At 43.2% G+C, this 288,358-nt stretch overlaps 1 protein-coding gene across 1 annotated transcript; it reads left to right on the forward strand.

Annotated features, from left to right (window-relative positions):
- The first annotated feature begins 73,524 nt into the window (after window positions 1-73,524).
- glra1 (glycine receptor, alpha 1) lies at window positions 73,525-223,073 on the forward strand. The gene is made up of 10 exons (XM_078549715.1): window positions 73,525-73,904; window positions 75,818-75,945; window positions 121,540-121,607; window positions 140,495-140,718; window positions 145,404-145,486; window positions 157,808-157,942; window positions 170,534-170,748; window positions 176,655-176,801; window positions 177,434-177,446; window positions 220,385-223,073. Exons 1-10 carry the CDS (start codon window positions 73,849-73,851, stop codon window positions 220,675-220,677), a joined length of 1,362 nt encoding a protein of 453 aa, XP_078405841.1. The 5' UTR covers window positions 73,525-73,848; the 3' UTR covers window positions 220,678-223,073.
- The last annotated feature ends 65,285 nt before the right edge of the window (window positions 223,074-288,358 follow it).

Genomic DNA, 288,358 nt, shown 5'->3' on the forward strand with positions numbered 1-288,358 from the left:
GGACAGTGTAGAACTTCAAAAGGACATAGACAAGTTGGTGGAGTGGGCAGATAGGTGGTACATGAAGTTCAATGCGACCAAGTGTGAGGTGATACATTTTGGTAGGAAGAACATGGACATTGTAATAAAAGGGTGAAATTTTGAAGGAGGTGCAGGAGCAGAAAGACTTGGGTGTATATGAGCATAGGTCATTAAAGGTGGCAGGACAGGTGGAGAGAGCAGTTAATAAAACATATAGTATCCTGGACTTTATTAATAGGGGCGTAGAGTACAAGAGCAAGGAGGTTATGCTCAATTTATATATAACACACGTTAGACTTCAGCTGGAGTATTGTGTACAGTTCTGAGCACCACATTATAGGAGGGATGTGGACACGTTAGAGAGAGTGCAGAAGAGGTTTACAAGAATGGTTCCAGGGATGTGAAAATCCAGCTATGAGGATTGATTGGAGAGGGGATTGGGACTGTTCTCCTTGGAGATTTGATAGAGATGTTCAAAATCATGAGGGGCTGGACAGAGTAGATAGGGAGAACTTGTTCTCGCATGTAAAATAACCAAGAACGAGAGGGCACAGATTTAAAGTGATTTGCAAAAGAAGTAAATGTGACATGAGAAAAAACTTTTTCACACAACGAGTGGTTCGGGTCTGGAGTGCACTGCCCCTAAGCATGGTGGAGGCAGGTTCAATCGAGTTATTCAAGGGGGCATTAGATGATTATTTGAATAGAGACAATGTGCAGGGGTACGAGGAAAAAGCAGGGCTATGGCACTGGGTTATAATGCTCATTTGGAGAGCCGGTGCAGACATGATGGGCCGAATGATCTCCTTCTGTGCCGTTAAAATTCTGTGATTCTGTGAAGGTACCCAGCCACTGAATCTGGAGCAAACCACAGCTCAGCTGAACACGTACACTGGAGAAGCAATACAGGTAAAAGGCATCACCACTGTACCTGTGTCCTATAGGCAACAGACAGCCCAGCTTCCAGTGATCATTGTAACAGATGAAGGACCTAGTCTTATGGACCATGATTGGTTACAAAGAATTAAGCTCAACTGGTCAGAAATTTTTCAAGTTAGAACAGGAGGGATTCCTGAGCTGTTAAGGAAGTACAACAGCGTATTTCATGATGAATTAGGTCATTGAGTGGATGCCCAAGTGTTGCATCCAGTAGGGGAGAAAGTAAGGGCAATCAGGGAGTCACCCTCTCCTACCATTGTCACTGAACTCAAGTCTTTTTTGGGTATGATAAATTATTACGGTCGCTTCTTGCCAAACTTGTCCAGCGTTAGCCCCTTACACCTATTATTGAAAAAGAACCATTGATGGGCATGGGAGGCGCAAGACGAAGAAGCCTTCATGAAAGTCAAGAAGCTATTATACTCATCTTGTCTACTGGTACATTATGACCCATCAAAAGAATTGATATTAACCTGTGATGCATCTCCCAATGGTGTGGGAACGGTGTTGTCACACAGGAATGGAAGATGCTTCCCAAAGGCCTTTAGGCTATGTCTCTAGAATTCTCTCTGAAGCTGAGAAGGGTTACTCACAACTTGAAAAAGAAGGTTTGTCCATAATATTTGGTGTCAAGGAATTCCATCAATATCTGTGTGGTTGATATTTCACCATAGTGTCAGATCATAAGCCACTAATGGGTTTATTTAGTGTCATGACCCAGCAGTTAGTGAAGCTGAGTATTTAAAAATCACAAAGGGAAACTTAAAACAAATGTCATAACCTATATTTTAAGTGGTGTATTTGAGATGCAGCTCTAAATTCAGGAATCAGATTACCAGTTCATGAGAGGTTTTTATATCAAACTACATGAGACAGTTATTAATTTACACAAGTTAAATATATACACATGGCTACAAATTACTACTATCATAACTTTTAACAAATTCCCAGACTAATCTTCACTAAGGCAACTGCAACTCACAGACTTTAACCAGACACCAGGCAAAGCATTTTCACCTTACAAATTCAAAATGAGGTTCCTTTCACTTTGGTTCCTTTTCAGACACAGTTATAGGCTCACAGGCTTTGATCTTACATTGCCTCTGCTCTGCACACACAAAACTGCTATCGGTTATACCCAGCACATCTCATGGAATGCAAATTCTCATTATATCACCAGCCCCTTTGAACTCTACCTCTTCTGGCAATAAAACCCCTTTCATAGTACCACTTTTATTCGTAATATAAACATTGCTTGGTCTCTGCTAGCTAGGTGCCAGATTTCACTTCCCTTCTTGAATGCTCTATTCAACAAAATGCAAATGCACTCTACCTCTCTTGTATCTCAAAACTAGTATACAACAAAGCACCCAGGCTAGCTGGTTCAATCCAATTAAGACACACCCACAGACTAAACCTCTATTTTAAAAAAAAATTCCAATAATATTATACACATTAATAGCTTCATGACATTAGTGAAGGTGAAGCAATTGCATCAATAGCCTCTGCCAGAATTCAACAATGGGCCTTGATTTTGTCGGCGTATGAGCAACACCTTTATGCACTGTCCGGGTGTGCATATTGCAAATGCAGATGCCCTCAGTCAACTTCTCTTACCAGATAGCATTGTACATGCTCCAGTGCCATAAGAAGTTGTACTTGTGTTCATTTCCTTGACTCTTCACTGGTCTGTGCGAAGCAAATAAAGAATTGGACAAACTAGGATCCAATTTTATCTGAAGTCTGAGACCAGATATTGCAAGGATGGTCAAATGCATGAGTCTCAGAAGAGATAAGACCATTCTATGCCCGTAAAACTGAGTTAAGTTGTCAAGATGGAATCTCGTGGGGATCAAGAGTCATCATCCTTTTGCAAGGAAGAGAGCCACTCTTGACAGAGCTTCACAATGTGCATCCAGACATATTGAAGATGAAGATGCTTGTACAAAGCTATGTCTCACAGCAGGAATAGACAGTGATATAGAAAAAATGGTTCACTAGTGTCTCCAGTGTCAGCAACAACAGAAATTGCCTGTTTCAGCTCCACTGCATCCAGTTGACCCTGGGCTAGATGACATATAGACTATATAGGTTTATTTTTAGGTAGCATGTTTTTATAGATCATTGATGCACATTCCACGTGGATGGATGTGTATGAAGTTAGATCGCTGGCATCATGCACAACTATTGAAAAGCTGCGCCAATGTTTTAGTATACATGGCTTACCAGAAGTCATTATTTTGAATAACAATACTGCATTCCCTAGTACTGAATTCCAGAGATTTATGAGTTTAAATGGAATTAAAACATTTCATTCCTCATCCAACAGGTTAGCTGAAAGAGCAGTGCAAACCTTCAAAGTAGGAATGAAGAAGTTATCCGAAGGAACGTTAGAAACTCAAATTTCACATTTTCTTCTCAGCTATTGAACGACTCCTCATGCAACTACGGGTTCAACACCATCTGAATTACTAATGAAACTCTGCCTTCGTACAAGGTTAAGTCTGGTGTTTCCAAACTTAGAGGGGAAGGTGGAGAAGAACCAGAGTAGTCAGAAAGTGAATCATGATATTCAAAGCAAAGCTCGAAAATTTACTGCGGGAGAGACAGTTTCTATGTGAAACTTTGGAAATGGACATAATTGGGTTCCTGTTTTAATTGTCTGAAACTGGGCCTTTGTCATACCAAGTGGAAGTGGAAGACTGGATTGTTCAAAAACATGTGGATCATCTAAGCAGTACAGAGACATTCCAACAACCAGTTATTCTACCTGTTGTTGATGTCGAACCTTTAATCCCTGAGGTGCCAGATCAACCTAGAATAGACATTCCTGATGTCCTTGTTGGACTAATAATTCTGAACTGCTATTGTCTAAGGATGTCTCTGATGCTGCAGTTCCCAATCATGTTGATCCAGTGGGAGAATCTCAAGTTGTAGGGCTACATCACTCTAACTAAATTAAAAAACCACCTCAGAGACCTAATCTATAATCGCATGATTTGTGTACATATGTATGTGTTGTGGATTAAGATATTCTTGTAAATAAGAAATGTAAAAACGTTAAAAGAGGAGGAATGTAGTGATGTGGGTAAAATGTTTCCTACTGTTTTAGGGATCACGTGATTCTACTGACAATCAGCCCTCAGCGTGGGTTATCTTAGGGGCGGAGTTTTCTAGTCGTGGACCTGGTTCCAGCATGTAGCTTCTTCAAGAGCTCTGTAAATAAAGTTATCTGTTGCAAGTGAGAAGCCTATCCAGTACACCAAGTTTATTACATATACTGTCCATATTTTATGTTGCTTTCTACTTAAAAGTAAAGTATTCACCTCCCAATTAGTTTTCTTGGCATGACATGACCATCACACCACTCTTCATGAAAGAAAAGGAGAGTTTTGCACTTATATAGTGCCTTACACAAACACTGGGCATCCCACAGTGCTTTACAGTCAACAAAGTACTTTTGAACCGTAGTCACTATTGTAATATATAAGAATCACAAAGCATTCACAGAGAACAGAGTCCCACAATCTGTTTTACTGATGTTGTTTGAGCGATAAATACTGGCCAGGACATTTGGGTTAGCTCTCTTGCTCTTCTTCAAAATAATGCCATCGGATCATTTACGTCCACCTGAAAGCGCATACAGGGCCTCAGTTTAATGTCTCATATGAAAGCCAACACCTGCAGCTGTGCAGCATTCCTTCAGTACTGCACTGGAGTGTCAGCATAAATTTTGCATTCATATGTTTGCAGTCTCACTTGAACCCAAAGCCATATGACTCAGAGGCAAGAGTACTGCCACTGAACCACTGCTGGCACTGGGACTGAGCCTAGGCTGTGAGTGGTCATTCTCTATTTGACCAGGGTGCAGAGGGAGATCACAGCAGAGCTTGATTCTGTCCTCACTCAATTGCCTAACAAGGGCTAATGTGTAACGATCAATTAAATAACCCCTCTTGATTCCAGGGATACTGAGGCTGACCTACCATGATCTGTTCACTCATTGTGGACCTAACATCAATCCTGGGACCTTTCTGGTTGATATGGTCTCACCAACCTGAGCTACGGAGGGAGTTGAGGAAAAAGGACTGCCAGTCCTAAAGTTGAACAAAGTCTGCCTTGATTTAAACCTAACAGCTAATCAAAAGATTACCAAAAAAGCAAACAACTGGATTCTACGGTATGAGTTAGCACATCGGAGCTTCTTACTTACAATATATGTTTCAAGTTGCCCCTTTAAGAAAACAAACAATGCAAGCATTATCTTTTTAATTCATTTCAGTGCAGTATGTCATTTTGTGTGTCATGTATGGTGAATTCCGATTCTTCTATCTTTCCTTGGCTACAATCCCAGAAACAGGCCTAATGCAATTTCACACACTGAGGAGTTTATTGGAAGTTGTTAGTGATGCAGTGTTTGATAAATGATGGGAGAGGAATCGCGTTCTACTTTGCTTCATCTTGCTCAGACCTGAGCAACATTTCTCTTGAAGTGAAGTATGTGCTGACCTCTCCACCTACCCCTGCACTGAAGCAAGCTGATCGCTAATAGAAAAGCAAGTTTGCAATAGCCGCTCAGAGAGATTTGTCACTGCAGAAGAGTATTCTACTAAATTGTCGCATAATTCTAAATATGTCAATAATTCAAATGGAGATATTTACAATATGAGCGCTAACTACCTGTAACATTCCAGATTATATCACAAATCTATATAAAGCACTTGCTCTTTAAGGACAGATATAGGTGCCATGTAGATGACCTGAAGAATCACCTTTGAATGAAAAAAAGCCCCCAGCAATCACTGTGATTAGGACTGAATATTTTGGCTTTCATTGCAAGGTAATGCAACAAAGGCTTGTATCTTTGAAGAAAGCTATTACTTTATGGTTTTCTTCATCTCAATAATTTATATCTGGAGGATTCCCAACAGCAAGTATTGCTCAACTTCTCTGACTGGAGGGAACAAGCTACATACATCAGATTTTTGACACCAGTCCCTTGTGTTGCTGTAGGATTTATGGCTTTAGCTGTTCAGAGTTACTAAAATTCCATTTTTTCAGTCGACAATTGTAAAATATCTGGATTCTGAAATTATCATTATTGAATACTGTTCAGTAGAATTAGAAAAAGTGAAATAGAAACAAAGATGCTGGAAATAAGTAGCAGGCTTTTCAACCTGTAAAAAGACAATAGGCTGTATTTAAATGCAGCCCATCACCATGGTAACCATGGCGGCCAGGCCCACTTAATCATGGGACAGGCATCGATCCAGTCTCCCAACGGCGGAAAAACCTACCCCCGATTAAGTCGGAGGGTGGAAGGGGCTGTTGTAGGATTCCTGGCTGCCAGTGACTGGATGTCAATTAGGGTGATTAATGAGCCAATTGACACCCATTATCCCTGAGCCCACCACAATTCAGTGTTGCTCAAGGATTAAATTGGAGTTGCATGGCTTTACCATACCTTCAGAAGGCTGCCCAGCAATCACTTCCCGCTTGGGCTGACAAGTGGCAAGTAACATTCATGCCACACAAGTGTCAGGCAATGACCATCTCCAACAAGAGAGAATCCAAACATCGCCCCTTGATGTTCAATGGCATCATCGCTCAATCCCCCACTAACAACATCCTGGGGGGTTACCATTGACCAGAAACTGAGCTGGACTAGCCATATAAATACTGTGGCTACAAGAGCAGGTCAGAGGCTAGGAATCGTGTGACGAGTAACTCACCTCCTGACTCCCCAAAGCCTGTCCACCATCTACAAGGCACAAGTCAGGAGTGTGATGGAATATTCTCCACTTGCCTGGATGAGCGCAGCTCCCACAACACTGAAGAAGCTGGACACCTTCAAAGCAGCCCGCTTGATTGGCACCAGAGCCACAAACATTCACTCCCTCCACCACCGACGTGCAGTAGCAGCAGTGTGTACCATCTACAAGATGCACTACAGGAATTCACCAAGGCTCCTTAGGCAGCACCTTCCAAACCCACGACCACTACCATCTAGAAGGACAAGGGCAGCAGATAGATGGGAACACCACCACCTGGAGGTTCCCCTCATTGTCAGGCGCTTAGTGCCTGATTGAGAGACCAACATTGAGAAGGAGGTGGAGGGATGTAGTCACTGAATGACATCCCCCTGCCATTGCCTCCGACCCCCCTGCCACCTTCTTCCATGTTCCCCATCCTGCCCTCACTCGACTGTGGCCTTCTAATTGGCTGGCAGCTCTCAGTGGGCAGGATTTCCATTGCTGCAGTCCTGAATCCTGGGTAAAGCCTGACAGTGCCTGACTTAATGCTTTTAGGCCTCCACCATGGGGGTTCCCCGCTAATTCACCAATCAGTGCGCAAGATGCCCATCGGCCTGATGAAATCCGTCCCAGCGTTTCAGGGTTTGAGAAAGGAGACTCTGCATTAGAACTTGTAAAAGATCTCACTTCAATTGTTGGCCTAACTTTTCTCTTGTGGATGCTGACTAGAATCATTGGATTATAGAATGGTTACAGCACAGAAGAATGTCATTCAGCTCATCGTGTCCATACCAGCTCTCTGTAAGAACTCAGCTGGTCCCACTCCACCACTTTCTTCTTAGTGGTGCAATTTTTTTTATCTTCAAATAATTATCCAATTCCTTTTTGAGAGCTACAATTGAATCTACCTCCACCAGATTCTCAGGCAATGCATTCCAGATACTAATCGCTTGCTGTGCAAAAAAGATTTTCCTCATCTCTGGCTCTTTTAACAAACATTTTACATCAGTGTACCCTGGCTCTTGACCATTCTGGCAACAAGAAAAGTTTCCCTCTATCTACTCTGTCCAGGCCCCTTATGATATTGAACACCTCTACCAAATCATTTTCAACCTTCTCTTCTCTAAAGAAAACAGCCCCAGCTTCTCCAATCTAGCAATGTAACTGAAGACCAGCAATCAAAAAGATGAGTTGGGGTGGGGGGGGAATGGGGTGGGTGGAAGAGGGAGACAACCACCTCAGTTTTATAATGGAAAGCTGGCCGAACTTAAACATAGTTTAGGTATGCCAGTTGCAGCCTGGGGGAGCACAGCTGTGATATGTAAAAATCTATATATTAGTTGATGTTGTTGCACATGGTGTGGGAAAAATAAGAGGCTAAGTTTTAGTGGCAAGCAGCACGTTATAGGACAAGTGCTCGGATATGTCCTCAAGGGACCGCCATCCTCCATCACTGACCCCTCAAACATTAGCGCAGGTCCCTTAAATTACATCTGAACATAAGGCTTTCATGACACACATGACATATTTAGGATGCCCATCTGCTTAAATATTGAGTGGGGACGGGTGAAAATGAACAGTTCCCACTAGGAATGAGCTTGTATGCATCTCCGATGAGCCCCTTTCTACGGGGACTACTCCAATATACCAGTAATTGTTGATGGTAATGTATTTTCTTTTGGGGTTCAAGCCATGAGTCTGGCATAGACCCCAGGTTGGCCTCACTTCCACATTTTAGTATTATGATTCGCCTCATTTCACAAGGTAGCATACTGCTGCTGCTCCTATCCCAGGCCCTCTGAGAACAGTGGACAAGGTAACTCCCAACATTGAGAGCTTCCACTCCTTCTTCACTGCTACCCTCGTAAGGGGTGTCCAAAGGCTATGCCAATTACAAAGGCTGTGCAACTCCTGATCTAAGGCCAAAATCACGTTAGAAGTACAGTTTCTCATCCTCCCACCATGGAGTTTTCTGGGGAGGTGTGGAGTGGTTTGATCAAGAGATGAAGCTTCGTTTACATCCCCAAGTTGAAGTCACACATTTTGTCTTTATTTTTAAGGACATCCAAAAGACAGTACCTCTGACAGTGCAACGATCCCTCGGTGCTCTTTTTAGGCATCAGCCTTAATTTCCTATCATTCCATAAGAAGGTGCTGGATTGTTTGCAAGGACAACTCATCAGGATGATTCACTTTCCTGCCTCTTCCATCTTTCCCTGTGAATGATGCACTTGGCCTCCACATTATGCTTCTTTCCCTTGATGGCTCGGCTGAGGTAAGTAATCCAAGTGGTGAGGATCATGATAATCTGCATTCTGTTAATTTGTGGTATGGCACACTGAAACAGCAGTGCACAATGCAATAATTTATTTTGATTTGTTTTTTTTTAATCATCTTGAGCTTTGGAGTTTCCTACACTTCAGTGAAAAATGAAAGGAATCATCTGAATCTAAATTAGAAAAAGACTGGTGCATTAATCAGAGAGAACTGAATAGAATAACAATGCATATCATAAGCATTTTAGCCGAAGTATGAATGGCTGCAGCAGGAATTTATGCATGAAGAGGTATTTGGTACTTACCTACTAATCAGTTTAATCAGGTTTGGAATACTTCATGCCATTTGTTGCACTTGTGGGATAACATCAACTGTTGTTGCACATGAAACTCCAGCTGTGAAAATTGCCCATATTTACACTTTCACCTCATTTCTTAATCATTTGTATTTGTTAAAGGTTTTTACTAGGAAATACTTCAGACTACTGTGATGCAATCTTTTTGGTCCTGATGGTCCTGAATACACAAGACACTTGCAATAAAGTTTTAAATATTCTTTGTTGGTTGGTTTTAAATATCTATTTAGATAGATAACTATTTACAACATTGTTAAGATATGGAACATTTTAACAGGCTGTTGTATCTCTTAAAAGTAAAGGCAGCAAAATTCGGCTCCTTAACGCCCAGTTTTTTTGGTGCTACATGCGTTGTTTTGACTCTAAAATGACATACGCAGCGTGCACGCATACTTCTGGTGTCGAACAGGATGCCATTTTGGTGAGGGCATTAGTGTGCACAGGGAAAGTCTAATGAAAATATGAAGAGTAAGCATATCTCATAAGACTTGATGCCAATTTGGAACTCAACACATGAGCTAACGCCATCTCTTAAACATGCACAACTGAACACGCTGCATGATAACTCAGAGATGTACTCCCCTATGTGCCTGCAACAAAAAGGATTCAACTCTCTCAAAGTCCAGCCAGCGTAAAATGATGCACAGAGAATCATATAAGTCAACGTCTGGTATCTTGGCAGCAATCATGGTGCCTTCATTCTGCGGCAGCATGCCATGCCATCTGCAGGGTATGTCCTTGTGCAAATCTGCCTCCATGCTATCATTATGCAAAAGCATTAGTTTCTGAGCTGGCACCGATGGATGTGAAATCGAGTGACAGTGTTACATCTTCATCTCTGTCTTCTCACTCTTGCACCACTGCCTGTCTAGGCGGCAGTTCTTGGATATCTGAAAGGAGAGAGGCACAAGAATAGGGTTGTGGCAAGTGGAGGGAGGAAAAGTTAGAGGTGCAAGTTTACACAAGTTTGTAAACCAGAAGAGACGATGGGATAAGGAGGAATTGGGATGTGAGAAGGAGCATTAGGTTTCATCCCCACCACTGGTCATGCTCTCCACAACAGACCCTCCAATGATGGTGAACATCATCTCCTCCATGGAGATAAAGACATGCAGCCAATCCTGCCCTCTCCCCAGTTCGCTCCTGCTGCCTTTGGTCATCTGTCACCTGGTCCTGTAAGAGAGCGGGAAATGAGCCAGTGAGTATGGTGTAATGTGTTTAGATGATGTAGCCGGCATGGTTGAATAGCTGGCAGTGTGTACAAGTCGTGAGAAGTTGGTGTTGTTTATTAAATAAGTGTCTGAATATTGCTGAAAAGAAAGACATGTTGCTAAAGCTTTTCAAATGATCACAACAATTTATACCACAGGAGAAAATGGTGCTGATTGGTTGCCAAGTCGACTCTGATTGGTTGAGGCGTTGTTATAAAGAAAGCAACAAGGAACTATAGGCTCCCCAAACTCCCAGGTAATTGAAAAAAGATGCAAGGCTTGAACATATTCCTTTTGTTTGCAGAGAACGGGTCCCTGGCTATGAATGTATGTCGCTTCTAGTAAGCGTAAATCAGCCACATTACGAGCTCAACTGATTATCTTAAATTGCTTGTTATGTTAGATATTAGCACACTCAGGATTGTTCAACAAGTGCTGCCTAATCACAGAATCACATCTAACAGCAGACATTTTGTTCTGGATTTTGCAATTGCAGGCTGGTTGAGTATGGTTCGTACTCTGCCTATTACAAAGAACCAAAGGAACATGCTGTTTGATTCGATCAGCCAGTCGCTGGAACATATGGCATCGCACCTGACACTGAAACTCATACACAACGTTGCTCAATTGTGTGGTAGGCAGAACGTCTTTTTGGACTGACAGCAGTATTTGGTAAGTGGAAGATACCATTCGTGTAGCCACTGCATAGCAGCAGTATGAGGCGGCTTGCTTAACCTGTTCAAAATTTTGAGATCCTTTGCCCTTCCAGGGTCATTTTGGGTAGACCGGGCACTTTTCAGGCCCGAATGTGTTGGCCTTTGGCCTATTTACAAGTTTGTGCAATAGATGTTTAGTTGTATTTAGGTTTTGGACATTAACTGGGGATTCACCTGTGCTCATACATATATGGGCAGACTGAATCTGTGGTTGTTGGATTGGAGATGCACAATATAACGTGAGTTTCTGTACGTAAAAGCTTGCAAGTTTATAAATGTGAGGCTTGGTTCTATCTGTAACTATCTGACTGTTTGAGTTGTAGCCATGTAAGGCTTGCAGCAGTTTTAACCATGTGAGGATGTGGTAATCACAGAATCACAGAATCACACAGTGCAGAAGAGGCCCTTCAGCCCATTGAGTCTGCACCAACACGTGAGAAACACCTGACCTATCTACCTAATCCCATTTACCAGCACTTGGCCCATAGCCTTGAATGTAATGACGTGCCAAGTGCTCATCCAGGTACTTTTTAAAGGATGTGAGGCAACCCGTCTCCACCACCCTCCCAGGCAGCGCATTCCAGACTGTCACCACCCTCTGGGTAAAAAAGTTTTTCCTCACATCCCTTCTAAACCTCCTGCCCCTCACCTTGAACTTGTGTCCCCTCGTGACTGACCCTTCAGCTGCTCCCTATCCACCCTGTCCAGGCCCCTCATAATCTTGTACACCTCGATCAGGTCGCCCCTCAGATCTGATGTGCAATATACCTTTAAGAAAATGTTATAATCGAAGATCACATGATCTTAATACGCAATAGCAGAGTAATGCGGGCTATCTCTGTAGTCAGTAGTGCAGAGACAGGGTTGGAATTGAAAGCACATAAGTGTACCTGCTGAATGCCTTTGTAAAGAAGCAGAAATTGTTCCACCTAAGACGTGTCTGCTGATCAACTCTGTCTATTGTACCAACTTGGCCATCCCACGACAAGCATGCAGCCCAGATCCATAAGTCCCAACAAACTGGTGACTAGGATCCAACAAACTGGCGAAAAAGAAAAAGCGAGGAAAAAGCGAAGATACAATAAACTGCCATCAAAAATAAAACAAGTTAATGAAAGAAATCAAGAGAAATGAAATCGGGCTGTACCTTGCAAGGTAACTGTAAGTAGAATTTCTGTCCTAATTATGAAAGCAATTCCCTCACAGAAATTGTCTGCAATTCAGAAGAATTGATCCTTTCGATCCAGCCACAGATGATTGGCCTCATTATATTGAACGCCTCATGTTCTTTTCCCAAGTGAACGACTTTGCGGGGAAAGAAAAGAGGCGAGCAATCCTCTTATCCACATGTGGGAGCAAAGCCTACGGCTTGATTTGAAGTCTGACGGCATCTGGTGCCTGTGATTCAAAAAGTTTTGAAGAACTGATGGACCTTCTAAAGGGTCGTTACTAGCCAAAGCCCTCGGTAACAATGCAACGGTTCAAATTTAACTCAAGAAACAGAGCCCCAGGAGAGACAGTTGCTTGTTATGTGGCAAGTTTGAAACAGTTAACAGAACATTGTGAGTTTGGTACATCTTTAAATGACATGCTCAGAGATCGTTTAGTGTGCGGTGTAAATGAGGACATGATTCAGAAGAGATTACTGCCTGAAACAAATGTGGATTTTAAGAAGGTGCTAGAGGTAGCACTGGCCATGGAAAGCGCAGTAAGTGATTCGAAAGACACACAGGCAGCGCAAAATGGCACCATCCTCCACATTGGGTGGGAAGCCCCAGCCAAAAAGGGCGCGAAAATGTAAGACTCTGTCAAGAAGCGGGAAACAGCCACCGCTAATAGAAAAATAAAAAGAAATGGCTTGGCAGCGAAAACATGGAATAATGGCAGCAGAGGTGAGCGCTGCTGATGTAGGTGGGGAGCTGTGAGGGTGCCTCAAGATGGATAAATTGTTAAAAATATGTGTAGCCACAGCTGTCAATGTGGAGGGCATCACCTCCAGGCACATGCTGGGCTCTGGGGTCAGCGAGCGGTGGGAGAGTGATGGCATAAGCTGGCGAGGTCATCAATTTGCTTCTAATTGGGCACTTAATTGAAAATAATTAGCTACCCACTGCTGGGAGCATTGTCGGTGCTCGTATTTTCTGCCTTTGGCAAAGATCACTCAGGAGAAGGGTTCGACCAGCAACAGTTACCTGCCCAACAGCAGCAAGTAGCTAATTATTTCAGGTTGACTCAAAAAACAAACTCCAGGAGCCCATCAGCAGGAAAGCACTGGCTGTCAGTAACACTTTGGCTGTAGCTATGAGAAATGAGAGTCTTTATAACTGCCCATTCAGTGTCAGCATGCATACATGTCAATAAAGTTTACCCTGTAACTTTGTCCACTAATTTTGCTAAGCAAGACAAAAGCCAATCTGGATAGACTTCTTTTGGGCAGCCGGTATTCATAGATCTAAACCCATCGCTGTGCTTAAGAGTCTTCAAAAGAAGTCACTGGGAAATGTATCAAATGCCTGTTTGCCTGATACAAAGCATGTATTCCCTCCTTGAAGAAATGCAACACACCTAACCAAGCTCAGACAGCTTTGCCTTAGGTTCGCAGAGGCCAAAGCTTATGCACTCACAACTGTGGGCAAGGGGACAACTGAGGTTTAAGCAGCTATAATTGCACACATTCTAATACCACATAGTATTAGTAACCTTTTTACTTTTTGTCCACCATTAGCACAAGTGTGTTCTAAGCCTTTAGAGCAGGGCACTATACATATGCTGGAGGAGTGCGTGGAGAATATATGATTAAAACACTTATAATCAGGCAAAAACCCTGGTTCCATGCCATGCTGATCATAATAATTTCCTTCTCTAATAAAACTTATACACATTTGTTGTGGAAACACGTTGAATCAACTGCAGGGTTTATGAGTTTTGGCAGTGTTGCATACTATCATGAATGGAGCTAAACACTGCAGAATCTGACCATATATTGGTGGAAAGGTCATTGATAAAGTAAATGCGCCAGCCATGGCTCAATTGGTAGCACTCTGGCCACTGATTCTCCAGGTTCAAGTCCCATTCCAGCACACGACTCAGAAATCAAGGCTGACACTCCAGAGCAGTACTGAGGGAGTATTGCACTGACAGACGTGCTGCCTTTCGGATGAGCCGTTAAACCAAGGCCCTGCCTGTCTCATCATGCAAATGTGAAAGAACCCATGGCAATATTTCCTAGCCAGTATTTCTCCCTCAATCACCATCACTAAAGCAGATTATCTGGTCATTTTTCACATTGCTGTTTTTGGGAGCTTGCTGTATGCAAATTGGCTGCTGCATTTCCTTCGTTACAACAGTTACTACACTCCCAAAGTATATCATTGACTATAAAACTCTTTGAAACATCCAGCTGTCATGAAAAGCACTATATAAATACAAATCTATATGAAGATTGCTGCACTGACGATCTTATCCTGAATAATTCCTGCAGGAAAATCCCTAGGTGGTGATGATTGCCCTCCAAGAACCACTGCCATTTTGTTTTGTGCTGGGCATGGCTCCAAACACTGAATGTTCTCCCTTTGACCCCCATTGACCTCACTTTTGCCAGGGCTCTTGTGATACCAAATTCAGTCATATGTTGACATCATGTGAGCAGCTCTGCTCTGTATTCACCATTGTGTCCATGTTTCGAAGACGGCTGTGATTGTGATCGAACCCAAACTGAACACTTGTAAGAAGATTACTGGTAAGGAGGCATTGTTTGAAGGTATTATAAATGCTTCCATTACTTTGCTGATATTTGGGAGCAGGCTGAAAGGATACCAACTGGTTCAGTCAAAGTTATCCTGCTCTCTGTGAACAGGATACACCTGGGAATCCTGCACATTGGTCTATTCTTCCACATCCCATTAACGGGCTGGCCGGCTGGTGAATCATTAACGGTGGCCTGGGCCATGCTGAACTGTCTGGCTGAAGTATCAAATTAATAAGACAGTCGCAGAGGATTTCAATATTCCATCCCAGATAGCTCATGTTGCAGCCAACAAGGCTCCTTTAACTTATGCTCCAACTTGATAGTTACCAGTTGGTCATTAGACAATAGATAAGCATGGGTTCAAGCCTATGTTCAATGGACAATAGGAATTTCTTGAGCAAAATTCATAATCAAATGTATAAGCATATTATAAATGACCACATAACTCCTGAGCATTCCATGAAAATGCATTAGACAATCATTCCATCATGAGTTGGGGATATAAAACCTCAAGAGCAGATGTGCACCTCTCTACAACCCAATCATAAATGCAACATATGTATGTTTCCATACCTGGCCTCCAGGTCATACCTTCAAGCAGCTGGTACCTAAAGTCTCAGTTTACTCATCAATTTTATGATAGATATTCCATTTCAACATTGTAAGAGGGCCTACCAGCACAGATTACAATTGCTCAGCAACCAATATATTCTAGATATCCAAGACTAATCACAGAATCACTGAATTTTAATGGAACAAGAAGAGGCCATCCGACCCATCGTGTCTGCACTGGCTCTCCAAATGAGCATTATGACCTCATACCATTGCCCTCCCTTTTCCCCATACCCTTGCACATTGTTTCTCTATTCAATCATCTAATGCCCTCTTGAATGCCTCAATTGAACCTGCCTCCACCACACTCCCAGGCAGTGCATTCCAGACCCGAATCACTCGTTGTGTGAAAAGGCTTTTTCTCGTGTCACATTTGCAATACCTAATACCACTAATAACGCACTTGGCTTAATTGGTCAAAACTGCTCAATCCTGATCCTTTTGTGAAGGGCTATGAGTAAAAGAGTAAGGCTAACTTTCCCTTCAAGGTACTCAACAATAAGTCAGTGTAGAGGGGAGCCATTCATACATGCAATTAGGGCTAATTGGACTCTTATATAAAAACAAAAAACTACTGCGGATGCTGGAAATCCAAAACAAAAACAGAATTACCTGGAAAAACTCAACAGGTCTGGCAGCATCGGTGGAGAAGAAAAGAGTCGACGTTTCGAGTCAACATGACCCTTCAACAGAACTGAGTTCTGTTGAAGGGTCATGTTGACTCGAAACGTCGACTCTTTTCTTCTCCACCGATGCTGCCAGACCTGCTGAGTTTTTCCAGGTAATTCTGTTTTTGTTTTGGACTCTTATATGTCTTTCTTTTAAATATAATGCATAATGTAACATTTTTCCATCTATTATGCACACAAGCATTGAAAGAATTGTGACTTTTTGTATACTATAGAATTAATGCGATCACTTTGTCATCATTTGGTCTGGTCAGATGGCATATCGAGTGTGTGTGAGCTCTATCCATGTTTCTAATGTTGGGCGTTTGAAACTTCTTCAAATGAAAGGTTAGCCCACTTTCAGACTGCACTGATAGTACTCAATTCTGTTTCATCTCAGGAGCTAAGCAGAGTTAGGCTTGGTTAGTACTTGGATACCATAGGAAAGACAAATGAAGGATTAAAGCCAGTTTAGATTACCTTCTTACATGTACAATGCTAGAGTGGCAAGATAAAATCAACTACATTTTGATGAAAACTGTGGCCTAAAGTGAGAGTTTATATTATATAAATGTTGCATTATATGAAGTGACTTACGGTAATGTAGTTGATTGTCCATCGTGTTACTCACAAAGAAAAATTAATTGATCAAGGGTCTTAATCCTTCAAGTGAAGCTGTGAAAAAAACACTTGCATTAGAAACACAAGTCAGATTTCACTGATATTTGATTTTCCATCTGAACATTCCAAAAGGTGAAGTTGACAGCACAGAGTGAGTCTATTCATGTTTGTGCTGACTCTATATTAGGTAAATTCAACAAAAACCATCCCACTTTCCAGCTCCCTGTGTATCATCCTCCGTTTCAAATATTTGTCACATTCCCTCAGCCATTTCTTCTGAAAAAGCATTCCATGCACCAGCAAACTTCTGCGTAAAAATATTTCTTCTAACCTCTTTCCTCATTCTTTCAATGACAATCTTAAGTTGATGATCTCCTCATTAGTAATTCCTCAACCAGGGAAAACAGTCTTTCACTCTCCACTCTGTCAAAATCATCCAAAATTATTTTTTAAAATCTCTACTCAGTCTATTCTTAGCCATCTCTGGCCCAGTAAGAATAGTCCAAGTACCCCAGATTTCTACTGATATCTATTTTTCCCATCACCTCTCCTCTCATTGTGAGATTCAACTTCAGACTAGGAGAAGAACCCTTACACTGCTGTGATTTAGCATGATCTGATTGCTCATGTAAAGGGGAGAATCTGGTTAGATGTCACTTATTCTTGCAATGATTTTCTTTTCAATCCAAAGAATCTACAAGCTGATTGTAAGGAATGTGTTGTAATTGCTTAGCTCATCCTGTATCACCAGAACTGTCACCATTTCTTTCCTAACAACAGATAAGAAACCATTCATTTTTATTAGAAACATTACTGGCCTTCATAAAAAATCTTGTTTGCTAAGTACTATGAACATCCCATTAAGTTTGTACTTGGTCACTATGGGAATTGTGGATTTGTACAGCAGAACCAAGAACTGTACTTTTTTTCAAATTACCTGCAAGAGTTACTTACTCTGATATTTTGTACCTACAGAATTGTATGCACCATATGTCAAATAATACGTACTGTTTTAGTGTCCCAACAGGGGGACTGAAACTTCCTCTTCCTAATGATTATAAAAACGACTTGTAGACATATTCATCCATTGACAGCGTAAAACAGCCCAAAATTCAGCACAAGATAGCTGCAACAAGGGGTGGGAAAATGTGTTCCAACTCAATACAGCATTTATTTATGAGGCTAACGTTAAGCACAGTTTGCTACACCTGACCTGGGATTGGTGATCATAAATATAGCACAGAAGTGAAATCATGCTCTATTCACCAACACTGAGAGCTCTCACCTTGCTGAACACAGGTATCCATTTTTTCCCCCTCTTTTTGATGCCCTTCTGGGAGGGACGGAAATGATTTATTATTTACAGCAAAACTTTTGATGAACAAAGGGCCAAGAACTGAATTCAGTTGATCTTATCCTTCAGTCATTCAGTACACTCTCAGCTTGGTTAACGTTTATACAGATTCATGTTATACAGGTGATCTTGTGAGAGATGTACTGCTAGGGACAGCAGCTGAAGAGTAGATGGTTCTTTAGGTGACAATCTCAGCAGAAATATAAGATAATGCTGGTAGATTTCTTGTGGCTTTATCTATGGAGGTCAGGAGAAAGTGAACTTCCCTCAGTGATGCTGTAGGTATATGTATGAGGATCTGCAGCACCTAGAGTGTATGAAGCTCCAACTAGTGGTAGAAGTGGCTGCATGTCGAGGTATAGTGATACCGAAGTAAGGGTATCATAAATAGCAAATAGGGAACAAGCACAGGCGACAGTAGCATAGTGGTAATGTTACTGGACTAGTAATTAAGAGGCCAGAACAAATGATCCAGAGGCATGGGCTGGATTTTATGGGGTGCCGATGTCCCCTGGGGGTTTGTACCAAAATTGGGAAAGTGTCCCACAGACTGGTCAAGCAACAACCTGCATGGTCATACTCACTGAATCACATCTTTCACACAACATCTCAGAATCTTCTATCACCATCCTTGTATATGTTATGAGGGATCACCACCACCTTCTTAAGGGCAATGAGGATGGGCAATAAATGCTGTTTTTTTCAAGGGCTTACACATCCCATGAATGAAGAAAAAGGAAACATTCCTGTCCCACCCATAGGACAGGCTCACTAGTTGTGACAACACAGTCATATAGAGTCAGAAATGAGTGGCCCCGAGAATCCTCGATATCGACTCCGGACCCCATGAAGTCTCATGGCATCAGGTCAAACATGGGCAAGTAAACCTCCTGCTGATTACCACCTACCACCCTCCCTCAACTGACGAATCAGTACTCCTCCATGTTAAACACTTCCTGGAAGAAACACTGAGCGTTGCAAGGGCACAAAAGGTAGCCTGGGTGGGGGAATTTAATATCCATCACCAAGAGTGGCTCAGTAGCACCACTAATGACCGAGCTGGCAGAGTCCTAAAGTGCCTAACTGCCAGACTGGGTCTGTGTCAAGTGGTGAGAGAATCAACATGAGGGAAAACCCACTTAATCACACCTTCACCAACGTACCTGCTGCAGATGCACCTGTCGATGGCAGTATTCGTAAAAGTGAACATCGCACAGACCTTTGGAGGCAAAGTCCTATTCTCAGACTCAGGGCATCCTCCATCATGTTGTGTGGCATCACAACTGTGCTAAATGGGTTAAATTTAGAACAGATCTTTCCATTCCATACTGGACATCCCTGCTGTGGGCCATCAGCAGCAGCAGGATTGTATTTAACCACGATCTGTAACCTCATGGCCCAGTATATTCCTCACTCTACAATTCAGCCAATTACTGCCCCATAAATCTACTCTCGATCATTAGAAAAGTGATGGAAAATGCGTTAAAAGTGCTATCAAGTGGCACCTACTCAGCAATAATCTGCTCACTGTTACCCAGTTTGGGTTCCACCAGGACTACTCAGCTTCAGACCACATTACAACCTTAGTCCAAACATGAACAAAAGAGTTGACTTCCAAAAGTAATGTGAAAGTGACTGCACTTGACACCAAGACAGCATTTGACTGAATATGGCAGCAAGAAGCCCTAGCAAAATTGAAGCCAATGGAAAACAGGGAGAAAAGTCTGCACTGTCTACAGCCATTTCTAGTGCAAAGGATATCATTGCAGGATCTGCAACATTGGTCGCTATTGACCAGAAACATAACAGGAGAAGCCATATAAATGCTGTGGAGTATTAAGGCAGGTTAAAGACTAGGTATGCTGAAACTGGTAACTCAACACCTGAATCCCCAAAGTCTGTCCACTATCTATAAGATGCAAGTCAAGAGTGCTGATCAAGTCGGCTGCTTTGTGCTAGATGGTGTTGAGTTTCTTGACTGTTGTTGAAGATGCACTCATCCAGGAAAGTGGAGCGTATTCCATCACACTCTGGACTTGTGCCTTGTAGACGGTGGACAGGCTTTGGAGGTTCAGGAGGTGAGTTACTCACTGCAGAATTCCCAGTCTCTGACCTCTTGTCACCACAGTACTTTTTGGCTGGTCCAGTTCAGTTATGGTAAATGGTATCCCCCAGGATGTTGATTGTGGGGGATTCAGCAATGGTAATGCCATTGAACATCAAAGCGAGATGTTAGATTCTCCATTGCTGAAGATGGTTATTGCCTGGTGCTTGTGTGGCGCGATTGTTACTTGCTACCTATCAGCCAAGCCCAAATGTTGTCCAGGTCTTGCTGCATGTGGACATGGACAGCTTCAGTATTTGAGGAGTTGTGACTGGCACTTAACATTGTGCAATCATCAGTGAGCAACCCCACTTCTGTCCTAATGATGGAGGAAAGGTCATTGATAAAGCAGCTGAAAGTGGTTTGGTACAGGACATTGCCCCGAGGAACTTCTGCAGTGATGTCCTGGAACTGAGATGATTGCCTCCATTGTGCTCAGTATGACACCAACCAGTGGAGAGTATTTCCCCCCAATTCCCACTGACTTCAGTTTTACTAGGGCTCCTCGATGCCACGCTCAGTCAAATGCTCCCTTGATTTCAAGGGCAGTCACTCTCACCTCATCTCTTAAATTCAGCTTTTTTGTACCTGTTTGGACCAAGGCTATAATAAGGTCAGGAGCTGAGTAGCACTGGCAGAACCCAAAGTGAACATCAGTGAGCAGGTTATTGCTGTATAACTGGCGCTTGATAGCACTGTCACCGACACATTTCATTGCTTTGCTGTTGATTGAGAGTAGAATGATGGGACGATAATTGGCCAGATTAGATTTGTCCTGTGTTTTGTGGACAGGACATACCTGTGCAATTTTGCACATTGCCGGGTAGGTACCAGTGGTGTAGCTATACTGGAACAGCTTAGCCAAGGGTGCAGCTAGTTCTGAAGCACAAGTCTTCCAGCACTACAGCCAGGGTGTTGTCAGGGCTGTAACCAGTGCCTTCAGCCATTTCTTGATATCTCATGCAGTGAATTGAATTGACAGAAGGCTGGCATCTGTGATGCTTGGACGTCAGAAGCAGTCAAGATGTATTATCCAGTTGAGGCTGAAGATGGCTGCAAAGCCTTGTCTTTTGCACTCATATCCTGAACTCCGCAATTATTGGGGATGGGCATGTTTGTGAGCCTCTTCCTCCAGTTAGTTGTTTAATCATCCACCACTATTCACGACTATATAAATGATATGCATTTATATATAATTATATTATAGGGGGTGTTAGTTGCTTACAAATAGGACAGATGGGTGGCAAGCCAAGTTCAGTTCCACAAGAGATTGTGATATGCAGTCTGCACAAATTTCAATAATAGATTAATATATTGCACCTATGCTTTATGAAAACAGCTGTACTAATAACTTCCTTTTCATTCTGTTGCTTATATTAATCTTTCTATACTCAGGATTATGTTTTTACATTGCTTTGCAATCTTACACAGGTGTACCACTGTTAATCAATAGAAGTTAATTTTAAAAAACGCTAAGCTGAACAATTATGACTGTCCTTACAGTCCCAAGGAAAGAAACATCCTCTTAGTGTATTGTAAATCTGCCTCAGTTGCATTTCTATTTCCTGTCCAATTCCAAGCTATGAACTCAAGTGATGTTTATTTTTGTGGCATCCAAGGTACAAATAGAGAACACATCCAAAGGGAGGGCCCATCATAACAAAATTATGACTGTTCAGGTCCACCCAGCAGGCAAATATGTTGGGTGTACTTTACATGGTCCATTCAAATTCTCCCCCCATATGCAGCTGTTTCACTGAAGAGTAACTTCACCAGTTAGGGTACATGAAAAACATATTTATATAGCACCTTTCATGACCTCGGGATGTCACAGGATGCTTTGCATACAATGAAGTAATTTTGAAGTATAATCACTGTTGCAATGTCAGAAAAACATGGCAGCATGTTCACACACAGGACTATCCACAAAGAGGAATGAGATAATTCTGGCCAAAACTCCCCTCCTCTCCTTTGAAATAGTGCCATAGGATCATTTAAGTCCACTTGATAAGCAACCAGAGAAGGTTCAACTTCTCATCTGAATGAGAGGTGTCAGCTGTGGCTCAGTTCATAGCACCCTCGCCTTTGAATCAGAGGGTTGTGGGTTCATGTCCCACTCCCGGAAACTAAGAACTGTGATTGTACTCGAAAGAGTTGCAATCTGTGACTGTTGATAACTTGAAAGAGTTTCTCATCTGAATGACGGCACCTTTGACTGCAATACTCAGTCAGTACTGCACTGAAGTGTCAACCTAGATTTGTGTGGTCGGTAGTTGGCGACTGAGGTTTCTAATTACAGTAGTAGAAGCTACTAATTACATCAGTTGAGGTTATGGATGGATAAGAACAATTAGAGCTATTTGAAGACGATGAAGGTCGGTGATCTAATTATTATTGGTAAGGTACAAAAACTGGGCCAGGGATTGCTCATTAAAGCAGGCGAAGGATTGGGCTCCCAATGTTTTCCTCTCTAAATCCCTCCCTCCACTTGATAGTTAGAGAAGAAAATGGGCTTGCTAATTGGGCCGGATGGAGCAGGAATTGAGAATTAGTACAAGCAATGTCACTTTACATTGCCAAACCACCTGTTGGAAGCACATCATTATTTGAGCTGCATCACTCATTTCTTTGTTTATACCTAGGCTCAGTCCAGCCGTGATGGGAAATGTATAGGCACAGTTAGCTCAAGGTCACTTATTCAGTCAGTCTGACCAAGAACTTCAGCCTTTCATCATATATTAGTTATCAAGATGATAGACCTAATAGTACATAACACCAGTGGCAGCCATTTAGCTTTGCTGTCAGCAGCATTTTCAGTTGGAAAAAGCCAGTGAAACCTCAGCTTTAGGAGAGCGTTAGTGCCTTTGTCACCAAGACAGCTGGGTCATTTATATGAGGTTGCCATCAATACAGCTTATCATTAGAAACTCTGAAATATAAATGGGGGCATGAAAGATAGGGCTGCTAATCGATGTAAGGTGAAAGTAATAAGTCCGAGGCTGCTCATCTAATTTAATTACGTGTTCAATAGGAGGCCTCTGGAGCAGTGTACACACACTACTGCAATAATACTGGTAATAAAACAATTACTTTTTTACATATTATAAGTTGATGTGATGCAGTTTGCCTCTCCTATTTTGTTAATGTTTTATTAAGTTCACAGAATCACACACTATTACAGCACAAGAGGCCATTCAGTCCATCATGTCTGCACCAGCTCTCCAAATGAGCAATTCCCTTACTGTCATTCTCCAACCTTCTCCCCATAACTCTGCACATTCTTCCTTTTCAGATAACAGTCTAATTCCCTTTTGAATGCTTCAATTGAACATGCCTCCACTACACCCTCAGGCAATGCATTCCAGATCTTAGCCACCCATTGCATGAAAAAGTTTTTCCTCATATTGCTTTTGCTTCTTTTGCAAATTACTTTAAACCTGTGCCCTCTCGTTCTCAATCCTTTCACGAGTGGGGATTGTTTCTCGTTATCATCTCTATCCAGGACCTTCATGATTTTGAAAATCTCAATCAAATCTTGTCTCAGCCTTCATTTCTCCAAGGAAAGCAGATCTAACTTCTCCAATCTATCTCCATAACTGAAGTTCCTCATCCCTGGAATCACTCTTGTAAAACTTTTCTGCACTCTCTCCAATGCCTTCACATTCTTCCAAAAGCACGACACCCAGAACTAGACACAATACTCCAGCTGATGCCAAACTAGTGACTTATACAAGTGCAACATAACCTCCTTGCTCCTGTACTCTGTGCCACTATTAATAAAGCCCAGGATACTGTGTGCTTTATTGTCCTCTCTCTCAAGCTATCCTGCTACGTTCAGTAACTTGTGCACTTATATACCCAGGTCCCTCTGCTCCTGCACCCCCTTTAGAATTTTACCCTTTACTTTATATTGTCTCTTCATGTTCTTCCTACCAAAATATATCACTTCACATTTCTCTGCATTGAACTTCATTTGTCACCTATTAACCAACTTATCTATGACCTTTTTTGAAGTTCTACACTATCCCCTCGCGGTTCACAATGCTTCCAAGATTTGTATTATCCACAGACTTTGAAATTATGCCCTGTACAACAAGGTCTAAGTTATTAACATATATCAGGAAAAGCAAGGGTCCCAGCACTGATCTCTGCTGGGAATCTCCACTATAAACCTTCCTCCAGCCCAAAAAACTCCATTAATCATTGCTCTGTTTCCTGTCACTCAGCCAATATTGTATCCATATTGCTACTGTCCATTTTATTCCTTGAGCTATAACTTTGCTCACAATTCTGTTGTGTGGCACCATATGAAATGCTTTTTGGAACTCAATGTACACCATATCAACAGGATTGCCCTCATCATTCCCCTCTGTTACCTCTTCAAAAAACTCCAGCAAGTCATTTAAACATGATTTTCCCTTAAGAAATCCATGCTGGCTTTCCTTAATTAGCCTTCATTTATCCATGTGGCTATCAATTTTGTCCCAGGTTATTGTTTCTAGAAGCTTCCCCACCACCAAAGTTAAACTGACTGGCCAGTAGTTGCTGGGTTTATTTTTACATCCTTTTTTTAACAAGGGTGTAACATTTGTAATTCTCCAGTCCTCAAGCAGCATCCCTAAGACTAAGACTGAAAGATTATGGCCACTGCCACAACAATTTCCAGTCTCACTTCCCTCTGCATCCTTGGATACATCTCATCCAGTCCCTGAAGCCTTATCAACTTTTGAACCATTGGTTCTTCTTTTGCTTCTTTTGCTTTCCTTCACTAAAAAAAGTTGTAGCCTTTTAGGCTTCTTTTGCTTTCCTTCACTAAAAAAAGTTGTTTGGTAGCACAGAACTTGAGTATTACTGATAAAAAAGAAATATGCTGTTAAAGATTTTCATCTTGCACACATCAGGACAGGTATGTAAGTATACCAATTATAAAGGGAACCACAATTTATGCTGCAAGAGAAGAGAGTGCTGATTGGTTGGCAAGTAGACTCAGACTGTTAGAGGTGTTGCCATGGAGAATGGATCAGGAAACAGTTAACTGCCAAGATTTGTTAAAATTCAAACTAGACAGATCAACTCTGATTGGTCAAGGCATTGCTAAGGGTTGACTCTGATTGGTCAAGGCATTGCCATGGGGAATGAACCAGTGCGTGGCTGTTCCCCAAGCTTTTGTTTAATTGAAGAAGGTGCAATATGTGGACATGCCCCTTCTGTCTGTGAAGGACGGGGCCCTGTGTGTGAATATATATAGCTTCTAGCATGTGTAAGTGAGCCACAATGTGAGACCAACTGATAATCTTAAATTGGCTGTCAATGTAATTCTTAGCACAATCAGGATTGTATACCAAGTGCTGTCCAATCATAGAACATAAATTTAAATAAAAGCTTGGCAGTTAAATGTTCCCTGGTGCGTTTTCCATGGCAATGCCTCTACCAATCAGAGTCCACTTGCCAACCAATCAGTACTCTCTTCTCATGCAATATAGATTTTTGTTCCTTTAATAATTGGTATTCTTACCTCTCTGTCCTGATGAGTGCAAGACGAAAAGCTTTGACAGCATATCTCTTTTTCCAGCAAAAAACTTAGTACCTTCCTCCATTTTTATTCCAGTTTGGTTGATGGGACAGCACAGTCACCATATGCCATGACTGGACCAAATCCATCTGCATTAAATAAGTGTTTAAAGACCAGCCAAAACAGATATACATGGCTTATACCACACCAGAGATTGATTTCACAGCTAAGTATAGATCTGGGCTAGAAATACAGCTGTAACTAAATCACCCTTTTACAACTAAGGAATAAAGAATAGTGGTGTTTGTGCTCACCATGTCCATAAAAATCAATGCTGAACAGAGCTGTGAAATCAAAACATCTACTGAACTATCCCCACTCCTCTTTCAAGAGAGATACACAGCCCAGAGAACATCAAACATTTAAGTACTTATTCCCGGAGCAGGAAGAAATAACCCATTCAAGATCGAGATCGATAGGTTTGTTAATACTAAGGGGCTGAAGGGATATGGGGATAGTGGGAAAAGTGGAATTGAGATAGAAGGTCAGCCTTGATCTAATTGAATGGCAGAGCAGGTTCAAGGGACCATATGGCCTACTCCTGTTCCTAACTATTTTATTTCCCTTATAAACAGGGCAGATGGTCTGATGCTAAGCAACCACTGGGACTCTAAACATAGGGTTGTCAACCCTTCAGGATTGTCCTAGTTTCCAGGAATTAACAGTTAATCTCCAGGGCACTGCTGTGAGCAACCCTGGAGGGAAGAAAAAAGAGAATTTAAAACAAAAACATTTTTGAACAGTTTGCTTACTAGTTACAAAAATATTGCAGCTGGGAAAAACGTGTTGTGTGGTTGACAGTCAAAAATCAGCCAATTGGATGAAAAAGATTCTGTTCATTTTCCAGTTGATTTGAGAATGGGGTGTCTTACATGGCTGAGCGTGTCAGATGACCAATGGTGGCAGTGTGGGGACGAGGCAGTTGAAGGTAAGAGATCAAGTAATTGAACCTCCAAGAGTGCATCCAACCAGAAATGGCAACGCTACATGGGAAAGACAAAAATGACTAATTCTTCCTTCACTGTATGAACCTTTGATCTCAGGCGTCAAGAGTTTGAAGAACAAAAAGCATACGTTAATAACTTCTCAACATATTACACAGTGTTCTTTGCTCCATAACACAACAAATCACCTCCACTTCATTAAGCAAACTGGCATCACTATAGTGAGAGCATAATGGACAGATCACAACAGAATAAAACCAATTAAAATGAAAGACTATAGAGACATTGAAATTAATTCTGGACCATGCCTTCAGAAAAGAAACTCAGTAAAAGTAGAAAGACACTGAAGTGCTAGGGAAAAAAAACAAATAAAACTCTAATTATTTTTTCCCATTGAATGATAACAGTTCCTCTGAAACACCTTTGTAAGTATTGCATGCAGTAGACCATCTTACTTAACTGTCAAAAAATTGATAAAATAGCTATATGAAAATGAATTAGAACCACTGCTCCTTAATTGCTAAACAATTACTGTTGCAATATAGAGTCAATGATCTGCACCAAACCTGACCTAAAAGGGATCATAATTTTACTGAAGCACAATATAAAAAAGTCTATGCTGCTGCCTGGGCTCTGTAATCCAGAAGAAAGTAATTAAATTACTAATCTGTCAGAGGAAGACGCGACTAAATTGAATCGAAAAGCTCTATGTTGAGAGAACAGATATAAGTCTGAAAATTAATGAAACTCCTTCCAATTACAGGGTACAAATTTTGAGCTAAAATTATTCAGTAGGTGCATCCCTCTGTGCACTGCACACATCAGACATATTTGGAAGTACTGGTGGGGGGGGGTGTCAAAAAGAAATTCATCTTAATGTACATCACGTTTCCCTCAGATCGATGTCACACACCTCAGCACTGTGCTGTGTCAAGCAACATATCCTCAAATCTCTTCAATTCTACTTAAATAACCATCTGCCACTGCAGCTGAAAGATGGACAGATGTCAACCTTACTTTTACCCATGTAATTATCACTCTTGTCACTGCACAGAGGAAGTATAATGACTCTAACCAATGACTGCCAAGTCTGCTTTACTTTCTTTTCGTTTGCTATTTAGCAGATAGCATCATTCTACAAGAGACCATGTATCAGAGTCAAGGAATGCAGGCTGGTCTCTGGGAGCTTCAGCTGTGTTTATTGGTCAAAATGCTTGTTATTTTCTTCTCTGTTTAACTGAACAAAACTTTCAAGATCACTTCAGAATGATTTATGAAAATTTGCCTGCGCGATCTTTTCAGTCGGAAATGCAAATGCTTTTCAAAACAAGTGCCAACCGCTTTCCACAGCCCCAGAGGATTTTTAAAAATTTTATAGTTAACCTGCTGTGGCAAAGTCTTGCTGACATAAGGGGAGGTCAAGCTAGAAGTGAATTATCACAGGTCAACGCCATGAGAGTTGAAAGCAGCCAATGAAAGAGCAAACATATCATTTACAGGCAGTCACAGCAACAATATTCGGCTTGAATCGCTCAGCATACTTACATCAATATATAACACCTCCCTGATACGCAATTCCAGGTATTGAAAAGCTGCAAAGTAGCCATTTTCCATAAAACTTTTGTTAAATGTCACAATAATTGACCTGCCATCAACTCTCTAATTATTTTGGCAGTGCACAGATTAATTTATTGCAGCTGTGACTCTGAGACCATTGGGTAGAGTTCAGCTTCCAGCCAGGCAGAACTCTTTTTACACGGTCATAACTCTAACTGACTTTCCCAGGGGAGACTTGTGCCCATGCACTTTGAAACTTCAATGTTTAGAAAGCAAGTGCGGAGAACCTCTACTGACTAAAACATTTAAATTGAGGTTAAGCGGGTTTACAAAATGCACTTCTGTAACCAGGTTGAGGCTGCACTGGATTTAATCAATGAGGTAGTAGGCAGTGCAAAACCTTACCCCTCCAGGGAATCTCATTCCACTTAACTCTGGTGTGAGGTCAGACCTCCAACTCTGGGATTTAAGCTGGCAGTGTGAAGTTAAAAATCCCTGCAGACAGATGCTAAGAGTTTATCCCAACAATGACCAAGCTCAATGAGTTCATGGCCAACAGCTCCAACTGTATACACCCCAACTTGTTCCCTTTACTATCTCCTTTTTCTCAAGAACAATTAAGGAATGGACCAATCTTCCAAAACCTTAATCTCCATGCCCTCTAAAGGTTCATTCAAGGAAAATCTGTTGAACTGCTTTATTTAATGTGGCCGTCAACTGCAGCCATTGCACATCTCTGACTACAGAGAGAAAGTTTCCAAGTGCCTAGCGAAATTGCAGTACAAGTGTACCCAAAATGGGTCCCATTTCAAAAGATGCTTGAGAAGCTCCTTTTTGTTAGCCGGGGAGGCCTTTAGAAACAGGCCACAGTCAGGGTGCGAGAGGTGGGAGGGGGAGATCAGGCGTCATCAATGTGGGGTGGGCGGGGGGGCTGCTGGAGAGAAGGCCGGGTAGGGGGGAGGGGTGGAAGGGTTGGGAGGGAAGAAGACACAGAAATCGGGGGAAGAGGGGGCGAACAATCCAGGGATGGGGGCGGGGGTTGCCTGAGGGCATGTGGGAGGGGCGAAAGCAGAACGAAGGAGGTGGACAGCATTGTATTTCTGTAGAACGAAGGATGTCCATTCGTGGAGATTTGCTTTGGGGGGAGTTGGAGTGGCATAGGGACCAAGGTGAAGAGCTCCTGCTCCTTCTGGTCAACATGCAGTGTTGAAAAAGTTCTTGAATGCAGCTGTCCTTGCCTCTATTTGGTGCTGGGTTTCTGCTGGCCTAGGAAATCTGACCGGTCAGCATTAAAGCAGGAGCAGGAAAAGAAAATCTGAGGCACACAGCCTCAGGTTCACCTCCTGAGGGTATGTTGGTTGCACAACATCAACCCCACCTCCTTAAAAAGCAGAAGTGACAAGTTAGGTTCTGGCTTGAGATTTTTTATATTTTTACTTCCCGCATATCCCAAACCCACCTGGTTTGGGGGAGTTAAAATTTCCCCCTATAAGAGTGTGAGGGACTATGACCTCACACTGTATATTTTTTTAAATATACATAGATATGCTCATTGCTATTTCTAAAATGTTAAAACTGAACAAAGACCTTTAAAATTGGCTGAATCTATATTTGTTTGTGACTCCCGAATCAAACAATCTACTTGGCAGTTTCCAAAACTCACTCCTCGTTATTTCTGAGGAGCTACTGACAACCACCTGCAGATTGCGCAGCCCAGGTTCAAAGAGAGCAGAACAAAGGCTATCTGCATTTCATAGCACAGGTTGGCCAGAAGGAGACGCGTCATCTGCTAAGGCAAAGGCCTTGCAACTTTCCTTTCAATTCCTAATGGCTGAGACATTTAAGTCTTTGGAATTCAGACAATGAATACACATCCTTTGTCAAAGACCTAGTGGAGAAATGGGAGTCATGTCCTCTGGCCTGTGGAACAAGTAATATTGCCTTGCTGAACTGCATGGCTCAGTCTGCTGCTTCCAATCTAACTAGTACCCTCACAGACAAGGATCTCTGCCCAGGTGGGACACCTAGCCCCCATCTACACTGCTTCTGCTGGAAACTCTGTGCCATCACCTACAAGACTGATTGATCTCTGCATGCCTATCTCATCATGTGAAGTCAACACCACCAGAAAAGTGAATTATCCAGCATTGGTTTTCAGCTTCACAGCCCCACCGACTTTCGTGAAGGAATACGTCATTGGACTTTGATTCTGGACTCTGGAACCCACATGAAACAATATTTATTTTCTCTGTGGTCTTTGTACTATAAATCTTTCTTTTCTCTATCCCTCCCTTTACTATCTGAATACGAGGGTGATGTTGCAAACCCTCATTTTGCATTTTGAGTGTGTGCAAACAAGCTAACCCTTTGAGTTCATCCTATCCTGAGTTTGCTGCAGGGCTATTAATAGAAAATTGGATCGCACCAAAACCAAGGGGCTGGGAAATTCGCCACCACTTATAAAGAGGAAAACAATTCAGAACACCTTTCTGTATTTGGACGGGTGGTGTGAGGAGAAATTAGTGCTGTTTAAATTAAGTGTCCTGTCCATAACAAGAGGAATGCCTTCAATGAGTACTAGCAAACCCCTTTGCTACTTCAATGCTACAAGCTGTTCCTGACGACAATGAAGAATTATACTATTGGGATGTGGAACATAGCACAGTACAATTTCCAGTTTAACTTTTTTAAAAACCTACTTACACTGCACATCCCCTATCCCGCAAGATCAAATCATCATTTGTTATTTTAGTTTACAGCAAGCCTCCTGCTTGGCTTCTTTTAAATTCCCATGTTTTCCTTAATTGAATTCTCAATTCTGCCTCTGTCTCAGGCCAGAATAGGTGATCCAGGCCTGCTACAGTATTGTGTGGCTTAGACTGACACGACCACGTAAGGACAACTCTTGGGGGCTGCTGATTTCCGGCAGTGTTTCAGCTCTTTAGCTGGGTGCAAGGGGTACCACTGGGTTGTTAATGGCCAGAAAGTGACTGATGGCGTCGGGGCTGAGGATCAATGTTCTCCGCCAGCTGCACAGCAACCGGAAAGTTCCTGCTCTGCCTGCATAACAGTCAGCCCCTTTACGTTGCTGCCCGTGCGCGGCCAAGCAAAATGATTTAAAGGGCCCGCGCGCATACACAAATTGGCTGCACACTACAAATAAAAGAGGGCGTTTTGCTGAGGATGTAGTGGCACCACCTGAGGGAGACACCAGCAAATATTGGAGCTAGAGCTGGGACCCAAGACCGGAAATAATGGTCCAAATTCCTCAAAGAGTGTGGTATGCAGAACTCCCAACCCCAAGGAGTTTTGTTCAGGGGCAGTGGAAGGAGATGACCATGGCAGTGAATACCAACACCAACATGCACAGCATCTTGATGCCACAATATTCTTTTAATATTCTTAACACAAGAGGCATTTACAAAAACAATCAGCTAAAGTGTCCAGGAATCCATTGTCTTCAGCATGTGTGCCACTTACATAGGAACATAGGAGCAGGAGTAAGCCATTTGGCCCATCGAGCCTGCTACCACCATTCAATTAGATCATGGCTGATCATCTACCACAACGCCACTTTCCAACGCTAACCCCATATCCTTTGATGTCATTAGTATCCCAAAATCTATGATTTCTGCCTTCAATGTACTCAATGATTGAGCCTCCATAGCCTTCTGGGGTAGAGAATTCAAAAGCTTCACCACCCATTGAGTGAAGAAATTCCTCCTCGTCTCAGTCTTGGCCTGTCCCTTATTTTGAGACTGTGTCCCCTGGTTCTAGACTCACCAGCCGGGGGGAACATCCTGTCTACATCTACCCTGTCACACCCTGTAAGAATTTTATAAGTTTCAATGAAATCACCTCTCATTCTTCGAAACTCTGGAGAGGACAGGTCCAGTTTCCTCAATCTCTCTTCATAAGATAATTCAGCCATCCCAGGGATTAGTCTGATGAACCTCTGTTCCACTCCCTCTATGGCAAGTATATCCACCCTTAGATAGGGAGACCAAAACTGTACACAATACTCCAAATGTGGTCTCACCAAGGCGCTATACAATTTCAGCAAGACATCTTTACTCCTGCACTCAAATCCCCTTGCAATGAAGGCCAATATACCACTTGCCTTCTTAATCGTTTGCTGCACCTACATGTTAGCTTTTAGTGATTCATGAGCAAGGACACCCAGGTGCCTTTGGACATTAAACTTCCTTAATTCTCATCATTTCAGAAATACTCTGCCTTTCAATGACTTCTTTCACACACAGTTTTTGAATTGCTTATATTCAACACCTTTCAGCCTGTGTGGGACCCTGTACACCCTCAACCATTGTCTGAAAGAATGCTTTCACTTCACAAAAGATGCAGATCAACTACCTGCATGCATGCCATCATAGCCAGTTACAAAATTCAATTTTTTATAGAAAGTGGTCGCAACCACTTTTCCAAGCAGTCAAATAATTTTACTTTCATGCAAGTTGACTTGCATTGCCCTACCTCCCTTACAGGATAATGTGACACAGAGCTATAACAATAGGGGCAGAATATTGCGCTCATCGGGCAGGTGCGTGCCCAGCCCAAATGAGTGTAAAATGGCGCGTGATGATGTTGGGCGAGCGTCCCGACATTATCACGCACTCGCGCCATATTTCAATTAAGCAGCCCTTACTCAACTAATTGTTCAGAATTTTTCATTGCCCATCCAACTGTTCGGTTGGCAGGTAGGTGAAAAGGCCAAACAGCCTTTGCATTTTTGGTGAAACTTCACCCATGGGTGGGATGAGGTTTCGTCCAATGATTAAAAAAACATAAAAACTTATGGCACTCATATTTTACATGTCCCTGCTCATGTGACAGTCATATGAGGGGGCATGTTTTCATTGTTTCAAAATTCTTTATCTACATTGGTAAAAATCTTCAGCTCCCTGAGGCAGCTCAGGGAGCTTTTATTGCATGCACTCCTGTGCATGCGCGAACATCAGCACCCCAGCAGCGCTGCAGCGTGTGGTTCATGCTGGCTGGACGTTAACTGGCCGGTTAGCGTGAAATCCATGTCGGGGCCCGATCACGGGCGGCGGTCAGCTTCATGACCGCTCCCAGGCCCGTCCACCACGCCCGCCCAATGAGGGCAAAATTCTGCCCTAGCATTCCTTGTCTCCTTCACTTGTCATGGACAGAATTTGTGTGTTTTATTAGTGTCCATGGTCAAAGTGTCTAATATGTGAGGTTAGTGTATATTTCCTTCCGCTCAGAGTGGTTGTCCCAATTTAAATAATTTCCAGCAGCAAGCTTTTGTGAATTTTAAAAATAAATAAGATTATTTATTGTCACACATTTGCCCTAGTGGACTTAACACAATGTCTCTCACACAGACTACCACACACACAAAGATGAGATACAAATGAAGAAATGATACAATTACAAGTTGTACTGATATCAGTCTCTTATGAAGCAGGCCTGCAGTCTCTCAGTTGAATTGATACTTTAGTTAGAGTGGAGGGCTTGAAAAGCAGAGGAGTCTCAGTAAGCTGCGATGCCGCTAGTTCTCAGGTGAGCTTGAAATTGGAACAGGTTGTGTGTGTGTAGTTGGGGGGGGTGCGGGGAAGGGAGAGATTTCTTCTCCCTCTTTCAAGGTACAGCTATTTTACCTTGGCTGCATTGTCTTCCAGTTGATTCAGTGGCTTTTCAGGTGATGTTTCTGTTCTGAACAGCTTCTGCTGTTACTGTGAAATAACAGGTAACAAAAATGGCTGCTTTAAATCTTGCGCGTTTATTATGAGTTCAAAATCCTTCTTTCAATAAAAGAGTAGTGGGTTGTTTTTCTTCACATCCCGTGTGCCTTTCCTGTGCCTTTCACATGTTGAGAGCTTTTGAGACAGCCAAGGTCGTCTTAAATGAATGACCCATTCAAGTCAAATTACCCTTTGAATGCTTTTCATGATTAGGAGAATGAGTTTTGATGGCTCTATAGCCCTGGAGAATGAGTCGGCTGAAATGTGATAGTCTTGTTCTTTACAGTTCATCCTTCACAAAAGGACTTCTGAGTTTTACAAGTGGCTGGGATTGTTCATATTTTAATGAGGTACTTGCTTGAGTTTCAGTTCTGTCTGGAGTCAATAATGCCAAAATCACATGATATGTTGTCAGCCATTTTAAAAATTTCTATGTCCATTGAAAAAAAATCGCTTTAAAATTTGTAATATCTTCATGCCTGTACTGGGCATGACACACCTGTGTGCATCTTTAAACTCTCTAAAGGTAGGCTGAGCAGCAATTAATGAAACAAGGTCTGATACAAATCGATTGCCTGCTTCATTTCACAGCACAGTCAACATACAAATAACAGCAATTGTGACCACAATAATTTCAATCAAACAGTACTATTTACTTTCATGTAATGATACAAAATAAGGAACAGGCCATACCCGCTCACTCCAATGGGTCATCTTGCTTGACTAAACAAGATGATTGCCAACTGTTCCTCCAGCATTTCTGACATTTCTTAGCAAAAGCTCTCACAGCCTTCTCTTTAACAACTAACTGCCTGAACAGCAATCTGTTTCAAAAAGCCTCTCTGTTTACCTATTACTATTTTTCTTTTATTTCTTTCTGTTCTCAACCAGAAAATGGAATCAGGGCTTTACAATAAAATTAAAGGGGCTGCATAATCAGAGGGACCCGGATGTTCATGTGTGTAAGTCATTGAAGGCGATAGGACAGGTTGAGTGTGTGGTTAATAAAGCTTTATTAATAGGGGCATAGAGTACAAGAGCAAGGAGGTTCTGTCGAAACAAAAACAGAAAATGCAGGAAAAACTCAGCAGCTCTAGCAGCACCTGTGGAGAGACTAACAGAGTTAATGTTTCAAGTCCGAATGATGTCGAAACAAAACAGGAAATGCTGGAAAAACTCAGCAAGTCTAGCAGCATCTGCGGAGAGAGAAACAGTTACCGTTTCGAGTCCGTATGACATCATATGGACTCGAAGCGTTAACTCTGTTTCTCTCTCCACAGATGCTGCCAGACCTGCTGAGTTTTTCCAGCATTTTCTGTTTTTGTTTCAGGTTTCCAACATCCGCAGTATTTTGCTTTTACCTGAGAGGTTGTGTCGAACCTGTGTAAATCACTAGTTTGGCCTCAGCTAGAGTATTGCGTCCAGCTCTGGGCACTGCACTCTAGGAAAGGTGCGAAGGCATTCAAGAGGGAGCAGAAAAGGTTCGCGAGATGGTTCCAGGGATGAGGAACTTCAGTTATGAAGATAGATTGGAGAAGTTAGGACTGTTTGTCTTAAAGAAAAGAAGGTTGAGAGGAGATCTGCTAAAGGTATTCAAAATCATGAGGAGTCTGGACAGAATAGATAGGGAGGAAACGTTCCCACTTGTGAAAAGATCAAGAAGGAGAGGACATAGATGTAAAGTAATTGGTAAAAGATATGAGGAAAAGATTTTGCATGCAGTGGGTGGTTAGGGTCTGGAATGCATTTTCTGAGAGTGTGGTGGGGCAGGTTCAATTGAAGTATTCAAATGGAATTCGATTGTTTTCTGAAAAGGAAGAACGTGCAGGGTTATGTGGAGAAGGTTGGGGAAAGGAACTAGGTGGGTTGCTTAATCGGAGAGCCGGTGTAGGCACAATGGGCCAAATGGCCTCCTTCTGCACTATAACAATTCTGTGATTCTGTGAAATGGATGTGAGGTGTTTATCAATTACTGGTGCAAGTTAATAAATGGCTTATTATTCACACTCATAGCTAGATTATTCACATCGTGACCACCTATTATCTTAAATCCCCTTTTTGTTAACTTGTATGGATCCACAATGCTTGACACAACACTTAAAGTAATTCATTCCCCAATTTCTTTTCCATATGAAATTGATCGAAGAATTGATAAATGCAGCGTACTCCTTAGTTTTAAATAATTGAAAAGAGCAGCAGCTGCTTTGTTGTTTCACTCCCAGCAAATCAACTCTTCATTAATATCTTTGTTACTTTACTACCAGCAAGTAAACACTTCACCAATATCTAGCTCAAATATGCTATTAACTATGGTCATACAAACACCAGAAGTAGCCGGTTCCTGTGCTAGATTCTCCTCCAGGTGATCAATCAGATTCTCTCTCCAAGATCTCCTTCTGACAATTAGCAGGCTGAGAATGGTCATGTTGGGACCCTTGCTCTTCTTGATATATATTAATGACCTAGACTGTAGTGTTCAGGACATGATTTCAAAATTTGAAGATGATACAGAGAATGGAAATGTTGTCAACTGCGATGAGGATAGTCTTAAACTTCAGAAGGACATAGGCATGTTGGGAGGTTGGGCAGACAAGTGGCAGATGAAGTTCAATGCAGAGAAGTGTGAGGTGATTCATTTTGGCAGGAAGAATACGGTGAGACAGTATAAAATAAAGGGAGAAACTCTAAAGGAGGTGTAGGAACAGAGGGACCTCTTTGTATATGTACATCAGTCACCGAAGATGGCAGGGCATGTTGAGAGAGCAGTTAATAAAGCATATAGTATCTTAGGCTTTGTTAATAAGGGCATTGAGTACAAGTGTAAGGAGGTCATGTTGAACTTGTATAAGACACTAATTAGGCTTCAGGTGGAGTACTCAAGTTTTGGGTGCCATACTTGATGAAGGATAGAACCATAAAAAAGCTACAACACAGAAAGAAGCCATTCAACCCATTGTGTCTGCGCTAGCTGAAAAACAAAACAAAAAAATATTAGCTGCCTATTTTAATTCCACCTTCCAGCACCTGGTCCGTAGTCTTGAAGGTTACAGCACTTTAGGCGCAGATCCAGGTGCCTCTTCAATGAGATGAATGAGATGCCTCCATCACCAAACCAGGCAGTAAATTCCAAACACTCACCACCTGCTAAGTAAAAAAGTTTTTCCTCATGTCCCCTCTAATCCTTCTATCAATCATCTTATACCTGTGCCCCCTGGTAATTGACCTCTCCACTAGGGTAAACAGGGCATCCCTGTCTACTCTATATAGGCCCCTCATGACCTTGTACACCTCAATCAGGTCACCCCTCAGCCTCCTCAGTTCCAAGGAGAACAACCCCAGCCTATCCAATCTTTCCTCATAGCTGCAATCTTCAAGCTCTGGCAACATTTTTGTAAATCTCCTCTGTACTCTCTCCAGAGCAATTATATCCTTCCTGTAATGCAGCGACCAGAACTGTACACAAAATTCCAGTTGTGGCCTTACCAGCACTTTATATATTCCAGCATTAAATCCCTGATTTTTTTATTCTAAATCTCGTCCAATAAAGGAAAGCATCCTTTACCACCTTATCCACCTGTCCCGCCACCTTCAGGGACCAGCACACCAAGGTCTCGCATTTCCTCTACCCCTCCCAATATCCTCCCCATTTATTGTGTATTCCCTAGCTTTGTTTGATCTCCCAAATGCATTACCTCACTTCTCGGGATTGAATTCCATCTGCCACTTTTCCACCCGTTCAACCAAACCATTGATATAATTCTGGAGACAACAGCTATCCTTTTCACTATCAACTACACGGCCAATTTTTATGTCATCTGCAAATTTCCAAATCATGCCACCCTCATTTAAGTCCAAATCATTAATATACACAACAAACAGCAAGGGACCCAACACTGAGCCCTGTGGAATGCCACTGGAAACCGTTTTCCATTCGCAAAAACATCCATCAACCATTGCCCTTTGTTTCGTATTGCTGAGCCAATTTTGAATCCAACTCGCCACATTCCCCTCTATCCCATGGGCTTTTACTTTTCTGACCAATCGGCCATGTGGGACCTTGTCAAATGCCCTACTAAAATCCATGTAGACAACATCCACTACAATGCTCTCACCTTGTTACTTGTTACTTCCTCAAAAAATTTGAGTAAATTAGTCAGACATGATCTTCCCCTAACAAAACTATGCTGACTATCCCTGATTAATCTGTTCCTTTCAGTGGCTGTTTATCCTGTCTCTCAGAATTGATTCTAACAATTTGCCTGCCACAGAAGTCAGGCTGACCAGCCTATAATTATTTGGTCTATCCCTCGCACTCTTTTTAAATAATGGTACAACTTTCATCAACTTCCAATCCTCTGGGACCTCGCCTGTATCTAGTGAAGATTGGGAAATGGTTCTTCGAGCATTCGCTATTTCCTCCCTGGCTTCCTCTAACAGCCTGGGATACAATCCATTTGGTCCTGGTAATTTATCCAACTTCAAGGATGTCAGTCCCTCCAGTGCACCCTTTCTCACTATGCTTATTGTACCTAATATTTCACACTCCTCCTCTTTAACTAGAACATCTGCTTCATCCCTCTCCTTAACGATGACAAAGAAAAGTACTCATTGAGAACCCTGCCCACATTTTCAGCATCAGGGCCCAAGTTACCATGTACATCTCTGATCGGCCCTACCCTTTCCTTGGTTATTCTCTTGCTCTTAATGTACTGGTAAAACAGCTTAGGATTTTCTTTGATTTTACCTGCCAATATTTTTTCGTATCCTCTCTTTGCTTTTTTAATTTCCAATTTTACTTCACCCCTGTACTTTGTACCCGTAGAATCTTGCTTTTGAATGCCTCCCACTGGTCTGTCACTGATTTCCCTTCAAGTAGCTGTAACTAGTCCACTTTCACCAAATCACCTCCCAGCTTCGTAAAATTTGTCTTTCCTCAATTTAGAACTTATACTCCTGTTCTATCTTTATCCTTTTCCATAATTATATTAAATCTAACTGTATTATGGTCATTATCTCCAAAATGGTCACCCACGGCTACTTCATCCACTTGCCCAGCTTCATTTCCTAAGACTAAATCTAGAATTGCCCTCACTCTCATTGGACTTGTTATGTGCTGTCTAAAAAAATTTCTCTTGAATGCAGTTCAGGAATTTTGTGCCCTCTGTGCCTAGTACACTGTTCGTGTTCCGGTTGATATTAGGGTAGTTGAAGCCCCCTACTATTATTGTTTATGCACTCAGAAATTTGCCTACAAATTTGCTCTTCTATCTCCCTCTCACTGTTTTGGAGCCTATAGTACACTCCTGTAGTGTGGTTTCCCCCTTTTTATTCCTGAGCTCAATCCATATGGCCTCATTTGATGATTCATTTAGTTTTTCATCCCTCCTCGCAGCTGTAATTGATTCTTAACTAAAAATTCTGTACCCACCATCTTTTTTTAGCCCCCACTCAATTCTGCCTGAAAACCCTATATCCAAGGATGTTGAGCTGCCAATTTGCCCCTCTTTAAGCCAAGTTTCTGTTATAGCAATGATATCAGGCTGCCATGCATCTATTTGTGCTCTCAGCTCACTGGCTTTGTTTGCTATATTCCTTGCATTTAAATAAATACCTTTTAACATTTCCAAATTCTTGTGCTGTAAACCTTTTAACATTTGCTTCCTCTGTCAGAGTCACCCACTAATTTTCTGTCTCCCGCCCCTGGCTCTGAATTTGTCCTATCTGAATCTGCTCTCAGGTTCCCAGGATGTGAAGGCGTTCGAGAGAGTACAGAGGAGATTCACAAGAATGATTCCAGGGATAAAGAACTGTAGCTATGAGGATAGGTTGGAGAGGTTGGGACTCTTTTCCTTGGAGAAAAGAAAGGCTGAGAGGAGTCTTGATAGAGGTATTCAAGATCTTAAGGGGTATGGACAGGGTAAATAGTGAGAAACCATTCCCACTCAAGACAGCATCAAAAACTAGAGGGCACAGATTCGGAATAATTGCCAAAAGGAGTAAAAGTGATGTGAGGAAAAAAAATTTCACCCAAAAGGTGGTTGGAGTCTGGAACGAACTTCCTGAAAGGGTGGTGGAAGCAGATTCGATTTAGATATTCCACAAGGAATTGGATTGCTACCTGAAAAGAAAGAATGTGAAAGGTTACGGGGATAAGGCAGTGGAGTGGGACTAGGTAGAATGCTCTTTCAGAGAGCCAGTGAAGACTCGATGGGCTGAATAGCCTCCTGCTGCACTGTAAGGACTTTGTGATTCTGTGATATCCAACTATAAAATAGATATATTTTTCCGCTTTCCTTTTCATGACAGGACAATCTATTACAGCCCTCATTACATTTTCAAAAAGCTCCCCCCCCTCGGAAAACCATCTTATACTCTCTTCATCATCTGGATATGCCAGAAGGAAAAGGAGGAGGATGACGAAGAACAGTTACAGGTAAATAGGATGGTGTTGGTGACTTTGGCCAAGGTGGTCGTTGTGGTTTGGGCAGGATGTCATCCAGACGGAAGAAATTCAAACAGGACATGGAGGACATGGAGTTTGATGCCATTTCAGGTCCTTAAAGCAGGATTGGTGAAGATGGACAAATGCTTCCAAAGGAGAGAAGAGTTGAGGACAGGTTTTTTTAAGAGGGGGTGGTGACAGCTGCTTTGGGTAATGAATGATGCGTGGAGACAAGGAGGTATTGAGCACGTTGACAATCACTGGCCTAAGAAGAGCTGACTGGTGAGTAATTGGGTTGAAAGGAGAACTGATGGAGCAGGTGCTGGGTCTAAAAAAAGGAAATGAGTTTGGTAACAGCTGGGGAGTAGGTGGCCATGAATGGTATGTAGTCAAGAATTGCTCAATAATAGTACAATTATGGTACTGATGATTCAGATGTGTTTTATAAAAATATTATAAATAACTTAAATAATACTTTAATGCCAAATTTTATTAAGCATACAATATGATTTTATTTTGCTCAATGCGTTGCAAAGGTTCTTAGTCCCTTTGTCAATGTACAAATAAACCATTCAATTGCATCAGAGTCATGCTAATGAAAAACTGTAGCTGTATGATTCAGCAATGAATGAATTGCTCTAATTATGATAGAATTTCTAAATATTTTGAAGCACTTCCTTGTTATACAATGTGAAGCAATCATAAAAACAGAGCAATCTCAAGTGGATGGAATATTGTCCATTTTAAGCTTTTGCAAGGGAAATACAGGGCTGAGTTTCACAGGGAGGAGGAGCATATTGCTCACCACCCCCCCACCACCACCTCCACCCCCATTGCAAAAATTGGACGCCAGGCAACCAACTTAAAAGCCTGCCCCACAGAAAAAATGCCAGGGGGGTGGCTAAACGAGCAGAGGGTGGGACTTCTACCCCCTCAGTGGGAGGAAGTTCCGTCCACGATAGCCGCGGGCCAATCTGATTGGCCAGGAGATCTAGCAGTCACAGCAGCACCAGAACTGAGTAGTGGGCACTGCTGGGACTGCAAGCAGGCCCCAGGATGCAGACAGCCATGGCGTCTGGACACATCTAAGTCCGGGGTTTTAAATGGGGAGGGTCTGGGGGGCCTAGGGTGGGGTGGCAAGAGGGGGTGTGTGAGGGTTTTGGAGGCCATGTGGGGCAAAACATAGTTGGGATAACATCTTGGAGAGGTATTCCCCTGATGCTCAAAGGGGATCCCCCAAATTAAGTGCCCTCCTTCCTTCCTGCCTTTTCCACAAAGTTAAAAAAAAAGCTTTCTCACTCCTGCTGTCTGCCCCCCAACTGTATTACGGGCAGCGTAATATTCTGTTCAATTAATTTGGTAATAAGCTCAACTGCTCCAGAATTATTTATTTTAAATTGGCGGACGGGCCAACGATTTCAGCATCTGACCGCCTACCGTTTTATGGAGACCAGGTCAGGTCGGGGGTGGGCAGGAAGGTGGTGGGCTATCCACCCATCATATTTTACATGCCCCCCAACCCCATCCCAGCAAAAACACACCTGGCAGTAGGGGGCCTTAAAATTAAGCCCAGAGACTCAAAATAGTAATTTAGCATTACAAAAAGTAGAGCTGAACCTTTGCAAAACTACTTTTATTGCAAAAATATTCTTTTGAGTATTTATACCTAAAGAAGCATAAAGGTGTTTACTTTTCACTCAGACCATAAAATGAATAGCAATCTTTATACTTTCTGTTTATACTAACACAACATCTTTATCCATAACATTCTTTCCCATTTTATCCTCAGGTGGATTGTTGTGTGATTTTAAGTCTCTTGTGATTTTTGGGAACATATTAAATAATATTTATATCTGCATTCAAGTTTTGAAAATTGTGACAATGAGCCTCACAAAATTACTCAGATGAAAGTCACGTTCAATGATTGGCAGTCATTAATATCCACAATAAGTGTTTCATCCACCAAAGCGAAAAATGTGCCATAAAGTTTTAAATTTGCAATATTCAATTTTTGAGATTTAATGCTGTTATCTGTTTTAGTTATAGTTGTGGAGTTGCACGTTCATCATGGTGGCAGCTAGAATGTATAAATATATAGCAGTTACTTCATTGCATTAACTTTCATGGAAATTTTGAGGGATATTTACTAGGGGTCAGTTGCTGTCCGCTGGTAATTAGCCGAGTCCATTTTCTCCAGAATTATTTGGGAAGCAAATTTTTTTGCGCAGTTTGAATTTTACCTACATGCTATAGTACATGTACAATCACATGTCCACAAAAAGCAGGATAAATCCAACCCAGCCAATTACCATCCCATGAGCCTACTCTCAGCAAAATAATGGAAGGTGTCATCAACAAGTGCTATTAAGCAGCACTTACTCAGCAATAGCCTGCTCACTGATGCTCAGTTTGAGTTCCGCCAGGGCCACTCAGCTAGTAACCTCATTACAACCTTGATCTAAACATGGACAAAAAGCTGACCTCAAGAAGGGAGGAGAGAGTGACCACCCTTGATATCAAGGCAGCATTTGACCGAGTGTGGCATCAAGGAGCCCTAGCAAAACTGAAGTCAATGGGAATCAGGGGGAAAACCCTTGAAGTCACAACAGGAGCAAAGAAAGATGGCTGTGGTTATTGGAGGTCAATCATCTCAGTCCTGGCACATCACTGCAGGAGTTTCTCAGCGTAGTGTCCTAGGCCCATCCATCTTCAGCTGCTTCACATTCCCTCCATCATAAGATCTGAAGTAGGGAAATTCACTGATGATTGCACAATGTTCAGCACCATTCGTGACTCTTCAGGTACTGAAGCAGTCCGTGTCCATATGCAACAAGACCTGGGCAATATCCAGGTTTGGGCCGACAAGTGGCAAGTAACATTCACGCCACACAAGTGCTAGGCAATGACCATCCCCAACAAATGAGAATCTAACCAACTCCCCTCAACATTCAATGGCATTACCATCACTGAATCCCCCACTATCAACATCTTGGGGATTACCATTGACTAGAAACTGAACTGGACAAGCCAAATAAATACTGTGGCTACAAGAGCAGGTCAGAGGCTTGGAATTCCGCAGACACCTCCAAAGCCTGTTCACCATCTACATGGCACTAGACAGGAGTGTGTTGCAATAATCTCCACTTCCTGGATGAGTGCAGCTCTACAACACCCAAGAAGTTCAACACTATCCAGGACAAAGCAACCCACTTTATTGGCACTCCAACCACCACCTTCAACATTTACTCCCTCCACCATCGGTACACAGTGGCAGCAGTGTGTGCCATTTACAGGATGCACTGCAGCGACTCATCAAGGCTCTTTCAACAGCACCTTCCAAACCAACCATTTCTACTACCTCGAAGGAGAAGGGTAGCAGGTGCGCGGGAACACCACGAGCTGCAAGTTCCCCTCCAAGCCACATATCATCATGACTTGGAATTATTTCGCTGTTCCTTCACTGTCGCTGGATCAAAATCCTGGAACTCCCTTCCTAACAGCACTGTGAATGTACCTACACTACATGGACTGCAGCGGTTCAAGGCGGCGGCTCACCACCACCTTCTCAAGGGAAAATAGGGGTGGGCAATAAACAATGCCCACATCCTGTGAACGATAAAATTAAAAAAATAAGTATGGCATAACTGTGCCCTGGTACTGGACAGTGTTAGTGCACCCAAGGTACCCTGTACCTGTTCAGGTCCAGGAGAAACACTATTTCCCACCTAGGGCATTAACATGACCCCATTAGTCAGGTATAGTAGCATCCAGTAGTTCTGGATCAACTAGCAATCCAGAAACCTCACCTAATCATTCAGAGATGTTAGTTCAAACCCCACCAAGGCAGTTGGGAAGCTTAAATTCAGTTAATTAAATACACTTGGAATGAAAATCTAGTATCTGTAACAGTGACCATGAAAACACTTAATTATCAGGAAAGCCCACCTGTTTGGCTAGTGTCCTTTAAGGAAGGGCTCTTGCACTCTGACCTGATCTAGTTCATACTGGACAACAATGTGATTGATTCTTAACTGCCCTCTGAAGTGGCCTAGAATTCCACTTAGTTGTATCAAAACTGCTACGAGAAACAATAATAATGAAACTGGATGGAACACCAATAATAATGAAACTGGATGGAACACCCATAATAAACCTAGGCACTGATTTGGACATAACAAAGGCACACCCAGCCCAATCAAACCTGCAAAGTCCTCCTAACATCTGGGGACTTATGCCAAAATTGGGAAAGCTGTCCCACAGACCAGCCAAGTAGCAGCCTGTCATAATCATATTCACAGAATCAGAACTTTCAAACAATGCCCCAGACTCCTCCATCACATTCCTTAGGTTAATACTGTACCACCTATAGGACAGACCCATCAGAGATATAGCACAGTGGTATACAGTCAGGAGGGATAGACCATGGGAATCTTCAGCATCAACTCGGGACCCATGAAGACTAATGGCATCAGGTCAAACATGGGCAAGGAAGCCTCCTGATTATCACCAACTGTGCTTCTGCAGCTGATGAATCAGTACTCCTCCAAATTGAACAACACTTGGAAGAAATAGTGAGGGTGGCAAGGACACAAAATATAGTCTGGGTGAGGGTCTTCAATTTCCATCACCAAGAGTTGCTCAGTAGCACCACTACTGACCAAGCTGACCCGAAGGACATATCTGCCAGATTGAGCTTGTGGCAGGTGGTGAGGTAACCAACACAAGGGAAAAATTCATTTGATCTTATCCTCATAAATTTGCCTGTTGCATATGTAACTGTCCATCACATTATTGGTAGGAGTGACCATCATACAGTCCTTGTGGAGACAATGTCCCACCTTCACACTGAGGATACCATCCATTGCGTTGTATGGCATTAGCACTGTGCTAAGTAAGATCGATTCAGATCAGATCTAGCAGCTAAAAACTGGGTATCCTTGAGTAGCTGTGGGCCATCAACAGCAGCAGAATTATATTCCAATGGATCAGATCAAATCAATCCTGCGACATCCAGTTATAAATTGTGGTGAACAATTAAACAACTAATGGGAGGAAGGGGCTCCATAAACAATTACATTTTTGAACAATGGGTTACTTCAGCACATGAGTGTGAAAAACAAGGCTGAAGCATTTGCAACCAGTTTCAGCCAGAATTGTCAAGTGGATGATTCACCTGGACCTCCCCCTGAAGCCTCCAGCATCACAGAAGCCAAACTTCAGCCAAATCGATTCATTCCATGTGATATCAAGAAACAGCTGAGTGCACTGAATACAAGGCAAAGGACCCTGACAACATCCTGACTGCTGTGCTGAGGACTTGTATCCTAGAATGTACCATGCGCCTAGCCAAGCGGTTCCAGTACAGCTACAACACTGGCATATAATGGACAAAGTGATAAACTGCCCAGGTATTCCCTGTCCACAAAAAGCAGGACACATCTAATCTGACCAATTATTACCCCATTAGTTGACTCTCAATCATCAGCAAACTGATGGGATGAGTTGTCAACAGTGCTATCAAATGGCATTTACTCACCAATGGGCTATTCACCAATATTCAGTTTGGGCTCTGCCAGGACAATTTGGCTCCAGACCACAAAATAGCCTTGGTCTAAACATGAACAAAAGAGCTGAACTCAGGAGGTGAGCTGAAAGTGACTACCCTTGAATCAAAGCAGCATTTGGCTGAGTGTGGCATCAAGAACTCCAGTAAAATTGAAGTCAATGGGAATTAGGGAAAAATCATTCCACTGGCTACAGTCATACATAACACAAAGCAAGGTGGTTGTGGTTGCTGGAGGTCAAACATCTCAGTTCCAGGACATCAGTGCAGGAGTTCCTCAGGGTGGTATCCTAGATCCAACCATCTTCAGCTGCTTCATCAATGGCGTTCCCTCTATCATAAGGTCCAGAATTAACATAAACAAAATCAACAGTAATGAAGAAAGTAATGGCTCTAAAGAGTGACAAATACCCAGGACCAGAGAGTTTCCATCCCAGCATTTAAAACAAACAAGGTGGAAACATTACTGATGCTCTAGCTACAAGCTTCCAAATTTCTCTCAACTTGGGCACCATTCAATTAGATTGGAAAATTGAAATTAGTGAGATAGGAACACCACAGAAGTATAAACCAGTTAGCCTAACTCTTCTGCAAAATTACTAAAACCTATAATTAAGGATAACGTGACTGAATATATTGAATTTTTTCAGTTGTTCAAAGAAAGCTAGCATGGATTGCTTGATGAACCTGACTGAATATTTTGAAGAAGTTACTGAACTAATGGATAGGGGAATGTCTTATGCATATGATTTATTTGGACTTCCAATTGATAAAGCCCCTTATAAGAGGCTGTTAACTAAAGATGAAGCCCGTGAAATTGAAGGTAAATTATTGACCTGGTTAGGGAATTAGCTGAGCAGTAATAGGCAGAGAGTAATGACTAGCTTTGCCGCACTAGGATCTGTCCTGAAGCCTCAACTATTCATGGTATTTATTATTGACTTAGATGACGGGATAGAAAACCACATATCTAAGTTTGCCGATAACACAAAGATAAGCAGGTAAGCAGTGTCATTGGAAGCATAACACTATGAAAAGTTACTGATAGATTAAGTGAATGGGAAAAACTGTGGCAAATGGATTTCAATGTAGGGGAATGCGAGGTCATTCAGTTCGAACACAAAAGGTTAGAACAGGGTACTTTATAGATGGTGAAAATTTGTCAGCAGTGGAGATCCAAAGAAACTTGGAGGCCAGGTACAAAGATCATTAAAATGTCATGAACAGGTACATACAATAATCAAAAAGGCTAGTGTCATGGTGGCCTTGGTATCTTGAGAACTAGAATACAATGGAGTAGAAGTCATGTTTCAGCTATATCAAATCCCAGTTAGACCATACCTGGAATACCCCGAGCAGTTCTGGGCACCACACATTAAGAAAGGTATATTAGCCTTAGAGGGAGCAGAGCGTAGGTTTACCAGAGTAATACCTGGACCAAGATTTTACGGCCCCGCCGCAGGGTGTCTCCCCACCCCACCCCCACCCCCAAATCCCAGCAGATGCAGCCATTTAAATCTCCATTCAGTTCAGCAGGACCGTAATATCCCACCGAGCAGGAGGGGCTGTAAAATCCTGGACCTGGACTCCAAGGGTTAAATTATGAGGAGAGATTGCACAAACAATTATTGTATTCCGTGGAATTTAGAAGGTTAAAAGGTGATTTGGTCAAAGTTTTCAATATATTAAGGGGAACAGATAGGATAGATAGAGAAAAATTATTCCCACTGATTGGGGCGTTTAGACTAGTGGGGAATAGAATAAAAATTCGAGCCTGACCATTCAGGAGTGAAAGTAGGAAACATAGCTACACACACAGGGTGGTTGATATTTGGAACTCTGCAAATAGCCATTGATGCTAGATCAGTTATAAATTTCAAACAAGCAGATCCTCAGAGATGTGACATTTGATTACTCAAACTGAAGCCACTGTTTCTGTAAATACTCTGTAAATACTCTTGTTGTGATAAGTGGAGGTTGCCATGACCTTGAATGTTTTTTTTTGCCCTGAGTCCTTTCAAACCACTGGGGTGAAATCATGTTAGCACCGTACGTCAAACTGTACTGAGATTATCAAAGCTGAGATGCCACATTTTTGACACATCATACATTTTTGAAAAGCAAAAGGAACATTGAAGAGCAAATGCCAAGGCACATTGCCAGAGGTGGTCAACTCACATATGTTGAAATTGAAATCCACTCTGAATATTCCTATATTCTACACATCGTAAAACGAGCTCTGCACTAACCACGCATGCAGGTTTGTAACTGAAGGAAAATTACAGAGGCAATTTTCATCTCAAGTGCAAATCAGTTCTATCCCACTCTAGAGGCTAGAGTATATAATCAAAGCTGACACTTCAATGCTGCATTGTCGAAGAGATTTAGACAACATTAAACCGAGGTCCCATCTGTCCTCCCAGACGGACTTCAAAGACCCTATTCAAAGAAGTGTAGAGCAATTCTCCCCAGTGTCTTGGACAATATTTATCCTCAACCAACATCACTCTGGGTGCAAATTGGCTGCCACATTTCTTCCTTTACAATAGTACTACACTCCAAAAATAGTTAAGTGGCTGTAAAGTGGCCATCCTGAAATTGTGATAGGCACTACATAGCGCAAATAATTTCTTTTAATTCTAGTTTGCAATGCAGTAAGACTTACCAGCATCTAATGAGTCACAATTCCAAATGCAAACTATCTGATATTGGCATGAACAGGGAACTGTAACTGAAAACTAATGAGGAATATTAAACAGGGAACCGGAGTACCAGGTCTGATGTTACAGTCTAAGTTAGGAACATATAAACCACTGACAGATTAATTAAAGAATGTAAATGATTTTAACCTACAGTCATTGTTTACAGGCTTCCTTTCTCTGCTCCTCTCCAATTCAACGGCATAGGAACAATGGGCTGAATGGCTTCCTTCTGCACTGTGTGATTCGAATCTTTCTTCTTTCTGTACATGTTTGTAAATCAATGAAAGTCAAATGGTTTGAAAGTACTGGAGGTCAAAGTATCAATAGTTGTTTCTGTTCAGTGGTCCTGTCTTTCACTGAACACAACTCCCTTTTCTTTTACTATCTAATATTTAAATGGATTTCTCTCAGTCTGTGCTTGGGAGAGATGGAGTCATTGAGAGCATGTACTGCAGAGGGTTTGCATGGTCAGATGCTTGGTGTTGCATCACATCCGAGCAGGAAGAAGAGAGGTTACAATAATGTCATGAGGAGCAAAGCTTGCAGATTGGTCGAAAAGAAGAAGTGGCATCATGGTTTCATGATATGGTCCACTTAACATCGCAGGGTGCAATAAGAAATAAAACAGTGGGCTGAATGTTACCAGACCTCTGCAGTGGGTTAGGAGGTGGGGGAGGGGCCATAAAATGGCAAGAGAAGGTGATGGACGGAGTTTCAATCGCCTTTCCACCACCATAACATCTTGCCAGTGGTGGTGAAGATGGCAGACAGCCCTCCTGCCCAAGGCCAATTGAGCTACTTAATTAAACAGAAAAGTTGATACGCAAAGTCTGCATGACTGTGGGCATAGCCTTTTTGAAGCACGTCTGTCAGTACCTGGCAAAGTTACTGATGGATCTCCAGTGTTCGCCTTCTCAAAGATGGCCCTTGAGTTCACCAACTGTATCCAGCTGAGCAGAGCTTGAAGAGGGTTGTGCACCTGTCACAAACTCTCCACAGCTGCCCCTGCCACCAGTGGATGCTCACGCTCCCTTGTGTGGTGTGAATCACCAGGTGAAAACCCATCAGTCTAAATAAAACCACCAAAGTATTTGTGGCTGTGTGACCTGTGATGGTGCACCCTTAGAAGGAGTGAGGCCCTCTGAGCAGCTGTCATCATGGATCACCTACAACACTAGTTGTGTGTGTGAAGACCCTGGAAGACAAAAGAAAGGGATATAATTTAGTTGTCATAATTCTGACGATTGCCATACTCAGTTTTCTTGTAGTTCAGTCATTAATGAAATTAAGTCAGCAAATGTGTCAGAGATATTTATAATTCCATCACTAGCCATCTGTGAGCGACCTGTCACTCTGTCTCTGACTGAGAGGAATGCAGAGGTGACACTTGTTTCCTCCTCTGTGAGCTGGACCATTTGTGGTGGATCGTTCCTGTTCCTCTCCCTTATATTTTACATTCTCTCTTACAACGGATGAAAAAAAACGACCTGTGAGTGAGTGTCCACCATCAATTTTAACACTTCCAATTTACATTTATAGATTTTTCTTTTAAATACAGCCTAGATTGCATGATGAGGGTTAGCATCATATGCACTGTGCAGTTTGGAGGTGCAGAACCTGGAAGAGACGATTAATTAGAGATTGAAGATTCCAAGCCGCTCATCTGAGTTCTGTGTTTCCCTCTCTCAATTCGACACTCACAAGGAAGGCAGCTCCAGATTAATATCACGGCCATTATGCCCCTGGATATTTTTCATTCTACTCGACAATACCTGTAACAAATGGTCTCTTGAGTGAAAGTGTACCAGTTCTATTTTACTAATACTTTCCAATACAAGTATTTGACCATCAATTTTTCTTAGCTCTTGATGTAACTTTTTAACCAATATATATTATAAAATAGTTAATGTACAGAAACAGGCCGTTCAACCTAACAGGTTTCTGCCACTGTTTGTGCTCCACATGAGCCTCCTCCTACCCCTCTTCATCTAACCTCATCACCATATCCCTCAACTCCTTTCTCCCTCATGTGTTTATCTAGCTTCCTCTTGAATGTATCTGTTATTCACCTCAACCACCCCTTGTGGTCAAGAATCCCACATTCTAACCACTCTCCGCGTAAACAAGTTTCCCCAGAGTTCCTTATTAGATTTATTAATGACTATCATATATTTAAGGCCATTAGTTCTGGCCTTGTTCACAAATGGAAATATCTTTTCTACATCTACCCTATCAAATCCTTTCATAATCTTCAACGCCTCTATCGAGTCACCGCTCGGTCTTCTCTTTTCGAGAGGAAAGAGCCCCATCCTGTACTATCTTCCTTGATAGGTATAACCTCTTAGTTCTGATATAATTCCAGTAAATTGTTTTTGCACCTTCTCCAGTGCCTCTGCATCCATTTCATAAAGTGGAGACAAGAACTGGTCACAATGCTCCAAGAGCATTGTCTAGCCAAGGTTTCATAAAAGTTTAATACAACTTCCCTGCTTTACAATTTTGTCCCTCGAACCTCGTGCTTTATTTGCATTTTTTTAAAATGGCCTTATCAACTTGTGTTAATATTTTTAGTGATTTGTGCCGTCAGCACCCCCAGATTCCTCTGTTCCTTCACCCCATTTAGACACTTATTTTCCAAGATGTACATGGTCTCTTTATTCTACCTACCAATAGTATTACCTCTCATTTATTATACTGATGTTCATTTGTCTATTTCACAGCCATCCTACCATGTCTTCCTGACTGCTGAGTGGGAAGTGCACAATCCTAAATTTTCCAGTGGCATAATCACACAGTGTAGAGGAATCTGAAAACAGCAAGGAGCACACTAAAATACCTCAGGCAGTGGGCAGGTGGGTGACAACTGTAATACTTAACAGCCTGCCTAATGAGTCCACCAGAGACAAATCTTTTTAAGCATGTGAATGCACAGCTTAATTTATAGGATCGCTACCATTTTTTACTGAAGATACCATTGCTCGTGACTTCATTCTTGCCCCAGGAAACGTAATATTAGCCTAGTTACATTCCCATCAGCTGTTCCACATTGCATCCCATTTCAAGTAGGCTGTGATTACCGCCAAAGCTGTGCAAGGTGCAGCAGGGCACATGCACGGTGATCATTGGCCTTGGAATTGGAAATATTACAGCGCCGTTAGCAGGAGCGGTACGTTACAGCCCCGTCGCAGCAGGGGCGGGGTCATAAAATACGGCGAGCCGTTCAAAAGTCCATTGACTTCAGCGGTAAAATCCGCCAGTGTAAAATTCCGCCCCAGAATCTCTCAGGGGCCCCACAGTTTTCTTTATCCCACTTGCTTTCCTTAACAATTTTCTTGCCTTTTCTCCCCATTCTTTTGGGAAGACACCGTTATTTCAATAAACCATCCTGCCTTGGCAGCATTACCTCAGCATAATGCGAAAGGGATGGTGTGTAATTAAGCCTGTATTCCATCATCTGCCCACCCTGTTGATGCTTAAATGTTCTGTGCTTGGAAAAACAAGCCCCAGAGCTACAAGCGGAATTGCAGCTATCACCGGGTGGATCAGAAGCCTCCCCACTACCTTCCCATCCTGATCCCCGGAAACTACGGGGCGGCCATTCCCTGACTGCCCACCCGTTGCAGAAATTGGGTGAACGGCTTCCAACCGGCACTGTGTCTCCTGAAAATGATGCCGCAGGATTCTGTGCATGCGTGGCCAAGTGCATATGTGCAGAAGGTATTGGTGGCCATCTTGCGTCAGCAGAAGCCACAGTATTTGAAATAATGGATAGGTGCTCGAAGCATGTATATGAATTCAAACTTTGGCTGGTGCCAACTGAATGCGTATTAATAAGCTATTTATTAAATAATGCTTGCTGGACTATGGGTACATAGTGAATCTAGTTCAAGGTTCCTCTGCAATGCGCCCATCAACACAAATTACTAATTTAGTAAATTAATTATTTATTAGGTGGAAGCTAGTAGATAATCTACCCTACATTTTGAGAAGCTTTCACGATATCTAAGAAGAATTTTTTTTAGATATGGGGGAGATGGTGGCTTGGTGGTAATGTCACTGGACCAGTAATTCACCGGGCCTGGCTAATACTCGAGGGACACGAGTTCAAATACCACCATGGCAGCTAGTGAAATTTAAATTCAATTAACAAAATCTGGAATTGAAAGCTAGTGCCAACAATGCTGGTCTTGGAATTATTGTTATACAAACCCATCTGGTTCGCTAATGTCCTATAGGGATATCCTTATCGTGCTCTGGCCTACGTGTGATTCTAGACCCCCAGTAATGCAGTTGACACTCATATGCCCACTGAAATGACCTGGCAAGCCATTCAGAACAAGGGCAATTAGGGATGGGCAACAAAAGTTGGCTTTGCCATCGACATCCACATCATGCACCTTCTTTTTTTGGTTGGCGGGGGGGGGCAACGGGGTGCGAAGAGGGATTTAAATTTTACCCATGGCACTTTCTGTGTTATTCCTTAGTTTGCTACACAAATTGATTAGCATATGTGCTCCCAGATTTCAGTCATTAATACTCTTTCGCCATGGGCAACGCCAGTTGACTTGTCATCTGACTTTCCTTCTTTCTTCAAAACAACGACCTTTACAATACATGGAAGTGCTCACCGGTATCTTAGTCTGAGGTTTGATGCTTTCCTTCACTGAATTAGCTCCACCAGTGCTGGAAAAGGAGAGGATGGGGGCAGGAGAGAAAATAATCCCTCAGAATCCCTGGGATGGAATTATGGTTTTGATTGACATCTGTGTCTAAGACCTGTGAACAAAGGCAGGATCCACAAGAGGATAAAAACAAAAAGCTAAAAGCTACTGCGGATGCTGGAAATCCAAAACAAAAACAGAATTACCTGGAAAAACTCAGCAGGTCTGGCAGCATCGGCGGAGAAGAAATCAGTTAACGTTTCGAGCCTTCATGGCCCTTCGGCAGAACTGAAGCATAGTTAGAAGAAGGGAGAAATATAAATTGGTTTAAGGTGGGGGGGGGTGGTGGTGGTGGGGGGAGAGAGAGACACATTGAGGGTGTGGTGATTGTGGAGATGAGCAGATAATCAAAAGATGTCACAGACAAAAGGGTCAAAGAGGTGTTTTGTCTGAGAATAGTGCTAATTAAGAATGGAGGACAGGATATTCAAAGTACAGCTCTAGTGGGGGTGGGGTGGAAAGGCTAACAAGGTTTTAGTTTTAGATTTAAAAATAATGGAAATAGGTGGGGAAAGAAGAATCTATATAAATTATTGAAAAAAAAGCGGGGGGGTGGGGGGAGGGGGGGGAGAAACGGGGTGGGGATGGGGGGAGGGGGAGTTTAAGATCTGAAGTTGTTGAATTCAATATTCAGCCCGGAAGGCTGTAAAGTGCCTAGTCGGAAGATGAGGTGCTGTTCCTCTAGTTTGCGTTGGGCTTCACTGGAACAATGCAGCAAGCCAAGGACAGACATGTGGGCAAGAGAACAGGGTGGAGTGTTAAAATGGCAAGCGACAGGGAGGTTTGGGTCTTTCTTGCGGACAGACCACAGGTGTTCCGCAAAACGGTCGCCCAGTTTGCGTTTGGTCTCTCCAAGCGGTCTCCTCTACATTGGAGAGACCAAACGCAAACTGGGCGACCGTTTTGCGGAACACCTGCGGTCTGTCCGCAAGAAAGACCCAAACCTCCCTGTCGCTTGCCATTTTAACACTCCACCCTGTTCTCTTGCCCACATGTCTGTCCTTGGCTTGCTGCATTGTTCCAGTGAAGCCCAACGCAAACTGGAGGAACAGCACCTCATCTTCCGACTAGGCACTTTACAGCCTTCCGGGCTGAATATTGAATTCAACAACTTTAGATCTTAAACTCCCCCTCCCCCCATCCCCACCCCGTTTCTCCCCCCCCTCCCCCCCACCCCCCCCCCCCCACCCACCCCACCCACCGCTTTTTTTTCAATAATTTATATAGATTCTTCTTTCCCCACCTATTTCCATTATTTTTAAATCTAAAACTAAAACCTTGTTAGCCTTTCCACCCCACCCCCACTAGAGCTGTACTTTGAATATCCTGTCCTCCATTCTTAATTAGCACTTTTCTCAGACAAAACACCTCTTTGACCCTTTTGTCTGTGACATCTTTTGATTATCTGCTCATCTCCACAATCACCACACCCTCAATGTGTCTCTCTCTCCCCCCACCACCCCCCCCACCCCCACCTTAAACCAATTTATATTTCTCCCTTCTTCTAACTATGCTTCAGTTCTGCCGAAGGGCCATGAAGGCTCGAAACGTTAACTGATTTCTTCTCCGCCGATGCTGCCAGACCTGCTGAGTTTTTCCAGGTAATTCTGTTTTTGTTTTGGATCCACAAGAGGATGTGGTTATTTGATGGAAAAATTTGTGGCAAGAGTTTTCATTACTTGTGCTTAGAAAGCTTAAATCACCAGTCAAAAAAAGAAAGGTGTCCTGGCTAGTTTTACTCCACGGTAATGCATTAACATTGACATGGTTCTAGTGGTGTATGGATTATTTGTTCCTAGGGTGTGGCTAGGCTTCATGTATTGCCCATTCCTTGGTGTTCTGAGAAGTTAGCAGTCAAACTTCTTTTTAATGCTTTGAAGTCCTTATGGTGGTGGTACTACCACAATGGTGTTAGAGAAGGAATTCCAAGATATTGAACCAGTGATGATAAAGGAATGGCAATAACATTCACAAACCTTTACCAGCACTGATTTGTGAAGGATATGTCATGCCAGAAGAACCTGATTGAATTTTTTGAAGAGGGGACAGGGGAATGTTACATTTATATTGACTTCCAGAAGACATTTGATAAAGTTCCCCATAAGGGACTGTTAGCTAAAGTTGAAGCTCATGGAACCGAATGCAAACTATTGGCTTGGCCAGAAAATTGGCTGTGTGGCAGTGGAAAGAGTAGGGGTAGGCATTTTAATGCGAAGGATGTGACAAGTGCTATCCCACAAGGATCTGTGTCGGGGCTTCAAGTGTTCAATGTATTTATTAATGACTTAGCTGATGAGATGGAAAGTCACATATTCCCCTTGTTTACCAAATCACAAAGAAAGAATTGTAAGCAGTGTAGATGGAAGCTTAAAATTACAAAGCAAATGGGCAAAAACTGTGTAAAATGGATTTAAATGCAGGCAAATGTGAAGTCATACACTTTGAAACTAAAAAGGATAGAACAGGGTACTTTCTAAAATGGTGGACCAGTGGAATTCCAAAGAGACTTGAGATCCATGTATATAGATCATTAAACTATCATGGACACGTGACATTAAATAATCAAGAACGTTAATGAATGCTGACCTTTATAGAAATAGAAATTATGCTATGACAGTGCAAAGCCCTGGTTAGACCGCATATAGAGTATTGTGAACAGATTTGGGCACTACATCTTAGGAAGGATACATTGACATTTGGAGGGAGTGCAGAGTACTCAGAATGATATTTAGGCTCCAAGTGTTTAATTATGAGCAAAAATTACACAAATGAGGATTATATTCCTGGAATTTAAAAGCTTAAGGGATAAGTTTGAATGGCGGAGCAGGCTCGAAGGGCCGAATGGCCTACTCCTGCTCCGAGTTTCTATGTTTCTATGTTTTCAAGACTAGGGAGCATTGTCTAAAAATTAAACTAAGCCTTTCAGGAGTGAAGTTTGGAAACACTTCTACATGCAAAGGGTGGTACCAGGTGTTATGACCACAGCTGATGTTGTTCGGTGAGCAAGCCAAATCCCAGAGGGTAACTTTCTTACTGATCATAACTTTTTCGCTGTATTTTGAAAATTAGGGAAAAACTACTAATCCCAGAATCGTAGAATCCCAGTAACACTTTTAGGATTTTAAAATTAGAAGCTTTATTAACAAAAAGAAAAAAAAACTTAAGCACGCAAGATTAAAATTACACTGTTAAACAGTCTTACAACATTGTCCAAAAAAAAGCCCTTGGTCAGAACACACAAGTAAGCTACTTGGCAAAAGGTCCCTTATAAATTATAACCAAAAAATCCAGTAAAAATACCCAAGGCAAAAGCTGCTGCTACTTTAATAAAGTATACCACACAACTGCTCACTTTCTTCCACTCTACTGTGGACCAAAGGAAGTTCAGAAACAGACTGCTTTCTGAAATGAAAGACTTTTTTGGCTTGAAACCTGGATGGCTGCTTCAAATTCACAACTATTTTCAGCACAGAGCTGGTCTCAGGACATTTCCCCTATTCAGCCAACACGACTCAACTAAACATTTTTCCTTAAATATCCTTTTCTCCTTTGGTTTTAAACTCCATTGTTCTAAGCACCTCTTTAAACTCAATTTTCCCAAAATATAAAAATCTTTCATGTCTTCCTGTTGCCTCCACTTTCAGGTCAAATAAAACTTTATAACCTCCCCTTGTTTCCCTATGAAATCTTTATAAGTTGTAAAAGCCCCTTGTCACTTCTAAACTCCCTTTGAAACTTAACAGCTGAAAAGTCAAGTTCCTACATATCTTGTAATGCAAATTTCAAACCCACCTATTTAGTCGTACATTCAACCTCACCATGGCCTCTCATTACAAATGCATGCATTTAGCTCCTTTACCTTTCATTTCTCTGCTCCCACAGACAGGCTGTCTTTACTAACCTTGCCCCAGTTTAATTACGTACACATATACACACACTCACTCACAGCCTTCTTTACAGAATACCACCATATTCCCAAAAATATTTTTAAAGAAATTTATCTTCACACTAGGTCAATTGTTAATTTTAAATAGGTGATTGATAGATTTTTGTTATCCAAAGGTATTAAGGGATACAAGGCAAAGGACTCTAGAGGGTGGAGAGCCCATTGCCTTCCTGACTGCCCCCAATTAAGTCCAGGGTGGGAAAGCTCAAGATTGGCCTTCCCACCTGGAGGATAATTGGGACCCTTCAATCAGTAGTGGGTGGGGGCCACGCCATGTGGACAACCGCCAGTTAAACGCTGGCAGGCATGCCTGTGGCCTGGTGGGGGCTTCTCTCCTTCATGGGCACCCTGAGCCCAACAGAGGGACCCAGTAGCGCCAAGGGAGAGAAGACAACCTTTCATCCTCAACATCAACACCCCTGCCCTCACTCACCAGGGCCTCCCTGACTAGCCCTAGCAATCCCAGCCCCACTTAACTGCATTCCAGTGACAATGCTCCTCCTGAGGTCTACTGCAGCACCAGCAGTGGCCACTGTTCCCAGTGGCGCTGTCGATACGGAAGAGGCTTCACGCCTCTTAATCAGCCAGCCGGTCTTAGATGCAGGATATCTGCAATGATCCTGCAAGGATTCCTACCACATAAACGTTATAAATATTTTATTGTAACTGAACTGTACATTAATTTCAGTCATCTATAATTAAAGATAGCAACTTTTATATTAGTTTTCACTGTGCAAAAATAAATGTATTTATCTCCTTTTAATTGGAGGGGTGGAAAAGGAGTTGTTTTATTTTCAGTACTTGAACTTCCAGAGCTTTTTACCTCATTGTGGAAAGCTAGCTCCCATTTCATAAATTAATAAGTAAAATAACAAGACGCTTCACCCCCTCTCATTTTTGCTATACGTTCAGTTTCTGTCATTCTTCCCTATTTAGCAATAATTTATATGTTAAGCTGTAATTCATAAAATTTATAAACATATAGATGGCCTAACTAGTGTTATTATAAAAAGGTGTTGCAAACAGTGACAAATCAAATTAAGAAGTCACTATGGCAGTTCATATATTACTGTAGAATACAAAGGATAATTGGGGGGAAAATCCTTAAATTATTTAAATGCACTGGCTGAGCATGACAGTAAATTAATGCTGAAGCAAACTCATACATTGCGATAGAATACTCTCCACTTGCCTGGAGAAATACAATTCCAATGACACTCAAGAAGCCCAACACCACCCAGGACAAAGCAGCCCACTTGATTGGCACCCCATCTGCCACTTTAAACATTTACTCCCTCCACCCCCGGTGCACAGTGGCAGCAGGGTGTACCATCTACAAGATGCACTGTAGCAACTCACCAAGGCTCCTTCAACAACACTTTCCAAACCTGCAACCTCTACCACTTAGGAGAACAAGGGTAGCAGATGCACAAGAACATCACCACCTGTTCACCTCCAAATCACACACCATCCTGACTTGGAACTATATCACTGTTACCTCACTGTTGCTGGGTCAAAATCCTGGAACTCCCTCCTAATAGCACTTTGGCTGTACATGGGTCATAGGGTCTGCAGTGGTTCAGGAAGGTTGCTCACCACCACCTTCTCAAAGGCAGTTAAAGATGGACAATAAATGACGGGGTGGGTGGGGTCTGGAGGGTGGGGGTTGGGGGGGTGGTAGTGTAGCGATGTAGCAGGGTGGTGGGGTGGGGGGGGCTGGGGGTGGTTGGAGGGGGGGGGGTGGCGGGGTGGGGGGCTGGGGGGGCTAGCAGCCCCTAAAATTGTCAAGGGGATTATCTATTCTTCTAATAATTGCTGTTTTGGTTTCAGTTAAACTGATGTTTATCAGGAAGTAGATGTTTCAAGGTGATGGCAGTAAACAGAAGCGTGCTTTACCACTGCAGTAAAACACCACAATTGACAGTAAATTAGCAATAATGTTACCACTCACAGGATGTTCCCAACAATAATAAAAAGAACTCGGTGATCTTTATGGAAATGTCAAAGCTGGTTACTTTCTAACATTTTGGTGGAATGAATTCTAGTCGCAACACTCAAAATATAGATGTTGCTTTTATTAATTATAAACAGAGAGATCTGATGCTTGGTGCACATTCAGTGTCACACATTGCAACTATAATTAAGGAAAGACAGATGGAAGCAGAAAGTGTCTCAGGTGCTCACAGAATTCTCTCAATAAAACCAAAATGTTACGTATTCACAATGGACATTCTCTTGCAGTCCCCAAAGGATTTCATTCATTCAGTTAACCCAGTAGTTGAGTAGGCACTTGAGAGAATCTGCAGAGATTTGAGTGTGTAGTGAACGTAACAGCAGTTTAAATTGATGCACCTGATACACAAGACTATTCCAAGAGAGCATATGGATACCAAGGGGAAAATTTCCACTTCTCCATGTATATCAAAATCATAAGCCTTTTTGGAAAGATTTTGTTTCCAATTTTGTCTCAAATAATAGGGAAAATAAAGGTTCACCCTCAAGTCTTCAAATATTATTAAAGAGTGTGTGTGGAGTTGGAGTCGGGGGGTGGTAGAGGTTATTGGAGCATTGGAGGGGGACATGCACACACGCGCGCACACCCACATGCACACGCATGCACACACAAAACTCAGAAACCAAATCCAGCATTACAGCACACATTACCAGACTTGTCCCTACACACTAACAGACAGACAAGGTATACTCATTACAGAAAAAGGGTGAAGCCTTAAGCTTTACGACAAATATAAGTCAGATTTAAGGTTTCAAATCCTTTACTGAAAGTAATGCACCTTGTCTTGAGTGTAGGGCAAAAAACTTGCTTTAACAAAGTTTGTAATAATCAGACTCCATGCACAGTGAATCTTGGTCAACACATGTAGGTAGAACGCAGACAATGCAATTCTTTTATTGCAGATTGGGATGGAATACTAGTTAAGCTTTAGGCTATGCAGTAGGTTAGCATAGATACACAACGAAAGACCTGGACAAAATTTTACTTAAGGCTCAGATCACTCCCAGTTGTAGATCAGGGAGGAACGTCTACTAACCAATCTGACCTGCCGAGATCCCTTTCCTGGATTGGGGTCAATTAAGCATACACTGAGACTCCTAGTGGTATCTACTCTGCATTGAGGCTCTGCCACTGCAGGGGAGAGTAATGTTGTAGCACTGCACTCAGCGCAGCAGCTTAAAAGAGACTGGTCAGCAATTGACTGGCCAACAAGTGCAGAGCAACCAAAGTGATCTCTACCTCTGCAGCAATGATCTCCCAAAGTATTTTCTATACCCAAATTGATTCTGGGAGATTAAGGATAACCTCAGTCAACCTTTTGGGGCAGGGATTTAGTGAAAGGCCTCTTTGCACCTTTTCCCTATATTCCCTACTTTTGAACTACATGAACATAGGAGATTTTTTTGCAGGAGTACAGGATCTTACAGTACATAAAGAGACTATTCAGCCAATGAGCTATCCCATTAGTTACACCACCCTGGATTTTTTCCCCATATCAGCTGGGAAGAGTATATTTGTAACCTTGGTCTAATCAATGAGTCAGAATGAGCACATTACATGTTCAATCATAATCTGAGCAGGTAGAGCAGAAAGACACATCTCAATCTGTTCATTAGACCAGGGCAGATGCACATTTTAATTCTACATTGGAATAAACCCAGACACAGAGCAGAATTCCACTCTCAGATAATAACAGAAGAAATTGGAACAGGAGTAGGCCATTCAGGCTCTCAAGCCTGTTTTGCCATTCAATAAGATCGTGCCTCATCTGATTTGTGGCTGCAAATCTACTTTACTACCTGCTCCCAATAACACCCTTGCAGATCTAAAATCTGTCTAACCCTGCCTTGAATATATTCAATGACCCAGCCTCCATTGCTCTCTGCAGTTAAGAATTTCAAAGATTAACGACCCTCTGAGAAGAAATTCCTCCTCATCTCCATCTTGAATGGGAGATCCCTTATTTTGAAATTATGGCCCCTAGTTCTAGACTTCCCCCGAGGGGAAATATCTTCCCTGTCAAGGCCCTTCAGAATTTTGTATGTTTGAATAAGATCACTTCATTCTTCTAAACTCCAGTGGGTATTGGCCCAATCTGTTCAACCTTTCCTCATAAGACAATCCTTCATTCCAGAAATTAACTTATTGAACCTTCTCTGAACTACTTCCAATACAAGTATATCCCTTCTTAAACAAGGAGACCAACAGTATTCTAGATGTGATCTCATCATTGCCCTGTAGCAAGTCTTCATTACTTTTATACTTAACCCGACCTTGCAATAAAGGCAAACAAAACATCCATCTTCCTAATTATTTGCTGCACCCGCATGCTAACATTTCGCGTTCCATATTCAAGGACATCCAGTTCCCTCTGCACTGCAGATCTCTGCAATCTCTCTCCAGTTAAATGACATTTTGCCTTTCTATTCTTCCTACCAAAGTGGGTAACCTTACATTTTCCCACATTACACTCCATCTGACAAAATTTTGCCCACTCACTTGACCTATCTATATTCCTTTGCAGGCTCTTCGTGCATCCTCACAACTTGCTTTCCCAAGTATCTTTGTACGGTCAGCAAAGTTGGCTATAGTAGACTAAGTCCCGTCATCCAAGTCATTATTATGGATTATAAACAGTTGAAGCCCCAGCACTGATCCCTGTGACATCCCACCAGTTAGTCTGCCACCTGAAGATGACTTATTCATCCCAACCTTTTGTTTTCTGTTGGTTAACCAATCCTCTATCATGTGAATATGTTGACCTGAGCACCTTTGGCCTAAAATGTTAACTCTGTTTCTCTCTCCACAGATATTGCCAGACCTGTTGAGTTTTTCCAACATTTTCTGTTTTTATTTGATTTCAAGCACCTGCAGTATATTTGCTTTTGTGTTAGCATAGATTCTTAATTTATAAAATAACTCTTCATGTGGCACCATACCAAATGACTTTTGGAAATCCAAATATGCTGAATATACTACTTCCCCTCTATCTACCCTACTTATTACGTCCTCAAAGAACTGCAATAAATGCGTTAAATGTGATTTCTCCTTTCATAAAACCATGTTTACTCTACTCGATTGTATTATGATTTTCTAAATACCTCCTGCTCCTATATCCTTAATAATGGGCGCCAACATTTTCCCAATGAAGATTTTAGACTAACTGGTCTAAAATTTTGTAATTCTTGTCTCCCTCCTTTCCTCAATAGGGATGTTACATTTACAGTTTTCCAATGCATTGGGATCTTTCCAAAAGCTAGAGAACTTTGGAATCACAGAATCACAGTGCAGAAGAGGCCCTTCAGCCCATCGAGTCTGCACCAACACGTGAGAAACACCTGACCTACCTACCTAATCCCATTTACCAGCACTTGGCCCATAGCCTTGAATGTTATGACGTGCCAAGTGCTCATCCAGGAAGATTATAACCAATGCATCCACTATCCCTACTGCCACTTCTTTTAAGACTCAAGGATACATGCTGTCAAGTCCAGGACTTGTCAGCCTTTTGTCTCATACATTGTATCGACACCCAATGGAATTAAGTTTTCAAGAATGGGATAAGAAAAGTATACTGAATCTGATGGACTACAGCCATCTTCCTCCTGTTTCCCCCCTGATTCCCATTGACTCCAGTTTTGCTAGGGCTCCTTAATGCCACACTCAAGTCAAAAGCTGCCTTGACAATTACTCTCACTTCACCTATTGAGTTCAGCTTTTTTGTCCATGTTTGGAACACCAAGTTGAATTGGCTGAAAATTGGCATCTGTGATGCTGGAGACCTCATGAGGAGGCCAAAGCAGGCACTTCTGGCTGATGATGGTTGCAAATGCTTCAGCCTCATCTTTTTCACTGATGTGCTGGGCTCCCCCAACATTGAGGATGGGAATATTTGTGGAGCTTCTTCCTCCAGTGAGTTGTTTAACTATCTAGCACTATTCCCGGCTTTATGTGGCAGGACTGCAGAGTTTAGATCTGATCTGTTAACTATGGGATCGCTTATCGCTTATTGCTTTCGCTGTTTGGCATGCAAGCAGTCCTGTGTTGCAGCTTCACCAGGTTGACACCTCATTTTTAGATATGTCTGGTGCTGCTCCTAGCATGCCCTCCTGCACTCTTCATTGAACCAGGGTTGATCCGCTGGCTTGGTGATAGTGGTAGAGTGGGAGATGTGCTGAGCTATGAAGTTATAAATTTTGCTGCTGCTGATGGCCCACAGCATGTCATGGATGTCTAGTTTTGTGTTGCTAGATCTGTTCGAAATCTATCCTATTTAGCATGGTGGTAGTGCCACACAACACGATGGAAGGTATCCTCAACATAAATGTCAGGCTTTGTCTCCACTGGGACTTTGCAGCGGTCACTTCTACTGTTACCATCATGAACAGCTGCATCTGCAGCAGGTAGATTGGTGAGAACGCGATCAAGTAGGTTTTTCCTTCCTGTTGGTTCCCTCACCACCTTCCACAGACCCCGTCTAGCAGCTATGTCCTTTAGCTCTCGGCCATCTTGGTCAGTAGTGGTCATTACTGAGCCACTTTTGGTGATGGATATTGAAGTCCCCAACTCAGAGTACATTCTGTGCCCTTGCCATCCTCAGTGCATCCTCCAAGTGGTGTTCAAAATGGAGGAGTACTGATTCATCAGCAGAGGGAGGGTGATGGGTGCTAATCAGCAGGAGGTTTCCTTGCCCATGTTTGACCTGATGCCATGAGATTTCATGGCAACCGGGGTCAATGTTCAGAACTCCCTGGGCAACTCCCTCCCAACTGCATGGTGGGACAGGACATACCCAGTGACGGTGATGGTGGTGTCTGGGACATTGTAAGGTAAGATTCCATGAGTATGATTATATCAGGCTGTTGCTTGACTAGTCTGTGGGACAGCTCTCCCAATTTTGGCACAAGCCTCCAGGTGTGAGTAAGGAGGACTTTGCAGGGTCAACAAAGTTGGGTGTGCCATTGTCATTTCCAGTGCCTCAATCAATGCTGGGTGGCCCAACCGGTTCCATTCTTTATCGACTTTTCTGTAGTGATTTGATACAACTGAGTGGCTTGCTAGGCCATTTCAGAGGGCAGGTAAAAGTCAACCACATTGCTGTGGGTCTGCAGTCACATGTAGGCCAGACCAGGTAAGGACAACACATTTCCTTCCCTAAAGGACATTAGTGAACTCGAGGGTTTCTGTACAATTCAATTGGAGAGAAATAATCCATTGCTCCATTGATTTCTTTTCAGTGATCCTTCCTGGAACTGCACAGACATTAACAGAAAGTGGGCTTATAAGACTTGGATATGTTTGCTTTCATAGTCTAAATAAGCTGTGGATACTCACTCTCTAAGCTCACATATGAAAAATAGACACTTTGACAAGATAATAAGGCCTCTCTACCAGGCATGAAACAGTAATGTCGCATCAACCATCATCGTCAAGACAGGAGTCAGGGAAGTGGGGAATAAGAGAAGAAAACTCGAGAAAAAGAGAACAATATAAATTAATCACTTAAAATACTTTCCAACTAATGTCTGATCATTTTGTGTCTAAATTTGTGGTCTCATGGGGAAAAATTGTTGTTAAAGACACATGGGAATTCATAACCTAGTTCCGAGTGAGTAGGGCTGACAACACAAAACATTCCCTTAATTCAGCACCGATTGCATTAAATTGGTACGCTCACTCAGCAAGGCTGGAGGAAGGAGGGGTGGTGCTCAGTAAGGGATGCACAAGAGGTTGGGACTGACGTCCATCAGTGAGGCAGAGGGAGTACTGCTTTACAACGTGTTTAACCATGCTGCATATTTCTAACTTGATTCTGATCGTGAGTACCTAAAAACGAGAACGTGTTCGAATTTGCAGCATTAACATTCTTTCTATTGAAAGGTCAGAGACCTCTCTCCGTAGATGCTGCCTAACCTGCTGAGTACTTACATTTTCTGTTTTTATTTATAGCAGTTACTTAGTGTTTATTGAACAATTCCTTGATTCATTGGAAATGTGCATGAACTTGCCCAAAGTCACTCAATTATAAAAAGTGCTAATACTGTGTATATAGTTAAAACATATACATGGCATCCATTGCATTCATCCACGATATCAACTAAAGTTCAGGAACATACAAGAGAAATTGGGATGCAGTAACTTGGGGGCACACCAACACATAAGGACAAAAACATTAACATCAATTCCAGGAATTGCAGAAGGTGGAAGAAGGGAAACTAACACATACCAGCAGAAAGTTTGCCACTTTGAGTATACCTGATGTGTGCTACATTGTGCTTTGAGCTACACTGTATCTTGTAAACACCATAAGAAATTGGCTTGGTACATGAAGAATAGAGAGAATATAGACAGAATGACACAGAAGATGGATCTTGCAGAAAATATTGTTGGTGTAGATTGATGGGTGTCTGGTGATGCAGATTGATGGGTGTCTGATGATGCAGTTGAAGATGGTCATTGGATTCCTTCCACAAAAGTCCGCGACCACACTTTCAGGAAACTCGGATTGGTAGTAATTATGGCCTTGTCAGTGTTGCTTTAAAAAAAAAGCTCAGCAAAGCATCAATTCCCAGATCAGTCCCCTGTACAGAGAGTTGTATCAGCTGCAAACCCTGAATTACATGAGCAGCAAGAACAGAATGCATGTGCAATGCTGAAATTCTACAACATGCTTTGTCCTCCAGATCAGAGTCAAGTACACTAGGATTAAACAGGGTTAATTGCACTGACACATGCCTTGCAAGCTTGAATATACTGAAACCTCCTCTGTTGGTCAACCATATGGGACAAAGCATAAACTGATTACGGAACATATGCCACATCACACTTCTGATCTTACTGCTGCATTTGCCGAAGGCATGAACTTTTATCCACTTCAAAGGCTTACTTTGCCTGGCTGAGACAGAAATGATGAATGTCCTGGTTGTGATCATTTCTCTGCTGTTCGATTTCATTATTTCCTGGCATCTCAAGAGCTTTCATGAACCCATGTTGAGATCATAGATAGAGAGACATTCACATTCAAAATTATTCACTTAGCAACCTGGAACAAGTTATGTTGGTTAATTACAAGCTGAATATTTTTGATTTAAGTGGTTCTTGCACTGTGAGCCATTGGGTACAGTTTATTCAGAGATCAAAAAAATTAAAAATTATATTGATTATACTACCATTCTTGTCACTAATTGGTCAGGGGGGTGTCAGATGTTCTTATGTTTTAATATTTTACTTATTTTGTGATCTTAAAAGTGAAAAATGTCAGTGCTGAATGGAAAATGTTCTTAACTTGTACACTCATTTCAAATATCAATTTCCCCTAGAACAGTCATGCCCAGGTTAAATGCACATTTTGTCATGCCGATTATATGTGCACTGGGTACATTTTCCCCAAATTTATGAAATGTTATTTTCTAGATTCTCACACTGTATATTAGTAATGATGGTAAGGCACCAATTGAATCAAAAATTCAATCAAATGCTCAAAAGTTAACAGCTTAACTAAAAATTAATTTGGGGTGGGGCTGGGAGGCGGGTTGGTGATATTGATTTGTCATCCGTCAATAATTTTGGTACCAACTTACCACCAAGTCAAAAATATAATTCTAGGTTTAAAATTTCATATTTTGAGGGTCAGCCCATCAGTCTGGGAGACAAGGAGACTCAGTGGGAAAAGATCCAGCCCAACAAAGGAAGGCATCAGGAACCAAAGGTTTAAAATGGCACTAAATATTTTTCATCACAGACATTAGAAGTAATGATTAAATCCATTATTGCTTATGAAGGCTCCAGTTTATTATACCCAAACATTTTTCAATGGCTGTATGCTGTGCACATGTAGGTAAAATGAGAAGACATTTTGAAGTGACAGTTTCTATGTTCTTACATCGGATCATGGCCTACTGCTTTACAGCAACCATTGTTGAAGATATTTCATTATGGTGAACTGCAGTTTATCCAAACATTAACCTTTGCAACATGTGTTACGAGTGTGATCCTCATCCCTGAGATGGGCCTTTCCATTTCTTGATACATCATGGTGTCCTGCTTGGTCAAGTTGCATTATGGATATATGTATGATCCTCTGACATTACATCTTTGCAATGCACTATACAAATTGGCATAACAAGTGAAAAACCAGCACTGCTGCAGCATCTCCGTGAACTGTTGTGCCTTTGCTGGAAGAAAAGATTTGTGCCTCAAGACATGCATGATACAAAAATAGCCACTTTGTACAAAAACAAAGGGGATTGCAACGATTGCAACAATTACCAAGGAACCTCTTTGTTAAGTATTGTGGGGAAGGTCTTTGTCCGCGTTGCTCTAACCAGATTGCAGACCCTGGCATCACGCATTTGCCCTGAGTCTCAGTGTGGCTTCAAAGTTGGTGGAAAAGTAAGTGATTTTCTTACTTCAGCAATGACAAGAGAAGTGCCGTGAACAATGCAGACCACTCTACATTGCTTTCACATACTTCACCAAAGCCTACAACCTTATAAGCAGAGACGGAATCTTTAAACTGCTACGGAAAATAGGCTGCTCATCTGGGCATCATGTTTTCTTTCCATGAGAGCATGCATAGTTTCATCAGTTACAATGAAACATCATCAGAGGTTTACAAGATCAGCAGAAGGGTAAAGCAGGGTTTCATCCTGGCTCCAACTGTCTCTGGCATATTTTCCTCCATACAGCTATTGTATGCTTTTGGCGACTCAAATGAGGGTGTCTACCTGCATGCCAGAGTCGAAGGCAAGCTATTCAACTTGGCAAGACTACATGCCAAAACTAAAGTGCATAGTGTCCTAATCCATGACTTGCTGTTTGTGGATGACACCACGCTGGCATCCCATGCTGAAGAAGTTCACTTGCAACAGCTTGTAGATTGGCTCTTCCATGCCTGCAAGGAATTTGGACCGACAAGCAGCGTCAGGAAGACCAAAGTTAAGGGCAAAGACGTAGGGTGGGATTTTCCGGCTCCACCCACTGACAGGATCATCCGGTCCCGCTGAGAGTCAATGGACTTTTAACTGGCCCGCCGCATCCCACAAGGCAGGTCCCACAACAGCGGGGCCGGAAAATCCTGGCCGTAGAGACCGTCCATCAAAATTGACAACCTCACTCTGGAGATCGTTGACAGCTTCACATAGCTCGGATCAACAATTACCAGCAACCTGTCCCTTGATACTGAAATCAGCACCAGGATTGCCAAGGCTGTAGCTTTCGTGTCAAAGTTGAGAAGTCGAGTGTGAACCAACCAAAAATACAAAGCTCTGTGTGTACAGTAGCGAGGCATGGACAACTAATGCAAGCCAAGAGAAACGCTGAACAGCTTCCACCTCTGCTCCACCTAGCCTGGCAAGACAGAGAGCCGAATGTGGAAGTACACCAGGGTGCATGGATCCCCAGCATGATTGCCATCTGGAGTCAGCAGCAATTCCATTGACTGGGTCATGTGAGCCAAATGGATGACGGCCGCATCCCCAAAGATAAGCTCTATGGGGAGAATGCTAACAGGGCGCCCAAGTATGCAATACAAAGATGCCTGCAAGCAAGACTTCAAGTTGACCAGGATCGGAGTCAATGCATGGGAAATCCTCACTGCTGACCAGAGTGCCTGGAGCCAAGCAATCAGAAAAGATGTGGATAAAGCAGAGGACAAAAGAAAAGACCAGATGGCTGAAAAGAGAGCCCACCGGAATGAAAAAACAGTCCATCATCCCCCATGACAAACAGACGCTAAAGTCAAATATAAATTTGGCATAACAATAATGACTTATAGTTATTTAGTAGTACAGAACTTGAGTGTTGCTGAAAAAAGAGATATGCTATTGAAGCTTTTTGTCTTGCACTCATCAGGACAGCTACGGAAGATAAACCAACAGTAAAGGGAACAACAATCTATACCGCATGAGAAGAGAGTGCTGGTTGGTTGGTAAGTGGACTCGGATCGGTAGAGGTATTGCCATGGAGAATGAGCCAGGGAATGGCTGTCCCTCCAAACTTTTATTTTGTTGGAAAAGGCATAATACATGTACATGTTCCTTCTGTCTGCAAAGAACAGTGCCCCTGTGTGTGAATATATGTGGCTTTTAGCATGTGTAGGTGAGCCACACTGTGAGCCTGAATTACTCAATTAGTTTATGGGATGTGGGCATCGCTGGCAAGCTGTCCATTTACTGCCCATTCTTAATTGCCCTTGAAAAGGTGATGATGATCCACCTTCTTGAATTGCTGCAATCTGTATGGTTAAGGTACTCCCACTGCACTGTTAGGTAGGGAGTTCCAGGTTTTTATCACAGTGATGAAGGAACAGCGATATATTTCCATGGTAGGATGGTGTGTGATTTGGAGGGCTAACTAGACAACTCTCATCGTGGTAGTGTTCCATGCACCTGCACTTGTACTTCTAGCCTGTAGACGTCACAGTACACACTGCTGCCACTGCGTACCGGTGGAGGAAAGAGTGAATGTTTGAGGTGGTAAAATAGATTCCAGTCCAGAAGGTAGTTTTGTATTAGTTGATGTTGTGTTCCTTCAGTGTTGTTGGAGTTGCACTCACCCAGGAAGTGGAAAGTATTCCACCACAATGCTGACTTGTCCTTTGTAGATGGTGGGCAGCCTTTGTGAAGCCAGGAGATGAATCACTTGCCACAGAATACTTCCTGCTCGGTGGTCATCCCAAGATATTGATGGTGGGGGAATCAGCAATGCTAATGCTGTTGAATGTCAAGGGGAGGTTTTTGAGGCACTCTCTTAAGAACAAGAACTTAAGAAATAGGAGCACCGGTAGACAATACAGCCCCTCGATCCTGTTCTTCAATTCAATATGATCAAGGCTGATCTTCTGCCTCAACTCCACTTTCTAGCCTGCTCACCATATCCCTTGATTCCCTGAGAGATCTTTCTCAGCCTTTAATATACTCAACAATAAAGATCCACAACCTCTCATGTAGACAATTCCAAAAAAATCACCATCCTCTGAGTGAAGAAATTTCACCTCATTTCAGTCCTAAATGACTGATCCCTCATCCTGAGACTATTACCCCCGAGCTCTAAGTTAGTCAGGCAGGGGAATCAACTTCTCAGGTTCAATCCTGTCAAGTCCCTTCAGAATCTTGCATGTTTCAATGAGATCACCTCTCATTCCTCTTAGCTCCAGAGAGTATAGGCCCAATTTACTCAGCCTCCCATCATAGGACAACCTTCTCATCCCAAGAACCAATCCAATGAACATTTGTGTGCTGCCTCCAAGATAGGGAGACCAAAACTGCACATAGCGTTCAGGTGAAAGTCCTGTACAAATGTAGCAGACTTCCTTATTCTTGTACTCTAATCTCCTTGTGATAAAGGCCAACATGGCATTTGCCTTCCTAATGTCTTGCTGTGCCTGTATGCTAACTTTCCATGTTCCTTGTATGAATACACTTAAGTCCCTCTGGACATCAACATTTAAAACAATAACGTTCATGCCTTTTAAGAATAGTAAATCAAACTATACTTTTATTACCAAATAAATAACTTCACACTTCGCCACATTCTACTCCACCTACCACCTTGTTGCACACTCAATTAACCATCTATAGCTCTTTACAGCCTCTTTGTGTCCTCCTCACAGCTTACATTCCACCTAGCTTTGTATCATCAGCAAACATGGAAACACTACTCTCAGTCTCTTCATCTAAGTCATTAATATAGATTGTAAATAGGTGACATCCCGGCATTGATCCTTGCAGCACTCCACTCTTTACAGTCTTCAACTTGAAAATGCACCATTTATCCCTACTTGTAAAGATCACAAGGATCAAGGAACACGAGGTTCTGGGTTCAAGTCTCAGTCCAGAGGAAGCATTGGACTGTCGGAGGTGCCGTCTTTCAAATGAGACGTTAAGTCGAGGCCCTGTCTGCCCACTCGTGTGGATGTAAAAGATCCCATGCCACTATTTCAAAAAGAGCGGGGGAGTTATCTCCAATGTTCTGGCCAATATTTATCCCTCAATCAACATCACAAACAACAGGTTATCTGGTCACTTTCACATTGATGTTTATGAGTTTGTTCACTACAAATAAGCTGTTATGTTTCCTACATTACAACAGTGACTATATGTCAAAAAAAAAGTACTGCATTGACTATGAAGTGCTTTGAGACATCCGGTGGTTACAAAAAGTGCTATATAAATGCAAGTCTTTTTACTCTATGCTTCCTGTTCATTAACCAACTCCCCATCTATTCTAATATATTACCACCAAGTCTATGAGCCCTTTCAAGCCTATTAGCCTTTTGAATGACACCTTATCGAATGCTTTTTGGAGATCCAAGTATACTACAGCCACTGGTTCTCCTTTATATACCCTACCAGTTATATCCTCAAACACAATTTCCCTTTCATGAAACTGTGTCGACTTTGCATGATTATACTATGATTTTCTAAGTGCATTGCTAAGACTTCCTTAATAATACATTCTAGCATTTCCTTGCTGACTGGTGGCAGGCTCATTGGTCTCTAGTTTTCTCTATCCCTCCTTTCTTGAATAGTGGTGTTACATATCTAACTTCCAATCCACTAGGAATGTTCTAGAATCCAGGGAATTGTCTGGTGCAGTGACACCAGACCAAAAGACCCTCGTCCATGCTGCCAAACTCCATCCACACCAGTGGAGCGCTGTCAAGCCCCAGAAAATACCCCATTTCAGCAAAGCCCACTTGCCCCTCCCTGTGCTCATATAGCTAAGGAGTTGGGTCCTGAGCTCTCACACCCCAAAACGACCCCTCCATGCACCCTGACAACTACCCTGTCCCCATTACTGCTACACCCAGACTTCCCTCTCCAGAGCTATGACAGCTCAGGAACACCACCCCATATCAGATCCCATCAAACTTCTGGGTTCACTTAGATCATAACATGCCACCAACTTCGCCAGTGCTGTGACCTTCCCAACATACTGGTGACAGATCCTGATACTTTTCCCAGTGCTTTCCCTGGGAACTTGTCTATTTTGTTTCCACCCAGTGGAATCACTCAGTAAGTGAACCACCCCATTCTGCAACGCTACCAAATATGGGGTTCCCCCTCTGCATTACTTCCATCCCCCAAAACTGCCTCTAATCCTACCAATATTGAGTATCCCCTCCCCAATACCTGCTAAACCCACAATCCCCAACCCAACGCTGTTAACCTCTTGGGTTCTCCCCCAAAACGAGGAACTGGGGGGTGGGGGAGGGAGTTCAAGCAAGTTCCAACCTACAGACAAACTTAACTCACCGACCACAAATGGTCTAATCCAGGCACCAAATCTAAACATTTTGCCACTTTGTAGGGCAGAAAGTTCAGAGATCGTCACACGAGTAAACTCCATACATGCCAGTTGCAGAGCGGGCTCGAATTCGGACTTGAGCTCCCAATCGCTCGGATTCTCGGGAAATGCAGTTCCGACAAAAGTCACCACTCACATTTTGTGGGAATGAGCAGAGCAGCCGGCTGGGGAAAGCACTCCAACTCCCAGAGTGCAGCTTCCACCGGCAGGCTCGCAAGCCTTGCAAAAATGTCAACAAAGTGCGCGAACCAATGGGAACAGCCGAAGGGGCGGGTTACTGCGAGATGAAGTTTTTCGGGAGAGTGAGAGTTTAGAATTACTGCAGTAAAAAAAATCCCCATAACTCAACTGCCAACACAGTAATGTAGGGCAAATAGGGAAAGGGAAAGAGTCAGACCCCAACCATCACCATATGCCATGAAATCTCCCCTCGGCTTCTTCTCTCCAGTAACCCCAGGCGATGGGACTTTTTGCAGAGCAGAAATAATATCGGGATTGTGTTTTTCCTGGAAAAACAGCATTGAAACTACTAAATGCTACCTGGAACAGCCGTAGCTATGTCTGAATCCAGAGCCATAACAAATACCTTTGGATATCTCTCCCTTCGATAAAGTGTTTTGGAACTGGAGGAGCGATCAAGGAGCTATCCTAAGAGGAGAAAACTTGTGGATTTATTTTTTTTTTAAATACGAATAAATGAAAATTTGAATGTAATGATAATTTAGGAGGGTAAAGCGGAGGAAAAGATCACCCTTTGCTGGGGCTCTCCAACATTAACCGATCCAGCAGTGGACCTGTCCAGGGTCCTGAAAACATCACGTTGTTATTACCTATCCCAGGACGCTGAAAGAATCGAGATCTTGGAGGGAAGAGAGCTAGCAACAACAACAAAAAAACACACACACCAAGACTATTGGAGATTCCAAACGACACCTGCATCAAAAGCACTTTCTAACAGCGCCTAGGCTTCGAAGATGTACAGCCTAGCCGCTCTCCGCCTCTACCTGTGGGAGACAATCGTATTTTTCAGGTAAGATTTTTTTTTTGTCATCTGCTATCGTGATGAGAATAACTGGCGGCATGGAAAGGAGCGCGTTTAATTAAAAAAATATATATAATTGCAGGCAGGGTTGTGCACCGTTCACATTTTAAAAATAAATACAGACTGAGGATTATTGTTCGTTCGCCGTTTGAGGCTGGCACCCGTTTCAAGAGATTTGCTTTGCCAAATCACCATTAAGGGACGCACAGTAATCTCATTTCGGTTTGATGACCGTGCAGCCAAAGCCACAATATTAATTGTGCTGCATTGGATTAGACCGCAGTGATCTGGAGCTCGCCGAAGCTGCCAGTGCAGGCGCAGCTGGCTGGGCAACACTGCCAACTATCGGCGGGTCACGGGCTTCATCACACGTCCAGTGTGTGAACGATTAACAGATAATCTTCAAAAGGAATACTTCGTGCTCCTTGTTGCAACTGGTCTAAACTGTTTAGGTTAGAATAGAAAATGTTCCATTTCTTCTCCTGTCACGACCTGCAACGATACAGAATGCAGACTAAACCAATGTCGAGTGAATGGGTTTGTTTTTTTTCCCCCACATTTTTATGTCCGCTGGTGCAATGGATTTGATATCTGTGTATGTGCAAAATGAAAGTTTTAGTGTTCCTTGCACCAGTTGGAAGCTGCACTGACGTGTTAGGAGCATCACTCATTTTAAAACCTTGACCGTTTCTTTCGCCTCAGTTCCATTAAAAGTTATTTAAGATAGTCCGAATTTATATTCCTGACCCACTCATCTCTGCTGCGTTGTAGACCCAGTTTCGCCCCTTGATCGTTTTGCTCCAATTTTTTTGACGATACGCGATATTGATTTCAAACGGTCAAACCGCGCATCGGCGTTGATGCTGCAATTTTAAGGTGTCAAGCATGAAAAGGGAGCGCATTGTACAGGTAGCGCTCCTTAAATGGAATGGCCCAATCCTCAGGAAATAGAGATAATTGAAATTACCGTGGTTTGCGGGGTTTTTTTTGCACATTTTGGTGCTAATGTTGATGATCAAGAAATCGCACACATTGCTGGCGTCTGCACAAACCCGGGTAATTGAAATCCATCCTCCAATCATCCTTCAATAGCGCTTCTCATTTGGGATGGAGATTTGTGAGCAGACATGGATCACTTTGACAATAAAAGTTGTGCTTCAGGAATACAAATTATTTTTTTTATTTTTAAAAAAAGAAAACGAACGTTCTGCCTCTTGACAGGTCTCGGCTGCGTAAGCGTTGAGTCGGCTAATATTCCAAAATTATTCTCATTTGGCGCAGATGACAATTCGCGCTAAACAAATTTCTTGAACAGTGAAGGTTAGCGAATGTAAGACAGGTTGGACTGGAAACTTGTCCCATTACACACGCACCCGTTACAGACAGGGGTCGAGGTCCCGAATATTTCTGCTCAAGAAATTGGCAACCAGGACTGGTAATGGACCGAGGGTTGCTGAACATTTAAAAGCGCTCTGGTGTTGTGATAATCCGGGTAGAACGGCAATTATTTAAGAGCTGTTGAATGGCCCTGCCCGTTTAGGACAGCGATTTCCACCTCTTAATTTGCAGTCGGAGGGTAGGGGGCCGTGGTGTTAAATCAAGCGATAGCATGTGGGTTGCAGTCAAACAATCATGGTATGCACAGCAAAGCGGACGTGATCACTGTAATTATGTATTGTCATTAAGGTCATAACTTGAAAACAAACCCACGGTGGTTAACTTTACACCCTTCATTTCTTAACAGTAATCATCTGCGTTAATTTAATACTAATTATTTATTTGCGCACAGCAAAGCATGTTTCTGCTCTTGCAGCTTGACCTATAACAGGATTGAGGCGCGCTGGAGAATTTCAGGTTTTTTGTTGACATTTCCCTTTATTCTATGTGTTCCCCTCACGCAGTTTGGCTGCTTCCAAAGAAGTGCAAGCCGCGAGGGCTGCCGTCAAACCCCCGTCACCGTCGGACTTCCTGGACAAATTGATGGGCAGGACGTCAGGATACGATGCAAGGATCAGGCCAAATTTCAAAGGTATTATTTACAAACATTGAAATATTTGCAGCAATGCAGCCGATATAAATCATCAGTTGTACCTCAAGCGCTAAACTCGGGACAGTCGCCCGTGTCAGAGCTCCGCTGCTGAAAATCACCTAGGGTGCAATTAGCTCTATTAAAAATACCCAGTGAACAAGGCTCATGTGCTCTATCGTCAAGGAAAGCTTCCCCTGTCGCTTAAAATTCCTTTTTTTTTTGGAAAGGGTGAGCTTTAAGTTGACAACCATACAAGGTGTAGCGGCTAGCCCAGTGATATGACCACTGGGCTAGCCCTATATGTCAATAAGTAAGTTATGGCCGCTATCACTAGCTAACAGCAAATGCCCAATTATGCTCTCACTTGGGACCAAAATAAAGGAGGTTTTTTTCACCTTCTACAAAAGGAAACAGTCTAACTCAAGAAACTATCCTTGCTACTCATGGTGTACTTCTGGTTAACATACAGTTTGTAGTATGATTTCAACTGACTATTTTTAAAAAAAAACGTATTTTAGCCCAATAAAATCAATTGAAACTATCTTGTGCTGTCACTTTGTCATTGTGATATCTTGGTAAAGTATTTATTTTCATTGGTATTGAACACACTAATTCTTTCTAAAATACCATCTTTGAATTTATACTTTAGTTTGGAATACATATACAACTCAATAAATCTAAAATTTTGAAGTACATGTATGCCTCACAGATCAATATGTAGTTTCTAACTGTTTCTACAATCCTTTTATCATCATCTACATATCAATGGTTCAGCTGACCAGTGGTTTTATCCACGAGCGGTGAAGTGCCTTCACTAGGGAACAAAGTCAAATTTGTATTAGTGAGTGTTCTACTCTGGGGAGGAAGGGATTATTTCCTCCATCCTGAAACTATGTACGCCAATCAAGGAAAGTGGGAAAACTAACCATGTGTCAGTGTAAAATATTCTTAAACCAGTGATGAAACTCCTTTGCTCCGCTGAGTAATATACCTGAATCTGGTCTCAGGACAATTCCCATTCCCCCTCCCCTGCCTACCCCTCCCCCTCCACCGCCTCCCCCTCCCCGCCTCCACTTCTCCCTCCTTGCCTCCCTCTCCTCCCCCCTCCGTGCCTCCCCCTCCTCCCTCTGTGCCTCCCCCTCCCCCCTCTCGCCTCCCTGAATCCCCACTCCTCCCCCTCCCCTTCCTCCCCCTCCCTTCCCCTCCCCCTCCCCATTCCTTCCCCTCCCCCCTAACCCCTCACCCTCCCTGCCTCCCCCACCTCCCCCTCCCCTCCCCCCTCCATGCCTCCCCGTCCTCCCCCCTCCATGCCTCCCCCTCTCACCTCCCTGCATCCCCTTCCCCTCTCCTCCCCTCCCCCTTCCTTCCTTCCCATCCACTTCCTTCCCCTCCCCTCCTTCCCCTTCCCCCTCTCCTTCCCCTTCCCCCTCTCCTTCCCCTTCCCCCTCTCCTTCCCCTTCCCCCTCTCCTTCCCCTTCCCCCTCTCCTTTCCCTTCCCCCCTCTTCCATGCCTCCCCCTCCTCCCCCCTCCGTGCCACCCCCTCCTCCCCCTCCGTGCCACCCCCTCCTCCCCCCTCCGTGCCTCCCCCTCCTCCCCCCTCCGTGCCTCCCCCTCCTCCCCCCTCCGTGCCTCCCCCTCCTCCCCCCTCCGTGCCTCCCCCTCCTCCCCCCTCCGTGCCTCCCCCTCCTCCCCCCTCCGTGCCTCCCCCTCCTCCCCCCTCCGTGCCTCCCCCTCCTCCCCCCTCCGTGCCTCCCCCTCCTCCCCCCTCCGTGCCTCCCCCTCCTCCCCCCTCCGTGCCTCCCCCTCCTCCCCCCTCCGTGCCGCCCCCTCCTCCCCCCTCCGTGCCTCCCCCTTCTGTGCCTCCCCCTCCTCCCCCTCTCACCTCCCTGCCACCCCGTCCCCCTTCCTTCCCATCTCCTTCCTCTCCCCTGCCCCTCCTTCTCCCACCTCCCTCCCCTATGGGATACAAATGTCATTAGTTAGGCTGTATTTAGAGTATTCTGCCTCGTTTTCATTGTGCTATATTAGGAAGGCCATAGAGGGTGCATTTTAATGAGATAGCATTTGGAATGTGATACAAGAAGTTTCAGTAATTTTCAAAAGGGAATTGGATAAACGCATGAAAGGGAAAATAAATTGTCGCGCTTTGCAGAGAGAGCATGTGGGTGAAACTAATTGGACGGCATATCCCATATCCTTTTTAATGGCTTTATTCACCAACTTAGAAGTTGCTAATTTGAACACCAAGGGCTGAAATTTTGTTCTGGGATTGGGACCCCAAAGCTGGATGAATTTCCAGGTACATCCCTGTGTTATGTTGATGCCTGACGTGGCTTTTGAAGAGCAAGTCAATTAGTAGCCAGGATGCAAGCTTGCTGTCTAGTTCAGGCTGGTGGGCAGGTTCCCAAGGTTGGAGGCCCAACAGAAGGCCCTCCAGCACTCTCAGATCAGTGCTTTCAAACAGCCAGCACATGTGCAATGGGCTGAATGGCCTCCTTTTGTGCTGTATCACTCTATGATCGTATGAAACAAACTGGTTTACTAATGAAGGAAACCTGTCACCTTATCTGATTTGGCCTCTGTGTTGTACGGTTGAATCTTGATGCCTTCAGAATTGGCCTAGAAACCAACATGATTAAAAATAAGGAACATCACCACCTCTTTATGGCCTCCAGGGATGGGCACTTAGTGGGAATTTCCCAGTGTAAATTTAAAAATATCAAAAGAATGAAGAGAGGATTGGAAGGCTTTTCTATGCAGAGGGCTGTTGAAATACAGTATGTTGGAGCATGATAGAAGTAGAATCCAGAATAATTTTAAAAGGGAAATGGGTAAATATTTTTTAAAAATTAATATGGGGAAAGGGCAAGAAGATGGCATGAAATGTATTGCTCTTTTAGAGAACCAATGGAGGCAAAATAGCTTCCTTTGTGTTGTAGAATTCAAGATTCAAGTTACTTATTCTGATAAAATCCCAAAGCTCAATGATGTGCTAATAATAGCAAAAACGGACTTGTTTTTTATTCACTCCTGGGTTGTGGGCAGTTCTGGCTAAGCCAGCATTTATTGCCCATCCTTAATTGCCCTTGAGAAGGTGGTGGTGAGCTGCCGCCTTGAACCACTGCAATCCATGTGGTGTAGGTAGCCCCACAGCCAGGTCAGGATGATGTGGGCTTCGAAGGGAACTTCCAGGTGGTGGTGTTCTCATGTATCTACTGTCCTTGTCCTCCTAGGTAGTAAAGGTCATGTGTTTAGAAGGTGCTGTCGAAGGAGCCTTCGTGAGTTGCTGCAGTGCATCTTGTAGATGATGCATAATTCTGGCACTGTGTGTTGGTGGCGAAGGGGGTAAATGTTGAAGGTGGTGGATGGGGTGCCAATTAGGCTGGCTGCTTTATCGTGAATGGCATTGAACTTTTTTGAATGTTGTGGAGCTGCACTCATTCAGGCAAGTGGAGAGTATTCCATCACACTCTTGACCTAATATATAAGTAACTCTTAAATAAAAGCTGAAAGTGTATTTAAACAATTAAAATTAGGGAACATTACACAAATAGTAGCAAAAATATCAAGTGTGAAAGATAGAACTAAAATGTCCAAGTGAACATTGAATAAATAAACCAGAGGTTTCACAATGTTGCACAGATTGATTTGTATGTAGAAGAATGAACAATAATGTTTCAAAGAAGTTCCACATCATACTTGTGCCAAATGTTCAACTTCCACGTGTTCTAGTCTACCAGCATAAGGTAGCCTATTTGTATCCTTTTTTTTTCATGTTAAAAGACATCATTTTGAGTAGATGCTCAGTTCTGACAAATATCAGCACAGTTGATTTATGGACCAGGAAAATTGCCCACATTTAGATGACATTTGGTAATATATTGCACTCTAAATATTAGACATCTAGATTTAAGGTACTGTGTCCTTTATTGTTCAATTTTAAGTCAGACATTTTAGCCATAGCAGTGTGACAAATTTTACACAGCACTTTCTCAGTAACTGTTGTATGGTGGAAAAACAGGAAAGAGAAAAGTAGCAGTAATAGAACAGATGAATGTGAACATTGAGGGAGGCTTAAGATAATGACAGGCATAGTGTTACCCATAATGGCATGGGAGTATGATGCATATATGATAGGGACAAATATGTGCAAATTGTTGAAGGACATATGGTATTAAGAACAATGTAGAAGGGCAAAGTAGGACAGGGTTCAGGGATAGCAAGGATAACCATGAGAGGTAAAGACAGACATTAGGCAGTAGAAATAGGCATTGGTAGGTGCATGGAAAGGACAGGTGTAAGAGAATGGAGAAATTGATTGCACCAGACAACTTGAAGTTCAGCAGTTGCCTCAAAGTCAAATTCTACTCTAATCTAAACTTAAGGTTTTCACAATTTGTACAATTCTTTGAAATTGGAATTCAGATTGCATAAATTAAAAATATTTCAAAAGATCTTTCAAATTGAATCAAATGCCAAAATTCTAAAGGTCAACCCCATTTCTGTAAATATCAGGCAAATTATTCTATACTCATTTGGATTTTCATTTATTTAAATATAAATATTTCTGATCTTTTGTCTTGTTTCAATGAGTGTCACATCCCATCTCACCAGGATTTATAAGCATCTTAAATAGCAACAATTTGCTGATAAATTCTTTGCACCCTGCACAAATGAGGAAAGTCCAATTAGGTTAATACATTTTGTTCATAACAGCAGTTTCTTTAGTGGAATATGGATTTACTGCGATGAATGCTATCACTGTAGTCATTATATGCTGCTTTTTAAAATCTCATTTCTATATAGCTATATTTTGCTAATCAATACATCTGTTTTGATTTTGCTCCGGAATTTCCTTATATTGTAAAATGTGGCTACAGCCCAAGCTAGCCAAGGTGATGTTTCACTTTTCAGAAGGCAATTTATGGAAATGGATTTTTTTTTAAATATGGTCCTGTGCCTAATGATGCCAAATAGATTGGACTATTAATCAAATTTTCAACAATGTTATTTCTGTGAGGTTTGGATACAGCTTAATCTACATTTCACTAACTACATCAGGATATGCATCATTTGTTCTATGTAAACTACACAAAACCTCTTTTTCCCCATATGAATAGTGGCATTTCAGTTCCAATTCACCAGCATGAGTATTATTTAAGACATAGTCAAAACAATAATGATCACAAATTCTTAAAATGGCTTCAGAAAAGAAATTGTGCTCCATGTAACATGGAGAAATTAATTTAAGTTATTAAATATCTTGAGATCATTTTATTCACAACAATTAACAGGTTTGTTGGAAATTTGATGCCTAAAACAAGACTGAAATTTATTAGAACCAATAATCATCAAAATGCTGCATTATTCAATATTTTAATGATTTTTTTTACATTCCACTGGATGAGATGAAATTGAGGGATTTTCTTTTGTCTGTGTTTGGAGATGATTTTTTTTTTGTTTGGTCTCCTGCATACATAGAATTACTCAAGTTTTCATAAATGTTTTCCCTGCTTCCATTATCAATGTTTCATTTGCTTCTCCTTGAGCGTTAACTACAGTACAACTACAATCAAGAACTCCGTGTTGAGAGCCATAGCTGCAGTCTATCCTTCCAATACCCTACAGGTTACACTTTATGTCATGTTTCTGAACAAGACTTACTGGCTTTTTCAAGGATAAAATAAAATAGTTTTTATTTTTTGATGAACTTTTTTTTTGCTTAAAGACCAGGAAGATCTTGTTCTGAGTTAATTGATCTCAATGGGGATAATACAATGGATACTACAATTGGATACAATGCCCCAGCCTTTGGAGAGGGGGAAAAAAATCAGGTTTCCCATTTCTGATCACTCTTCTGTGACTGCTGCTAGATATGTCATGTGTGTAAATGCCAGCAGGTGTGTCTGTGATAGTTCCCTGCATCATGGTCAGATAGATTACTAACACTCATGAACTAGGCTTGCACAGGAAGAATGGTAATTTGGTGAAATCACCCAGCTTGTCACTGAAGGATTCATACATCAGCCTGAGTCAGTGCCTTTATAAGAGCAGGAGGGAGAATTGAGGAATACCAAGGAATGTGCTGTGGTTTCACATTTTTGTGTATTAAGCCAGTAGCATGATTATTTGTGAATCTGTTATGTAGACGCTATGCTTCTAGATACTAGTATTCCTTGTTGAGTTACATGAAATACATAGGATGAAATTTCAAAATAACATTGATTAATATCAAAAATGCTTTGTCATAGATTTCAATAATGGCATTTTATCTTCACTCCACTTGATAAAAAGGGAAGCAAGGCTCTTTAGATACTGCTTACTGATTAGATTTTCATCAGTCTGTTGGAAATATAACATTTTCTGGCAACAAATGCTTCCTTTCCCTGTGCCAGTTTCAAAGGAAAAGCTACAGCAACATTCTAATAGTCTGCAATAGCCTGGATGTGCATTAAAGCCTGGGACAGACTTTCTATAAAATGTGCTGAATTAGAAATCCATTCGGCTTGACATGGCCTTTCTTGAAACTGCAGCGAGGCAGAAACTGTCCTCCTCTCTCGTTCTTGTGGAAGTGCATGAAAGCCTAACTCTCTAACAATAGATGGTTAATCACTTGGAAAAGTCACAGGACATGGAGTAATCATTGGGCAGTTTACAAATTCAGTATTTTTCCCATATCCTGGAAATGAAAATTAGCACATGTGTCATGAGGAAAGAAGATTTATTGTTCCATAATAATACAATGTGAGGCATTAGCTTTATGAAATAATTTTGTAGTGTTAGTCCCTACTTTATAGTCATAAAAAGGAACTAATATTTAGGTATCATAAGATTCTGCCGGAAGTGAGATACTTGGAGGATTTAAGACTTGTAATATTTGCAATTTTCCATTCTTCAAACTCCAATCATTTGAAATATGTTTCGTGTCTACACGTAAAATAAGCGAATGGTTGCCACCAACCATTTTGGCGTTCAGGATTTATTATTGCAAGTCTGTACTTTCCTTTAAACCTGGCCAACCAGAACAAATAATGAAGGAACTCAAATTGCTACTTTCGCTGCACTTGCTAGAGAATATTTAATGTACTTGACTCTGGGAAATTGCTTCAAATAAATTTGCTTTATTGGTTCCATATATTGTTGTATAAGTTATATCAAGCAGTGAATTCCTGGTAACACCATTTCATCTTTATTGTTTTCACATAATGTTACCTCAATTCTATGCTCAATTGTTAAACTCTTCAACTGGAGTTTTTACAGCTAAGAGCATAGCTTATTGTTTCCTGATTAGTGCAGAAACAATGGGTTATGCAGTGAGCTCAAATTGCAATGTTGAGGTAGGACACTGTTGGGATATAGCATTGCTTGCATCAATATTCTAGGTCCTTTGTTTTTGACTCTCATTACCTAAACCAGAGCTCTTAATACACCCTAAAATACAACAGCAATAGAAGGAATTAATCAAAATACTATATTTTGAAAGACTAACAGATTTGAACCCATGGAGCTAAATTAGTAAATCCACATAGCAAAATATGAACACTTCACTGAACTGAAAAGTGTTTATTGTTTAATCAACAGCTGTCTGGGAATAAGTGTAATAGGCTGGAAGAGCCCCAGGGGCTGGATAATGTTTTAATCTATCATGATTTAGGGATATCATCAGGTCCTTTGATAATACCACTTGTAACATCATTCTTGGTTGATTTTTGGTGTGCCACATATCAGACATTCTGTTCCAACAACAACAGCTTGCATTTCCATAGCACCTTTAATGTTGTAAAATGTCCCAGCGCACTTTACAAACAAAATTTGACACTGCGTCACATAATTCAATAATAGAACAGATGGAATCATAGAATAAGGAGGCCATTTGGCCCTTTGTGTCTGTGCTGGGTGTCTGCAAGAGCAACTCCCACTCCCCTGCCATTTCCCCATACCCCTGCAATTTTTTCTCTTCAGATAATTATCCAAATTCCTTTTGAAAACCATGATTGAATCTGCCTCCAGCCTCAGGCAGTGCATTCCAGATCCTAACCAAACACTGTTTAAAAAGGTTTTCCCTCATAGAACCATAGAAAAGTTACGCCACAGAAAGAGGCCATTCAGCCCATCATGTCTGCATGGCTGAAAAAAACTAGTCACCCATTCTAATCCCACCTTCCCTACCAGGTCCGTAGGCTTGCCAGTTGCATCACTTCAGGTGCAGATCCAGGAACCTTTTAAATGAGTTGAGGGTTTCTGCCTGAACCACCAATCCAGGCAGCGAACTTCAGACACCTAGCATCCTCTGGGTGAAAAGGTTTTTCCTAATATCCCCTCTAATCCTTCTACCAATCACCTTAACTCCATGCACCCATGTCACCTTTACTTTTTTTTGCCATGCACCTTAAATCTGTATCCCTCTAGTTCTTGACCCATTTTCCAAAAGCTTGGTCGAAGGTAGGTTTTATGGAACATCCTGAAGGAAGAGAAAGAGGTAAAGAGAGGGAGAAGGTTAGGAAGAGAATTCAGAGCTTGGGACTAAGCAGCTGAAGGCACAGCCACTAGTAGTGACACAATTAAAATGGAGGATGTGCAAATGGAATTGGAGGAGCACAGATATCTCAAAGGCTTCTCGGCGGAGGGGGGGGGCGGGGGGGGGTGGGGGGTGAGGATGTTACAGAGATAGGGTACGGCGGAGTTATGAAGGGATTGGAAAACAATGATAAGGATTTTTAAAGTTGAGGCATTACCAGACCAGGAACCAATGCAAGTCAGCAAGCACAGGGTTGATAGGTGAAAAGGAATTGGTGCAAGGAAGCGCAGGTACAGCAGAGTTTCAGGTGAGCTTAAGTTGATGTAGTTTGCAAGATCAGAGGGTGACCAGGGAGAGCATTGGTGTAGTTGAGTCTAGAGGTAACAATACATGGTTGAAGGTTTCAGCAGCAGATGAGCTGAAGCAGGGGCTGAGTCGGATGATAATGAAGTGCTACTAGGCAGTCTTGATTATGGTATGGTTGTGTGGTTGAAATCTCATCTTGGGGCGAAATATGACACCAAGAGTGTGAACAGTCTGATTCCGCCACAAATAATTGGCAGCGAGAGGGCTGGAGTCGGTGGCTCATGAATAAATTTTGAAGAGGGAACCCAAGGCAATGGCTTTTGTCATCCCAATGTTTCCCAGTAAAGAGTGAGAGTTATTAATATTGATCCATTTTCCAATAGGATATACATCATAAACATTCCAATTCATTAACATTGCTGTGGTAACAATCACATTTTTCAATGATCGCATTTATGTCCACCTTAAACCACCCTTTTGCTGTCTTGATTTCATGTAAACCTTTGGGTATGTCACCAATCCTCAGTAATGAAAGACATTAAGTCCTATTTCTAGTTGGAAGAAAGGGGAGAAATGTGAAAAGAGGAAGATAGCAGCTATCCCAGACACAAAAGAAATTAATGGTTTAAATGCAAATCACTTAATTGAAAGGCACAAATCTATTAGATAATGTAAAAATTCATCTTTAAAGAAACAAGGGAACCATCAAACCCTCTCTTATTTGATCTAAAATGACTCAATTCCAATGATTGGTTCATGATATCCTCTGAAGTGACCTAACCTGCCTTCTGAGGAGTAGCTCGAGGTGGATAATAAATGTTGATACCTACCCCCACCACCACAACTGTATTAAGGCTTCAAAATGCAAGAACTACCAGTTGCAACTCACTAAAGTTACTTCAAAATCTCAAGCAACGTCTGCCATTAAGATGAATGAGTGCAACAATTTCATAGGAACACCATCAGCTCAACAGTCTCTTCCCAAGTCACACAACATCTCAGTTGGATATAAATTACTGATCCTGCTTCATCACTAGGTTAAAAACTTGGAATTCCTGACCTAACATCATTTTGGAAGCATCACCAACACAGGGGCTTCAGTAGTTCAAGAAGAAGAGGGTCTGCCATCATTACCTCAGGATAATGGATGGGGGGGGGGATAAAATGCAGCATTACGCATGTTGACTAAATGAAAAGCCTTGTCAGCATTGCCCATATCCTCAGAACAAGCTAAAAAAACATAGGGCAGAATTTACAGTTTGACATGCGAGGGACCGGCCCCACACTTCCGCCCGGAAATGACGTGCGGTTATGTCAGGCGAGCATTCCTGCACGTCACCACGCGCCATCACAATATTTTGCTGGGCGGTCACGTGATGAAGTCCTTTAGTCTTCGATCAACGCCGATTTTTAGGCGCCCGTGCAACCTTCGGGTCAGCGCACGGGCGCAACGGGCAGGCGGGTAAGAGACTTTCCTATGAACCTCATCCACGGGCAGGGTAAGAGGGCTCAGTGGGGTCGTCAATCTGCTTTGTGGAGTATTTATTGGAGAAAGTATTTTACACTTGCCTGTGTGATCTGCAATAGTTCAGAATGCATCCCAACTGCTTTTTGTGTACTCCTAACCTTCAGGTCAGCACTCTGCAGTCAGGAATTTTTTGCGGGCCTGGAAACCTCCCTTTAACCTGGGTGTGGAATCTGACATGTCCACTGGAGGCAGCTCCTCTGAGGAGGAGTGGAGGGCTAGAAGGATGTGGAGGCCAGGAGTGCACATTCAGCCTCCAGGGGAGCCACCTTCGGGAGTACATGCGCTGGCACAAGTGGCACAGGGCCAAGAGGTAATCCAAGGTGGAAGGGGCTGCAGAAGACGCCACTATCTTGTATATCACGCCAGGGTACACAAGCGGCGATGCAGTTACCTCAGTATAACTGAGGTGCAGTGCCGAAGGAGGCTCTAACTGTAAAGGGAGACAGTGAACTTTATCTTTCATTGATTGGCCCTGGGATCTCCCCTAACTGTGTGGGAGGGCACCCCCATGCCAGTGGCTCTGAAGGTCACAGCTGCCCTTAACTGCTATGCCTCTGGATCCTTCCAGGGCTCGGTGGGTGATCTTTGCGGTGTCTCCCAATCAGCTGTCCACACTTGTGTCAAGCAGGTTACAGATGCTCTGTTCGGGCGTGCATTGACCTTCATCCACTTCCACTGGGACCAGGCAAGTCAGGCACAGCGAGCCAGAGACTTCACGGCCACTGCTGGCTTCCCCCGCGTCAAGGGTGCAATAGACTGCACACATGTGGCCATCAAGGCACCAGCAGGTGAGCCTGGTGCCTTCTTCAACAGGAAGGACTTCCACTCCATGAACGTGCAGATAGTGTGTGACCACAGGATGCTGATTCTACAAGTCTGTGCAAGGTACCCAGGCAGCTCCTACGACGCCTACATCCTCAGACACTCCCAGGCACCGGATAGAATGCTCCGGCCCAGCTTGGTGGATGGCTGCTGGGTGACAAGGGCTATCCCCTCAGAAGGTGGCTCATGATGCCTCTCCACCATCCAAGAACAGAAGCTGAGCAGTGGTACAATAGGAGCCACGCCTCCACAAGGGCTGTGGTGGAGAGAGCCATCGGTCTTCTCAAGATGTGCTTCCGATGCCTGGGCCGCTGAGGGGGCGACGCAGTGGACGATGAACACGTTGACACAGTGGCTGTGGCTGCACACAATGAGTCCAGCACTGATCCTGAGGACGAGCATGCACAGGGGAACGCTGAGGGAGTAGATGATGACCCGGAAGTACGTCAAGGAGGCAGGGACATCCAGGAGGCTTTAATCCAACAAACCTTCAGCTAGCACAACACAAATGGATCAGCAGGACCAGCCTTGCCTGGCGCATCCATACTCAACACCGAAGTGCAAAATCTGCCAGGTCATCAGCAGGAACTAAGGGCCTTGTACCTAAATTTGAATGTCCAAAAAAACACTCATGACACTTTTCTTAAACATACACATGCAGAACAAATGAGCCACTCTCAGCCATGATCACACATCTGAATTTTATTTTTCAAATCATAAGTTCTCCCAATTATTAAACAATACAGTAACCAAGCAAAAAGAAATCCTAAGGGCCTAATATCGAGCCAATACAAAAGCACCAGTGAGAAACCCATGGTGTGCCTAATGTGCCTTACGTTTCTGTTTCCAGGTGCTACATCTTGGTGCTGCCCCATCTCTCGGAATGACATCTGAGACAGCCTGCTGACTCTGCTGTACTGTTGGCCTCGATGACCTTGGTGGTCATCCTCTGGCCTGTGGAGCCTGTGCTGGGCTCGCCTGGGAGGGATCTGCCAGTTCCACAGCTGGCATCTCCCCAGTCGTCGCAGCCTCACCGGATGATACGGTCACTGGAAGAGGGGTGGAGGAGCTGGTGCCCTCATCCGGAGCGCCCTGAGAGGAGCCCGTAGAGATGACAGGCAGCTGCTGCACCGACGTGAGGCTGCCTCGGACCTCCCTGCTCACCGTGTATGGATGTGCAATGAGCTGGGAAGCTTGATGCCCACACCATCTGCCACACTGGCAGTGACCAGCTGAGCTCATTGCCGATGTGAGGACTTGCTGGTTTGAGCACATCCCCAGGAAGCCCTGGCGGGTCTCCTGGAGGATGCTCTCCACGAGAGTCACCACTCTCTCCATGGAGGACGCATGGCGCTCAGACGTGGTTCATAGCTTTAGCGAGCGTCCGTGTAGACTCCTCCACTACGGACACCAAGCGAAGCATAGCCTCTTGTATCACAACCAGATGCTCCTGCACACCCGGCCGCATTTCCTGCAGCTGCTGTGTCGTGGACGACTCCAGAGGCACATCATCAGGCACCGACTGAGCATGTGCCTGGTCCCCTGCAGTCCTCCGACTGCTGGTGCCATCGGCACTCTCTATCTCTGCCAGCTCCTCCAGCGAGTGTGAAGTGCCCTCACCGCTGTGCCCCAGGACACGAGCCAATGTTCCAATGCCCACTGAGGAGCTAATATCTGCGCTGGTGCCTGCCTCGCAGAAATGGTGTGACGCTGGTGAGACCTGAGGGTCCTCAGGTGTGAGAGGGGGCATCCGCAGCTCCTCCTTCCGGCCTTGCTCTGATGATGCTGAAAGGAAGAACAAGGACAGTGGATCAGTTAGCGTGCACACACTGATAAACTTCATCCCTGTCCCCCTGGCTCATTATGCGCTCAACCTCCCAGAACCAATTGACACGAACATTGGTGGGGTGGTAAATAGTGAGGACAATAACCTTACATTACAGGAGGATATAGACAGGTTGGTCAGATGGGCTGATGAGTGCCAAATGGAATTTAATGTGGATAAGTATGAGGTGATGCACTTGGGCAGGACAAACCAAGCACGGCAATACACGATGAATGGTAGGACCCTGGAAAGTAACGAGGATCAGAGGGACCTTGGTGTGCATGTCGACTGGTTCTTTAAGGTAGCGGGACAGGTACATAAGGTGTTTAAGAAGGCATATGGCATACTTGCCTTTATTAGCCGAGGCATAGAATATTGGAGCAGGGAGGCAATGTTCGAACTGTAGAAAACGCTGCTTAGGCCACAGCTACAGCACTGCGTGCAGCTCTGAAATGCGCATTATGGGAGGGATGTGATTGCAGCGGAGAGAGTGCAGAGGATGTTTACCAGGATGTTGGCTGGCCTGGAAAGTTTCAGTTGTGAAGAGAGATTGCATAGGCTGGGGTTATTTCCCCTGGAGCAGAGGAGATTGAGAGGGGACATGATTGAGGTTTATAAACTTATGAGGGGCAAAGATAGGGTAGACAGAAAGGAACTTTTCCCCTTGACAGAGGGATCAATAACCAGGGGGAATAGATTTAAGGTAGGGGGAAGGAGGTTTACAGGGGATGTGATGAGCAACTTTTGCACCCAGAGGGTGGTAGGAATCTGGAACACACTGCCTGAAAGGGTGGTCGACGCAGAAACCCTCATAACATGTAATAAGTATTTGAATGTGCACTTGCGATGCCATGGCATACAAGGCTATGGGCCTATTGCTGGAAAATAGGATTAGAATAGGTATGTGTTTGACCCACGCATCCTCGATGTGCCGAAGGGCCTTTTTCTGTGCTACACACCTCTGACTTTATCACTCTATGACCGAGCAACGTTGCAACAATAACAAATTTTACTATCAGCAATGCTACGGTCGTTGGGAGGACATTGCGGATCTCACTAAGATAAAAGCAAAAAACTGCGGATGCTGGAAATCGTTCTGGTGAAGAGTCATACGGACTCGAAACGTTAACTGTATTCCTCTCCGTAGATGCTGTCAGACCTGCTGAGTTTTTCCAGGTATTTTTGTTTTTGTTGTGGATCTCACTGTTGGCCTCAAATACCTGGCCATGCCACCCCAGCCTCACCGACACCAGTTGACCTGGGCATGCCGCCTCTCCAGCTCAAGGGCCTCCTGCTCGAATCTGCTTAAGATGAGGAGGTGTGCCTGGCCGTCTCCAATCCTCGCTTGCTCGGACGTGTTTGAGCATTCTTCTCCTGAGAAGTAGAGAACACCATTCATTACAGCAAATTGCACATGGACTCTGCACGCGCATGCCACACCCCAACCACAGTGGGCCATATCAGGCCTCCAGTGTCTCCTGTCCCCGCTATTGCTGATCAGTCACACAAAGATAGTACACCTGCTCCCAACCCCCCCCCAACATCACTGCGTACATCACTTTAGGAACCACACGGTATTTGCTCCCATAGCAAAGATGCGCAACTATGTGCAGCGTAGAGGGCAACAGATGGTTCTTTGCCACGACACCTTGAGGCTCCCCTTCCACCGTCTCATCACCTGAATAGGACATGTGCTGGAGTTCTGAGTATGCGCCTAGCTGCATCTCCTGCAGGTTGTCCCCAGACTAGCCATGTGCGATTAAGAGCAACACATGGTGTGGGGGAGAACTCATCTCCTTATGAACCACTCAGGCTGAACTCAGCATGGGCACTATCTGCTTGTCCACCCAGCGAAGGAAAGATGCCCTAAATGATTCAATGTAGTCACGACAGTAAGACTTGCCGGGGGGGGGATGTGGGGAAGGGCCTCAAAGGCTAAGGCTACCTCCTGCGTTAAATGCCCAATGTCAACATGCTACTCACCCTGCCAGAGTGCAACAAATCGTTGAAGCGCTTTTGGCACTGGATCCAGGTGCGCCGCACCACGTCGCGGGAGCTCACCACCTCCGCCACCTCCACCCAGGCAGGTTTGATCATGTGGGCGGGCCTCCTCCTCCCATCCTGGGGGACCAACACCTCCTGCCGTGCTGCCACCTCCTCAAGGAGGGCAGCAAGGCATTCATCTGAAAAACAAGGGGCACATTGGCCCCCCGCTGGCCTACTGTGCAGCCTGGCCTGCTCCTATGGCAGACCCTGCAGCCTGCCCTGCTCCTCTGCCCTTCCCTCCAGCCTGGCCTGCTCACCCGGCCCCCTGCGGTGCGCCCTCGAATTGGCCATTGTCACCAGCCTGCAGGAGGCTGCCAGGCCTTCCTTTAAACAGGCTGCCAGGTCACCATTGGACCAGGGGATCTGTGCACACCCGCTGCCGCCCGCACACTCCCGCTATCCACGGGAGTCGGCAAATACACTGGGTGGGCCTTAATTGGCTCACCTGCATAAAATGGAAGCGCGGGACCCAATCACGGGCAGCGATAGGTCCACGCCGGCCCATGCCTGCACCTGCTCTCCTCCCCGCCACCCACAATGAAAAACTCTGCCCATAAATTTCTCCAGCACTGTTGGATTTAAAAATATATAGTTAAGGACTGAATTTACTAAAGTTGATGTAGAGACTAGAAAATAAAGATGGTATACTGATCCAGATGCACCCCCCCACCCCCCCCACTCACCCCCCGAGTCGCCTGCCTAACTCACAAACACGCACGTAACACCATATATATCTGTACAAAAGAAAAGTGCTGTGGATGCTGGTAATCTGAAATAAAATCAGAATGCTGGAAACACTCACAGTTTAGCAGCATTGTGAAGAGAGAAAGAGTTAATGTCTCATCAGAATATGTGCCTGTGTTTGCTTGGAATTGCAGTGAGCTGGTAGATCTGAAATATTTTTCAATAATTATTGCCTTGCCTCTATATTCCCAGTGTACTTTGAAAATAGTTTAATTACTATTTATAGGTTGAAATGCATGAGTTTTTTGACATGAATTCTTTTCACTCTATCGCTTAGAAATTGTCTGTTTTAGGGTTAGTTAGCCTCTAAAGTTTCTCCCATTTTTTTCCACCTTCCCATCTTCCTGAGCCATCTATTTCCTTCACCTGAGAGGAGATGGTGGCATAGTAGTAATGCTGCTGAACATGTAATCCAGAGACCAAAGCTAAGTGTCTGGAGACACAGGTTCAAATGCCACCATGGCATCTGGTTAATTCAATTAATTAAATCTGGAATTGAAAGCTAGTCTCAGAAACTGTGTCATGACACTGTCATTGTTGTAAAAACCCATCTGGTTCACTAATGCCCTTTAGGGAAAGAAATCGAGTCCGTCCTTACCTCATCTGGCCGACGTGTGACTCCAGATCCACAGCAATGTGGTTGACTCTTAATTGCCTTCTGAAGGGGCCTAGCAAGCCATTCACCCCAAGGACAACAAATGTTGGACTTGACAACACCCGCCTCCCAAGAAAGAACAAGTTTTTAAAAAAAGAGATGGCCAACACACTTCCAGACAATGCACTTTTGCATAATGCTAGCAAATACACAAGATAATTGTAGGAAGAGATGATGGCTTGGTGACAATATTCCTTCCTTTTGGGTATATGCCTACCCTTTGCTTAAAGGATTCCCAATACAGTGCAGTTGATATAATACCAGTGAAATAAGGAATTAAACTTGAATATAACTACTTTGTGGCACTATGCATAGTTTTCCAATATCTAGCACCAATATTTCAATTTACAGCTAGTCTTTGCTCTGTTTGTTGCAGTGAATTGAAAACAATTTCTGACATAGATTTTTAAAAAATCTATTGGTTTTGTCTATTGTGTAGCAATTTCAGATAGCCAATGTGGCAGGTAGGATTAGAGCATTCAAACTTAAGAGGGCACCAGCAGATAAGATCAGAGATTGCAAAACTGGTAAAAAGACAGAGTTAAAGGATGGAATATTATGGCCCCATCGTGGTGGGGACAGGGCTGTAAAATGAGGCGAGCCATTCAAAATTCCATTGACTTCAGTCGGACCGTAAAATCCCACCCGTGTAAAATTCCGCCCAAAGATTCTGTGTCTGAATATACACAGCATTTGTAACAAAATGGATGAATTGTTAGCACAGATAGAAATAAACATGTACAAACTGATAGTCATTACAAAGACAAGCCTCCGCGTTCAAAGGATCATCCTCCGCCATTTCCGTCAACTCCAGCACGATGCCACCACCAAACACATCTTCCCTTCAATCCCCCCGTAGGCATTCTGTAAGGATCACTCCCTCTGGGACACCCTGGTTCACTCCTCCATCACCCCCAACACCTCAACCCCCTCCCACAGCACCTTCCCATGCAATTGGAGAAGGTGCAACACCTGCCCCTTTCCTTTTCCCCTTCTCACCGTCCAAGGGCCCAAACACTCCTTTTAAGTGAAGCAGCGCTTCACTTGCTCTTCCCTCAATTTGGTCTTCTGCATTCGCTGCTCCCAATGCGGTCACTTCTACATTGGAGATTGGGTGACCACTTTGTAGAACACCTTCGATCTGTCCTCAAGCATGACCCAGACCTTCCTGTCACTTGCCAGTTCAACGCACCACCCTGATCTCATGCCCACATGTCCATCCTTGGCCTGCTGCAATGTTCCAGCGAAGCTCAACGCAAACTAGAGGAACAGCACCTCATCTTCCGATTGTGCACTTTACAACCTTCCGGACTTAACATTGAGTTCAACAACTTCAGATCATGAACCTCCATCCTCACCCCTTTTTGATCCCCTTCTTTCAAATATTTATTTTTTACATGTATTTTTTTTCACCCACCTATTTCTGTTATTAATTTTTAAACTTATTTCCATTCATTGTTTTATCCCCACCTTTTAGCCTATTTTGATCATTTCTCCCACACCGTCCCCCACCCCACTCCACCCCCACTAGGGCCATCTGTCACTTGTTCATCCTGCTTTCTACTCTTAATGTCACCATCAGCACCTCCTTTAGCCAGCATCACCACCATCAACACTCCTTCGACCTTTTGTTTATGACATCTTTTGCAATCTCTCCTTTGCCTCCACCTATCGCTGGCCTTCTATCTAGCTTCACCTGTCCCAACCCCCTTACACAGTGTATATTTCACCACATTTCTACTCCTTAGTTCTGAAGAAGAGTCATGCAGACTTGAAACGTTAACTCTGTCTCTCTCTGCACAGATGCTGTCAGACCTGCTGAGTTTTTCCAGCAATTTTTGTTTTTGTTTCTGATTTCCAGCATCCGCAGTATTTAGCTTTTATCTTAGTGCCACATCAAAGGTAACTACGCAAAATAAGAGCACCTGATGTAGGGGGTAACATATTAGCGTGGATAGAGGATTGATTAGCTAACGGGAAGCAGAGAGTAGGGATAAATGTGTTTTTTTTGGGTTGATAAGCTGTAACTAGTGGAGTGCCACTGCAATCATTGCTGGGACCAACTATTTACAATCTATGCCAATGACTTAGATGAAAGGACCAAATGTGTGGTAGCTAAATTTGTCAATTACACTAAGATAGGTAGGAAAGTAAGTTGTCAAGAGATAAATAGTCTACCAAGGAACATAGCTAGGTTAAGTGAGCAAACAAAAAGTTGGCAGATGGAGTATAATGTGGGGAACTTGTCCACTTTGGCAGGAAGAATAAAATAGTGGTATACTATTTAAATGGAGAGAGATTGCAGAACTCGGTGGTACAGAGGGATCTGGGTGTCCTCGTTTATGTATCATAAAAAGTTAGTACACAGGGGGTGCAGAGGAGATTCACCAGGATGATGCCTGGGATGAAACATTTAAGTTATGAAGAGAGGTTGGATAGACTTGGGTTGTTTTCATTGGAACAGAGAAGACTGAGGGGCGACCTGATCGAGGTGTACAAGATTATGAGGGGCATGGACAGGGTGGATAGGGAGCAGCTGTTCCCCTTAGTTACAAGGGGGCATAAATTCAAGATGAGGGGCAGGAGGTTTAGGGGGGATTTGAGGAAAAACTTTTTTACCCAGAGGGTGGTGACGGTCTGGAATGCACTGCCTGGGAAGGTGTTGGAGGCGGGTTGCCTCACATCCTTTAAAAAGAACCTGGATGAGCACTTGGCACGTCATAACATTCAAGGCTATGAGCCAAGTGCTGGTAAATGGGATTAGATAGGTAGGTCAAGTGTTTCTCATGTGTCGGTGCAGACTCGATGGGCCAAAGGGCCTCTTCTGCACTGTGTGCTTCTGTGATACATCAAGTGATTAGGAAAGCAAATGGAATGCTGCTGTTTATTGCAAGGGGAATGGAATATAAAAGTACCAAAGTTTTACTGCAGCTGTACAGGGCCTTGAAAGGACCACATCTGGAGTTCTTTGTACAGTTTTTGTCTCCTTTCTTTAAAAAGGATATAAATGTGTTAGAAGCAGTGCAGGGAAGGTACACTGGACTCATTCCTGGGATGAAGGGCTTATCTTATGAAGAAATGTTGAACAGGTTAGCCTATACCCATAGGCGCTTTGAAGAATGAGAGATGATCTTATTGAAACAGATATGATGCTGAGAGGACTTGATAGGGTAGATACTGGGAGGATGTTTTCTATTGTGGGGGAGACTAGAACTATGGTACATGGTTTAAAAACAAGAAGTCTCCCTTTTAAGACGGAGATAAGGAGAAATTGTTTTTCTTAGTTAATCTGTGGAATTCTCTTCCTGAGAAAGCAGTGGAAGCTGGGTCATTGGATTTATTCAAGGCTAGGTTAGCCAGATTTTTGATAGACAAGGGAGCCAAGGGTTATGGAGGGGCAGACAGGAAAGTGGAGTTGAGACAACAGCCACATCTGCCCTGATCTTATTGAGTGATGGAGCAGACTTAAAGGGCCAAATGCTCCTGCTCCTAAGTGCTATGTTCCCATGTTGAAGTGGTAATAATATGGGCTGATTTTTCAGTGTCAAGAGTTTTACTTCTGGAACTGAGTCTGGAAGCAAACTGATGTTGGTTGGTGTCCATTACCACTTGAAATCTGTTTCCTAGCAGAGTGCTTCCAGGATTGACAATTATCTCAATTGCGGTATTTCTACAGATTAGCCTTCTTCTGTGATTTTACACTCATTTCCAATAGCTGAAAAATATTTAACTAAGGCTAGAAATTTGAACAGGTGAAACAACACTGTAGATCCTGAGATATAAGACAACCCCTTCTTTTTTGGCGTTAAAATACACGCGTAGGCCTACTTAAGCCGATCCCCTATTTTTCAGCTGATAGATGCTTGTTTAGGGATATTATTTGCCTAAGGAGTTGGCCTCCATTTTCAGCTCAGAATTGCATGTTTAGGGTTGTTCTTGCCTTACAAGTTGTGCATGGGATTAAGCAGGTGATATGGGCCATGTTGCTAGGAAGATGCAGGGGAGTTTAAAACACACCACATTGGGCAGATCATGCGTAGCCACTGGTGAACAGAAATGTGTCCTCCTGCATCAACATTGGCGCTGCACATTTTATACTTGTTTTTGGAAGAATTTTTCGAAGGTTCTAAGGTTGACTTATGTGCCATAATTTACAGTAAATCAAAATTATTTGCTAAAAGCAAATTATTCTAACTCTTGAGTACAGGACAAATAGATAGGCTAATGAGAGCGCTGCTGCACTTTCTCCAACAGTTAGAAAATCTCTAAGACTGAAACTTGCATGGTCTTTAGCACTCACATGGTGAGTAATGCAACTTCAGTTGTCTTGCTAATAGAGTGCTAAAAAGATCAAAAGATAAATACGGATGAGGAAAACCATTGGGCCCACTTGCCATCTAGAAAGACTCACCCTTTCACCCCCAGCATGTGGTAAATAACTCACAAATAATTAAAAGGTTATCATCTTCACCATTCTATCTTGTAGTCCGTTCTAAATGGTGATGATTCTTTTTGTGGCATCGCTCTTAAATTTTGTGATGACCTTTGACCCGGAAGCAGTGCAGTAATGGAAATTTGTAATTTCTTTAAAATGTCTAGGGAACCTGTAATTGTTTTTAAGAATGTTCGCAAAGGAGTTTTAAGAGCTTACATCAATTTTCAAGAGATCAATTTGTAATGTACGAGAGATTGAGAATCACAACTGACACAATTTTACTGTAAATCCAACCGCTTTTATTAGCATAAAGCTTAAACAAATAGAAATAATTTGGAAAACATACAGTTACCCTCCAGGTAGTCAGCCCAGGTTGACTGCAGCTTGATTGGATCTGACCTGACTAGGACCAATCTGCTTCCAGCAGGATTCTCTTGTTGATGGTCTCACTCCTGATGGCACCATGCTGATAAGGATTCTTAGCCTCCTTTTATCCTTTGGCTGTACAACAGCTGTGCTTGTATTGATCCTTAACTGGCTTCTGGGGTACGTGAGCAGTCTCTGGTCCACCTTGAACTGAACCTAACGAACTATGCATGATATTTTGGACTGCCTCCAGTTACTCCTCCTGCACGTAGTCGTGTAACCATAGGACATCTGGTGCACTTGCCTTTTGCCTCTTTCAAATTCAACCATCTCAAATTCAACCACCCCGAAGTTATGAGTCATGTCTGTATCAAAAGTCATTGAAAAAAATAACCGTGGTACAAGCAGATTTTTGTGGGCTTAAAGAGGGAGAATTATTCATTCACACATTTACCCCGAAAGACCTATGCTACATCAGTCATACACCCCACACCCCACACTCAAAGATACAATTAAAGAAGATAGTGCACTTCTAAAAGTATACAACCAAAGGAATAGTTAACAGTTCACTAATCTTTATGATTCCAGTGAAGAAGGAAGCTTTTCCCAATCTTGAATTGTAGTTCAGGTAAGATTACATGGCTGTGGGTCAGAAATCAGGATTACCTTGAAGAGAAGAATGTTCAGGCAATTGTGGCAGTTGTATCAGGAGGTCCAATATCTTTTCAGGTGAACTCGATGCTTTGGAATCAGGCTGGGAGGCTTTTTAAAAGACTTCTTAGCCTCTTGGTTCTTAAAAGACCAAGGTGGCATAGCCTTTCTCTGCAGCTGTTGTCTTGTCAGTGTTATTCTGCAGAATGCCCCAGGGTCTCTTCTGAGTTTTGGGATAAAAGGATTTCAGTATCAGAGAATCAGTTTCAGTCACATGATCAACAGTCATTGATATACAATAAAATGTAGATGTTGGTCTTTCATACTTAACTTGTGGATAACTGGCCTTGTCAGCTTTCCTTTGTCACATTGCAAACCTGGAGACAGAGTGTATGAGTCTATTGATTCAGTATTTTGGAGTAAACTTTGAACAGTGGCAGGTGTGTTTTCCACAAAGAAGTGTTGTCTAGGCATGTCCATTCAAGGGGAACCACACCCCCACCCCTCCCCCCACCCAGTATGATTCAATTCAGAAATTTCTGGAAGTTTGATAGTCTTGGTTGATGTTGCAAAGGTCACCTGACCTTGGCAGTTATCAAAACAGTTCATTAGTGTTCCTTTTTAGATAAATAAAGGCAGTTTCAAAAGCTTCCATTCGAGCACAGTCCATGGTTAAAGTTATGAATATGATATGTCTTTTACTGGGCAAGACAGTGTATAATCTTAACTTACTTTCACTCACTTTACTTTCAATTTCAACAGAATTTTCATAATTAACTTTTCTTGGCACAGAAGCTGGGTATCAGCTATAGTCACGGTTTCAATTTAATTTCTATTCCTTTTGTTTCTTTTTAATTGTCAATTCAGCAGCTCATTATTATCATCCCAGCTTCACTGCACCAGGTTTGTCCCCACACAGTTACAGTTGACACCACAGTATCACACCGGCTCAGTTGACTTAACAGTTCATCAATTTATAACTTAAAGATAAAATTCATAAAACTTCAATGAATGATTCTCTCTCTTAGGAGTTTTTCCTAACTTAACGCTGGGACTAAGTCATTTGCAGGCAGTTTTTCAACCTCCTTGTCCCTTGCCAACAGCAATACTATACGCATAATACAAATGACAAGCTTAAACCAACATCCAAGACAGGACCATAAAGAGCTAAACAACTTGTAGTTCTGTGCGGAGAACAGTGAAACTGACACACACTTACACAAATTGAAAGTCTTTCATTTACAAATCAGGAAGTTTCTAACCACGCACCCTGTCCTGGTGGCCCTTGACCTGGAAGCAGTATCAACAGTAAGGAAGTTAACATATGAAGCCTTGTGGCCAGATAAAAAGGAGAGCTGCTGACACAAAGGAGAGCTGTAGGCAAATTTTTCTGTTTGGCAGTAAGAAAAAAATAGAAGTCCAGAAGCTCTTGGGGAAGCGATGTGCAAGCAAGCTGAATCCTAAGGAGCGGTGTGAATAGCTTAGACATGCGGAAGACCTGAGTGTTTGTATCCAAAGTGGCCAGACATGAACCAGGGCATTATTGGTTGGTCAGTTGAAGAGGAACTCTAGAAAGCCACACCATCAGGAGTATGGTGGCCTGAGGGTGAGGGAGTTCATAGAAGTGTGCTTTGCTAATGATAATTATGCCTGTAAAACATGGAGATGAAAGCTGTGCTCTGATAGGACTCAACCTACCCTGTGTGAAGAAAGGACAGCATATTATGGAACTGTGTAACTATGTAGTGCGGGGATTGATGCGAGTACTTGTGGTTGCACAAGATTAATTTTTGTTGTATCGACTATTCAAAGTGAAATTTACTTTTTCATTTGAATTATCGTTTGCTAGTTAATTCGTGTGTAATTAACGTTGGACCTGATTCGCATTGAAGTAAAAGCTACAAAAAGTGGAAACTTGTTAGTAATTTCTTCATTTGGGGGTCATTCAGTAAATTTGGTTATTTTGGTTTATGATTTCTCCATGGGTACATAATAATTACTCTTTATTTGTTTGAACTTGTGTGCCTTTGATCTATTCTTGCAAAGTGTTCTCTCCAAGTAATGAATCACCAGCACCTAGACAAGCAAAGTCACTTGTTTAGTCCTTAACCTGTCATGTCCTATTCACAACGGACTTCACACAGGTTCAAATAAGGTAGGACATCTTTCTGCTCCATTTAACAAGCTGTCTCTGGGACTATGGTGTGGATGGCTTGTCTTCTACCCTGGTAAGGAATATTTGCATCAGTATTCATGGTTTAATTTGCATTATCTCTTTCCTCTCCTAGCATTCAATCTGACTACTGACTCCATGTTGAGGGTATACTTAAGTAGACCCGATACAATGTACAGTTTTGATTGCAAAGACATGGTGCAAAGAACAGCTATGAGGCGTTTTCTTGAATACCTGAGATATGAAGAACTCTGAAGAGATTTATGTTTTTCAGCCTTGAAAGGAAGCACTTGAGAAGTGATCTTACTGAAGTACAGAAGATGGTTACAGAATATTTTAAATCAATATATGACCGTAAGATGAGGGTATAGAGCTTCAATCTATTAAAATACTGGAACAATGACAGAATATTCCTCTTCACATAAAGAATGATCATTATATGCAACAAAGTTCTAGGAAGGGTGTTGAAGATGTAAAGCCTGTGGTTTTTAAATAATTAATTGCATGCTGAATTGGAGAGAATTTAGGCTGTCTCTGGCTGGATAAATTAATGGAGTCCTCATTCTTAATTATCCTATGACCTTGGAACAAATTTGACAATTTGTAGCAGAGAAAATAATGTTGACTGCATGCAACTGGATGCATTATAATATTGCTTATTACTAAACTACATTAGCATGATTACCTAATAAAGTTTGTGTGTATGCTCATTAGTGCCAAACTCAGGAATAATAAGGTTACGTGAAAGACACTGATGTGGGCCTGAATTTCACCAAGGGTGAGGTGGGGGGGGGAACATATTGCCCACCCTCCCCCCACCATTGCAAGAATTGGCCAGCAGCCGGGGTGGGGGAGGTCCCACTCTCAAGAGATGCCAGCCAATCTGACTGGCCGGCAGGTCTAGCAGTCCCAGCAATGCCAGTGCTGTGTAGTGGATGCTGCTGGACTGTAAGCAGTCCCATAAAGAACTTCAATGAATCTGTTACAGACAAGAGGGGGGTTAACTTAAACAGACCTGAATTCTCCTCTCACCACCTGTCTATAAACAGAAAGATGTTTTTTGTGTGATCCAATTTTCTAATAACCCCACAGCAGACTTGGGGTAGGGTGAACTCAGAGGGTTAGTTTATTTGAACACACACAAAACGTGTTGGCGGGAGGTGGGGGTGGGGGGTGGGGGGGCGGTTTCACTACATAGCCCCCTGTGCACTCATACAGTAAAAGAGGGATGGAGAAAGAAAGATTTACAGAGCAAAGACCACAGAGAAAAGAATTATTTGCTTCATGTGACTCCAGAGTCCAGAATCAAAGCCCAATGATGTATTCGTTCACAGAGATCGGCAGGCTGAACTGAGGCTGGATAAATTAACTTTTCCAGTAGAGTTGATTTCCACGACAAGATAGGCACACAGAGATAAAACAGCCTTGTAGGCGATGGCACAAAAGGTCCAGTAGAAACAGTGTAGACGTGGCCAGGCATTCAAACCTGGACAAAGCTTCTTTTCTGTACTGCTGCTTGATAGATTGAAAAATGGCAGACTGAGCTTTTCAGCTCCGCAAAGTAATATTACTGGATCCCCCAGCTAGGGGTTCATGTCACATGAGTCCCACTCTGGCTTTGATAAAGGGGGTGAATTCTTTCATCTGGATCCCTGAGATTATGTTCCAACCATTCAGTATTAAAAGGAGACTGCAGGATTCTTTGTCCTAGCAGACACATCGGCTCCAGTTGGCCAGGCTTGGCTTATGAAATGTAGATGGCCTTTATATAGTTCCCTTTGAATGTGGTCTCTGCACCCACAGGGTCATTAGTGTCTCATCAGAGATAAGAAGATGCGAGTTTCTGTGATACTGCCATATTAGCTCATATTTATCGAGGGTCACAGACAGACATAGCTTCAGCCATAAGTCCTGGACTTTTAGGGTGTGGAGGGATCAGGCAGCCTAGGGAGGGGGCCAAGAGGGATGGGGTGGGTTTTGGAAGCCATGCGAGGAAGAACAATAGGGCTAAGATCTTGGTGGGATGTGCAAGAGGAATTCGTACCCCAGATGTGCAAAGTGCTGTGTCCTCCTTCTTTCCCACCTTTTGGAAGAAATGTTTCAAAAGCAGACTCCCCTCTCACCCACCTGCCCCTGCCACCAGTTTTATGGTTTGGGCAGCATGAAATAGAGGTCAGTTGGCTTGGTAACAAGCTCAATTGTCTGTCAATTATTCTTTTTTAAAATAGCGGACGGGCTGCTGATTTTGGCACCCATCCACTCATCATATTATAGGGATTGGGTTGGGGGGGTTGGCTTGCCCATCTTATTTTATGTGCCCCTGGCCCCCACCAAAAACACAGCCATAAAATCCAGCCTATGATAAAAATAAGATAGTTGAATGATGAGCAGAGAGGGAAAGGGAGACTGCCACATTACTTGAAGCTGCAATGCATGTATTCTATGTACATATTATTGCCTGCTTTTCCTGTTTTGATATGATTATAAACTTGTTAATAGCATTTATTCTAGTCTTCTGGTCAGATAGACTACCCTGCATGATTACACTTCAATAAAAAGATCTGAAAAGATTGGCATGCTTTATTTTTAAATGTGTTTATAAAGTCCAACTCACCTTTCTGATGTTGACAGGATTCATAGAAAGCTGAGGTGTAACTGATACATTTGATGAGAATGGAGACTATAACCTGAACAACAGCATAACATTCCCATTACATCCCTCTTTAAGTCTTCATCATCCTTACAATAATTTTGGAGAAAAGCAATTGTTTCAGGAGTGATTGCTTTGAAACAACTCTCATCTTTGTATTTTATTGAAACAAATTCATTTTCAATGGAAAGATTCTATTTAATGAGACCCCTAACATCATTCAAAATAATGTCACCGGAATCACTGAGTGGAATGTCTAACTTGTCTGTGGCATAAAAATTGGCATTACTACAGCAATTAAATAGTTTGATTTTATGTTTATCAGTCATTGTGAGATGGAATTTCCCAAAAACTAGTGCAAAACAAGTAAAAATATTGAAAATCCTCTGGCCTTGTGAATAGAAATCTCTACAGTCTGTGAAAGTGATGTGTGAATGCTACACCCCAGAGGGCAATAGTCATGTGGCTGACTTGCACTGTACAACTGCCACATCTTGTTTGATTTGGGCTGTTTTAAAAACTCCTAAACCTTTATGACAAGGGTCAATTAAATGAACAAAGTTGTTTTGCAAACTTGCTTCTTACGATCTACAAAATTTTCCCCATAATACATATCATATATTTGGATGTCTTTGTAACCCACTTCCAATTATTGTCCTGTTAACTTGCAATAAATGTCAAAGAGTAAAATGACCTTTTTGTCATTGCCATTCGGCAATGCTAAAGCTTTTTTATGAAATGACGCAAGAGGTTAGCAGTGCACAGGTTGGCCACCCGCTTCTGTCAGCAGTGAGCTTGTTTTAGAGGTGGCAAGGTTGGGCATCCAGCTTCAACTCAATTTCTTACGATCCAGTGCAAGTTGTGTTGTTCAGAAGCTGATCTGTCCAACAGGAAGCTTGGTCCAGTGGCGAGATGAGTGAGAGGGAGGGGAGAGTCTCGGGGAGCAGTGATCCACATTATTCTTGTTGAACATTTCTCCACATTGAACTTCATCTGCCATCTGCCTGCCCATTCCACCAACTTGTCTATGCCCTTTTTGAAGTTCTACACTGTTCTCCTTACAGTTTACAATGCTTCCCAGCTGTATTATCCACAAATTTCAATTTTTTTCCTTGTATACCAATGTGTAGATCATTAATATATATCAGGAAAAGCAAGGGTCCCAACACTGACCCCTTGGGAAACCTTCCTCCAGCCCAAAAAACATCCATTAACCATTACTCTGTTTCCTGTCACACGACCAATTTTGCATCCATGTTGCTACTGCCCCTTTTATTCCATGAGCTATAACTTTTCTCACAAGGCTGTTGTGTGTGTGGCACTGTGAATAAGCTACAATAATTCAAGTGAGGTATTCAGAAGAAATTTCTAAATTATTCAGGCTTTGCTTTCAGGGTTGATGATCAGCTAACCTTGTCTTAAAATTAGAATGTAGCTCAGCTCTTGTAATCTATTATAATGCAATCTACTGAACTTCTGAATGAATCTACAAACTTGAATAATTCACAGGCATTATTTTTTTCCCAAGTGTTTGTGAAAAACTAGGAAGGTCAGAGTTTAGCTTGGCTAGGAACAGAAAAGTCTGTGGCTCTATTGTAATCCATTGTAATCTGTTATCAAATCACTCTCTTCAGGAACTGGATTAGAGATAGAAGAAAGTTAGATTGGGGGCATGGAAAAAGGAAAGATGAGAGAAAAAATTACCGACCTGAAATGATGAGGCTTAGTTGTTCTTCACTAATCTTGGTTATAAATAACCTGCATATGCTACTAGGAAGAAAATAAGGCTTTTGATTCAGCACACAGCACAAGTTGACCAGCTTCATAACCGTAATCTTGGTCCATAACTTGTTGATTCTGAGCAACGTGTTGTAGAAAAACTGTTTTTTTTTCAATTCATTCATGGGATTTGGGTATCGCTGGCCAGGCAAGAATTTATTGCCCTTGTTCAGAAGGTATTTAAGAGTCAACCACATTGCTGTGGGGCTGGAGTCACGTGTGGGCCAGACCAGGTAAGGACAGCAGATTTCCTTCCCTCAAGAACATTAGTGAACCAGAAATCAAAGTGGCTACATACTGTTTAACTTCATGAATGAGAACAGCAAATTCACCAGATCTTCTGATTTTGGTAAATAAATAATTTTAAAAATAAAATAAAAGCACAAATTATATCATGTAAAACACGACGTAAAATCTTATCTATATGTAATATTGGATGATATATATGCACAGGTATTAGCCTTCGTTAAGTGGTAGTGCTATCACGAGCCAAAACATTGTGGGTTCAAGCCCCACTCCCGAGACTTGAGCACATTATCTAGCCTGCCACTTAAGTGCAGTACTGAGGGAGTTTTGCATTGGCAGAGATGCCATTTTTCTAGATAGACGTTAAAACGGGGCATCACTTACTTTCTCAGGTAGAAGTGGAAAAATCCCAGGGCGCTGTTCGAAGAATAACGCTGGAGTTCTGGCTGAGTGCCCCAGCCTCAACCAACCAACATCTAAAGCAGATAATCTGATGATTTATTTTGTTGCTATTTGCTGAGCACAAATTGGCTACTACATTTCCTACATTGTAACAGTGACTGCACTTCGAATGTAATTTATTGGCTGTAAAGTGCTTTGGGGCATCTTTGAAATCATGTAAGGTGCTATGTAAATGAAAGCTCTTTTCCTTGATGTGGTATCGTTGATGAACGGACCACAGGAGACTTAGGTACAGGTTACGATCGTTTATTCGAGCAATTGCAAGGAGGGCACCATCTCAATACAGCTTGAGACAGTACTCTGCTAAACTACAACTTCACTTTATTTATACATTATTGGTCACGTACAAGAACATCCTCCAGATTCCGATCTTGTCAACATATAGGTTAACATTAAACAGACAAGTCTCTGGTACAAAGGTACATGCATCATCTGACCCTACTTTCACCCAGGCCTTCCTATCTAAGCTGGGACCATCTGTCCTTCCCCTATCTGTTGAAGAGCGCACTTAATCTATGTTATTGCCATTCTCTGTCTCCAGTCTAACTCCCAGGACCTTGCTGGTGATTGCAAACCCTGAGGGTGTACAAAGTTTGTATATGGTTCATCTGGTTTAACTGTTTAATTGTTGATTTACTGATTTGCGCTGGCCTGCCTATAGATTCTAATTTAAGTAATTCATTCCCTTATAATGAATTCTCCCTTACCATAAATTCTCATTTACTTTCTTCCCTCTAACATCCTCTATGCATACTAGTGGAATCATGCCTCACCCCACCACCCCGCCCTGCCACCGGGAGCATGTAGTCATTGCAGATGAGGGCAGACAATCCCGCAGGAACTGTAAAAATAGTTTCCCGACAGCTGGAATCGATGGCAGGAACTTGCGGTCCCAATTGCCTTGGTGGGTCGCCATTCCCATCAGAAGCCACCACGCAGCACTGTCAGGTTGCAAATGAGCCCCCGGCTGCAATTCTCCCCCACCGTCCAATCGTACCCCTCCCCCCAGCTGGTGCGATTTCACGTCGGTCCAGAAGATGTCCTGACCAACATGATGTGCATATGTTGGGACTTACCTAGATGAAGGCCTGGAGCTGCTTGCAAAGTGTGGAAGAGATGGAGGCCTCCCACAACCTTGGACCCTGAAAAATCACTTGCAGCAATGGGGGGGTGGAGCATCTTATCATGTGGATCCCTGAGCTGCCGCTGGACGGCTGAATGAGGTACTATTGAGCAGCGATAAATTGCGTTTGGAAAGTGGGGCCATTAGACAGGGAAGAGAATAATGACGAGGTGGAGCAGGTGTGAAGGCCTAGAGGGGGGCAGGGGAGGTTACGGTGGTAGGGAAAAGAGTGGGATTGCTGCAGGGGTCATGGAGTGGGTGAGGTGGTTTAAGGAGTGGGAGGGTGGGAAGAGCTGTGTTGGAGTACAGGCAGTGAGAGGATGTGCATGCGTGAACGGGCAGTGGTGGGGGTGTACAGGTGTGAACGGGCAGTGGTGGGGTGTGTGCAGGTGTGAATGGGCAGTGGGGGGGTGTGCGGGTGTGAACGGGCAGTGAGGGGCTATGATGTACAGGTGTGTATGGGCAGTAGAGGAGGAGGAGGAAAGTGGGGGGGTGGGGCAGTGAGAAAGAGAGAAGGGGTTCAGATGGAGGGGTCTGTGCTGTCACCCAGTGAGTCCTGGGGGACATACTGAGTAATTGTTGATAGGAAGGGATGGTGAGGGTTAAAGGAGACAGTGGGAGCTGATAGGATGGGAGAGCGAGGGTTCAGCGATGACAGGTGAAGGGGCGCTGAGGATTGTTGGGGGGAAACACAGAAGTGAAAGCAGGTTCTAGAGGCCAGCAGATTGACGGTCAAATGTTACAGCTGGTGGGGGTCAAGGGTTATGTGGGGGTTGGTATTGGTCGTGGTGGTAGAGGCAAAGGTATTGGACTGCACTTCAAACGTAACACGAACCACGGCCACTCGAACTATCCAGAGCCTCATGGTGGAGATCTTGTGATGCTGAATGGGAGTTGGGTCATCAGGGGTGGGCAGAGCTGGTCATCCCAACTGGACAACTGAAGGGGAACCCAGCATGTAGTATTTACAATGCTAGGGCGTCAGAACAGACGAGTGTGTGAAGGGCAAAGGCTCAGCGTGTGCAGGAGACTTCTTGCACATGGCTTGCAAGGGCCCTGGCAAATATCTTGGCCTCGTTGTACATGCATTCTCCCGGGCCACAGAGAGCCAGCCTGGGATGTCCCTCTGAAGCTGGGTGCACAGTGAGTAAGAATCACAATGAAATATAAGACTGGATTAAAGTGAAAGTGTAGTCTATTTACAAAAGCGTATGAACAGTGAACAGTTATTGTGCACCCATGCAACCACTTAAGAAATTAGAACTTCTTAATTTTGTGCACCCTGCGCTCCCCCGACCTCCGCAACAGGACTTGAGGCAGCCTGCTGACCACTATGTCCTTGATGACTTTGGCGGGCGTCCTCTGTGTTTGGGGTCTGGAGGGCCCTAGCTCACTTTGGGTCTCCTGCTCTGGTGCAGCTGCACTCTCTGCACTCAGTTGAGGCTCCTGGGATCACAGACTGAGGGGATTCCGAAGGACCTCTAACCCTCAGAATCCTGAGTAGATGTCCCACGGGTCTCTGCCTGCTGTTCCCCTTTCCTTTGGGTGCCCGAGGGCCCCTTCCTGACGCCTTGAGAAGGGGCACCTGGATGGACGTTGAGGTGCCCTGTCACAGTCTCGTGTACCCACAGCGAAACCTTGCCCATGGATTCTGCGATGGAAGGCAGGTCTGCGCGCATCTCCAGCAGAAACTGATCATTCTGCTGGTCAAGGGTCTTCATGCCGTCTGCCACCTTCCCCATGGAGACCTCGATGCACGCATATGTCAGTACCACTTCAGAGAACTGGAAGACAGACTCCTCCGCCTCATGTGCCATTCTGTTCAGGGCCTCCTGCACCTCTGCCTGATGCCCCCAGCGTCTCCTGCTGCATGTCAATCATCCTGTCCAGGGCCGATCCCAGAGGCTTGTCATCTGACTCGGACTTTGCATGGTCCTCTTCCCCAGCAGTCCTCCAAGTACCAAAGAATTTGGATACCCCTGCCTCCTCCTACTGTGGAAACGTGTCTGCACAGTGACTACCAGAATGTGAATCCCTGCCTAAACTAGTTCTCGTACCCATCGAGGTGTGTGCCTCTGGGCTGGGAGATGGTGCAGGTGACTGCTGTGACAGCTTCGCAGGTGAAATGTCTTGTTCGTCCTCATCTTCCTCGCTCATTTACGGGCTGCTGGGTGTGGTGGACTCGGCCTTGGGGTTTGGCCTCACCGTCTTCTTGGTGGCACCTGTAATTGCGAGAGGAGAGAGTGAGAGACTGCATGGGCTACCTCTAGCATGGCACCACGCATGACCCCTGGATTTCTAGGTAAAGACATGAAGCATTATCCCTTACTGGATGGGGCCCGGACGCCGAACCTCCCCTGCCAGCTTGGGAGTCACTTCACTTGTTGTCAGGTACTGGAGTTGAGCCATGCCCCCTCCCGTCCTCTCTCTCTTCTGCTTGTTGTGCATCAATTTGGCCTGCACAAAGAGAAAATGGTTTGAGAGCATTTGGGAGCAGGTGGTGCACACATGCTGCCAGTCGACAGGCTACTATATGCCATGTGAAAGTTCCACTGCACCTCGGCCACTAGGGGTCTCTGGCAGCACCCTCCAAAACAGGAAGCTCATACATGCAGAAGGAATAAACAGGTGGAGGCATGGCATCTGCTGCACTTGCCGGTGTCCACTATGCTAGATACCCCCACCCCTTTCCACAATGACCTCTCTGTGTGGCAGGGCTAATGACCTGCAGTTGCCTCTGTACCTGCAGACTACATGAACTGCAGTATGACCTTGAGGCATCAGCGATTCACGCTGAGATATCCTTCATGCACAGGCAGCACTGATGGTAGCCTGTCCATGGAGGCCCATCACCCAGTTCCCACTCTGAGATAAGTTTGAGCAGTAGAGGTTTCACTTACCCTGGCGATGCAGATGAGGTCATTCGTCCTTTTCCTGCACTACAGGGCTGTCCTCTGATGTGCGCTGTTCGCACCCTGGCGACTGCCTCCTATGCAGGGTAGGTGAGTTAGGTGGGCCTCCTCCTTTACTCCCTGGGGTACAGGACACCTCTCTTCTCCTCCATTGCATTCAGCAGCACCTCCAGGGATGTGTCACTAAACCTGGGTGCTGGTGCAGCTTGCTGTCTGAGCCATTTCCTAGACCGCTGTTCAGATTCGGCGAGAGCAGCAGCTGTCCGGGCGCCTGTTAAATATGGCGCGGTACGCGACATCCTGCCAGCCCTGCTGTGTAAACAAAGCCTCGGCAAACCCCCAGCTCCATATTAATGAGCCCAATGTCACACGATTCTGCGCGATTTCCCACTGGGCTCCACTGAGGGCAATATTCCCGTTTCCATCCCCCATCACGGCACTTAGGCCCAGAGTGGAAAATCCCAGCCATCGTATTGAACAGCTTGTTAATTCTTCAGTCAGCTTTGATCAGCAATCCATAAACTTTGACCACCAAAAATTAATTCAATGTTTTACGCAATCTTTTAAAAAATCCCCAGATGATTAACAATCCAAAGTCACATGTTCGCAAGTCCTGCAATGATTTTTGCACAGATGGCCCAGCCAAAACCCTGTCTGTGAATGAATTTTCAGAAGACGGCTCCTTTGTTATGTCTGAGGAGGAAGATGGGAAGAATCAATGGAAGGGGCACCAGACATCCTACTTTGGATGGCACAATGTCATCGGGAAAGAGAAAGTCAGGAGGACATCTCCAGTGTCACCTTACAAAATTATGATTTTTATTTTCATTTCTCACACAAATATAAGTAGACACACAGCAATTGCAAGGTCAGCAGTGGCCTATACAAGCTGCCTGCTTCCTCAAGATATGGTACAGCAGTAATTGAGCATGTTGTGAGGGCTCAGCACTGGCAAGGCATATTTAACTTGGTTTCAACTATCAGTTAAAGTGGTATATCATGGGCACAGTTAGCTGAGCAAGATGACTTGAACATGAAAATGACAATGGCACTGTCTATAATAAACTATTCCCATTGATATGGCTCAGAGACCCTGTCAGAAAATATTCTAGTCATCTCTGAAGGTCAGTATAGAAAAATTAGTGGAGTATTCCATGTGTCACAGTGTAAAAAGTTGACGTACTGGACAGGTTTCAACAAGAAACAGATAAACTTTATTACAGAGATTTTTTCAGATGTTACATGCTTGTATCAGGTCCTTGCCAAGAAGCCCTGCCCCCCAGATTACCCGCACTTAGGGCTCATTGGTCGGAGCCTCCAAGGACAATCACGTGACCCTAACAGACAGTTGAGGGGGGGGGCTGTACCTTTAGTTACTACATTTCCTCCTGCTTTAGTTTTTTTTACAGTTTCTATTTACAGAGAACAGTTGAATAGGCAACAACATATACATATATACAACTCAGGTGATTAAAGATCAAGTCTCTGAGGTGCTTTCCTTATTTGGTTAGAGCGGCAAAGCTCTACCACAGGATCAACATAATCAGGAACTGCGGCACCAGATACATCATTAGAAAGTGGCAGTTCAGGGTTTAGCAACTCTACAGAGATATGGTGGATCTGTCACTTCACGAATTGATGGCTCAACGTTAATCACAGGCAGAATAGCTGGTTGTTGGAATATCTCTCTATCCCAAAGGTGGTCCACGTGTTTTTGAACAATTCAGTCTTCCACTTCCACTTGGAAGGACTAGGGACCAGTTTCTGAAACAATAGTTGCAGGAACCCAAAAAGGTCCACTTCCAAAATTCTGCATGAAAACTGTGTCTCCTGCAATGAATCTGTGAGCTTTGCTATGAATATCTTGATTCAATTTTTGATTAGTCTGATTCTTCTCTATCTTCCCCTCTAAGTTTGGAAACACCGGACTTAATCTTGTATGTAGGCAGCGTTTCATCAATAATTCAGACGATGTTGAACCCGCAGTTGAATGAGGCATCATAATTGAGAAGAAAGTGGGAAAGTCAAGTTTCTAGAGTACCTTCTGATAACCTCTTCATTCCAGATTTGAAAGTTTGCACAGCTCTCTCAGCTAAACTATTTGATGAAGGATGAGATGAGGCTGTTTTAATATATGTCTGATTCCATTTAAACTCATGAAACTCTGAAACTCTGCACTGGTGAAGACTGTACCATTATCAGAAATGATGACTTCCATTAGGCTGTGTATACCAAAACAATGACCCAGCTTTTCAATAGTTGTGCTATATGTCAGTGATCTGACTTCATACACATCCAACTATTTAGAATGTGCACCTACGATCAATAAAAACATGGGGCAGAATTTTCTGCCTACCGGGCAGGTGGGCCCGACCCAATCTCCGGCGGGCAGGGAGCCGATCCCCGCCGGAGAAGCAGGCCCCGCTGCCATTTTAAGTGGGCGGGCTAATTAAGGCCCGCCCAGCGTGATGTCCGGCGGGAAGTACTATGCGCTTCCTGTGCAGGCGGGGGGGATTCCCCAAATGTGAGTGTGCGCTCTTTTGCGCATGCACACAAAAGAGCGCGCATCTCCCTGAGGCTAAGTGCTGCCTCAGGGAGATCGCCGACAGTTGCAAAAACATTAAAAATAGAAGAACAAAAATCCTTAACATGTCCCCCTCATGTGACATGAGATGGGACATGTTCATAAATTACACTAAAACTTTATTAAACTTTTTAAATCCCTACATGAAACCTCATCCCGCCGATGGATGAGGTTTCATGTTTTTTCTAGTTCCCACCGGGGCTCCTGGCCTGCCTGCCAACCTTAAAGTTGGACGGACAGGTCCTTTAATTGTTTTAATGATCCTGTCAATGGCCTCAATTGGCCATTGACAGGTCGGCGGGCCCACAGCTGATTTTGCTGCGGGCCTGCCTTCCTGAAAATTTAAATGGGGCGGGATGATGTCGGGGGTTCCGCCCCTCCTCGCCGATGGCAAAATTCAGCCCATGGTACCTAAGAATGGCCCTACTTATTCAATATGTGGTCTAACCCTGGGTCAACCAAGCCACTCCCACGGATGCAGTAGAGCTGCTCTTCTGTTGTTGCTGACAATGGAGACAGTGTTTGACCATATTTTCAATGTCACTGTCAGTACATGGCCACCAGACATAGCTTCGCACAGGCATTTTCATCTTTGATATGCTTGGATGCACACTGTGAAGCTCTGTCAACAGTGGTTCTCTTCCTTGCGAAGGGATGACAACTCTTGATCCCTACAATAAAATTCCATCTTGACAACTTAACTCTTTTTTGGGCATGGAACGGTCTCATCCCTTCAGACACAGGTGAATTTGGCTATACCTTCAGTTACAACACACAGCAACCGATGTAACACTAATTCCCACTCAGATGATGCTTAAGAATATCCTGCGGTGGTATTTTACTTCAAGCATTGTTCACACTTTTTCAATGATGATGATTTGTAGTGAAGTTAACTGGATTTTTCAAAAATGTTAACAGACATTATTTTAAATTTTATTGAAAGCCTGTTAAATAAAAAGGAAATCACTTTTACATTCTAGTCCTTTCCTTCAGAATGCTAGAAAATGGATAGAATTTTAGGGGAAAATGTAAAATATCCTTGGGACGTGTTTTACCCTCTGGGTGTTTATTTGTTTAATATGGGAGATAGAGGACAATTTCCGCTCATTTCTTGATGTTGTTCCTTCAGGTAAACAATACAAAATAATGTTGGCAAAATTCAGAGATTGTTTAAAAATTCTAAAAGTCAGCTGTAAGGCATTGTGATTGCATCAAAATAAGTGGTCATGAATCACGATGTGTATCATATGAACATACATACAAGCATATGAATCAGGAGGAGTAGGCCACTCAGCCCTTCAAGCCTGCGCTGCCATTCAATGAGATCATGGCCGATCTGATTGTAACCTCAACTCCAGCCTCCCACCTATTCTTGATAACCTTTCACACGCCTTGCTTATCAAGAATCTATCTAACTCTGCTTCCACTGCTTTTTGAGGAAGAGCATTCCAAAGACACGCCACCCTCAGAAAAAATTTCTCCTCATCTCTGTCCTAAATGGGTAACCCATTATTTTTAAACAGTGACCCCTCGTGCTAGATTTTCCCACAAGAGGAAACATCCTTTCCACATCTACCCTGTCAAGACTCCTCAGGATCTTATGCTTCAATCAAGTTGCCTCTTGCTCTTCTAAAGTCCAATGGATACAAGTCTAGCCTGTCCATTCTTTCTTCATAAGACAACCTACCCAATCCAGGTGTTAGTTTAGTAAAACTTCTGTGAAGTGCTTCCAACACATTTATATCCTTCCTTAAATGAGACCAGTACTGTACAAAGTACTCTAGATGTGGTCTCACCAATGCCCTGTATAACTGAAGCAGGGGATTACTGTTCTTAGAATTTAGCATTTATAGTAGAAATTTAGCCCTAAGGAACGTATAGTTAATAAGGAGTCAATAAGCAGTTATTAGATTTAAATTAATTTGTTAAATAGTTCTAGAAATGGCAGTTGCTGGGATGAAGTGCTTCACCTGTGAGATGTGGGAAATCTGTGATGCTTCAAGTGTCCCGGACAACTACATCTGCAGGAAGTGTACCCAATTGCAGCTCCTCACAGACCGCATGGATCGGTTGGAACAGCAGTTGGATGCACTTAGGAGCATTCAGATGGCGGAAAGCGTCATAGACAGGAGTTTTGCAGATGTGGTCACACCCAAGGTACAGACAAATAGATGGGTGACCGCTAGAAGGGGCAGGCAGTCAGTGCAGAAATCCCCTGTGGCTGTCCCCCTCTCTAACAGGTATACTGTTTTGGATACTGTGGGGGAGATGGCCTATCAGGGGAAAACAACAGCAATTGCCAGAGCAGTGGCACCACGGCTGGCTCTGTTGGGGTAGGGGTCAAAGCACAGAAGAGCAATTGTCTTAGGGGACTCTATAGTCAGGGGCTCAGATAGGCGCTTCTGTGGTCGTGAAAGAAACACCAGGATGGTATGTTGCCTCCCTGGTGCCAGGGTCCAGGATGTCTCTGATCGGGTACGGGACATTCTGAAGGTGGAGGGAGAACAGCCAGAGGTCGTGGTACACATTGGTACTAACGACATAGGCAGGAAGAGTGACGAGGTCCTGCAGCAGGAGTTCAGGGAGTTAGGCAGAAAGTTAAAAAACAGGACCTCTAGGGTTGTAATCTCAGGGTTACTCACTGTGCCACATGCCAGTGAGGCTAGAAATAGGAAGATAGTGCAGCTAAACACATAGCTGAACAGATGGTGTAGGAGGGAGGATATCTGGATCATTGGGATCTCTTCCGGGGCAGGTGGGACCCGTATAAGAAGGACGGGTTGCATCTAAACAGGAGGGGCACCGATATCCTGGCTGCAAGGTTTGCTAGTGTCACTCGGGAGGGTTTAAACTAGTATGGCAGGGGGGTGGGAACCAGAGCAATAGGTCAGCAGGTGAAATAAATGACTGGGAACTAGTGAATATGGCCAGTAGGACTAAGAGGAAGAGCAGGCAAGGAGAAATTCCTGAACACAGTGGGACTGGGGGTCTGAAATGCATTTGTTTCAATGCGAGAAGTATAACAGGCAAGGCAGATGAGCTTAGAACTTGGATTAGTACTTGGGACTATGATGTTATTGCTATTACAGAGATTTAGTTGAAGGATGGACAGGATTGGCAGATAAACGTTCCAGGATTTAGATGTTTCAGGCAGGATAGAGAGGGATGTAGAAGAGGTGGGGGAGTTGCACTGCTGGTTAAGGAGAATATCACAGCTGTACAACAAGAGGACTCCTTGGTGGGCTCATGCAGTGAGGCAATATGGGTAGAGCTCCGGAATAAGAAGGGTGCAGTCGCAATGTTGGGGGTTTACTATAGGCCTCCAAATTGCCAATCCAAGGAGATTGAGGGACAGTTATGTAGGCAGATTTTGGAAAGATGTAAAAGCAAAATGGTTGTTGTGGTGGGTGATTTTAACTTTCCCTATATTGACTGGGAATCACTTAGTGCTTGGGGTTTGGATGGTGCAGAATTTGTAAGGTGCATCCAGGAGGGCTTCCTGAGACAATATGTAGATAGCCCAACTAGGGAAGGGGCAATACTGGACCTGGTATTAGGGAATGAACCCGGCCAGGGGGTCGAAATTTCAGTAGGGGAGCATTTCGGGAAAAGTGACCATAATTCAGTAAGTTTCACGGTACTGGTGGATAAGGATAACAGGAGTCCTCGGGTTTAGGTGCTTAATTGAGGGAAGGCTAATTATAACAGTATTAGGCAGGAACTGAGGAATCTAGACTGGAGGCGGATGTTTGAGGGCAAATCAACAACTGACATGTGGAGGGCTTTCAAACGTCAGTTGATAAGAATTCAGGACCAGCATGTTCCTGCTAGGATGAAGGATAAGTATGGCAAGTTTCAGGAACCTTGGATAATGAAGGATATTGTGAGATTAGTCAAAAAGAAAAGGGAAGCATTCGTAAGGGCTAGAAGGTGGGAACAGATGAAGCCTGTGGAGAATATAAAGAAAGTAGGAAGAAACTTAAGCAATGAGTCAGAAGGGCTAAAAGGGGTCATGAAAAGTCATTGGCAATCAGGATTAAGGAAAATCCCAAGGCCTTTTATACATATGTAAAAAGCAAGAGGGTAGCCAGGGAAAGAGTAGGCCCACTCAGGGACAGAGGTGGGAATCTGTGTGTGGAGCCAGAAGAAATGGGAGAGATACTAAATGAATACTTCTCATCAGTATTCACCAAAGAGAAGGACTTAGCGGTCGATTTGTCTAGGGAAGAGTGTGTAGATAGCCTGGATCATGTTGAGATCAAAAAAGAGGTGTTAGGTGTCTTGAAGAATATTAAGGTGGATAAGTCCCCAGGGCCAGATGGGATCTACCCAGAGTACTGAGGGAGGCAAGGGAGGAGATTGCTGGGGCCTTGACAGAAATCTTTGTATCCTCACTGGCTACGGGTGAGGCCCCAGAGGACTGGAGAATGGCCAATGTTGTTCCATTATTTAAGAAGGGTAGCAGGGATAATCCAGGAAATGACAGGCCTTTCGTCAGTGGTAGGGAAATTATTGGAGAAGATTCTTCGTGACAGGATTTGCTACCATTTGGAAGCAAATGGGTGTATTAGTGAGAGGCAGCATGGTTTTGTGAAGGGGAGGTCATGTCTCACTAACTTGATCAAGTTTTTCGAGGAAGTGAGAAAGATGATCAACATTGGAAGGGCAGTGGATGTTATCTACATGGATTTCAGTAAGGCCTTTGACAGGTCCCTCATGGCAGACTGGTACAGAAGGTAAAGTTGTACGGGATCAGAGATGAGCTGACAAGTTGGATACAGAATTGGCTTGGTCATAAAAGACAGAGGGTAGCAGTGGACGGGTGCTTTTCTGAATGGAGAGCTGTGACTAGTGGTGTTCCGCAGGGATCAGTGCTGGGACCTTTGCTGTTTGTAGTATACGTAAACGATTTGGAGGAAAATGTAACTGGGCTAATTTAGTAAATTTGCAGATGACACTAAGGTTGGAGGAGTTGCAGATAGTGAAGAGGATTGTCAAAGGATACAACGGGATATAGATCGGGCGGAGAAATGGCAGATGGAGTTTAATCCGGACAAATGCGAGGTAATGCATTTTGGAAGGTCTAAGACAGGTAGGAATTATACAGTAAATGGCAGAACCCTTAAGTGATTCGACGGGCAGAGGGATCTGGGTGTACAAGTCCACAGGTCACTGAAAGTGGCAACGCAGGTGGATAAGGTAGTCAGGAAGGCACATGGCATGCTTGCCTTCATCAGCAGGGGTATTGAGTATAAAAGCTGAGAAGTCTGAATAGAACCTTGGTTTGGCCACACTTGGAATATTGCGTGCAATTCTGGTCGCCACATTACCAGAAGGATATGGAAGCATTGGAGAGGGTGCAGAGGAGGTTCACCAGGATGCTGCCTGGTCTGGAGGTTATTAGCTATGAGGAGAGGTTGGAGAAACTCGGATTGTTCTCACTAGAGCGACGGAGATTGAGGGGCGACTTGGTAGAAGTTTAAAAAATTATGAGTGGCATGGACAGAGTAGATAGTCAGAAGCTTTTTCCCAGGATGGAAGAGTCAATTACTAGGGGACATAAATTTAAGGTGAGAGGAGAAAACTTTAAAGGAGATGTGCAGGGCAAGTTTTTTACACAGAGGGTAGTGAGTGTCTGGAATTCGCTACCAGAGGAGGTGGTGGAAGCAGGTACAATAGTGGTGTTTAAGAGGCAGCTTGACAGATACATGAATAGGATGGGAATAGGGGGATACGGACCTCGGAAGTGCAAAATGTTTTAGTTTGACAGGCAATATGATCGGCGCAGGCTTGGAGGGCTGAAGGGCCTGTTCCTGTGCTGTACTTTTCTTTGTTCTTTTTTCATAACCTCCCTACTTTTGTATTCGACAGTGAATCATAATAAAACCATTGGTTCCCTAAAACACGACAATTTTATCTGCAACATTTGAGACTAATCATTTGTCTAAAAGATTCTGAGCTACCACACATTCTATTCAAAAGTGGTTGTTGTGTTCATGCGAAAACAAACCAATTGAGAAATGGCTGGTTGATTAGTTCCTCCCCTCAGTGGAGTGGAAAGAGATATTAAATCACGACAACACTCAACTCCAACAATTCTGCAAGGTTGTACCTGTCTGTTGGTGAATCAGATCCACCACTATTCATCCACTGAACAAAAAAAAAAATGAATAATTGAACCTGTGGCCTTCCCAGTTTCTGGTACCTAGTGTCAGGAAATGAAAGGTAATTCAGCTATACTGAAGACGGGATTGCAAACAAGAGATAATAACATGGAAACACTATCTGCTTTCTTCTTACATCCACATGACTACCACACCGGATCTTTTTCTGTTCTCTTCTAACCTTTCCTCAGCACTCAAGTGCTTAATGAGCAATTCACTATTGGAACATGTGGTGATCCACATCCCTGAGCCAGGAATCCCCTATGGCTATGATCTCTCTGTAACATGCCAATTGCATATTTATTCTAACGATCTTCATGGGTTTTATAGCTTCATCTTCTTCTGTGATGTTTTGTTGTTCTGCACTATTAGACAGTGGCTGTGAGGCTATGGAATGTATTACCAGATATAGTGATTGAAAGAGAAACTGTGTCAACATTTAGGAAGAGGTTAGTTTGGTGGTTGAAGCCATGTGGGATAAAGGGATATATGAAAAGGGTGGGTGCATGGAATTAAGACTACTGTCTCAGTAGAAGATAAAGCCCAAATCACGATGTTTGGGCTCAGCAGTCTGTTTCTGTATTGTAATTTCTGTGTTGTTCTGTAAAACTGTTTGTTAATACAATCTCTTGAGAAGCTTTATAGACTGTGTTACCTATTTGCTACTTTTGCCAACTTAATCCATTCAGTGTCCCTGTTTTCTTGGTTCACTGTTGTTTCCGGTTCATGGAAATCATGTCCCCGGTTCTACTGATCTCCAGCTCTAAACCACTGTCAAAGTCTAACAGTAGCTGGCTATTTCCCAGACTTGTGAGGACTCACTTAGAGTCTAGTACTCCCTGCTTGATAATCCTACAATTTCATCTCTCCTTCTCCCCATTTCCTTAAACTTTTTGGTCAAGAGGTAATTGGTGTATCTCTTCCGCTATACCTAGTTTTCTTACTCATAACTATTTCTCACTAAACATATGTCATAGCTACTATCCTTAATTCCATTTCTCTCAACTGCCCTCCACAATTACTTCACTCAGGTGGCCCTTTTTAAGTTTTATTTCTCTAAGATGCTTACTTTATATGTATATAAATCAATTTTATCTCTCAAGAGTTTTTCATGTCAAATTTCAGACTGTCCTGATCGGATCAAGACTTGTACTCACTTTAAATGTAGATTTTAAGATATGCGAAATACTTTCTTACAGAGTAATTAAGAGTTACTTCCAGGTATTTTGTTCTTTGTACTGTTACTGAATTCTTTAGCCGTAGAACAATGTTATAGGATTTTTGTGGCATATTAAACAATATTAGCCACTTAAAGCAATCAACCTTCAATTCAGTGATCATTAACACCAGCCACACACAAAAACAATGCAGTGTTATAATAGAGTTCAGCTCTGTAAGGATTAGAGGCTCTTTCACAATTTGTATTCCAGGTTACGTTTTAGTCATAAAAAAAGAAAATGCTTGGAACACTCAGGTGCCTGCATCTGTGGAAAGAGAAAGATTAGTTTACCGTTACAGGTTAATGACCTTTTCTTACAATTGCCATGTTGGAGAGAAGAGCAAAAATTCTTAAAATGGTCATCCCTGGAAGAGAAGCGGCAGTGAATTAAACAAGAAAACAAAACCAAAAAAAAAACGGTTCTGCTTGAAGATCTTTGACCTGGAATGTTAACTCTGTCTTTCATTCTAATCTGTTGAGTGTTTCCAACATATTCTGTCATTATTTCAGATTCTGGTATCAACACTGTTTTTGAAACATTTCAGTCATATTGACCATAATCTTTCTATTTTCCCTCTATTTCTGAATCTTTCTATTTTCCCTCTATTTCTGATGCATGTTATCATTGTAACATACATCTCCCTGCATCATTCTCCTAACACGTATGCATAATAGATTAATAGATTCCTATTTATATGCATTCCAATTGCGGTCACCGAAAATTTGAATCAGTGAAAGCTAAGATTTCATCCTGGGGTTAAAATCCAAAATAAAATGAACTATATATATTTCTTCTCCGCCGATGCTGCCAGACCTGCTGAGTTTTTCCAGGTAATTCTGTTTTTGTTTTGCATATATTTCATAATGTATACCCATTTATAGCCAGATACCTGTATCACCAGGGTATAAGGGTCCAATGTCTTTGTTTTTTTTGCCAATTAGGCTTTGCAAGAACAATCATTAAGCTTGTTATTTATTGCAAAATGATCCTTTAGCATGGCAACAGGGCTGTATTTTGTGAACATGTGTTGAATAATTTCAAAACCAGCCAACCACTTTAACCGGAGGCAGATCTGTCAAACTAAATTGAAGTATTTTAATTCCCCATCAATTGTTGAGTGTAAATCTCTTCTCCATTATCTTTACACCAACTGTAATTATGCTACTAAACCCAACTGATGGATGATTATATAAAGTTTTGCATTCAGCTAGAGATTGTCTGTACATCCACTTGTTTGCTCGCTCCAGTTTGATATATCACATCCGAATGTTGAATATAAAATTTTAATCTGAGCTAATCCCCACTGGGTTACTTCAAATTAATTATTAATCATTCAAAGACTAGCCCAATTCAGATCCTTCAGACTTTCCATTTTTATGATAACTTTGTAGCTTCCTTTTTAAGCTATTGAGCCCTCTGTGATTCAGAGCCAATTTGCAGTAGCTACATGGAGGGGAATGCATGGCCTAATAACAGCAATTGCAAAAACAATTTGGTTAACCTAGAATTTATTATACTCTGAACAAATACTTTCAAAAGACAAATTTACTGGCAGCTACCAAATACAGTAAAACAAATGTTGATTTTGCTCTCTCCCTACTGAACCATTAATCTACAGCCACCCTATTCAGCTGTATTTCTCAACTCAAGTAAACTTTCAAATACCTTTTCCTCACTGCAGGGCTGGAAACTGTACTCTCTCCCCCCCACTCTCCCCCCTCCTCTTCTCCTGCAATCGTGTTTAGGAATTTTGCCTCTCCAATTAAACACCAAAATCAATTTACCCATTCTGAGATTGAGAAAATGTTGTTCTTATAGGAACTATTCTAATCAGTTTTTGTTACCTAAAATGACCTGCTCTGAAATTATGAAGCAGAATTCAAGAACTGTGCAGAAACCTGATGACTCAATAGTGAACAGAAAATAGGAAAACACTTGTATTTTCTTTAATTAACATCAATTATGCAAGGGAGTGTGGAATACACATGACTCTTTATTGAATCTGACACAAAGGTTTTCTGAAGGATTTATTTTCCTTAGTGTTATTTTGTCATTTATTTTTCCCTCTTTTACTAAATCCATTCTTTCATGGTGAATGGGCTGTTTTGCATCTTTCTTTGCGGTCCATAGATTGGTGAGGCAGTCAGCATGACCACTTGACAATTAATCAAAGCCCAATCTGTTTGACCACAATCCATTTTCTCTTTCAATAACTTCAGACCAATTGGATAGGTAAAGTTGGAAATGAATTAACCCATGTGTTCCCTCCATGAGTATTTGTTTAGAAATTAATGTTCTGTGTCCTTGGGCTCCAGTTACGCTACAAGATTGAGAGTTGGAGGAAAACACAATATTAATACATTTTACCTTGTGTTTGGTTTCAGGTCCCCCAGTTAATGTCACATGCAATATATTTATCAACAGTTTTGGCTCAATAGCAGAAACCACCATGGTAAGTGCTCCTTAAATCCTTAGAATAACAAATATGTGAGTTTTTATATTTAATTAGTAGAATAGAACTTGATAAACTCAGGTTTCAGTGATGTTCTTTTGCTATGCAGTAAAACCATAGCATAGGTTTTGTACATATTAGAGGTAAGATTTTCTAAGGGCGAGTGAATGCTGACAATTTCAATTTAATTACTTAACACAGAAGATGGTGAATGCGTGGGAACAGCTTGCCTAGAAATTCAATGGAGACTGAATGTCAATAAATTCAAGAGGATTTGTAGTTTCTGTCAATAGAAACAATTGAAAATTGCAAGGAATTAAGTACAAAACAAACATAAAATGCTGAAAATCTGGAATATTAACAGAAACTGCTGGAAACATCCAGAAGATCAAGTAGCATCTATGGAGAGAGAAACAAATCAATGGTTAAGTCCTTTGTCAGAAATGGTCAGAAATTAAGTATATTTGCTATGTCTTGAATGCTAGAACTGGCAAGAGGGTACTTTCTAGTCCTTTGCATTCCTATGCAAATGAACTGCTAATTAAATTGTGAAAACTCACAGCTTCGCAGAATGTGCTTTCTGATCATTTAATTGTATTGCTGCTTTGTTAATTACATTCCCATTCCATCAGCCCCCTGCCCCCACTGCACTGCCAAGGAATTACCTGAGATTTGCCCAACATTGTGTAACCAGGCCTGTGCCTGTAGTAGCCAGAGACTTGTCACAGCAACAAGACAGAGGTGGGGGTGTTTACAGCACTTCAGCTATCACCCATCCCACTCATCATTCCCCACCCCACTGTGCAGAGGATTCTGAAGATTGCTGTGACAAGGGTTCACCTTATACTGGAGCTCAGTAGGGCAGGCTAAAGATCATGCAGGAAAATTTAACATTTGGAGGAAAGGTCCAGCAAGAACAATTCAAAGTACTCATTGCTTTCTGGCTGCCGTACTCCAGCAACAACCAAGTGGCCCAATCTTGGCAGCTCAGAGGACCCACAGGCCTAAGAGCTGTCAAAATAGAAAATTCACACTTTATTCAGACAGAATACGAATGCTTTGAGGAGAAAAAAAAGTAACTGTTTGAATGTGCCTTGCATTTGTGTGTGTGGCAGCAGTTTGCAGGTCAGCTGGTCCAACAGAGTATTTCTTCTTTTCATCCAATTAATCCTTTCAAGTGATTATAGCTTTTGATCTCTACATGTAAAAGGAAATTGTGATGTGAGAGTAATTCTAGCAGCTGGATGATGAGCAATGTACTTGCTTGATGCTCTTGTTCCTAGGCATGCCTAAAGGAGAACATAGTGACAGAGCGTGTGATGAATCCTCCAAGATTTGTCGCTGTTTTCCTACTCAACCACAGGCAGAGAAAAATCTTCAAGGTTTCCTGTCTCATTAGTTATGTTGTCTTTGTATTTTTTGGAAGATGGCATCTTTCCAGCACATTTTGGATTCAAAGGCAATAACTCTGTGCAGATTTTTTTAACAGTTTGCCTTCAGATTGTGTGACTAATCCTAAAATGTGCAAAGTTTTATTGCCATAACAAATTCAAAGCTGCAAGGCTTGATGAAACTAAGATTTTTTTTTTAACCTTACAGCTGCCTTACCCATATATATTGTTTTCAAAGATCAAATGGTCAGTGGTAATCTAACAAGTGTTTCCTTTGGAAGCTTGTATCCCTTTGCTTTCACTTCGGGTGTAGGTTCATGAATTATTCTTTTTTTATGATATAGCTTTCCAGGAAACATAAATCTTTAAAGACTTATTTTTGTTATTGCCATCTTTAATTTCATTACATTGAATGTTTGTCTCCTTTCTCACACCACTTACTACCCAGTGTCACAGAATTACCTACAATGGCCTGTGAATTTCAGTCCTCCCTAATGGGATATTGCCTTCAAGTTTATGGGATATTGCTTTCAAATTTAATGAGACTTCTGTCTCAATGAGCTTGGCTCCAACAGTGCCTACAAATGCAAGAAAAGCTCTAACTTTGATTGGAACACAGGCTTTATCAAGTCTATCAGAACAGGAGAACAAATATAATGATGTATCTTGTCTCATTGCCCACTAGAAGCATGCTCATTTACTAAATTTCATACAATTTAATCATGTGAAAGCCTCTTAAAACAACACACATTGGGGTATATTTTTCAACCAGCACTCTTCCTGTATGAAGATTTTTAAAAAGTAGTCCAAATGCATTAAAGATGGACAGTTTAATTCGAGGAATCCTTGAACTAAATGTACTTAAAGAATAATTTAAATTGGGATAGAAATAGGACTAGGCCCACTTTGTTGCCTGAAATAACTGCACCAGAAGCTACAAACCAAAGGTTTGTCCCAGTTAGTGCTTCAAATCGCATCAGCATATTTCCACTGAGCTGTGGATGTCGATCTAGCCTCCAGTGGCGTCTTGCTGCTTCAAGGATGACTAGCTTGGTTTGACTGCCTCACAAGCAGCAGCCCTCCGGTAATTCCATGGAGGTGGGGGGGAAGGTTGGAGTAATGCTGCAAAGTCAGAGGAAAGAACTGCTGCTGCCCCTTGGCTCCACACGACGATTAATTTGAAAGAGAGAACTTAGTTTTAAGTACTTTTGGTTAGGTCTCTAAAGCACCTAAAAAAATACTAAATGGAAACAACAATGGCACATAGCTACTGTTTGCAGTATTATCTAAGCCTCTCCATTACATTTAATACCTTTAAAAGTAAATGCTACTAATCTGCGAGAATTTAAAATTTGCATTTGTTAGAATAAATAACTGCACCACTTAATGGTGGTCTCAGTTAATCTCATTTAACCTTGACATTATGACCTCGATTTTATCCCCTCCCACAGGGGCAGGAAGGGGGCCAGGCAAAAGGTTAAAATCCTGAAATTCAAAATCCTGCCTCCAACCTGATGGTGTTCCCAACTGCCACAATATTAACAGTCTGCTCCGTCCAATCAAATTTCTGCAAGAGGTTCTAATGAGGTATTAGACCCCGCATTGTGAGGCTTGTTAGGGTTAGATAGAGATAAGGCCCCATGTTTACATCTAGCAAAGGCCCATACTAGCAGCAGGTCTCAATTTCTGGCCTTATCTACAATTTTTTTTCTGGGTGCAGAAATTTAGCATGATCCAAGTGGCATTGATTGACACAATGAACATGACTAAAGTAACATAAGCCTAGAATATTAGAGGGCACATACATTTCTGCATCGCCTTGGTCATGTACATCCATTCCAATGACTTCCATTGTGTTGTTGTTTTGATGTTTTACAACCAACCCCCCCCATTAGTTGAAGCATGTATGCAACTGATCTAGCCACTGTTTTAGGCAGCCACCAGGAAGACCCGAATGTCATCTGACATGGGATGTATCCCATGTATCCTTGGGATGCAAGAGAGCACCAAGAAATTGGGTGCTTGTTGTCCCCCATCCTGCTCCCAAAGAAAAAGTGCGGCAGCATCCAGTTTCTCCCCAGTTAAATTGTGGATTGATTAGCCAGGTATCGCAAAGTGTGTTAACTTGATTCAAGTGTTTAAAAAGTAAATGGATAAATTCCCATTTCAATGAGAAGTTGAGCTATGCCTAACAAAATATATACTATTTTTTAGAAATTATTTAAACAGAAGTACGAAAACAAACACAAATGATGCAGGCTGTAGTTGCAATCATCTGACACTCAATTTTGTTGTTTTAATAACTTTCTGTATTTGTATTCAGATAGCATGACTGTCATTGATCTGTTAAATTACAAAGGAAAAAAACCTATGCCCCAACAAAAAAATGTTAACCAAAAACAAGTGAACTTAGCTTAACAATAACCTGCTCACTGACACCCAGTTTGAGTTCCGCCAGGGTCACTCTGCCCTGACCTCATTACAGCCTTGGTTCAAACATGGACAAAAAGAGCTGAACTCCCGAGGTGAGGTGAGAGCGAGTGCCCTTGACATCAAGGCAGCATTTGACCGAGTGTGGCATCAAGGAGCCCTAGCAAAACTGGAATCAATGGGAATCAGAGGGAAAACTCTCCACTGGTTGGAGTCATACCTAGCACAAAGGAAGATGGTTGTGGTTGTTGGAGGTCAGTCATCTCAGTTCAAGGACATTATTGCAAGAGTTCCTCAAGGTAGTGTCCTCAGCCCAACCATCTTCAGCTGCTTCATCAATGACCTTCCTTCCATCATAAGGTCAGAAGTGAGGATGTTCGCTGATGATTGCACAATGATCAGCACCATTCGCGACTCCTCAGATACTGAGACAGCCCATGTCCAAATGCAGCAAGACCTGCACAATATCCAGGCTTAGGCTAACAAGTGGCAAGTAACATTTGTGCCACACGTGCCAGGCAATGACCATCTTCAACAAGAGAGAATCTAACCATTGCCCTTGACATTCAATGGCATTACCACCGCTGAATTCCCCATTATCAACATCCTGGGAGTTACCATTGAACAGAAACTGAACTGGACTAGCCATATAAATACTGTGGCTACAAGAGGAGGTCAAAGGCTAGGAATCCTGTGACGAGTAACCCACCTCCTGACTCAGTCAAAGCCTATCTACCACCTACAAGGCACATGTCAGGAGTGTGATGAAATACTCCCCACTTGCCTGGATGAGTGCAGCTCCAGCAACACTCAAGAAGCTTGACACCATCCAGGACAAGGCAGTCCACTTGATTGGCACCACATCCACAAACATTCACTCCCTTCACCACCAACGCACAGTAGCAGCAGTGTGGACCATCTGCAAGATGCACTGCAGGAATTCACCAAGGCTCCTTAGAAAGCACCTTCGAAATCCATGACCGCTATCATAAGACCATAAGGTCATAAGACATATGAGCAGAAATTAGGCCAATCGGCCCATCGAGTCTGCTTCGCCATTCAATCATGGCTGATAAGTTTCTCAACCCCATTCTCCCGCCTTCTACCCGTAACCTTTGATCCCCTTACCAATCAAGAACTTATCTATCTCGGTCTTAAATACACTCAATGACCTGGCCTCCACAGCCCTCTGTGGCAACGAATTCCATAGATTCACCACTCTCTGGCTAAAGAAGCGTCTCCTCATCTCTGTTCTAAAAGGTCTTCCCTTTACTCTGAGGCTGTGCCCTCAGGTCCTAGTCTCTCCTACTAATGGAAACATCTTCCCCACGTCCACTCTATCCAGGCCTTTCAGTATTCTGTAAGTTTCAATCAGATCCCCCCTCATCCTTCTAAACTCCATTGAGTATAGTCCCAGAGTCCTCAAACGTTCCTCATATGTTAAGTCTTTCATTCCTAGGATCATTCTCATGAACCTCCTCCGGACTCTCTCCAGGGCCAGCACATCCTTCCTGAGATACAGGGCCCAAAATTGCTCACAATATTCTAAATGTGGTCTGACCAGAGCCTTATAAAGCCTGAGCAACACATCCCTGCTTTTATATTCTAGTCCTCTCAAAATAAATGACAACATTGCATTTGCCTTCCTAACTACCGACTCAACCTGCAAGTTAACCTTAAGAGAATCCTGGACTAGGACTCCCAAGTCCCTTTGCACTCCAGATTTCTGAATTCTCTCCCCACTTAGAAAATAGTCTATGCCTCTATTCTTCCTACCAAAGTGCATGACCTCACACTTCCCCACGTTTTATTCCATCTGCTACTTCTTTGTCCATTCTCCTAACCTGTCCAAATCCTTCTGCAGCCTCCCCACCTCCTCAATACTACCTGTCCCTCCACCTATCTTTTTATCATCTGCAAACTTTGCCAGGATGCCCTCAGTTCCTTCATCTAGATCATTAATGTATAAAGTGAAAAGTTGTGGTCCCAACACTGACCCCTGCGGAACTCCACTAGTCACCGGCTGCCATCCTGAGAAGGACCCCCTTATCCCCACTCTCTGCCTCCTGCCAGACAGCCAATCTTCTATCCATGCTAGTACCTTGCCTCTAACACCATGGGCTCTTATCTTACTGAGCAGCCTCCTGTGCGGCACCTTGTCAAAGGCCTTCTGGAAGTCCAAGTAGATAACATCCATTGCCTCTCCTTTGTCTAACCTACTCGTTACCTCCTCAAAGAATTCTAACAGATTTGTCTGGCATGACCTCCCCTAGATGAAACCATGCTGACTTTGCCCGATTTTACCATGAACTTCCAAGTATTCTGAAATCTCATCCTTAATAATGGACTCTAAAATCTTACCAACGACCGAGGTCAGGCTAATCGGCCAGTAATTTCTCGTCTTTTGCCTCACTCCCTTCTTAAACAGGGGGGTTACATTAGCGCTTTTCCAGTCCTCTGGGACCCTCCCTGACTCCAGTGATTCCTGAAAGATCACCACTAACGCCTCCACTATCTCTTCAGCTATCTCCTTCAGAACTCTGGGGTGTAATCCATCTGGTCCAGGTGATTTATCCACCTTCAGACCTTTCAGTTTTCCTAGCAGTTTCTCCTTGGTAATGGCCATCATACTCACCTCTGCCCCCCGACTCTCTTGAACTTTGGGGATGTCACTCATGTTTTCCACTGTGAAGACTGACGCAAAGTACCTATTCAGTTCCTCCGCTATTTCTTTGTTCCCGACTACTACTTCTCCAGTGTCATTTTCCAGCAGCCCAATGTCCACTTTTGCCTCTCTCTTACCCTTTATATATCTAAAAAGACTCTTGCAATCTTCTTTAATATTACTGGCTAGTTTACCCTCATATTTAATCTTCTCCCTCCTTATTTCTTTTTTAGTTGTCTTCTGTTGGTCTTTGTAGGCTTCCCAATCCCCTGATTTCCCACTGCTCTTCGCCGCATTGTATGCTTTCTCTTTAGCATTTATGCTGTCACTGACTTCCCTAGTCAGCCATGGTTGCCTCGTCCTCCCTTTAGTATGCTTCTTCTTCCTAGGGATGGATTTTTGCTGTGTCTCCCAAATTACTCCCAGAAACTCCTGCCATTGCTGTTCCACTGTCTTTCCTACTAGGCTCATCTCCCAGTCAATTCTGGCCAGCTCCTCCCTCATGCCTCTGTAGTTGCCTTAATTCAACTGTAATACTGTTACATCTGATTCCAGCTTTTTCCTCTCAAATTGCAGGGTAAATTCTATCTTATTATGGTCACTTCCTCCTAAGGGTTCCTTCACCTTAAGCTCCCTTATCAAATCTGCCTCATTACACATCACTAAATCTAGAATTGCCTGTTCCCTAGTGGGCTCTACCACAAGCTGCTCCAAAAAGCCATCTCGTAGACATTCCACAAATTCCTTTTCTTGGGATCCACTACCAACCTGATTTTCCCAGTCTACCTGCATATTGAAATCCCCCATGATCACCGTAACCTTGCCTTTCTTACACACCTTTTCTATCTCCTGGTGTATCTTGTGCCCCACATCCTGACTACTGTTCAGAAGCCTGTACATAACTCCCATTATGGTTTTTTGACCTTTGCGGTTCCTCAACTCTACCCACACAGATTCTTCATCATCTGGCCCTACATCATTTTTTGCTATCGATTTAATTTCATTTCTTACTAACAAAGCAACCCCACCCCCTCTGCCAACCTGCCTATCTTTTCGATAGGATGTATATCCTTGGATATTTAGCTTCCCAGTCCTGATCCCCTTGCAGCCATGTCTCCGTAATGCCCACCACATCATACCTGCCAATTTCAATCTGCGCCATAAGCTCATTTACCATATTTCGTATACTGCGTGCATCAGATACAACATCTTCAGTCCTGTATTCCCCGTCCCCTTTCTCATTGTTGTCCCTTTATCTGATGTGCTTGAAGTTAGATTCCTAACCCTTTCCAAACACTTTGTCCTATTTTGTGTTCTGGAGACTTTAAGAGCCTCTCCTGGGCTCTCCTTTCTTTTCAGTTTTTTCATAATTTTCCATGAAGTTGAATCCACCCCCCCCAACACGCTAACCTGCTGCTTTGTTTCCCATTAGTCATACTTCTTGGAGTTTTACCCTTCCCTCCCCCCACACTTTCTAGTTTAAAGTCCTGTTGACCACCCTATTTACCCTTTTCGCTAGAACATTGGTCCCAGATCGGTTCAGATGGAGACCATCCCAACGGTACAGATCTCTCCTGTTCCAATACTGATGCCAGTGCCCCATGAAATGGAACCCCTCTTTCCTGCACCACTCCCTTAGCCACATGTTTACTTCCCTTATTCTCACGTCCCTATACCAATTTGCACATGGCTCGGGTAGTAATCCGGAGATTATAACCCTTGAGGACCTGTTCTTTAATTTAGTTCCTAGTTCCTGATAATCCCCAAACAGGTCCTCTTTCCTAGTCTTACCTATGTTATTTGTCCTGACGTGGACCACCACAACTGGATCCTCCCCCTCCCTCTCCAATATCCTTTCAAGCCGGTCAGAGATGTCCCTCACCCTGGCACCGGACAGGTAACATACCATGCGGGACTCTCGATCCTGCTTACAAAAGAAGCTATCAATTCCCCTAATTATAGAATCCCCTACAACTACCACTTGTCTTTTTGCTCCCCCCTCTTGAATGACCTCCTGTGCCATGGTGCCGTGGTCAGCTGGCTCATCCTCCCTACAGCCTTCTTCCTCATCCACACAGGGAGCAAGTACCTCGTACCTGTTAGACAAGGTCAAGAGCTGAGGCTCCTCTGTTCCTGAACACAGGATCCCTCTACCTGCCTCACTTGCATTCACACCCTGCTGACCCTGACCACTGACCGGACTTGAGGTACTTAATCTACCGGGTGTGACCGCCTCCTGATACAAAGCGTCCAGGTAACTCTCCCCCTCCCGGATGTGCCGCAGCGTCCGGACCTCGGACTCCAGCTCATCAATTCTGAGCCGGAGTTCCTCCAGCAACCAACACTTGTTGCAGATGTGGTCACTGCAGCTCGCAATGTGATCTGCCAGCTCCCACATCATACAGCTACAGCACATCACCTGCTCAGCCATCTCTACTTAGATAATTAATTTATTAGTTAGCTTTACAGTGTTTTTTTTTCAAATTTGGTGCAGATTTCCTCCCAACCAATCAGGTCACAGCTTTCCTGTGACGTCACTTTTTAAGTTTTGGCTTCAGTTACTCTGTGCCCCGAGGTCACTGCTCCGGTGCTCCTCCCTCCGAGTCTGCTCCCTGGAGACAAGGCCGCGAATCCCCGAGGTAAGCTAGATTTATACTCACTGTTCTGGTGCTCCTTCTTCCAAGTCTGCTTCCTGGAGACAAGGCCGCGAATCCCTGAGGTAAGCTAGATTTATACTCACTGCTCCGGTGCTCCTCCCTCCGAGTCTGCTCCCAGGATTTACTCACCAATCAGCTGCTTTTTCTTTAAAATCCACTTTCAGAAGAGTGTTCCTCGCAGGTCTGGTGCACTCCTGAAGGCACTGCCTCTTCCTCTCTCTCTTTTTTAGGTTTGAGGAGGAGGGAGGGATGGAAACACTACAGCAATGTAATGTTTGGGGCTTTTCCGTTCTTTGACAGTGGGTCCTCCTCAATTCCCTCCTGAGTCGCAGTGGCTGCAATGACTTCTCCCAGAATGCTTCAGTCACTTCTCACCAGCGCCCTCTGTTGGATCATCTAAAAAGACAAGGGCAGCAGATACATGGGAGCACCACCACCTGGAATTTCCCCTCCAAGTCACTCACCATCCTGACTTGGAAATATATTGCCATTCCTTCACTGTCGCTGGGTCAAAATCCTGGAATTCCCTCCCTAATAGCACTGTGGGTGTACCTACACCACATGCAGAGGTTCAAGAAGTCAGCTCACCACCACCTTCTCAAGTGCAATAAATGCTGGCCTAGTCAGCAAAGCCCACATCCCCTGATTGAATTAAAAAAAAGTGAAGGGCTTAAATATACCATAAAAATTCTTCTAAGGCTATGGCCTAATCTCAATACTAGGTTATGTTCACAGATGTCTACTGTTTGCAGTATTATTTAAGCCTTTCCATTATATTTACTACCTTTAAAAGTGAATGATACTAATCTGAGTGAATTTAAAATCAGCATTTGTTAAAAAAACAACTGCACTTAATGGCAGTCTCAGTGGAATCTCATTTGGGCTTGACACCAAGGATGAAATCTTCCATTCCGGAATCTAAGTCCCGTGGTGGGTGGGAGAGTTGGAGTGATTGTCACTGGGCGGTAGGACAGCTGAACACCTGCAACCTTCTGCTTTTCAGCTCATTAATTATGCAATTGTGAGGAATTCAATGAATCTCGTAGCGGGGCAGGCAGGAAGTCACCCGCCCCGCTGTTACTTCATGTGGTCAAAGGTCTTGGCACTATATTTAAAGGGTGCTCAGACAGCCGTTCACTCATTGCAGGCGAGGAGCTCCACACTACTGCTCTAGAGTCCTTGCAGCCACAGCTCGTCCTGGAGAAGTTGGAAGATGTGAGCAACCACTTCCCAGAACAAGGGGGCGACTCTGGCATTGCCTTTCGCTCATTTCTAGAAAAGAGCACCACCTGCAATACACTCAGGGTTGGGCCAGTGCTTGCTGTTGCTGTAGACCCTGTTTGCCAGCATCTTGACCTTCTTGAGGCCTCTTGCTGCTCAGCCCTTGCTCCTCCTGACCCTGTGCCAACTCTCAGTGGAACCTTTTCTCATCTGATGTGAGCCAGTACCAAGGCAGGGCTGCCTGCAGTCTGGATCATCAACACCTCAGTGGATCTGTGAATGAATTGGATGTGATAAATATAGGGAGCATATACTTCACAGGTTTCCCTCCATCTCAAAGCCAGCAAGTCAATGCTAAGTCCTGTGCCTGTGTGGCCTCTGTCTAGACATGGCATCCCCACCCCACCTCTTCCAGATGAAGGACACCCTGGAGGACCAGAGATGGGTGTTCCTCCCGTTCATACCTGACTGCACATGGATACATTGCTCTTTGACCAGGGCGATGAGAGCCATGTGCGAGAAGCCTCCCTCTGACACTATTCCGCTATCCTCTATGACCCTCGAGACTGTATAGACAGACCAGTATAGAAAGACTAATCACATGAGCCCCGTCAGCCATGACCATTCACCTGGGAGGATGGAGGTTTGGAATAGAGAGTTGATGACTGTCTGCCAGCCATTCCCCTTGGAGGCATCCACCTCCCTCCATCCCCCACTTCATCCCTGCCTCTGACTGCAGAAGATGGCAAGTGGCATAGGATAAATGGCAGCTGCATACCTTGTTGGGATCTCAATGTTATGAGACCCGTGAGCCAGGAACAAACCTCCTGCCATGCAGGCTTCACCACAGAGAAGAGAACACAACTAAGCATTGTTGATAATTATTATTAGCGTGTCCTTTCAGTCAGCCACTTATGCTGACCTTGAACTCCACCCACCCAAAAAGACCCTCCACGCACTTTGAAGGATCTCACTAACTGACTAACTGTGTGGTCAAGGTCCATTTGAGAAAAATGGTGCACATCACCTTCCAAACTCAGTCCACTACCTTCCACCCTCCCCTGGTCACCCACCAACTTCCCTCTCATCACCCTTTCCCCACCCAATATCACCATTCCTCTCCCTTCTGTCACCTTTGATCCTCACCCCATTAACCTGGACCCTTTAACAATCTACATCTACATGCTTTCCCCCCCTCAGAACTGGCACCCGTTACCGGCCCCATGCCGACCCTGACCCTGCCCCCTCTCACTATCCGAGCCATCTGTTTAGTCTGCCTCTGTGATGACACTCCCACCCTCTCCCCTTCCCTCCCTCCCATGAAACCTTCACCTACCAAACTCTCACCCTGGACCTGCTTCCCTATGGCATCCCACTCCCTCGTCTGACTGTGACTGTTCCCTCCTATTACCAGTACACTGAGTTTACCCCAACAACTCCACCGTCAACACCACTGACCCTACCCGCTCTTTCCCACCTCCAACTCTTTCCCGATCCCTGCGTAGCCTGCCTCCCCTGTGCAGCCTTCGCTCCACCAGCCCACAACATGCCAGGGGCAAGCCCGGCACGCCGACGCGTATAACGACGCACGCTGACTTCGGACATGCGTCCCAACGTCACTGCACGCCATTCAGATCTGTCGCTCAGCGGGCATGTGCCGGATGCGGCTGCACGTTCGCCGAACTGTCAAAGGCCTGTTAAGGCCATTAAAAAAACCAATTCCGATCATTAACAGGGCTGCCTGTCCAACCCAGTAATTGTCTAGATATAAAATCATATAATTTTTTGAAAGATAAGGCAAAAGGGAGGAAAACAAAAAGATTTATATTGAGTTCACCTGATGTGTACACAGGACGATATACTTCATTGAAATGTGGGCACCCCTCATTCATTTCTTCAAGTACACTGAAATGGTCAGTTGTCCTGTCATAGGGTATGCACCTCAGCACCTGGCAACATGTGACAGTGTTCCTAGAGAGAAATACCAGAATTATGTTCTTACCCTGTGTATCTGAGGTCTGCATTGTGGGAGCGATTGATGCTTTCATTGCTCAATGGCGGTCTAGAGTAGATGATGTTTGGTTTCCTGAACTATTTGGTAGAATTTGCAACTCTTTGTATTCCAGTTGTTTCTTCCCTTGAATTAAAACATGAGCTTTATTCCACTGCTCTCACTGATGTACTTACCTGCATTTCATGGTGGCAACAGGCTTTCTGACCACGCTAAACCTTCAGTTAGGCGTTGAGCACCCAGCACAGCTGCTCCTTCCTCCAAATTGTGATCAGTTATTCACCTATGAAAACTCCTCAGACTCTCAACCTCCTTCACCCCAAACATGTATTGGATGGGGGTGATAAGAGGCTCTTTTTAAGAACAAAAGCACTTAAGATAGGCAGCTTAAAGCATTTTGTTGTTTCAGTTTGAGTAAAGAACAGAAATTGAGGCTTGCTAGGTTAGACAGAGGTGTCTATTGGGTCCCAAGTCTCCAAGTGTCCATGCCAACAGCAGGTCTCACAATTTCTGACCTTAAGTGCAATTCTTTCACGTGTGCAGAAATTTTCATGATCCAAATGACATTGATTGACGCAATGAACATGAGCAAAGTAATGTAAGCCTTGAATATTAGAGGGCGCACACATTTCTGCATCACCTCATGTACCTCCATTCCGATGACCTCCATTGAACTGTTGCTTTGATGTTTCACAACCAGCCCTCCACATATGGAGCATGTTACCTTTTGAATGCTACTTTTGCCTGAAAAGAAAATAAGAATGCATTCCAGGAGATGAATGTTAAAGAAGTGAAAGCTACACCCCAGTATATGGATTGTTAGACATAATGAACCACAAAATGAAATATCTTGTTAGCTGCAGACACTGAATTAATGAGATTCCTTTGAGATATAGCAAACGAGCTGTCTTCGCTGCAACTCTCCATGCATCTTTTATAGCCTGTACTTCTTCTTATGCAATATCCTCATTATCTGTCCTTTGTATCATGTTAGTGAATAAACAATAGAGTTTCCAAAAATAATTCATCAATTTATGCCTGACAGTTACTATCTCCTTGGATTGGCATTGATGTCACTGCATGATAAATATGTTGTATCCCATATATAGTTGGGCTTAGTAAGTGTAAATCAGGTCTGCATATTGCAAAGTAAATTAATTATCCTTCAGACCCATATAATTACAGAGTAAGAAAATTGTGACTCAAACTAATAAAAATGACAGTTACCCTTCCTACTATCGTACCTTTCTTTAACTTGGACACTTTCTCCTTGGCATCCTTCTATACACTTAAGGTGTGATGTATTGCACCAACCCAGGTGGGATTGTTCCCTATACCTGGCATTGAAGTTATCTGTTAGATGTCCATGATACCTGTAAAGGATCCTCCGATGCTTCCTCCAAGAGTCAATTATGATCTGCAAAGTGTCATTAATAAACCTGACCCATCTGTATCTTGCTGCCTTCATTGTATTTCAAACCTGTTCATTTCACATGTTATTTATTCACTGTTAGTTATTCCTAACCCTTATGGCCAAAGAATGATTAAACACTTTAATATAGAGCAGAGCAGTCTGCTGTTCATGTTAATGTATCAGGCTTCAAAGATAGCTCGTCAATTGAAGTTGCACAGAACTGGCACTCCAGTTGGGGAAAAACCTGGAGCAGGATTTTCAGCTCAACATGTGGGTACATGCCTGACACACCTGAGCGTGAAACAGCGCGCGTTGACATCGGGCAAGTGCACCATCATCGCGCACTTGTGCGATATTTCAGTCTGCGGGCAGGCTTGAGAGTCGGCAGCACACCCGCCGCCAATTAAGAGGCCTATTAAGGCCCTTAAGCTGTTAATTAAGTTCAATTTTTCACTGCCCATCCAACCTTACAGTTGGCAGGATGGTGAATAAGCCAGGCAGCCTTTGCATTTTTTGCACTTAAGCAAGGAGTCAGGAGGGCTAAAAGAGGTCATGAAAAGTCACTGGCAACCAGGATTAAGGAAAATCCCAAGGCCTTTTATACATATGTAAAAAGCAAGAGGGTAGCCAGGGAAAGGGTAGGCCCACTCAGGGACAGAGGTGGGAATCTGTGTGTGGAGCCAGAAGAAATGGGAGAGATACTAAATGAATACTTCTCATCAGTATTCACCAAAGAGAAGGACTTAGCAGTCGTTCTGTCTAGGGCAGAGTGTGTAGATAGCCTGGATCATGTTGAGATCAAAAAAGAGGAGGTGTTAGGCGTCTTGAAGAATATTAAGGTGGATAAGTCCCCAGGGCCAGATGGGATCTACCCCAGAGTACTGAGGGAGGCAAGGGAGGAGATTGCTGGGGCCTTGACAAAAATCTCTGTATCCTCACTGGCTACGGGTGAGGTCCCAGAGGACTGGAGAGTGGCCAATGTTGCTCCGTTGTTTAAGAAGGGTAGCAGGGATAATCCAGGAAATTACAGGCCGGTGAGCCTTACATCAGTGGTAGGGAAATTATTGGAGAAGATTCTTCGTGACAGGAGTTACTACCATTTGGAAGCAAATGGGCGTATTAGTGAGAGGCAGCATGGTTTTGTGAAGGGGAGGTCGTGTCTCACTAACTTGATCGAGTTTTTCGAGGAAGTGACAAAGATGATCGATGATGGAAGGGCAGTGGATGTTACCTACATGGATTTCAGTAAGGCCTTTGACAGGTCCCTCATGGCAGATTGGTACAGAAAGTAAAGTCGCATGGGATCAGAGGTGAGCTGGCAGGATGGATACAGAATTGGCTTGGTCATAGAAGACAGAGGGTAGCAGTGGAAGGGTGCTTTTCTGAATGAAGATCTGTGACTAGTGGAGTTCCGCAGGGATCAGTGCTGGGACCTTTGCAGTTTGTGGTATACATAAATGATTTGGAAGAAAATGTAACTGGGCTAATTAGTATGTTTGCAGACGACACTAAGGTTGGAGGAGTTGCAGATAGTGAAGAGGATTGTCAAAGGATACAACGGGATATAGATCGGTTGGAGACTTGGGTGGAGAAATGGCAGATGGAGTTTAATCTGGACAAATGCGAGGAAATGCATTTTGAAAAGTCTAATACAGGTAGGAATTATACAGTAAATGGCAGAACCCTTAAGTGCATCGACAGGCAGAGGGATCTGGGTTTACAGGTCCACAGGTCATTGAAAGTGGCAACACAGGTGGATAAGGTAGTCAGGAAGTCATATGGCATGCTTGCCTTCATTGGCAGGGGTATTGAGTATAAAAGCTGGGAAGTCATGCTGCAGTTGTATAGAATCTTGGTTAGGCCACACTTGGAATATTGCGTGCAATTCTGGTCACCACATTACCAGAAGGATATGGAAGCATTGGAGAGGGTGCAGAGGAGGTTCACCAGGATGCTGCCTGGTCTGGAGGTTATAAACTATGAGGAGAGGTTGGAGAAACTCGGATTGTTCTCACTAGAGCGACGGAGATTGAGGGGCGACTTGATAGAAGTTTACAAAATTAGGAGTGGCATGGACAGAGTAGATAGTCAGAAGCTTTTTCCCAGGGTGGAAGAGTCAATTACTAGGGGACATAGATGTAAGGTGAAAGGAGAAAACTATAGAGGAGATGTGCGGGGCAAGTTTTTTACGCAGAGGGTAGTGAGTGTCTGGAATTCGCTGCCAGAGGGGGTGGTGGAAGCAGGTACGTTAGTGGTGTTTAAGAGGCAGCTTGACAAATACATGAATAGGATGGGAATAGAGGGATACGTAGCCCGGAAGTGGAAAATGTTTTAGTTGACGGGCAATATGATCGGCGCAGGCTTGGAGGGCCGAAGGGCCTGTTCCTGTGCTGTACTTTTCTTTGTTCTTTGTTCAAAACCTCATCCACGGGTGGGATGAGGTTTCTGTGATTAAATTTTTTTTTAATGTTTGGGCAGGATTTTAATAATCACCATGTAAAAGGTGCACAAGTCTGCTGTGTGGACAATTTTTCTGGATTTTTAACATCTTTAATTTTGTTATTAAAATTCTTCAGCTCCCTGAGGCAGCTCTGTGTCTTCATGGAGCTTTCAGTGATCGCAACCCCTACACATGCGCAAACTTCAGCACTCGTGCTCCTCCTGCCCCCACCCCAGCATTGCTGAGGCTCTCAGCGCACATTTGACGCTGGCTGGCCGTTAATTGACCATCCAGTATGAAACTGCGGTCGAGACCCGATCGCGGGCGATGGACCATTTCGCGGCTGCTCCTGGCCTGCCCACCACACCCGCCCACCACACCCGCCCAATGAGGGGAAGATCCTCCACCTGGAGTTACAATTAATTCTCATTTAATACAATCTGCACTAAGAGTAAATGAGACCTCAAAATGAATCTTCTGGATTAGATGATGATCCATTGCAGATGAAACAGTGAATAGAGACTGGTGTGAATGCCTTCTAATGGGAAGCTAGCAGTTGTAGTATTCAAAGTTTAAAGCATAGTCACTATATTTGTTTCTTCTGGTTTGTTCCCAATCTCATGCAGTGGTTATTTTATTTGAAAGTCACACAGCGTTTGGGGTACACTTTGTACCAACTCTCACAACCATCTTCCTCTTGTTTCCCTACCAATAAGATTGTCCTAGGCATAGCCCCACCCATATATGCTTGATCGTCCATATGGCATTTTCCAAGCGTCGCCTTATTCTCTCACTGTCAGAGGATATCCTATAGGCTGACCTGCTCTTCCAAATCTTCTTACGGTTCACTACCTGTTCACTTAGTCCCCGGTACATATTTATATAGCATTAAACTAATCTCCAATGTGACTATTTTACAGTGGTATATATCATTATATAACATCCATCCTTAAACACCCTTACATTCCTTTAGCCACCAACTACTTAATCATTTTAATCCATAGATCCAGTAAGAAGACTGTCTGTATGTTCATTAGCAGGTCCCCATGATTTCCCAAAGGCAAACCATGCTCAGAAAAAAGAAAGGAGGTGACCATGACTTAATTGTAAAACCTTGATAGGGAAATGGCTACTGATGCTGGATCTTCAAGTCTCAAACTAAATGACCTTCAATCCCCCAAATGTCTAAGATTTCCTTCTCTCACTGAATTATCCTCAGGTCTCCCTGGATAGCTGTACCCTTACTGTCTGTTCCCAGCCTCCCATTGTATTGTAAAAATAACTTTGCCCCCTGAAATCTCATTTAAAGCTCCCTTTCTTTTAATGTCAAGCCATTCCTCCATTTGCTCTAAACCATTCAATGTATTCTGCATCAAATGCAAGTTAGTGTCATAATCCCCTTCCAAAGCACTACATCATTGTCAAGCCATTCTTCCACATATTTCATGGCCAGGATATTGAGGACGGCGAGCGGGGGGCGGGGGGCAGGGCCCACTTGCCGACATATAAAATGATGCGGGATGATGTCAGGCCGAACTCCCGACATCACCCTGCCTCATTTAAATTTTCAGGTGGGCAGGGGCGCAGCCAAGTCAGCTGTGCGCCCGACGTGTCAACGGCGAATTGAGGCCATTTAAAACATAATTGAAGTAATTAATGGACCTGCCCGTCCAACGTTAATGCTGGCGGGCAGGCCGGGAGCCCTGGCGGGCTTCAGAAAAAGCATGAAACCTCATCCACGGGCGGGATGAGGTTTTATGAGGGTTTTAAAAAATTTAATAAAAGTTTGAATAAAAGTGATGGACATGTCCCAGCTCATGTGGCAGTGTCACATGAGGGGACATGTTAAGGAAATTTTATTTTTGTCCATTGACCATTTTTGAATTTGGCGCTGATCTCCCTGAGGCAGCACTTAACCTCAGGGAGATGAGTGCGCTCTTAAAGAGCACACTCCCGGCTTAGGGAATCCCCTCCATACCCGCACAGGGAGCGCATAGCACTTCCTGGCGGACGTCACTTAAAATGGCGGCACGCCGCCGATTGGAGGCGTGCCTGCACGCGCCCGCTCCTGCACTTCCCCCCCCGATGGGGGGAAAATTCTTCCCCATGTCTTTTAATGCCCCACGTATGCACTTCATGTCTGCTTCAAACCATCCTTCTACCTGGCCCATGCATATTTCAACCATCTCCCTCATATCTTCTTCAAATGGTATCTGAACTTTCTATCAAGCTCCTTCAAACTCTTTCATCCTTCTCCTCTATGTCACCTTCCATCCCCCTGATGTCTTCTTGAAAGTAGCCTGGATGCTTACTCCCCCTCTTCCATGTTGCCTACCTTTCTCTTAATTGCTACTCTACTGCATCTTGGCATGGTTCCTGCAATAATCGTGAATATTTTTAAAATATTCTATGATCTTGTAGTGGCAGTCAAAGCAGTCCATTCCCTTTACACTAAGAATGATAATTTAATCCTGTTTTGGCTTAGCAGAGGGAACAAGCCAAGAGGAAACATGAGGTGGTGATCAAAGGAAATATGGGGAGTGGGAAAATGGTTGATGCCTTTAAGCAGTCTTTTATTCTCATTAATGGTGAACTGTTACTTTTCTCTTGCTCTGAGCCCAGTGTAAACAAGTTCTGATTTTCTGTCATCTCCCGTAGGATTATCGGCTAAATATTTTCCTACGGCAGCAATGGAACGATCCGCGACTTGCTTACAGCGAGTTTCCTGATGACTCACTGGATCTGGATCCATCTATGTTGGATTCTATTTGGAAACCGGATTTATTCTTTGCTAACGAGAAAGGTGCTCATTTTCACGAAATTACTACAGACAACAAATTACTGCGAATTTTTCAAAATGGTAAAGTCCTCTACAGTATCAGGTAAGCGGCACTCATATGGAACTGGATGAGGAGAGTGCGCAGGCTATTAAATGAGGGGTAATCATGGAGTATCCATTACAGAGCACAAACACAGCACTGGGCGCAATACAAGCATTATGATGCAGGGTAAGGGATGGTTTAAAAAAAAGACATCTCAAAGCACTTAAAGCCAATTAAGTACTTTTGAAGTGTAGTCACTATTGTAATGTAGAAAATGCATCAGCCAATTTGCATATTGCAAACTCCCACAGGCAGCAATATGATAATGACAAAACAATTATTTGTGATGTTGATTGAGGGATAAATATTGAACATGAAATTCCCCTGATTTTTGCCATGGGAGCTTTTACATCCACCCATGCAGGGAGAAGAGGCATCAAGAGGCATCTCACCTCCGGCATTCAGACAGCACTCCCTCAGCAATGCACTGGAGTGTCAGCCTTGATTTTTGTGCTCATGACCCAGAGACTCAGAGGCAAGAGTGCTACCAACTGAGTAGCATAATTGGCTTTCCTTTTGAATATTTTCTAACATAGCAAATGGTTTCATCAATGATCTACATAAGGTTAAGAATAATTTCTGTTGGCTTGTAGTCAAATGCCCTTGATATATGTGCCAGTATTTGATTAGCCATATTGGCAACAGATGGCTAGATGTAATTGACTGGATGCTTTCAGTGAATGATCATAAATCATAAAAGTTTCCACCTTTTCACACTTTGCTTATAGACATCATGAAGGTGGACTAACCTCATTGTGAATGTTTAGTGGTATTATTTCATAGGAAAATGGTAGCACAGAGGCTATGTTACTAGGCTGGCATTCCAGAGACTTGTGCTAATGATCTGGAGATGAGTTAAAAATCCCACCATAGTAGCTGGGGAATTTAAATTCAATTAAATAAGTAAATAAATCTGAAATATAAAGCTAGCATCAGTAATGGTGACCGTGTAGCTCTCAGATTGTTGTAAAAGTCTATCTGGTTCACTGATGTCCTTCAGGGAAGGAAACCTGTCACAGGAAAGAGAGTGTGGTCAAGCCTTAATTGCCTTCTGAAATGTCCTAGCAAGCCCGTAAATTGTACCAAATCACTACGACAAAGTATAATAAGAATAAAATTGGACAGCCAGCCTAGCATCGACTTAAGCGTGGATTTTAATTGACAAAGAGCCCAGTCAACCCTGCATCTGGAGTCTTCTTTCAAAACCGCAAGCGACATTCTTCAGATTAGTTATGCAACAGCCTAACATGGACATGCTCACAGAATATGGCCAATTTCCAGACTCGTCCATGACCATCAGCATTCCTGGGCATATTCTGTCCAACCAGTGGTGGCGCGGTGGCCCTGGGATTTCTCGGCATTGATTCGGAACCCATTAAGCCTGTGCCTTCAGGTCAATCATGGGAAAGGAAACCTTTTTCTGATCACCAACTACCGCCCTCCCTCAACTGATGAATTGTACATCTCCATGTTGAATGCCACTTGGATGGAGCACTGAAGGTAACAAAGGAACAGAATGTGTTTGGTGGTGATGGACTTTGTAGTCCCCTCAGAGTGGTTTGGTAGCATCATGAGCTGGTTGAGACCTAGAGTACATATTTTCTAGACTGGGCCTCGGACAGGTTATGAGAGAACCAGCATGAGAGAAAAACTTAATTAACCTTGTCCTCACCAATCTATGTATCAGATGTATCTGTCCATGACAGTACTGGTACGAATGACCACTGCACAATCCTTGAAGAGACAAAGTCCTATTTTCACACTGAGAATACCTGCCATCTGACTGTGTGACACTACCACCGTGTTTAACTGGGATGGATTCAGAACAGATTTTGCAGCTGAAAACTGGGCATCCATGAGGTTTGTGGACTTCTGCAGCAGAATTGTATTGTGCCACAATTTGTAACCTTATGCCCTGGCATATCTCGCTCTACCATTACCATCAAGTCAGGGAACCAACCCTGGTTCATTGAGCAGTGTAGAAGAGCATGCCAGGAGCCATCAGGCATACCTAAAAGTGAGATGCCAACCTTGTGAAGCTGCAATTAAGGACCTCGTGCATGCTAAGCGATCACACAGCCAGTGGACCAGATCAAAACTCTGTAAACTTGCCAGTCAGTCAGTCATTAATGGTGGCATACAATTAAACAAGTAATGGGAGGAGATGTTCCAGGAATACTGCCATCCTCATTAATGGCAGAGCCCAGCATGTGATTGAAATAACAAGGCTAAAGTGTTTGCAGCCAATTTCAGCCAGAAGTGCTGCGTGATGATTCATCTCAGCCTCCTGAGTTCATTGCCATCACAGAAACCAGTCTTCAGCCAATTTGATTCACTTTTGTGATATTAAGAAACAGCTGAGCTCATCGAATACCACATCCTGGCTGTGTTACAGTAGACTTGTGTTGCAGAACTAGCGGCACCCCTAGCTAATCTCTTCCAGTACAGCTACAATGGTATCCACCTGACAGTGGAAAATTGCCCAGGTATGTCCTGTCCACAAAAAAACAGGACAAATCCAATTTGGTCACAATTTGCCCATCAGCCGACTCTCAATCAGTAACAAAACGAAGGAAGTGGGTGTTTGACAGTGCTCTCAACGGCACTTACTCAGCAGTAGTATGATCACTGAGGCTCAGTCTAGGTTCTGCCAGGACCACTCGACTCCAGATCTCATTACAGGCCTGAGCCAAACAGCTGAAATTCAGAGGTGAGGTGAAAGTGGCTGCACTTAGCATCAAGGCAGCATTTCACCTAGTGTGGCATTAAGGAGCCCTAGCAAAATTGAAGTCAATGGGAATTGGGGGAAAGCTATCCACTAGCTGGGGTCATACCTAGCACAAAGGAGATGGTTGTGGTTGTTGGAGGATAATCATCTCAGCTCCAGAACATGGAGTTCCTCAGGATAGTGTCTAGGCCCAACAATCTTCATCTGCTTCATCAATGCCCTTCCCCCCGTTATAAGGTCAGAAATGGGGATGTTCGCTGATGATTGGTGCTAAACATTGCACATTTGCAACTCCTCGGCTACTGCCCACATGCAGCAAGTGCTGAGCAACATTCAGGCTGAGGCCGATAAGTGGCACAAGTGCCAGGCAATGATCTTGTGCAACAAGAGAGAATCTAACTAACACCTCTTGACATTCAATAGCAATATAAATCACTAAATCTCCCACCAATCAACATCTGGAGTCAACATTGACCAAGCACTTAACTGGACCGGTCACATGAATACTGTAACAACAAGAGAAGGTCAGAAGCTAAGTATTCTGGGGTTAGTGACACACCTCCTGATTTTAAGCCTTTCCACTACCTATAAGGTACAAGTCAGGAGTATAATGGAATACTATCCACTTGTTTGGAGGATCGCAGTTCCAACAACCCTCAAGAAGCTCAGCACCATCCAGGACAAAGTAGCCCACTTGAAACATTCACTCCCTCCTCCACTGGTGCATCGTGGCTGCAATGTGTAGAGTGCAGCAAATGTCAAAGCTCCCTGCCAGCTCCTCTCTAACCCACAACCTCCGCTACCTAGAAGGATAAGGGAAGGTTCATAACACCATTAATACCTTCAAGGCACCCTCCAAGTTACACGCCCTTCTAACTTGGAAATATTTTGCAGTTCCTTCATGGCACAGTGTCAAAATCCTAGAACTCCTCTAACATTATGGGAGTACTTTCACCACGTGGACTAAATTGGTTCAAGAAGTTGGCTCACCACTGCCTTCTCCAAAGCATTTAGGGATAAACAATTAGGGCTGGCCTTGCCAGGACGCCCACATTCCATGAATTAATAAAAAGAAAGTGTTAATGTGAATAGTGCCTTTAATGTGCTTGTTCATATGCGTGAGAGGAGAAAAATGACAATACTAGGAGAAAGGTAATCATGGTAACCTTTGGAGCAATGACAGATACAACTAACAGTGAGGTCACTACATTGATTATTAGAGGAATTATTGCATTAAACAGTGGCAGGCTGAGAAATTATACTAACTGCCTCTGTGTGTTATAGTATCGAGAGGAGAGATGATTACTGCAATCAGCTGCCCACTGTAAGTAATGTTTGGAGCAGTGATCACAGTAATTGGTAGAAAAAGGATAACTCAGTGGGGAATGATTAGATCATTGGAAAGAGGAAATGAATCCATTAGCCAGTGGAGGAGTTAATAGCTGTAGTCATGGGAGGAGTGCTCAAAGTAACTGGTGTGAGATGACCACAATAATTGTAGAGAGAAGGTGAACATATTACAATAATTAGCACTTTGTCACAAATTCATCAGATCAAGCTACAACCAACCATAGATCAATTTACCATCTGCTGTTTTCATGAAGAAGTATGGATAATTTTCTTTTTTCATTATTAACAACCCAGAGCACAGTATAGATTACATTTGTCAATGTTATTGACTCAGCATTCTACTACAATTTAGTACCATCAACTAGAAACAATAGTAGAAATAGGTGTGATGTGTACCATTGATCAGAATGAATTAGAGAATTGTCCAATATTACACACTTGAAGAATGTTGCGTTCACTTACACTATTACCTTTAGGTCAATGAATTCGATAGTTAAGATTTAGTTTCAAATGTGTAGGCTGAGGTCAGTCCCAAATCAAACAGAGTTTATGCCACTTAACTTGACCTTCGTACCCAATGTAAAAGTAATTATTTACTTCTTTTCAGGCTAACACTGAGCCTTGCCTGTCCCATGGACTTGAAGAATTTCCCAATGGATGTGCAAACATGTATAATGCAACTTGAAAGCTGTAAGTATCTTCTATTTATTGAGTCATTCAAATATCAAAGTCAAAAATTAATAATCTAAAAAAGTAATTTTTCTTAATGTGCTCCTTAATAGATGCTTATCACAACTATTGCCAACTTTTATACTCTGAACTTCAAAGCACATTGCTAAATGTAGCATTTTGGTTCCGTTGCATGTGACCAACAATTATTTATAACATTGTTGTATTGCATTTCTATATTCTGGATTATTTCAGTTTTCTAGTGTATCTGGGATGAACGGGGCCAAAAATATTTCTAGGATGTCGTCTACCATGCCTCTGTCAGCCCATTTCCCTTTGTGGAGGACAGGCAGAACTGCAAAAAATGAGTTCAGCCACATGCAAAATTAAAGTGGGAACAGAGACATCTATCAAGCTTCCACCATTTTCTCTGTTTGAATGCTGATGCCAGGGTTACTAGGCATATAGCATTCAAATTTCAGGTATCTGGGAGTGCGCGAATTGGTTTAATTGACAAGGGGCCTGTGCAATGAGGCAAGGGTAACTGTCCTTGACATCAAGGCAGCATTTGGCCGAGTGTGGCATCAAGGAGCCCTAGCAAAACTGGAGACAATGGAAATCAAGGGGAAAACTCTCTGCTGGTTGGAGTCATACCTAGCAAAAATGAAAATGGTTGTGGTTGTTGGAGGTCAATCATCTCAGTTCCAGGACATCACTGCGGGAGCTCCTCAGGGTAGTGTCCTAGGCCCAACCATGTTCAGCTGCATCATCAATGACCTTCCTTCCATCATAAGGTCAGAAGTGGGAATGTTTGCTGATAATTGTACAATGTTCAGCACCATTCGCAACTCCTCAGATACTGAAGCAGTCCACATCCAAATGCAGCAAGACCTGGACAATAACCAGGCTTGGGCTGACAAGTGGCAAGTAACATTCGCACCACATAAGTGTCAGGCAATGACCATCTCCAACAAGAGAGAATATAACCATCGTCCCTTGACATTCAATGGCATTACCATCACTGAATCCCCCACTATCAATATCCTGGGGGTTACCATTGACCAGAAACTGAATAGCCTAGCCATATAAATACTGTGGCTACAAGAGCAGGTCAGAGGCTAGGAATCCCCTGTGGTGAGTAACTCACCTCCTGACTCCCCAAAGACTGTCCACTATCTACAAGGCACAAGTCAGGAATGTGATGGAATACTCTCCACTTGTCTGGATGAGTGCAGCTCCAAAAACACTCAAGAAGCTTGACACCATGCAGGACAAAGCAATCCACATGGTTGGCACCCCATCCACAAACATTCAGTCCCTCCACCACCAACGTGCAGTAGCAGCAGTGTGTATCATCTGTAACATGCATGGCAGCAACTCACCAAGGCTCCCTAGACAGCACCTTCCAAACCTACGACTACTACCACCTAGAAGGACAAGTGCAGCGCACACATGGGGACACCATCACCTGGAAGTTCCCCTCCAAACCACACAACATCCTGACTTGGAAATAGATCACTGTTCCTTCAGTATCCCTGGGTCAACATCCTGGAACTCCCTCCCTAACAACATTGTGGGAATACCTACTCCACATGGACTACCACCACCTTCTCAAGGGCAGTTAGGAATGGGTAATAAATGCTGGCCAAGCCAGAGACACCCACATCCTATGAAAGAATATATGAAAAATATAGTGCTCAAAGCAATGTCATTGGTCAGGAGCAACTTCTAAACTTTTGAGAAAAGACATTAGTGACTCGATGTTAACTCTACAGCAGGCTCCTGATGCCTCTTCTAGCAAGTTGGTGCAATTTGATGCAACTCACCAGTGGAGGTTAGGGATCCCTCCTCCAACATTTAACTGACCCAGGGCCAGAAAGTCAACTGAGTTTAGGAATCATCTCCCACCTGTAACTCCCTCCCCTTTACCCCAATCAGAAAACGTTGGCCCACGCTTTTAAACTATAAAAGAGTTACCTTCTCTTGTGCTTACACCTTGTTACTGCTCTTCATAGCTTTTCACCCTTTATTTACTCTGTATTACACACTTGCCGTTCCCCTGAGGTTTTATCTGTTAATCGTTTGTTGATTATGTTGTTAAGGACACACAGGGGATAGGAATTGGTTGTTTAAGGACTGGGGCCACATATAAATAGAGTCCTTGCCTCAAAAGTGTCTATAAATAGAGGGTATTCCGTGACTGGTGGCCACTGTAGGGCCTGGAGTGCATTGCCGGTCCTGGGAATGATATTTTAATTTAAGGAGATAAGTTTCCTTTAAAGTTTTGTCCTTTGTTATAGTGCCCCTTTAAGGGGCTGCTGGTTTGTTAATTTGTTTATTTTATTGGTTTATTTTTTATTTAAAAGAGCATATAGAGAGAAACCCCCTGGGTTACTGGGGTAGTAGTTAAGAGGCAGAGATCTGCAGTTTACGAACATGCCTATCAAGGAAAATAATTGTGTCTTGTTCGTACTTCATCGTCTGACTTGGATCTATTTAGTATTATCCATGATGATGCTCTGTTTTGAATGTGTTAACTCCCAGTATTTAGCATCCCTTGCTGTCATGTTATTATTGTGTTGTTGCTACCCCCTGGTGTTCCTTGTACTTTGTTACTTATTGGGGGTTGTGACTGATTTGTCTGGTTGCTAGTTCTGTTGTTGCTACACTTGGTGTTACAATCAGGATCACTGTGGTTTCTATTATAATGATTGCTATCTTTTATTTTCCATCCATTAGCCTTGGATGCTACTGACCTCCTTGTTGTTCTCTGTTATTCACTGTTCTGTTGCTCTGTTCTTGGCTGCCACTTATTCTTCAGTTGTTACCCTGTTTTATAACTCTTTCCCCTCTCCTGGTTTCACGAATTGTCTCCTTCACTATTACATTACCACTGGAGTTGGTTCCATGAGAGCCAAATACTTTGAACTAGACAGCAACTGTTGGCCATAGGGAAATAATAGCTGAGCCCAATGCTGCTTCACCAGATGTCCATCTTATCCATGCCCAGCAGATGTTTTTAAACAGTTACCAGGAGCCAATTTTCTCTGCCTAACCGAGAAATGCCAGAGCTAATTACTGTATTGGCAGTAACTGCCCCAGCTGAGATTAGCTAATTATGCATAAAACCCTGAATCTGTGATCCCATTCAGTGTAACACAGCTGCTCATACTTAAATAAAAGAAAAATACTGTAGGATGCTGGAAATCTGAAATAAAAACAGAAAATACTGGAAAAACTCAGCAGGCCTGGCAGCATCTGTGGAGAGAGAAAATTTCAAGTCTGTATGACTCATCCTCAAAGGTTATACTTAAAACTTTTTTTAAAATTCAGTCTTGGGATTTGTTAACAAGAGCAACAACACAGCAGGTTTTTAACTTAATAAAATATCCCAAGGTGCCCCACAGATGCATTATAAAATAAAGTATGACATCAAGCCACATAAGGCAATATTAGGTTTGATGACCAAAAGCTTGGTCAAAGGGAATGGGTTTTAAGGATTGTCTTAAAGGCTGAATGTGAGGTGAAGAGATGTTATTCCAGAGCTTGAGGTCCAGACAACGGAAGACCAATGATGGAATAATTAAAATTGGAGAACGCTCAAGAGACCAGCGTTACATGAATGCAGATATATTAGAGGGTTGTGGTGCTTGAAGAGATTCCAGAGGTAGGGGTGAGGCCATGGAAGGATTTGAAAACACAGATGATTATTTTAACATGAAGATGTTGCTTGACAAGGATCCAGTTTAGGTCAGTGAGCACAAGGGTGGTAAGGGAATGGCACTTGATGCGAGTTAAGACAGAAAGCTGAATTTTGGAGAGTAGAACATGGAAGACCAGCCAGGAGTAGATTAGGATTGTTAGGTCTAGTGGCAACAAAGGCATCAATGAGGGTTTCAGCAGCAGATGAACTAAGAGAGGAATGAAGTTGGGTGATATTATGGAGGTGAAAATAGATGATCTTAGTGATACAAACATACAAAATAGGAGCAGACGTAAGCCATTCTTCCCCTCGAGCCTGCTCCAACCATTCAATAAGATCATGGCTGATCTGTTTGTGTTTCAAATTCCACATTCCCATCTACCCCTGATAATCTTTTATTCCCTTGCCTAACAAGAATCTATCTACTTCCGCCTTAAAAATATCCAATGACTCCATCTCCACCACCTTCTGAGGTAGAGAATTTCAAAGTTGCACAATCCTGATGGTGTGAATATGTGGCTGGCAGGTCGTACTGGGGTCAAATATGACACCAATGTTCCGAAGAGACTGTTTTAGTCTTAGACTATTGCCAGGGACAGGGATGGAGTCAGAAGCTAGGGAACAGGGTTTGGAGTGAGGATTTCCCAATATATATTTGGAGAGAATTTCTGCTCATCCGGTAGTGGATGTCTGATAAGCTGTCTAATAATTTAGCAATCGTGGTGGAGTAGGCAAACATGGTGATGAGGTAGAGCTGGGTGTCAGCTGCATACATGTGCAAACTAACTCTGCTTTTGGATGATGCCTTTGAGGGGTAGCATGCAGATGAAAAAAAGGAGGGGGCCAAGGATTGATCCTTGGGGAACACCAGAGGGAGCAGGAGAAGAAGCCATTGCAAGTGATTCTTTCCCTATGGTTAGATAGCTAAGAATGGAATCAGGTGAGAGCAGCTACAGCCAACTGGGTTAACAAGGCCATTTACTGTCCACTGTCTGAAACTGAAGATGGTTGATGAGAAGAAGCCAGCTCCCAAGAAGGGAGCCAAGAAACCAGCAGCAAAGGGTGGCAAGAAGCGGTGAAGTTCGAGGAAGGAGAGTTACTCCATCTACACCTACAAAGTGATGAAGCAGGTTCACCCTGACACCAGCATCTTCTCCAAGGCCATGAGCATCATGAACTCGTTCTTGAACGATATTTTCGAGCGCATCATGGGTGAGTCTTCCCACCTGGCCCATTACAACAAGCGCAGCGCCATCAGCTCCCGGGAGATCCAGACTGCCGTGTGCCTGCTGCTGCCTGGGAAACTGGTCAAGTGTTGGAAGGGACAAAGGTGGTGACCAAGTACACCAGCTCCAAGTAAAAACTCCTAGTTGTCCGCTAGTTTGATACTACTGAGTAACTTGCTTGGCCACTTCAGAGGGCAGTTTAGAGTCAACCATGTTGGTGTGAGAATGGAGTCACGTATGGACAAGACTGGGCAAGAAGGCCAGATTTTCTTCCCGAAAGGACATTCATGAATCAGCCGAGTGTTTGTGATGACCTGAAAGTTTCACAGATGTTTTTACTGATATGGTACCAGCTTTTTATTTGGAGGAACATGCTGGGCAACTTATCCTTTCTTACTCATTTCCAGTTACTTTCATGTGTTGCAGGCCCTTGTTGTAGACAGTCTCTACCATTATTATGTATGGTTATCCTCAATTATTCTTTATATTCTTTCCCTGTGTGGGAAGCTCCATTGTAAATGTCTGTACTTTTCTTTAATTATTGTGTTCCTTATTGTCCTCTCAGTGCCTAATGCTTTCTGTTGCAACAAGCCAGACTTTTGTGATACTAACCTATGAACATGCCATTGAATGACATCCCTTTTGCTCATTATTTTAAAAGAGCATTGACCTGTTTAAAATAAGTGGGTTAATATCTCACTTGAAATAGCAGACAAGACAAATGCTATATGAACAGTTGTGATGGGCTAACTGGCACTGTAATGTAAACTTGAAGCTAGAAATTAGTATGCTATCACAGTAATTTCTATATTTTATTTTTAATCCTGTTATTATGTGAGATAATTGTAATTCTATGTGGTCATCTTCTGTCTTTATTATACTTAAAAACATAAAGACTTACATTTGTATAGCTTTCCTCACAACAATTGGTGGTCTCAAAGTGCTTTACAGCCAATGAAGTACTTTTTTGAAGTGTAGTCACTGTTGTAATGTAGAAAACCATTTGCGTTTGGCAAACTCCCACAAATAGCAATGTGATAATGATCAGCTAATCTGTTTTTGTGATGTTGATTGAGGGATATTGGCCAGGACACTGGTAAATTCCCTGCTCCTCTTTGAAATAGTGCAATGGGGTCTTTTACATCCAACCAACTGGCGCCTCGGTTAACATGTCACCCAAAAGACAATACCTCCAACAGTGCAGCACTCCATCAGTACTGTAATGGAACGTCAGCCTTGGTTTTTGTGCTCAAGCCCTGGAGTGGGACTTGAATGCAGAACCTTGTAAATCAAAGGTGAGAGTGTTCCCAACTGAGCCACAGTTGACACTATCATTAGCCTTTGCAATTATTCTGTACCTACCCACTGCTGTTATTCCCTTTATAATTATTACCATTTATAGCTACTCTGACATTGAACTCTTGTTCTGCTTTTGTTTCTTATCATGTTCTGTGACTGTTGCATTTTATTTTATTTGTTATACATTCATCCAAGACTAGGCTGATGAGAGAAAATCCTGCTCCGACCTTTACTCGTAAGGGACCTGTTTGGGAAGCCTGATGCCTGTTCATAGTGGGAAGGGATCCCCACCAAAGCATATGCCCCTAAATTGAAACTTAATTTTCATTAAATAGGCAACCCCATAGAGAGGCAAATGAATGGCCAATGGGGAAATTGAAAACTATTGCTTGGTATAACACTGGGTTCGCTCCTAATTTTGCAGTTACTAAGGCACTGAGACTGCTTGCTGTAGTGGAAAATTTGCTCTGCATTTAAAGACACATCGGACCTAGCAGTACGTAAAGCAGAATCTTAAGTGTCCGAAATCAAAGGGTTCCATTGCCGCCAATGCACTCCCTCTCTAATTATTACTTTTGTTTGCTGTTGCACTCAGTAATTCCTCCAGCTACAGGTACAGTGTCTCAAGTCCAGCTGTCTGAAAACCGAACATTTCTATAAGCTGCCATGCATCAATTTTTAATTGTTATTAAATGAGCACAATAACTCACTGGGACAATTCACCACATGCTGCATTTGTAAGGTGGCATGCCAGACTAGCTATCAGCTTCATGCGCCAGTTTTTTCCTGCCCTCAAGAGTGGTCCAAACGACCCTTGACTCCACCCTACTCAGCTTGGCCTGATCCACCTGGCCCGAACACACAACAAAGGTAAAACAGGCCAAGGGTTCTTGATTTGGCCATTAGCCGATGAGATCCACTCCATGCACTGTGCTTGAAATTCTTTGAAATAACTGATAGGGTGCATTTCCGCACATACAGGAAGCTGTGGTTCTCTGCTGGCTTCACTAGCATGCCCATATACTTTGAATCCAACACAGCCCGCGAGTTAGCCCTGCTAACCTTATCATTTTTTTCTTTTCAAATGTTATTTCTTCACTATTATATATTGTTTTCAAACTTTAATTCAAAGAAATGTATTCACTTGATTTCATGTGTCTCCGATGAGTTGAATTAAGGTTCCGATTTTTTTTTTTTCTCCGACTGGCAAGTTCCGAAATCTGGCACAGACTTGGACCTGAGGTTGCTGGTTTTGAGACACTACCTGTATTTTCCCTCGTTACAGTTCTCTGCATTTCTGCATTGCTGCTTTTGGTGGTATGCTGCTCTCTAATTGTGTTACTCTCTATACTTCATAGCATCCATTGTTGGTTTCTGGTGCACATAACTACTAAAACCATTAGATGGAGGAGATTCCATTCTGTGCTGCCCCTATTATTTTGTGTATGTTTTACTGTCTAATTCTCCTTGTTCATCTCAACTATTGGCATTGTATTTGCTGCCCTCTGTCATACTCTGTTATTCTTTGTCGTTACTCTTTTCTGTGTTAACTGTGGTGTCACTCCACTCTGGGATTACTATTCTCGGTCTTTATTTTTCCTCTATGATTACTCTCCTCAGTTATTGTCTTCTATTATCCAGTTACTGTGGTGTTATTCTCTTTTTTGTTGCTTTGTCGTTACTCTCTTCTGTTATTGTATTATGTTCTTTATGGTAGAATAAGGATCTGGCACTTACAGGGTTAACGTGGGACTGGGTACATTACTGCCAACACAGTGATGTAAGAAGACACATGACCCAGACCTAGGGTCAGTGTGATGTCGAGCAGAGACGTGTTAAGACCTAGATGTGGATATAGCTACTTGCCTGTACCCTTTGCAGTAAATATGTATTTGGTTACAAGTAGTTGCTAAATAATTGCCGTTAACACACAGAAGACTATGAACTTATTTAAAAGTCATGTTCTGTAATAAACGCCCCAACATGGTGGCAGCTGGGGTTCAAAAACCCTCAGCCTCACAGAAATGCTCAAAGACCAAGAAAAAGAACCTTCAACAGAAATTCTGACCTGAAAGAAGCTCCCAATTGAAACTGGAGAAGCTGAGAAAATTCACGAGGTAAAAGCTCCAGAGAAAAGAGCCTGGAAGCTAAAAGCAAAGATTTTACTGCAGCAGAAGACTCCATTGAATCTCCCTTGGAAGTCTGGTTTCAGCATGTAGAGTCCAGAGCCTGCAAAGGTGAGATAAATCTTTTTAGGTCCAGGCTGCAGCTGGATCAAAGAACCCCATTTTACTAATCCAGAGTCACAAGCACTGTTTGAACGAAACTCATCGCGAAACCCAATCACCGACTCTGAGTCTCAACATTTGGCTTCTAAGTTCAAAAAAGAAAACATGATTAATTAAATTATTTGGCCTCTTGTAACTATCTGATTTGTGAATCAGCAAGCCTGCGTTGAATTTAAATGCCTCACTACTAGCCACAGTGAATCGCTGAAGGAAATAAATTAGCAGACAGCTGACCCATGCAGCCATTATAAAAAAAATTTCTTCCAGAAGTATGTTGCCACCATTCACAGAGCCTGCCAAAATTGACAAGCGTGGGAAATCCTTTGTACTACATTGAGCAGCGACACCGTCTTGAAAGCCTATAAGCTCTTAACGCTGTACGCACACTTTAAATATCTTTAACATGGATCACTGTTCCACACATTCAGCTCCACTTGGACTCACCCAAGGCCCAAGCCAGTCACAAGATTGGGCTCTTTTGAGGAAAAGATTTTTTAAGATACAGCATCGCTTCTGGTTTAAATAACAGGTCAGAATAAGAGCAAGTAAACACACTTCTTTACTTAATAGGGCCAATTGCAGATGACATCATTGCATGACAGGATATTAATGAGTAATCTGATGAGGTTCTAAAATTCTTGACATTTATTTCAACTTGCGATCCAACAAAATATTGATGAGAGCCAAATTCAATAAGAGAGTCAACTGCCTGGGAAACTAGTTGATTAGTTCATAAATAATCTCTATAGGAGGGCAGAAGGATGTGAATGTGGAGATTTAAAGTCTAAACTCATCAGAGACAGAATAATGGTGGGTGTTGTCGACAATTCACCCTCTGACCTCCTACAAGCAAAAGGTGATCTAATCCTGGACAAGGCAATCCAGATAGTTAGACTGTCTGAGCTATGTAAGCAATACAGGACAACTCCCTAAAGAGGTGAGAATACAACCTGGGGCAGAAGCCAGCCCTCAGTCCAGCTTATCAGGTCTCAAAGCACAGGGCCGATCTAAGTCGGGGAAAGCAATTCCTGAACCGCCCAGCGGAGTGACCTTGCCAGCATTGCGGTGCGAAGTGCCCTCACAGGAGAGATCAATGTCCTGCAAGCACAGCCCAATGCTTCCACTGCAACAGACAGGGACACTTTGGTAAACCGTGCAAGTCAAAACCCCAGGAACACGCAGCCCAAAGGCCATCCACAAGGTCGAGACTGAAAACCCAGAAGACACGCCGCCATGCTTCTTGGTTGAGGGAAAAAAAACTGTGGTTCTTCATTTTGGAATGCTGACATCCTGGTAAATGGTCATCTAACAAATTTTAAATTAGATTCAGCTGCCAGCGTGACAGTCCTGTCAGACAAGGAACCATGGCTCAAAGACCACTGGCTTCGAACAAAAGGCACTCCACTTTATGGGGCAGGGGGAATCCAACTCCCAGTCATCAGCATAATCCTGGAGCCACAGAGGTACGGCAGCAAACATATATCTTTGAGCTGATGTACATCTGCAACCAGCCTTTCGCTCCCCAGTGCAGAGATGCCTGCATTGCACAGCATCTCCTCCAGATGGCGGAGGTTATAAAGACTACTGCCATTAGCCAGCCAGAACAGCATGGTCAGGAGTACTAAAACACTAAAGATTATTCAGACTCATTCCACCTTTGATCCCTCCTCTTTTCGCAGAGCAGGTTGGTCCATTATCATTCCAGGTCCTGGGAAGTTCCAGGGGTGAGAAACTTCTGCTCTGAGGATAGATTGAGGAAGTAGGTTCTGTTCTCCTTGGAGAGAAGAAAGCTAAGAAGAGATTTAATCGACATGTTCAAAATCATGAGGGGGGCTGGTCAGAGTAGATAGAGAGAAGCTGTCCCCACTCGTAAAAGGATCAAGAATAAGAGGGCACAGATTTAAAGTGATTTGCAAAAAAAGCAAATGTGACGTGAGAAAAAAAATGTTTTCTCACAATGTGTGGCTCGGGTCTGGAATGCACCGCCTGGAAGTGTGGTGGAGGCAAGTTCAATCGAGGCTTTCAAGAAGGCATTGGATGATTATTTGAATAGAAACAAGGTGCAGGGGTGTGGGGAAAAGGCAAGGTGATGGCAGTAGGTCATAATGCTTATTTGGAGAGCCGGTGCAGACTCGATGGGCCAAATGGCCTCCTTCTGTGCTGTTAAAATTCTGTGAATCTGTAATGATCAGGCAAATCTACCACCCACAAGATTACCATGGCACCTCCAGTGGAAGTGGTACCAGAGAATAATCAATAGTCTGAGAAGCCTCTACCTCCAACTACAATGATGGTACAGCAGGTTGACACATCAACTACTGTGCACACACCGCAACTTCCAGCCAGCATGCCATAACCACAAGGGATGCTGGAACCTGGTAAGCAATCTCTCACCACTCTCCGAGCACAAGAGGTGAGCATTCCACTAAACCATCTTTCCACCACAGGAAAGCTCTTCCTCAGCCTCAGAGGACTTTGAGGCGCCCCACATGGAGAATGAAGAAAAAGTAGCACCATGGAGCCCAATAGCATGTTCGTCCACCCAGCAAAAAATTATCAAGAGCAACAGCAATCATAGACCAACGCTACAGCCAAACTGGCCAGGCGTGGTTCAACATAAAGCAATGGAAGAAAAAAATGAAAGGATACCCAAATGCCAGTCCAACCTCCAAGCTAACAGCAAGAACCAAAACCAACTGAACCTACCACTCCCCTGACAGAACAGTGAAGAAAATGTGGAAGGGTTACAAGGCCTCCAGACTGCCTGAACCTCTAACTTCAAGGACAAGAAGGGAGAGATGGGGCAGTGAGAATGTTGTAATAATGCTAATACAGTGATAGCAATAACATTAGAATAACATTAAGACAGCAACAACAAGGTAAATGCATAAGACTAATAACTAGTGTAACTCCATATCCATGGGATAAAGACTTGGGGGGGAGGTGTAGTATATTTTATTACCCACTTTTGTAAATTTAAATTTTCTGTTGTTATCTGCTTTTGTTCCTTATTTCTGTTGTTGTTTCTGTCTGTCATTCATATCTAATGCTTTAATGATCCAATGCTGGAGGCAACCCTGTATAACAAACAATCCGATGGTTGGTGGGTAAGGAAGCACCAAACTCCTCCAGAGACACCGACCTGGCTTTGCTTCCTGATTTCTTTTTATTTGTCCATGGGATGTGAGTGTCACTGGCAAGGCCAGCGTTTATTGCCCACCCCTTATTATCCTAACTTTGGCCAATTTTGACCAACAGAGATAATGGGCAGGGAGAGCTGTCGCCAAAATCCTGCCCCTGAATATGACCATTGGCGTTTTCCTCAGTCACCTTTGGGGGGAAAAATATTGTCACACAAAATATTGCCCACCCCACCACATGCAAATGATGGTGAGTACATGTGGCTTGGGTCTTCAATGACTTTCCCGCCATTTACACCAAAGTTCTGCCTCTCGAGAAGAACAACTGTGTTCATGAGTGACTTACCTTTAGGTTACAGGAGCCTTTTAGGAAGCTCCATTTGAATGAGTCATCTTCTATTTCCAACTCCTGCTTATTACAATTCTTTGTAGCATCTCAGGGAACTGTTAATTTGTCCCTAATTGTTTTCCTGCCCCTATAATTGGCTGCAATAAATGCAGTAAAATACTACAGGTTTATAGAAATCTATCAACAGATAAATGAAAATGGCACAGAGGGAAATAGCCATATTTCTGGCTATTTTTGGAATCTTGTGGGAATTTACAAATGTCTAGTAGTCCAGTATGAGGTTTCTGTACTGGTTATTCAAATGCACTGAGATTTCTTTCCCTCTTCTGTCCTTCAGTCGGATACACAATGAACGATCTGATATTTCAATGGGATGATAAAGCTGTACAGGTAGCTGATGGATTAACTTTACCACAGTTTATTCTCAAAGAGGAAAAGGATTTAAGAGACTGCACAAAGCACTACAATACAGGTCAGTTTTATAACTAGTATCATTGGGCGGAATCTTGTGATGCTCCCAGGAGTGGGAAGCAAGGCGGGTGGGAGAATATAATTGTGCAGGAGACCAAAAGTCAGCTTCCCAATGGCAGGAGGAAACTACAGTTTTAAGCTCTCGAGTGATTTACGACAGTTCTAGCTTCCTGACAGCAAGAGTTGGGTGTCATGTTTTTATAATGATATAAAAGCACCAATCACTCATAAGGGATTGTGTAAACACATTGTGGGTTCATTTGTTTAAACTAGACACATGAGAACATATACATGGATAGAAAACTTGAAGACATCGGCAGAGCTGTGTGTGTTGTGTTCTGCTCACAGGCCAAAGTGAAACTGAGGCTGGATCACATGACATACTTCCCTTCTAGTGATGGCATGCTGTTCTCCCTTAAGGGCATATTACAGCATTGGGAAGTCATTTTGAATACATTTGCATGTCACGCATGCTCATTAAAAGGCAACCTTGCCAGAATGAAGTGCACCTCTCCAAATAAATAATCCGCAAACGAGAAATATATATCTTCAGATTCACAGCCACTTAAATGCGGCGTGCAGCAGGTGAGGTAGCCTTCCTGCTGGATTTGGAGTGAGTAGGGGCTGCTTTCCCCTCTATGGGGAGCTTTGTTCAATGACTGGAGGTGATTATTGAGATCAGGTGACAGCAGTTAAAGGGGAATAGGGCATGGCTGATTGAGGGAAGGTGCAGGGACATGTGGAAGTAAGGCCTAGCATTATGGGTGTAGTGGTCCTGTTGTTGGGGGGGTGGGTGGACAAGTATGTTGGGTGAGTGATAGCACTGACCCTGCCTTTTAGGACTATCAATGGTGGGGTCCTATGGGTTGAATTGAGGGTGCTGGGTGGCAGAGAGAACAGACTCAGTCAGAGGGGGAGTGGAATTCAGTAGGGGGTCAGGTCCAGTATTGGAAGATCTAATGGGGAGGGTCACAGAAGTGAGCAAAAGAAGTGGGGCTGATAGTGGGAGTGTTCAGGGTCAGAGTAGGCACTGGGATGATCATGGGTGTAGGCACAGCGGGGAGAGATGGTATGTGGAGGTTGATGGTTATAGGATCCAGGGTAACTGGGGGATGTTCAAGGGTAATAAAGGGGAAAAAAGTGCTTGTTGGATGGGTCAAGTCCAATTTGGGGGGGGCTGGGGTGGGAAGGAGGGGACAGGAAGCCTGTGGGTGACAGGGAAAGGGTAGAACGTGGTGGAGCGGGTTTGGAATGTAACATGCACCATGTACGATCATATGAAGTGGGAGGAGGGTCATTTTGGGTGGGTAGAGTTCCTGTGCACAATGGGCCAACTAAAGGGACTCCCTAATAATTAGCTAAATGGATGAGAAGCATGGATAAGTATGTTCTCATCTCTATGGTTACCCTCAACACAGTACAATTGCTGTATGACCTGTGGGTAACATTCAGCTAATATTCCTGCCACATCGGGTGAAGGAGAAGAGAAAGTGATGAAGGAGAGCTTCCTGCTAGCTGAAGGAGGGAGAGAGGGAAGTGGCAGCCCTATGAAGTCTCGTCGAGGAGAGATGGAGGAAGCTGGGCTATACAGAGAAGGTCGATTTTGGAAGACCATAGATCGAGCATGATTGTGAGGAGAATAAGGCTTATACGAGGAAGGTGTTTGGCAAGGTCCTGAGAGTCGAGGGTAATGGTGGGAAGGTCAAGGATGATAGATGGTGGGGGAAGGGTGTGGTGGGGGAGAAGTGGTGGAAGTTCCACTGCCAAGGGGAAGCTCGAGGGTCACTGATAGCTGGCCAGGGGTGATAAGGGGATGGTCGAAGGTTGCTAAAGACAAAGCAAGGATGTCGGAGTGAGGGTCAATGATGATAGAGGGAAAGGCAATAGTGATTGAAGGAGGGTGCAGAGTCATGGCGCCCAGTTCCAGGGTCACTGGTCCAGTTTCCCCACACATGGATGTATTGACAGGCTCTCTGCAGTGAACCTCGAGAATGGAATAGACCACAGTGGGGTGGGTGGAGATCAGGGTGTGACCAATGCTAAGTATAGGGCTTCCTGTTAGCCCAAAATGCTGAGGAGGGAAGACCTCAAAAACTGTGCTGATCAGATCATTGCCTGCACTTTGTTCACAGATCACCTCAAGCAGAAAAGATGGGTCAAGTGCACCCAGTACTTTTGCCAGCTATGGTGCAGCTGCAGTGGAACCAGTGGAGAGTAGACCATGGACAGGCACAGCAAAGGTCAGAACAGCAACAGACAGTCAACCAGAGGCCAGTGCAACATCGAACATTGGCGCACAATCGAATATACCGCAGGCGGTGGAACGACCTGCAGGAGGCTGCTTGGATTGTCGCAGGATTCTGTCATTCACCCATGTCAGCTCCTTGAGGAAGACTTATGTCCTATTGGGTAGAAGGCAATCGAATGCTGGTAGCTTTAAAAGTCACCATGGCATTAAATTTGTACACCTGCAGGTCTCTCCGGGGCTCCCCGGGCCCATATGTGGGATCTCCCTGGCAACCACTCACAAATGCATCAGGGAGATCACCAATGCAGTATTCAGAAGGGGCCAATGAATTTGTGAGATTCACCACAGACTCTGAGCCAGGCAGCCAGAGCTGTGGGTTTCGCTGCCATCGCTGGATTTTCACAGGTACCAGGGGCAATTGATTGCACACATGGGTGCTGAGAGCTACCTGGGAACAGCCAGCAGCATTCATAAACCAAAAGGGCTTTCACTCTCTTAATGTGCAGCTGGTCTGTGACCACCAGAATCGAATCCTTCAAATGTGCACATGCTTCCCAGGGAGCTCTCACATCCTCACTCAGGTGTCACAACTGTTTTCTCCCTATTAGCAGCTGCAGGGGTGGCTCCTGGGTAACAGGGCACATCCACAGGAGACCTGGCTCATGACCCTGGTGCGGAACCTGCAAAGCCCACCAGAGGAGAGGTACAATACCAACCATGCCCCAACAAGGACGGAAATAGAGCAGACCATTGGACTGCTGAAGATGAGGTTCCACTGCCTGGACCACTCGGGTGGAGCACTGCAGTACGCATCAGTCTCCAGGGTCATTGTGGCCTGCTGCGCCCTGTATAACCTCACAGAGTAAAGGCATGAGGAGTTTGCAGACTGGGAGATGTAGAAGCTGGATGCCTTTTCTGACAAGGAGGAAGATGAAGAAGCTGATGTTCATGAGGCAGTGGATGGTGCGGCTGCAGACGCCAGAGTGATGGAGCGACATGGCAGTCAGGCCCGTGACATCTCATTGCAACCAGATTCCAGCCAAAATGAGGCTGGTGGTAGTGCCAGCAGTACCAGAAAACTGGTTCCTATGACCTCTGACACCTAGAAGGAAAATATGCTACAGGCTTTTGGCACGAGCAAGCCCATATCCATGCTCCCTTGGCAACTCCATGCACATGTGATTTTGAAGGGAGTCACACATGTCTCACTGATACCCTCCCTCCAAATGCTGGCAATGCCTTGCAACGAACTCTACCATGCTTACACCTGCAATATTTTCTTCCCCTTCTTCGGCAGTCCCTTGGGACTGAGGGTGACTTTCTGCCACTCCGGGGTTGTCAGACCTTAGGGGACTAAAGAGTCCGATGTGGATCCGCAAACTCGTCCCCAGGAGGAGCAGGTAATGTTTTGATGAGGCGGGTGGGTGGGTTGCTTGGATTTTGTTCCGCTCCTTCTGCAGTTTGCGCTTGGCCTCCACCTGGGCCTTCGGAGACGTTCAAATTACAGACATTTTTTTTAAAAATTCATTCACAGGATGTGGGCTTCACTGGCTCGGCCAACATTTATTGCCCATCCCTAGTTGCCCTTGAGAAGGTGGTGGTGAGCTGCCTTCTTGAACTGCTGCAGTCCATGTGGTGTGGGTACACTGTGAAGAAGCGAGTTCCAGGATTTTGACCCAGCGACAGTGAAGGAACGGCGATATATTTCCAAGTCAGGATGGTCAGTGACTTGGAGGGGAACTTCCAGGTGTTGGGGCTCCCATTTATCTGCTGCCCTTGTCCTTCTAGGTGGTAGTGGTCATGGGTTTGGAAGGTGCTGTCTAAGGAGCCTTGGTGAATTCCTGCAGTGCATCTTGTAGATGGTACACACTGCTGCTACTGTGCGTTGGTAGTGGAGGGAGTGAAAGTTTGTGGATGTGGTGCCAATCAAGCAGACTGCTCTGTCCTGGACGGTGTCCAGCTTCTTCAGTGCTGTGGGATCTGCACTCATCCAGGCAAGTGGGGAGTGTTCCATTACACTCCTGACTTGTGCCTTTTAGATGGTGGACAGGCTTTGGGGATTCAGGAGGTAAGTTACTTGTCACACGATTCCTAGCCTCTGACCTGCTCTTGTAGCCACAGTATTTATATGGCTAGGCTATTCAGTTTCTGGTCAATGGTAACCCCCAGGATGTTGATAGTGGGGGATTCAGTGATGGTAATGCCATTGAACATCAAGGGGTGATGGTTAGGTCTCTCTTGTTGGAGATGGTCATTGCCTGACACTTGTGTGGCGCGATTGTTACTTGCCACTTGTCAGCCCAAGCCTGGATATTGTCCAGGTCTTGCTACATTTGGACATGGGCTGCTTCAGTATCTGAGGAGTCGTGAATGGTGCTGAACATTATGCAAGCATCAGCGAACATCCCCACTTCTGACCTTATAATGGAAGAAAGGTCATTGATGAAGCAGCTGAAGATGGTTGGGCGTGGGACACTATCCTGAGGAACTCCTGCAGTGATGTCCTGGAATTGAGATGATTGACCTCCAACAATTATAACCATCTTGCTTTGTGCTAGCATGTCTCCAACCAGCAGAGAGTTTTCCCTTTGGTTCCCATTGACTCCAGTTTTGCTAGTGCTCCTTGATGCCATGCTCTGTCAAATGCTGCCTTGGTGTCAAGAGCAGTCGCTCCCAACTCACCTCGGGAATTCAGCTCCTTTGTCCATGTTTGAACCAAGGCAGTACTGAGGCCAGGAGCAGAGTGGCCCTGGCGGAACCCAAACTGGGCACCAGTGAGCAGGTTATTGCTAAGCAAGTGCCACTTGATAGCACTGTTGATGACCCCTTCCATTACTTTACGGATGATCAAGAGTAGACTGATGGGGCAGTAATTGGTCAGGTTAGATTTGTCCTGCTTTTTGTGTGCAGGACATACCTGGGCAATTTTCCACATAGCCAGGTAGATGCCAGTGTTGTAGCTATACAGGAGCAGCTTGGCTAGGGGCATGGAAAGGTCTGGAGCACAGGTCTTCAGTACTATTGCTGGAATATAATCAGGCCCCATAGCCTTTGCAGTATCCAGTGCCTTCAGTCATTTCTTGATATCACGTTGAGTGAATCGAATTGGCTGAAGGCTGTCATCTGTGATGCTGGGGACCTCTGGAGGAGGTCGAGATGGATCATCCACTCGACACTTCTGGCTGAAGATTGTAGCAAATGCTTCAGCCTTATCTTTTGCACTGCTGTGCTGGGCTCCTCCATCATTAAGGATGGGGCTATTTGTGGAGCCTGCTCCTCCAGTGAGTTGTTTAATTGTCCACCACCATTCATGACTGGATGTTGCAGGACTGCAGAGCTTAGATCTGATCCGTTGATTGTGGGATCATTCGCTCTGTCTATCACTTGCTGCTGTTTGGCACATAAGTAGTCCTGTGTTATAGCTTCACCAGGTTGACATCTCATTTTTAGATATGCCTGGTGCTGCTCCTGGCATGCCCTCCTGCACTCTTCATTGAACCAGGGTTGATCCCCTGGCTTGATGGTAATGGTAGAGTGGGGGATATGCTGGGCCATGAGGTTACAGATTGTGTTCGAGTACAATTCTGCTGCTGATGGCCCACAGTGCCTCATGGATGCCCAGTCTTGAGTTGCTAGATCTGTTCAAAATCTATCCCATTTAGCACGATAGTAGTGCCACACAACACGATGGAAGGTATCCTCATTGTGAAGGCGGGACTTCATCTCCACCATGACTGTGCGGTGGTCGCTCCTACCGATACTGTCATGGACAGATGCATCTGCAGCAGGCAGGTTGGTGAGGATGAGGTAAAGTATATTTTTCCCTCTTGCTGGTTCCCTCTCCACCTGCCACAGATCCAGTCTAGCAGTTATGTCATTTAGGGCTCGGTCAGTAGAAGTGCTACCGAGCTACTCTTGGTGATGGACATTGAAGTCCCCCACCCAGAGTATGTTCTGCACCTTGCCACCCTCAGTGCTTCCTCCAAGTGATGTTCAGCATGGAGGAATACTGCTTCATCAGCTGAGGGAGGACGGTACGTGGTAATCAGCAGGAGGTTTTCTTGCCCATGTTTGACCTGATGCCGAGAGACTTCATGGGGTCCAGAGTCGATGTTGGGGGCTCCCAGGGAAACTTCCTCCTGACTGTATACCACTGTGCCACCACCTCTGCTGGGTCTGTCCTGCAGGTGGGACAGGACATAACCCAGGGTTGGTGATGCTGGTGTCTGGGACATTATCTGTAAGGTATGATTCTGTGAGGATGACTATATCAGGCTGTTGCTTGACTAGCCTGTGGGACAGCTCTCTCAATTTTGGCACTAGCCCCCAGATGTTAGTAAGATATTTGCAGGGTTGACAGGGCTGAGATTGCCATTGTCATGTCCGGTGCCTAGGCCGATGCCAGGTGGTCCGTTCGGTTTCATTCCTTTTTTGTCTTTGCAGTGGTTTGTTACAACTGAGTTGCTTGCTAGGCCATTTCGGAGGGCATCTAAGAGTCAACCACATTGCTGTGGGTCTGGAGTCACATGTTGGCCAGACCAGGTAAGGAAGCCAGATTTCCTTCCCTAAAGGGCATTAGTGAACCAGATGGGTTTTTACAACAATTGACAATGGTTTCATGGTCATCATTAGACTTTTAATTCCAGATTTTTATTGAATTCAAATTCCACCATCTGCCATGGTGGGATTGGAACCTGGGTCCCCAAAACATTACCCTTGGTCTCTGGATTACTGGTCCAGCAACAATACCACTATGCCATCACCTCCCCCTAATGCCAAAAAGGTGGCATTTACAATATTTTCAGTTTTCACGTCCTATCACTATGCCTAGGTGGAACCCTGACATCCACAGTGGAGGCACCCTGCTGGGCGCTATGTCCTGTTGCCTAAGATTACCTTGGCGACCATCCTCTGGTGGTCCAAGGCCTATCAGGGCTCCAGCCTGCTGAAGATCTCGTGACTTCACCTGCTGGAGACGATGGGATCAGTGGCAGAGGGGAGAAGGATCTGCACCACACCTTTAGAGCTCCCTAAGATGATGTCCTAGGTGCGCAATGGCACCTCCCTGACTCCTAGGGGCACCTGGAGGGAACTTGAGGTGCCTCATCCAACTCTCATCTAGCCACTGCTGCACTGCACTCATGTTGAGAGCAATGGTATGCAGATCTGTGCACCTATCTGACTGCTGGAACTAGCTCTTCATGGAGGAAGCCAAGTGCTCACATACCAGGGCAATGACAGCAATCAGAACTTGGACAGACTCCTCCATTTTTTGTCTTTGCCTGTCTCTGCATCTCCATCAGGTCTCTTATGGCCGATTCCAGAGACATATCATCTGCACAGGGCTCAGTATGGCCTAGTCTCCAGCAACTCTCACATCCTGCCATCAGCTGTAGGGACATGTTGATGATGTGCTCACCAGATTGTGACCCCAAGCCTAATCTAGAATGTGTACCCACCGAGGTGAAATTCCCTGTTCTGGTGGGGTGGGAGTGATGTGTCTGTGCTTCCCCTGAGTCCCTGATATCATCACCTCTGGGGTGGAGCTGGTGGAAGGCAGGAATGCCCATGTTCCACCCCAGCCAGTTCTGAAGCCACTGCCTCAGTGAGGGTCAAGACTCTGAAGTTGGGGACTGAGGGAGGACCCCCTCCAGTCTTCGCATTTCCTTCAGGTTTTGCGATTGTCTGTCTTCTGGAGAAAGAGGATTCAATGTCATCCCAATGGGTCCATAACCGTATAATGATCATGCATGTCTATCACATGTATCCTCCCTAGCAAGTACAACACACACACACAAACACACATTGTTCTATTGCTGGTAAAACTTTCAGAGCATGAAGTGGCTGTCTCACATTCAATCCACATGTTCCATCTAATGCTGAGCTCTACAACCCAAAATCCTATCCAGCATCCATCTGGACTTGTTCATTTACATTGCTTGATGCCCTTATGAGTGCCAGCTTGCAGTGAATACAAAGTGCCACTTATCCTTGCAGAATGTAGCAGATCATTCATCCTTTGCACCGGACCCAGGTTCTGGTGTAGACCCGCTACAAACCCGTGCTGCAACTTCCGTTGAGGCTGTCTTGGTCAAGCAGGAGAGCCTCCTGCTGCCATCCCTGAGAAACAGTATCTCCCACTATTCCAGGATGGTCTCAAGGAGAAACTGCAGGGAGCGTCACTGAACTGCGGGGCCATTCGTTGTCTGCGCTTGGACATAGGTGATTGCGATCAACAGGTTGGGCGGGGTGGCGACTGCAGCTTCAGGGGTCCAGGTAGCATATGGTGAGGGGATGGCAGCAGTTTCAGTTCCCAAAAGCTCTCAGACAGCATTGAAGATGTTTCTGGCTTTGTGGGAGTGAATACCTGTCTGGGTGCCCTTTAAACATGGTGTGCACCCTTCAATCCCAATAGGAAACAATGGGGTCGTTGACTTTCTGCTTGTCCCCACTTCAAGGTTTGCCGCACTTCTTGACTATGACTAGCTAATTAGCTGGCCGCCACCTGATTATGTGTAGCCAGCCATCTCGCCCACAAGCAGATGTGTCGGGCAATCCCAGTCCTGCTGTTCACAATGAAAGATTCCACCCTTTGTCACCATGATACAGTGCAAGACACTACAATATAGAGCAGTGACCATGGTAAAATTTACCTTCACAAAAATAGTGCATAAGCACTTAACACTGCATGACTCAATGTTAGCTGTTCTGAGTACACTGTGACCAATAAGTTTTACCTGTCCAAATTAATGAATTGAGACAATTCTCTATTGCTATTTCTATTATTTTTCCCACAGCAGACTCCCAATGCATAACAAATATTATAGTGTAACTTACATTGGGGCATGACACCATGCTTATTATGAACTTTCAGTCAATACTTTTTAAAAACTGGACACAAACAGTCTATTAAAATGGCAGTAGCAAATCATGTGACCTTTGGCATTTGAGCTACAGTCAGTACCAAGTCCCAATAATGACATTCCCAGTCATCTGGCGAATTCACACAGCTGTTTGTTAAGGATGGGTCAACACAAAAGTACTATAGAATTTCCAAACAGCCTGTCTTTCTGTTTCATACTGAACAAAAGGGGGAGATCAAAACTCATTTGGTGGCAGATGGAAGTGAATGGACACTATCAACCTTCCAATGTATCATGAGAGTTCTCCCCATCTGAACTAGACTGGGTGAATCTCAAAAGTGTTAAACCACAACACAGGATGTTGGGATCAACATGAACATCTCCTTACGTGGAAGGGACTTCTTGTGAAAAGTCACATGGTGAAATAACCATATTTAATGTCTGCTTTTAAAAATCAGTGAAAGCTGTTCATGGGTAGTTCCACCAGAAAGCCATCAAACCAACAGGTGAGTGGTCAGAAAACCATAACACGAATGAGATGCAAGTCATCAAGCAGTCAAGGTAATTAAGAGCAATACCTGGAAAGTAGGGGATCCCAACAGAGAAAAGGATTCCCCAACCTGTTCTAATTTCAAATTCACCTGAGAACCAACCTCCTAGAAATTTGACTCTCATGGCCTGCTGAAAATCCTATGCCTTACAAGACCCTCGCTTCAACTTTAAAGCATTGAAACAATCCAAGAAACTACAGGCTTGCCACGTGGGAGACTGGAGGCTGTAATCAGAGACTGAGATAACTTTAATCTGTAAAAGTACATGACCTCCACCTGTATCTAATCTTTGTATGTGTGCATGAGAATGTGCATGTGAAATGTTGTGTTTAATTTGGGTTAAGTGTGTGAGAATAAATAAACTTTTGTGTTTAAACTCTTAAAAAGCTTGCTGCAGAAATTATTTAATTGAAATACATACTCTAAAGGGGTTTAAAAAAAATCACACCACGTTCACTCAAAACATACTGATCATGGGAAGTTAGAGAACACATTCATTCTGTCTGTGACAATTGGACATGGAACTCAGTGAATAAAACAAAAGGCAGATGACTTGCCTTCAATCATTATTCAGCATTGTTTCTGTATCTGTTACATTGCCGTCCTTTGTTTTAGCACTCAAGGTGATGGAGAGTACTTTGTCAGTACCCAAATGATGTAGCACAACATTCTGCAGATTTCTACACTTGCCGCATGTGCTGTATTTTGCTAACTAAAGATCACAATTTTACATCGAAGGTTCCAGAGGCAACAGGAGTGCTGTTGTCTGTGTGGAAATCAGTGATCAATCACTTGCTGCGCAAATGTATTTGCTCTGCTTACAAGGTGATTGATTTGGGGGAACAGCAGATGTTATGTTTTTAATAGTTGCTCTTTATACACATTTTTAACATAACTCGGTCTTTGCGGCATGTGTATGTGGTTTTTGAATTGCTTTCTTTTTAATTTGACACGTACTGAAAAAGGCATTAGTTTAGTTTAACAATCAGATAGAAGTAAAATCTTTAGAGGGCAGGTAACAACGTCTCTATATAATAAATTGTTTGTTCAATGTTCAGTTCCATTCGCAAATACTCCGATAATTAAACATGCGTGCATACAGTGAGATATGGACAAAGTCATGTGTGGGCTGATGACCAGCAAGTAACATGCCAGCCAATGACCATCTCCAAAAATAGAGTCTCCTTAACATTCAGTTGCATTGTCATTCCTGAATCCTCCACCATCAACACCTTGGGGTCACCATTGACTAGAAAATTAACTGGATCAGTGCACACAAGAGCAGGTGAGAGGCTTTGAATTCTGCAATGAATATCTTACCCCCGACTCCCCAAAGCCTTTCCACCATCTACGAGGCACAAGTCAGGAATGTGATGGAATAGTCTCCAATTGCCTGGATGAGTGCAACTCCAACAACTGTCAAGAAGCTCAACACCATTCAGAGCAAAATCAACTACTTATTTGGCAGCTTAAACAGTAACTCTCTCCACCTCTAGTGGCCTGTGGCTGCAATGCATGCCATCTACAAGGTAAACTGCATCAAATTGCCAAGGCTTCTACAGCAACAGTTCGCAAGCCCACTTCGTCTGCGACCTAGAAGGACAAGGGCAGCAGGAGCATGAGAAGACTGCGGCCTCCAACTTCTCCAAGTTCCACACTATCCTGACGTGGTGGGATAGAGGGCTGGTGGTGGCAGAGCTACCCACCTGCTAGCAGTTGGCAACCTGGCTCGTTAAGAATATATTAAGGCCAGTTAAAGGAGTTTGACTGGGATTTTTTAGTCAGCCTCCAGGACTCCACAAGCATGGGGCCACTTTAATTGCAAGTGACAGACAACTTGGCCAAAGTTCCAGACAGGCCCAGAAGCCCTCCCTATCTGCCCGGGTGCAGGAGCTGCTGCAGGCTGCTCTGTAATGGTGGCCTGGCTGCAAATTCATTTTTTAAATTAAGTTTTAAAAAGTTGGAGAGAGAGAGCACCACCATTTTTGAAGCACCCTTTCCCTTGCTTATCCCCTGTTGCAGCCTGCTGCTTCTTTCGGGCTGGATGACCTCTGATTGGCCCTCCAACTTTGAGAGCCCGGCTGCTGCAATAGACTGCAGCAGTTTAAGAAGGTGGCTCACCACCACCTTCTCAAAGGCAATAAGCTATGAACAGTAAATGTTAGCCCCCCTGTGATGCCAACATCCCTTTAACGAATTAAAACAAAGGACCATTAATAAATAATACAAACATAATGCTTACTTGAGCAGGATTACAGAGCTATGAGTGAGGGTTAATGTATTGAAAGAGGTAGTTTTCAAATTTCACACTGCTGCTAGGGAGACATGCTTGCTGGAAAAGCCTGTCGGAAGTTTGGGTATGGGCTGTGCATGATCTTTTTTAGCCATTGTCGATCATTCTTGGGAAGCACATCTCCAGATTTTTGAGGTGTGCTACTGATAAATAATGCCAGAGCATTACCCCTTTAAAAACTGGACAAAGATATAATCGCTTGATGCATCATAGAATTATGCAGCACAGGGGGAGGCTACTTAGCCCATTGAGCTGCTAGCTCCTTAAAAGAACTGTTCTGCCCATCCTCCACCCCCTACCACTCTTTCCCCATACCCTTGCAAATCTTTCTATTTGTGGGGATCCATACAGTTCCCTTTTGAAAGTTACTTTGAATCTGCTTCCGCCAACCTTTCAGGCAATGTGTTCCAGGTAATAACTCATGTGCCAAAAGATTTCTCCTCATCTCCCCTCTGATTCTTTTAGTAGTTAACTGGTAAATACAGATTCAAGGTAACAGCCTTACTGCCAGTGCAAAGTTTCTGTGAAACACAATGAATGTTTTTTGAAAAGGTATAGACATTGTTTGAAGACTTTATTGATATAGTATTTTAACTAATCTAAATAATATCACATTAACTTTTCTGTCCAAATCCAGGGAAATTTACTTGTATAGAGGCACGTTTCCACCTGGAGAGACAGATGGGTTACTACTTAATCCAGATGTATATCCCGAGCCTGCTCATTGTTATCCTGTCCTGGGTCTCCTTCTGGATTAATATGGATGCAGCACCAGCACGTGTTGGTCTAGGAATTACCACTGTGCTTACCATGACTACTCAGAGCTCAGGATCTCGAGCATCACTACCAAAGGTAATGGAGTGAAAGATACCACAAGCTAAGGGAGGGATGAAGTGGACTTATATAGCATCAAAAACACTTAAGTGAGAGTTCAAAGGGGTGGCACAACCTTGCAATTTTATATGTACCTTTAAAGCCTTGTTCTATCAGGGATTTTATGTATCACTGAGCAATAATTAAATTGCCAATAATTCACAAGAAGGCATTTAACAAAGCTCTACACATAATGCTAATAAAGAAGATTATGGGCTGAATTATCATCTTCGGTTCGGGAAGCATGAGTCAGGCCATTTCGCGACTTCAAGTTTCCAACTTTGGAAAGCCAGCCTGTTCATCTGGAATTTGGTCTCTGAGAGTTGGATATAGGCTTGAGTCGGCCCAACCACTGTCTGATGCAGCAACAGAGCCAGGCAGATGCTAAGGTGGGCAGGTTAAAAGGCATGCCTCCATTTACTGGCACATGGGCCCAGTTTTGTTCATGTTTGTTATGCCTTCTAGCTGTCACCCCTCACCCATCCCTCAACTTCCAACTGGAAACTGTATTGACAAAGCAGGCTGAACAGATGGCCAGACATCTGTTTTGCCAGGTGGTCTCGTTATGAAAGCCAGGCTGATCTCCAAGACTCAATAATGGATTCAACTCTGTAGGGGGTAGTTTACACAGCTGCAAATGGACTGCTAGTTTTGTGTGTAAGTTTCATGAACTTGTAATAAGTTTATCTTTGAAGTGCTTTTTCAATGTCTATTTGTTTATTTGGACAAGACTAAGAGATGCTAAGTGCATGTTTTCAATGCAAGTATGAAAACTTGTAAGGAGGCAACATTTTTCAAAGGGGATTTTGAAAGGCTGATATTTCATGAGCATTTCAAAGACTTGCCTGTGCTATCATATTGCTCATTAGTTCTGTACTTAATGAATACTGGAAGAGTGTTTCAATAGTTCAGCAGATGTCAGGACATTAAATCAATGTGAAAATCAAACCACAAGGTCCCCTATGTACATTAAGATCTGATTCTCCATACTGCTGGATGCAGAAAAGGACTTTATCCACTGGGTAAATTGTACTAATGCATATACGACACAAACACACTGCTGGTCAATTTAATAGTCACTTACCTTTTAAGGACAGAGCTCTATGATCAATTGCTGCATTAAAAATTGGTTTAACCTATCATACAGAATCTAGTTACAATATTTGAAGTCGGCAAGAAGGTTTATGATTCCACAGCAGGTTTATCACAAGGTTCACAATCGACTTACTAGGCATGGTCCCCAAAGCCTTCTGGAGACCACATTCCTCCATGAAAATAGCAATCAAAGGGAAAATTGTATTTGGGGAAAGCATTTAAATAGCAAATCCAATGTCACTTTACTTGAGTGTTGTTGTCATAGCCCGCCACCTTTACTGACCCAGGGAACATGACAGATGGCGTGAATGGCCTGGCAAGTATAAAATTGTGGCCACACATGCTTCCCATTTGGTTCTCCCAGCGCAAGTTTGCTCAACATCGTGAGGGGAAAATTCAACCCTATGTCTCTTGGTAAAAGGTTACAGATTACCTGGACTGAAACTACTTGTCAGCAGAAAAGGACAGTGATAGTTGGAAATGCTGTATCAAGGATGCAGTAGTCACTGGTGCTCCACAGAAATGTCCTCTAGATTATTTGATGCCTGCACTATATGTGAATCATATCAAGAAAGCCATTAGCAGTACAAGTAGACAATTTGCTAGTGCCTATAAGCAGTTGTTAAGCAAATAGAAGTGTGCTAATATTTTGAAGGAATTATACTTATTAAGTAAATTGGTTAAAAATTAGCAGATACACTAAGGGCTGAATTTTCAGGCCCTGCAGATGTCTGGAGCCGCTGTGGATGAGGCTGAAAGTTGAGGCTATCCGGTATGTTGGCTTCCCGGCTTCCCCACCCCATTCCTGATTTTGGCCAGTGTGGGTTCTGGGTTTTAGGAAGGCCACCCACTTCAACAAGGAGGGGCAGGAAGTCAGCCTCATTAAGAGCCTTGTTAAGTGTAGGTAATGGAGACTGACTGGAATCTTGCAGTTGGCCTCCAGTTTCCCAAAATGATGCGGGGGCTGATCAACAGTCTGGAAGTGGGCACCCTGCAGTAGGCTGGGATGTTGGCATACCTGGCAGGCCTACAGGCCTGTCTGGGTTGGAGTACAGCCAAAGGCCACCCTATACAGGGGTTCACTCCCCACCCACTGCCATCCCCCACCACCCCTCCCCCACCATCTCCCACAATGGTGAACTGGTTGATTTTTGTATTTTTCTGTTAAATTTTTTAAACTGACTCAGAGGACATCTTCCTTATTGAAGCACCCTCCCAGTTACTTATCTTGTCCCGCAGCCAGGTGCTTTCGAGTCTGGAAGGCCCCTGATTGGCCCTCCAACTTCGAGAGACCACGCACCATCTTTAATTGGATCGAAAGCCTGTCGCTGTACTAACTAAGAGTTCACCCACATGAAAATCTTGACTTTAATCAGATTGGGATCCAAAATAGTCCCGACTTCTGTTTCCCTACTTTGTGGAGGAGATTCAGTGCGAGTAAATTTAAGGCAATATATATAGGAACTGGTTGGAAACATTTGTATAACATGAAAGAGGTCAGCAGAATGGCAGGATTGGGTTAGCCTGAAAACCCACCAGAACCCCATAAAGGGGTACTACCAGTTGAATTTTATGGATGGTAGTCCAGCCAAATTAATTTTAAACAAAATAAACTAACAGAATATCAAAATTAAATCAAAATAATGGGGCCTGGGAAATCCAAACAAAACAATGCCCATTTTTCATGGAAGAAACACATTGAGATACTGCATGCTTGTGTTGAATGGGCCCCTGGGTGCACATTATGGCTTTGAACATATGCAAGTATTTGGAGGAATCATGGACCTGTAGATGGCTGATTTGGCCAAACCCAATAGTTGGCCCATCAGTTGGTCCTCTATAGATTTGTCCTGCGCACCAGATGACCAAAAACAAACAGGATAGAGCCAAAACCACACAAATAAATAAATAGACTCCTCAAATCATGGAAGCACAATGCAGCATCTGGCATTGCCAATACAGATGGAACATGGAATAATGTGAAATGGCATGCATTGGAATGGATGGGAAAGGAAAGGGATTTGGTATGATGACTGATCATATCCAAAAATTATCTAGCAGAATGAAGTAGTTAGCAATTAAGCAAATTATGGAGTTGGTCACATCTGAGTGGTTCTGGATACCACATCAGAACATTTATAATGGCTTTGCATAGGTCACTAGAGAGAGCAAATCTGAAGTGTGTTACGCAAAAGAATAAGTAGACTGGAATAATCTTAGAGGTGAACAATGAGGATAACTGAAGGTTTCAGACTGTTATAGAGAAATATTCAATTACCTGAGCCTATCTTCACTGAGAAAAAACTAAAAGATGTGATATGAGTCTTTAGAATAATGAAACGTACAGAGATAAGGTAGAAGGAAGCAGACTATTTTCCTTTGACAATAAGCAGAACTTGAAGGTGCAAGTTTTTAAAAAAAAACAAGTTTCAAACGCAATTAGAAATTAGAAGAATCTTTTTCCACATGATAATGAATGTAATACAGACTTTCAAAGTTAATTTAAAAATATATAATACTGCAGATGCTGGAAATCTGAAACAAAAGCAGAAAATGCTGAAAATGCTCAGCGTCTGTGGAGAGAGAAAGAGTTAACGTTTCAGGTCGTGACCTTTCAACTGTTCTGATGAATGACCTGAAACATTTTAACACTCACACTCTCTCTCTCTCTCTCTCTATCTCGCCACAAAAGAAAGCAGACCTCCCAGTCCAGCATTTTTTAGCTTTTAGATTAATTGTTACCTTTAATGAATAACTTAGATTAATACTTATTGAGAAAAGTGTTTGAGAGTTATGTAGATATGATGTAGATCTATATAGATATTGATATCATTATATATAGAAGATTGCTTGAGCCATTTCAAAAATAAAAAGAGTACCGAGTTCTTTTGTGGGGCAGGGGGAAACTCATGATTGATGGAGGTACGCACTGGCTGTGGAATATTCTCCTTGATGGGCGCATAATTCTTTCTTCTTCTAAACTGTCTCCTGTCCTTCGGTTCTTAGAATGTGTGAGGCATTCCTAACAGTACCTATTGGACTGAAGAGGGTTATAACCTTAACCTCTTTTGGGGCCATACCAAATCAGGAGCACTTCTTTAACAATCACCTTCACTTGACTTTAAAATAGCCATTTTCTGCAGATACTTCTTTTGGATCCAAGCAAGTGAACTACCTCTCCCCCAAGAAATATAACCATCAAGAGATATTACCTTCTTCCAGGTAGCCATTTTAATAATTATCAGCTAGGTATAATTACTTGGAGGTCTTGCTTCAAAAAAGTGTGCCTCCCCACTTCAGAGTGTACAAGAGAGGTCGTTCTTAAAGCTGTGTACGGAATACTATGTGAGACGTTATACTTCACTAACTTATTTACAAATTTATTAAACAACTGTAACTTGCAATACACTTCAAGTGGATAAGTACATCACAGCATTAAAGATTATAGAAAGATGGAAAACAAAATCTTAGTTCTCATACAGAATCTAGTATTTAAAAAAGCTCTTACTATGCTACAGACCTGTCTCAGAATATCCATCAAATACTTAAAGGAAAGTGTAACCTTAAATCCCCGAGTGTTTTAGCTATCTGATGAGCTGGGCACTCTGGGACTATTGCAGGGACTCGCTTTAAAAGTGTCCAGCTCTTCAGCAGCCTGAGAAGCATTGACATACAGGTTTCTATTCAACATCACTGTTTTAACTGACTAAAGGCTTCTATCTTATAGTCTATTGAATTGAATTACATCATCTATAGCAACTGTGGGTGTTATCTCTTTGTGTAAACTCCTCCCCTTTTTATAAGGCTATATCGCATCTCTTATTGATAATTATTTGATTGCTGAGGATTGCCTTGTTATGTGAACACTGTGAGCATTTATCTGGTCATTAGCTGTTTGCAATTTCTTTCAGTCGCAATGACTATAATAACTTTTATTTGTTTCTTATTTTCATAATTTGTGTTTCATAAAAAGGGATTAAAACCTTAAGCATTGTCCATCATGAAGTCATCAAGCAGCCAAAGCCTTTCTCTTCAGTTCAGCAAAAGTTGAAGCTTGTAAGAGCGATGTGCAATATTCCAATTAAGTTGATTAATGATTTTTAATGAATTGATAATGATTTAAGGAGGTGTTCTGCACCATCTAAAGCCAATGTGTGATGAATCCTTTTAAAATAAAACTCATCAGTGTGCCCTTTATCTGATAAAGTTGACCCCGGTATATTATGATATCCTTTTAATATTTCTTTTATTAAAAAATGTCATTTAGAATGTAGAATAGATGGGACTTAAAATATTCTATTTTTTTCTGGAATATTCCTGTGCTGTGGTATCTGTGTCCTTTTTGACCTTTGTAGCAGCCTGTACCAGGTTGTAATTTATATTCAAGGGTTTGGAAAAGTTCCATCTGGTGTGTCAGATTCAAAGATATCCCCGTGTTGTGCAAAGGCTTCTGGGTAATGTATGTTTGCCTTGCTTAACAAAAGTAACTATTTATTCAATTATGAGGTATAATGTCCCAATTATATATGAATTCTCCCAATTATCTAGAACATTCCCAATGTTTCTAGTTCCTGCTTTCCACTCTCTTGTTTTTATCTTTTTCTATTTCCTCAAGTCTGTCTTGTTGAATCTAATTGCCTTTCAAATTCTTTTGCGATGGCAAAATGATTGAAAGACTTATCCAGATGAAAATCCCTTGAATGGAACAGTAACCGGAGCTTGGTCATCTGATGAATGTGTAGTTCTTATGCTACAGTATCGTGAATAATAATTGTCTTTCCCTACTTCAGGTATCCTATGTAAAAGCCATTGACATCTGGATGGCTGTCTGCTTACTCTTTGTCTTCTCTGCACTATTGGAATATGCAGCTGTTAACTTTGTGTCTCGTCAACATAAAGAACTACTGAGGTTTCGCCGGCGAAGGCGCCTGCACAAGGTAGGGGCTAGAGAGATAAGGACAAAAGACCCTTTCCACTATATATGCACTTAGTTAGTTAACTAGAGAGGTAGTGACAGAGGACTGCTTGTCATCCATATACACACAAACAATATGAACCCAAGGTCAGGGACAAAAATAATTTCTGGGAGATGTGTGGACTACAATTTGCATTTACATAGCACCTTTAACAGGGAAAAGTGCCTCAAGGTACTTCACAGAAGACTAAACAGACTAAAATTGATGCCAAGACATGGAGGAGACATAGGGAGAGGTGAATTATAAACTTGGTCAAAGAGCGGTGCTTAAGGAGGATGTAAATGAAAGAGGGAGAGATGGAGGGAGTTCTAGAGTTCTAGAGCAAAGGGCCTGGACAGCTGAAGATGTAGCCCCAATGGTTGAATGAAAGGAGTGAGATATGCACAAGAAACTAGAATCAGAGAAACAGAGGGCAGAACTTTCTGTCCCAGGACTAAGTCCCAGGAGTGACGAATATTCCCTGCCATAGAAGCTGGTGGGAATTTGCACCATATCATGTGATACTGGCCTAATTATGCAGTCGGGGGTTTCCTTACATTTTGTGTGGCGTGGCAGGGTGGGGTGGATGGCATGCATCCCACAGTCATATCTAGGCGCCATATTTAAAAAGCGCCCGGACATCAACTTACCCACCATTAAAGGAGAAGATCCATTTCCTGGAAGGTCCTGAAGTTAGAAGATCCACATCGTAGATACTCCACCCGCCCACTGATGAACGTTCCAGGGTCCAGGTGCTGGAGGCCTTCAACTTTCTTTCCGAACTCCACGAGGCCCCAAGCCTTCTTGCAGGTAAGTCCAACATGTACACGCCACATTGGTCCGGACATGTTCCAGTCAGGCCTTCATCTGCATCCCATTAACAGGATGCAAAACTGTTTCACGCTGGCCTCTGGCAGGAATGCCGATCAGTGCATTGCCCCCACCCACCCACCCGCCATTAAACCCGCCACGGGGGGACTGGATAATTCCGCCCAGAGTTCTTGGATTGCATAGAGCTGGGAAAGATTACAGAGGTAAGGAGTGATGAGATCTTGAGGATGAGAATTTGAAAAGTGTCTCTTACTAAAGGATGTTTACTACAAGAAAATTAGTATTCCCTATGTAAGGGAGCATTCTTTACTTGAGAGTGGATAACTATTTGCACAAGGAGGAAAGCATCTCTAACCTAATTTACAAAGTCAGGAGAAATTATTACTGATATTGAACTTGTGGTTAAATGATGTAGGCCTAAACTCAGATCATGATGGAAAATAAAGTATGTAAATCAAGGTATTGGGGCTGCTTTATTACTCATATACCCATAGTGCTAACCATTATGACTCCATATCACATTCTCTTTTCTTTCTATTTTGTGGCAGGTAGGAGTAAGTATGGTTGATGGAGGTGTATCTTAATTCATTTAATGTTCAATATATGTGCTTATCAAGGTGAAGGTTTCAGCATTAGAGAACTGAATTCCACTATACTTATATCCATTGTCAGCATCAAGCTTCCGCAGGTCATAATCAGAAATAGAATAAAACTCCCTTCACTTAAACTCTTCAACCCAATTTCAGAATAGCACCTTGATTCTACACCACCATGTCCTTTCCTTTTCCAATCTAGTCATTCTTGCGGATTCTCTGTAATAAAATTACTTGCATCTCATCACACCTTTGCACAATAAATTATTTTTGTTGTGCAGTGATTGATTACGTATATAAATACAACAGCCATTCACTGTTAACAGCAATGAGATTAATGACCACTTGGTTTTGGCTGATTAGGATTTCTAATTTAAGACCAGCAACACTGAATTATGGGCAATTTTGTGCAGAATTTTACAAAAACTGGAATGAGACTCTTCAATGGCACTTTGCATAAGGTTTTTGCAGTTGCTAATGAGAATGCATTTTTGCCCCATCAGTCTTGGCCAGATGAGATTCCATGTAGCAGAGGAGCATATAAACTAGATCATCCAGTCATCCTGAGTATTCCATTATAATACAGTACAGATACAGTGTCTCAAAACCGGCAAACTCAGGCCTGAGTCTGTGCCGGATTTTGGACCATGCCAGTTTTCTGAGAAAAGAATCAGAACCCTAATGCAATTAATAGGAGACACATAAAATAAAGTGAATATGTTTTTATTAAAGTTTGAATAACGAATACACAATATTGAAGAAATAACATTTGGAAAAAAAATAAGATAAGTAAGGCTGTTGGATCACCAGGTCTGGTGGGGTCAAAGGTTGCTCAGAGGGCGGGATAGCTGATAACTAGTTTGATGTGCCAATGCAGCACATAGCCAAATTGCCCCAGTAGGTTTTTTCGCTCATTTGATAACAATTAAAATTGATGTACGTCAGCTTATAAAAATGTCCGGTTTTTGGACAACTGGTTTTCAGGTAGCCGAATCTGAGACACCGTACCTGTAAAGGAGTTGATTTAAAAGGGAGCTCAATGATCGTCAAGGCCGCATTTGACCAAATGTGGCATCAAGGAGCCCTAGCGCAATTGAAATCAATGGGAATCAGGGGAAACATTCCATGGGTTGGAGTCATGCCTAGAACAAAGGAAGATGGCTGTGGTTGTTGGAGACCAATCAACTCAGTTCCAGGGCATCACTGCAGGAGTCCCTCAGTGTAATGTCCTAGGTCCAACCACCATCAGCTGCTTCATCAATAACATTCCCTTCAAAATAAGATCAGAAGTGGGGATGTTCGCTGATGCACAATGTTTAGTACCATTTGCATCTTTTCATATACTGAAGCAGTGCATGCCTGAATGCAACAAGTCCTGGGCGACATTCAGGCTTGGCATGATAAGTGACAAGTAGCATTTGCACCACACAAGTGGCAGACAATTACCATCTTCAACAAAAGAGGATCTAATCATTTCCCCTTGACATTCAATAGCATTACCATCATAATGACATTCAATAGCATTACCATCACTGAATCACCCACTATCAACATCCTGGGGTTACTATTGACCGTAAGCTTACCTGAACCAGCCATATAAATACTGTGGCTACAAGAGCAGGTAAGAGCCTGGGAATTTTTAGTGAGTAACTCTCACCTCCTGACTCTCCAAAGTCTATACACCATCTGTAAGACAGAAGTCAGGACTGTGATGAAATGCTCTTCATTTGTGTGGATGAGTGCAACACCAGCAACATTCGAGAAGCTTGACACCAACCAAGACAAAGCAGCCTGCTTGATTGGCTCCCCATCCACCACCTTCAACATTTACTTCCTGCACCACCAGCATATGGTGGCAGCACAGTGTACCATATACAAGATGGACTGCAGCAACTAGCCAAGGTTCCTTCCAAACTTGTGACCTTTATCACTTAAAAGGACAAGGACAGCAGATGCAGGAAAACACTGCCATCTGAAAATCCCCCCTCAAGTCACAAATCATCCTGATGTGAAACTATATCGCCACTCCTTTACTTTTGCTGGGTCAAAATCCTGAAGCTCCCTTCCTAACAGCACTGTGGGTGTACCTACACTAGATGAACAGCAGTGGTTGAAGAAGGCAGTTTACCACCACCTTCTCGAATGCAATTAGGCATAGGCAACAAATGTTGGCTTTGCCATTGATGCTCTCATGCCCTGAACAAATCAGTCGATTGGAATCCCAGTGCAGTGCATCATCTCGTCATGAAAAGTAGGTTTATTTTGGATGCCCTTCACACACTGAGTTCCCATCTGTGATTCAGAAGGCAGGTACTAAGCAGAAACTAGGGATAGGTATATCTCTGGTCACTATGTGTGATGTGAGAGTAAATGCATTTGGTGAAGATCTCTTGTATTAATATTTATAGCTAAATCACAAACTAAAGGACTGCATAGACTTTTTGTGGCTGATCTATCATTCAGTTGTGAAGGGTTGCACAGACATTGGATCAAATTGGTGTTGTCCTTGCAGAAACTTAATATTCTCATTCATCTGGCACCTGCTAACATCTTCCAGTAGAAGTCTGCGGCTTGTGCTTCAGGCCTGTCACAGTTCCTTAAAGGGAAGGTTATTTTGTGGACATACCATATAAACAACATATATACGTAGTATAATGCAAGTTGTGTTGAAAGGTGTCTCTTTGAGCCAACATTGTAACATTTGTCACTTCTTTTAACAGTTGTAGGACTGAATATGTCAGTGCACCCAAACAACAGCCACTAACAGCAGTTTACATCCGTTTTGCCAACATTTGCAAGCACCAACATGTATCAGAAGACTCTGTTAGTAAAGTTGAGAAGGTAGCACTAAAAAGGCACAGGATATGTCTAATGACTAGCAACTGCTAGTGGCAGACAAAGAGCAGCGACATCATCGAAACCATTTTTGTTTCCTCATACATTAGGAAATTCAGCAATTGAGTGACATTGGACAGTCTGGTACTAGTCAATGATACAGGAAAGGAAATAGCTGGCTCTGCTGACTAAAGGACCAGAACTTGGTACTTACATCTGTGGTCAACACATTAGCAGATAGTTCAGAAGGGTCCCTCTGCCAGCCTAATAGAAGATACAGTCCAGAAAATTGAATGTAACTGTGTCTGCCATTAAGGTTCAAGTTGAGTGCAGGTGTCCAGTAGCAGATGAAATTGACCTGCGAGTCGTCCCATGATGAATTGAAGCCTACAGAGTCAGTACCCCATGGTCACTGCTAGGTACATGTGATAGATACAGCAGATGTAGCTGCTGGCATGGCAAGTTCTGTCCGTCTGGCTGTGATGCTTGCTTGCTAATCATCTTGGCATGTTTTATTTCAAACAGTGCACATAAAGAATGAAATATTGTCATTAGGCTGCTTTCCAAAAGAAACCTAGCATTAAGCTAATATGGACTTGCCAAAGAGCACTGCTTTTGACATAGTTTCCAGCAAGATGCAGTAGCTCACTGTGAGGTAGAGAGAACATTGATATTCTGGGGAAAAGGTGACAGATCTCATATTCTTTAAGGGTGTTCCTCTTCCTCAGAACTGTTGTAAATAGTTTCTTTTACAGTTTCTTTGTGATATCATGAGCAATAATTCTGCTGCTTCTGTCATTCTGCAAATGTTTAGCTCTTGGCCTAATCTAGGTTGAGGTGAGGGGATGGAGGGGCAGGGTGTGGTGTTGGTGTTGGAAATCAAACAAAATCATAAGTTGGCTGACTTGGTCCCTGATTTTGGCTTAAAGGGTGGATTGTTGCAGAGTTGCAGTTGCAGAGACACCTGCAGTCAGTCAGTGTCTCCATATTGATTCTTCATCTTAAGAGTCACTGACCTGAGAGCAGGGGGCTTTCCAAAGGGGAAGGGAGAGGAGGAGAAGCATATTATAGGAGATTCAATAATTAGGAGACAGATTGCATCTTATATAAGCAGGAATGAGAGTCCGACATGTTATATTAACTACCTCATGCTAGAGTGAGGGACTTGCAGCCATGTCATAAAAGGATATTGGAGAGAGTGGGAAAGATCCAATCATAGAAACATAGAAAAATCCTTCAAAAATACTAAGTCCTGGTTAGACTACACCTGGAGTACCTTGAGTAGTTCTGGGCACCACACGTAAGGAAGGATATATTGGCTTTGAAGGGACCGCAGCTTGGGTTTACCAGAATGATACATGAACTCCAAGGGTAAATTACATGGAGCGATTGCATAAACCAGGGTTGTAGTCCCAGGATTTAGAGGGTTAAAGGGTGATTGATTGAAGTTTGCAAGATATTAAGGGGGACAGATAGGGTAAATACAGCAAATTCATTTCCATTGCTTGGGAAGTCAAGGACTGAGGCATAGTCTAAAATTTATAGTCAGATCTTTCAGGAGTGAAATTAGGAAACACTTCTACACAGACAGAATGGTGGAAATGTAGAAATTCTTCCATTCGCACTAACTGATACCATGGACATCATCACCCAAGTTCCAAGTTTATCTGGTAAACTCATCTTCTTCATCATGTAGACTCTTCCTTTTCCACACTCCCGCATCCCTTCTCTCCAGTACTGCTCATGTCCTGGCCTGATTGCATCCTGAAGTTTCAAGCTCTTTCTTTGTCAAAAAATAAGCCTTTCGGCCACTCCTCCTCCTTGACTGATTGCTACTTTCCGTACATCCATCCCCCACAGCCTCTTCATTCCTCAATTCCATCAGCCTGACTTTCTTGCAATCCTGTCTCCATTGCAGCTATGGATACTTCTGCCTTGACCTCATATAATTCCTGGCATCCTCATCATGGCTCTGCCATCTCGAGTTTATGTTCCACTCTTTACCACATCTGACCCCCAGCTGCTCCTCACTTCCCTCCTCCTCTATCTCAGAGCCATTGTCGTTCCTACCTCTGACTCACTCTCAGGTGGGCCAGTTTACCTCCGCTCTCAGGCGAATGACTCACCTCCACTCAACACTTATCAAACGTCCTGTAAACTTATCAACTGCCTCCTAAACATCAGCCTCTAGTGCTGGATGTTCTGGTATGGGCTTTTCCATGATCAAAGAGTTATGAATGGAGCTAAACACTGCAATTTTAAACAAACAGTCCCATTCCTGACCTCATGATGGAGCATGATGAAGCTATTGGAGGGTGCAAGGAGACCCTGAAAATGGTGACAAGACCCTTCCAATCGTTCTGGATGACGTGAAGAAGTGGCAAAGTTCCTTCTTTGGGTCAGAAGGACAATAGACTACCAGACAAAGAGTCCACCAGGCACAAGAGGCAATCAGCTGGCAGGTCAACATAATATGCATTCTGTACTGCACTTGGAAGGATATGCTGATGAAGGTGCCCATTTTGAAGAGAAATGCCAGGGCAAGCAATGTAGATCAAGGTGAATTATATGACACTAATACATATAAATACAATTATCATTCACCTTACATTGATGGAAATAGGAAGTTATAGCTGGTGACCCTGTTTGCTGATTTGTTTTACTAATGAGTATTCTTCACCAATCTGCCCAGTAACTTGCTGGAAATAGATGACAAAAAAGAGATATGATATTATTTCAGGAGTGTTACAGCAGGCTACAAAAGGCAGGGATGCTTACAACCAGCTAAAAAATTTTTAAAAGATTGTTATTCAGGGAAAAATCAGTGTTTAGTGGGGCTCAAATGGATGATATACCAGGGAAATTGCAAAGGAAGCAAGGCCTGTTTGGTTTTAAGATTGTTTTGACCACAGCCGGTGTTAATTGCTGCACAAACCAAATCCCAGAGGGAGATTTGGCTCACGTGCCATAACCATTTTTTTTGTATCCTGAAACCAAGAAGAACTCAACAGTAAGAGGTCCAGTAACACATTTGGGAGTTTAAAAATTAGAAGTAAAAGTTTTATTAACAAAGAACTAAAATAAAACTTAAACATGCAAGATTACAGTTACACAATTAAGGTTAATCTTACAAAACATTCCTCCAAAAACACTCTAATTGGTCAACCCCACAACTAAACACCTTCCAGGCAACACTCCCTTATAAATTTTTAACTATGAAATCCAGTAATCCTACACAAGGCAAACTTCAATAAAGGTGTACGACATGACCTTTCCCTCTTCTGCTCTGCGGTGGAATTCACTTCTGAATAAAACTGCTTGCTGCAGCCCAAGACTTTTCTGGCTTGACTGGATGAGTGATTCAAATTGTTTCCTCCTCCAGCCCAGCACTCCAGCTATCTCAACAGCTCAAACAGCTGCAGCTATCTCCAGCCACCTCCAGCTTAACAACTATCTAGTTCAACAGCTATCTCTAGCTTAACGACTATACGCAATAACTTTAATGTAACTTTTTTCTCTTTCATCTCAGTCCTATTGTTCTCACACCACTTTGAAACTCAAACCGTTAAATATAAGATCTTTTGTGCTTCCATCTTTGCTTTTGGGTCAAAAAATATCATAACCCTATTACTTGTTTACTTATGAACTCCTGCAAGATGGAACATTTCCTCTGACTCCCCTTTGATATTCAAACAACCTCCCAACTTATCTAAAAATGCAAATGTTGGATCTAACCTATTCACTTGTGCCTCAACTCAACACCTCTGTCCTTTTCATGTTTCCAAACCTCCAAACAATCTGACTCCTATTAAACTCTTGCCCAGCTTGATTAAATCACACACACACCCAGACACCCAGCCTTCTTTACAGAAAGCACAATATTCCCCAAAATATTTTTTTTTAAATCTATTCTCACAAGATCCTGATCTCGCTTTAATATTGCACATCTGTCTCCTGTCCAACAGCAACAGGGATTATGCCTAGGCTAGTGCATGGGAGTGGGAAATAGAGCAGGAATTGGATACTGCCAGAGTCCCAACAGGATATCCTCTGGCATGAAGTAAGTGATAGTGCCACTGTGGTCATCCTCTGCAGTCTGTTTTTCACAGAGAGGTCTCAAGCCACTAGGAAGAAGTTAGTTCTGCAGACCTTCACACTGACCTCAGCACTCTGTGACCCCAAATAATTTCAAGCATGCATCAGCGCAGACACATGTATGATGGTTCTAGTAGATTTCATGATGGAAGATGTGATCAGATGCTGATCACAGTTGCAAAAGGTGCACAGATGCTGGTTTAAGAAGGCACAATTGTTATTCACCTTAGTTGCTTTATGACTCTGACTTCACAAAATCATCAGCAAAATTTAATGTATTTCACCAATATGCAGTGGCAAGCAAGTCAACTGCCTCATTGTATTAGATGATGGAAGTATAGATATCCATATCCCATTACCAAGTTCGATATGCCCTGATGCAAGGGTTCCATACTCTACAGACTGCAGGGAATATCTCAAGCATCCAAAATGTGAGCACAGTTGGAATATCTAGAATGCATCCACTGATGATGTTGAGGTGCTGAACTCAAAATCCCACCGTGTTATAAAGCTTGGTTTTGAGGGTCACGGACAACCAACGGATAGACTTAGCATTGCAATGGTTTCTGCTCCCAGAGATCAGCAGTTGTAGTCAGGACTCTGCTCCATGTTAAAATATTGATTGGCAAGATGGCTCTCAAGTTGCCCATCTCTCAGAAGTAGGTGTGTCTGAGCAAGTGAAAGATGAGCAAAGTAAAACTACATCTCCCAAAGCTGTAAAAGGGCAAACTATTGCAAGTCCACAGGCAGGCCCAGATGGATCTATAATACATGGAGGCAGGCAAACAATGGAATCACAAACAGCTTCTAGGGCATACTCTGAGCAAACACCTACCTAGTTTTCCATCATGTATCGTTTAGGGGTAGTACTTTAGTAGGAAGAGGGCAGACATAGTGCAAGTGGACAAAACAACAGCATATCGCATAAAACAATGCATGGAGACGTTATTAACATCAAATGATCAATGCAGTAAAGATCAAAAGGAGAACATTTAGTCTAATGCAAAAATATAAACCACAGATAATAGTTAAGCAACTCTAGTTAAATGATAAAAGTCTACATTCTGTCTGTGTGAAGGGCTCGAGGATAACATTGCTGATGAAAGCCCATCACACTCTGCTTTTTAGGGAACTGGCTGAGTGCCACTTTCCCTTTAATCTTCCACTTCATCATGCATTTCAATGTCTTTTCCAATTATAATATTGTGAAACTTGCAAATTAACTTCAGATCAAACTGAAAGGCACCACCATAGTGTTTCAAACTTCGGAAACATTGGACAGAATTTTACTGGCCCTGAGACAATGGGCTGGGAGGCAGAGGAGCCAGGAAAATAGCGGGAAGCCACGTTGAAATGGTTCCCCATCTCAGTCCCACTGCCAGGGAAGTTTCCCTGCAACAGGACTGACTATGCTTCAGCTTCCCCTCCCAAACAGCAGTGAACAGCCAATTTGAATAATTAAAGACCCATTTAAGGGTGATTTTGCCAGCAGTGGGGCAGCCCCCTTTTGCATGGGGCGGCTGCCAGCTGCATGGAGGCAGCCTCCCAGGATGAGTCCATAGAAGCCAGAGGCTCCATGGCCAAGGGAGAGGGCTACCAGAAGCAAAGGCTGCCCTCACGGCCTCAACACTGGCACTGGGAGCGTTAACTGTCCTTGCCAGAGCCTGTTTTCTTGGCCTATCAAAAAAATAAAGTCATGGTCATTCCTCTGGAGGACCCTCCATTTTGATGGGCCCCTCGCGCTCTCCTAGCTGCCTCATGGTTCTGTTGAGGCTTCAGAGCTGCTGGCCCTCTAATTGTGTTGGCAGCATGGAGGGCCGACCCACCATCCCTAAATGGCTGCTTCCCACACCAGCCAGCTCTTAATTATCTACATCTGACAATGTCACAATCAAAGTCCCGACTCGTGCCGCTTTCGACCTCTGACCAGAAACGACCCCGAAGATGTGACCTTCACTGTTTTAGAAAAAGATTACCCATTGTTGTAACAAGTAAAATGTTTGCTCCATGATATTTCTGCCTCCTGAAAGTACATCATTATAGGTTCTTATCGGGTATGGGGATTTTTTTTCTATTCATTTTTGGGATGTGAGTGTTGCTGGCAAGGCCAGCAATTGTTGTCCATCCCTAATTGCTCCCGAGGAGGTATTGGTGAGTCAGCTGCTTGAAATGCTGTAGGTACACCCACGGTGCTGTTGGGGAAGGAGTTCCAGGATTTTGGTCCAGTGAAAATGAAGGAAAGTAATATAGTTATAAGAAGAGGGGAACTTGTAGGTGGTGATGTGCAGATACATATGCTGCCCTTGTCCTTCTACGTGGATGAGGTCACAGATTGGACGATGCTGTCGCAGAAGACTTGGTGAGTTGCTGCAGTGCAGCTCATAGATGGTACACACTGCGGCCACTGTGTGTCAGTAGCGGAGGGAGTGAATGTTGAAGGTGGCGGATAGGAAACCCATCAAGCATCCTGCTCTTGGATGATGTTGAGTGTTATTGGAACAACAGACAAGTTGAGAGTATTTCATCACAGTCAGGAGCTGGGTTACTCACAGCAGTATTCCCACCTCTGAACTGCTCTTGTAGCCACAGTATTTGGGGGGCAGCAATGGTGTAGTGGTATTGTCACTGAACTAGTAATCCAGAGATCCAGAGTAATGCTTTGGGGACCCGGGTTTGAATCCTGCCAGGGATGGTGATAATATAAAATTGCAATTAAAAATCTGATGATGACCATGAAACCATTGTTGATTGTTGTAAAAACCCATCTGGTTCACTAAGGGAAGCAAATCTACCATCCTTACCTGGTCTACATGTGACTCCAGACCCACAGCAATGCGGTTGACTCTTAAATGCCCTCTGACATGGCCTAGTAAGCCATTCAGTTGTATCAAACCACTACAAAGCCTCAAAAAAAGGGATGAAACTGGGCGAAGCACCCAGCATTGACCTAGGCATTGGAAACGACTCAGCCCTGTCGAACCTGCAAAGTCCTCCTTAACATCTGGGGGCTAGTGCCAAAATTGGGAGAGCAGTCTCACAGACTCATCAAGCAACAGCCAGACATAGTCAGCCTCACCAGGCACCACCATCACCATCCCTGGGGATGTACTGTCCGACTGGCAGGACAGACCCAGCAGAGGGGGCAGCACAGAAGTTTACAGTCAGATTGACAAGCAACCACAGTCAGGAGGGAGTTGCCCTGGGAGTCCTCAACATCAACGGAGGGAGTGAATGTTGAAGGTGGTGGAAATCTCATGACACCAAGTCAAATATGAGCAAGGAAACCTCCTGTTGATTACCATGTACCATCCTCCCTCAGCTGATGAATCAGTGCTCCTCCATGTTGAACACTTGGAGGAAGGACTGAGGTTGGCAAGGGTGCAGAATGCACTCTGGGTGAGGGACCACAATGTCCATCACCAAGGGGGCTCGGTAGCACCACTACTGGCCGAGTCCTAAAGGACATAGCTGCTAGACTGGGTCAGTGGCAGGTGGTGAGGGAAAAACATACTTGACCTCATCCTCACCAACCTGCCTGCCGCAGATGCATCTGTCCATGACAGTATTGGTAGGAGTGACCACTGCACAGTCATTGTGGAGACGAACTCCCACCTTCACATTGAGGATACCCTCCATCATGTTGTGTGGCATGACCAGCGTGCTAGCAACTCCAGACTGGGCAGCCATGAGGCACTGTGGACCATCTGCAGCAACATTGTACTCGAACACAATCTGTAATCTCATGGCCCAGCATATCCCCCACTCTACCATTACCATGAAGCCAGGGGATTAACCCTAATTTAATGAAGATTGCAGGAGGGCATGCCAGGAGTAGCACCAGGCATACCTAATAATTAGGTGTCAACCTGGTGAAGCTAAAACACAGGACTACCTGCGTGCCAAACAGCATAAGCAGCAAGTGATAGACAGAGCTAAGCGATCCCACAACCAACGGAGCAGGTCTAAGCTCTGCAGTCCTGCCACATACAGTCATGAATGGTGGTGAACAATTAAACAACTCACTGGAGGAGGAGGCTCCACAAATATCCCCATTGTCAATGATGGGGGAGCTCAGCATAACAGTGCAAAAGAGATGGCTGAAGTATTTGCTACAATCTTCAGCCAGAAGTGCCGAGTAGATGATCCATCTTCACCTCCGCCGGAGGTCCCCAGCATCACTGACGCCAGCCTTCAGCCAATTCGATTCACTCCATGTGACATCAAGAAATGGCAGAAAGCACTGGATAGGACAAAGGCTATGGGGCCTGATTATATTCTGACAATAGTTATGAAGCCTTGTGCTCCAGAACTTGCTGCGCACCCTAACCAAGCTGTTCCAGTACAGCTACAACACTGGCATCTACCCGGCTATGTGGAAAATTGCCCAGGTAAGCCCTGTACACAAAAGGCAGGACAATCCAACCCAGCCAATTACCACCCCATCAGTCTACTCTCGATGATCAGTAAAGTAATGGAAGGGGTCATCAAAAATGCTATCAAGCGGCATTCTTAGCAATAACCTGCTCACTGACACCCAGTTTGGGCTCCACCAGGGCCATTCAGCTCCTGACCTCATTACAGCCTTAGTTCAAACATGGACAAAAGAGCTGAACTCCTGAAATGAGGTGAGAGTGACTGTCCTTGACATCAAGGCAGCATTTGACCAAGTGTGGCATCGAGGAGCCCTGGCAAAACTGGAGTCAATGGAAACCAGGGGGAAAACTCTCCGCTGGTTGGAGTCACCCTTGGCACAAAGGAAGATAGTTGTCATTGTTCGAGGTCAGTCATCTCAGCTGCAGGACATCACTGCAGGAGTTCCTCAGGGTAGTGTCCTCGGCCCAACCATCTTTGGCTGCTTCATCTATGACCTTCCTTCCATCATAAGGTCAAAAGTGGGGATGTTCGCTGATGATCACACAATGTTCAGCACCATTCTCGACTCTTCGGATGCTGAAGCAGTCTGTGCCCAAATGCAGCATGGCCTGGACAATATCCAGATTTGGGCTGACAAGTGGCATGCAACATTTGTGTCACACAAGTGCCAGACAATGACTATCTCCAACAAGAGAGAATCTAACCATCACCCTTTGATGTTCAATGGAATTACCATCACTGAATCTCCCACTATCAACATCCTGGGGGTTACCATTGACCAGAAACTGAACTGGACTAGCCAAATAAATACTGTGGCTACAAGAGCAGGTCAGAGGCTAGGAATCCTGCAATGAGTAACTCACCTCCTGACTCCCCAAAGCCTATCCACTATCTACAAGGCACAAGTCAGGAATGTGATGGAATGTACCCTACTTGCCTGGATGAGTGCAACTTTCACAACACTCAAGAAGCTTGACACCATCCAGGACAAAGCAGCCCATTTGATTGGCACCATATCCACAAACATTCACTCCCTCCACCACCAGCGCACAGTAGCAGCAGTGTATACCATCTACAAGACGCACTGCAGGAATTTGCCAAGGCTCTTTAGACAGCACCTTCCAAACACATGACCACTATCGTCTAGAAGGACAAGGGCAGTAGATGCATGGGAATACCACCACCTGGAAGTTCCCCTCCAAGTCACTCACCACCCTGACTTGAAAATATATCGCTGTTCCTTCACTGTCGCTGGGTCAAAATCCTGGAACTCCCTTCCTAACAGCATTGTGGGTGTACCTACACCACATGGACTGCAGCGGTTCAAGAAGGCAGCTCACCACCACCTTATCAAGGGCAGCTAGGGATGGGCAATAGATGCTGGTCTAGCTAGTGACGCCCACATCCCATGAATGAATAAAAAAAAGTGTGGTTGGTCCAGTTAAATTTCTGGTCAACAGTAAGCTCCAAAGTGTTGATGGTGGGGCACTCAGTAATAGTAATAACATCAAGAGGAGATGATTATTGCCTGGCACTTATATGGTGGGAATGTTACTTTCCACTTTATAAGCCCAAGCCTGAATGTTGTCCATGTCTTGTTGCATGTGAGCACAGACTGCTTCTACAGAATTTGAAATCTGAACTCGACAGAGTTCTTCCAAATTGAATTGGTTTCCTGAGAATTGAATCTTCCATTTCATCTTGGGTTCCCCTCATTATGATTGCTTCTTAGAAAAACATTAACTTACACAGCTTTTTGATGGCGTTTTAGATAATCTGAATGATAAGGGTGCAAAAATCCTTTCTGTTGATAAAAGAATATAATAAGTTTCTTGCATTTATGTAAAACGGGAGGCGATAGAAGTACACAAATGGCAGTGCAAGCATACCGTGAATTTGACAGGACTGAAAAATATTGGATTTGACTCCCCAGGTGGTGTTTTGTGCCAGTCATAAGCTTAGCATATGTGAATCCATAGTGAAGGGGGGCTTTTGTCACCTATGCAGAGCGAAATACGTGTGGGTTGATATGACTTATGTCTCCTGGAGCTTTCTAGTAAAGAGGGGCTTAATGCTACACCCACACTGCTATGTTCCTTAAAGGACTGACTTGCTTTGTAAGCTAGATCCTGTTCTCCCTCAAACTCTTTTAGACACCTATATATATGCACGTTCCTCAAATTCTGCCTCTCTTATACCCGCTTCAATTATGCAAAATCAATATAACGTGCAAATCAAACATACCCTGATCAAAAAGTACACGCTTCCTATTTATTGCTGCTTAATAAGCACTTAAGGAGCAATAAAGTGTTAAAGCTCAGTCACCATGTTTACTTGGGTTGCATTTGTTTACTTCCATGACCAATATTAGAAGCCAAGTTGGTGACAAACACTAGAAATTGCTTTTCATTGTGCCTGTATTTCATGTGAAAAATGGGTGCAAGACTGACAAACTTTGCAGTGAAATGGCCCATCCCAATCTGCGCTAAATTGATCAGGCCCATTTTGTAGGCATCCCAGGTACAAGTGAGTTAGGCGCTGAATGCTGCCTAAAGACCCCTTCTGGGAAATTTGCTTCTGTTGAGCAGAGCAGGTGCTTAGCCTGACTTATTCAGGATCCTTAAGTGTTCACTAATAAAAGCTACTTTTAAAAAAATGCCTTCCTGTGGAGCGAGGAGGAGCAGGAGTGCTCTTGCCAATCATCGCAATCACATACCCTGTTGCTTGCCCCAACTCATCTCCTTATTTTGGATTGCTGCCAGTGAGCAAGTGGCTCAACATTTTGGTATCTTCAGTACGCAAGCTGTTTGTGGTGGTGTGACAGGTGCTGGCCAGCTTGCACATAAAATGTTAATGAAGCCTGAGGCCCAATTTTGAGCCTTTCACAGGCCTGATGTTTAAGGATATAGGAACAAGAGCAGGCCATTTAGCCCCTTCGAGCCTGTTCTGCGCCATTTAAATGAGATCATGGCTGATCTGCAAACTAATTCCATATACCCCCTTTTGCTCAATATCCCTTGATACGTTTGGATAACAAAAAGCTATTAATCTCAGATTTAAAATTTAACAATTAATGTGGCATCAATTGCTATTTGCAGATTACAGTTCCAAACTTCTATCACCCTTTGTGTGTAGAAGTGGTTCCTAATTTCACTCCTGAAATATCTGTCTCTAATTTTTAGAATTTGTTGTCTAGTCCCAGGGCCAAACCTTTGTCTCGGCTTTTGTAGCTTGGAAACTGCACACCTGACCCATGTGTGAATTCACATGCCATTTTTGTCTTCTGTTATGACGTGGCAGATGATGTGTGCCAGGCAGATCAAATCCACAAGGGAAACTTGGTTGCACTATCACAACGATTTTGCAAGTTACATTTATTATGAAAAGATGTGTGCACTGAATTCAGAAGTAATGAGTCCACCAAGACCTTTAGGGAATTTTTTAAAAATTAAATTAAAATATTTGTTAACAAAATAAAAGATTTCAAACACATACATAAGACTACAATTACTTACTACTATAACAAATCCTAAAATTCCTAATTGACCTGACTCTCAGTTACACACCCCCTTTAAGGCAACAGTCTTACTACATTTTAGATTTAAACAGAGCCAGAAAATTAACACAGTACCCACCTGACAGTGGAATTCCAAATAGCTTCCCCACCTTCTGTTACTTTACATAGCAGACTTATTCACAAATGGCTGGAGGCTTCTTGAAGGCTGTTTCACACACTCCTATTGGATTTTACAAGGCCTTCTCCTCATAGCCTTTCATTCTCCTTTATATATGTTTCTTTTTAATATGTGAATTCTTTTGTTCCACATGTCTTTGAAACTGTATCTTCCTCATGTTGCCAATATTGTGAGTACCCTTTGAGAAAAATAAACACACTCCTTAGTCTTGCTTATTTGACTGGTTCTAAAGAGACTAACATCCCTTTGAAATCCAACAATCCCTTCATTTATCTAAAAATGCAAAATCCCTTCACATCTAACATGCTAAACCAGCATCCATGTTTACTCATTAGCATGTCAAGCACCTAGCTTCTTTTAATGTTTTCAAGCTTGCAATTTACTTGACTCCAAATATAATTAGACCACACAGACAGACCCAACTATAATCACACCCACGAACCTATTCCACAATAAACCAGAGAAATATTATGAAAATTTTTATACTTTCACCACACTTCACACAGGTTGGGTTTGCAGTGCATGTTGTAAGCCGCTTTGGATGTGTGATGCATGTGGGTATGGAGGCTGGGACAGTTAGCAAACCCATCTCGGTCGTCCAACACAGCTGCCCAGCCGCCACCACCATCCCATGCCAGCCCCATGCCCCCTCAGATCAATGCCACTCCATGACTCCTCTACACCCCATTCCAGCCCTATCAGATCACCCATACCACCTCTTACCCCCTTTATGCCCCCCACGTATCCTCCATAGCCACTCACCTTCTATACACAATGTACATTCCTTAGGAGCCATATAATACCAATGGCAATGATTTTAAATTCCCTGGGAGGAAAACAAAATAAACCTCTCACCATCTAATAAAAGCCTTCATCAAACACATTATCATTGAGATTGTGGAAAAATGCAGTTATATGAAAAAAAGCCTTATAATACTTGTAATCTTATTAGCTTGTATCAACAAGCCAGAAACCACATCAAAGGCACAATCTGTTATTATAACCTCTTGAAACAGTCAACCCAATTGAAACAACTCAGGTAAACCTATTATGCTGAAACCCATTAGCACTTGAAACTCAGCAAACCTTTCATAATGACTACAGCTGTCCAAGCAATAGAGTACTCTGAGAAGAGAAGAACAGAAAGTGCTCATTTCAATTTCAAAGCAGCGTGCCCGTCAGTTGATGGACAGGAGCAGGCGGTTAGATTTTTCTCAAGTGTAGATTTTTTTCAAGTGTCAAAAGCAGGTTTTTATTCAAATTAACCAGGACCATGTAAATCACAGTAGAAAAGATGACCGCACAGGCCGACAGGACATTTTGTAATATTTGTCACTGCATTATGGTGCCTTGTCCTTTGGAAAAGTATTGTAATGTATGTGAACAAAATACTGGTCAATGTAAGGGTCAGTGTTAAAGGGCAGATCCCTATAATGAATCACTGCATTAAAACACATCTTCCTTACAATACAGCATCTAATTGCGACATCTGAAGGCGTAAAAAATTTTACACTTACCTTTCAGAATGTTGCCGACTCCCCAGCAAGTTTTCCATTTTCTACATGAACTCTCAAGCCTGGCGTGCTTTCAATGGGCTTCCAAAATCCCGCAACACCAGATGAAAATGGTGAGTGGGTAAAATGGGAGAAACCAACCTCACCGGGAGTGGATGTACATTTCGCATACTAGGTATTCCCGACCTGCAGAAAGGCCAGAGGAAAATGACATGGGATCAGGAATGCAGAGGAAAATTGGATTTCCTCAAAAAAAACTAACTATGGTGATTTGTGCATCAAAACACAACTCTGTCCCTAGACAAAATTTCAGCCTCTAGTAGCCAATGAAAATAGTTTATTTCTGTCTATTCTATCTGTTTCCCTTAATATCTGAAAACTTCTCCCAAATCGACCTTTAGCCTCCTAAATTCCAAGGACTACAACACCAGTTTATTTAATCTCTCCTCATAGTTTAACTCTTGGTGTCCAGGTGTCATTCTGGTAAATAGTATATTGCACTCCCTCTGAGATATGGTGCCTAGAATTGTTCACTGTATTCCAGGTATGATCTCACCAGAGCTGTGCATAACTCAAGCATAGCTTCATAAATTCTAGTCCTCTAGGTATAAAGCGCAGCATTCTGTTAGCCTTTTCAATTATTTTCTGCTCCTGTTCATGTCATTTTAATGATCTATCTGTGTCATCTGCAAATTTGGATATGGGCTTTCTATGTGAACACCTAAGTTGGTGATAAATATGGCAGAAGTTGAGGCACCACAAATCCTTGTGGCACACCATTGTCACAATCTGCCAATTGAGTACCTGCCCATTATCCCTACTCTCCTTCCACTCAGCTAATTTCTATTCGGGCCAATAGTTTGTTTTCAGTTTCAGACGCGTCAAACTTTTCCAATAGTCACTTTTGAAGGAATGTATCAAATGTTTTCTGGAAGTTTGTTTAAAATATCACCCACACTTCATTTTCCTGTCTGCTACTTTAATCGCCTCTTCAAAAAAATTCAACCAGTTCATCAGTAATGACCTACCCTTTACAAATCCATGCTGGCTTTCTCTCTGACCAGCTGAAAATTTGCAAGCTGTTGAGTTGCCCTATCGTTAATTATAGCCAGTAGCAATATCCTGACAGCAGGTGTTAGGTGAACTGATCTATAATTCCCTCATTTCCTTTTGTCACCTTTCTTAAATAGCTGAGTGATGTGCGCAATTTTCCAATCTTAAGAAGCTTTGGAAGATTATGGCCGGAATTTTCCGGCCTCATTGATGGCGGGCGTCATGGCGGGCGGGAGGGGGACAATATGGTGTGAAGGCCAAAAATCAGTTTCATGCCACCACCAAAGTACAGCGGGGTCATCCAATGGAGTCTGCCATGGCGGAATGCCAATCCTTTTGGAGGCCGGCATGAAGCTGATTTGCATCCCAGTGGTGGAATTGCCCGACCGGAATCATCCCCCCAAGCCAGATTTACCATTATGCCGGCGGGAAAATACGCCAGCCCAGAACACGCCTGGACAAGTGCGACATACAGAATCGGGACTTACTGTTAGGGCCTTGCCCAGAATGCAGACATCCGACAAGCAGAAGATGCTGGAGCTCTACAGCTACCGAACCCTGGAGGAACATGTGCATCGCACACTGGGTGGATTCTCAGGGATATGGCTCCACCATGAAGCATCTCACGGAAGGTCTCCATTGATATCCCAGGTCTGCTTCGGAACACCACGGTCTTGGCCATGGGCTGCTACGGATGATCAGCGAGTTGGCCGGGGAGAGGAAAGTCCAGCTTTACGTGGGAAAGGAAGGTGTACCTAGGGGCGAGGTTGGGGGGGGGGAATGAAGGTGTCGGTGGGTGGGGGTTGAGGTTGGGAGAAGGGAGGAGGGTGTAATGGCGGAGAATGTGGTGTGTGCGTGAGGAAGTTCAGGTGGAGAAGGAGTTCTGAGGGGGGGAAGGTGACCGGGGGAGGGGGTCAGGGGAGATGAGAATTCTGGGAGTGGAGGGTAAGTTACCAGGGGAGTGGTGAGGAGAGAGTTTGGAGTGGGGCGGATGATGTCTGGGGCATGGTGGGGGGAGGGGGGAGGAAGTAGTTCAGAGTGGGGAATGTGTCTGGTGGGGGGAGGAGGGAATAAGGGTGGAGGAGGGAGTAAGGGGTGGGGGATGACCAGGTGAACATGCAAGGGAGCGGTCTGTAGAGTCAATGGCTGCCTCCTGTGGAGCGAACTGGGTGAGCATTGTAGGAAAGAGTGGTGAGTATGAGTCGGGGCAGAGGGAGACGGAAGGGTGAGAGGGTGAGGGTGCATCAGTAGCAATAGAAGGGATGGCAAGGATGGTTGGTGAGGGCAGTTGGTGAGGGCTTGGAGGCAGACATGGACCCTTGGGGTGGGAAAGAGATTGGGGAAGTCAATTAGGATGGAGGTGGGATTCTCAGGAAGGTAGGGAATGTGCACGTTCACCTGGACATCCTGGAAAGAAAAGGGTTCGGGTTGGGTGGTGAAGGTGGGGAGGTGGAAGGTGATGCGGGGGGAGCGGGGAGGGGTCAACCGTGATGGGGGAAAGGACATGGGTGACTGGGGGAGGGGAAAGGATGGGGAAGCTGATCAAAAATTTGACTATGGCCATAATTGTCGAAATCAAAAGTGAGCGTGCCTCATGTTGGATGGACAGAGGTGCTGCACATGAGTTCAAATCAATGGCTGGGCAGAGATGCAGCTCAGCTCAAATGGACAACTGAACGAGAATCCCAGCAGGCAGCATGGAAAATGCTCAGGACAATAAGGCGAGTGTGATGGATGAAGACTCTGCATGGGAGAGTGCTTGCATGAGGCTCCGAAAATCCCTGCCACACATGCACACACACTTCTCCCTCCAGAATCACTTGTGGTCTGGCTGCATGGCACTGAACTGCTAGTGGCAGGGGATGCAGTGGGAGGACTCATGAAGCCTGTCAATGAAGCTGAAAGACAACATTACACATTATTCAGTGAAAGTGAATATATTTTCAGATTATAAAGTGACAAAATGTGTTCATCTGTGCAACCACTTGATCAGAACCTCTTAACTTTTCTAGGCCTACCACATCATCTAGGTGCTGCCCTGACATCCACAACAAGGGTGGAGACAGCCTGTGCAATGGTTGGCCCTGTTACCTCTGATGACTTTGGCGTGTGTTTTCTGGAGAGCTGAGGCCTTGAGAGCCCTGGCTTGCTTTGGCTGTCCTCCTGTGGGCCAGCTGCTCCCTCTGCAATGACAGAGGATGAGGTTGAGGAGGTCACAGGCAAAGGGGACTTGGTGAGAGAGGACTAACTGGATGACCCAGGTGTATCCAGCTGCCACTCCGCCTACCTTTGGGTGACTGAGGGTCTCTGCCTGACTCCTTGAGGGGAAGGAGCCCCTGGAGGGATGTCAAGGTACCCCGTTTCACTCTAGGTTTGCCGCTGTGGGAACTCACCCATGCCTACCACAATGGAGTGCAGGTCTGCACGCATCTCTGCATTCAGCTGAACAGGGTCTACGTGGCATCTGCCACCCTCCCATGGAGCCCTCCATGCACACATCTGTGGGCACACTTCATCAGAGAGCAGGTGGATGCATTCCTCTGAATCCCGTGCCACTCTTTTGAAGGCTTCTAACAGCTCTGCGTGATGTTGCCCGCCTTCTGCTGACTCTTCACGATGAGCTGGAAGGCAGAATCTAGAGGGTCATCAAGTGACTTAGACCTCTCAGGTGCCTAATCCCCAGCAGTCCCTCAAGTGCCAGGCAGCTCGGCTGAACCTGCGTCCTCCTGCTGCGGACACATGTTCATGTGGTGACCACCAGACTGTGAACCCGAGCCTGCTCTCAATCCAGGTTCCACTGAGGTGTGTGTCTCTGTGCTGGTGGAGGGTGTGGATAAGCACTGCGATGGGTCTTCCAAGCTGTTTATTTCCAGCTCTTCAATGGAGGAGGTGTCCTCTTCACTGGAGATGAGGACCTAGATGGAGCTGAGGGACTGGCTGGGTGAGGGCATCGGTCACTTGGCAATGCTCCCTGTGAACCTAAGTAGAGATAATTAGTGCATGGTAGTAGAGTCAAAAGCAGAAGAGAGAACATTCACAATTGAGTTGAAAGAGGGATGATGCAGGATCTTCATGTGGGTGTTCACTGCCGACCTCACTGTCACCGCAGGCATGGTCCACATCCTCACCAGTCAACACGATGGCATGCTTTTCAAAGTGAGTTATGGGGCTAATGTTGGCCATGCCACCCACTGTCTGGGACCTCTCCCTGCTGTTGTGAGCCAGCTTCTGCATGAAAACAGATGGAGAGAGTGTGAGCAAGACACATGGTATTGCGTGGAATGTTTGTGTGGTGAGCGGAGCCATGGACGGGATGGGGACATGAGCTCCAGAGGATATGAACCTGATGGAGATGTGAGGGTGTATGTAAGAGTTAGTGGTGTTCTCTTTTGAGGTGTGAGATCCCTGTGGATGTGTGATGGGTTTGGGAGTGTGTGAGTTGGGAGTGGTGAGGTTGTTGGCTTACCCTGGTGGAACGGATGAGATCATTCATCCTCTTCCTGCAATAGGTGGCTGACCTCCTCTGTGCTCCGTTGGCACTGACCGCCTCTGCCGCCGCCTCCCAGGCCGGATTGGTGACTCTGGTGGACCTTCTGCAAGGTAGAGGACATCACAGCGGTCTTCCACAGGTGCCTTAGAGAGGTGTTACTAAATTTGAGGGCTGCCGTCTTCTTTGCTTCCGGGGCCATCTGTCGCCTGGCGCCGTCCTAGTCTGTAGAAAGGAAGCAGGCTGCGCTCTGGCGCGCTTTAAATATTGCATCCGGAGCGAGGAAGCACTGAGTCATGACATAGCAGGCAAATCCGATCCTGCCTGCCAGTGACCGGAGTGTCTCCCATGAATGCATTTATTAATGAGGTGGGTAACGTTAGAAATGAGATGATGCGGTATGAAAACTAGCTGGCATGACTTTTTTTCCCATCCGCTACCACACTTTGTGCAAATCTGGGACAATTCCGCCCTTTGGTTAAGACAATTGCAATGTTCTCATCTACTTTTTTTGGATGCTACACTATGTTTTACCCATACCAATGCTAATTGACTAAAATTATTGCAGTTTAATGCACATTTTAGCTCATCTGCGAGCTTTACACCTCATCAAATCAGATCTGTCAATGAGTTAACATCTTGACATAATCCATAGGAAGATTATTCCATTGTTTTGTGAAAAATGGACCATCCTATATATATAATATTTATAGTTCCTAAAGACTATCTGACAAACACTGACCCTGTAACCACAGTGGTTTGAGATTTTAAAATGTGATTGGAAATTTGATCCACATGCAGTTTTTAATAATAAAAACAAAAAAAATGCTGGAAATACTCAACAGGTCCAGCAGCACCTGTGGAGAGAGCAGTAGAGTTAACATTTCAGTTCAATGACCTTTCATCAATTTTTATTTGGTTTTTGGTGTTTTATTATATTTTGGTGAAATACTGTATCATTTTTAAATCTGTTTATCTGGATAATATAGCAACCTGTTATGAAGAATGAGCTGTTTGATTCTGCTGGCTTTGAAAGATTCCCTTGTAAAGTCTGTCCATCTGAGTTTATATATTGTCGCCTAGGCTTGTTCAAGATCATTTTAAAGAACAGATAGATTTGCCACTTTGTTTATGCTGAATGTTTTCATTCAGTTTTACCATTTAAATTTCTTGAGTCTTATGAAAGTCAAGGTAACATAAATATCATCAAATTACAGTACTTGGGAAGCATAATAATGTTATCATAACTTTCACATTAAAGAAGGTGAGTTGAGGGTAGAAGTGCCACTCAATACTGGTGAAAGTAAAATAACCTACCAAAATCCTCAAGTGAAGGGTATTTCTCCCCTTTCCATTATGGAGCTCCAGTACTTGCTGGGTGCGATTCTGGAGATGCTCAGCGATGGTGTTTCAGAATGGAGAGGCCCAACGACCGACCAGAATAAAACGATATGGACTGTTTGTGCCAATCAGGGGCCTGACACAAACTCGCCCGTTGGGGCTTCACAAACATTGCCCCGTATCGAGGTCCGAGGTCTGGGGAGTGAGCAGGGCAAAAGGGGTCGGGAGGAGCGAACAAGTTGTTTTCTTGGAGCCAAAGCATCCCTGGCTCCCTCTGGCTCCACAAGTCCAAGAAAAATCTCAGTATTTTGGGGTGTTTTTCAATAACCTGCAGCAAACCTTTAAGAGGCACGCGACCTAAAGAAATACAAGCTCTGACTAGCTCAAAGCAGTTTAATAATACGGATCTGAAAAGCTCATTTTAGTGGCTGCCTGGACCACCTAAAATAAACCCCCAAACAATTTAGTAGTGGCCAGGATGCTCATGAGAATACCTTGCCAATTTAGGCCCTTAAAACAGTGCAATGTTAAATTTAGATGTCCCCTCTCTCCACCCTATGTTTCACACCTCAATATAGTAATTCCTCACTTAATGTTGTTGTTGTGTTCCTGAAAAGTACAACTTTAAATGAAGCAACATTAAGAAAATTAGATTTTCCCATTACAACCAATGCAAAAGTTTTAGTTCGTTCGATTCTGTAGGATCTTGTTTGTTACAGTATTTTGTCAGAAAAAAAAACATTAAAGCATTATACCCTGTAAGTTTATATACTTTACATTGCTAAATTACTACTTTCATAAATGAAATCACTTTTAAAATAAATTTGAAAATATCAAAGAAATATGCTAATTCTTTCTTCTTATCTCCCGCTCTCCACCTCTTCCACTCCTCACCTTTCCTGCTAGCCAACCCTGATTGTGTTCCCCGACCCACCTGCTGATTGACCCTCCTGCTGGAGGCTTCCCTCTCCTGAATGGTGGCAACTGAGAGGGTCAGGAGCGGGAGAGGCGGCCAGTGGGAGGGTCATCGAGGCAGAGGCTCGGTGACGACTGAGAAGGTTGGGGTGTGGGAGAGATGGCTCCAAAATGGCACTGATCGGGTCACTCAATGCTACATCACACCAGCACGAAACAGTGTTAATGAGACTCCACAACTCTAAATGTGAATACCGGCCCTATTAAATCAAAATGACTTAAAAGGTGCTTTTTGATGGGGTTTTACTTTGAGTGAGTTGAGATAGTGGTGTATAGTTTTTCTTGAAACTATTTATTTACAATATCTATAAAGACTTCATGGTAAGTACATGGTTCTCTGGAGACAGCCTATTCTGTCTCGTGCTGTCTTGGAGCCTCTTGGTCATCTGATCCTAATGTCATACTTACATCATCATTATCATAATTGTTTCATTAACATTATCATTAACCCTGTACTCTACAGGGGCAACTTAAAATGAGAACTTGCTGTAGTGTAAATCAGCCCAAGATGGTATCAATGCAACATTAATCTGGTGCGCAAAATCTATGTGCATTCTAAACTGCAGTTGGCTGTAATTGATTTTTCAAGGTTGCCAATATTCATGCTGGGGAAAGGCACCACCTTGCCATAGTAACTTATGAAATGTGAGGTGATAAAAGACTAAGGTCCATCTTAGTTCACTATCTACCATTCTGGAAGGTGCATGATATAATGAAAATGTACTTATTGACTAATCATAGAAATTAATTGCCATCAATCAATCTACATCCAAACACTAGATTAGCATCAAATGTCCCACAGTTAAGTGCAATATAAAGGATCCTCCTTCTCTCCCCCAATATTCACCTTGATGAATTCATAAATTCATAGAAACTAAAGTCGTTCGGGCTGGATATCTTATTCTGTGGCTAGTTTATTCCATATTAACTACAGTCTGGATTTGCAGGTTAACATGTTAATGAAATTTCTCTATTTGATACTTAAATAAAGAAGAGTTCAGTACATCTCTCCATTCTAATCTGAGTACTCGTATGAGAATCAAACATCTTCCTCCAAATTTCCAATTCTTGAACATTGTACATTAACTGCAAGTAAAAAGTATTACAGCTGCTTGTATACAGTATTTACTTTGCTTGTTATCGGTAATACCATTGATGGTAAACAATATTTACACGGGTTTTCATCAGTATTTGTGCCACTTGTCCACAATATTTATATCACTTGTTATCAGTATTTACATTGCTGGGACACAACATTTACACTTGTTAGAAGGTTCCAGTTGCTTATATACATTATTTATTCTACTTGTAATCAGTATTCCCGTAACCTGTACACTTATTATACCACTTGTTACCTGTATTCCTCCCGTTTGTACACAGTATTTATACCGCTTATTACGAGTGTTTAAGCTGCTAGTATACAGTATTTACTAGGCTTTTTATCAGTATTCCCATTGCTGATATATTTGCATCATTTATCATCAGTATTGCCATTGCTTCTACGCAGTATTTACTCTGCATGTTATCAGTGTTCCTTTTGGCTGTACAGAGTATTTACTTAGTTAGTCATCTGTATTTCCACTGCTTGCACACATTATTTGTACCATTTATTATCCGTATCTCTATAGCTTGTACGCAGTATTTAAACCACTTTTAATCAGTATTTCTATTGCTTTTACACTGTATTTACACTGCTTTTTAGCAGTATTCTGTGGCTTGTACATAGTGCTTATACTACCTGTTATAAATAGTCCTACTGCTCGTACAACATATTTATATCAGTATTCCGGCTACTTGTACCAATATTTATACCACTTGTACTTTTACAGAGTACACTGCTTTTTAGCAGTATTCCTACAGCTTATACACAGTGCTTAATCTGCCTGTTGTAAGTAGTCCCACTGATTGTACACCGTATTTAACACTAGTTGTTATCAGTATTCCAGCTGCTTGTACACAGTGTTTATAGCACTTGTTATCAGTATTTGAGCAGCTTGTACACAGCATTTATACTGCTTGTTATCAGTAATTAAGCTGCTTCTACACAGTATTTATACTGATCAGTATCAGTATTCGCTCTTCATGTACACAGTATTTATACCACTTGTAATCAGCAATCCAGCTGCTTGAACACATATTTTTCCATTTGTTAACAGTTTTCCCACTCTTTGACACAATATTTATACTGCTTGTTATCAGTATTCCTGTTGGCTGTACGCAGTATTTATTCTGTTTGTTAACAGTGTACAATATTTATTCCACCTGCTATCAGTATTTATGTTGCTTGTACACAGTATTTATACTGCTTATTATCTGTACTCCCATTGGTTATGCTCAGTATTTATTCTGCTTGTTTACAATATTTATTCTGCTTATTTAAAAATATTTATGTTGCTTGTACACCGTATTTATAGCGCTTGTTACCAGTATTCCCACTGGTGGTACACAGTATATTTCCGTTTGTTCACAAAATTTATTCCTCTTGTTATCTGCATTTAAGCATCTTGTACACAGTTTTTATGCTGCTTGTTATCAGTAATTAAGCTGTTTCTGTACATTATTTATACTGATCATTATCAGTATTCACCCTTCCTGTGCACAGTATTTATACCACTTGTAATCGGCAATCTAGCTGCTTGAACACAATTTATTTTCCATTTGATATTGGTATTCCCACTCTTTGACACTGCTTGCTATCAGTATTCCTGCTGGCTATATGCAGTATTTATTCTGTTTGTTAACAGTGTACACTATTTATTCCACCCGTTATCAGTATTTCTGTTGCTTGTACACGGTATTTATACTGCTTATTATCTGTACTCCCATTGGTGCTACACAGTATTTATTCTGCTTGTTCACAACATTTGTTCCACTTGTTATCAGTATCGCTGTTGCTTGTTCATAGTATTTATACAGTTTATCAGCATTCCTGTTGCTTCGACACTGTATTTATACTGTTTGTTATTATTCCTGCTTCTTGCACACAGTATTTTTACTGGTGGCTATCCATATTCCTCGTACTTTTTTACAATATTTATGCCACTTCTTATCAGTATTAACATTGCTTGAACACAGTATTTATACTGCATGTTATCAGTACTTAAGTTGCTTCTACACAGTATATGTTATACTTGTAATCAGTATTCCTGATGTACACAGTATTTATTCTGCTTGATGATAGTATTTAAACTGCCTGTACACTACTTATTCCACCTGTCATCAGTATTTATGTTGCTTGTATACAGTAGTTTTGCCACTTGTTATCACCATTCCCGCTGATTGCGCACAGTATTTATACTGCTTGTTATAAGTATTGCTGCTGCTTGTACAGAATATTCATAGCGCTTGTAATCAGTATTGCTGTGGCCTGTACACAGTATTTACACAGTCTATCAGCATCCCTGCTGCTTGTACACAACATTTATAATGCTTGTTATCAGTATTGCTGCTGTTTGTACACAATATTTATTCTGTGTTATCAATATTTAAGCTGCTTGTACAAAGTCTTTATTCTGCTTATCAGTATTCACATTGGTTGTATACAGTATTTATATTGCTTGTTATCACTATTTAAGCTGCTTCTACACCGTATTTATTCCACTTGTTATCAGTTTTCCTGCTGCTTGTATTAAGTATTTGATTCTTTTAAGATATTCTTGCTGCTTGTGCAAAGTATTTATATAACATTTGTTATCAGTATTGTTGCTGTTTGCATACAATATTTATTCTGCTTTTTACTGGTATTCCTGTTGCTTGACACAGTATTTATTTTGCTTTGTTATCAGAATTTAAGCTATTTAAACACAGTATTAATGCCACTTGTTATCAGTAATCCTGCTGCTTACACACTGCATTAGTACTACTCGTTACCAGTAATCCCTGCTTGTACACAGTATTTATATTGCTTGTTATCAGTATTTATGTTGCTTATACAGTGTATTTTTACCACTATTCTTGGTGCATCCATACTATTTATTCCGCTTATTATCAGTGTTCACATTGTTCGTACACAGTATTTATACTGCTTGTTATCAATATTTAAGCTGCTTCTACAATGTATTTATTCTGCTTGTTATCAGTAATACTGCTGCTTGTGCAAAGTTTTTATATGACTTCTAAAATTACTCCTGCTGCTTGTACGCAGTATTTCTATCATTTGTTATCAGTATCCCCACTCTCTGCACATAATATTTATACTGTTTGTTATCAGTATTGCTGCGGCTTGTACACAATATTTATTCTGCGTGTTATCATTATTTAAACTGCTTTTACGCAGTCTTTGCCCTGCTTGTTATCAGTGTTCCCATTGATTTTACGCAGTATTTATACCTCTTGTTATGAATATTGCTCTTGCATGTACACAGTAATTATACTGTATGTTGTCAGTATTCCTGCTGGTTGTACACAATTATGTATTCTGTTTGTTATCAGTACTTAAACTATTTCTACTCAATGTTTATTCTGTTTAAAATCAGTGTTTAAGCTGTTTGTACACAGTATTTCCACTGTCTCTAATCAGTAATCTCATTAGTTGTACACAGTATATCCCTTGTTATCAGTATTCCCACTGCTTGTGCACTGTTTTATTTTGCTTATCAATGTTCCTGTTGCTTGTGCACTGTACTTATACTGCTTGTTATCATTATTCCTGTTGTTTCTACACAATATTTATACCACTTGTAATCAGTAATCCGGCTGCTTGTACACAGCATTTATACCGCTTGCTATCAGTATTCCTACTGCTTGTATACAGTATTTACTACATTTATCAGTATTCCTGCTGCCTGGACATGGTATTTATACTGTCTGTTAACAATATTCCACATACTTGTACACAATATTGATTCTGTTTGTTATCAGTTTTAAGTTTCTTGTACACAGTCTTTATTCTTGTTATCGTTATACAAGATGCTTGCACTCAGTATTTATACTGCCTGTTACCAGTATTCCCAACGGCTGTATATGGTATTCACTCCACTTGTTTTCAGTATGGCTGCTGCTTGTACACAATATAGGAACATGGGAACATAGGACTTAGGAGCTGGTGTAGGCCATTCGATCCTTCAAGCCTGGGTCCACCATTTGATAAGATCATAGCTGATCTAATTGTGGTTTCAGCTCCACTTTCCTGTCTGCTGCCCATAACCCTTGACCCCTTGCCCATCAAAAAAAATCTATCTAACACAGCCTTGAATAAATTCACTGACCTGGCCTCCACAGCTTTCTCCAAAAGTGAATTCCACAGACTAATGGCCTTCAGAGAAAAAAATTCTCCTCATCTCAGTCTTTAAGACAAGGCCTTTTATTTTCGAACTGTGTCCCCTAGTTTTAGTCTCCCCACAAGAAAATATCTCCTCCTGGTATCCACATTATCTAGTCCCCTCAGGATCTTACATGTTTCAAAAAGATCACCTCTCAAACTTTATGTTTTGCACATATGAATTAGGAACAGGCGTAGGCAACTCAGCCCCTCAATCCTGCTTTGCCATTCAATAAGATCATGGCTGATCTGATTGTAATCTCAACTCCATATTCCCACCTACCCCGTTAACCTTTCCCCTCCTTGCTTATCAAGAATCTATCTAGCTCTGCTTTAAAAATATTCAAAGACACTGCTTCCACTGCCTTTTGAGGAAGAGAGTTCCAAAGACTCACAACCCTCTCAGAGAAAACATTTCTCCTCATCTCTGTCCTAAATGAATGACCCCTTACTTTTAAACAGTAACCCCTGGTTCTAGATTCTCCTTCAAGAGGAAACATCCTCTCCACATCCACCCTGTCAAGACCACTCAAGATCTTATATGTTTCAATCAAGTTTCCTCTTATTCTTCTAAACTCCAGCATGAGGAAAGGTTGGACAAGCCTAACCTGTCTAACCTTTCCTCATGAGACAACCCGCCCATCCCTGATAATAGTCTAGTAAACCTTCTCTGAGCTGCTTCCAATGTATTAAATCTTTCCTTAAATAAGGAGACCAATACTGTACATAGTACTTCAGATGTGGTCACACCAATGCCCTGTATAACTGAAGCATAACCTCTATACTTTTGTATTCAATTATCCTCACAATAAATGATAACATTCTATTAGCTTTCCTAATTACTTGCTGTACCTGCATAATAACCTTTTGTGTTTCAAGCACGAGGACACCCGGATCCCTCCACATCTCAGAGCTCTGTAGTCTTTCACCATTTAGATAATATGCTTCTTTTTTTATTCTTCCTGTCAAAATGGACAATTTCACATTTTCCTACATATACTCCATTTGCCAGATCGTTGACTACTCACTTAACCTATCAATATCCCTTTCTAGCCTCCTTATGTTCTCTTCACAACTTACTTTCCTACCTACCTTTGTGCCATCAGCAAATTTAGCAACCGTACCTTTGGTCCCTTCATCCAAGTCATTTGTATAAATTGTAAATAGTTGAGGCCCCAGCACTGATCCCTGTGGCAGGCCACTCATTACACCTTGCCAACCAGAAAATGATCCATTTATGCCTACTCTCTGCTTCCTGTTAGCTAGCCATCTTCTATCCATGCCAATATGTTACCCACTACACATGAGCTTTTATTTTCAGCAATAACCTTTGATGTGGCACCTTACCAAAAACCTTCTGGAAATCCAAGTACATTACATCCAACAGTTCCCCTTTAGATGCAGCACATGTTACCTCTGAAGGACTCCAATAAATTGGTTAAATACGATTTTCCTTTCACAAAACCATGTTAACTCTGGCTGATTTCCTTGAAGTTATCTAAGTGTCCTGCTATAACATCATTAATAATAGCTTCTAACATTTTCCTATGACAGATGTTAAGCTAACTGGCCTATAGTTTTTGTTTTGGATTTCCAGCATCTGCAGTTTTTTGCTTTTATCTTATACTTTCCTGTTTTCTGTCTCCCTCCCTTTTCAAATAAAGGAGTTAGATTTGCTATTTTCCAATCTTCCCCAAATCTAAAGAATTTTGGAAAATTAAAACCAACAATCAACTATCTCACTAGCCACTTATTTTAAGACGGGACTTGTCAGTCCACAGCTCCAACAATTTGCGCATTGCCACTTCCCTGGTGATTGTGATTTTCTTCAGTTCTTCCCTCCCTTCCATTTCCTGATTTACAGCTTTCTGGGGTGTTATTTGTGTCCTCTATAGTGAAGACTGATGCAAAATACCTGTTCGATTGATCTGCCAAGTCCTTATTTTCCATTATTAATTCCCAGACTCACTTTCTTTAGGACCAACGCCCACTTTAACTCTTTTCTTTTTTAAATATCTGTAGAAACTCTTACTATCTGTCTTTATATTTATAGCTAGCTTTTTCTTGTACTCTAATTATTCACTCCTTATGAATCTTTTGTCATTTTTTGCTTTTTTTTGTATTCTATCTGATCCTCTGACATGCCACCCATCCTTGCACAATTACATGCTTTTTCTTTAAGTTTGATACTAGCTTTAACTTTTTTTTAGTTAACCACTAAAGGTGGGTCTGGCTCTTAGAATTTTTCTTTCTTGTAGGAATGTACCTATTCTGTATATTCTGAAATATCCCTTTAAATGTCTGCCACTGCATCTCTATTGACCTATCCCTTAGCCTAATTAGCCAGTTTACTTTAGCTAGCTGTGCTTTCATGCCTCTCATAATTGCACTTATTTAAGATTAAAATACTAGTCTTGGATCCACTCTTCTCTCCCTCAAACTGAATGTAAAATTCAAGCATGTTATGATCTCTGCTACCTAGGGGTGCCTTCACTATGAGGTCATTAATTAATCCTATCTCATTGCACAACATCAGATCTAGTATAGTCTGCTCTCTGGTTAGTTCTAGAACGTGCTGCTCTAAGAAACAATCCTGAAAACATTCTATGAACTCCTCATCTAGGCTACCTTTGCTCATCTGATTTTTCCAGCCTATATGTAGATTAAAATCCCCTGTGATTATTGCCATAACTTTCTGACAAGCTCCCGTTGTTTTTTCCCTTTAGGCTCTGTCCTACCATGTGGGTACTGTCAGGGGGCCTGTACACCACTCCCACAAGTGACTTCTTGCCTTTTATCATTTCTCATCTCTACCCAAACTGCTTCTACAACCTGGTTTCCTGATTTGAGGGCATCCCTTTCTATTGTGCTAATACCATCATTAATTAACAGAGCCACACCTCCACCTTTTCCCAGTTTTCCATCCTCCCTAAATGCCATGTACCCTTCAATATGCAGGTTCCAACTTATGTCATCCTCCAGCCATATCCCTATGATGGCTATCAGATTGTAATTATTTATTTCTACTTGAGCTATCAGTTCATCTTTTTTTTGAATGCTATATGCATCCAAATACGGAGCCTTTAGTTTTGTCATTTTAATATTTTTGTAACCTCCAGTCTTACCTTTTTTTAAATTTATTCATGGGATGTGGGTGTCATTGGCTGAGTCAGCATTTATTGCGCATCCTTAGTTGACCTTGAGAAGGTGGTGGTGAGCTGCCTTCTTGAACGGCTGCTCTCCATGTGGGTGTAGGTACACCCACAGTGCTGTTAAGGAGTTCCAGGATTTTGGCCCAGCAACAGTGATCTGTTCAAATATGCTGATTTACACTTAGATTTGTACTCTCTGTGCCTCCCTGTCATGGTCTGTTTATCATTTCCCGTATTAGTACCTTTCTCTCTTGCCTTGTCTTTACTCTTTGATTTACCACATCTTCCAAATCTGATACTTTGCCCTCACTATTTAGTTTAAAATTCTCCCTACTTCCTTAGTTACTTGGCTCACTATAACACTGGCCCCAGCATGGTTCAGGTGTAGACCTTCCCAACAGTGCAACCCGCACTTTCCCCAGTACCGCTGCCAGTGCCGCACGAACCCAAACCTACTTCTACCACACCAGTCTTTGAGCCACATATTCATTTCTTTAATCTTATTTGCCCTATGCTAAATTGCACGTGGCTCAGGTAATAATTCAGAGATTATTACCTTTGAATTTCTGCTTCTTAATTTGGTGCCTAGCTCCTCATGCTGACTATGCAGAACCTCATTCCTTGCCCTGTCTATTTCCTTGGTCCCTACATGGACCATGTCAACTGGATCCACTCCAAGTTCCTCTCAGATGCTTCTAAAGTTTCATGGTTGCATTTCTATGATATGACCCTGATTACAGAGTGCAGGCGATCTACCCTCGGCCAGGCACAAGTCAGACATTCTCAGAGGCTATGTGGAGATCTGTGGAGTGTCTTCACTGCATGCCATCATCATCCTCCTGCCATCAAGCGAGTATTAGGGCCTCCAGTGCATCTCCATGACAGGAGCATTCTCACAGAGGGTATTCGCGCTGCCATAAGCCAGACTGGAGTCAAATGTTCACAGATGCATTGTGAGGAACTATGGTGTCACCTCACTGCATGTTGTCATCATCCTCCACAAATCTAGCAGCTTTGAGGGCCTCCTGAGCGTGCCTGCCTCATCTAGCCAATGTGAGAGCCTCATCCCCATCATTGTCGTCTCTGAGGACCTCCTCATCCTCATCCCCCTCGGCATCCTCCTCAGTGGACGAGACATGCAGCTCCTCCATCTCCTCCTCAGCCAGCTCGTGTCCCCATTGCAGTGCTAGGTTGTAAAGGGCGCAGCAGACAATGACGATGCGTGACACCCTCTGCGGACTGTATTGCAGGGCTCCACCAGACTGATCCAGGAACCGGAACCTCATCTTCAGCATCCCAATGGTCTGCTCCACCAAGGAGCCTCATTAAACCGCCACTCTGCTGCAGTCTGAGGCTGCCGCATGGGCGTCATCAGCCACAGCCTCTGTGGGTAGCCCTCGTCCCGAAGGAGCATCCCTGCAGCTTCAGTGGACCCTGTAAGATGTCAGGGATCTGTGACCGACTGAGGATGTGGGCGAAATGCACACTCCCTGGAAACTGTGCACACACCTGCAGGATGTGTTTCTGGTGGTCGCACACCAGCTGCACATTCAGCGAATGGAAGTCCTTGTGGTTGATATAGTTGATCGTGTGTTGCGACAGAGATCTGAGTGCCACGTGAGTGCAGTCAATCTCACCCTGCACCTGTGGGAAACTCGAGGTCTGGGCAAATCCAATTGCTGTTGCGTGCTGGCTGTCCTGGTCCCGGGTGAAATGTACAAAGTTGTGTGCCCTCATGGATGCATTTGTGAGTGGAGGCTTGTGAGATCCCACAGAGGTCACCTGTGGAGCCCTGAAAGGAGCCACTGGCATAAAAATTGAGCATCGCGGTCACTTTCACGGGCACTAGCAGCTGTTGGCCTCCATGTCCCCTTGGCACCAAATCCTGCAGTAGCTGGCAGATGTAACCGACAAGTTCTCTAGACATGCATAGTCTTCGGCGAACTGGTTCTCGGTCATCTGCAGGAATGAAAGGTGGTGTCTATAGACCCTGGGTGTCGCTAGGCGCCGGCATGCGACGGCTCGCTGTGGCTCTTGGGTGGCACGTCCAGGAGCCCCAGTTGCTCCTTCTTCCTGAGGTTGCTGCTCCTGCCTCTACGCAGCCAGGAGCCTCAGTCGCTCTCTCCTCCATCGTCTTCATGCTCTCTAGGCCATCAGGCATACAGCTAGTTCACCAGGCTCCATGATCCTGATGTACTCCTCTTGCAGGATGAAAGAGAGAGACACGTGGTTAGCACGGATGTACTAAGAACCTGTCCTGGTTAAATGTGACGGCCTCTTAACGCTTCCCGGGGAGTGCCGACCACCACTTGGATGGCCAGAGATTAGTGCGCTGTATGGCTGCCCTGTTTGCTTGACCCATGGTGGAGACTGGTCCAAACCAGGATGCTGACATTGCAAGGGGCTGTGAGCACCCCCAGCAGTGACTGCTCCATGGCCCAGCTTTAGCGAGGAGATTGTGCAATGTGTACAGTCGTCCAACTGTTCTGCAGTCCACTAAAATGTTCACGAATTTCCAGGCTGTGCCAGGTGCGGGGAAAGCTCTGGAGCACTTTGATGCCTCTGCGTTGCTTGAGTGGGCAAATAAGCTAGGAGCCCGAACCCAATCGTATCAATGTGGCTGCGCCTGAACTATCCCAGTTGCAGAGGAATGGTCACTTTATACAGGTTTCCCAAATATGTGGCCACTTCCCTCGCTCACCCTACCCCCCACAGCAGGGCAGCCCTTAACCCCCCCCCACCAACCATGAGTCGACTCAGCAGCAAGGCTGCCCTTAACTCCGACGCCCCTGAAGCTTGAAGTCCAACAGGCGACCCTGGCAAGCGCTGCACAACGTTGCTGTGCATTCACGTCCGAGTTCCCCTCAGTGCAGGCCACCAAGTGCAGCCTTTTATGTGCTGTTGTGAAACACATCGGCGAGGTTTCCCGAAGACGTGGATGAACAATCCAGCCTGGGGGGGTGGTGGGGGGGTACAATTCCAGTGGGCTGGCCGGATAATGATATGCTGATATATTACAGTGAGGTTCCTGAGGTCCGATGGTGGGAAACGCAGCCGGCCATCAGTGGGCTGAACGGACGATCACCGTCTTAAAACCGATTGCGCCATATTGTTCGCTCACACCACCGATCACGCCTGACGCCAGCAGGCATGGAAAATTCCACCCTTTATCTCCTCTTGACAACTTACTTTTCTACCTATCTTGATGTCATTAAAAATTTAGCCACCAAACATTCAGTCCCTTCATCCAAGTCATTGATATAGGTTGTAAATAATTGATTTGTTTATAAAGTTTTGTATAACTTATTCTGCTTTTTGTTAGCATTTCTGATGCTTAACACAACGTTTATACTGCTTATTATCAGTATTGTTGCTACTTGTACACAATATTTATTCTGCTTGTTATCAATTTGTAAGCTGCCTGTACAATCTTTATACTGCTTTTCTCAACACTTCCCCTGCTTGTACATAGTATTTATACTGCTTGTTGCTGCTGTTTGTGCACAGTATTTATTCTGCATATTTTCAGCATTTCAGCTGCTTATACACAGTGTCACAGACAGAGTTTGTGTTTTCTTATTGTCCATGATCAACATGTTTTTATCTGTGAAGTTAGTGTGATGTCTTATCCTCAGAGTGGTTTGTCCCAATTTAAATAATTACCATCAGCAAGCTTTGGTGAATTTAAAAATACAGAAGATTATTTATTATCACACACTTGCCACAGAGGTTTAGATGTGATGTCTCACCCACACTATCAAACATACAAAGATTACAGATGAAGAAAAAACTAATACAGTTATTACCTGGTATTATTTCAGTCTATTTCATAGCATGCCTGTAATTTCTTAGATGAACTGAGGTTTTAGCTGTTTTGTAACCCAGAGAAGTAAGCTGTGAGGCTTCTGGTATTTGAATCGCCAGGAAGTTGGCTCTCAGATTAACTTGAATTTGGAACAGGTTGGAGGAAGAATCCTTCTCCAACTTTCAAGGTATTGCTGTTTTACCTTGGCTGTGTAGTTGGCTTGCAGCTGATTTTATGGCTTTTCGGATGGTGTTTCAGATGGTTCTGGGTTGTACAGCTTCTATGGTTATTTTTTAAAAGAACGGGTAGTAAACTTGGCTGCCTTAATCATGTGACCAATTACCAATCCAAATTCCTTCTTCCAAAAAAGGTGGCGGGTTAGGTTTTCACACTTTGAGAGTTCTTGAGACAGCTATGGTTTTGGAATTGAATGCCCATTCAATTTAAATTACTCTTATGAATGCCTTTTAGAAAAGACATTGAGCCTCGATGTCTTGATGACCCAGGGTTAAGTATAAAGACAAGCCAGCTAATATGTGATAGACTTGTTCTATTGACAGTTCATCCTTAACAAAAGCATTTGTGAATTTCGCAAGTGGCCGTGATTGTCCATGTATCAATTAGGTATTTGCTTGAGTTTCAGGTCTGACTGGAGTCAATATTGCCAAAATCACATGATATGCTGCCAGCCATCTTAAAAGCCGTTGTATCCATGTTAAAATGCAGCTTTAAAATTTGTAATATCTTCATGCCCATACTGGGCATGACAAGTATTTCTACAGCTTGTTATCAGCATTTCTGCTGCTTATACACAATATTTATTCAGCCTGTTGTCAGTATTGCAGCTGCTTGTACACAGTATTCATATTGTTTATTATTGGTATTCCTGTTGGTTGCACGTGAAATATATTCCTTTTGTTATCAGTATTTAAGCTGCCTGTCAATAGTTTTTTCTGCTTGTTATCAGCGGTTAAGCTGCTTGTGCATTTTAAAGATGGTGGGATTGGCATAAGGCTGGACTTCAGTCCATTACTGGGAGGAAGTCCTGCCAGCAGCTCTCTAGTTCCTCCAGGAACCGGAGGAGAGGTAAGTGGCAGGGGTCCCAGGGTGTTGACAGGGGAGCGATCAGGGTCCTGGGAGATAGGCCAGGGGGCAGGGAGGTCCAGAGGTCACCAGGCCTTAAGCATCTGACCAGATGAGTGGCTTGCTAGGCCACATTGAGTCTGGAGTCACATGTAGGTCAGAACAGCAGATTTCCCTTCCCTAAAGGGCATTAATAAACCAGGCGTGTTTTGCAACAACAATGGTTTCACAGTCATCGTTAGACTTTTAAGTTTTAGATTTTTATTGAATTCAAATTTCAACATCTGCTACAGTGGGATTTGAACCCAGAACATTACCTGGGTCTTTGGATTACTAGTCCAGCAACAATACCACTATGCCATCACCTCCCCTTGAGTATGCCCCCTTGGTTGTGCACAGTGTTTATATTATATGTTATCTGTGTATGAGGTTTATGTACACTATTTATTTAACTTGTTATCAGTATTCCCACAGCTTATACACTATTTATAATGTTTGTACACAGTATTTGCTCCACTTATCAGTGTTCCTGCTGCTTGTACACAATATTTATTCTTATTATCATTATTTAAGATGCTTGCACTCAGTATTTATACTATTTGTTATCAGTATTCCTACTGCTTGTGCATATATTTATACCGCTTGTTTTCAGTATTGCTTCTGCTTGTACACAATATTTATTCTGGTTATCAGTATTGCTACCGCTCGTACACAATATTTATACCTTCTGTTATTGGCCTGCCTGCTACATATACGTAGTACTTATGCTCCTTGTTATCAGTATTCCCGCTGCTTGTATCTTTACGCCACTTGTTATTAGTATTGTTTCTGTTTGTACATAATATTTTTATTCTGCTTGTTATCAGTATTCCTGTGGCTTGTGTACAGTATTCATAGTACCTATTATCAGTATTCCCATAGTTTTGTACATAGTATATATGCAGCTTGTTATCAATATTCCAACTGCTTGGACATTATATTCCTTGTTATCAGTATTGCTGCTGCTTTTACATGGCATTTATTCTGCTTGTTATCAATATTTAAGTTACTTGTACACAATACTTATTTTGTGAGTTATCATTTAAGCTGCTTCTGTGCAGTCTCAATACTGCTCGTTGTCAGTATTTCCCTAGTTTGTACATAATATTTATTCCGCTTGTTATCAGTATTGCTGCTGCTTGTAAATGGCATTTATTATGTTTGTTATCAGTATTCCTGCTGGTTGCACACAAAATATATTCCGTTTGTTATCAGAATTTAAGCTGCTTGTCAATATTTAGTCCACTTGATATCAGTATTACTGCTGCTTGTACATAATATTTATACTTTTTGTTATCAGCTTTCTGGCTGCTTGTACTTGGTACTTATGCTGCTTTATCAGTTTTAGCGATGCTTGTACACAGTATTTATGCTGCTTATCAGTATTCTTGTTGTCTGTACACAATATATTCCCACTACTTGTGCTTAGTATTTACACCTCCTGAGTTTTGTATTCCGCTGCTTGTGCATATTATTTTTAACGCTTACTATGAATGCCTGCTGCTGGTGCACATTTGTTCTGCTTTTTATCTGTATTTAAGCTGCTTCTACACACCACTTACTCCCCCTGTGAGCAGTATTCTTGCTGCTTGTACACAATATTTATGCCACTTGTACAAGCAGCATGAATACTGACAAGGAGGTTTTTATACTACTTGTGTTCAGCATTTGACTGCTTGTACACAGTATTCTTAATGCTTGTACACAGTATTTACACCGCATGTTATCAATATTCTTGATCCTTGTATAAGGTATTCTTGCTGCTTACATACGGTATTTTTTCTGCTTGTTACCAGTATCACAGCTATTTGTACACAGTGTTTGTACCACCTGTTATCAGTATTCCTGTTGCTTGTACACGTTATTCCCGCTGCTTATGCACAGTATGTTGCTTTTGCACCGTACTTCTATTGCTTATTCTTGGCATTTCCAGTGCTCTTGCACATTATTTTTGTCATCTGTGCTAGATCTCACTGCTGTTCATACTCTATATTTCACTGTTTCTGTATTTCTGCTACAAGTACCTGATGTTTCATTAGGTCTGGATTGTCACTCCTTGTGTGCTGTATTTCTGCTGGTTGTGCCCAGTATTTTCACTATTTGTGTCTAGCATGTCTTTGTACCTAACTTTTCTACTTCTTTTGGGCTGCATTTCTTTGCACCAGAATTCCCATTACCACATTATAGTCCCTCTTATATCTGCTGTTTCATTGGGCCTGGTATTCCTGCCACTTCCATCAATTATTCTCGCTGATTGCTTTAGTATTCGATCCTGCCTGGGATTGCCTTTGCCCTGTATTTATTGTGCTTTGCCTAGTATTTCACTGTGCCTAGTATTCCCACTCCTTTTGTCTCATTTATCCGCTCTATGTGCCTGTTATTTGCCCTTCTGGTGCCTGGTACTTATGCTGCTTGTTCCCAGTTTTGCAGTGATAGTGTATCCTGGTCTGACATGCATAGCAGTCATATAGGACATGCATTACAGAAAGGATTAGTTCTGATTTCAATCAAAGGTGAAGCTATGAATCAAAATTAAGCCCTGAATGAATGTCTTCTGGAAATGAACCGTCTGCATTGCAGCTATTTATAACTGCACATCATAGAGCCGACAGCTGGCATAAATCAGGCACCAACACAAGGACATTGTGTTCACACATTGTTCATCTACCAATATATATAAATGGTTGGAAGAGCAGACAAGGACATGGGAGCAAAGAAGAGGAAAAAAGAGAAAAATTATACACATTTTTTAAAAGTATTGAATGAAAGGATGGCACAATGTTAAATGATTAGTCTGCGCCTCATAGTGACATGACACAGGTTTATGACTTTGAATTTCAATTAAATAGAGGTTAAGCACATTTCCACAAGGATCAGAGTAAAGTGAAATCTGGCAGGTTTTGTATGGAAGAAAAATTGGGAATCAGGGTGAAATTACTCTGGCAGAGACTGTGCAGAGAGAGAGGAATAAGGGTGGAGGCAATGGTGTAGTGGTGTTGTTGCTGGACTGGTAATCCAGAGACCCAGAGTAATGCTTTAGGGACACAGGTTCGAATCCTGCCATGGTAGAATTTAAATGAGAGTATAATGATGAACATGAAACCATTGCTGATTTTTGTTAAAAACCCGTCTGGTTCATTAATGCCCGTTAGGGAAGGAAATCTGACGTCCTTACCTGGTCTGGCCTACATGTGACTCCAGACCCACAGCAACGTGGTTGACTCTGAACAAGGGCAACTAGGGATGGGTAATAAATGCTGACCCAGCCAGTGAAGCCCACATCCTGTGAATGGATAAAAAAAAGGACCTTGTTGAGGCACCAGGGGATAGAGAGCCGCACTGCCTCTTTCAGAAAGTCCCACCAAACCACAAGCCAATCAGGCAGTGGTGCAGCTACAAGTGGGCCTTCCCCTGAATCAAGATGCCTGAAGGCTGTGGCCAATCAGGCTGGCAGCTCTTCTGCTCAGCAGTGCCATGGGGGAAGCAGTTACTGCTGCAGGAAAAACACCTACTGGAGCCCCAGGATTGCAGAGTGATGCAGGCCAGAGGTAAGTAATGCGGGAGCGGGGGTGTGTTTCGTGGGGTGGTGGTCATGGGGAGTGGGGTGTAGGAGGGTTGGCAGGCACCCCCATTCCCAATGCCGAGCTGCTCGATGAGGCACTGAGTGCTCCCCACCTGGAACTGACGATCTGGCCGCACAGTTTTGTCTGCCACACATGCCACATGGCGACAGCTGAGTTAATACCAGTCGGGGTGTGATGAGGCCCTCAAGTTGTCAATAGTAGGCCACTTAAGGGGTCTCAATTGGTGGTGGTGCGGGAAGATCAACCATGGGCCTTCTCGCCAACTTAATTCTGGAGGAGGTGGGAAGGCGGTGGGGTTCCGGCATGCCACCATCCTGCCTATTGCATGCCCTTCCAGCCTCCAAGCTCACCACCATCAAAAGCAGAACATTCCATCCTAAGAGTCAGAAAAAAAGCACGTCACAACTACCATAATCAGAATCTCTGACAGACAAAGAAACCTTACAAAATTTTAACTGTCACTCAGTTTAAAGAAAAAATATTCTACTAAACATTGTCATCCCTCAAGGAGTGATTGAGCACTTCTACATCTGTGTAAAGCCATTGATAATGTAGCAAAGGAGCAACAAATAAAAGCAAAATACTGTGGATGCTGGAAATCTGAAACAGAAACAGAAAGTGCTGGAAAAATTCAGCAGGTCTAACAGCATCCGCGGAGAGAAAGACAGATTTAATGTTTTGAGTCTGTATGACTCTTCTTCAGCTCTGAAGAAGAGTCATACGGACTTCAAACGTTAACTCTGTCTTTCTCTCCACAGATGCTGTTAGACCTACTGAGTTTTTCCAGCATTTTCTGTTTTTGTGCGAACAACAAATAAAGACTGACAGGTTATAAGTTCTCCTAGAAGAGTTGAAGCTAAAAAAAAAACTTGAATTAATGCAGTGCCTTTAAAGTAATAAAATGTTCCTAGGTGCTTTGCATTAAGTAAAATATGAGACATTGGGTCAGATTAGCAAAAAATGGCCCAAGAGGTAGTTTTCAGAGAATGCCTTAAAAGGAGAAAGTGAAGTAGAGAGGCGGAGAGTTGCGGGGAGGGAAATCCAGAGCTTAGGGCCTAGGCAGCTGAAGGCACGGCCACCAATGGTGATGTTCAATTGGCAGGAATTAGAAGATTTCTCGGAGGGATGTCGGAGGTTACAAACATAGGAGGGACCAGGCCATGGAGGGATTTGAAAACAAGGATGAGAATTTTCTTCTTAGAAAAAAAAGTTGATGTGAGTTCTAGTGGTTAAGTGATAGTGGCTGTGAATAAGTTGACAAGAAATGGAATTGGTTGATGGCTGATCAACATTTAGGAGCTGTTGCAAGATCTCCTAACCAGATAAGGACAGATTGATGGTGAAGGAGGTACAAAAAGAAGCAGCAAAGACTCTTAGAATTAAAAAAGAGGAAGCTGGAAATGATCAGGAGGGATCTAGACTCATGGCAATTCATGGGAGTCATCTTAAATTGTTTTCAAAATCCTACTATTGGTTACAGATCAATGAACAGATGTTTTCATGTGCTGTTAATCTCTGTCTCCACATTGACTGGTTATCTTAATTACGCTTTTTAAAGCAATCATTTGAGTTCACCTGCCGAAACCAGTCTGGATTGGAGTCAATTTTTGTGAAATATTCAGTCAATGTCAGATCGTACTAATAACCTGAAAGAGCAGAGAATACAGCAGTTTCTCTGGGTCAGAAAGACATTGAGTCAATGTCAGTGAAGCTATTTTGCACTGCACTAAGCTAGTTATTGCACTTGAACTTGCTACTTTCTGTAAGGTCTGCTGAAACTTCCCATATGTAGAAAGGTCGGAGGGTAGACAGGCTTTCGCTCAAAGACTTTATGAACTCAATTCTTCTCATTTGTTCCAGGAGGATGAGGTAGTAGAAGGCCGTTTCAGCTTCACTGCATACGGGATGGGACCTGCTTGCCTGCAAGCTAAGGATGGAGTTGCCATTAAGGGCAATAACAATACATCAAAGTCTTCACCTCCGGCCAAATCATCGGAGGAGACAAGGAAACTTTTCATCCACCGAGCAAAAAGAATTGACACAGTATCACGAGTGGCTTTTCCCCTTGTCTTCCTGATTTTTAATATTTTCTACTGGGTGATCTACAAGATCGTGAGGAGTGAGGATGTCCACAAAGACTAGATCTGGAGAGAGAAAACACTCCACTGCCAGGAAGAATATGGGCATCTGGCACATGAGCAATGCAGTAAGGCATGAATATAATGGAAATATGGCAATATATGTTAAAAAAAGAATTTCTATATACAGTCAGACTGAAGGGAGGCATCCTTAAAAACGGCAACACAGATGCATTACAGAGGAGAAGATGCAGTCAAAAAATCTTTCATATAATTAAATATATATAAAAGGTTCATTAAACTCCTCGATGTGATCATTTGATCTGTATAAAATCTGAGAAAAATGGAATGACTATATAATAATAAACCTCATGTGCTTGATCTAAAATATTCCATTTAAGGTCACACCAATTTTTTTTTAAAATGTCATGTTCTCTCATATGTTAATCATATGTTAACATCTTTTAAGCATTCTGTGTCCCATTTAAATCGTGTTACTGTAGCATTTCTCTCTCAATCTAAAAAATAATTCCATTTCAAACTATTCTCTTTAGTGCTGCAGCAGAACCGTACTTAATCATACCCATTATGTATAACATCAACCTCATTTTCCAATTTATTAGTAGAATACTAACAACAGGAAGGATAATAAGCTGTTTCAAATCTGTGTATTTTAAATTCATAAGTATATTTCATTTAGTTAAAGAAGAAAGAACTTGCATTTATATAGTATATTTCATGTCCTTGATGTTCCATAGCACTGCATAGCCAATGAACTACTTTTGAATTGTAGTTACTCTTGTTATGTAGACAAATACATCAGCTAATTTGCTTACAGCAAGGTCTCATAAGCACCAGTGATGTAAAGGACCAGTTAATCTGTTTTTTTAGGTGCTGGTTGAGAAATAAATGTTCACCAGGACACTAGGGAAATTCCCCAGCTCCTGTTCCAGTAGGGTCATGGAATTTTTTACCTGAACCTGCATAGACAGATGGGAGCTCGCTTTAATGTCTTATCCATCAGGCAGCATCTCTGGCAATGTATCACTGCAGAACACATAACCTTTGCGACTAAAAGGTGAGTGTGTCAGGCTGACATTGCCTTTTAGTACTGGAGAATAATAGTGCTTAACCCTGCATATTACACATGACATCAGCCTAATTTCATTAATTTATCAAGCATGTACAAACATTAGCGGGAAGCATAATATTATTGTATTGAAGGGATATTGAACAAGATGCTGCAAAGTCTAATTGTAATTGATCCTAAATTAGGGATGGGTGTCATTATTGGCCTAATTTTAGCAATGGGTGTGTGTTATTACTGATCTAATATCAAGAGTAGATGCATTATTATAGATTCATTTTCAGCTAGACAAATCATTGTTGACCTAATATCAGGGATTATTTTTCTTTATTTCTCTATCAGTAAGGATGGTATATAAAAATTGGTTTGATTGCAGGATATCAGAATTGGACAGATCATTCTGATATATTAGGAAGGATGGATGTATTAATGCTGATTCAGGAACACTTTGCTATTGATCTGGCAATTGTCAGTTTAGATCAAGCTTAGCCTTTGTTGATCCATGACAGATATTTTGGCTAATATCAGGTAAATTTGTCTTTGGGATCTAAAAACATTCAACCTCCAGTAAAAAAAACTATGACCTTACAGTAACCAATCACATGAAACTCATATTCCATGCTCTCAAATCGGAGTTTGGAATAAGAATTCTTAGCTGCGCTCAAATTGATTGCATTGGATGATGTGCTCTCAGAAGACTATTGGCCAACCATGATGATTAAGATTAAATCACGAGACAACACGAAAAAGTCTTTATTATTACAATACGATTCACAAATTTTGATTGTTCTTCAACAGGCTTACTCCTCCAATGTGAAAAAAGTTATAATAATTTTTTGCAAGCCATACACTTGAAGGATGCATGGACAGTGTAACATTAATGACAACACCATAAACTGGAGCTCGAAAAGCACAAAGCTCCTTCAAAATGACTCATCAGGCCAATTATAACTTTCAATTACACACAAGTGGTTATAATCAAATTGAATCGAAAGTGAATTGGTTTGAGCTGATGCCAATAATTAGCTGTGCCAAAATGTACAGAGCTCAAACCAACATTAGAAGGAATAATTAAAAATTGGTGTAACTTTAATTAATCATTTTAAATTTTCTTAGCTGAAACTCATCAGCACGAAGTGAAGTAATTTGCATCAGGCAGATTTATTTCACTTATATACAGTAATAAATCCTGTACTTTACACATGTAATTTTGCATGAATATGTGATAAACAGAATATGAGATATTTTTGGCTTGTATAAATGAAATAGTAATCTGCCCATTGCTAATTCTTTAATTTTGAAGAGAATGTATAATTTAGGCAATCACTGTATATAAATATATATTTATGAATTCTGATCCAATCCAAATTAAACATTTTCAGAACTATTCTGTTGGCGTCTTTTGAAATGAGTGTTTAAATTCAGCCTCCTGGTGGTTCTTTGCTTTAATTCAATGTAAACATGACCACCAAGGCAAGCATAAAGATGTTTAACTGAGTTCGTTTGAACCAGTTAATAAGGGAACTGAGTTGTGTAGTCATTTTAGATGGGCTCCCTATACCACAGTGACTCGAGTTCAAGTCCAACCTGTTACAGGGAGAGCTACTCATTGTACTGATCCAAGATCATTTATTTTGAGAATTTGTTCAGGCACTTTAGCTAAGAAGAATGATCGTTTTTGATGAACGTAAGCAACATTCCACCACTGCACAGTAAAATCAAAGAGTGAGCATTTAACTCCAGGGCAGAACTGAAGTGTGAACTTAATGAACAGGACAATTTTGAAGTATCTGTGCATTATTGATACAAGTGATGTGCAGGAAGCTATTTTTTTGTCTCTGTATCGTGGCCATTAGCAGATGGAGAAAAGGAAAGCAAAGGGCATGGTGTAGGGGTGCCCCTTTTCTTTCTCAGAGACCCTCCCCACACTCAAGTTTCTGACACCAGATTTATGAGTCTATGGCTTGAACAGAATGACCAGCGAGACAAGTTTCTTCTGATAATTCACAATTGCTTTACTGGATTGCCCACAACCCCACAGTACAAAAACCCAAAATTTAAAACAACCTGTTCCCGGTATCCGACACAAAATCATCATGGCTTGGGCTTAAACTTACAAAAATGTCAACTCCACACAAAGTCCCCATGACTTAGCTTAAATCTACAAAAACCCGGGCAAAACACCACGTCTTGTCTTGAAATCTTAAGAAAAAACTCTCAGACCAATATCACCAAGGTATGGCTGAAACAAGTTACAAGTTACTGGCAAAAAAACACACCAAGTTTTTGCCCCAAACCTTCACAAAACCCTCAGACCAATATCACTACGAGTTGGCTGAAATTTACAATCCTTAACATAGCTGGTCTGTCCAGTGTTGACTGTAGGTCTAAGTCAAGGTAACCAAACTCAACCCTTTTAACTGCAGCTCAAAACCTCAGATGTGATCTTCTTTTATAATAATTTAACTCAGGCATGTCAAAACATATTTTCTGTTGTTCCAATGTCCATTTAGTTGATTCCACGCAAAGTCCAGACAAATGTCATCAGCTCTTGCTGGTTGAAACAATACAAGAATTTCCATGGAAGATGAATATTATCAGTTCTCATTGTATGAGCAATTTTCCTGCTGTTTGAAGTAACACAGTAACATCACCCTGGCTCCAAACTTAATGAGGTTTGGAATAACCCTATCACCAGTACTATGGTCTGTGGTGCAGACCTTAGTTGCATAATTCCTTGAGTGTATTGTATTGATGATATGTCCTTTATAGCATTGTATTGGGTAATCAGGTTTCTTGGTTGCATTAGTTGATGGCAGGTGATGGCATTTCCCTGGTACTGTTGTTCCCTGATAGCAGTCAGTCAATGTCCAAACCCTTTTGATGAGTCACTGCTTTTTTAACTAAATGTCTGAATTAACCCCTTGCTACCCAACCCTGTACTGCTGACTGCTCTTGGCTTTTGTAATTTACAGTTCCAATCATGAGGTCAAAACATGTCCATTGGTTTGAAATTATATTCCATATATTTCCCAGTTGGAGGGGATTCCGATCCTACAATAGAAAGGTGCATGACTCTCAGTGAGCATTAGCCCAAAAAGCAGAGGCAGTCACCTTGACAGGACAGAAAAGCATTGTATGAAGAGCAGAGGCTAGTATGGAGACTGTCCCATATGGCGCATAAAGACCTGCAGGGACAGTTAGTTCACTCTAATGCACTACCAGTGACAACAAAAATCACCAGTGCTGTCACCTTTAATGTCATCAGACATATGTGGACAAGAGCTCCAGAGGCAGATACTTTTGATTGCCATTTGGACAGCTGACATTTCCTTTTCTATACGATGATGATTCAGACTGTAAGACATAGTAAATGTGAATTAATGTTATTCGGTTGTACAGTAATTATAAATGCGTTTAATGTCTTTTGAAGGTGCATTTGCTTTGGATGTGTTATGGATTTTTCTGTGGATAAGCATATCCATAATTATTAAGTGATCTCCAAGATGAAGGATCAGATTGGCTGTGTAATCATCTGGCAAGCTGCAAAGATACTGAGGCTTAGGCTACTTGTAACTGTGACTATCCCTGACCATTCTCTTTGCCAGAGCCATAATGCAGTTGCCAGTTTCAGACATAACATGCGCTGTCCCTTTTTGCAGGATATTATTATGGCTTACGACAGTAATGACAATTGCCAACCAACCAACTAACTGCATCTGTGCTGTACTATGCATGTTACTGCTGGAGAGTACATTGGAATTTAAATCCCAATACCTTCATAATAGTATGTGGAAGCATTAATTAATAAATAATGCTCCTAAAGTATCTATGGCCCCTTAACTGAGATCTCCACTGCAGATACCACTGTTGTTACCAGGTGCACAGTGGTAAACTGCAGCACAGACAATCTTGCTTCCCATCACATAACTCGTGGAGAAAATGGCAGTACATTTCTTGGTGTTGACCCCCTTCCAATGCAGTATGCAAGGAAGCAAGTAGCTCCGTAGTGTTATCCTGGTGTCATACCAGCTTCCATTGAAAAGTAAGTATGTACAACTGAAGAGAGTACTCAGCAAACTGGGCCCCCAGCTAGGTTATCCTTAACCACCACTGTGACCTCTTTCTTAACATCAATGACTCACCTTGTGCCTCTTCCTTTGACCATTTCAAATTGAGAAAGTGACAGTTAGTGCCCCAGTGAGTGGTGTTCAGCTGGAAGATGACCAAATTCATCGGAACGTAGAAATAAGGAGAAAGAGTAGGTTGCTTAGTCCCTCAAGTCTGTTCCACCACTCAACTAGATCATGGCTGATCTGCTAGGTCAAAAACATTTTCCTACACTATCCCCATTCCCCTTGATATCTTTAGCATCTAGAAATTCCTCTCATTTTGTGAAGAAAACAGAAGGTACATTGATAAATAAGAACACATTTGTGTGGATATTGCATCGGCATTTTATGCACTGCTGTGTGCTTGTGCATTGACATATTTACGTAGCATAACAAGAAAATCATAGACCATCTGAGTAATATGGTACATATTGTGAACTCTAGACTGCTCCAGCCTCTGCAGAGATAAAAACAAAAAACTACTGCGGATGCTGGAAATCCAAAACAAAAACAGAATTACCTGGAAAAACTCAGCAGGTCTGGCAGCATCAGTGGAGAAGAAAAGAGTTGACGTTTCGAGTCCTCATGACCCTTCAATAGGACTCGAAATGTCAACTCTTTTCTTCTCCGCCGATGCTGCCAGACCTGCTGAGTTTTTCCAGGTAATTTTTTTTTTTTTCCAGCCTCTGCAGAGCCCACTTTAAAGTGATTTTCTAGTTGAAGAACTAGAATTAATTATGGTGATCACTGAATTGCTTCAAGTGAGAGCTGGACCTGTTTCTTTGCTTTTATATTCATCCATGGGATGTGAGCATCGCTGGTCGGGACAGCATGTATTGCCCATACCTAATTGCCCCCCGAGAAAGTGATGGTGATCCGTCTTTTGAATGTAGCTAAGGTACCTGCAAGGCCATTTCAGAGGGCAGTTAAGATGCAGCTGTGTTGCTATGGATCTGCAGTTACCTATAGGCCAGATGGGGTAAGAGCAACAGATTTCTTTCTGACAGGACATTAGTGAACCATTGGGTTTTACAACAATTTGGTAGTTTCATGGTCACCATTACTGATATTTAAGCTTTCTATTCCAGCTTTATTTAATTAATTGAGTTTAAATTCCCCAGCCACCATGATGGCACTTGAATTTATGTCTTCAGATCATTAGTCCAGGCCTCTGGATTATTAGTCCAATAAATAGGCACAAGTGACCACACCCATGTTTTGACTGTGGTGGACATCACCTTGTACAAAAGGTAGGTATTGTTTAACATTAATGAGGACCAGAATGGTCTCCTTGAATAGTTTCAAGCATCTAAGAGGGCCCAAGATGAATTGTCTTTTTGTTTGCTAATTGGCCTGGTTTTCCATCATTCTTTGTCTCTCCCTCAAGGTTACATAGCTTTCGGGTAGGGTGGCGCGTGTATATATTGTGATGCACCAGGCACAATGTGGAATAGGCTGGATGGAACAAAGGGCCCTTGCCTGTCAGTCATTGTTTGTATGCTCATTATTAATTAGTGGCTGTAGAAGTGAAGAACTGCAGGAATACAGAAGGCTTGCTATTCATAACTGTTCCTAACTCTGATAGACTTGACTGCTTCAAGCTCTCCTTGTAAACAGTGAGTAAGTTTTCTACCTTTACTCTATTTTCACTGCTAACATCCACATTTTGTTGACTTAAATAACACCAAATATTCCTTGAGGAAATCTCTCAAGGGCTGAATTATACATTGAAGTTGGGCTCCCCGCATCCCAGCATAAATTTCGGGCTCCCCTTGCTTTAATGTTTCAGGTGACAGCCTTTTAATTACTATGAGGTGGGACTTCCGTCTGTCTTCAGGAGGAAGTCCTGCCGGCCAATCAGGAACCAGCAGCTCTGTGCCGCACCAGGATCAGTGGCAACCGCCTGCAATGCGGGAGGCCCGGGAGCAAGAGGAACCATGGATGCTCCCAAACACAGGTAAGTCCGGGATCCCACTGTGGTTGGATTGGCAGGCTTCAGCGTGGGGATGGGATGGGTGTATTGGACAGGGCACCAGAGACTGGATGCCGGGAGGCAAAGCTATGTGGGAGGGGAGCTCCGATTATTGCAGGGGGCCTAGCAAGGAAGCACCACCCCCTCCTTACCCCCCCGCCCCGACAAACCAGTAACCTGTAGAGGTTAACCTGCTGGGCTACATGTTGGGAGCAGGCCTCTCCTGCTGCCAGTTAAATTGGAGCAGCAACAAGTTGAGGTCCTTAACTGGGCACTAACTGTCCACTTAAGGGCCTCGATCAGGCCACACGAACACTAGAATTAGGAGCAGCATTCGGCCATTCAGCCCTGGAGCCTGCTCCGCCATTCGATAATATCACGGCTGATCTGGTCTTAACTCCACTTTCCTGCCTGCCCACCCTCCACCCCACCATAACCCTTGACTCCCTTGTTGATCAAAAATCTGCCTAACTCAGCCTTGAATAAATTCACTGACCCAGCCTCCACTGCTTTCTGGGGAAGAGAATTTCACGGGCCAACAACCCTCCAAGAAAAAGAATTTCTCCTCATCTCAGTCTTAAATGGGAAATTTGTGGTGGGGCAGGCAGGCAGCGGGTATGGTGCCAATGGCACAGCACCCTAATTTACGGCTATAACTATCTGTTTTGCTGCATATGGGTGGCCCGTTAAATTCAGCCCCGTGTTTCCCACATTGGAGCTAAAGTTGATACTAGTGAATCTCAAACTGCCAGAGTTGATATGCTGGTTTCAATTTTCTCTAGTAACTTAACAGTTATTCAATTAATAAATTGTAGTGGCAGCAGCACTGTGGAAAGTAGAAATGATACAGCAACACAGCACCATTTTACCAACCGTGTTTTGTCGCAATGAGTTGATGTACTGTTGGAGTATTGTGCTAGTTACTTCTGTGGGAGTCACCACCAAGGTCAGATGATAGGATATATAAGAAGATGGCATGACCAGGGTGAACAGTGTATCCCCAATTTCCCAGGCAAAAAATGAGATATGCAAGAAGTCTGCCAATCTTTGGAATAACCACTTAGGGAAGGTAATAATTATAAACTTAGAGTTTAAGGAAGGAGAAGACAAATATCACGAATTTATATACTGTGAGCTGCTCGAACTGTAAGCCATCATATCTTGAACCAAATATGGTGTGACAGCTTGAATTAATGTACAAATGGTTACAAAGCATGCTACCCAAAGGGAGCAAATTGACCTTGCTGCTATTGTAAAGGCAGAAATTTTCATGAAAGCATCTACTATCCTATAAAAGCAGGGGTCACCCATGAAACAGGACGGCTTCCAATATATATGCCATGGGTGCTACGAGTTATGTTTCGTGTTTGAAATGGTATGAATGGGAGTGCCACATGGTACAGCAGGTCAAGTGGCTAATGTTGCCCTGCATCTTTGACTCAGTAAGATATATAAAATTCTAGAATCTTCACACCATTGTTTGTCTGCAAAGTTTCGTAAAATTATAGTTGTTTTTTTCCCTCTTCTAGGTTGTCCTCTTGCAACAGCAAAGCCATAAATGGCACTGGGAGCAGAGGTTCCAGGGAGAAGATGATATGTTACTCCTGTTTAGTTGAGTTGATTAGGCATAACACACACCTTCCTGGGAGTAAGGCCCCCTTCAGAAGGTAAGTGCTAAGCATCATAGCTCTGTGGTAAGTATAACAACATGCAGCCATAAAAGAAATATGCATAATGCACCTTGTGCTTCCATAATTACACCTTAATAAAAACACAAATGGAAAGGGAGTAAGTCCATCTGTGACAACCATTGCAGAATATCACTTATTTTAACAGCAGGAAAAATTATTGCAGGAGTTATTCTTAATCAGATTGCCACTCACTTCATTGACACTGTGTACCCAAAATCACAGTGTGGCTTCCATGCAGGATGGGGAACAATAAACATGATCTTTGCAGCATGTCAAATTCAAGAAAAATCCCACAAACAAAATAAGGACCTCCTATATGATGTTTGTTTACCTGAAAAAGGCTTTTGACACAGTAAACCAAGAAGACATGTATGTTCCGTACAAATATAACTGCCCTGAAAAGATGATAAGTGTCATGCGCTCATTTCACGATGGCCACCGTGATGCAAGTGATACATAACTAGATGCCTTTCCTCTCACCAACAATATCAGCAAGGTTGTGCTCCAGCTCTCTCTGCCATATACATCTCAGCCACGTTCCAGTATGCACTCAAAGATTTTGACACAGGAGTATACGTTCAATTCAGGATAGATGGCAACCCCTTCAACTTGCAAAGGCTCAAGGCTTGCACAAAGGTTACCGAACAGCCACTGGGTGAACTCTTGTTTGCGGACGACTGTGCTCTCATAGCACATACTCTGGAGGACATTCAGCTGCTTGTTGATCGCTTTGCCCTAGCCACAGACCACTTTGGCCTGACAATAAGTCTGAAGAAGACACAAATTTTGTATCAACCTGCCCCTGGCCAGCTGACCCCACAGTCACTATCAACAACACACCCCTCCATTCAGTACAGAAGTATCTTCACCAATAACACATGCTAGGTGACTAAATCAATCATCGTCGGGTAAAAGCAAGCTCAGTGTTTGGCAGGCTCACTCACAGACTTTGGAAAGAGCATGGAGTTTGTCTCAGAACAAAGATCAAAATCTGCCAGGCAGTGGTTGGTAATTCACTTCTTTATGGTGCGAGACTCGAACAACCTATCGACATCACATAAAGCAACTAGAAGCATTCCATCTTTGCTGTCTGAGATCTGCCTGCAACATCAGGTGGCAGAATAAAATCCCTAACACTGAGGTTCTTGCAAAGTGCTGCTTACCTGTCATCGAGAGCGTGCTCATCGGAGCCCAGCTTCGCTGGGTCAGTCATGTGGTTCACATGGAGGATTCCCGCATACCAGGGGCAGTAATCTATAGCCAGCTGAGCACGGGAGCCCGCACCACAGGACATCCCAAACTTAGATATAAAGACAATCTGAAAGCCAATCTCAGAGCTTGCAAGCTGAATCACAATACATGTGGTTAAAAAAACCACCTTGGACAGATCCAAATGGAGAAGTCTCTGCATTCAAGCAATTTCAGCATCTGAGGAGAATAGAGTCAAGTGCCTTCAGGACAAGCAAGCACAGCCTAAAGCCAATGCCTCCATCCATCTCTCCAACACTGACTTCAAATGCAATATTTGCAATCAGTTATGCAAGTGGAAACTTGGACCAATGTCACACATGAGACAACGTCAATCTAGAATGCGAACCATTCTTTTTTTGCCCCTGAAAACTCATCCGTCAAAACCATGGGAGAATCCATCATCAGTAAAAATACACTCTCCTGTACATATGTTGTTTTATGTGCTTTCTCTTCAGGTGAAACATCAGAGACAACGTCACTGGCACCTTCCAAAACCAATGTGCAAACCAGAGTGAAGAAGTTTCTCTTTTTCTTCATTTAGGCAACATATTATGTGCACCACCCAGTTTATTTCGAGGAGGGCCCACTTACCAAGGGGACCAGCACCATTCAATGAGGTGACATCACTAGAAAACCTTTGCAAGAAGCTCTGAGATGCTTATTACATTCTTCATTTTTCAACATAAACATACCATTCAAGGACAGAATCAATTTGGTCAGAGCTAAGGAACAAAAAGGGTGCAATTACATTGCTCGGTGTAGCCTATACATTGCCAAATAGTGGGAAGGATGTAGAGGAACAAAGATGCAGAGAAATTACAGAGATGAAAACATCATAGTAACAATGGGGGACTTTAATTAGCTGAATGTAGACTGGGACAGTGGTGGTGTAAAAATGGTGGACAGGGGCAAGGGTTCCTACATTGTGTTCCAGAGAATGTTCTACAGCAGTATACATCCAATCCAACAAGAAAGAATGCACTGTTGGACCTGGTTTTTGGAGATGAGGTGGGCCAAGTAGATCAAGTGTCAGTGGGGGAACATTTAGGAGACAGTGATCATTGTATCATAAGGTTTAGTATGATGGTGGAAAAGAACAATGAGCAATCCAGAGTAAGAATAATTAACTTGAGGAGAGCAGACTTCAATGAGGAAAGAACGGAGCTGAGCCAGATAGACTGGAACCAAAAGTTGGTTCAGGAAAAACAGGAAAAACTGTAGCTGAACAATGGGCTACCTTCAAAGGAGAAATGGTTCGAGGACAGTCCTGGTATATTCCCTCAAAAGGGAAAGGTAGGACGAACAAATCCAGAGCTCCCTGTATGAAAAAGGGGATAGAAATTAAGATAAAGAAGAAAAAGTGTGCTTATGACAGGTGTCAGATGGAAGGTACAATTGAGAACCAAGTGGAATACAGAAGGTTCAGAGGGGAGGTGAAAAAGCACATAAGAGAAGCAAAGAGGGATTATGAGAAAAAACTGGCAGCCAACATAAAGGGGAATCCCAAAGTCTTCTATTGGCACATAAATAGTAAAAGGGTGGTAAAAAGAGGAGTAGGGCTGATTAGGGACCAAAAAGGGGATTTACACGTGGAGGCAGGGGGCATGGCTGAGGTGTTAAATTAATATTTTGCATCTGTCTTTACCAAGGAAGCAGATGATACTGAGGCTACAGTGACAGAGAAGGAAACTTTGTCACTAGAAGGGTTCAAAATTGATAAGGAGGAAGCTTTGGGTAAACTGTCAGTACTTAAAGTTGACAAGGCACTGGGACCAGATGAGATGCATCCAAGGATATTGAAGGAAGTAAGAGTGGAAATTGCAGGGGCACTGGCCATAATCTTTCAGTCTTCCTTAGACTCAGGGGTGGTGCCAGAGGACTGGAGAACTGCAAACATTACACCCTTGTTCAAAGAAGTTTGAAAGGATAAGCCCAGCAATTACAGACCAGTCAGTTTAACTTCAGTGGTGGGGAAGCTTCTAGAAACAATTATTCAGGATAGAATTAGTGGTCACATGGAAAAATGCGGGTTGATTAGGAAAAGCCAGCATGGATTCCTAACGGGGTTTAACTAACTTGCTGGAGTTTTTTGAAGAGGTAACAGAGGGTTGATGAGGCTAATGCTGTTGATGTGATGTACATGGACTTTCAAAAGGCATTTGATACAATGCCACACAACAGACTTATGAGAAGTTATAGCTCGTGGAATAAAAGAGACATTAGCAATGTAGACACAAAATTGGCTGAGTAATAGGAAACAGAGTAATCATCAATGGATACTTTTCAGGCTGGAGGAAGGTTTGTAGTGGAGTTTCCCAGGGGTCGGCATTGAGACCCTTGATTTTTCTAATTTGTATTATGATCTAGGTCTTGGAGTGCAGGGGACAATTTTAAAGTTTGCGGATGTTACAAAACTTGGAAGCATTGTAAACTATGAGGAGGACAGTGTAGAACTTCAAAAGGACATAGACAAGTTGGTGGAGTGGGCAGATGAAATTCAATGTGGAGAAGTGTGAGATAGGAAGAACATGGAGAGACAATATAAAATAAGGGGTACAATTCTTAAGGGGGCGCAGGAGCAGACGGATCTGGGTGTATCTGTGCATAGATCATTGAAGGCGACAGGGCAGATGGAGCGATAAGAGGAGATTTGATAGGGATGTTCAAAATCATGAGGGGGCTGGATAGAGTAGATAGGGAGAAACTGTTCCCGTTCATAAAAGGATCGAGAATGAGATGGCACAGATTTAAAGTGATTTACAAAAGAAGCAAGTGTGATGTGAGAAAAAACTTTATCACACAGCAAGTGGTCGAGTTTGGAATACATTGCCTGGAAGTATGGTTTAGATAGCTTCAATTGAGGCATTCAAGAGGGCAATAGATGATTATTTGAAAAGAAACAATGTGACAGGGTACAGGGAAAAGGCAGGAGAATGACACTAAGTCATAATGCTCATTTGGAGAGCCAGTGCAGACACAGTGGGCCAAATGGCCTCCTTCTGCACTGTGACAATTCTGTGATACCAATCATACATGACAATCGGTGAAATAATAATGTGAATTCTTTAGTCTTGTCTTCAAATATACACAGATAGAGTTAACTAAGAGGCTAAGTATAGTACATCTAATCTCTTCTACTGCTGCAGGCAGACTGATTACAAGTCATGGGATTAATACATCACATTCTGTTGCGGTATGTAGTGATTGACAGAAGTTTATAACTATGCTCCCTGAAATGTTCATGCACATAATATCATAACATCCCCATTTTTTCTAACTGAAGGCTTATCCTTAAAGAATCAAACCATTTACATGAAAGTAAAAGAAAATAACATTGTGTCTGCATGTACTTTAACACAGAGAAATAAATTTACAAGTATCTGAAACACATCATTGGTTTGCTAATCTGTCCAGCTTTAGTTATGGTGATCTTTGCTTGAGGCTGCTGTAAGTTTTCAGAATTCTGGTTAGAGGTGCTTTGAATGTGTTGCATCTTAGACTATGTTTTATTTGCAATATGGTTATTTAGTGTTTCTGGTTGTAACATTGTTCTGATTTGACATCTATATTGTCGCACTGTCATGCCATGTGATGTTCATACTTGGTACGATCTTGGCTCTGGGCAAATGCTGATGATTTCTGCTGGATTCCATGTGCCATCAGTTGGGTGTTGTACTCAAACTTTCTATCCAATGTTTACATTCGATAATTCATTACCCACATGCCGGTCATGGGTATCTTTCATCTTCCCCTGTTTTTCGAGTAATTTATCACTTACTCCTGGCAGTATCAACAAGGACCCTCCACCCCTGCCTGTCCCTCCGTCCCCACCCCATCTTCCAATCCCAGCCCCGGCTGTGTATTCACTATACCCCCTGACCTTCCCCTCTCCGACGCTGAACGTTCAGTGCTCAGCAAAGGACTTAGTTTCATACCCTTACGCCCTCATCTCAATAAATTTCGGGCTCGGCACGATGCTGAACACTTCTTCCGCCGCCTTCGTCTCCGTGCTCACTTCGTTGGGCAGGAGTCCTCTCCCCATTCAATGGATCCTTTTACCCACCTCCAATATTCTCCCTCCACCTGGACCCCTCCCTCTGGATTCTTACCTTCTCTTGATCTTTTCATTGAGAACTGTCAGCGTGACATTAGTCGTCTCAATTTCTCTGCTCCTCTCACCCATTCTAATCTATCTCTCTCTGAACTTACTGCACTCCGTTCTCTCAGGTCCAACCCTAACATTGTCATCAAACCTGCTGACAAGGTTGGTGCTGTTGTTGTCTAGCGCACTGACCTCTACCTCGCGGAGGCTGAGCGTCAACTCGCAGACACTTCCTCCTACCTCTCCCTGGACCATGACCCCACCACTGAACATCAAGCTATTGTTTCCAAGACTGTCACTGACCTCATCTCCTCTGGAGATCTTCCTCCCACAGCCTCCAACCTGATAGTTGTCCAACCTCAGACGGCCCACTTCTACCTCCTACCCAAAATTCACAAACAGGACTGTCCCGGCAGACCGATCGTGTCAGCCTGTTCCTGCCCCACAGAACTCATTTCTCATTATCTTGACTCCCTTCTCTCTCCCCTTGTCCAGTCCATTCTCACCAACATCCGTGATTCCTCTGACACCTTACGTCACATCAACAATTTCCAGTTCCCTGGCCCCAACCACCTCCTTTTCACCATGGACGTCCAATCCCTCTACAACTCCATCCCCCACCAGGATGGTCTGAGGGCCCTTAGCTTCTTCCTCGAAAAGAGGCCCGAACAATCCCCATCCACCACTACTCTCCTCCGTCTGGCTGAACTTGTTCTCACACTGAACAATTTCTCCTTTAACTCCACTTCCTCCAAATAAAAGGTGTGGCTATGGGCATGGGCCCCACCTATGCCTGTCTCTTTATGGGGTATGTGAAACATTCCTTGTTCCAGTCCTACTCCGGCCCCCTCCCACAACTCTTTCTCCGGTATATCAATGATTACTTCGGTGCTGCTTCATGCTCTCGTCGGGACCTGGAAAAATTTATTAATTTTGCTTCCAATCTCCACCCCTCCATCATTTTCACATGGTCCATCTCTGACACTTCCCTTCCCTTCCTTGACCTCTCTCTCTCAATTTCTGGTGATAGACTGTCCACCAATATCCATTATAAGCCTACCGACTCCCACAGCTACCTCGACTACAGCTCCTCACACCCCGCTTCCTGTAAGAACTCCATCCCCTTCTCTTAGTTCCTTCGCCTCCGTCGCATCTGTTCTGATGATGCTACCTTCAAAAACAGTTCCTCTGACATGTCCTCCTTCTTCCTTAACCGAGGTTTTCCACCCACGGTAGTTGACAGGGCCCTCAACCGTGTCCGGCCCATCTCCCGCGCATCTGCCCTCACGCCTTCTCCTCCCTCCCAGAAACATGATAGGGTCCCCCTTGTCCTCACTTATCACCCCACCAGCCTCCGCATTCAAAGGATCATCTCCGCCATTTCCGCCAACTCCAGCATGATGCCACCACCAAACACATCTTCCCTTCACCCCCCCCTGGCGGCATTCCATAGGGATCATTCCCTCCGGGACACCCTGGTCCACTCCTCCATCACCCCCTACTCCTCAACCCCCTCCTACGGCACCTCCCCATGACCACGCAGAAGATGCAACACCTGCCCCTTCACTTCCTCTCTCCTCACCGTCCAACGGCCCGAACACTCCTTTCAAGTGAAGCAGCATTTCACTTGCATTTCCCCCAACTTAGTCTACTGCATTTGTTGCTCCCAATGCGGTCTCCTCTACATTGGAGAGACCAAACGCAAACTGGGCGACTGCTTTGCAGAACACCTGCAGTCTGTCCGCAAGAATGACCCTGTCGCTTGCCACTTTAACACTCCACCCTGCTCTCTTGCCCACATGTCTGTCCTTGGCTTGCTGCATTGTTCCAGTGAAGCTCAACGCAAACTGGAGGAACAGCATCTCATCTTCCGACTAGGCACTTTACAGCCTTCCGGACTGAATATTGAATTCAACAACTTTAGATCTTGAACTCCCTCCTCCATCCCCACCCCCTTTCCGTTTCTTCCCCCTCCCTTTTGTTTTTTCCAATAATTTATATAGATTTTTCTTTTCACACCTATTTCCATTATTTTTAAATTTATACCTTTTATGCCCTGTTAGTCTTATTTCACCCCACCCCCACTAGAGCTGTACCTTGAGTGTCCTGCCATCCATTCTTAATTAGCACATTCTCTTAGATAATATCACCACCTTCAACACCTCTTTGTTCCTTTGTCTGTGACATCTTTTGATTATCTGCTCCTATCACTGCTTGCTTGTCCCTAAAACCACCACCCCCCCACCTCCACTTCTCTCCCCCCCACCTTAAACCAGCTTATATTTCAACCCTCTCCTAATTTTTCTCAGTTCTGTTGAAGGGTCATGAGGACTCGAAACGTCAACTTTATTCTTCTCCGCCGATGCTGCCAGACCTGCTGAGTTTTTCCAGGTAATTCTGTTTTTGTTTTGGATTTCCAGCATCCGCAGTTTTTTGTTTTTATCAACAAGTGATGACTGGAGAGGTTTGTCCGCACTTGTCTGCCTAATAGCAATTTGGCACTGAATCCTTAGTAGGGTGAAGTTTGGAATGGGAATACATATTTGGTGCCAACTGTGCCATGTAGCCCTGTTGGCTGCTGATCTGCATTGCAGAGTTCAGTGAACTTAGTGTAAGTATAGGATTTCCAATGGCATTCCTTGTGGTCTATGTTCCTCGTCATCGTCTTAATGATACCATGAATAGTGACCAAGGACAGGTTCTTGCACACCAGTAGGCAATCACTGGACCTGTGTGTCCATGACACAAAATATCTGGGAGGAGCAGGGTGAGTTTTTGTAGCGAATTTGAGTGTAATGGATCCCAGGGATAGAATCTCTGAGCCATTGTATGCAGCAAGTTTGGCATTGGTTGGTTGAATCATCACTTGCCACAACTGTGGGTACATGCATTTCAGTGTGCAAATTGGATTTATATTTGCATATGCACTGTATCCAGTTTTAATATAGGTTTGGTGACCCTTCATCTGTGGTTATTTAATCTGGTTGGTACCACTGTGCAGATACATTCATTGATGTTCACCATGCTCACTTTCAATGTTCAGGTCATCCTTATCATAAGACCATAAGGCGTAGGAGCAGAGGTAAGCTATTCGGCCCATCAAGTCTGCTCCACCATTGAATGAGATCATGGCTGGTCTGATAACCCTCAACTCCACTTTCCTGCATTATCCCCATAACCCTTGATTGCCTTACTGATTGCCTTACTGTCCACCTCAGCCTTGAATATATTTAACGACCCAGCCTCTACAGCCCTCTGTGGTAAAGAATCCCATAAATTTACTACCCTCTGAGGGAAGAAATTCCTCCTCACCTCTGTTTTAAATGGGTGCCCCTTACTCTGAGATTATGCCCTCTGGCCCTAGACTTTCCCACAAGGGGAAACAACCTCTCAGCATCTACCCTGTCAAGCTCCCTAAGAATCTTATACATTTCAATAAAGTCACCTCTCGTTCTTCTAAACTCCAATGAGTACAGGCCCAACCGCCTCAGCCTCTCCTCATAAGAAAATTCCTCCATCTCCGGGATCAACCTAGTGAACCTTCTCTGGACTGCCTCCAATGCCAGTATATCTTTCCTTAGATAAGGGGACCAAAACTTTTCACAGTATTCTAGGTGTGGTCTAACTAGCAAGACTTCCCTATTTTTATACTGCATTCCCTTTGAAATAAAGGCCAACATTCCATTTGCCTTCCCTATTACCTGAACTTGTATGCTAGCTTTTGGGATTCATGCTTGAGGACTCCCAAATCCCTCTGTGCTTTCTGCAGTCTTTCTCCATTTAAATAATATTCAATTCCTTATTCTTCCTGCCAAAGTGCCACATTCTCCCACATTATATTCCATATTTTTTGCCCACTCACTTAACCTGTCTAAATCCCTCTGTAGACTCTTTGTGTCATTCTCACCACTTGCCTTCCCATTTATTTTTGTGTCATCTGCAAATTTAGCAATAGTACATTCACTTCCCTTATCAAAGTCATTAATATATATTGTAAATCATTGTGGCCCCAGCACTGATCCCTGTGGCACTCCACTAGTTACAGGTTGCCATCCTGAAAATGCCCCCCATATCCCAACTCTCTGTCTCCTATTAGTTAGCCAATCCTCTATCCATGCTAATATACTACCCCCAACACCATGGGCACTTATCTTATTAAGTAGTACCTTATTGAATGCCTTTTGGAAATCCAAATATATTACATCTACTGGTTCCCCTTTATCTTGTTACTTCCTCAAAGAATTCTAATAAATTTGTCAGGCATGATTTCCCCTTCATGAAGCCATGTTGACTCTATTTGATTATATTATGCATTTCTAAATGCTCTGCTATTACATCGTATGTGTAGCTTGGCTAGATATTTCATGGATCTTTTCTTTACGCTGTTGGTACATGCTTGTGGTTGGTTAGAATGCTGTACCTGCCTGGGCTCTGGTTGTGGCTTCTTGTGACCTTGAACCACTTGTTCTGGCCTTTGCTTTCATACTGGTGCTTCCAATGTCCTCTGATGCCACATGCGTTTCTGGTGCCACATGCCTTGCATACAGCATTAAAAGCTGGGCATTTTCTGGTTGCATGTATGAGGTCGCATCACCTGCATTGCTTACTAGGCTTGCCTGTGTTGGCTATCATCCCAATGGTGGACAAATTATGCATAGCTTCTAGATTCTGTCTACCCATTAGTATGGCTTCATGCTTTGTAGTAGTGCTTCCATGGTGTAACCTTTGGGTTGGTCCAAGATGTCTTTTTGGAATGCTTCCATTGGGAAACTATTATGAGCTCAATTGTCCAGTTGGCTACCTCTGGTGCCATGAAGTCACAAGGTACTTATGAAATGATCAACGGTCTCTGTCGGTTGTTGCCTAAAGGACATGAATTCTGAAGTTGAGCTTCATTCATAATTGACCTTCATGTGTTGATCATATTCTAACTGGTTTCTTAAGATAGTCATTGGGCAGACCTGATGTGTTCAGTCTGAGAAAACCTTCATTGCCTATATTAATAGCTTTTAATGATTTCTATTGTGTTGTCTGGAACTGTGAAGATCACTGCATCTCACCAATTTCTGCAATAATGACTGTTTCCAATTGCCAAGAGTGATTGTATAAGCAACTTGCAGTGTACCATGTCTAACTACAACTTAGAAAAATCATAGATGCACAATTAGGGCTTCGTCTGTATCCTCACAGGTGAGCATTTGCTGGGAGTCAAGGGCATGATTGACAACATGTATTTGGATATGCAGCAACACATTGTTTGTGTGTGTCCAATCATGCAAAAAAGAGATCCCACTATTTAACTAAGCAGGTTGTTTGTAATATTTTGAAATTGGTAAGCCACCTCAGTAGGTGGCAGTAGCATAGTGGTATTGTCACTGGACCTGTATTCTAGAGACCCAGGGTAATGCTCTGGGGACCCAGGATCAAATCCCACTATGGCAGATTGTGAAACTTGAATCCTAAAAATCTGGAATTAAAAGTCTGATGATGACTGTAAAATCATTGCCAATAGTTGTAAAAACTCATCTGGTTCACTAATGTCCTTTAGGGAAGGAAATCTGCCATCCTCACCTGGTCTGGCCTACCTGTGACCCCAGACCAACAACAATGTGGTTGACTCTTTAAAATGCCCTCTGAATAAGAGCAATTAGGGATGGGCAATAAATGTTGGCCTAGACAGTGATGCCCATATCCCATAAATATATATATAAGCCTGAGTCTTTGTTCAAAGTTAATAAGAGAAGGGGGGAAGATTATTTTCTTCTGCTATTCACTGTCCAAGTACAAAATGGGTGAAAGTTCAATGGGTTTGACCAACTCCCAAAGGCTTGTTCAACTGCACCTTCCAAACCCCCAATCTCTACCACTTAAAAGGATAAGAGCAGCAAACACATAGGGACACCACCTCCTGCAAGTTCCTTTCCAGTCTTAGTAAAGGGAGATTATTTTTAGGAAAAAGGAACAATCCTTAGGCCCTAGCCTCTTGTTCATAGATCAATATCACTTATTTGTCTTGTCGATTATTCATTCCCTTATCTCTCTAGAAACACCTCTAATTTTCTCATGAATCCATATGCTGTCCACTTCAATGCATTCCTGTGGTAATTGTGGAAAAGCTCCTCCTCACTTATTTTTCATTTTTGTTCATGGCATGTGGGCATTGCTGGCTAGGCCAGCATTTACTGCCCATCTCTAATTGCCCTTGAAATTAAAAACATGTCCCATCTCATGTGACACAGTCACATGAGGGGACATGTTTCATTAAATTTTTATTACATTTGTTTATTTTTTTCAAAGGCGTTTCAATCTCCCTGAAGCAGCTCTGCCTTAATTGGCCCGCCCGCGTAAAATGGCGGTGCGGAGCCGATCGCGGCTAGCGGTCAGCTCCATGACCACCCCCGCCTGCTCCCACCAAGCCCGCCCGACACAGGAAAAATTCAGGCCTAAGGAACTCCTGCAGTGATGCCTGGAGCTGAGATGATTGGTCTCCAGCAATCACAACCATCTTCTCTTTTGTATTAAGTATGTCCCCAGCCAATGAAGAGTTTCCCCCGATTCCCATTGACATCAATTTTGTTACCACACTTGGCCAAATGCTGCTTTGATGTCAAAAGCAGTCGCTCCTACCTCATTTCATCCTTAAATCCTTTTTAGTAACTGATGCCCCCTGGTGTGTGAACCCATCGCAAAAGTAGATCATTTGCTTGGTTCAATTTTTATTAAGCCCTCCAACTTAAAAATTTCAATAGATCACCTCAAAGTCTCCTGTTTTCTGGAGAATCCAAGCCCAAATTTCATACCCTTTGCTCAGAGCTTAATTTTCTGTTGCCTTGAAGTGTGTTTTATGTTCCCCTCTGCATCAATGACGATGTGCATTATATATCACTTTAAATATAAAAACTGCTAAGGCATTTTGTAAATAGCCATAATAAACAGCATTGGTAAAGGTGATATTAAGAGAAAACAACACTTAAGTCAAAGAAACAAGTTTGAGTGAGGATTTAAAGTTGAAGAAAGAGGTGCAAAAAGTTTTAAGGAGGGTATTCTAAAGTGTAGGCCCATTGTAGCTGTCTGCTGTACTATTAATTGTCAGTTAACAAGGCTGCAAAGAGATATAGACGGGTAAAGCGAGTGGGCAACAAAGTGGCAGATGGAATGTAATGTGAAGAAGTCTGAGGTTATTCACTTTGGCTGTAAGAATAGAAAAGCAGAATATTTTCAAAATGTATGAAACTTGTAAATGTTGTTCAGAGCGATTTGGGTTCATTTGTACAAGGAACACAGAAAGTTAGCAATAAAAACTGCTGGAAATATTCAGCAGGTCAGGTAGCTTCTGTGGACAGTAACAGAGTCAGCATTTCAGGTCGATGATCTTTCAACAGCATTTTTTGTTTTTATTTCAGATTTCCAGCATCTACAGTTTTTTTGCTTTTGAACAGAAAGTTAGCATGCAGGTACAGCAAGTAATTAGGAAGGTAAATGGTATGTTGGCCTTCATTGCAAGGGGATTTGAGTACAAGAATAAAGAAGTCTAGCTACAATTGTACAGGGCTTTGGCGAGAACACACTTGGAATGCTGTGTGCAATTTTGGTCTGCATATTGTAGGGAAGGATGTACTTGCATTGGAGGCAGTAGAGCAAAGGCTCACTAGATTGCTCTCATCCCAGCAACAACTATCCTATGATGAAAGGCTGAGTAAATTGGACTGATATTCTCTGGAGTTTAGAAGATTAAGAGGTGGTCTCATTGAAACATACAAGATTCTAAAGGCATTTGACAGGGTAGACATTGAGAGCTTGTGGCTGGGGAATCTAGAATACAGGCTCTCAGGATAAGGGGATCACATTTAGGACTGAAATAGGGAGAATTTTTTTCAGTCAAAGGATTGTGAATTTTTGGAGTTCTCTACCCCAGGCGGTTGTGGATTCTCCATCATTGAATATATTTATGGTTGAGATAGACAGATTTTTGGTCTTTTAGGTAATCAAGGAATATGGGGAGCGGGTAGGAAAGTGAAGTTAAATCCCAAGATCAGCCATCATCGTATTGAGTGGTGGAGCAGACTCGATAGGCCATATGGTGTAGTTCTGCTCATATTTCTTATGTTCTTAAGAGAGGAATAATGGGGAGAAGGAGAATTGACACTTCATAAATTGAATGCAAGGAACAGGAAGCTGAGACGAGAGACCAGGCAAGATGGATGAGAAACTATAAAAAGACAGGGGTCCTCCACTAGAGCGGATGGAAGACTTGGAGGAGTTTAAAGACTGGGACAGGAGGAAGGGAAAGAAGTGGCAGAAAGCGGCTTTATTGCTGGTTTCAAATCTTTGATTCAAATAAGTCTGAGAGCTCCTCATAATTGTTTTTCAAGCTGAAATGGATGATAAACCAGAACTGTACACAAGGCCAAGGTCTTCTACAATAAGATAATATAATAGCATTTAATTTATTTTAAGTGAAAAATATTTATTTTCCATTTATAATCTTACAATTTCTTTAATAAACTGTTATTTTCTTTGCTTGTTTTCCCACCTGACACAGGAAGCCATTTTAGTTTCTGGAATGTTTTTGACATACGCTGTGCAACCTCATCATCTGCTGGACCTTAATTTCATCAATAGGTCCTTATTGAAGCTACCTGTCTTGTTAGGTCAATCTATTGGGGTTACATAAGGATCCCCGCAAAATAGGGGCTAGCCAAGAACTCTTTTAATATAATAGGACCTTGTTTGAAAATCATCAGGATAATAGTATCACACAAACATGGTGATTTAAGGGGTAGCTAACAAAACAAGCATAGCCCAAGGAACTTCAGTAAGTAAGGGCTGGCTAAGGATTTGGTGGATATGGCAGTAAGCCAGTGGCCAAGAGGTTGAGAGTTCAATACATAACATAGACACCTGTGAAAGATTTCAATAAAATGATTTATAAGCTGGTATCAGGTAAATTACCATGAAGTTACTGCATTGCAATGTTTAGGGAACTGAACATGTTACTTGTTATATGTTACTCCAGTGGGGACTTGATGGGCTGAACGGCCTTCTTCTAAACTATTCTTTGATTCCATGATACTGTGACAAGCATTTCCAGTCCCATGTAATGTAATTAACTCTCAGAGAGTAATTTTCGATCAATACTCTAGGTGCTAAAGAAGTGTCCAAGAGAGGATCTTCTGCTGAAACAACAGTTTGCGCAAGATGACACCTTGGTAAAGTTGAAACCAGCACTAAGAATGGCCACCAGGAGGCTTCTTAAACATCTAATTGTCACTTTAAATGTTTTTTGGCACTCATTAAAGAGTCTGCAAGACATTTTGGTGGCTCGTGCTTTAACTCCCTCTCCTCCCAGTGACCAGCTGTTTGGAGTAAATACAACATTGATGTCGATTTCAAGTGTTACTAAAAGAGACATTCACCATTTCCTGTTCACTTGCTGCTGGAACTATGAGGAAGATCTCTGGAACGCATCGGAAGACTATCTGGGAAACTTTGTCAAGACTTCACCAACACTTGAGCAACATTTATTCTGGAAATCCCCTGAGAACTTCAACTAAAAAGAGTAAATGCTACTCCCCCTCACTGGATACCTTATAGGAGTAACCAGAAGAATAATAGTGCTTGAGCGTGGGGATCTTTCTAGGGGTCCCCTTTGGTCTGGATAAGGAATAGGGAGGCGATGTAGGGCCAGGCAAAGCAACAGCGGCTGCTGAGAGAGACAGGAGGATGAGGTGGCATTCTTCACCTGCGAACATTCTCCACCAGGATTTCTAGTGCTGCATCTGAGAACCCATGCACATTCTCTCTTCGTCACTGGGTCATCCTGAAACCTGCTGGTGTGTCACCCAGAATACTCCACACATTTAGTAGAAGTGGATGTGAAGAGCCCAAATATTCTGCTTCATGAAAATCTTGTCCAGGTTTGAGGCTTAGCACCTCCAGGCAAGTTTAAATTATGGTAATCACTAATTAGGATCAAAATTGTGCATTAAATCCAGACTTTCAAACAGGCATATCTTAATAGCCTCAGTGCCTGTTTTTATTCTTGTTACAATTGGGTTAGGGACCGGTAGTTTTTTTGTTTTAAGTAGGCAGAGTTTGAAATCCCAGTTACCTACTAACAGAATAAAGCCACAAGATTCCATGGTTTTAAACAAATGAAATAAACTTTATTTTACTTTTCTGACTTTGTATAGTAATCTATAATATCTACCTTATACTCTAACACTCAGAATTAACATGAAATAAATATGAATTAATAGGCAAACTGTGGTTGAACACACCACATTGCACATTAAATGGCAGATGTGACCAAGACAGATTCCATGGATTTCTCAGCAGCCCAGCCAGACATCAGTGACAACTGTGAAGCACAAAATATTTAAAACTTTCTCCCTCGCAAGGGATTTCAACTATTCACTTTTTAAAATCTAGCCTCTGAATTCTCAAAAGCTGGGCTAACCTCCCAATGGTTCAAGTCTCTTCTCTTGAGATTCCAATTCATGGAATTCCCAAAGCTGCACTCATATCTCTAATTACCTGCACACTTCCGACTCTTTCGCAGACCATTAGCTTCACTAAGCTGGCACTGCCCCAGGATGACAAACCCCCAGTGTCCCAGTTGCACTGAGCTATAAATGGCTCCCTCTAAGGGCTTCTCTAAGCAATAACCGCCTGGCACAGAATCAGTGACCTTCTGCCACCTTCTCAGCTCCCAGGGCTTCTCTGAGCCCTAACTACACGGAGCCTTGCTAACAGAAGAACCTTTTCAGTTCACCTCTCCCCCGGCTGCAGATAATTAAAATCAGCAAACCTTCTTAAGCCCCACCTATCTCTGTTTCAACTTAATCTTTCAGGGTTCATGAATGCTTTTAAACTAATTTAACTTTAACTCCTGAACCAAAAGACCTCACTGGATTGCACTTCTTCGTAAGCAGTGTAGACATCATGGGCTGGATTTTACCGTCGGCGAGCGGGGGTGGGGCTCGGCGTGAACTAGAAAAAGCATGAAACCTCATCCACGGGTGGGATGAGGTTTCATGTAGGGTTTTTAAAATTTTAATAAAGTTTTTTTGGAAATTATGAACATGTCCCAACTCATGTGACATTGTCACACGAGGGGACATGTTAGGGAAATTTTATTTTTCTATTTTGAGCTTTTTCACATTTAGAGCTGATCTCCCTGAGGCAGCACTTAGCCTCAGGGAGATGAATGCACCCTTTCATGTGCATGCGCGAAAGAGCGCACTCTCGATTTTAGGAATCCCCCCCACCCGCACAGGGAGCACATAGTACTTCCCGCCGGATGTCACGCTGGGTGGGCCTTAATTGGCCAGCCCACGTAAAATGGCACCATGCCTCTGATCGGGGGCACTGATTGGAAGTGCGCCCATACGTGCCCACCCATCAACTTCCCCCCTAATGGGGGGAAAATTCAGCCCCATGTTTCTAATTCTCCAGCTGAGTAAGCCCACCTGCTGTTTTATGGCTCCATCACTTCTATTCTGATTCTATTAAACAAACATGGGTAACCTTCTGAACTGCCATTTTCTTTTAGGTGTTCTGGCAATCTCTAAAGCCCAGCATTTTAGTTACCTTACCTTCACAACAACAATTTTCCCAGAACTAAACATTACCTCTAAAAATATTATGTGAACCATGAACTAGATATTTATCACACCCTTCGGACAAAACAACCACCTTAATGCCCTGTTTATTAAAAAAAGCAACTCAAGTGTAAAAATAAAATGCTTCTGATTGGTTAATGATCCCTCAGTAATTAAGTAAAGTTAAGTAAAATTTTAAAGTAAAGGTCTTTTAGAGTAGATATGAACAATAAGGCATTATTAATGAAGGACTTGCTGTTTTAATGCGCTTCTCTTGTTTTCTACAGACTTGAAAGTCAGTTATTTTATCATTTTGTTCCACTATACACTCTATAACAGTGTTATCTGAATCACAGGAGAATAGCAATTTTGTAGAATACCTGCTGACACAGCAGAAAACAATATTACAGAAGCTTATTTTCAAAACAATAGAAAAATTGCAACACAGCTGGAGTTTCTGAAAATGTTGAGAAGTGGGGAAATACAAAGGAATATTGAATAAAAGCCACATTGCAATAAAGCTATAATGAAGCCAGCCTGGGGGCTGAATATGACCTATCTGGCTTTTGGTTGGATTGATACAAAAGTTCTAAACCAATGACTTATTTTTAAAATAGAAGTTGTTCTGTTTCCACTTCTGTGTCTCAAGATGTGCAGGCATTGTCTATTAAAGTTCATAGGATTTTCAAAGAAATCGTAACACATCAGAACATGATGCCACTCTGTTATTCTACTTTGGAGCTGGTTTTAGATTTGATAAATGGTAATATCTCCAGCGTAAACCCAGAAGCATGCAGCACATAGAAACACGCAACATATGGAAATACACAACACATATAAATGCGCACACAAACTCAAACAAAAATTTGCAAAAGAAAACCACAAACACAACTCAGACCTGGAAAAAAGTCTATGCAGAAGAAAGGGTTTTTTGAACGTGGCTTATTATCACCATTGCTTTAGGCTATATATATAAATTCGAGAAGAATGTCCTCTGCATGAACAGAAGGAAGCTGGACAGTGTTTTATTTACGTCATCAGACCTCAGTGCTATTCTTACATTTTCCCAGATCCGTGACACACTTTCCAAATCCCGTGGGATTAGTCTTGTTACATGAGCACAACAGGCAAAACATAGATCACTTCAGGTTCAATTGAATTTGTTTAACAAGAAGATCTAAAGAAATAAATCCTCAGAAATTGGGCAGCGAGGGAATAAATCCTATGAAATCAACACATGCTTGTATAGAATCAGAACAGGGCTCAAGTGCCTAAATGTTTCTAGGATAGTAGCACTACGTCAACATCTCTGTCAGGCTGTGTTGGAAGACTATGCTTTCTGGCAGGTATCAATGCATACAATTCAACCTAAGTGTATTTTAGTGCAGTGGTGAGAGAGTGATACACTGCTGGAGATACCACTGTCTTTCAGATGAGATGTTAAACCAAAGCCCCATTTGCCCTCTCAAGTGGATATAAAACAATCTCATGGCACCTTTTGAAAAAGAGAAGAGGCATTATCCTGGAAAATATTTACCCCTCAGCTAAATCACTCAATAGAGTATCTGGTCATTATTTTAGTTCTTTGTGTGGGTCCTTGGAGTGTGCAAATTGGATGTGGTGTTTCCCTGTGTTACAACATTGAGTGTACTTCAGGAAGTACTTCATTTATTGTCAAGTGTGTGTGGGACATCCTAAGGTCACAAAAAGTGCTATTTACATCCAAGTTATTTATTTATTAATTATGTGAGGCATTAGATGGAACCCAGACACTGGAATGCTCAATTTGGGGGATGGTGATGTAGCAGGAATCTATGCTGGGATCTATTTTTTAAATATATATTTTAAATATATTTTTTGAATATATTTTTCTTTTCCTACCTATTTCCATTATTTTTAAATGTATTTCCATCCATTGTTTCATCTCTACCTTTTAGCCTATTTCAATCCCTTCCCTCCCACCCTACCCCAACTAGGGCTATCTGTCACTTGCTCGTCCTGCTTTCTACCCTTAATGTCCCGATTAGCACATTCCTTAGCTAATATCACCACCGTCAACGCCCCTTTGTCCTTTTGTCTATGACATCTTTGGCAGTCTCTTCTTTGCCTCCACCTATCACTGGCCCTCTATGCAGCTCTACCTGTCCCACCTCCCTCAACCAGCTTATATTTCACCTTATTTCTATTTTTCCTCAGTTATGATGAAGTGTCATACAGACTCGAAACATTAACTGTATTCCTCTCCGCAGATGCTGTCAGGCCTGCTGAGTTTTTCCAGCTATTTTTATTTTTGTTTCCGATTTCCAGCATCCACAGTATTTTGCTTTTATCTATTCTGGGTCCCTTCTTGTTCACACTATCCATAAATGATTTGGATCAGAGTAAATCCATAATTGTATACAATTTGTGTATTGTCATGAAGAGATATTAATGTGTACAATGTTATTGGAAATTATTTTTAAATTGGACTTGTAGTAGGGTCTGTGTGTGGCTTAATTGGATTAAAGCGAGCTAGTCTGGGTGTTTTGATGTATAGTAGTTTGAGATGTTAATTAGATAAAAGTAAGGCTAGATTTACATTTGTTGAATAAACCATTCAAAAGAAGGGAGTAAAATCTTGCACAGCAAAAACAGAATTACTTGGAAAAACTCAGCAGGTCTGGCAGCATCGGTGGAGAAGAAAACAGTTGACGTTTCGAGTCCTCATGACCCTTCGGCAGAACTGAAGTATAGTTAGGAGAGAGGTGAAATATAAGCTGGTCTAAGGTGGGGGGCGGTGGGAGAGAGAAATTGAGGGTGGGTGGTTGTAGGGATAAGCAAGCAGTGATAGGAGCAGATAATCAAAAGATGTCACAGATAAAAGGATCAAAGAGGTGTTGAAGGTGGTGATATTATCTAAGAAAAGTGCTAATTAAGAATGGATGGCAAGATACTCAAGGTATAGCTCTAGTGGGGGTGGGGTGGAAAGACTAACAAAGTTTTAGTTTTAGATTTAAAAATAATGGAAATAGGTGGGAAAAGAAGAATCTATATAAATTATTGAAAAAATAGGGAAGGGGGAAGAAACGGGGTGGGGATGGGGGGAGGGGGAGTTTAAGATCTAAAGTTGTTGAATTCAATATTCAGCCCAGAAGGCTGTAAAGTGCCTAGTCGGAAGATGAGGTGCTGTTCCTTCTGTTTGCATTGGGCTTCACTGGAACAATGCAGCAAGCCAAGGACAGACATGTGGGCAAGAGAACAGGGTGGAGTGTTAAAATGGCAAGCGACAGGGAGGTTTGGGTCTTTCTTGCGGACAGACCGCAGGTGTTCTGCAAAGCGGTCGCCCAGTTTGCGTTTGGTCTCTCCAATGTAGAGGAGACCGCATTGGGAGCAACAAATGCAGTAGACTAAGTTAGGGGAAATGTAAGTGAAATGCTGCTTCACTTGAAAGGAGTGTTTGGGCCCTTCGACGGTGAGGAGAGAGGAAGTGAAGGGGCAGGTGTTGCATCTTCTGCGTGGGCATGGGGAGGTGCCATAGGTGGGGGTTGAGGAGTAGGGGGTGATGGAGGAGTGGACCAGGGTGTCCCAGAGGGAATGATCCCTATGGAATGCCACCAGGGGGGGTAAAGGGAAGATGTGTTTGGTGGTGGCATCATGCTGGAGTTGGCGGAAATGGCGGAGGATGATCCTTTGAATGCGGAGGCTGGTGGGGTGATAAGTGAGGACAAGGGGGACCCTATCATGTTTCTGGGAGGGAGGAGAAGGCATGAGGGCGGATGCGCGGGATATGGGGATGGAGAAGAAAACAGTTGACGTTTCAAGTCCTCATGACCCTTCGGCAGAACTGAAGTATATTTAGGAGAGAGGTGAAATATAAGCTGGTCTAAGTTGGGGGGCGGGGGGAAGAGAAGTTGAGGGTGGGTGGTTGTAGGGATAAGCAAGCGACGCTGCCAGACCTGCTGAGTTTTTCCAGGTAATTCTGTTTTTGTTTTGGATTTCCAGCATCCGCAGTAGCTTTTAGCTTTTTGTTTTTATCTCTGAGTAAAATCTTGCACCTAGTTAGGAGACACCAAGCAATGTGTTTATATTACTAATAAAATTGGTGCTATGAAAGGAGTTTTATTGTTAGAAGAGGTGGAGTTCAAAGACCTAGTGATACAATGAGAATTTACATTAAAAGGGAAGGCTATATATAAACATAAAGGAGTTTTGTATGTGCAGGTCAGAGGCATGTAAGACCTAAGCAGCCTGTAAGCCCTACAACTGTGTCTGCAAAGGAGCCAAATTGCAAGGGACCTCATTTTGAATTAATAAGGTCCACTGTGCTTTGCCTGGTATCTGTTTAAAATCTATGGGTTAGTGTTGCCTTGGTGAAGATTACCTGGGAGTGATTAATTTAGGGGTTTGTTTAAAAGTTATTATGGTAGTAATTTGTAGACTTGTGTATGTGTTTAATTTCTTGTTAAATTACTAAATGTTTAAATTAGTTTATATTAAAAACCTCTTGAGGTTTAGTGGTTTCTCTTCTGAATTCAGATCTGCATCTCAAACATAACGGGCAGAATTTTTTGCCTGTCGGGCGGGCGGGCCCGACCCAATCTCCGGTGGGCGGGGAGCCGATCCCTGCCGGAGAAGTGGGCCCCGCTGCCATTTTACATGGCCGGGCCAATTAAGGCCCGCCCAGCGTGACATCCGCCGGGAAGCGCTATGCGCTTCATGTGCGGGCGAGGGGGGATTCCCCAAATGTGAGAGTGCGCTGTTTCACGCATGCGCACGAAAGAGCACACATCTCCCTGAGGCAAAGTGCTGCCTCAGGGAGATCGCTGACAGCTGTATAAACTTTAAAAATAGAAAAATAATAAAATCAATGTCACACGAGATGGGACATGTTAATAAATTTCACTGAAACTTTAATAAACTTTTTTAAACCCTACATGAAACCTCATCCCACCGGTGGATGAGGTTTCATGTTTTTTCAGAAGCCCGCTGGGGCTCCTGACCTGCCCGCCAACCTTAAGGTTGGACGGGCAGGTCCTTTAATTGTTTTAATTATCCTGTCAATGGCCTCAATTGGCCATTGACAGGTCGGCGGGCGGACAGCTGATTTTGCTGTGCCCCTGCCTTCCTGACTACTTAAATGGGGCGGGGTGACATCGGGGGATCCCCCCAACGTCATCCCACGTCATTTTGCCGTCAGCGAGTGGGCCCCACCCTCTGCTCACCGACAGCAAAATCCAGCCGAACAATTGAAAATATAGGTTATGACAGCTGTTCAAGTTTCCCTCTGGGATTTAAACAACTCAACCTTTACCTGTGTCATAACAGCATTATATGTAGTCTTGTTACAAACATGAACGAGCTAGACGACATGAAGAAATCAAACAGCTGGGTTAATGAATGTGGATGAATTTTTGTGTAACCAAATGCACAGTTCACAGAACCATAATAATTTACAGCAGAGAAGGGGGCCAATTAACCCATTAATCTCGTGCCAGCTCTCTGAAAGAGGGATCCGCTTAGTACCATTCACCTGCCCTTTTAATTCACTCTCTTTCAAATATTTACCTTTTTAAAAGCTGTTAAGAATTATGATTCCACCACTGTTTCTGTAGGGCATTCCTGCACCAAAAATCTTGGCTTCTCCATTAATATTTTGGTGATCTTAAATTTAAGCTATCTACTAAGCAATGGAAATAGCTTTCATCTTATTTACCTTATCAAAACCCTTCATTATTTTGAATATCAGATCTTTTCTGTTCTAATGAAGAGTGCTTCAGTTTCTCTAGTGCCTTCATAACTAAAACCTTCTGTTTCCAGTATCACCCGGGTAAATCTGTTCTTGGCATGGCCCTGACTTCCTCATTAAAGGAGGGTGAACATAACTGGATCAAAGAGAGCAAATTCCAAGGCCAGATCCTCCAGCGGAGAGCAGCACTTGAACAGAGCTTAGGCCAAGAAATTGTAGACCTTTAATTTGAATGAATAGGAAATCAGGCACAGTAAGCCCATGGTTCACAATGCAAACTCAGGTCTGGTCTGACATTATGATTGCCAGAATGGCCTCAATTAACCGTGCATGGCATTTGAATCCAAATAAATCTGAAGACAGTTAAACTTCTGAGATCAGAATTCAGTTCGATTTGCACTTGGAAATGGCTTCACCTCAAAAAAAAACCTCTTCATCTGCAGGGTGAATGCTGATTATCTGCCTTCATCTCATTGAGTGAAGGAGCTGTGAAAGTAAGTAGCACATCAATGAAACCCTAAAGTACATGTTTCTTCCATGCTGTTGCTGCTGCTGCTGCTATAGCTGCTTGTAGATACTGCTGCTAGGAGATCTGCTATCACAGTTTGCCACGCTTGTCTGTCTTGCACCATTCTCACACAACCACTGTAGTTCATCTGCATCCGTTCTGCGACATCCATCATCCAACCAAGCCAAGGTCAAACCCTCTTTCTGCTGCCCTCCATTTTTCCCTCTGCAAGACATCTCTGTAGCTTTTCAGCTCTGGTCAAATAGCCAAAATATTGACATCTTTTCTGGATTTCACTTTTTAGAGTACTTCTCGCTCTTGCTATTTCAAGTGCCTCTTCATTTGTCTTATTGTCTGCGTATGGAATTTTTAACATATGTCTTAGCATCCACTTTTTAAAGGTCTCTATTTTCTTCCACAGCTCTTTACTTATTGTCCATGTTTCTGAGGCGTGCAGGACAGTGGATGGAATGTACCATCTTATGAGATTTTTCCTTGTTGCAAGCATGAGTTTTCTTGTTGTTAACACACCCTTCATCTTCATAACATTACTTTTAGCGACCTCTGTGCTTCTTCTAACTTCTGCATGAAAACATGAAAATGGAATTCCTGCTGCAAACTGTACACAATGCTTAATTCTTTTTTAGACTCGAATCAATTCATTTAATTGTCTGAGGAAGGCTCTGCAAGGAATCCCCCTACCCGCACATAAATCTCACACAGTCATTCTGCACTGCAGCCCCAACCCACACTGAAGCTTGCTCCCCTGATTTGCCTCATGATTGACACCATCAGTGGCAAAGTCTCTAAGCTGAAATTGGTAGAGCTTTGTTAGCTGGAGATATTAAGGAAAATGGAGCCTAGGAATTAAAATGCAGATCAACCATGCTTTTACAAAATATTGAAGAGGTTCATAGGGTTGAATGGATTACTCCTGTCCCTATGTTCCTAAGCTATTTTTGTATCTTAAAAAAAAAGAGATTTCTCAGAGGGTTAAGTTTTGTCAGATGTCCTCAGTTTCAAATCAATGTTGGAACTATAGTAGGATCCTCAATGTATTTACTTCACATGCTGCTTCTTTTAGAACCACAAAATGCACGCTCAGGAAAAAATGTTAATGGGAAGTTTCTGGCATAGAATGGCTGCTCTATTTGTCCACACAACAATCACTGAACTCCAGAGCAATTCACAGTGTAAAGCACTTTGAGATGTTCTTGATGACATGAAAAGGCACTATATAATGCAGTGAGAGAAAGGTTCAGCAAAATATCAAGAACAAACTGGTTTCCCATTTGACACATCAAAGAACTCCTGCTTAGAAAATCCAGAACCTCAGGAATTTAGATCTCATTTAGATATCAATGTGTCAGCTAGCAAACAGTTCAGGAGAGATTCTTCTTAATCACAATAAGAATTCTTGTTCATTATGGCCTGCTAGGTGGCTAACAATGGAACAGCATCACAGACACCAGTCTTCAGCCAATTCAATTCACTCCACATGATATCAAGAAACAGCTGAAGGCACTGGATACTGCATAGGCTATGGGTCCTGACAACATTCCACTAACACTTGTCATCCAGAACTAGCCGCGCCCCTAGTTCCAGTACAGCTACAACACTGGCATCTACATGGCAATGAGGAAAATTGCCCAGGTACGTTCTATCCACAAAAAATATAAATCCAACCTGGCCAATAATTTCCCCGTCAGTCTATTCTCAATCATCAGCAAAGTGATGGAAGAGATTGTTGGCAGTTATATCAAGCAATAACCTGCTCATTGACGCTTAGTTTGGGGTCCACCAGGATTACTCAGCTCCTGGCCCCATTACAGCCTTGGTCAAAACATGGCCATAAGAGATGAACTCAAGAGGTGAGGTAAGAGTGACTGTCCTTGACATCAAGGCAGCATTTGACTGAGTGTGGCATCAAGAAGCCTAACAAAACTGGGGCCAATGGAAATCAGAGGGGGGAATGCTCCACTGGTTGGAATCATACCTAGCAGAAAGGAAGACGGTTGTGGTTTTCAGAGATCAATATTCTCAGTTCTAGGGCATCATTGCAGGAGTTCCTCAGGGTAATGTCCATGGCCCAATCATCTTCAGCTGCTTCATAAATGACCTTCCCTCCGCCATAATGTCAGAAATGGGGATGTTCGCTGAAGAATGCACCATTCGCGACTCCTCAAATACTGAAGCAGTCCATGTCCAAATGCAGCAAGACTGGACAATATCCAGGCTTGGGTTGACAAGTGGCAAGTAACATTTGTGCCACACAAGTGCCAGGCAATGACCACCTCCAATAAGAGAGATTCTAACCATCTTCCCTTGACATTCAGTGGCATTACCATTGCTGAATCCCCCACTATCAACACACTGGGCATTACCATTGACCAGAAACTGAACTGGATTAACCATATAAATACTGTGGCTACAAGAGCAGGTCAGAGGCTAGGAATCCTGTGATGAATAACTCACTTCCTGACTCCCCAAAGCCTGTCCACCATCTACAAGGCACAAGTCAGGAGTGTGATGGAATACTCCGCACTTGCCTGGATGAGTGCAGCCCCGACAACACTCAAAAAGCTTGGCACCATCCAGGACAAAGCAGTCCACTTGATTGGCACCTCATCCACAAACATTTACTCCCTCCACCATCGACGCACAGTAGCAGCAGTGTGTACCATCTACATGATACGCTGCAGGAATTCACCAAGGCTCCTTCGATAGCACTTTCCAAACCCACAGCTGCTACCAGGAGAAGGACAAGGGCAGCAGATACATGGGAACACCACCACCTGCAAATTTCCCTCCAAGCCACTCACCATCCTGACTTGGAAATACATCACCGATCCTCCACTGTCGCTGGGTCAAAATCCTGGAACTGCCTCCCTAACAGCACTGTGCATGCACCTGCATCACATGGACTGCAGCAGTTCAAGAAGGCAGCTCACCACCACCTTCTCAAGGGCAATTAGGGATAGGCAACAAATGCTGGCCTGGCCAGAGGCGCCCACATCCTATGAATGAATAAAAAAAGTACATGAAGTGGAATACTAAAGAGAAGTAGACCAAGTTACGCAAAATGAAACAAAAAATGGAATAGAAAGGGGGCAGGGAGAGGCACTAGAGTGAGAAAATGGTAATAGTGTCATGGTGAGTATAAGTAGAGTAAGAAATTGATGGGGAGAGACTGGGTGAAAAGGAACAAGAGCGAAAAGGGAGAGCGACATGGCAATCAAAAAGAAAATGGTAGACTATGGGGAAAAGAGTGAGCAATTGACTCAGCGAGACTAATGGAGAAAGAAATTTAGCATTGAGTGAAAGAGAATCAGAGCAAGAAGAAAAGACCTAGACAGAGACTAATTGACAAGACCATTAGATGATAAAAGAGAAAGAATGAATGATGACTAGAGTGGATATGCACTGAAGCTTGAAAGAGGCTATGGCAGAACAGGAGAGAGAGGGATAGCACTGGAGCATAATATGGAAAGAGTGATAGAGAGAAAAGAGTGCAGTAGACCATGAGGGAGAGCCATAGTAATCAAGGTTAAAATGATTAATGAAAGTCACTCTCTGAAACTTCTGGTCCTTATAATAGTAACAAATGGAGCCTCAATGTTCAGCTCTTAATAACTGAGGAGAACGCTGACATGAGAATAAATAGCCCTGTATGACTGTACCCCCTCCAAGCCAATGTGCTCGTGCTGAACCTTTCATTGCAGCAGAAGTTTAGCTGTGAAGCTGCCTGATTATGATTAAACTGATTGATCATTGAAATTAGTCTGCTGGTGATTTATTGAGTTCTTTCTGCTCAGATTCCCAGCTCACACAATTACAAAAGTGTCATTCCATTTTTATCCCCAAACTTCTCCCATTTTTCTCCTCTGCCCACCCAGTGGCATTGAGTGTAGGTTTGAACATAAAATGGGCTCTATTGGATCATCCATCTGCTATATATCACTCCCAATTTTCATTTTCATTGAATGTATCCCCCTGTGCTTCTGGGAGACTGAATAGTCTTCCATCCCTAGATTCCCCTCCTTATTCCTTGTTGCAGCCGACCCCTCTAGGACTATTACACACCCAGGTGGTCTGCATGGCCTGCAGATATCATTTATATTATTGTAAATGTGGGTAGCAGACTTTCCATTTATCCAACATTTACATGGAAATAGTTTGAACATGACATCAATGCTTCATGACCATTCTCTCTTGTACATTGAAATCAGGATGCCCAAGCTCTTTGGCTGTGGGCAGTTTTACTCCATCCTCTGTTGAGGCATAGTTTGTTTTTTCTCCTTGCTATTTAGTTTTATACCTCAGAAATATGCAGAGATGACAGACCGGGTTCAATATATGAGCTGGAACTTCATTGCAAATGCTTTTTAAAAATGTTTACTCCCACAAGTTTCCATTTTACTTCTAGTTTCTCTTTCTCTATAACCACACCTACAGGCTTGGCTAACATCACACGGCACAGAGAACGGTCAACAGACACACATGATCGAATACGAAGCAATTGAACACAACTCTCACTTCCCAGTTTCCTCTGGGTCTGCTCAGAGCACTAAGAGGTTCCTGTGGCTTTGCATGGGTTTTAATATGTCTATGTTTCCAGCAGGCAGAAGAAAGTCCAGCCCATTGGCTCATGACTGTCATATAATTTCTAGGGCATTGGTGACCCCAAAGAACCAAGTCTCAAGTGATAGCTTCCACAGAAACAGGTGGTGGACTATTATAACCCAGTGAGCATCATAGCTGAGACTATTGTGAGCCTCTACTCAACACCCATAAAACCACATTACCAGCAGCGGTCATTGGATGGAGATCAGAAATGCAAACTTTGATTGGTTTTCTCTTCTTTAACCTGGGGCACTGAAGCCAATTGCATTGCACCTATTGTCACCTTGCCTCCGATTTACTAGTTCAGCACAGACCAGTGGTAGAACGCTAGACCATCCCATATAATAGCTCAGCTACTCGCTAATTAAGCTTGCTTAACTGTCAGGGAAGTCCTTCACTATTGTTGGCATGGTCTTATATCACAAATGATTAGCATAGAAATTCCTGTGCACCCACACTCAGAGAAGTGAATCAATCCCTGCGCCTGAATGGTAAGACACAATTTGCCCCCAAAGTGGGCCTTGGGTCTCATTTCCATTGAGTTGGTGAGCTGCAGAGAGCAACAGGCAGCTCACTGGTGAAGTGCGATGGAAGATGCATTGCAACTTCCCTCAGGTAAGTGAGGAATAGTGGAGACCAAGAAGGCAAATGTTTGCTCGGGAGCGGTGGCCCGGTTGGTGTAGGTGGTATGATGGAATGGCATTTAGGGAAAAGAGCGTTGGTTACCACGGTTCCACATTTAGGTAAGCATATTTTAGAAACTTACCTTGTTGGTTATGGCATAAAGGTAGTCCATTCAAGAATAACCTCACAGAAGGTCACAAATAGACCTGGGCCTAAATTTTTTGATTGTCGGGCATGCGCGATGGGCGGGCCCGGTAGTGGATAGGAAATGGGCCATTGGCGGCGATCAGCCCCTGCCCGCAATTTCACACTGGCTAGCCAACTAACAGCCAGCCAGCATGAAACGCACACTGAAATGCTCAGCTTTGCTGGGGTGGGGGCAGGAAGAGAGCGGGCACCAATGTAACCGAGGGTGCAGGTGAGCGCATCCACTGAGCTCCCTGAAGGCAGAAAGCTTCCCCAGGGAGCTTTAGACCTCCACAGACTAAAGGACAAGACAGACATGCTGCAAAATATGTCCATGCAGCACAATCAAGCACCTGAAAGCATACCTCATTAAAAAAAGGCACCCAAATATCTCTTCTTATTTTATTTCCCCACAGAGATTTCATCCCGCCCTGGATTGAGGTTTGAGCAAAAATGTGAATGTCGCCTGGGAGAATGGCCCGTCCGCCAACTGTAAACGTAGACAGGCCATGTAAAATCAATGTTGATTGCGTCGTTAATTGGCTTAATTGCCCACTTAATTGACGCTGGGCACGCTTCAGACTGTGCCACACACTTGCCAAGTGAAATATCGCGTGAGTGCACAATGACATCGGGATACTCGTCCGAGGTCATCTTGCACTATTTTACATCCGCTCAGTTCGGGCATGTGCCCACCAAATTCTGGCCCTGGTTTGCAACCGGTTGCCTCAAGGCAAACCAATTTTTCAATATGGCGGATTATAATGAGTGTGCGCTTTCAATTATCCATATTGGAGGTGCTTTAACAGGACCAGATTTCTCAGCCATCTGTTCTGGGGCTCTGGGATTTAATGGATCAACAGTCATAAAGGTGGAGATGCACCTGCCCATCAGCCTCTCTTGCAAAAACTTTATTCCATCCTTCTTATATTTTGAATCTGTGTTTCCTCTTGTGGGAGAATCTGCTACTAGGAGTCACTGTTTAAAAATAACGGATCACTCATTTAGGCCAGAGATGAGTAGAATTTTTCGGTCAGAGGGTTGTGAGCCTTTGGAACTCTTTTCCTCAAAAAGCAGTGGAAGCAGAATGTTTGAATATTTTTAAGGCAGAGGTAGATAGATCCTTGACAAGCAAGGGGGTAAAAGGTTATTGAGAGTAGGCAGGAACATGGGGTTGAGGTTACAATCAGATCTGCCATAATCTTATTGAATGATGGAGCAGGATCGGAGGGCCAAATGGCCTAGTATTCCTGCTCCATATTTATACGCTCGTATGTCATTTTGCACTATGCTATGACAGCATTATTCCCAAATAGATGCATACAGATAGAGGACCCGATTTCTGGTTGGTTAAGCCAGTTAAGCAAAGCACATGCAAAAGTTAACCGTACAATTATCCTGCAATAATCACTTAAAGTGTCTTTAGGCCAGCAGGCCAGGATAATTCTGGTAGTGTCATCGAAAGGATGTTGATGTGCTGTTGCAGATCCTAAAATAGCTCAGAAAGTGCTTATCATCGCGGGATGCAGTATAATTGAATGAGAAGTTCAAAATTAACAAAACCAGATTCGCCATGTGCCTCAAATAAAAAAAGGAAATGCTTGAAATGCTCAGTGGGTCTTGCAGCACCTGTGGAGAGAGAAACAGAGCTCATGCTTCAGGTCGAGATCTTTCATCAGTAATAGCACTTAAGTTGGTGAAATGGGGGAGGGTGGAAAATGACCTTCCCTTTTGTTCTATGATAGAGCTGAAGATGGGATACATTAAATGACAAAAGAGTTGGTGGGAATAGCCAAGGAGAATAGTAATGGGACAAGTAAAGAAGCAAAAGCTGAGTCCAGAGGAAGTTTGAATGGCAGAATAATGAACTGCTGCCATCCAAAAAGAAAAAAACAAGAGAAACAAGATAAGGCTAACACTTACAAGGAAAAGGAAACAAAATGGGAGTGGGTGGGGGGCGCCAGAAATTTCAGTCTTAATTTTTTGAACTTGATGTTGAGTCCAGAAGGCTGTAAAGTGCCTAATCGAAAGAAGAGGTGCTGTCCCTTGAGCTTGTGTTGTGCTTCATTGAAACACTGCATTATGCCGAGGATAGAGGTATCAGCATGAGAGCAAGGTGGAGACTTAAAATGGAAGGCAACTGGAAACTCGGGGTCTTGCTTGGAGTGAACAGAGCAGTTCTGCAAAGCAGTTATCCAATCTGCGTTTGATCTCCCCAATATAGAGCCCGCATTGTGAGTGGCAAATACAGTGTATTAAATTGAAAGAAATACACATAAATCACTGCTTTCACCGCCTCAAGCCTCTCTCCAACCCAGAATTTAAAGGTTTGAAAGCATTTGCACATATTATTGAGTGCAGAGACTTTCTGAAGCTTTTCAATATCTTGGCTGTGGTGTTGTGCAATCTCAGAACACTAGAGGGCGACATGAAAGTGCAATACAACTCCACATGAATCATTGTAGTTTAATGGTCTGTGCCAAAGTTAATAGTAAGCTGCCGTTTAATTGTGCTCCTGGCACTTTCCACAATTGCATGTTGGAATGTAACTTTTTAATGGTACATTGCATGACTTTCAATTAAGGAAAAAAAGACTGATCGATGCACGTTGTTGGCTGTGTCCTTTAAATAATAGATTGACTAGGTATCAGGCCACTGGATTCTTGTTCATTTCACATCTTAACCTGTGCCTTCTCAAGAAGCAATCATTGCTAAATATGCATTTTCAACTGAAGGAGGCAGAGCTAAGAACTAGATACTCAGCACACTTTCATCAGACTTGCTCTTTCTTTACAGTTACTATCATTGATTTGAGGCTGAACAATGACTTGGTTCATTCTACAGCAGGAAATAGAATGACTGCTTTCAATGTCAGAATGGGTCACTAGTATACGTAGGACACAGCATGCTTTGTACAATGACAGCTCTCCCCATGAAAACCAACGGGTTCTGTTGGAAAATTGTGACTGAGTGCCGAATTTTCATCCATGTCCAATAGTAAAGATGACGATGACACATCTGTCATACAATGGGGAATACTGGCAACAGACAGCAGGGCCATCACCATCTGAAAGGTAGGGAAAAAGCTCATGTTTTCAATACGGACACATGTTTCCGGTGTGATATCTCACCAAGTCTGTATCACCAGAAATAGCAACTGCAGGGAATGTCTGAGAGAAGAGGTGGGTGGAAAATGTGGGACTAAATCATATCCAATGTATCATCTATGGCTCAGTGGTTGCAATCTCACCTCTGGCTCAGAAGATCATGATTTAAGCCAAATTTCAAAGTCAGGAGCACATAGTCTAGACTGCCGTGCAGTGCTGAGGAGCTGCTGCCTTGCAGATGAAACATTAAGCCCGTTTACCCTCCCAGGTGGACATAAAATATCCTGCAACATTATTCGAAGAAGAGTCAGCAGTTTTTCCTCGATGCCCTGAACTAACACCCAAAGCAGATGATCTGGTCATTTATTTAATCACTGTGGGAGCTTGCTATGTGCAAATTGGTTCCTGCATTTTTGACATTACATCAATAGTACTTCAATGTTTGTAAAGTGCTTTAAGATACCCCGAGGCCATGAAAGGCACTATATAATTTTAAGTCTTTCTTTCATTGTGTGGACCACAGCAAAGCCCTGGAAGGTTAATCAACAGGCCATTTAATGAGTATGCATGACTAGGCATTGAATTGAGCAGACTGCTTGATAAGGTTGCCAACTTTAGCTGGACATATCCCAGGAGACATCAGCGTAAGTGACGTTACAGAAAGCCCGCAGCCCAGTATAAGTCGGTCTGGTTGTTCCGTTAAATAAACATAGTTACACCGTTCCTGTAAAGTCTGACAAACATTCATTGCATTGAACGCAACAGCAGCTATTTACATATGAACAATATTATAGCAGTATTTTGAAGGAATCTCACTGCAATATACTGTACATAATTTGATGTTGTAGCTTAAACTGTGTACGCAAATAGTGTGATGAACAATGTATAATTTTTAAGTTGAATTTTTATATATGTGTAGTTTTGTGTTAAGAAAGGTAAGATGATTCTAGTTTCATTTAGGTTTTTTATGGACTTTGGTGCCTAAAAGTGTGGGTGGACCTGTGGCTGAAAGGTTAGCATTTTGGGTTTGTTTATATATATATTATATACTTTTTTTACTATTCATTTACGGGGTATGGGCGTCGCTGGCTAAGCCAGCATTTATTGCCCATCCCTAATTGCCCTTGAGAAGGTGATGGTGAGCTGCCTTCTTGAACTGCTGCAGTCCTTGTGGTGTAGGATTTTGACGTAGCGACAGTGACAGAACGGTGAGATATTTCCAAGTCAGGATGGTGAGTGACTTGGAGGGAAACTTCCAGGTGGTGGTGTTCCCATCTATCTGCTGCCATTGTCCTTCTAGGTGGTAGCAGTTGTGAGTCTGGAAGGTGCCCTCGAAAGAGCCTTATACATTTTACAGCCCTTGAAGTTAAAGAGATGGGTTAAAAAGGGGTTAGATGTTTCATTATTTGGGAAAAAAACATAAAGTAGAAAAAAAACTGGGCTGTTGCCTAACGACATTGGTCAAGTTATACAGAGAAAGACAGGGAGGAGTTCAGTATGTGTCAGAGAATGAAGGCGGGGATTTTCAGCTCCCTGAGATAAGAAATATAACAAGGCTACTGGGAGATTAAGCTTCGGGAATGCACGTGTTTATTCTGCAGTTGAAGAAATAGTGAGTTTAAAGTGTGGTTGCGTTGGGTGTCTTGGAGAGAAATCCGAGATGGGTGAGAACCATCAAGTGAATGTTCAAGGATTCACTGGAAGAAAACCATTTGCATGTGTGCCAGTCCCAAGCAAGGAGCCTTTGTCCCAAGCTAGTGGTAACTCTTCACTGGTTTACGTGCCTGTAAAGATATTGCTCAGTAAAAGAATATTGGGAAATTGAATCATCTTCTTGTGTTTGTGTTGAGATCTTTCCAACCTTTTTTGCCTGGTGTAATACAGTTCATTTTTCTTGTTTTAATAAATACTTTATTCTTTTTGCTAAAAGTTCATCAGCAGACACCTGTGAATTTGTTCAGTAACTTTCCTCCACGGTTTCTAAAAAAAAGGTAGGATCTATCAAGCCAGTTTCACCCTGGGATCTGACTTGTCCAGTATTAGCGTCAGCAGGGATCGTAACAATGGAATGGCAACAGAATGATGTTATCCGTGGAAACTGCACATTGTGCCAAACAGACACATGCCATTGTTAGTGTCAGTGGAACACTTTCGAATACATATTAAGGCAAATTCGCAGAAACCCTCTAATCTACTGTAACCTTTAATACTAGCATATTGTATATTCCTAGAGACTTACATTTTGTATTGTATTTGGATTTGTTGGAGAAGTGGTTGTCCCAGAGAATCTGGGAGCTGGGGTTGTAGAGTTTTGTGCCCTGCTCTCCGGCTTTGGTGGCCAGTCCACAAATCTAGAAGTAAATCTTTGATTCCCTGAATGTGGAGGTTTTAAGAAGAGGAGCACCGCTACAGCATTGGGCTTGCTCACTTCCACTTTCCACCTGACCCCATCCTTTCTGGAGCTGGAGGCATGTTGTGTGGGTAGATCCCAGGCGCCGCTGTTGAGGAACAGTTTGTGACGGCTCTGGTTGGAGACACTGAAGATTGCTGCTGGGATTTCGCAGTTACCTCCAAGTCTTTCTAGTTTGCTCAGAGCTGCAGACTGAGATTTTGTGCTGGACTTCACCAAATTCAGGAAGTTTATACTCTTGCAGCCAGGGTAACTGGCCGAGATTTTGAGTGTGGGAGGTGGCTGTGATTGTTGACACTGCAAGCACTGGGGGCACAGTTGCAGACTCCACGCATGCCATGTCAGCTACCTGCATTAAAGATGGTGCAAAACAAACAAACACGGAAGAGAGAAAAAAGCTCTGTCTTGGCAAAGCCCAGTCTGTGTGCCTGCTCCCTTCGCCACTGATGTTGCAATTTAAAATCTCCCGGAATGCTTTCCTAAGGCTACCAGGAGATTAATACCAATTCCAGGAGACTCCCGGCCTTTCAGGGAGGGTTGGCAACCCTACTGCTTGACCATGAGGGCATCACAATTGAGCTAACCCAACATGTAAACATATACGTTGTTCAGCAAAGATCACTGCTATGTCAGCACAGATCTTCCTGGTCTCTACAATAGTTGATAGTGATCTAAAGAGATGGAGAAAGTAATTTACAAAATAGAGAATTTAGTTCTATGAAAGCATTCATATTCCTAATTGTCTGATTGGTCATTGACCCTCTCATGCCTCTTTAATAAAACCAATAAATGTGATCCTAGGCTGCCTCAGTGTCAACTACTATAAATCAAATACAAGTGGCCCCTTAGCATGACACAACCAATAAGGAACTTAACTATAAGATAAAAATAAATTTACAAGCAAAATAATAATATACCTAATGTTAACCATGCACCCAGTATTTGCAGTGCCCATCGACTGGTTGACTCACGCATGCCATAGGACAATACATGTCCCTTCTCTCTCATGTAATGCAATTGCTTAAAAGAATTTTTTTTAAGTCAGCTTGAGGGGAAATATAACTGTCACAAAGAACCTTTGCACACCTGGGAATGAGAGATAAATACTAACCAGTGTCCTATCTCCTGATCACTTTCCACAGATCAGTGTTGGAAAGTCCACATGTATGAATATTGAGTGGGGACAGAATCGGGCTCATCCATGACGCCTCGTAAAGCTGAATAGCCTGATGGTATTGAATGTGCAGGCACACCTGTGAAGATTGAGCATGAGGAAGTGTACTCATTTTAGGCAAAGGTGGAGGGAGGTGAAAAAAATATTGGTCAGGTGGAGTATCTGTAAAAGGACTATAGGAAAGGCTGGAATATCTGTCAGGAAAAGTAGTTTCTTAATGACGCAATCAATCAAGAGATGCTTCCAGTTTCAACTAAATGAGCAATGACTCCATCTGGTTGAGGTGACACTATTAATAAAGCAGATTACCACTGTAAGAGGCCTTCAGTTTATCAAATAAAACCAGCTTAAAAGCTGAGACTTCTTCCAGAAACCTTTCAGCCTACAGAAAGTAAATAACTCAGTAACATTTTCTAAGTCAATGACACCTACATTCTTTTACAAAAATAAAACTCAGAGGTACTTGATTACAAAATCTAAGAATTGCCTCTGGGAGCTTCCTTCAGCAGAATAACTAATGGCCAAGCTTCAAGACAGACTGCCATGCTACTGAATTCTATAAAAAGGAACTTCCTAAATTAGCCCCATTGCTGTCAGTGATGTAGTAAAGGATAGAGTCTTCTCAGAACCGATGAGCCTTCCTCTCAAAGCAAACAAACTGTTCTCTCTCTATATATATATATAGCACTTCTGAATCCAATGTTAACTGCATGTATGAAGTATTTCCAATTAAAAAGAGATAGATCTGCTTCCTGATGGGAAGGGGTTCTCTAATAATACCTTGGTGTCCCTTCATGTGATTCATTTCCCTGTGCACCCGATCAACTTTGGGGCTGATTTTAGGCTTCTCTTTTGTTTCACACTGAGCTACACATAAGCCGATAAGTGTGGCAGGACAACTTGTCCTTGTCAGTTTGTGCTGCAGGCCCGTTGATAACTGCTAGGTCCAGCTTTTGTTTATTCAGAGCTATTTTTGACTTTTTAATGGTACCTCAGGCTGACACTGAAAGAATTAGGTTAGGAAGCTTAGTTCCAGTAGGCCTGAAAATAGACTCGAGCTTCAACCAACTTACAAGTTTCTTGATAATAATAATCTTATAACCTAGCGGTTAGAAAGCCCTCTGCCTCGCAATAAATGTAATCTGCACTAAGAGATACGTCAGTCATAAGAGGACTGACTGAACGCCTTCCAAACATCCTCCTGAAAGTTGTATCAATCATTCTTTGATTTTGCTGTCAGTGTTGAGAGATTTATTTTGCAGATAGTTGTTCTGCTATATTAAATTGAAATAAAAACAAAGGATGTTAGAGGCTCATGAATTTGGTGGACATTTAGAAGGTAGGTTCGCATCTCAGGGCTAATCCTTCACTGAAGTCTGCTATACATATTTTTAACATTTAATTAAGTTTTTATTTCTTTCATCTCTTCAAATTGAAGGTAAATTTCCCTCCTTGAGAGGACTGTGCACATAGAACCTGGTCAAAAGCCTGACTGGAAAGGAAGTGCAAATTTGCATTTATGTGATTCCTTTCATATTTTCAGAATCCAAAAGGGCTTTTCTTCTAAAATTTAGTCACTGTTGTTTTGCAGGTAAACCTAGCAACCAATTTACACACAGCAAGGCCCCACAGACAGCAATGTGATAACTGACCAGATAATCTGTTTTACTATTGTTGGTTGAGGGATAAATATTAACCGGGACAACAGAAGAACCTCCTTTGCTTGCCTTTAAAGAGTGCCCTGGGATATTTTATGACCACCTGATAAGGCAGACAAGACTTTAGTTTAACTTCATCCAAGACATAGCCTCTCTGACAATGCGTTACTCCTTCAGTACTGCACTGAATTGCCGGCCTAGATTATGTATTCAAGTCCTGCAGCGGAGTTTGTACCCATAACCTTCTGACAGAGAGGTAAGACTGCTACCACTTAGATGAAAGGAATTTCACCAAAATCAGTGACAGATAGTAGGCAGACTAGACCAGAGATTACTAAACCATACTGTGTTATGAACAATCACAGATGTGGAAAATCTGACTGGTTTCCATATTACAGTATGAGATCAATATTCGATGAAAGATCAAATGTCAATAACATTTTCTTCCAGGTATTTTCTATTTGCCTTCCCTGGATATAACTAATATAATATTAGGATATAATTCCAGAGACAACAGCCTCCAAGAATCTAGGCAAAGTGACTGCACTTCTGAAACAGAGCTTAAACAATGAATATAAATAAGATAAAAGCAAAATACTGCAGATGCTGGAAATCTGAAATAAAAATAGAAAATACTGGGAAAACTCAGCAGGTGTGGAGAGAAACAGAGTAAATAAAACAGGAAATAATGAAGGCATGTAAAAAAGGCAATGCATTAATCATGGGTGACTTTAATCTCCATGTAGAGTGGGAAAATCAAATTGGCAGAGGTAGCCACGAGCAAGAATTCAGAGTGTATTTGAGACAGTTTCTTAGAACAATATGTAATGGATCCAACCAGGGATCTTTTGGATCTGGTAATGTATAATGAGGCAGGTTTAATAAATGATCTCAGGGTAAAAGATCCCCTAGAAAACAGTGACCATAACGTGGTGGAATTTAGCATTCAGTTTGAGAGTGAGAAGCTTCGTTCGGAAGCATCTGCGCTAAGCTTAAATAAGGGTAATTACAAAGAAATGAGGGCAGAGTTGGCTGGAGTGGATTGGGAAAGGAGGGTAGCAGAAAAGAAGGTTGATGAACAATGGCAGACATTTAAGAAAATAGTTCATGACTCACAACAAAAATATATCCCAGTGAGGAAGAGGGATCATAGGAAGAGGATAAACCAACCATGGTTAACCAAAGAAGTTAAGGAGAGTATCAAAATGAAAGAAAAAACATACAATGTGGCAAAGGTTAGTGGTAAGCCAGAGGATTGGGAAAGTTTTAAAAACCAACAGAAGATGACGAAAAAAAATAAAGAGGGAGAAAATAAACTTTGAGTGTAAACTAGCAAGTAATATAAAAACAGACAGTAAGAGCTTCTTTAAATATATAAAAAGGAAGAGAGAGGCCAAAGTCAATATAGGCCCCTTAGAGAATGAGGCTGGGGAAATAATAAATGGGGAACTAGGAAATGGCAGAGAAGACACTAATAGCATGGTAGAAGACACTAATAGCATACCAAAAATTCCTGATATATATAAATGATCTAGATCTTGGTATGCAGGGGACAACTTCAAAGTTTGCAGTTGACACAAAACTTGGGAGAATTATGTAGAACTTTAAAAGGACATTGATACATTGGTGGAGTGGGCAGATAGGTGGCAGATGAAGTTAAATGCGGAGAAGGTGTGAGTACCATATGAGGTGTGGTACCTTATCGAACACTTTTTGGAAATCTAAATATATTACATTTCATGGTTCCCCTTTGTCTATTCTGCTTGCTATCTCCTCAAAGAATTCTAATAAATTTGTTAGGCATGATTTCCCCTTCATGAAGCCATGTTGACTCTGCTGAATTATGCATTTCTAAGTGCCCTGCTATTACATCCCTTATAATAGACTCCAACATTTTCCCAAGACAGATGTTAAGCTAACTGGCCTACAGTTAACTGTTTTTTGTCTCGCTCCCTTTTTGAATAAGGATGTTACATTTCCACTTTTCCAATCCTCGGGCACTTTTCCAGAATCTAAGGACTCTTGGAAGATTACTGTCAGTGCATCCACTATCTCTGTAGCTACTTCTTTTAATATCCTAGGATCCAACCCATCAGGTCCAGGTGACTTACTGGCCTTTAGTCCCATTAGTTTCCCTAGTACTTTTTCTCTAGTGATAGTTATTGCATTTCCCCCCACCCCCCCACCCGCCAACCCCTTTGCCCCGTGATTATTTAGTATTTTTGGTATGCTGTAGGAAGGATGCAAACGCATTGGAGAGCGTGCAGAAGAAGTTTACAAGAATGGTTCCAGGGATGAGACATTTCAGTTATGAGGAAAGATTGGAGAAGTTGGGACTGTTTTCCTTGGAGAGGAGGAGGCTGAGGGGAGACTTGATAAAGTTTTCAAAATCATGCAGGTCTGTACAGAGTAGATAGGGAGAAACTGTTCCCACTCGTAAATGGATCAAGGACCAGGGGGCACCGCTTTAAAGTGTTTTGCAAAAGAAGCAAATGTGAGGTGAGAAAATACTTTTTCATACTGGGTTTGGAATGCACTGCCTGGAAGTGTGATGGAGTCAGGTTCAATTGAGGCATTCAAGAGGGCATTGGATGATTATTTAAATTGAAACAATGTGCAGGGTTATGGGGAAAAGGTAGGAGATTGGCACTAAGTTAAGATGCTCAGCGGGCCAGTGCAGACACGATGGGCCAAATGGCCTCCTTCTACACTGTAATAATTCTGTGATTCTGTGATTCTCCCCTTGCTCAATGTCTGCACATAAACATTTCCAATGAGGACTCACTTGATATTGATCAGAAACCAGGATCCTGGTTAACTTTTCCTCTTGCCTAGCCTAGGGGTGTTGAAGCCAATACTTGTCCCACCATTGCCCCAGCTGAAATCAGGTGACCAAGGATGTGTTGATATTGTCTTTTATTTTTAGCCTTTGGAATTAGGCTTAGGCAATTATTCTGCCATGATACTTCAATAAACAAAATTATGTCTTTGAAGACATTTTGACAATACTGCTTGCAACACACAAATATTTGCAACAGGCAAGGACTTGGAAAATGTACCTGGTTAAGTTTTTTTCTAGATTTCACTGTACAGAAATATATATTTTATTACACCGTATTTATATACCTTTTAGGATTCAGTGGGTTGAGGGTTTTATTTCATAGCGAGAGAAAGTGTTTTTGATGAATACAAAGATTAACTCAGTGATACAATAACACATTGGATGTGCTGAAATATCAACATTTTATGGTTATATATGTATGTAGGATTTTGGCATCTGATAAAGTGGCATTTGATGCAATTGTCCATTTGAGTGAAATATGAGAAGTATACACTTTATTCAGAGTTTTCTTGAGGTATTGAATTTGAGCTTTAAGCATTGTTACAAGATTTCACACATGCTTCATTATCGACCAACACCTCCAAGCCTCAGTAAACTGATTGGAAAAGGATTTAAATCCTTTCCACATACAGTATATTGATTGTATTACAGGGCATGTAATGAATTATGGTAGTTACACTGTACAATACATAGAGTTAATTATTTGTAACTTTACTGTTGAGTAGCCACCAATTCAATATCAGTTAACAGAAATATAATTTTTCAGGTGTCGTCATCATTCGTGAAATAATGAAATACTCCATGGGCTGAATTTTTCCGTTGGCGAGCAGGGGGCGGGGCCCGCTCGCCAGCGCGTAACATGACGCAGGATGACATCAGGCAGAACCCCCGACGTCACCCCGCCCCATTTAAATTTTCAGCCAAATCAGCTGTGCGCCCGCCGACCTGTCAATGGCCAATTGAGGCCATTGACAGGATTATCCTAAAAATTGTCTTCTTATTGGCCATGGCAATTGTATCATAGCAGTAATGTTACTGGTCCAGTAATTCAGGGGCCAGGATTAATGACCCTGAGATGTGATTTCAAATCCCATCATGGCAGCTCGAGGAATTTAAATTTTTAAAAAAATCTAGAGTAAAAGGCTAATCTCAGTAACGATGATCATGAAACAACCAAATTGTCGTAAAAGCCCATCTGGTTTATGAATGTCCTTCAGAAAAGAAGATTTGCTGTCCTTACTCCATCTGGCCTACATGTGACACCAGACCCATGGTGTTGTGGTTCACATCTAACTGCCCTCAGAAATGGCCTTGCAAGCCACTCAGTTGCATTAAACTGCTTCAGAAAAGTCAAATAAGAATAAGACTGGACAGACAGGAGGGAGTGACCCTGAATGTCCTCAACTTTGAATCTGGGCCTCCAGAAGTATCATGGCACTAGGTGAAACATGGATATTTCCTGCTGATTACCACCTACAGCCCTCCCTCGACTGAAGAATCAGCGTTCCTCTATTATGAACATCATTTGGAAGAAGCATTAAGAGTAACAAGGACACAGAATGTACTCTGGATGAAGCACCTCAATGTCCATCAGAAAGACTGGCTCAATAGCATCATAGCTGGCCGAGTCCTGAAGGACATATCTGTCAGACTGAAGCAGGTGGTGAGAGAACTCACAAGATGGAAAGCATTCTTGACCTTGTCCTCACCAATCTACCTGTCACTGATTCATCTGTCCATGGCAGTATTGGTAGGAGTGACCACCACAATCTATAACCTCATGGCCCTGCATATCCCTCACTCTATCATTACGATCAAGCTGAGGGATCAGCTCTGGTTCAATGAGGAGTGCAGGAGAGCACCAGGCACACTTAAAAATGTGGTGCCAACCTGATGAAGCTACAACACATGTCAAACAGTGGAAGCAGCGTGAGATGGACAGAGCTAAGCGATCCTGCAACCAACAGATCAGATCTAAGCTCTGCAGTCCTGCCCCATCCAGTCATGATTGGTAGTGGACAATTAAACAACTAACTGGAGGAGGAGGAGGCTGCACAAATATCCCCATCCTCAATGATGGGGAAGCCCAGTACATCAATGCAAAGGCAAGGCTGAAGCATTTGCAACTGTCTTCAGCCAGAAGTGCCAAGTTGATGCTCCAACTCGGCTCCCTCCTGAGGCCTCAGAATCACAGGTGCCAGTTTTTAACCAATTTGATTCACTCCATGTGACCTCAAGAAATGGCTGAAGCCACTGGTTACAGCAAATGCTAACAACATTTCGGCAGTAGTGCTGAAAACACGTGCATCAGAATGAGCTATGCCCTTAGCCAATCTGTTCCAGTACAACTAAAACATCGGCATCCACCCAGCAATGTCAGAAAATTGTCCATACAAGTCCTGTCCACAAAATGTAGTACAAATCCAATCTGACAAATGGTGGCCCCAAAAGTCTGCTCTTAATAATCAGCAAAGACCAGCAACGTGATGGAAAATGTACTTGACAGTGCTATCAAGCGGCACTTAAACAGCAATAACCTGCTTACTGGATCAGATAACTACAAATATAACACCCTTGTTCAAGAAAGGAAAAAACTGTTAGCCAGTCATTTTGACGTCTATCACTGGGAAGATGCCGGAATCCTTTGTTAAGGATGTAGTAGTAAGGACTTATAGAAAATTAAAATACACTGAAGCAGAGTCAACATAGTTTTATGAAAGGGGAACCATGTTTGACAAATGTATTAGAGTTCTTTGAGGATGCAACGAGCAGGGTGGTTAAAGGGGAACCAGTAGTTGTAACATTTTTGGATTTCCAAATGACATTCGATAAAGTGCCACATAAAGATTACTGCTCAATTACTGCACTCATGGGGGAGAATTCTCTCCCTGTCGGGCGGGCTGGGCAGCCCACAGCTGGTCACCGCCCGCAATCGGCTGCGCACCGCCATTTCATGTGGGCGGGCCAATTAAGGCACGCCCAGCGTGACGCACACCCGGAAGCGCTCAGTGCTCCCTGTGCGGGCGGGGGGAGGAGGGAGAGCCGGGGCTGTGCTCTTTCACACATGTGCGCGAAAGAGCGCAGAAATCTCCCTGAGGCACGGAGCTGCCACAGGGAGATTAAGTTCATATTTAAACTTTGTAATAAAGAGAGAAAAAAATTATTTACACATGTCCCCTCATGTGACAGTGTCCGTGGATGAGGTTTCTTGAGAAATGCAAAGGCCACCTGGGCTCTTCGCCTGCCCGCCAACCTTTAGTTTGGACAGGCAGCCCTGTTAATGATTTCAATTGGTTTTTAAATAGCCTTAAAAGGCCTTTGACAGTTCGATGGGCGCACAGCTGACTCCAGTGCATGCCCGCTGAACTGAAAATCGGAATGACGCGCAGTGACATCGGGAAGCATGCCCGATGTCGCCGCTCGTCATTTTACGTGTCGGCGAGCGGGGCCCGACCCCACACACCGACCAGAAGATTCAGGCAATGGTTTGGGGGTAAAATGTTAGCATAGATAGAGGATTGGCTGGCTAACAAAAAATGAAGAGTCAGGTTAAATGGACTAGTTTCAGGTTGGCAAACCTCATTACGACCTTGGTCCAAACATTCTTAAAGCCTTTGACACCTATTTTAGCCCCAAGCAAAGTTTAGTAATTGAATGAGCACATTCTAATCAGAACAAAACAAAAACAGAATTACCTGGAAAAACTCAGCAAGTCTGGCAGCATCGGCGGAAAAGAAATCAGTTAACGTTTCGAGCCCTCATGGCCCTTCAGCAGAACTGCAGCATAGTTTCAGCAAGGGAGAAATATAAATTGGTTTAAGGTGGGTGGGGGGGTGGGGGCGGGGGGAAGAGACACATTGAGGCTGTGGTGTGAGCAGATAATCAAAGGATGCCACAGACAAAAGGGTCAAAGAGGTGTTGAAGGTGGTGGTCTTTGTCTGAGAAAAGTGCTAATTAAGAATGGAAAACAGGATATTCAAAGTACAGCTCTAGTGGGGGTGGGGTGGAAAGACTAAAGGTTTTAGTTTTAGATTTAAAAATAATGGAAATAGGTGGGGAAAGAAGAATCTATATAAATTATTGAAAAAAAAGCGGGTGGGGGGGGAAAAAGAAACGGGGTGGGGATGGGGGGAGGGGGAGTTTAAGATCTAAAGTTGTTGAATTCAATATTCAGCCCAGAGGGCTGTAAAGTGCCTAGTCGGAAAATGAGGTGCTGTTCCTCCAGTTTGCGTTGGGCTTCACTGGAACAATGCAGCAAGCCAAGGACAGACATGTTGGCAAGAGAACAGGGTGGAGTGTTAAAATGGCAAGCGACAGGGAGGTTTGGGTCTTTCTTGCGGACAGACCGCAGGTGTTCCGCAAAACGGTCGCCCAGTTTGCGTTTGGTCTCTCCAATGTAGAGGAGGCCGCATTGGGAGCAACGAATGCAGTAGACTAAGTTAGGGGAAATGCAAGTGAAATGCTGCTTCACTCCTGTCGCTTGCCATTTTAACACTCAACCCTGTTCTCTTGCCAACATGTCTGTCCTTGGCTTGCTGCATTGTTCCAGTGAAGCCCAACACAAACTGGAGGAACAGCACCTCATCTTCCGACTAGGCACTTTACAGCCCTCTGGGCTGAATATTGAATTCAACAACTTTAGATCTTAAACTCCCCCTCCCCCCATCCCCACCCCGTTTCTTTTTCCCCCCCCCACCCGCTTTTTTTTCAATAATTTATATAGATTCTTCTTTCCCCACCTATTTCCATTATTTTTAAATCTAAAACTAAAACCTTTAGTCTTTCCACCCCACCCCCACTAGAGCTGTACTTTGAATATCCTGTTTTCCATTCTTAATTAGCACTTTTCTCAGACAAAGACCACCACCTTCAACACCTCTTTGACCCTTTTGTCTGTGACATCCTTTGATTATCTGCTCACACCACAGCCTCAATGTGTCTCTTCCCCCCCCCCCCCCACCCCCCCACCCACCTTAAACCAATTTATATTTCTCCCTTGCTGAAACTATGCTGCAGTTCTGCCGAAGGGCCATGAGGGCTCGAAACGTTAACTGATTTCTTCTCCGCCGATGCTGCCAGATTTGCTGAGTTTTTCCAGGTAATTCTGTTTTTGTTTTGTTTTGGATTTCCAGCATCCGCAGTAGCTTTTAGCTTTTTGTTTTTAACATTCTAACCAGCACTTGCAACAATCTGGGGAATCGATGGAATTATTCCTAACCGATCAATACGCTTAGCAAGTTCTTGCAGATACAGCGCATGAAAGGACGAGTTAATCCATGTTCGCAGTTGTGGGTGTCCAGGGGGAAAAATTCTCTAATTTTCTGTAAATCAAAGCAGGAGTGTAGTGTCAAATTTTGAGGTGCAGGATCCCTAAGAAAATGTGTTGGCCATATCATTTCTAAATCTACTATTATGTTGCTTATCTATGTATTAATTATTTGAGTCTCCAAACGTCAGTAAAATTATAATAAAAAACAGAAAATGCTGGAAAAACTCAGCAGGCCTGACAGCGTCTGTGGAGAGAGAAATAGTTAACTTTTCGAGTCCGTGGACAGAAAATTCTGTCCCACGAGTGGGCGTGTGCCTGACCTGGACGGGAGTGAAATAGTGCGCGATGACGTCGGGCGAGCGTCCCGACGTCATCGCGCACTCTCGCGATCTCTCGGTCAGCTGGCGTGCACGAGAGGTGGCAGCGCGCCCACGGACAATTAAGAAGTGTATTAAGGCCCTTAAGCAATTAATTAATTTATATTTTTTGCTGCCCACTCAACCGTTCAGTTGGTGGGCGGGCGAATAGGCCAGGCGGCCTTTGCGTTTTTTACAAAACCCCATCCACGGGAGGGATGCGGTTTCCAACGGTTACTAAAAAAGAGTAAACATTTTTAACATCATTTTTTACATGTTTCTCTTCATGTGACTGAGTCACATGTGGGGACATGCTTATGTCATTTGTAAAGCGTTTATTTTTGTATTTAAAATTCAATTCTTCAGTTCCCCGAGGCAGCTGTGTGCCTTCAGGGAGCTTTCAGCGCGCGCTCCCCCGCAAATGCACAGACTCCAGCGCTCGCGCTCCTCCCTCCCCCATCCCGACAGCACTCCAGCTCTTAGCATGAGTTTCACTTTGGCTGGCCGTTAATTGGCCAGCCAGCCTGAAATCAGGGTCAGAGCCCGATCGTGGGCTGCGGTCTGTCTCGCAGCCCGCCCCCCCACAGGCCCGCCCACCACGCTCATCCGACAAGGGGAAAATCCTGCCCCATATGACTCCTCTTCAGAGCTAGCTCTGTAGCTCTGAAGAAGAGTCATACGGACTTGAAACATTAACTCTGCTTTTCTCTCTACAGATGCTTTCAGACCTGCTGAGTTTTTCCAGCATTTTCTGCTTTCACTTTAGATTTCCAGCAGCCACAGTGTTTTGCTTTTATGTCAGTAAAGCTATGCTTTTTAAGTGAAAAACATTAGCGCCAGTAGGCATTTTATTTTGAACCATGTGGTATTTTGAAACACTAGACTTTAGCATAGCTATGCAACAGTTTAATTATTTAATTCAAGCCTATTAAAACATGAATTACAGAAAACTTTACTTATTTCAGACTGGGGGATGGTATTTAGAGGGACCACTGCTTTTCTTGATTTATATTAATAACCTAGACCTGGGTGTACCGGGGACAATTTCAAAATTTGAAGATGATGCAAGACTTGAAAGTATTGTGAACTGAAGGGAGGATTGTGATAGACTTCAAGAGGATATAAACAGGCTGGTGGAATGGGCAGACACATGGCAGATGAAATTTAATGTAGAGAAGTGTGAAGTGTTACATTCTCATCAGAAGAACGGGGAGAGGTGACACAAAATAAAGGGTACAATTCTAAAGGAAATGCAGGAGCAGAGGGATCTAGGTGTATATGTCCATAAATCATTAAAGGTGGCTGGGGAGGTTGAGAAAGCAGTTAATAAATTGTACTGAATCCTGGGTTTTATAAATAGGAGCACAGAGTACAAAAGCAATTAACTTATGAACTTTCATAAAACAATGGTTCAGTCTCAGCAGGAAGGATGAGAATATTTTCGAAAGGGTGCAGAAAAGATTTACAACAATGGTTCCAAGAATGAGAGACTTTTCTTTATTCATTCACGGGATGTGGGTGTCACTGGCTAGGCCAGCATTTGCTGCCCATCCCTAATTGTCCTTGAAAAGGTGGTGGTGAGCTGCCTTCTTGAACTGCTGCAGTCCATGTGGTGTAGGTACACCCACAGTCTTGTTAGGGAGGGAGTTCCAGGGTTTTGACCCAGCAACAGTGAAGGAACGGCGATATATTTCCAAGTCAGGATGGTGAGTGGCTTGAGGGGAACTTCCAGGTGGTGGTGCTCCTATGTGTCTGCTGCCCTTGTCTTTCTGGATGGTAGTGGTCGTAGGTTTTGAAGGTGCTGTCTAAGGAACCTTGGTGAGTTCCTGCAGCGCATATTGTAGATGATGCACAATGCTACCACTCTGCGTCGGTGGTGGAAAGAGTAAATCTTTGTGGATGAGGTGCCAATAAAATGGGCTGATTTGTCCTGGATGGTGTCAAATTTCTTGAGTGTTGTTGGAGCTGCACTCATCCAGGCAAGTGGAGAGTATTGGATTTAGATGGGCCGGACACTCCTGGAGTTACCTGGGTGGATGGCCCCTGGATGTGGACCTGCTGATCCTCTTCCCCATGGGTGCCCGAGGGCCCCTGGCTGACTACTTGAGGAGAAGGGGAAGCTGGAGCGCGTTCATGCTGCCCCACACCCCTCTTGCATTGATGCTGCTGGAGGACAACTGTGGCGTCAGTGAAGGAGTTCAGCCCGCACAGCAGTACAGGACTGATGTCCTGGGCCAAGGTCTCCATGGCAGCTGCCATCCTACCAGTGTTGCCTCGGTGCGTTGGCATGCCGGTGCTACCACCTCAGACTGAAGGCGGACGGCCTCCTCAATCATGCCTTGCAATCTGAGGAGTGCAGGGGACATCCCTTCCTGATGTTCCTGAGCTTGCCTTTGCAACTCCAGCAACTGAGGTATGACCATGTCCAGAGCCTCCTCATCTGACTCGGACTCAGCAGATTTCTGGCCTCCAGCAGTTCTCTGATTGCGGGACACCTGGGAAGTCCCTGCCGCCGCCTGCTGTGGATCAGACTGTGCGATGTGCTCACCAGATTGTGAACCTGAGGCTGCTCTAGAACTAGGTCCCACTGAGGTGTGTGCCTCTGCGCTGGTGGAGGGTGTGGGTGAATGCTGTGACAAGTCTTCAATTAGAGTGCCATTAGATTCTTCTTCCGAGGTGTCTTTGGGGCTTGAGTTGAGGACCAGTGTTGTGGACCCCTTCAGCTGCTTCCCAGATGTGCCTGTAATAGCAAGGAGAGATGATTAGTGCATGGCAGGAGACTGTGGAACATGGGAACTGACTCACAGCCTGGTTGTCTGATGGATGTTGCACTGCTGGACCCTCAATTGATTCAACACCGCCAACCTCACCATCAGCACAGGAACAGTCCAGATCATCGTGGGCCAGCTGGATGACTCTATTTTCAAAACCTGTGAGGACATTGGTGTCAGGCATTCCTCCACCAGTCTGCAACCTCTCCCTTTTGTTGTGTGCCAGCTTGTCCTGCATGAATACACTTGGAAAGAATGTAAGCAGGACACCTGCAAGGCCAGATGATAAGCATGCCTGGTGTGTGTTGGTGGTGACTGGTTCCATGGATGGAATGAGGACACAATCAGCAGGGCAGATGAAGGTGTTGTGAGGGAGTGAATGGTGATGTCCCTTGAACTGGCAGTGATAAGATCCCTGTGGATGTGTGATGGTTTTGTGACTGTGTGAATTGAGAGTTCCTGACAGAAAGGATGAGGTAATTTATCCTTTTTTGGCACCGGTGGCTGTCCTCTTTTGCAGGGTTTTGGTGCTGACCACCACTGCCACGCCTCCTATGCTGGATTGGTGACCTTGCTTGCTGGTCTTCGCCCAGAGCGGGGGTAGAGGACTTCAAGGTGGGCCTCCACTGCATCCAGTAGGCGCCCGAGGGAGGCATTGCTAAATTTGGGAGCAACATACTTCCTTTCTTTGGCAGTCATGACTTTGCAGCAGCTTCCGATACCTTAGAGAAAGCTAGCTCTGTGCAGGGGTGCCCTTTAAATATGGCACCCAGATTACCGAAGGCCTGAGGTGACGGGGGAAACGAGCAAATCAGAGGCTGCCCCGCCAGCGGTTTAGTATGTTTCCCGCAAATGCGTTATAATGAGGTGGGATGCGCCGGTAATGGGATGATATGGCGCGAAAACCCACCGTTGCGGCTGGTGGGTAAAACGTCCTTTTTCCCGCTGGCTACCGCACTTTGTTCAGATCTGAGACAACTCTGCCCAATGTGCTGAATGGCCTCCTACTGCGCTGTAACCATTCTATGATTCTAGTATAGAGACATTCAAAGAAATTGATAAAACATGAGGAAGAAAGAAGGGTTTTTCCGGCCCCACCTGCCAATGGGGTCGTGTGCTCCCGCCGAAAAGTCAACGGACGTTTAGCCGGGCCTCTGAATCTCCCGCAGCGAGTCCCGCCACGACAGGGCCAGAAAATCCCAGCCCCTGACAGGGTGATCGAGAAGAATGAAAGGTGGCTTGTGTGGAACATGACACCATCATAGATGAAGTGGGCCAAATGGCCTGTTTCCGCAGGGAAAACAAACGTTATAATGTGTTTCTCACCCTCAGGCCGTCACAACCAAGGAATTAATGTTCAGCAGGCAAATGTATCAGGGTGTTTGCGGATATTGATGCTGCTTTAGATCCTGGGAACCTTGAGCTTCAAAGACCCTGAAATGCCTGTTTATGAGAAAGCTGTGTGCAGGGAGTTGTAAGGTCTGTATTTTTTTACGGTCAGGGAGCTGTACGGGAGGGTTGCTGCTGTTGCTGCTGTAGCTGGTGCTGCACATTGACTCTGGGACATTCAGCACCAGCAGTGTGAGGCCCGGGACCCTGGCCCCAGCCTTCCCTCCGCCATGTCTTAACCTCCCCCAGGCTCTGTATTCACAGCCACACTGCGAGCTCCGGACATTCCAGTCAACTCTTACCGTCCAGCCTGAACTCAAACTCCTGCAACTCATGGCCAAACTTGCCCTTGTGCCCCACATAATAACGCAGGTACAAATCTCTCGACATGGTTCCCCGTGCCGGCTGTCTCTGCGTCACAAGTCACGCAGCCCCACGTGGTAGCCCAGGGAATTTCCCTCCAGTGCTGATTGTTGCCATCAATGAGCTAAATCGCCCCACATGTGTTACTCCTGGAAACAAGTAACTTCAATATTGGAGGCAGTGAAGATTAAAATCACCAATCTTACAGATTGAAAATCCAGTCAGGCAATTAATGGAGTGGATTCCACTGGGGTCAGTGGAAAGAAAAATCCAGTGGAGCATATAAGATCATAAGAAATAGGAGCAGGAGTAGGCCATTCGACCCATCGAGCCTGCTCCACCATTCAGTAAGATCATGGTTGATCTGATTGTCGCCTCAACTCAATTTCTTGCCTGCCCACCCACCCTTCATAATCTTTAACTCCCTTGCCGATCAAATGTCTGTCTAACCCAGCCTTGAATATACTCAATGACCCAGCCTCTACTGCTCTCTGTGAAAGAGAATTCCAAACGCTAATGACCTTCAGAAAAGAAATTCCTCCCCATCTCCATCTTAAATAGGAAACCCCTATCTTTAAACTGTGCCCCCTAGTTCTACATTGCCCCATGGAAGGAAACATCCTCCTAGCGTCTACTCTTGGAAATAGGCAAGCGGGACATTCACCTAAACCCAACACTTAGAAGCCAAGAAGGCAGCTCACCACCATCTTCTCAAGGGCAATTAGGGCAATAAATGCTAGAATAAAAAGAGAAAGTGCTGGAAAAACTCAGTAGGTCTGGCAGCATCTGTGGAGCAAGAAACAGAATTAATGTTTCGAATTCAATATGACTCTTCTTCGGAATAAATGGTGGCACTGCCAGTGATACCCATATCCCATGAAAGAATAAAGGATTCTAACAAAGCACTGTGAGGCCACATTGAGAGGATTAGGGTTTAGCTGCCACATTATAGAAAGGTTATGAAATATTATGTATGATTATAAATAATTATATATATAAAACTATATAAAGGTTTCTAAAGATATTAAACTCTAAGAAAGCACTGGAAGGCCACGTTGAGAGGATTGGATAGTTTTGGCTGTCACACTGTATACAGTTTATTCAATATTTTATACAATTATATCTAATTATTATGTACATAAAACTATAGAAAAGTTATTAAACTCTAAGAGAGCACTGTGGGCCATATCGAGAGACTAGGTCACAGTTTTGGCTGCCATACAATATAAAGGTTATTAAACATTATTTATAATTATATAAGGATAATCTCTATCACTACTGAAAGGTGATTAAAGGCTGTGTATATTCAGCTGGCACAGAATCACGGAATCACAGAATTGTTACAGTGTAGAAGGATGCCGTTTGGCCCATCATGTCTGCACCGGCTCTCTAAGCATTTTAACTTAATGCCAATCTCCTGCCTTTTCTCTGTACGTTGTTTCTATTTAGAAAATCATCCAATGTCCTCTTGAATGCCTCAATTGAACCTACCTCCACCACACTTCCAGGCAGTGCATTCCAAACCCTAACTACTCACTGTGTGACAAAGTTTATTTCTCACCTCTCATTTGCTTCTTTTGCAAAACACTTTAAAACTGTGCCCCCTGGTTCTCAATCCATTTACAAACGGTAACAGTTTCTCCCTATCTACTCTGTCCAGACCCCGCATGATTTTGAAACTTCTAACAAGTCCCCTCTCAACTTTCTCCTCTCCAAGAAAAACAGTCCAAACTTCTCCAATCTTTCCTCATAACTGAAGTGTCTCATCCCTGGAACCATTCTCATAAGCCTCTTCTGCACTCTCTCCAATGCGTTCACATCCTTCCTATAGTGTGGCGCCCAGAATTATACACAATACCTCAGCTTAGGTCTAACCAGTGTCCTATATAAGTTCATCATAACCTCCCTGCTCTTGTATTTTAAGCCCCTATTAATAAAGCTTAGAATACTGTATGCTTTAGAAACAGCTCTCTCTATCCGTCCTGCCACCTTTAATGACTTAAAGTGACCCCGGTCTCTCTGCTCCTGCACACCTTTAGAATAGTATCCTTTATTTTATACTGTCTCTCCATGTTCTTTGTACCAAAGTGTATCACCTCACACTTCTCCGCACTGAACTTCATTTTCCAACTATTTGCCCACTCCACCAACTTGCCTAGGTCCTTTTGAAGTTCCAGACTGTCCTCCTCACAGTTTACACCACTCCCAAGCTTCGTATCATCTGCTAACTTTGAAATTGTCCCCTGTACACCAAGATCTAGATCATTAATTTTTATCAGGAAAAGCAAGGGTCCCAATACCAACCCTTAGGAAACTCAACTACAAACCTTCCTCCAGCCCGAAAACATCCATTGGCCATTACTACCTGCTTCCTATTTTTCAGCCAATTTTGTATCCACGTTGCTACTGTCCCTTTTATCCCATGAGCAATAACATGTGTTCTCCACCACTGTGGCCAATGCTCCTGTCTCTACCTCCATGACTCGAGGCTTCCTATTCACTTGAAGGGTGACAGTGATTGGTTCAGTTTTTACTGCTTTAACCATTATCCATTAACCATTCTGGAACCAGAGTGCATAATCTCAGAGTAAGGGGCTGCCCACTTAAAACAGAGATGAGGAGGAATTTCTTCTCTCAGAGGGTGGAATTCTTTACTGCAGAAGGCTGCAGAGGAGCTAGGTCATTAAGTATATTCAAGGCTAAGACAGACAGGTTTTTAATCAGTAAGGGAATCAAGGGTTATGGGGAAAAGGCAGGAAAGTGGAATTGATGATTATCAGGTCAGCCATGATCTCATTGAATGGCAGAGCAGACTTCATGGGCCAAATGGCCTACTTCTGCTGCTATGTCTTATGACTCTCTGTTTCCTATCCCTCAGCCAATTTTGTATCCACATTGCCACTGCCCCTTTTATTCCATGATCTATAACTTTCCTCACAAGTCTGTTGTGTGGCACTTTATTGAACGCCTTTTGGAAGTCCATATGCACCACATCAACAGCCTTGCCCTCATCAACCATCTCTGTTACCTCTTCAAAAAACTCCAGCAAGTTAGTTAGATACGATTTTCCTTTAACAAATCCATGCTGACTCTTCTGAATCAATCCACATTTTTCCACGTGACTATTAATTCTATCCTGAATAATTGTTTCTAGAAGTTTCCCCACCACCGGATATAAACTGACTGATCTGTAATTGCAGGGCAGGACTTTACAACCTTTTTTGAACACCCTTAGGGCTGTTAGGTGACTGACTCCAGGCGGTAGCTCCTTGGTCAGGTTATTGGAGGCGGTGATGGAGTTCAGGAGGGAGAGGCCAGGCTGGAAGACATCTCCAGGCAGGGCCTGCTGCTGGTTCCTGGGCACATTGAGGCTGCTGAGGTGGAGGCAGCAGCTGAGGCCGGGGGTGGGGTTGCAGGGAGCTAGGTCAGATGGTTAGTGCTCATGTTCAGGTTGCTGAGCTGCTGCAAGGAGCCCAGGCTGTCAGGCAGGGAGCTGAGCTCATTCCTGGATGCATGAAGGATCTGCAGGGCCTGCAGGCAGCCTACCTCGGCGGGGAGGCCAGTCAGCCAGTTTGACCTGGGCACCAAGTTCCGGAGCTGCCTCAAGCCATACAGCACAAGCAGCAGCTGCCGCAGACCGGCCGCCAGTTCCAGGTGATTGAGCAGTGACAACCGATACAGCCTGGGGTCCCGGTCACCCTCCCGGACCCGGTCCTCCACCTCTGGACCCCGCAGCACCAGCTCCCACCATCACTCAGACGGAGACAGCTGGACCTCCAGCCACATTGCCTCAGCCACTGCCGCCATCGCTAGTGGACGTGGAGCAGCAGGCCACATGGCCAATCAGCAGAGGAGAGTTTACCATCCAGCGGTGAATATTAAAGCCTTCTAGGAGGTGCAGAAGTGATACCTGGTGCGCTCCAGAAGCACTACACACCTGGACCAAAGATGACCTTACATTGTGTCAAGCCGTCCAATATGATGGGCAGGCCAAGCTTAGAATGATTAATTGGGCTATGATTCATGGCGACACCGAGGCTTCACATGACTCTGTAGATTGAGTAGGCCCACAGGTAGCAGCCCCACCCATGTGAAAGCCTGCCAAACCAAACAAAAGTGCAAGAAACTCCACGTTGGCAGCCATTTTGAGATACCTGTGTTACAGCGTGAAAACCCAGCATAGGCAAGAAGACTGACCAGCAGGGGGCACAGTGTGCTCCCAGTGTGGCAAAACTGGACATTTTAAGCATTTCTGCAAATCCAGCAATTTTAATCGAAGTTGCAGACCAGGAAATATTTATGAAACATATTCCTTCCCAGAAACAGAAAGCCAGGAAAAAATTGAAAGTACAGAGCCTCAGTCACAGTCCAAGTTCAAGGCTTTGATACTACTAAAATTGATACTGGAGCAGCTATTAACATATTAGCAGATGTCCTTGACTGGCTTCAGCCAATGGCCCTTCATCCATCGGACATCAAGGTCCAGGCAGCATAGAACATTCAAAGGCAGGATTATTGCTCCTCTTAGCTACAAGGGGAGACAGATCGTTGATTCTCCCTATGTTCTTCACAATCAATGCATATCCCCCTACTGAGTGGCATGTTGGCATACTTCTAGGAATCTTAGAAAAAATAGATGATGCTCATCATTTTGAATGACTCACAATCTTTCATGCAACAATCTTCAGCCTTTTATTTAGAAGCAGTGAAAATTCAGTCTTCAGAAGCTGAGGAAGTTTATACATTCAGCAATAAGTTCCTGTCCAGAGACACCATCCACTAGACCCAGGGCAGACGTGGATGTTATGAATCTCTCAGTTCTTCACAAAGGCCAAAGGTGGAGGACACAGAAAGCACTGCAGCAAGTGGTGACCATGAAGACCTACTGAACCTGAATAGGCTCTTCCTAGATAGTGATGAGGAAGAATCCCTTCCAATACTGAGTGATCACTTGGAGATTGAGGTCCTAATGAATGATTCATCTTTCCCATTGATGGATTCTCTTTCGCCTTTTTAGAGAAATCAGCTGTGCTTTTAATGGCTGAGCAGCATTCAGGTCTTAGTTCCACTGAATCTACCAATGTATTGCCCATATTATCTCCTGTTGTCCATGAAGAGTCTTCCACAGAGAATGTCTTGCCGCCGTGTCCAGGTCAGAGTGCATAGCGAATCACACTGCTCAGGAGTTGGGACATTCCCAGGGCGAAAGTCAATTCGTACCCATACTTCAGGCCCAGCTGAAAGTCTTTCTATTCAGAGCTGGAGGTCAGCATAGAGGCTATGGCAGAATCTTTAGCACTTCTGAAGCTGCAGAATCCTGTACAACAATCTTGGTCTACAGCAAAATCCTCTCATTACAGAAGATAAGGCTGTCTTGACTCCATATTCTCAGCAATTCTTCCCATTGCCCATAGTGGAGCAACCTCGTACAGAGAGAAGGGTGGCTCTCTTACCACTGCCTACAGAAAGTATACGGTCCTCCTGAAAAATCATTTGGATATCATCTCTTCTTTTCCTGACAGTCTTACAGAAGGTTGGTCATATATTCCTTTGTTATCTAAGTTCATTGATACCTCAGATCGTCAATGCCTTTTCCGTCTTTGATACAACAGTTGATGAAACGGCTGTGACAGTCTTCCCTGGAGCTGAAGATCATTCCTCTTCTGAAGTTTCTTCCCAGAATCTTTCAAGCGAGCAACATGAACTCAGCGTTCTGAGTTCTTCTCTTCTAGTCCTAGAGGGTCCAAAGGTCAATTCTCTTCAGTCTTCTCTTTTGGGTCCACTCTGTAACCTGTTTAGATGTAGTACTAATAAACAAGTGTTAAGCAACTACTGGAGCATTTCTACAGTCTGTCTAAGTACCAAGGCCCACACCTAAGGACCTATCTCAGAATCACAGGGATCATTTATGCCACAAAAGTGTCAGGCAATAACCATCTTCAAAAAGAGAGAATCTAACCATCTCCCCATGACATTCAATGGCATTATCATTGCTGAATCCAATCTCCTACTATCAACAGACTGACCAGAAACTTAACTGGACCAGCTATATAAATACTGTGACTACAAGAGCACACCAAAGGCTGGGAAATCTGTGGCAGGTAATTCACCTCCTGACTCCCCAGGCCTGCCTACCTTCTACAAGGCAGGAGTGTGATGGAATACTCTCCACTTGCCTGGATGAGTGCAGCTCCAACAACGCTCAAGAAGCTCTATATTATCCAAGACAAAGCAGCCCGCTTGATCGGCACCCATCCACCACCTTAAACATTAATTTCCTCTATCAACAGTGCACAGTGGCAGTAGTGGCACTGCCACAACTTGCCGAGGCTCATTCGACAGCACCTTCCAAACCTGTGGCCTCTACCATCTAGAATGACAAGGATAGCGGATGCATGGTGTCCCTCCAAGCCACACACCATCCTAAATTGGAACTATATCGGCATTCTTACACTGTTGCTGGGTCAAAATCCTGGAACTCCCTTTCTAAAAGCACCCTGGGTGTACTTACACCACTTGGACTGCAGTGGTTCAGGAAGGCAGCTCACCACTACCTTCTCAAGGGTAATTAGGGATGAGCAATAAATGTTGGTGTAACAAACTCTGATACTTACCTTAAGTTAAGTTTGTGAGTCGCAGTTCAGAAACTACAGTTCCCAGCAGGCCATGGGCCTTATGCACATGCGCCAGCTGGGAAATGGCTGCACATGTACATTTAGTGTTTTTTTCATTCTTCAGCCCGGGAACCAGCCCTGTGAGCCTGCGCAGAAGAAAGGAAGACAAAAAAGTGAAACAGCACAAAAAGTAGGTCAGGTAACCTGGAACTGGAGTGCCATTACAGAGGTGTCCCAAAGAGCAGGACATGGGGAGGGGATCAGGGAGAAGATCCCAAACCAAGAAGAAGGTCCAAAACCAGGGAGTGGGGCAGAAGAGGCCCCAGGAAAAGTCCCAGGCAGAGACAACAGCAGGAATTAGAAAGAGGTCCCAGAAGACAGACCCAGGTAAGGAACAAGGACAGAGATCAGAGGCAGATCCTGTTAAGTAAAGTTAAGGGAAAGAAGCAGAGAAAAAGGCTCTGAGTTATAGAGAGAGCTGCAAGGAGCAGACCTGAAGCAAAGTGGTCTTGAGAGGAGCCCAGATAATCTGAGAGGGCAGACGAAGGTTGGTGACTCCATGCTGTGGGCCGTAGGAGTAAAGGTACCCTTTTGGAGCTGTGGTGTTCCACTTGGCATGGACAAGGATCTGAAGTTGTGCCTAGAAGCTGAAATGAGAAAGTGAGATTGAAACCCTGGAGGTGGATACTCGTTGAAGCCATCTGTGTGGGGGCAGCATTTGGAGAGAATTCCAAGGCAAGTTCTTCAAATGTGGAAATTGGAAATTCTCATGAGAAAGACAAAGTTTCAGTGAGACTGGTTGGCTCACGGTGTGACAAACGCCTGGGCGTGTTGTTGAGAAATCCATAGAATCTGCTTTGGTCACATCTGTCATTTACTTTGGGGTGTGGTGTGTCTGACCACAGTTTGCTTGTTAATTCACATGAACCTGGTACTTGCCTTGAATATTAGAGTATAAGATAGATATGGTAAATTGTTTTATTTTCTGAATTTGTTTGTGTCTGTAAAGGTATAGCTGGGGTGAAGGAATAATGAACATTTGAATCATATTCTTGTGTTTATATTGAGATTTTTTCAGCCTCTCTGTCTGGTATTATACAGATCATTTTTCCCTTGCTTAATAAATGTTTTATTCTTTGTGTTAAAAGTTCATCAACAGATTACCGTGAATTTGTTCAGTAACTTACCTCCATGGTTTCTAAACAAAAAATAAAAGTTAGGATCTATCAAGCCAGGTTTCACTCTGGAATCTGACTTGTCCAGCATTAACATCAGCTGGGATCGTAACACTGGCCTTGGCAGTGATGCCTACATCCCATGAAGGAATAAAATAAAATAACCAGCTGCAAAGTCCAGCTTTTCACCTAATCATGGCTTGGTGTTGTAAAGATTAATATGTTCATAACTAAGTCAGTTTGTGATCTGACTTTACAGTAAGAATTATCTCATTGGCAGCCCCGACAGTGCAATTACATCCCAGTAAGATAACCAGTTGGCAGCAACCCAAGGTTAAAACCATTTTTAAATAACTGTGATTAACTGCAACATTCCTTTGGGTTTGTGCCTTGATTTCTCTTTCTATTCTTGGTTTGTGAGACATCAATGAGGAAACAGACAGGCCTAAAATAGCAGATGGGAAAAAGAACAATGTATAAGTTAGTTACGGGTGCTGCATTGGATGGATACCTCAATCAATTAATATGAGCCTGGGAGAAAGCGAGTCTTGGGTTTAAATCTTAGCAGGGTTCATTCAGCATCTCCCCCTTATTGTGGTGAATAAAATGAGTAACATTTGGTATAATGTGGACGCAGAACAGCAGATCATCAAGTTCATATTGCTAATGTAGACTGGTCTTCACAAATGCTCTCCATAATGTGTAGAATATGCTCAGGATTCTCAAACATTTTTGACCTTAACCAGGCATTGTCTTCAGTCCCCACCACAAACTGCATTCCTGAGCCACTGATGCCATCACCCTACCTGGCAATTGCCTGAAGCTGAGTCAGATTGTTTGCAGCCTTGCTGTTGTATTTGACTCTGGGCTGATCCGCTCAATCACCAAGACCACCTACATTGCCCAATTCTGCACTGTCACAGATCATGTGCTGCTGAAACCTTCATCCATGCATTTGTTATCTCTGGACTTGACCATCCCAATGCTCTCATGGCCAGCCTCCCATCTTATTTATTCTTTAATGGGGTGTGAACGTCATTCTCTAGGCCAGCATTTATTGCCTATCCCTAATTTCCCTTGAGAAAGTGGTGATGAGCCATCTTCTTGAACCTCTACAGGCCATGTGGTGTAGG

Source organism: Cetorhinus maximus, chromosome 10 (genome assembly GCF_964194155.1).
Source record: "Cetorhinus maximus chromosome 10, sCetMax3.hap1.1, whole genome shotgun sequence".
In the NCBI taxonomy this organism is placed as follows: Eukaryota; Metazoa; Chordata; class Chondrichthyes; order Lamniformes; family Cetorhinidae; genus Cetorhinus; species Cetorhinus maximus.

Excerpts from the sequence above, each read along its gene's own strand:
- glra1 (XM_078549715.1), top strand. The coding sequence starts at position 73,849 with ATGTACAGCCTAGCCGCTCTCCGCCTCTACCTGTGGGAGACAATCGTA. Across the intron at positions 145,487-157,807 it reads TATAATGCAACTTGAAAGCT|TCGGATACACAATGAACGAT; the intron begins GTAAGTATCTTC and ends TCTGTCCTTCAG. Across the intron at positions 170,749-176,654 it reads CTCGAGCATCACTACCAAAG|GTATCCTATGTAAAAGCCAT; the intron begins GTAATGGAGTGA and ends TCCCTACTTCAG.